At 40.6% G+C, this 266,800-nt stretch overlaps 1 protein-coding gene across 7 annotated transcripts; it reads left to right on the top strand.

Moving 5' to 3' along the window:
• The first annotated feature begins 103,989 nt into the window (after window positions 1–103,989).
• Window positions 103,990–208,538, top strand: NRIP1 (nuclear receptor interacting protein 1). Of its 7 annotated transcripts, XM_076352144.1 has the most exons (5): window positions 128,677–128,763; window positions 134,762–134,954; window positions 135,903–135,987; window positions 183,413–183,461; window positions 199,524–208,538. In XM_076352144.1, the coding sequence occupies exon 5, from the start codon at window positions 199,892–199,894 to the stop codon at window positions 203,378–203,380; it is 3,489 nt and encodes a 1,162-aa protein (XP_076208259.1). In that variant the 5' UTR covers window positions 128,677–128,763; window positions 134,762–134,954; window positions 135,903–135,987; window positions 183,413–183,461; window positions 199,524–199,891; the 3' UTR covers window positions 203,381–208,538. The 7 variants fall into 7 exon arrangements, with proteins under 7 accessions (XP_076208276.1, XP_076208259.1, XP_076208253.1 ...); XM_076352161.1 differs by lacking the exons at window positions 128,677–128,763; window positions 134,762–134,954 and adding an exon at window positions 103,990–104,116; XM_076352138.1 differs by lacking the exon at window positions 134,762–134,954.
• Window positions 208,539–266,800: the final 58,262 nt, after the last annotated feature.

Below are 266,800 nucleotides of genomic sequence, written 5' to 3'. Positions count from 1 at the left end.
TGTTACCAAGTGGAAAGAGATCCTGACAGAAATCTATTGTAAAAGATCCACATCCTGGTGAAACAATATCGCTGCTTTATACTATGACAATAAATTTGACTGAGTTCTCTTGTGACAGGGAGGCTGGTGAGGACCAGGGCGACAACCACGGCCTCATGCCACATGCTACGCCTGTGCCGCCTGGCTGTTCAGACCTAGCATCCGTGGCTGGAAATGAGGCTACTAAAGTGGAAGAAAGATAACATGTCTCTAACTATGTGTTGTTGTGCGTTGTTTTTTTCAATTCAGCTATTTATAAATGTGATAGTCCTCTGTTTCTCCTGCCTCTTTCAGCAACCCAGTGAAGAATGTGTGAAAAGCTCTAATTTCCCTTGAGGAAAAGAGTTAGTATCTTGTGATTTCAGTGAAAAGCTGTGTTCGCACTGTGGTCAATAAATTCCTATAGACAACCTTTCCCCCTTGGAATTCTCTTATCTTGTTATTTTGTTAATGCTTGAGACGAATATTTCAGCTCAGCAAAGACGTGGTGGAAAGCCATCCCATTTCCTGAGGGTCAGCTTCAGAAGGAGGATGCCAGAGCTTTAACAGACTCTCCTGGCATTAGGTTTCCCTTTTCTTTCATGAAAACTTAAATACTCTTGGTTTCCTTCTGACTTGGAGCAAGATCAAATTTCCGAATATCCAAATCCTCCATGAAACAGCATTACGTCTTTCTCTAGAGCCCCAGTTGTTACTTCTTGCGATGATAAATCCCACCAGTATCATAAAAAGAAATTTTTCGTTGAGAAAAAGGTTGAAACCTCTCCCTAGACCAAATCCATAACAACTTCCTTTTTTGTAGGCAAAAATACAGTTTGAAATATCTGAGCTGAAAAGTTCCTGCTTCAGTGGTTAAAGTGCTCTGCATTCACACCCCACATCTCTGTGAATTCCCTGATGAAAGGAGGCAGACTTCAGGGATGACTGCAAAGGAAGGCACAGCTCCAAACCAAGTGTCCCCTGAACCCGTGTGCCAAACTGCTATGTGGTAATTCCAAAGTCATGGGAAGATCCTGCACCCTCTAAGTCCAGGGATCACTCTGATCTTAGCCCCATCAATAAACTCTAGTGCAGGTCTGCATGCAGAATTTTAATTACTGCCTTTAGATATGCCATCCTTCTAATATTATATTTGAAGACTATATACTTTCTAGGAAGGCCAGCAAAGAAAAAGTTTGATCATACTATTGTCTCTGATGATACTATTTTTCTCCATGTTTTGGAGACTATTGTATATATGCCTTTTTTTCTTTTTTTTTTTTTAAATATAAGATTTGTCCTGTTAGTGAAGCAGTGTCACTTTACACCGTAAGACTTCTTATTTTCCAATAGTTAGTTTGGTTTTTGTAAGGTAAACCTAACAGTCAGCACTACCTCACAGCACCGCTGTACAGAACACTGCAGCTGTGCTGCTAATCTGACTGACAACACACAGCGAGATGGAAAGAAAGGCAAAAGAAAAGTGGTTTAGCTTGATGAGAAGCTGCAATCAGGTCTTAGCAGAAAATTCAGAGCAGCAACCGCAGCCACAGTGATTAACAAGGAGTTTCCAGAAGTTAATATACCGGGCAAAAGGGTTGCTCCTTTGGAGGCTGAGCACTGGAGAGTGGAAGTTAAAATGACTTGTGCACCATTGAGCTGGAACATGCTGCTCCTGGGTCATTGATCTGCTCTGCTCTGGCAGGGCACTGCTTTGGTATTGTTAATTTTCAATGACATAAAAACTTGTATTAGTACAGGAAGCAGAATTGAAAGGCCAGAGACTAAAGGGAAGACAAAAGAGAGGCCGGTGGTAAACACGGAGGGTTCCAAAGACTGTGATGCAAAACCAGAAACAAATACAGCCCCTGAACAATAAGAAATTCATTACTTCATGGATCAAATGGACTAGGCCAGATCCTTGGCTGCCATAGGTTAGAATTGTTTCTTTCATATCAGGGAAACTAGGCTCACATGAACTGGAAGAGTAGGTGATCCATAGTTTACATAGGCAGTGAAGCTGTATATATATAGGAATCACATTTTTTCCCCTAAAAGGTGAGTGCACACAGAATTGTACGATGCATTTTTTTCATAAATATTTAACATCTAAAGTACACTGCCACTGCAATCCCTTTTTATGACCCCTGCTATAATGATAAGTATGAAAAGGTGCATAAACCTCAAAGAGCTATTCATTTATCAGGAAGAGAGATGTTCATTCTAAAAACTAGGGGTAATAATTTATTGTTTGGATCTTCTGTAATAAACTTGAAATAATGCCCTTAAATTTCAGAATTTTACTGTCAGTGAGACAGTCATTAGTTCTTATGACTGAATTTCCACGCCATAACATTCATCAGCATCTCCAAACAGTCCTCCTGTACTTTTCCGCAGACTTTATATTGCAGTGGGTACACTGCCCTGGGGTCTCAGTGGCACAGGCACGCTCACAGCTTCCTTATCTTTTTAACAACCAAAGCACTGTAAATTGAGATATTTTCCTCTTTTCCTTTGACATAAGTGAAAGTCCTATCATGCCTCCACCTCAGCCAGCTTAGGAAGGCAGCCATCACTTTGCCAGTGTTACATGTAAGCTGGCTGAGTTGTCTGTGGGGGAAACAAGTTCTACTGAAATGTCCATCACGTTGTCGTGTCTGATAACTTTGATGCACACAGAGAAATGGACAGCTAGGAAAGGAATTAAGCTGGTAAAGTGAGCTTTTGTCTACATATTTTCTGCAGTTCTGTATCTGCAAAACAGAGAAGTAAGACTGCCTACTTCCTTCAACATAACAAATGGAGAAAATAAGCTGGCACGCTGAGGGCGGGGCTGTCTCTGGACCTTGTCTGGGCACTGAGACAGTTGCTGGGCTTAATATAAAGTAGCAATTATAGAGAATCAACATTTATTTAAAATATCAACAGTCTTCAGTTAACTAGGGAGGATGAAGAAAAGACAGTCAAATGGCAGCATGAAAACAACAGGCACAGTCAGAGAAACTGGAAGGAAGCAAGAACTGTTGCCTGAATGAACTCAGTGGATATAGTGGTATGTCTGATTAGAGCAGTTGCTTAAGACCGGAAGCAAAACTGAGTGTTTAAAAGGACACAGCACTTAGCGTTGAAATACTAATCTCAGATTTTATTCCCAAAGAGAATCTCTAATTCAAAATTTTCTGGACTTCACAAGAGTTATTTTTTTCTTTCTTATTCTCATTTCAGCCCTTCCTAATTCAAACGTGGATTCAATGCAAAAAATATTTAAGCATTAAGGCACTGCTCCATTTTTTTTTGTTTAAACTGTTTAGTAGCTTACATGGTGTCAGGGACAGCGTATATCATTAACATCAGCTCAGCTCAACAATAACCTAGCAATGCAGAGTATCTCTCCATTCTAATAGATGCAAAGGAAGTATCTGAGTCTTCAAGACCATCTGTAAGACATCTCAGATCTTAAATACTTTCCTATCCTAGGCTTAAGGGTGATCTTTTACTTGCTATACAATGAATGAGGGCTCAGTGGTGCATAATGAAAAAATAAAGAGATTTTACATTAGGAAATGACAGCTTTGCTTTGTAGATTTATGTGTAAAGCATATGCACTTGCTGAAATACAGACAGTTTTACTGGGATTCTTTTTTCTACTTTTTATTGCTATAGCAAAAAAAGTACTGGATTTCAATGCATGAAAATCACAAAGCACGACCAATTTGGTTTGTATTCTACTGAGAAGTTATACCAGTACTGTGTTGTGGATTAAAAATTCTTGAATTTTTTAAAAACACAGGCAAAAAACCCTACACATAACTTGATTCAATGATTCTCTTTGACTATATCTAGATTAGTAATTTAAGTAGTGCCTGGGCACTGAAACTCAATTGCCTATAAATAGTTTGAATGTGACTTGGTTTTGTTCTGGGCCGGCTTACACTGCCCCAGACTATTCCCAGGCAGATTCTGAGGGTTAGTGTGGGACAGTTGGTATTACGGACTGCCATATCTCACTGACCAGTATAAATGCAGCCATCCTGCTTTGAAGACTATGAGAGTATAGTAATATGGACAGGCCATTCTGTGCTAGTTAGCCTCAGTGCCAGGAAACTAGAATAGAAGTAATCTTTCTGGACATGGGACTCCTGAAATTGTGAGGCTTCATTGGACAGTTGTTGTAGGTTTTGGTATTCACTGACTAGGTGTGACTGATATTTTATACCTAAGTAATTCTCTCCCATTCTTTTTCATGTTCCATTGTACCTCCATATACCTGAAAGCCTATGTGTCAGGTCATCAGTTGGAATAGGGCAAAATCTTGTGAGTACATTCTCTAGAAGGTAGAAGAAAGAGAAAAATCCTCACATTCTCATAATAACACTTATCTGTTTTTCTAGCTTCTCTTTTTCCTTGTCATGAGCACCAGATTTAAAGTTCTTCAAGACAAAACATGGCATATTAAAAAAATATTCTTAGACTCTGTATTAGGAAAAGAGTCTAGTAGCAGCTTTACAAAAGAACCTATTGCAGTATTTTCTTCACAGCCAAGAAAGCAAAATCAGTCACCTCAAATCCTTGGTATTCCTGAAATGCGTAGAGTCAAAGACAAGATTAATAACAAATTGCGGTCTCAAACGAAAATGAGAATCCACTGCGCTCTAATATTTCCTCGGGTTGCCTGAAGTTACCCTTCCTGGCTCCCAGCTGCCACTCCAGAAAGATGCAAGTCTCCTGTAGGTCCTCTCTCATACCTGCCAGTCCTGCAAGGAAGTCTTGGATATCTTGGGTATCTCAAGTGGTGCTACAAGTTTATATTTAATCCTCAGTGTTCAGGCAGCAAGAACCTGGATGGAGTTCTGAGCACAGATGAGGCCTGTAAATACCACAGTAAGACTCATTTTGAAAAACACATCAGGAACGAGTAGTAATATTGCTCTACAAAATTGGCTATGTCCAGGACATACTTATTTTGAGATAGATTGTTGAACTCTGATGCCGAGTAGTTCTCACTCAGGTCAATGGTCTCTCTGAATATGTGCTGATCCGCATGAAGGAGAATGACAAAACAAGACATTTCACATTGCAGCAGCTTTGTTGCTTGGATTCTTGAAAATGGCAGATACTTGCTGTCATGTGTAGTTCCAAAGAGCATTGCCTGTGGCTATACTAAAAAGCCATGCATAGGTTTAGGTTGTTTCAAGTACCAACAAAATGCTACAAGTTTCATAGACTCTTAGGAAAGACTATGAACCTATGCACACCGTGCCATCTAACACCAGCATCTTTTACCTGAGATTTATAGGCTTACATCTGATCTACCAAGGTGCTTATTTGTGTGGCTACTGCAGAGTTCTCTCTCCATCTTTATAAATCTGGACCCTATTCTTTCCATTCCTAAATCAGCTGAACACTTTTTTAGCCCTGTGAGTAAGCAAGGGTGAGTGATTAGATATGTAGGTGTTCAACTATTCCATCAGAATTAGAAAGAAAGGAGACCTATGGGTGCATTGGGTGTATACTACTCTTTTTCAGTGAGACGGCTAATATCAACAGCAGTCAGTGGAGGGGGGGCAGGGGGTTAGCTCCTAAGCTGAGATAATTCTCTAGGTCTTCAAGGACAATTGAATTATCCATCCATCTGAGTGCAAAATCTTTGGGGTGCAGACTATTTTACTATATCTTTATCAATGGCACAGAAAAGATTGTCAGTACTTAACCAACAATGAGTAATTCCCTAAATGCTGCATTCAGAGCAGGTATTACTCATGGTCGTTGACATCTCCGTAAGGTGCAGCCTTCCATTGCATCAGAGGGTATCAAAAAATAGTCAGTCCCTGGATCTAAAGATAGCAATTTTATCTGTGTGGCTGGTGCCAGGAAACCATTTCCAAATTAGGTGTGTCCATCTCTATTTTGAGACCCTTTGGATGGAATAAAAAATTGGGTTTCATGGTAAGACAGTCCTACTGATTTACACCAGATAAGATTTTAGTCAAGTTATATGTTAAGATTGCATGTGGCAATTCTAAATATTAAAGTTTAAAAAACCAGCAAGGACTGGAAATTGATCACAGTTCAAAGGACTGCTCAAAGCACATTGTCATAAAAAAGAAGAAAAAAGAAAGAAAAAAAGAAAGAGAAAAACAAAAAAGGTTGAATGGCAACAAGATAATCACATCTACGTAGTTTGAAAGTCATATGATTACTCAAACAACTGCCAGCTTGCATTTATTTCTCATCTTCCTTTTACTGAAGACAGTTTTTTTTTCTCCTATGTGCAACTTCAGCTAGGAAGAATCCCAGACAGATATCATCTAGCAATTCATAACTACATTTATATTTTTATTGTTTCGCTCTCAAGGGTTAAGGTCTACTCAGACATACTAATTTCTTTTTTGGAATTTTCAAACACATAAAAGAGTAGGAGATTCTGATAAGGCCCTATTGTAGTTATCATGTGATATAACTACAGCTAAGGTCATGTCGACCTGCTCTTGTTAAGAGTACATCATCTACTTAGGAGAAAAGAAAACAAATTGTGTCACATTTTATTCCATCAACGGCTGTAAATGAAAAGGATATTTTGAGAAACTGAATTAATAATACATTAAAATAACTAGAAAGAAGGGCTGATAATTAAACATGCTCTGTAATTCAATCCCAGCCTGAACAATGAATCTACTCTTTTGGTAACAACTCTTTTTAATTATAGAAGTGACAATTCTGAATGACTCAAACCTTCTCTGTCATCTTGCACACAGACAAAGCCAATTATGGTGAGACCAAAGCAAAAATATAGTTCATTCATTTTGCACTCAGTTTACCCAATCACTTCACTTTGAAGAATGCAGAAGGGGAGCAAGACCCAGATCTGGTATGCATGTGATGGGTTTGTCTGTCTGTCTGTCTGTCTGTCTGTTTGTTTGTTTTCAGCTGTTTTTTTAAAAGGTCTTAACAATTCACTACGTAGACACAGGGATATTCAGTAGCATGACTTTCCAAATGTGATACAGAATCATTAGCAAACCCTTTCAAATTACTTCAGGCATTCTTGGAGTGACATACTGCTCTACACAAGCAAAGCAGGCAAAATAAGGCCTAATAACAGTTACAGTAACTTATCAGAAGCAATTAAAACTTTTGATATCCAGGAAGCATTGTGAGACATGGAAATATTGTATCATAGAGCCAAATAACATTTACTAAAAGGCTTGTTGTTGCAGGTTTCTAATAAACTTCTGTTCAAAAGATGAAGACAATCCATCTCTCAGTCCCTAGAAACTACTGAAATAAAAGATAATTCTCAGTGCAGCTCAGTACAGATACATTTACATTGATGATGCTATATGAAATTACACTGCCAGCAGGTATGGCTCGAAGAGTATCACGGAGAGAAAAAACAAAACAGAAGCATGTCCTTACTGCTCTCTGGTTGGTGTCTACTAATAGCCATTTGTACCCATGTGCATGACCACATTTAGATCACCATTCTGGTTTTCAATGCATGCATGTATTAATGGTGGTAGATTCAAACCAAGATTTGGCAGCAAATTCTAAATTCTTAAAATCCTTTCAAAAGGACTATGCTTCCTGACAGCTATTTTACTGTCGGGCCACAGGGCATTCCTTCTTGCTGAGGGCTTTGCAGTAGAAGGGTGGAACCAAGGTTTGCAGCTGGGGGTAGGGACAGAGAAGTTGAGAAGCTCTAGCAAGTCCATGGTGCATCTCTCTCGCTTGTATGTGTTCAGGTAGGGGGACACTGAATAAAGCCTTGCTGTAGAACATGCCTAAACTTGACTGTCACCATTAGATTTAAAGATTAGCACCCCAAAGAGATTAATAGAATCCATCAAAGTTACTGTCGCGGATAATCTGTATCATTATCATATCACATGATTTTATCCTGTAAAGGGTGGCATATTCCCTGGGTAAGCAGTAGCAATTGCCTCTCCTTCAGTGTGTCTTGTACACAATGCCGAGGCACTCTTCACAGAGCTTGGTGATGGCTGTTTCTTGTGTGGATTGTAGAAATAAATAGCAGGCTGCAGATGAAAGCCTGCTCTTCCCACAGTACTCAGGAAAAGTGTCACTTCTATCTTGTGAATAATGTAACTTGCCTGAATGATGTTTTTCAGTGTAGTTGTACAAATAATCTTGGATTGGTGGGAAAAAAACCCCCATACTCGTTCTTTTTTCTTTCAAAGGGAAGAGGAAATTTGGAATGTAATATCCCCTTCTATCCATTTTCAAAGTCTGATCTTACTGTGTTGGTCAGGGACAGGTCCTGTGTTCTCAAGCAAACAGCACTAAGAAGTTGCAGGATATTTGCTGTTTGGTTTTTTTACATTGGGAACGTCATAAAAGACTAAAGAGCAAGAAAGATTCCACATTTCCTCTAGATAGATTTACGCCAATGATAATCGAAGAAGGCGGCTTTTAAATCCAAAAAGCTTGATTGTTTCAGGTTTAGTAAAGGAAAGCACCACTGTCATAAACAGCTATTTGACATAGGCCTGGTGAAGGGGATATTTTACTGCTAGGGAGCAGAAGGGCACTCACACTTTAGGAATACATACAGTATGCTTTACTCTGAAGCTGTGCTGAGCCACATCCTTCCAGAAACTCTTCATGACCTACTAATTGATCTCAAAGCACAGTTTTGGAACTAGGTTGTAGCAATAACCATTTCTTGCTATACACACTTTGCTGATGATGCTGATATAAAGAAAAATCAATCAAGCTTTTAAGAAAGGTTAGGAATAATCCATTCCAGCTATGGTTTGAGGATACGATTTGAGTGCAACAAAGAAGAAAAACACCTCTCTATCAACATCATGGATTTCTGGCTGAAACATTCCATACTCCCTACCCTGCACTTGTCATTAAGAGGACTGATGCAAGTGCATCCTGCAAAACATCTCATTTACTGAGATGATGTGAAGCTAATTAAGCCACTGAAAGGCATACGAGTATCCCTCTCTGAGGAGAGGCAGGATTCACTGAGGCACATGGAGCTTCATAGAGCCAGCTGGCACCATCATATTCAGGGAGTGAAGAACCGCCACGATCACACAATTTTTTTGTTTAAGGCTTCCATAGAAATCCATCCAGGAGCTTTACCAAAGGCGATTTCTTTAAAGACAGACAAATACCTACTAATATCCACTGCATTTGAAGGAGAGTCATTGATCTGAAGGAAATCATTAGGACCTGGTTCAGCTTTCTTAGTAAGATTCGATGGGTGATGATGTAGCTGCCTATAATGATTCTCAGTGAATCTAAACATTTAAATTCAACAGTAAGTTCAAGGTTTGTACATAAAGTGTACATCCTGAACTTCTATTCTATTGACTTTCTGTATGAATATAGACCATATTTTGTGTAGTTGAGAGCCAGGTGGCACAGTCTTATCTCTGCAAGTGGAGCCTTACAATATAACCTATATGGTCAGGGATGTGCCACATTATCTTGAACATGTACTCTCTCCAGTTCAGAAATATTCCTGGCCAGCTGCTGAAATCTAAGAAAACGTGATTCAAATTAAGAACTAAGCTTTTTATGTAGGTTTTTTTTTTTTTCACTTCCCAGTGAAAATGCAACCCTATATTCAATGCTTTCCTACAGCATGATCAAATATATCAATTACCATGTTTGCTACTAGGATTTTTTGTATTACTTAACTTTAAAACTCTGAAAAATAAAGTGGGAAAGCTAAAAGGGCAAAGTGCAGAAAGAATCAAATTAGCTAGATCCTAACAAGCAAGATAAATAAATACTGTTATTTAGGTTAACAAAAGGATAAGCAATTTGGGGTCAAACTTTGCAGCGATACAAAAAGCAGTAAAGGACATCAGGACAGATGCAAGCTTTCTACTGTTATATCACACAATGAGACATAAATAATGGATACAACATAGGTAAATACCTGTGCTACCTTTAAGCTAATTACTAGAATGCATCATTACATTGAATATTTACTACAGAAAGAACGATAAGCAAGAGAATACGCAATATAATCTATAACAAATATTACACTTGCCTGGTTGATCACTGAAGGTAAAAAAATCACAAGGAATGATATAACCTTACATCCTGAACCGAAAAATCTAAAATGCTTTATGAGGAACATAAATGGCCAAGTACAAGCAAAAGAGTAAAAGTGGCAGAAGAAGAGTAGCCTTAAAAAAAACCAAGAGAAAGCAATTCCACAGATGGAGCTACAGACAGCTCAAGAGGAGACTCTTCATCCCCTAGAGAAGGCTTCCTACATCCCCACCTAAACTGAGCTGCTTTAATAATTTATCCACTGAAGAATTATTTCCTGAGAGACAGAAACTATATATTTTAAACTAAGCAAAAGAGTTTTAGGCCCTTACAAATGAGACCAACATGTTCAGGGTGGGATTTTTAGAGTCCCAACCATTGCTCTCCCCATGGTGATCAGCATTCTCAGCGTGAGAATTACCCCTAGATAAGCAGTAAATATTCAGTTGGTGCTGTCAAAAAGCTGCTGTCAAGATTTCAGTACTACATCTAAAACTACTGCACTGGTGGATTTGACTGTAAAAATGTGTCCTCCTTTCCTTCCTGCCCTGTTTCATCTGTCCCATCCTTTGAGTGCACTGGACCTCGCAGCTGGAAATTGTGACAAGGGCAGGCTCCTTCCTCCAGGGTTAGTGACTATGCTGTCGCCTCATCCTGCTATGCAGGTGGCTACAAAGAGGCATGATCCTCTGTAGGCAGCAACTCCACCTCTTCTGAAAATGTACATGTTTTTACTGCTGCAGCTGGAGAGGAAGAAGCAGCAGCTACTGGGTGACAGCTCTGCAGCCGGCAAAGTACGTCAGCCTGTGAACCACTGTACAAATAGTGCAGCCAAACTGAGCTGGGTAGGCACCTCCCAAACATCTGTGACTTGATTCACCACTCTCAGAGCTTCAGTAGCTCTTCCTATTTGCAGAGAGCAAAAAGTAAAGATGCTCTGATTCTTTGTGCAGTTGAAAATGACCACACGTGGTATAACGTAACAGAAAGGAAAAGAAATATGATCAGTCACAGGAACATTCACAGAGGATGAATCTTCATTGAATTAACAGTGGATGAAACCCCTTGGCTAGGTTTCCATAATAAATATCTGTATTTATTTCTATTTGTTGCTATTTGACTTCGTACTTCGTATCTTCTACTGCTCGTGTCACACTGAAGTTATATCTCCATGCTCCAGGTTTGTAAGTGCTTTTTGCCGAGAGGCATGTAGTAAAAGAAGGTGACAGTACTTGACCCCAGGAGCTTCCACTGAACACACAAGCCAATTTTACAGCTAAAAATCTTCAGAAGCCATGTCAGAACTATAGCTGCATGTAAAAAGGATTTCTATTCCTGAAAATATTTGAAATTATGAATCTATATATATGTGTGTGTGTTTTTTAAGACTTTGTATTCCGATGATACTCCATAGAAAAATGACTCAAAACTGCCAGTAGTTTGGAGGTCCTCTTTTAAAATATAAGAAAACTTAGAACTGAACCCTTGGAGTGCTAAGGCCTCGCTTTCTGGTGTGCTTTTGGTTACTCTAAGCTCAATTTCTACTCTTGACCAGATATTCTTCCCCACCATAAACTGAGAAATGTTTCCTGGAGAAACTGTCATTGAAACAGATACTTCTTGGCACAAATTTCTATGACTAGGCATTTTTCTAATGAAAAAAGTCAGAAAAAAAATCTCAGTAAGTTTCATACAAATAATCACCAAAATTAGACAAAAAGTAAATGGACTTGGCATGTTAAATCAGAGTTGTTTCCAAGCACAAAGCATGGAAAACAGAAGCTCCTGGAGTTGTTTTGAAGTGAAAGTGTGATTGAATGGCATGTATCTTAATACAAACAGTATTTTTCTTGCTTTTAATCCATTGGAAATGGCAATTTATATGCACAAGCAGTTCTGCCCAAGTAGCCAACCTTAAAATGCCTTTGTATTTAAATAGAGTGGCATCTGACACTTCTGTGTCCATGTGTTATCAGACCTCTATTTACCCTCTGGAAAGTGCCAGCATAAGGGGAGAATAAGGGACAGTGAGAATTTGCCTGCTGGTTTGGGGACAGCTGTAACTCGGATTTACTATGAAAGTTCGGGATGTCCCAATCAAATCAGGACACTTGAGAGATATGAAGACTTAAATGTCCCCCCAAAGCTTTGGTCTAATGTGATTAAGCTGGCTGTTTTTGCTAATGATAGACACACTCCAAATTGCAGAAAAATGATAAGTAGATATAATGGGTTTTTACTGTTGTGTATTTATAAGAATATGCCCCAAAAAGGTTTCTATTCCCTGCTTCCTTTTTCTATTGAATGTCAATCGTTTATAACTTTTGGCGCCTATAATACAATCCTCCTTGAGATACATGATGCCCTTAGCTCTCAGGAACATCACGATCTTTTATTTTTACCCCTAGACTCCTCTGCTACCTTTTTTTTAAACTTTGCTTGTTGATTTTTAGATCGGTATGCATTTGTGAAATGCCTATGGCTTCTTCATGTGGAACAACACTGTTTATACAGTGGGTACCAACTGAAAACAAAATGTACCACACTATGTAGTATAATACTGTACAAGTGTGCAGTGCAGCTGGAGTTTTGAATAGGCAAAAAACCATTATGTCCTAAATATCTGAATAGCATTGAGTTGGGATAGCTTAGGAGTCGCTCTCAGCTGTTTTCTTGAGAATTATTGGTGAACTGTAAGCAAATATAACTTTATTGCTAAACTTCCACAAAGACAAATATTCTTCAAGAAATAAAAGGGCAAATAAAGGAAAATGTGTGTTCTGTACTGCTGAAACTGCCTAAAAAGGAATGAATAATAGAAAGAAAATCCACTTACAAGCTCATAATTTTTAAATTTCTGTAATTGTCTAATGTTATTTAAACACCACACACACGTTTTAAGCCAGTGATAAGTTACCATTCACAGTGAAATGTCTTTCTTTAGCATGATTGCCTCCTCCCCCCCCCCCCCATGACAGATTGTATTTAATTGAACAGTTGCTGGTTTAGAACTGTCATTAAAAATGCATATATTCAAATAGTCTTAGTGCAGCGTATTGCCCTTTCAGTTCATTTCCTCCTTTTATGTAGCAGTAAATATCCTTTTGTGTTCTGGTTCTAATTTATTTAGAAATAATGTGCTTCTTACTAAGAGCAAAGATTTTTTTTAAAGGATAGACTAAGCTTGTTAAGTTGCTTGCTAATATATTTTTTATTGACCTAGTGCCTTTCAGTCCCTGTACCATTGAGCTGCAGGGTCTTTGTAGAGAGGATACATTTAGAGGAAAAACTTGGATCTAGTTCTCTTTGTTTTTTTAAGATGGTTTTAAAAGCAAATTCATGCTGTGAAAATAATTCTGGCCTTATATGAGACAGAAATCTTTCACTTCAGTCAGCCAGCGTGGATCGTGACTGTAGGTAAACAGAGCAGAGAGGTCTAGCTAACTGGAGTTTTGCCAGAAGGAAGAACTAGGGTGCCTAAACCATAGGCGTGGTCCATGCACACTGTGACCGACTGAAGAAAATGGTTTTGGCTACCCTCTCTCTCAGTTTATACAGTCTAAGTTGTTCTTTAAATACAACCACATACCAAGTCAGAGAGCGAGCTGTTCATACAGATGTTTTCAACAACATGTATATCCACACTTCATTAATAAACTGGGGTGGAACCAGCAGGACATAGTTACTATTAAACATTATTGCCTGCCCTGCAGCATTCACTACTTAAATCTTAAACAGTTTTAATCTCTTCTTTTCTTCCTCTTTTATTTGTTAGCGCGATGGATCTAGGTACGCAACAAATTAAAATTAGAATAAGTAATTCTATAAAATAGAATAACTGTGAAATATCATCATCTTGGAAGCAATGGGCCAGACCTTTGGCTGCCGTAAGCTGTAAAGCTTCATTAGCATAAATGGAGCTATGACAAATCTACACCTACCGAGGATCTGGCCCGTTGTTTGCTGATGACAAAATCTCCACAAATGCACGTGACTTTTATATGATATGTGTGGAGGTTGCTCTGAAATTTTCATAGGCTATGAAAGAAAGGAATGGTTATCACCAGTGACAAATCTAATGCTTGGAGGACTCTGACATTGCTCATTCTTCAACTGTCTAAATGAGTTTTTACTTTTTTAAGATTTTTCCAGTAATACTGTTATGTACAGAGAAAATAAAATTAACACTTCATTACTATTCATCATATGGCACTGGAGACAAACTTGAGAAAATATACATTATTTACCATCAGCAAACTAACATTATTTGAAATGAATTAAAAACAATAAAACAGAAAAAAAGCATCACTAATCTACTCACTAAGTATTCCTCCAAGACACAGATCTAGCAAAGTAGTTGGATGAGACATAACAGTACATCAATTAGGTAAACCTAAAACCCACCACAATTACGATGAAAATTAGGAATAAAAATAGAGAAATAAGAGACAGAAAATTTCTTTTACACTAGGACTTCTCAAAAACTTTGAGTTACCAACACTGGGAACAGGTCTAAGAAATGAGGATATAACTGAAGTATTTAGAATCAGAAAAATCCATGATCACTGATGGAATTTGCATGAGAGAGATGTATTTTTGTAAATACAGTTGGTTTTTTTGGCTACAGACAAATTCTAGGATGTCTTTTCAGACAAATATAGAACAGTGCCAGCCAACTCTCTGTCAAACCAAGCTTTTATGTGCCTCCAGAGCTATGGTAGAAAGATAACACATAGGCAGAGACCACCATCTCAGTGTCAAAACTGTTAAAATCTTTGCCGTAAGGATAATAACACATATGTATCACCATGTAATATTAAATAGAAGTTGCAAGTGCATGTTTCTCAGTTGTAAAGCAGATATATAATGTGTGTCTTTATTTAGATTTTACATAGATACATAATGACCTCCCTGCACTTTCTTAAACTGATGCCAAAACTTTAGATACTAGTGAGGATTAGAACCTGGTTCACAGCCACTTGTGCTTACAGTCTAAGCAAGTGGAAGGTCATCAGTTCTGCCATGACACCAATGACAAAAAACAGAAAAGAAAGAAGCTACACGTTTGTAGCGTAACAAGAGAATCACTGAAGGTGCAGATGACTTGTTAAGCAGTTAACTGTAAGTATAATTATTGGTCAAGGACAGATTATTGTAAAAATGGTAATAAAAGACAATTTTAGATTCCTTTGCAATGAGCCTTCACAAAACCAATATTAGTTGTACGTGCTATATATCCATATTTTGTACAAAGCCAATTAACCTCTTTATTTGAAAACAAGAGCTTCGTTATTGTTGAATACAGCAGCTAATCCTTCGCAGCAGATAACTTTCAGTAGGTATGAGTGGAATGAGCTGTACTCGCTATGCCCATGTTCTTCCACAATTGAAAGATTAAATATTTAATTTGCTAAACACTGGTATATATGAAGGTTAGGAAACTTTTGGTATAGGAAAAGTCAAGGCATGATCTGAGGATATAACAAATGTTTGCACTAAATCCATCTTCCCATTTATTTCTTTTCTTAACCAGTTCAGCCCTACAGGTAAAAACATGCCCTTTTTTGGTCAGCAAAGTTCAGCTTCTGTTAAGGAAATAACAATTTTTAACCAGCTTTAAATTAGCATCATGATTGCATGGCTAACAAAAGGACTGCTAAGAGCAGCTATCCTTTTTTATTTAAAATTGTAACAAAGTTGCATTGATAGACCAAGGTAGCTGAGACGTCATTTCAATCAGTTAAGATTAATCTATTTCTCTGAGATACTTAATATAGCATTATACATATTGCAGGGACAAATACTTAATCACAGTCCTGTTTTTATGATTGGGACCACACAAACTGATGCAACAGTAATTGCTGATTCATGGTAAGGTTGATGAAGCTAATTAGGAACAAATAGTATGATGAATTAGGAACAAACAGTATGACAATGCAGTCAGAAAAACCTTTCAAAAATAAATTCTTATTATAAGAAGATAATAAAACAGGTTATCAGGAGGCAAAACAGGCCAGCAGATCCTCCATTCTAGAGTTTAGGCTTAAGATCCATTCTGTGGTAACACCTCGTTTGCAACCTTCTCATCCAAAAGCAGGACTGATTCTTGTACTCTTTGCAAGAACAGTGAGACACTGAGGGAGGCTTAACCTTTTGTTCAGCCCCAACCAGACAGCACTACTAAACTGTAGCCTCAACAAGGGACAGGACGTTAGAAAAGTCTATTATCTTTCTCTACTCAAAGAACAGAAAGCTTCTTATTCCAGGTAATACATTTAATTTTGAAAACAGACCTGTTTTCCTTACATGTAATTGAGTTCTGTTACAGAACACAAAACAGGTAGGGCTCGCTGTCATCCGCAATGGAAAGAGGTCGATATCGAAGGACACAGATGCAAGTTCCACTTTATTTTCAAGGGCATAAGTTTCTTTATGAAAGGTCTCCAGAATAAAAGAACCTGTCCCTTCTGCATTCATAAAGGCCAAATGCTGTTTTCACTGGATTAAGGTACAAGCTGAACTTCTTCTGTATTGTTATTTCACCTACCCCACTCTTTTTCCACCTTCAAACAAATGTTTCAGTGAGCACCAGCTGCAGTCAGGTCTCCCATCACTTAACCCCTCCTTGCTTGGATTTCTCTGCTCTCACTTTGGTACTGAATGGGTTTTTGTTTGTTTCCACCTTCTGTAAAGGGAGCAGGGTTTGGCCTAAACTGTGCGACCTTCTTTCAAATACTGGGGGAAGAAGGGCAGGCTGCTAGCATCATGCAAGTGTGCTCTGCTGAAAGACTGGCTGTTAAAGAGGGTTGGCTGATTCAGCATTATTTGAAAATAATTTTGGAGTGTCCTTAATAGGATGTTACTCGTGAGCTAAAAGTAAGATGGTGATGTTGGAGCATAAATATCATTTTTTCACATAGCAGACAGGAACAATCTAATCAGAGTATAAGTCACTAGTGTCAGGGACTATCAGTTCGTGCATCACCGAGGTTAGTGAAGAACCAGTTTATGAGATGCCAAGATGCCATCTTTGATAATAATAGTAATGGTCATAGAATCATAGAATCATTTAGGTTGGGAAAGACCTCTAAGATCATCGAGTCCAACCATTAACCTAATACTGCCAAGTCCACCACTAAACCATGTCCCTAAGCACCATGTCTACAGGTCTTTTAAATACCTCCAGGGATGGGGACTCAACCACTTCCCTGGGCAGCCTCTTCCAGTGTTTGACAACCCTTTAGGTGAAGAAATTTTTCCTCACGTCCAATCTAAACCTCCCCTGGCTCAGCTTGAGGCCATTTCCTCTCGTCCTATCGCTTGTTACTTGGGAGAAGAGACCAACACCCACCTCGCTACAACCTCCTTTCAGGTAGCTGTAGAGTGCAATAAGGTCTCCCCTCAGCCTCCTTTTCTCCAGGCTAAACAACCCCAGTTCCCTCAGCCGCTCCTCATAAGACTTGTGCTCTAAACCCTTCGTCAGCTTTGTCGCTCTTCTTTGGACACAAATATTAATAATAGTAATACTAATAATATAACAACAACAATAATAATAAAACAGGTGTTGAAAGCATTGGGGTTTTTTAATGTTTGAAAAGAACCACATAAGTTCTATATATGTGTCAAGCACACAAGTGCTATGATATGCACTAAGCTTCAAAACAATATTGTATCTGTCATAAAAGGAGAAAAATGGCTTTTGTGGAACCTGGGAGTTCAGATCATGGCACAAAAGTATATCTCTGCTTTGAAGACATAAGCAGATTGTCTAGTTTCTCCATCTACATACCAGTATGTTCTTTATCATTCCTGTATTTCAGCAATGATATGTCTTGCAATGGACACAGGATTTCAGCTACCTGTATTCTGAAAACCATGTCCATTTATACTCAGAATATATCACTGCCACCTGCTGAACCTGACATTCTACTATAGCTTTCTTAGAAACATGAGGTGATAATAAGATAACTGCTGATTAAATTTTTCCTCTTCCTCTCGCTTACAAAAAAGTGACAGCTGGGTAGGTGCTTTCACATGGCCTGCTTTAGATATCACAGTAAGGTGCTGCTCAGACTATCTATTTCAGGACCCCTGGCTTCCTGTATAATCAATGAAGGTAACTGGAGTTTTCCTGAAGTACATCCAAGCATTTAAGTTAGACAGTACACAGTGAGAATATTTCTCATACAGTGGAATGGAATGGAATGGAATGGAATGGAATGGAATGGAGCGGAACGGAACGGAACAGAATAGAATAGAATAGAATAGAATAGAATAGAATAGAATAGAATAGAATAGAATAGAATATTTCAGCTGGAAGGGACCTACAATGATCTAGTCCAACTGCATAGTCCTGAAAATCACCACTGATTTTCTTTCACTGTAAAAAAAATCTAGTGTATATTTTGCGATCGCTATCTGCATTTTGCAGTGGGAAAGCAGAGAGTCTTCTATATAACTACCATGCACAAAAGAATATGCACTGGTGTATATTTTACTTCCTTTTAATTATACATTTTAAGGAGCCCTTACTGTGGCTAGACATTATTTAAATAACAAAAACTCCAAATCTTCCAAAACAGAGAGAGATAATTGGTATCACCTTGTACTATTTATAAAAAGAGTTTCTGGAGAGGAAGTATTATCAGTAGGTCATTTTCTTACCCTCTGCTGAAAGAACTCTCCCTGTTGAAATTAACTCCTGAAATAAACCTAAAGCTAACTGATGTTTACAGCTGCTCTACTAAAAATATAAGAAATAATCGGAACATGTAATCTTGTCTGCAGTTCCCATCAAAATCACAATGCAAGACAATTCTGCGGTCATCATGAGGCAGATAACATTGATTAATGTTCCTATATAGCAATGACACCGTACATTTATGGACAGACTGGTGAACCTTTGCCAAAGCTCACTAAAAGCAGCTGCAAGGCAGGATTGACTTTTAACCTCCCCTGTTTAATACAGGAACTTCTTGGCATAAAAACTGTGGTAGTAGCATACAGCCTGCAGGGTTACCATTACAAAAACAGATTTGGTCAGCAGGACATCTCTATTTCCTGAATAAACTCCTGACACATTACATGAAAGGCATATCTGGAAACTGGAAGAAGCAGCAACCAAAAGAAATCAATTCTTAGGATAGTCTGAAAAAACACATTTTTTCTGAATTTTTGATGTGACAATCTCCCTTTTCATTGGTTAACAAGTAATATTATTTGATACGAGAAGTAAACAACTATACAGCTGTCTACAGTGGTGAAAGACGTGCATATGAGTCCTTATTTCTGCAGACAAATTGATCTCTGAACAGTGAGATGGAGCTTTTGCTTGTCTCAGAAATACATTGCTAAGGTGCAGGAGAATTGTTCTGGCTTGCTATGGAGTCATCTATTGTTAAAGCCGGGGTGCCAAAAGTGGCTTGTCTGTGAGTTGCAAAAGGGTATTGTGGGACAACAATGGTATTTTCCTTCTCTTTTGGAACAGGAAAACAGGGAATTCTTTAATAAGGCATGCTGATGAAGGAGGATGCTTTTTACTCCTCAGAAGTCCTTTATCCACGTCAAATTCCATTTTCTGAATTCAGCGATATATTATTAGTGTCATTTTCTGGATCAAATGATACTGTAAATAATTCCAGCAAGTGCACTTAATACAGATTTGTTTGCTAAGTGGCGGTGTCTCCCTCCAGGGTTAAAGGTAGAAAAAAATGTTGTTTATCCCAAGGGGAAAAGAAATGACAAGATTTCTTGCTTCCTTTCTTGTTTCTATCTGTGAGCCATTGTGATCCTGGGGCATAAGGTCTATCACATGCTAGAGGAGAGAATTCTTGCAAAGAGCCCTTTGTTTCAGTAGGGCAGTATCAGTGGCCTATTGTACTGTTCATTAATGCACCATGCCTTTGCTTCTTCTTCTGTTTCTTTTAAACAAGCCAACTTACTTCTGGAAAAAGTTATTCTGTGCTCAGCTGTGTGACTCTGGATTACAGCCTCCCCAATAACCAAAAGCAAGGGTGTTAAAGCAGGTGGAGGCGGCATGTTAGAGCTAGAATAAATGATGTTCACAGAGGGGGCTTCCTGTCCCTCTTAGAGAAATCAATACCGTTAGAGAGGCCTTTTCATTGCAGAAGTCTGACTGTCCCCAGATCACCAGGATTGGACTGCCAGAGGTGATACGGCAATGGTCACGTTTGCATTTGTGTCCCTGGAGTGGACCCAGAGCTCAAGTCTCTGGAGCTTGGTGCTTGTGTGCCCCCTTTCTTGGGCTCTTCCCAGCCACATCCACTGCTGCCTCCTGCTCACTGTCCCCCTGTGGACTCTTCTCCTCAGCAACAGCTAAGGCAATGGTTGTTGGACCTTGTACATTTGCTGCTATTTGGTGCTTCCTTCAGTAGGGTAGCAAGGAAAGGGAGTGTAGGCTTCTGGAAGGATGGGAAAAAGTACCACTACTGGACATCAGATGTATGAGCTTCCTGTTTAGCAGATGTGAATGTCACCATTTTACATATGAATAAAAGAGCTGTCATAGCTATGGTGGTAGTCCATGAAGTTTATGTTACTCTTTACTCTGCAGCTCTGGTCTAAACCTGCTACTTCTGAGAAAAGAGAGAAATTGTGTAAGACATATTGTTTTCCATTCAACTGAGAGCTCCCAGAAATCCTTTAGGCCCCAGTCCCACATCCACTTATACTTTTGGTATTTCATTCCGTGAAGGCCAACAGAAGCATCCCTAGGCAGCTGCATGTGAGCACATGCATGTACAGTGCCTTATTTCATCACTTCGGTGGCAGACAAAAAAAGATGGAGGCAGTTTTGCTGCCTTAGCTACTGGCTGTGAGAAAAGCAGTTGCTAACCAGCCTAACTATGTGAATTACTCACCTAAAGGATCCAGAAGATCTTTATGGGTCCAGCACCATATAAGAACACATACTCTTTTTTAAGAAAAGCCTTCTGGTTTCAAAACTGAAAGCTGCTAGCAGGTGCTTCAATGCAGGAATGTTCATAAATGATTCATCTTTATACTGTTTGCAGGCAAATGAAATGAATATTGGTTACAGAAAAGTTAGGTGTTCCTATTACATGGAAGGAATCAAGATCTGCTGCCTCCAACACATACTGTTACAGGTGCTAAATTTCAAATTACAGCCTCCAAACTCTTTTCATTTTTGGCTGAGAAGAAACTAGGCTTGCGATAGTGAGATGAGTGTGCTAACATGGGTAACGTTTCCCAAAACTATTCAAAATTGCAGTCATGCTAACATGCTTTCAGATCAAAAATGTTTATTTTCTTAAGAGTTTCAAGCATTTGTTGAAAACAGTCCATCTACTTCTGAAAACTGTTACTTTGCTCCTGAGAATTGGCCTGGTATATCACATCTGCAAGTAGACATAAATGAACAACTTTCAGACAGTGACTCTAGTAGCATCTTCCCTCTCAACAGGCACTTTTTAATCAAATACCCTCTTAGGAGAAGAACCACCACGTAGAAACTGTAAATGCATTCTTTACGTGGAATATGTGTATGAACATTTGAACAAATTTCACTTGAAAAGTCAGCTTGATTACATCAAAATTATTATGAGACACACAAAACTGCATCTAGCCCTCTACCTCTGGTCTATCTACCCATTTGTTTTATTTTCAAATGATTCGTCTTGAGAGCACTAGAACACCTCCTGAAACGTGAAAGATTAATCAGTCCTGCAATGGACTTATGTAAATGCATAACTATGAGGATGTGAGCTGTGTTAGTGACTTCATTGGAACTATTCACTGGCTTGAAACTTAGCCAGTCTGAATAAACAAACTACTGAGGTTTTATTTCTCTTCCCTGCTTCCCTATAGAGCAATTGGATTAATCTGATTTAGGCTTAAGTTTTTTCTCTCTCTACTGCAATATCTGTCATCTCTTCCTTCTAATCCTTTATTTAATTTGTCCCTTTTCTACCTCTTGTCTTTTCTCCTTAGTATAAGTATTTACCTTCTTAGAAGTTTTTACGCTCCATAGCAGGTTCTAATAGAGGACTTTGACTATCTGAGATAGCTTTTTAGTGCATTGTGGGGCTCTCAGCTATAGCCAGTGCTCACCAATACTATCACAACATAAATACATTCAACAACAACATCCATAACAATGTTGACAGACTATTAACAGTGTCAAACACTCTGATATATCCAAGTCAAAGAGGTTGTTTTCTTAATGTCAGCCTGAGAAAGTGTATTTTCATTTTCACTCTAATGAGGAATTCAGCAGTGCACAAATGAGGTTAGGAAAAATGTGAAGAAGGTTCTTATCAGAAATTTAGAAAAATAAGTGTGGACTAAAAAATCTGACTGCTTTTCCACCTTTCAACTGAAAGGACATCACACTTAACATGCAGCTATATCAAGAAGCATGTTGTCCTGGAGCAACAATACAATGAGAGTATCTTTCCTCAGCGAAGGGCTGCAAATATACACCGTATGACTAGAATGGCAATTGACACATAAATAAGGGCATTACCATGATTTGGAATCACTCCTACTCTTCCATTATCAATAGAATTTAACTTCTGAGACTTTTTTTCCTAAACTGATGGCACTGCTCTTCAAAATAGACAGACCTTCTATACAAATTACAACTGGAAAACACAAGTGGCACTGTTTGGCTAGCATACAAACCTCAACTGATTGTTTTCAGTTTTATTCACACTGGGTGTGCTTTATTTCTCCCTAAAAGAATAATGCCCATTTTCAAAAGGAAAGGAGCTGTGAATAATCCACTTTTTATATAAGCATTGCTAGTAAGCAGAGCAGAATAAAGATGCCTTCATTCCACTAACAATTATGAAAAGATCATATCAGACAATGGCCTTTAGAAATGCTTCAGTGACCACTGTGTCAGGCTGTAAGTCCTACGTGGGAATTCTTCAGACAAGACTTGACTTCACTTTCACTTATATGCCTAATTTTGCCGCATTTGTGTTAACATGATTTTTACTGTTGACTTTAACAAGGGAAGAACAAAGCCCTGATGTGGAATAAGCTCACAGAAATTAATAGATAGCCATATGTACAATGGAGAACTGAGTTTAGCTGTGTATTTTTGCTTCCTGGCCTCTTGATTTTCCAAGGACATCCTTTAGCATTTGATGTTGGTGCCAATTAGAGAGAAGGTAGAGGTAGAATTTATAGCACTGCCATCGATAAAACTCTTACTGAAGCAAATGGGAAATATGTGCATGAATTTGGCTGAGTATCGGTATGGTAGAAGAGAGCCAACCGACTGATTATTTTCAGGTTGTAGATGGACTAATAACCCCAAGAAAGCAGTGAAAGAGAAATGCCTATTTGTTAAGGCTTTAAAATAACGTTTTCAAGTGAACTTCTTATAACAACACTCCGCATAAGATTCAACAATACAAATCCATAATATTCTCCTGCCATTCAAGGTCACGTTAACCTACTTGAAGAAGAAGCCAAGAACTCCCTAAGTTAATCATCCTCTACATTGAAGCTGGTACTTATTTGATTCTGAGGTTTTGTTCAAGACGGAACAAGCATGTGAAAAATTGGTGAAATGCAAGATTTCATTTACACAAGGTCAAAGTGACCCAGATTTCAAGTGAGGTCCAAACTATTATCGGTCCTTCACACAAGAAAAGTTTTGTGCGCAGTTCATTTAATATTTAAGACGTTTGCATAAGAGTATGTAAAAGAGCATTTTCTTCTTGCTCTGCCCAGGAAGGTCAAATAACTGTTAATACTAGATAAACCTTGTGTGAGTACTAGTCCCCAGAATAACTTGGATTATGTTTAGTGTTCTCAATGCACAACAGCTTATTCAAGGAGGAAATATATAGACAGGGGCTACATCTACCGCAGATGCAAGTTGTACAGCTGTGTGAGCTCTGGCTGTGCCTGCTGAGGATCTGGGCCCGCTGTTAGCTAAGACAAATAAGTGTAATGAAAATAAACAATTCATTTCGACTGCAAGACTGGTAAAAAACTTCTGAGTATTCAACTTTGTCCATGATGGAGCTCAAAAATACAGGTAATTTTATTTAAAAGGGGTCACATTTTGAGTAGAACATCTTTATGACAATATAAGAAGAAATCTATATTGTGGTATTAATATCTCACTGGCTCAGGCCTAAACAATCAGCATATGCACTGGTGAAAATGCTACTGGCTTGAAAATTAACAATTAATTTTATATTAAGTTTGGCAGAATGAGAACAGTGCAGTCAATAGCTCTAGCAAACAGCATGATTTATATATCACATTTAATTACACATGAATTCTTTAATATTATTATTTTAAAAAAGCACATTAAACTTCTCTTATAAATATTTTAGCAGTAACATAATGGACTGAGTTGTTATTTGTAGTAAGACTTTTTTTGTACATATTTTCCATCTGTCCTACCTGTCAACATGTCAATAGACAGATCAGGGACACGGACATTAAAGACAAATGGCCAGTATGAGCTGTGCGGCATAACTGATAACTGCAACAGGCAGAATCAGATTTGAGGTGATCTTTTTGTAGAGAGTGTTACACTACATTGAAGTAGTTACTCACTTTTAGCTTTTAAGTGTTTGTCAGCTACCGTAAATGAAAGAGGAACACAAAAGTTGTGACAAGCTGTGATATTTTTCCCTTAAGTATTTCCATAAGTTAGAGAGATGAGAAATCTTCAATGTATAGGTCTCCTAATATGTTTTTGTTATCCGCTGACTTTCCTCGTACTGAAAGTCAGAAAGTTTGAAATTCCAGTTCAGAGGAAGGGCTGTATCGTGCCTTGAAGACAGGTCCCTCACTGGGGAAGCAGGGTATGCCCTCTGGCATACCTGCCCAGAGCACAGTGCCGCCTCCCCTGGAAGTCCAGCTCTTTCCACGGGCTAATGCAAAGACAGAAGAGCCTCTGCTGCAGCCCACTCCCAATCTACCACCACCACTTTGGCAAGGCTTGTGGTGTGAGCCAGAAGCAGCCCTTGTACTCGGGGAGAGTACGACCTTAGCAGCAGTACCTACCTCTCCGTCTGCTCAGTCACTTCAAGAGCTTTTACTCACAGAGTAACCCGCAGAGAGGCCAGGAATTCTGCATCATTTGTCTTTAAATCCAGTGCTTGTCTTATGACTGGAAGCCACTGCATTATTTATAAAAGGCATACTGCTCTCTTCTTTTTAAATACAGCCCATCCTATTCTGAACACCTCTTTAAATTGAACATTGTCTTATGCACCTTGATTGTGTGTGGAAATATACTGCTTCAAGGTAAAAGGAGAGGAGTTGAATTATTATCCTGAAGGCTGTTTGTACACTTCCATGATCCACCCACTCATCTTACCTTGAGGGCAATGAGAATTGCATGGGCTGGTCAAGAACAGAGCAAAGTACTCAAGTGCTGACTGACAAGGTTGCCCCTCCTAAGTGTTCGCTCTGAGCTCTGATCTCCGAGCACTATTGATACTCGGCAGTGGAGCAGAACTGCTGACGTTCCAGCTGGGGCTCCATGCAGAAACCTGAACATCCCCACTGCATTCACAAATTAGAGCCAGAGTTCAAGGAAGAAAACTTAAAGCAGGAATTTTCATCTTAAATGAAAGTTGTTTTCACTCTGGCTCCTATTCAGTAACATACTTAAACATGCACCTAACTTTAAACATTAAAACCCTATTGTGTACTGGAGGGCTAGATGTCAGATCTGTGATTGAACTTGCTGAACTTAGGCCTATATCAAGATAGAAACCTCAAATGGACCTCTCTTTATGAAAAATATATTTCTACCAACAGCTGATATGTTCCAGATATGACAGTGGACTGTATTTCTTAAAAGCTACTTCACAATCTCAGCCTTCCTAATGACACTATAAACCACTGGTTATCATACCAGATTTAAAGCCTGTATATATAGAATGAAAGCTCCATTACAAAAACAGCTATCACAACTGGCCTCACAACTCTTGCTTTATTGTAGAAGAAAAGCAAATATATGTGCATGTAAATACGTATCTGTACGTATTTAGTTTATAAAACACAGGGGGTAAAATCCTGGCACCAGTTAAATGAGTAATTACCTTCCCATGGATTTCAGTAGGACAGGATTTCTCCTCACATTTCTCAGCAGTTTGATCGCTTACCTGATTTCCATCAAAATGTGGTTTCAACTTTACCCAGTTCCTTTTTTTCTCTACTTCTTGTTTTATAAAAATGAAAGTGCAACCAACTGTGATTATAAAAAGAAAAACTGCATATTTACAAAGGCACAATTTCTTCCTTTCATCTACTGGAAATGTGTCTTTAAGAGTTTTAAAACCACATTAGAATATTAGCTATAACTAAAATAGTTCTTTCACATTAATCCTTAGAGGTACACATTGAACTTAAAGTGACAATCAAATAATCTACAACAGTAATTTTGAAATAGTTACACCTGCTTAGGAAAAAAAAACCAAAGAAAAGGGAAAACATGTAACACATGTAAGTGTTAAAAATGTTGTTGATCTTAGAACTTGCTAGTGAGAGTAACAACATTGCATGGACTAAGACACCAAAGGGCACGTGGTGGGTCTTCATAAGGATTCTCGCTACTGCTGTGTGCTGCTGCTGCTGCTGAAATGTAAAGGGGCAAATCAGAGATGGAGGCACCAAAGGTGGTAAATTCAAGGCAATGCTTTAAAAGAAAATTAGTAGGATGGCTTTTTAACATCCAGTTGGCATGTTAGAGAGCTCTTCCCTGTGTAAATCTTCCTGCCCTTCCACTGAATGCTTCTGCCAACAACTGGAGGTGTATGTGTAGTAGGAGTGGGTGGCTGGGTCAAGCTGGTTGGAAATGGGGGTAATAAAGAGGTAAAAATATTATATCCAGGTAGGTAAGGTAGAATAGGAAATCAAGATTGGAACCGTATTCCTGTAAAGGAGATACTGTCAAGGGGTTGCCCATCACTGGAAGGTCATCCCCTATCTCTCTACTAAAGGCCTCACAAAGGCAGAGTACCACCCAATCTTATGTGAGATACCTTTGTATATTGTGTATGTGGCATGCAGGTGGATATACTAGATATAATGCTGAAAAGCCCTTGACGTGCAAAGCCTTAGACCCTTTGAAAGCTCTAGACTAGGACTGGGCCGAGAGATGGGCCTTTCCTCCCTCACCCCTCTGAAGCCATGTTCTAACTCCAGTGTGGACAAATCACCCTCAGCCACTAAATTAATTGAGCCAAAATTCGAAGGAGAGGGACCCATGCTTCGCCCTTTCCACATACGTGAAAGTCTTGGGGGCGGGGGGGGGACAAGGGGAGGGCTTCCTGATCTGCGACCTACACCACTCTGCTAAGAGTTTCAAACAACACACCTTCAAATCCTCGTCTAGACATGGCCTTATGCAAGCGACAGATAAGAATCAGCCCCTGAATGGGTGTTTTGTTATATAACCACTGATGAGGCATGGGGAGTTAAACATTTGCAGTAGTTTGTAACATTCCTAAAGCATTACGTTTTCAGCAAAGTGGATTATCTTGTCTCATTTTTCTCTGATGAACAATCAACTGCGATCTTGACACATGAATTTATTACGCTTGGGTTAGACAAACTAAGCCGTAATAAGCTTCAGTTAAAAACCTCACTTTGTGTTTGTGGAGGGAAAACTCAGCACTTGGGTTGCCTGACAGGGGTACAAAAATGAAATCAGGCTTCTCTACCCTTATCTAGCTTAGACTGGATGTCTATATACCAAAGATGTGATTTTTTTTTTTTTATAGGTTTTGCTAGATATTTGATTGCTTTGTTGGAACGGTTCCATGGTATCTGACTGAGCTGACCTCCAGATGTATCTCCTCCGGGGCATTATGTTCTGTTTCATATTATCAGCTGCATGCTCCAAAGGTTAGGTTGTGAGAGCTTGGGTGGGGCTTTTAACTCCTTCTTCCAGCTCCAACGATTGTGGCATGCCTGTTCTCATGTGCTTGCGTGGTTAATTCTACCCAACAGTGAAAGAAAAGCAATACAAACTCAGCTTGATTTAATAATTGCTGTCATGATTTATGTATAATGGTGTCACTTTATTGAACATTGATTTGATAGATAACGGCGAGCATGTGCCTGGCTTATTTGGAAAGTTTATTCACCACTACACATCCTTTGAGGAATGTGCAGAAACTTTTAAATATATGGAACAAACTCATCTGGTGTAAATCAGGTGTCTGAATTGACAACAGCAGTAATGAGTAAGGCGATAATTAGCATGCATAACTATTTCAAGGTGTGTAAAGTAATATAGTTCCAGTGCCGGAGTGTCATTGATTTACACCAGCTGAGGATATGGCCTGTAGAACCAACAAGAAATGGCTATGCCTACTAATTACTGAAGCTGCAAATGTATCACTGGAAAATTACAGAACTGCTAGCTCTTGCAAATCAGACATCTAAAAGTTTTTGCAATTTTTTCAGTTAAGTGGTCAGAAAAGTGAGGCTGCATTTTGCACTCTGACAGTCCTCATTAACATTAAACCCCACTTGACACACTGATCAGGCTTCTCACTGGCTTAGGCATCATCACTACAATTTGTACTGGCTTCTTCCTGGATTGAGACAGGATGAAAAGTTGATTTTTTGGTTAACCTTTTGGCATAGTATGAAGATGCATTTAGCATGCTTTTGAGACTGTTAAAATTTCAGGTAGTCACCCAGAAAGAAGCGGCTATTGAGTACAGAAAACTACCATACTTGGTATTTCCAACAGCAAATCGTTTGCAAGCAGTGACAGCTGAAAACACATGGGAAGTATTTTAAACCCGGTGGCTCAGATAACTTCTAGTTTCTAATTTATGTAGAGGGTATTGAGGGTTATACTACATGCCGTATTTTGTCCTGCCAGATTTATGTCTCGGATCACTTCAGTCACAGGTTTGTCTTTTCAAGGATTGAAATCACTGAAGGTAAAAGCCCTCACAAACATGAGGACACCAAAGTCCTTCATGGCGTGGCCGTAAGTTGGCCTAGCATTCTTTCCCAGCTTCGATTTTGTTCAATTCAAGGGCCTGTGTGTATTTTGAAATGCAAGGGTTTTTTTTATTCCTGAATCAAGCTTCTTCGGTACGTCATTGGTAACTGTTGGCCTACCTACTGGTGGGACTTGACCATGTAAGAATATTTACAAGGATTTTTAAGACCAAGATCTCTGCCCTGGCTTTACTTGTTCTGCTGATGACACAATAACAGTGAAGCTCCCTGGAAACTGTCAGACTCTAACTCAGCCATTCTTCGTATATTTGATGCTCAACATATGAGACGTTGTGGGAAATAACTACATCTTTATTGTTACTTCCCTGAGAGGAGGTTCACTTTGTACAGTTTTGGGCTGGAAGACAAACAAGAGAGCCCAAGACTGTCCATGTTCTTAGAGTAACTTATTTCATTTACACAGTCAGTAATCCTGGAAAACAGACGGTTACAGAAGCATATAGGCGATTCCTTCACCCTCCATTCCCAGTTCAGTGCTAGTGCGTACGGTGCTGGAAGCCACATTACCTCAAAAGCTGAATGTAGTTCATATGATAAGAATTAGAAAGGAATACTGCTTTTCTGCTATTCACATTTCTCTTAAAGAATTAGAGTTATAAATCTACCAATTGTTATTCTCAAGAGTAAAAATCTGGCTCGTATGCTAACAAAAAAAATTTATACATCTGTGTAGACCAGCACCTTCTTGTGACCTTTGCTAGAAAAATATAAATAAAGAGGAGAACTAATGGTGTTGTGATATTTTCTTGCTTTCACAGTCTAAGCCAAAACCTGATTTTAATTATGGCAAGTATCTTTGTGTTAACATCTATTTTTCTTCCAAGTGACAGGCTATATCGTGTTATAATGTTAATCCATTTTGACAATACAGACAGGATACCTTCATAAGAACCAGACCTTAACAAGACTTTCTATTGACCTTTACCACATAACTAGGTTATTTTCATAATTTACCTTGATTATCTTCACTTCAGCTATGAAGAGTCACAGTATTATAGAAAAAAATTAAACTAAAAACAAATTGGCCAATACAAAAAATTCTCAGATTTGAGATGCTTCTTGAGCAGATGTTTTGAGTTTTAAATTACTAAGTTAGTTGTAGGTTACTTGTCCTAATATTATTCAGTACTGCTGTGCCTGCTTTTACTAACACAACTGCTAATAAATCATTATGAAAGAAGAAAAAATATTATTTGGTGTTAAGCCAGATTGCGTTTTTTAATCCATTCCTCTGTCATCGTTGGGTTTATTAACCACAGGGTTGGCTACAGCAACATTTAAGTACCTAACCTTTAAATAACAAATCATGTCCAAGTTATTGTGTTCATCCATTAGATCTCTTACGTTTTCCCTATCCTCACATAGAAAATAAGTATACTAAGCATGATTCTTCATTGTCTACACTGGGAGTAGTCATTATGCCCAATCCAAGACAAACACAACATGGAAGGAAAAAAATCTGATTTGGTAGCATAATGGATTTACTTTGAACTCATCACAATAATTACACAAGGTGATGAGTGATGAAGAATCCGGCTCATTATTCCTAAGAAGCAGCTATCTTTTAGCTAGTACTGCATATCAGAGATATAAAGCCCCTGGTTTATTACAGTGATTATTATTAGTCCAGTTGCCAATCCAAAAATCATATTTGATTGTCTCATGTGCAGGAGAATACTAATCTACTTCCCTTCTTACTTCTTCCTCTATGCTTGTATAGACAGGTACATTAATCTATTCTGCCAAGAGCAATCTCTTTATCTATGCAGAACTAAAATGATTCTTCACTCTTATCAGTATCAGCATCTGCATATATGCAGAGGATAAAACAAAAATGTTTCCTCACTCCATTTTTTGTCATTTCTCTGCTTGGAGGGTGATCAGATCATATTTAATTGCATACTGAGCAACAAATATCTGACATTTGAGTTTGAGTGACTAAGAACTGCATTTTGTTGACAATATTAATATGTTCTTGTGTTTTATGTCTATCAATTTTTAGGAGTTTAATCAGGTTAACGCTTCGCTGAAGACTCCTAAGAATACCTCATTCTGGCAATACCTAGTGCTGGTCATTCACCAGATAGCACCAAGCTAAATTCCTTCAGCTGAAAGATACTGGATGCGTCACATCCTAGTATATCCTGGGAAGGTAAGTAATAGTGAAAATAGACCCAGTTCTTAGGGAGGAGGTTTCAAAAGACAGGATGATCCAACCTAACAGCTCTCTGGCAACAAAAAAGGGCGGTGCCACTCCTCCCCTTCCCTTTCCTCAGGCACTGCTCTGATCTCCTGTCAAACACATTAAGCGAAGTAAAACGGCAGAGTGAATCATCTTCTGAGGACCTAGTGACCTCTCCAGAGGAATTTCATCATCACCTCTTTGCAAGGCAGCATCAAGCCCATAGGGAGACTCTGAAGTAATTTAGCTGTGGGAGGAGGGCTCTGAAGTTATATGATCCTTAGCTTGGCTGGAGGGATAGGTTTTCATGCAAAGTTTTCATGAAATTGGAAACCGTGCTTAAAATTTTATTTTGATAGTGTTTGGCTGTTTGGTTCGTTTTTGAGAGGTACCTAGGGCTCTAACTAAAAGCGAGATACAGAAATGAATGAAGAGGGTCTCCTCATCTGTTTGTCAGCCCATGAGCCAGCATGATGAGAATAGGCAAGGTGTGACCCAAGTGCATCTTTTGGATGACACGTAAAAGCAAAGTTCTGACCACTTGTCGTCATTAAAGATCCCACTACAGTAATTATATCTGTAAAGTGTGTTAACTCTGATGACCTGGCCAAATGCCAAGTCTAAAAATTATATTCTCCCTTCCAACATTCCCACTTTGTTTCAAATGGATACTATACTCTTCATTTCCTCTCCAAAACAGCTATGTTGTTGTAGGCCGCTAAATTCTTCCTGTGTTTCACCACAAAGCTTCAGCGCTGTAGTAGATTAAACAATCATTATAAGGTTTCTGTATCAGCTTGTAAAGCAAGGCAGTATTTCACGAGATGAAAGGCTCTATAAAAATGTAAACTACTCATACTTTTGAGCCTGCTCACTGCAATATGAAATTTGGCCAGTGGCAAAAAGTACAGTCAGCTGAGACAGTGTTGAGCGGTTCCGTTAACCACCGATGTGCAACATTTCTCCCAGCATGTTTAGTGTCATGAATGTGTAAGTTTGACTTAAAAATCAGATCCTTATGTACATCGTGGTACTGGCTCTGCTTCCTTTTTAGGTCAGATTCTCATCTGATTTATGCTGCAAACAGTTAGAAGTCCTTCAGGAGATACACTTGTGGTAAGCACAAAAAACCCCAAAGTAGTACTTGGGCTTTTTGTGCATGTTTAGTTGTCTGCTTTGAGGTCAGTCCAAAAAGGAAGGGTGCCAGACAAAGCTCATTGCTGTATGTGCTCAACGCGATAGAGTAGTTTAGCTGAGATAATAGCAGAGTCATAAAGGACACAAAACGAGCCATCTGTGTCAAAATAAAGTTCTTCCTCGTCTGACGCCAGCACTGGGTGCTTAGAGAGAGAACGTAAGAAAAGGACGCACCTGTAGCAGTATGTCCCCTGGTAGTGTCTCCCCAAATTCCCCCAGCTTCCGGCAGTCTGCAGGACTGTACACAAAGAAACAATGCACAGAACAGATAAACCGGTGGCATGGAGAAATGATATACAGATGTAGCTGATGCTGAAAATGCAATTTGCATAATATGGTAATGTATGCATTATAGTTCCAACTACATACATGATCAAAGCATTCATTGTAAATGATAATGCAAATTAATTTCAGGCTCATTATTATTAATTGCACCTGAATAGAAATCAGATTCAGTAAAACCAGAATAAAGAAACAAACTGAAACTATGTAGGTGAAACAGTCATTAATATGATTATTCTCTCTGACTTATAGTTAGGTACATGCTCCTCTTGTCTGTGTTTCTCCTTCTGCCTTCTCCGGTATGATTTCAGATACAAATTCTCCGTTATTCTGCAGCTCATGCTCTTGGTTTCTCTGTTGATGTTCATGTCACTCTCTCAGCACACTTTCTCAAACGTATTATTAAGGTCTGCCTGGTCTAATAGGTTGCCATTACCCTGAGCTTTATTCATCCCTTTTCCAAACTAAATCAAATTTGAGCTTGAATAATGTTGATAAGGACATTTGCCTAAACTAAGTTCGTTACTGCAGTAATGGGGTTGTTTTTGTGAATTAATGGGTCATCTGTTTTTAAAAACAGAACACCAGTATGTTCCTGATGTTCCTGCCCCTTCTTATAACTTTTTAATGGTGATCTTTTGTCCTGTTGTAATGGTTTCTAGTTTCTGCAGTGGCTTATGCCTGGAGATAGGAGAAGGATAAAATACTGGGATCGAGCCATTATCCAGCACTGAAGTTTCTGTCCTAAAGTGGGTTTTAAATCATTTAATCATGTAATGTAATTATATCCCAATTTTCACTAAATATACTTAAATCTGGTGAGACTACATTTCTTTTTGTTTCCTAGACAATACTAGAGAGTGTGATCTTCAGTGACTACAAAATTATTTAGCATTGATAACTCTCATTAACAACCGTAAGAAATGCATGGTTAGTCTCCTTAGAATTAAAGCCACCATAAGGATATGAGCATCTTTTATTTCTCTGTGAATATTTTAACTTTATCATAAACCTATTTTCAGCATAGGATAATGCATTGGGCAAAGACTGCACGCAATTGTAGATGCAAAATAATATTAAATTTCTTCCTAAATTGAGGAAGCAAAAGAGGACAGATAAAATTTGTGATCTCATTCCTAGGAACATTCCTGTCTGTCTCTCCTTAGTAAGATATTAACAACTTAATTCTGGCATTTGAAAGGAAATACCATTTTAAGTAATAATTAATCTTATACTTTTTCTTACTGTTATTTTTATTTTTGTTATTATAGACCTTATGATTTGTTTACGTGTGGCACTGTAAGAAGTGTTAATGAAACTGCGTATCTCATTTTATTTTTTTTACAGTTTATACTATACTGATACTTACAACTGCAGTGAAGTTGCACACAGCTTATTATCTTTGTATCACAGTATATACTAGTTAGAACCCAATCACTTTCCCAAAGTAATTTTGGAAAATGTGTCGGAACAATGCTGTATTTGTATCACAATGGCTGCCTCTGAAGCAACATGGCCAATATACCATCGATCTGACACTGCTTGCATCACCTACAGGGAGCAAAGATGGAGTGACAATGGGAAGACTAAAGGGAGGTATTTTTGTCCCTGCCCCTTGCTGGTTACTCACACATTTACCCTGCTGTATTTGAGATGTCCTCACCCTGTCTCCTCCGAGGGAGATACAGGCAAGGAAAAGCTGAAACTCTTTTCCCATTTTCAAACATAAAACCATTCTGCTTGGGAAGTGCCCTCTACGAAATGTGCCTGCAGCATGTGCAGACACTAACAGCGTTAGAGCATGCCCCGCCACCTTTATTCATGATAAATGGCATTTTACTTCATATGTACTCACTGAAGTCAGCAGGACTTGAAGCAGACTATGCAGATACTGATTTTGAATCCTGGACCAGAATCCCCTACTCCTCCCAAATTTTACATTTTTCAGAATGCTGGTCACTGTTTTAACAACTCTCAAACTGGATGTTGCAGGTGTCCTGTATTGACAGCTGCAATTTTACTGATGCTATGCAGCACAGGATGTCCAGTCTTACTATGTTTCAAGACATAGGAAATTCCAGTATCTGAATGCGTAAGAAGGAAGCAGCCTTTCAAAGTTCAAGGTAAGTGCCATTATTTTTAGGTTGTTGGAGGAGAGAGCATTTAATGCTCCTTTACTTAATTTAAAGTACCTAATTTTAAAACTTGCTTTTCATTTTTAATGTTTCCTACAAAATTCAAGAAGATTGTGGAAAACAGTACATGCTGATATATAAATCAATTACAGACTTTCATACTTATACGCTTCTGGCTTCCCCCTCCCCAAAAGCCCACAGTAGTTAGAGGAGGTTCACAAATGCAGAACTGCCAGAGACTTGGACCCTTCTCATGAAGACAGACTGAAAAGAAGACAGTATACAAAATACAGGATGCTATATAGAAGCCTTTGAATCAGAACAGGGGGGTGGGGTAAGTATACAAAATGCTAAACAAAATAAAAATATGTAGAAAAATATGCACGTGTTCACTGCACTCAAAATTAGTCTGTTGACCTTGTTTCCTGAGGCCATAATTTATGCCAGCCATTCAGCAGGATTCAAAAGCTGACTAAATATTGACGTGGACAACAGCAAACTCTCAAGGTATAAAACCAAGTTTTCTTAAACTTTTCTTAAAGCCCTATTGGAGAGGATATACCTTCCTATGTTGTAAGGCATAAGGCGGTTCCCGATCGTCAAGAGCAAGGAGGAAATTTTTCCTGAGAATATATGTTTATTCCTTCCTTAGCTCCTTGCACTTTCTCTAAGCTTCTGCTCACTAATGGTATGATGATGGAAAACATGGACTACTGGGGCCTGATCCAACATGGTGATTCCTACATCTCTACTGAGAATGGATATTCAATAAAGAAATAAAATTCCTTGTGACGTGCAAAAGGAGGAAAGGGACAAAGTACTCCAGGCCGAGGTCAGAAAGCCCCTATGAGATCTATTCTCAACCATCCGCTGTATTTTTTTTTTTCACATGACTTATTCTGGCAGACTTCGACTGTCTGATGCCTTTCAGTCTCATAGGAATTTTTTCAGATATTGACAATAGGTGTTTTGCCTTACATGGCGAGCATGACAAACTGTAAAGTCGCATACTAGATATTCTGGTATGTGCTCATATCCTGGTATGATCTCTTTTAAGGAATGTGATTGTGACTTTTCAGCTTTATAAACTGAAATCAGGACTGGGTTGTAGACTGCTGCATACCATGTGAAATACTGTCTCTCTATGAATGTCAGCTCATGTCAATACATCTTCATAGCCAATGCTGGAAAGCATCACCAATTACTGTGGCTGTTTACAGAGCACAAGAACAGAATATTTAATTTTACCAGCCTCTAAGGACAACAAAGCTGAATTTGAACTCTAGTTAAAGTTTTGCTGATTACTCTTGACCTTTCTGGGACAAAGACATGAAGGTCACTGGAGTCATGATTTTTTTCACATTCTGCTTGTCTTTGTCATTCCCCTAATAATGCAGAGGACTAGAAACAAGAGCTGGGTGGTGTTTTTTTCCCCCTGCCTGGAAATCTATTTAGATTAGTCACCAGGTTTTCCAGTCTATGGTCACTGAAGGTCATTTGGTTTATAGCTGAAATTCTCAATTGGAACCTCATCTTGTAGTCAGAACTTAAAACCCAAGTGAGGTTTTGTATCTCCTCTGAAAGGGTAGGTTGTTGTATGATTAGCTTCAGAATGTTAAATGGACTGTCTGTGTAATGACGGGTAATTTTGGGGGGCTTAAATTGCACTATGAGAAGACCTGTCTTGAATAATAAGTACTGGGCTATATTATAAAGAACAGTATTCTAGCCTTCTCCTAAATGCTAATTCTATTACACATTAACATTTCCTTTGCTGTAAAATGGCAAAAGGCAAGCCAGTAAGACGTAAAAATCTTGCAAAGTGCATTTTCACTTATAGACTGTTCCTAAGAGCAAGCCGTTTCCTGAAAATGTCCCTTAAATAAGCATCCACTTACAGTGGTCATCATTATAGAGTCAGCATCTGCTAATAGCTGTTCCAGAGCCTCGGTTGCTGGCAAATACAAAGTATTTGTTGTAATCTATAGAGTGATGGAAATGGGTGTATAATTTTTACACTAATTTTTTAAAAACTATTCTTAGCCCTAAGTACGAAGCATCAGTCACACAGTGTAGATGTACTCCTAGAAGTAGTTCTTAAAGTCTGGTGTCCTGCATATTCTTTGAGGTTGCAAGATTACTGGTGAGAGTCTGAAAGCCCTTTTTTAAGATTTATTTACTTATTGATTAATTGATTGGTTGATTATTTTAATGTCTCTTTGGCCCATGTGCAATTCAAACCTAAATACAAATATATACTTTTACATGTATGTATGTATGTACATACATATATATATATATACACATATAACCAAAACTGAAGACTCTGTGAAGGAATAAGTGCAACCATGCCACGATATTGTTATGGAGGTTATTATTTTGCTTTGTTAGGGTAAACCAGCTTTTTGGCCAACATCTCCTGACGTAGAAGTTTACCTTTGATTTCTTCATTTTTATTACTCCTCAGGTTCCTAGCTTCAGAGACCAACCCGTAGATAGCTTTATCATGTTCCATCTCTCTATTTACCCCAGTTGCTGGTTCCCTTTCCGTGTGTCCACTTGACCTCCACAACAGCTGCTTGGATACAAGCAGGAGGTTATCTCGCATAGGACTCAGTGTCAGACACTGCCCTGTGCAGTGCCAGCTTGACGAGTGTCTCCAGTTGCCTCACGGATATCACCCCACAGTCCACAACCATCACCATCATAACCTGCGACGTCAGCTCATCACTTGCTCCAGCAGGCATTACTGCCACTTTTATTGGCAAGCCAGGGTTTCAGCACATCTCTGTAGGCAGCTGGTGGATCCACAACTTGGCCCCATTCCTTAAGGAGTCTGAATCACCCTTTGGGCACACCTTTTGATTCCTCTCTGGGCTTGCAGGAGCTGACATCACCCAACTTTTAAGCTTTTCTCCAGAACCACTAACCTAGTGCCAAATTACCTTTCTCCTTTATATTCTTTAGCCACCATACAAACAGAGCTCCTTTTAACTGATTATTTTTATATAGTCACTTTACATGGATTAAAAAGAGTTCAGCGGATTTCAGAATGCCCCACTCCAGTAGATTCCAGCTCAGCAAGTCCACCAGCTTCCCAGAAGTCACAGGCACCACAAACATGGACGCACCCCTATTCTCTGTGTTTTTTAATCTGTGACATACTCTGTGATACAAATTATGCCACTGTTGCTTTGCATCTCTCTGATGCAAAGATGACGGAAAGCTGCTGTAACTGAACGCCTGGAAAAAACCCAACCACATAAGGAACCAATACCATTCAGAGCTAGCTGTGTTTTTCAATTGTCATTAGCCAAACTAGACCCTGACTACTTTGGAGAACAGAAGAAGACAAAGGTGTTAAGCAACTTTCTTTGACTCAAATCCATTTCAGGATTCAGACACATCCCAGGGATCTGGGCCTACATTTCTAAAGCAGGTTATTTGGCTGAGGCCGGGCTGACTTTTCCAGCTAGCTTCCTTTCTCCACAGCTGAGATCTCAGAAGAAAAAAAATTAGTTTAACTCACATTAAAAGGGCACCTTTAACTCCAAGTACCATTCCCCTTCCCAGACAGCCTCCCGCTTCTCTCAGGCTGGCAACCAACCACCAGCGTATTAGCAAATGCATTTACTTTTTGATGAAGTACAGACCTTAAAAAGCTAAGCTGGATACAAGGTTCATGACAGACAGCAAGGTCTTTCACTGCAGAGAGAAACGTGCAGCCGCAGAAAGAGACTGCCTACAATGTACTGTAGGAAGACTACAGTTTGAGATATTCTGCTTTTCAACAGGCCGTATAGTCTCTTGGATGCATGTGGATACTATGCCGAGTATAGGGTCATTTATCCAGCAGCAGTGTAGGCAGCTGTGTATTCTCTTCTAGCACATGATTTAGTTGATGTTCCTGAACCTAATGAATTTTGGCGGCAGGAATGATAATAGCAGACAATTGTTTGTCCCCAGTCACTAAATTTTGTTACAGAGTTAAAATAAACCTGTCTGCTTGACTAGTCTCATATGTAACAAAATAAAAATAAGCCTTCACAAAGAATAATTTTCAAGCACCATTTTACTTTTTGTCTTAGGCTCGCAAATGCCTTTCGTGTTTTCCGACATGTCAGATATCATAATGCAGAATAAATAACCAAGGAAAACACACAGAGAGATTCTCTGGGTGGCTTGTGATGGAGAAAAAGAGCCTCCTGCTGCTTCCTTTACCTTCTTCCTAGTCTTTTTTTTTTTTTCCTACGCTTGCAATAGATGCTTCTTTGTAGCATGTGCATGAAACACTAATGTTATTTTAATGCTCTACCATTTTGCAGGGTTTTGGAGCCCAGTCACAGCTCAGGAGCCCCACTGAGCTAGATATTGTGCAGACAGAACAAAGTCAGCCCCAGCTCTGAGGACAGCCCGTCCCACACTCCACCTCCCATGGCCACAGGAGACTAACATTGTAAATGTTGATGCATTCAACACATCTGCCGCGCATGCAGATCATAGAGACAATGACATTGGCTGAGACATTAGGGGTTTTGCAGAAATGCCTATTGGTTGCTAAATACATCATTCAAATGTAACCATTTTTAAACAAGGCTTAAAGCTGGTGTTTGTCACAAGAGACCCATGTGAATTCAGCTTTGAAGGAAACAGAGGAGCATGCAAGTGGAGCAGGACTTCTTAGGTCAAATATTTAAGAGTCCCCCAGTCACTTAGGAACTCACAGCCTTAATTTCAAAAGTGAATTAGAACTGAATTTCAAGGAACAAATAACTTATGACATTTTTTGCAAGGAGGACTAGGTTCCCATTTCACTTTTCAAAATACTACCCCTTCTGTTTAAAAAACACACTGCCACATACAGTCCCACTACTGTCACTCCAGAACAGAGAGAGAACAGCAATAATTCTGTGCTGGTTAGCCCAGTGCAGTGCCTGCCCACTAACAATAGCTATATCAGGGCTGGAGAGAAGAAAAATCTCTCTTACACTCCTGCAACAGGACCTTTTTCCTTTTTTGGTAAGTGAATCACAATTAAATTTTACTGGAGCCAAAGTTAAATTTAAAACCAGAATCCTGTCCTCCTCTGGTCCCTAGCTCTAGCATCGTAGCTTGACTTTACATTGAAGCCATCAAATAAAACTTAAAAATGGCATAGGACCAGTGACCTACCATTTAGCATCATTTTGCATTTTTTCCATAAAAGCAAACCTGTTTGTGCTAGAAATAGCTATAGGCATTTGACTCATTAAATTTTTGTTTGAATGACTATTTCTTTCTGATCAAAATAAAATGTTATTTCTAAGTTACCCACAAAAAAGGTTGATTAAAGCTCCTTCCTAAAACAAAGCGGACTTTCTATCTTTTAAAGTAGGGATCATAATTAAAGCCTGTTGTTTCCTTTTTCTATGAAGTTATTTGGGCAATTAAATCTATTCTGAAAAGATATTTTTCTTCTACAAAACTAATAATTGTGTCCCTTAAAATAATAATAACAGAGTGGATTAATTCATTCTAGAAAGATAAATAAAATTGCTCTCTTCCTTACAACTTTTTGGTTTTGGCCTATAGGTCAAATTAGGATAATACTTCCTGTTAATACTCACATCTAGCTCTTTAAGGGAAAACATGTTGACAGTGGCTTAAAAGCAGTTTCAAACAATGAATGATCCAGCATCCTTGCTTAAAATCCCTCATAAAAAATCTCTTACTTCCCAGCCTGTAACCTTTCAAGGTCTGTTCCTGAAATTGGCCTCCAGCTGATGCTGGGTTTGCACTCGCTGCTGTATGGTGCCCCCCTGTTCTGTAGGTGATGCTGTCCAGGGAGATTCCTGGCATCTGTATAACACCCTCGAGTTGCTGCATGCTATGTTTTTCCAAATTGTCTGCTGGTTCATTAAAATGCAGTGAAAAATTCTGTACTTTTTAAATGTCAGCGGGGACAGTTTCAGGGGCATGATTTTGCTTGGATGGAGTAAGACCGTTGGGACCCAGGCCCATATCTAGACCTTTAACCAGTGAAAATGAACAAGGCTTTGCTGATTTCTTGCAGCTGAGGAACTTTCTGTACATTTTTGAAGGGCGTCAAACTACTCATTAAATACCTGTCACACTGTTTTCCACTGATACACACTAGGCCTACACTCTGCACAATGGGATCAATAGGTGTTTTCCCACCAATTTCAATAGTTCCACATACGACAAAACTTGCAGCCACAGAAAATCCTGCGGCACGCGAAGTACATTGTGTGGGCCATAGCCTTTGCTGGTAGAAATTTGGCATAACTCCCTGGACTGCATTAATGCAAAGTCAATTTGCATCAGCTGTATATCTGGCCCTAGAAGTTGATCTATTGCTTGGTCCCTTAGCCTAGGCCAAAAACTATCATGCATGTACATGATTGCATGTGCAGAACAGTTGACACGTAAAGAGAAAATGTGTTTTAAAAAAAATTAAAAGTATGTGTAGAAAGCCACAGGGTCGTTCCTAGTTATTTTTACAGAGCTTATGGCAAATTTCTGATACACTAACCACCTGTGAAGGTAATGCTAACTCCTTTCAGTTAGAAAGGCTTCCCCTTGGCCTTTGTCTTTACAGCCAAAGATTTCAAGGACACGGCTTGTTGCTTAATTCATTTGATCCTATTGGCTAGCTGTCAACAAAAGTGACAATCCTGTATTTGTAACGTCATAAACTTCCAAGTATGATGTTGTAAACTGAGGACCATGACTTTGACTTAAGGGCAGGAGCAGATGGCTTGGGCACTTACGATCTTGTTTTCAGGAAGCGAGACCTTGCAATCATAATACTAAAAAGTTACTTCATTGGAAAAGAAGGCAAGAAATCATTTTGCTGAAGTGCCCCTACTGTTTCTCCAAGCCTTCCTGAAAAAACATAATTGATTTCTAAGATCTGTGCAAGACTGCATATTTATTGCGCTGAATGAAATATGGATTGCATGAATTCTGCTGGTGTGACATTCAACCCACTCGAATATTATGAGTTTGACAGTTTGACTCTAACTCAGTTTATTTCCCACTTGAGAGACTGGAAAGGAACAGATGGGGATGTGAGAACGACCAGGGAGGGGAAGAGCGTGTAGCAGCTTGTGCTGCTGGGCTCCGGTGTCAGCGCACCTCTCTGCAGCTAGTCAGGGGTTGTGACCGCCATCTAGAAGTGGTTTTCCAGACATTATTAAAGCTGCAGAAGCACATGTAACTCTGAAAGCAGGCGTTAGGCAGCCCCAGAAGGTAAGAGAAGGTCTGCTGAGTATGGGCTGTGCCAAATTTAGCGCTGGAAGGGAAAAGGTGATAGAGGTCAGCTTTACAGGTCTTGTAGGACGTTGGCTGTCTCAACTGATCGTCATTGCCATCGGGCATGTCCCTACATTAGTGCTGAGTTAATAGATAACTAGCTGCATCATCACAATATTTACTCCACCGGTTTGAACACTTTTTTTCCCTGTTAATAGTGTCTCTCTTTTTTAAATATTTTGTGTATTTCCAAGTCTTTTGTCTACTTACCACATTTTGTGTCCTTATTACATATACTGCTTAGTCATATATTTACTGAAAATTAATGAAGAAGAACACTTGGCACTTTCAAGAGTCAAAATACTTTGCAAACATTAACTAATTAATAATGTATCCCTTATTTTCAGGCATGCTAGCATGCTTGAATGCCGAGTGAAATTCTGCTAAATCATTGTCTCCCTGCATGTCCCCTGCTCTTTTGCTAACCCATTACATGGTTCAAGAGTCCGATTATTGAGTTTGGTTATAGACAGCAAGTCTGATTCAAACTTCTGATAAGCACATGATTTCCGAAATGCCTTTATAATCCAGACCAGGCTTCTCAGCAAAGCTCAATGTGACACATAGCTGTGTCTGAGTGCATGAGGTATGATCTTAAAATAAGCTGAATGTCTTTTATCTGACGAAATACAACCACCATTTTAAGAAGGCCTGGCCCCAGACGGCCGGGGCTTTGCCTAGGAATCAAAGAGGTTTTACTATTTTGTTGTATATTCTGGTGGAGACCCTGAACTGAGAGCGCTCTGTATGCCAACACGGATACCGCAGTAACGCCAGCCCTGCCTTATGCAGTAGCTCCGGGCCAGGGCCTTGCATTTAACTCCTTGCCAGCCAAGAGGACTCTGACAGTTGCTCTCAAGATAGAAAACCAAGACACAAATCTTATAATTAACATCAGCTATGCCCATGCTTTATAGAGCCTTGTAACAGGTTTGGTTCAAAGGTGTTTGTTTTCGCTGCAGAGTTTACAGAGGCTGCGCCTTTATTTATCCCAGGACACGCTTATAAACGTTTGAGTGCAAGGCTCAGTTACTGCAATTCCCTCCTAGCAGGAGTTTGCTATAACTCAGCTTGTTCACGAGGCTTGCTCACAGATCTGACAGCTTGAGCGATATTGCTCCCACCCTGCTTTCTCTGATTTTTGCCAGCATTTGTATCACATTTCCCTTTCTGTTTACCGTCTCCCTGCTGCCTTAGCATGACGCAAACTGTCATCCTGAAAGAAGCACAGAGCGTTGCAGAAGCACTTTAGGAAAATATCCCTTCCTGAAACTTCTAACAGACAGATGAAGTCATCTGCAAGTCCCGATGCCTCTTCAAGGGTTTGTTTTTTTTTTGAGGGGGGAATTGTGGGGCTTACGGTTTTGGTTTTGTTTTACAAATATGGGAAGAGCGCACTGGCTCTAGAAAATGGATGCTCTTGGATCAAGAGCACTGAACACTGCTTTCATTCGGGTACTAGAGCCAGATGAGATGACTTTTAATGATTTGCTTCCTAGAATGAGTGATGCCCCTCTAGGATGTACCATCCACTTACCCAAAAGAACAAAAGGTACAGTATGTACATATTCGTAGGTAACATTACTGAGGAAGGAACAACTAGTCTCTCTCTTCATGGGAGGCTTATCTGAATTCAGTATACCAGTTCTTTTGAGTTTGTGATGTTTACAGTTCGGTCACAAATTTTTTTCTACATTTTCCACCTCACTTCACTTGAGTGTTCCGAAGCCTAATACGAGAGCAAGCAGTGTGCTTTTTCTGGTCTGCAGAAACCAGTATGCCCTACTTTTCACTTTCCTTAGAAATTTTTTTCTTCAGAGAGTGTTCTGTGGCAATGCAATGAACCCTCCAGCCTGCTATTTTATAGCACGCTATACTCCCAAGGTCAATCGATTAATATTCTATATTAACCATTAAACTTCTGATTAACTCTTGTCATCCCTGAAAACATTATAGAACTTGCACAGAACAGTTGCTGTAGTGATACTCGTTGCTGTCTTTGTTCTTCAGGTTATATAGAGTGGTTAGGGGTGAGCCTGAAACCACTAGAATCTAGATAACAAAAAATACTTTAAGAGAACTGCAATGGCATCTAGGCACCGATACAGAAACAGCACCTCTTCTGTGTCATGCAGAAATTAAACCGCCTGCCTAAGAACTTACTGCTTCTAGGACTCCCAGACTAGTCCTTATAAATAGCAAACTTGTAAATAGTTTGACAGCCTTCAGGGACTGCTGACCTTGAATTCCCTTCCTATGAGTAGATCTAAAGATTGTGCAAGCAATCCATGTTAAGCAGCTCCTATATTTATAAAACTTATAGAAACGAATAATGTAGCAGACCTGGCTTGGAAGCAGCTACTGTTTCGCCTGTTTCACCGTTCCACAGTTGTAATACAGGGACGAAGGAACATCCAGCCATTAGTTCACCCTTACCCTTAAGGAACATCACTCCTGTGATTAGCTTAATGCTTTTTGTTTGTAATCCATTCAACCCCTCAGGCCTCCTAATCTAGTTCTCACTCCCATGCTACATGTAAAAATAGGCAGAATAGCCCAAAGTGAAGTAATTTCTCAGTATTATGCCCAGCCCCAGCTTTTGGATCTATTTGTCCCAGATCCTTGGAGCTGTTTGTCTACCCTAAATGTCAAAGAATCAGACTCCTGTGAATGCTCCCGTCTTTGGGGATTCCCAGCTGCCGCTCAGACGTCTGCAGGCAAGGAGGGGGGAATGATTCAGAAAAAGGGTTGTGACTGAGGTGCAATTCCTCGATTTAAAGAGAACATAACGTAAAGCAATCCTTTGGGTTTTTTGACGAGTGCCAGTGACTGGAGCAGAGACCAGAAAACCCAGGTTTCAGAGCTCACGCTGACATCTGTGCCTCTTTCCAAACTCACATTGAGTATTTCTCAGTTACTGACTTCAGAAAAACACAAGCAAATACAACGATGCATTTCCACCCCAATTGTTAATTCTGATTGTCGACATACTTCAGGTATTTCTCTTTACTTCAAATATCAAAAGTCAAGGCACTGGTGTAAACTGGAACATTTCTACTAAATAAAACTGTTGATTCATAGTGGCAAAGAATTTAGTCATTTCTTTTATGGATGCTGTTAAACGGAAGGTACTACATTTGTTTGTTTTGTCAGCTGAGCACTGAATTGCTCTGGGGAGATACTTATTACTATTTCTTCAGGCTAACTTTGCAAATGTAGCTTAATAGGAAAATGTATAACATTATTATTAATTTAAAATAGAAATTACGTATGTTCTACTTGGACTTGCATTTAAATTTGCTTAATATTCTGTATATATAATTTAAGACATCTTGTCCTATGTTTAGAGTTGACTGATAAAAGAATATCATTGGGGGGGTCATTTAAAGTAGTAGTGAAATATGAAATAGTGAACAGTGTAATAGTGAAATATGCTTGTTTGTAAAATTGAAAGAAGCGCACTTGAATTGAAATTTGCAATGTGTCTTGAGCTCTTTTGGTTTTAAGAACCCTGATTATACAGCATTAATGCCTCCAGCTTAAACTCAGTATTTAAATTGATGCATACTGGAATAAGGGAATATAGATCTGCAGTGCATTGCTTGGACCTATTGCGTTAAGGCCATTTACAATAAAAAATAGGTCTGGGATGGAAGGCACCAAGACATAGGGGCACTCTGATTTCCACGCAGGGCTCCTGTCCCCCGGCTGCCCAGACTGTGAGCCTGCGTGGTACAGCAGCTCCCATGCAGCCCGTACAACTGGATTTTCCTTCTCACGGAAACCGGGGAGCGGGTTCCCAGACCTAATCCGAACACGCACCAGATACACCAGGAATTGCTCCCAGGCTCCTCAATTCAACTGTTAACAGTGCAAGATCGGTAGTCTCCCGATCACTACGACTATGTTACAACTGCAAAACACAAGATGGGAAAAGAAGAGTAGCTCGTCACCGAAATAGCTTCACCGAGGACTGAACGTTACTCCACAGAGTAATAAGGCTCCAGCTTACAGTTAAAAACTAGTTTGCCCAGTCATAGAACTGCAGTCCTGTAGTGCCAAAAGTAAATGAGGGGAAAAATAGGGCTTTAAAAAGCTGCTTAAATACAGCAGTACTTCATCTAGTAAGCCTGTAAAGACAAAATTTATCTCACACCTATATTTCAGATCCAGAGAGACAGAGCCTTCAGTGACACTTTGCTTCAGAGGTGCAAGCAGTATGCAGAACAACAGAATTTACCAGCCTAGGTGCAGCCTAAAACATTAACAATTTTTCTGAAACCTTAGAAATGCAAGAACAGATTCCTTAATTGCCGTGAGTTGAATTTCACTTATTTGGTTTAACAGAACTTCCTTCAAGGTGGACCATCACTCAAGGATATTTTGTAGAGATACTGCAAAAAGGCAGTTGTTTTGTTAACAATTTTGTTTTATTTCACCGAGTGACACAAAAAAGATTGGGACTCTCAATTCCCATCAGCCGTAACAGGGATGGCTGAAGAGGTTATCGCTGCCAGCTGCCCCCCCTAACCCTGCCCCAGAGGCTACTGCCACCATCACTAGTTAGCACAGGAGAACAGGCATCACGCCTGCACCTCCGCCACCAGAGTTCACAACCCAGCATATTAACTTAAATTGCCACTTATGTCACTTTAATTTGCCAGACTTCAATTTGCACAGCAGAAACTGCGTTGCGTCCAGCCCACCCCATGGCCTCTGCTGGGAGAGTGGGGCACCCAGCTGAGACCCCGGCAAAATCCAACACGGATCCCAACTCAGAGTCTTAACTTTCCAACTTTTCAGGGATGTGTTTGTTATACTGTACCACTACACCAATTATTTATGGGACTCCCTCTGAAAGCATCTGCAAAGGTTTGTTACCAGTGTTGGCTGGTAGGGAACTTCTACCTGAAAATGTTTTTCACTGATAACTACTGATGCCTCAAATTTGGAGATTTCTCCAAAACAGAGCTATAAGCAGGAAAGGGAAGAGTAAATGTGTTTTGAGGTAGAGAGGGTTCTAGGAGAGGAAGGAGATATGAATTTGTCAAATGGGGTGGACTGGATGCATACATTTTTAATTGCTGTGATTCAGAAGGGAGGCAACGTTTTATATCATGAAGGATCTTGTAGCAGAGGAGAGCTGCTGCTCGCCCAAATTCAACATTAACCCAAAGCAGAGGGAAACACAAGAATAACTGTCGGTCTCCTCCAGCGTTTCTCTTTGATCAGGCCGAACCCTCGCGGGATGCAGTGCATTTTGTTCCACATCCTCCACCTGTGAGGAAGCTCAGCGGCACGAAGAGCCTCCTCACCCCTCCCAGCACCTGCCGGCCTCCCGGGCTTCCCGTGTCTTGCCGTAAAAGCCTCCGTTCCTCCGGCGTCAGCAGGCACGCTTTGCCATCCCATCAGCGCCACTGCAGTCCTTTCAATAATGCATGAGCAAGGCTTATGCCCTCATTTTTTACAATTCTTAATCAGATAAAAATTAGATGTTTCTTAGGTACTGATGTATATTCTGCTCTGGGACTGCCACAACAGCTTGGTTTGCGTTGAGTTTTGCGTGTAGAAATTTCACTGTACATTCAGGAGTAGGTGCTGTGACTCCGGAGAGCAGCCACCCAATTAGGCACAACAAAGCATGTAATTTCCATTCTGAGACTACAGGTAAATCCTTTAATTAAAGGAGTCTGACGTACTTTAGTGGTTCCTTCTGGAACCACGGGATTCTCCTGAGAACACAGATGTCCTGCTCCACTTCTTCTACCTAGTTCTGTTCCTGGACCTCCCCCTTTTCATTAACGTGAGCATGACAGGGTGGCTCTTGGCTCATTCGCATTCAGAGTCTGACCTAACAATTGGGGGTCACTCAAGGACACAGCTGCAGAAACTTCTCTGCGCTCTCCCTGGTGATACCATGGTGGCCAGTATGCAAAAGCTGCAGAGATGAAGCAGAGCTCCTGCCCCCGAGGGTTTGTCGCGCCTGCTGTGATTTGCCTCACAGCAGATCATTTCCATCCACCTCTCACCCCTGCTCCCTGCTTTTACTGCTCCCAAAAGTAGGTGTAGCACACCAGACGTGCCCATGGAGCCCATCTTGCACACGCCAGGTATGCCCGCTTTCACGCACGGCCAAGCCAAAGATGCAAACAAACAGGGTTTTTAACGAGATCCTGGGCAGAGCCGATGCAGTGGATGTTTGCCCAGCTGACGCTTCATACGTGGTCCTGAGATGAGGCTCAAGCCCCCGCCGGCTGCTCTGGGGAGGAAGCCTGCCCCACACTGCACCAGGGTCCAGCTCCAGCCGCCCGGGAAGCCCGGCTCCCCCCCTCCCCGAGCACTGCACCACGTTACCAAGCTCCCTCCCTACAGGCTTTGCAGAGCAAGCTGGAGTCATCCTGGGCAATAACACCTCCTTGCAAGAGGCACTCATTCAAGCCTTGAAATAGGACTAACCTGTAGATACAAAGCTATGCAGCATACCTATTAATGAGCAAGGCAGCAAAATTTATCCATTCAGAAAGGAGACTGATTTTTAACTTCTTTTTCCCCCAGAAACTGCACATACCGTCTTGTTTTTAGAATACCTGCAACCAAGATTTATTTTCAAGAAATGGCATAAATGAGACTGTGAAGTTATTTTAGCTACTGTTAAATAATTACATTTTTTGTACCACATGAGCTTGTACTTGGTTTTCTCTTTCCTTTTTTCTCTTTAACACAATTTAGCAATTCTGCTACTCTGCAGATGGCTATAAAAATTATTCAGGAAAAAACATTTGAGGACTTTTTAACCTTCAAAAAATATTCCAGAACTTTCTTTTGTAAAACTTTTCTGCATATTTAAAAGTATTGGCAGGTCCTGTTAATATTCAAATTCCTACTTAAAATAGTAAAAATATTTTGACATATTTCTGGGAGTAGTCAACCCTGTTAGCTTCCACTTAAAGTGCAATTATTCAGGAATATTATAGATCATTATGTGGCTTTGGGGAAAAATCAGTACGACTTAAGTGCCCATTAGTGAAAGTGAAATGGTAGTACAACACCTAGGAAAGCACATGTGGTATTCCCATGAATATCAAATTAATTCATTATGATAGCACTGGTAAAGTGTTAAACTATTTCCTATTTTGTGGCACAAGATTTATTTTCTAAGGCTGGAATATAAACACCGTCCGGCAATGTTGTAAGAAAGGGTTTGTCATGGAGTGGTTTATGTAAGAGATGGCCTTGGGTGTCTACACTATGGTGTCATTGGTGGCTCATTTCTTCTGCCTCCTTTTCCCAGTTAGAAAAACTCCCCTGTGGTGTTTGGATAACAACTTATGCAACAAAGAGATTTTCCCTTCCCAAATTCTGCATGGATGCAAGGAAGAGCAACTCTCCGTTTGAAGTGAGACGTCCCCATTTGGAGGTCAGTGAGAGCACACGCACTTTAATACACGAAATAAAGACACAAACCCAACAGGAGTCAGGGAAGCGGCTCCCGCATTGCAAAGCACACGCCACACTCTGCCTCTCCCTTTCCTGGCCGGCTCGGTGCCCTGAGGAGACGAACAAGGGGCAGCACCCCAAGTGATCCCCCTTGCCCATCCCAGAGCAGCCACTGCAGCCACCCTGAGCCATCAGCACACCAGCCCCTGGAGCAGATGATCTTCTGCCCCATCCTGGGCTTTAAACAGGACTCTCACAACTGGCTCCAGCCTCCTGTGAGCTGGGGGTATTTGACACATTCCCATGGCACAGCACCACGGCACCTGTATTGCTTCAGGTCCTCACGAGCCAGAGGCTGTTCTTCAGATATTTGGAGTTTCTGGCCAGATCTATTCACATGCCTGACAGTCAGGGAGTGGGGCAGAGCTTACGGCACAGTGGAGTGACCAGGAATGTGACATTTTACGGCTTGTCTCTGGTATACTGTGGCATACTTACCCATTATGGGTAGATGAACAAAATGTTTTCTCATCCGTTTCTCACTCATTGCTGTTTCAGTTCAGAATCCAGCATGGCAATAGGAAAAATCCACATCAGGCCAGGGTGGGATATATGTGCTCACAAGGGCCATAGCATGGGAAAGGAATAAAGAAATCTGGACATTGACAGGCAGCTCTGAGGTGTCACAAGTAGGAGAGAACTGGAAAAGAGAAAGGACGAGGACCTCCTGACTTGCAACAGATCTCAGGCTTGATCGTCTGCGATGCCTCCTGGTTCCTGATAGATGGGAAAAACACAGTGTGTACCTCCTTTCCTCTGAAGGTACCTTTGTACCTTCTGAAGTTTCCCTTGAAGGCTTCAGACGTGTGAAAATTAAAACATACTTCCAGTCCCACATCATACAGGCAGGACATGCAGTGATGCTTGCCTGAAAGAATGATGGTTTTCTAGACCTAAGACAGGCATTTGCACTGTGACCATGATCATTACATGAAGGGAGGGGAATTATTTTGCAAAATACTTTGACCTCAGAGAGTTATTTGCACAACATAGTGTTCAAAATTGACCCAATTGGTAGTTTTCTATACTGTTTTAATAAATGCTTTTTAACCAAAAGATCAACTTTTTGCATGTCTCCTCAAGTTTCTCAATTCCTATTACCTAACTTGTGGTTCTATTCAATAAAAACAAACAAACCAACCAACCCACAATCTTGGAATGTACAATAAGATTTAAAGACATATTTCCAAAGAGGTTGCAAAGAATACAATCTTTAATATGAAAGAGATGGGGGTGGCTTCCTAAGAAAAATTTTTGAAGACCATTTGCTAAGAAATCTCTACAATCTCCAGTTAAAAGCAAACAAGTTATACAGGAAGCTTATTCAGGAAGCGAGCATCACACTTCAAGGCACCAGTGATGTAGTTGTCACGGTTCATCTCTCATTCTCAGGAAAAGGTCTGCAGACCATCCCTTGCCCTCTGTTTCCCCTTCAGTCCATCACCCTTCATTCAGTGACCCATTTAACTGTTCAGTTGCTAATCTACTCCTTTAGGAAATGTCTCCCAGCTGCCAGGGCATTTCACACCTATTACCTGTTGTCACCTCATCTGACATGGATTTAGTCACCCAGAAGGTTCCCCAGTCAAGTGACATCCAACTGATTCATCTCTTCAGTGCTGTAATTAAAAGTCTGCCAACCTTGCAGGGGGTTGGGAGTGTCTTTTGTTTACGATCTAGGTGCAATTTCTCCTGCAGGGCCCCCAGAGACTTTCCAATGACAGTGGTCGGCAAGCCTAATGGCCTTCTGGGGAAAGTGTTCCCAGAAACGACGTTAGGCTTGGGGGTTTTTATTCTATGAATTTTTTCTTCGGGGAAGTTCAGGAATCAACATGCAGGGGAATTAAACCTGGAGGATGCTTAAGAAAACTTAATTACAGTCACACCAAAGCCAGCATGTCCCAGACCAATAAAACAGAAGAATTAGGAAACGAAGGGGGAAACTGCTACAGCCTAAAACAACAGGGTACACATTTGCTTTTTGCAAAGTGACACAAAGCTCTCACAGCGTTCCTTTGGCCAGGACGCCTCTGCAGAGACCAAGAAGCTACCTTAAAAACATGTATAATTCTGAAAAAGCCCACATGCTGAAGAAAAATCAAGCACATGGAGCAATCCATCTAGTTGAAGACTTCTTAAAAATAAATCTAATGAGTTGCTGGTGGTACTGTAGAATTAGATGCATTACTATTACTTCAATAATTTGTAAGGGGTTTTTGCTGGGTAGTAAGAGGGGCGTAAAAGTAATTACAAATAGAGGAGGAAAACTGATGTCCCAAATGTGGACCACAAGAAGCAATTCTGACATCTCCCTTTGATAAATTAAGTATACATTTTAGACAGGGAATATACAGTAGAACTCATGTATCTAGATTTTAACAATGAATTTCATATGTTGCCACATAAGAAGTTAATCTAAATAAAGCCCGTGTTAGTAGCAAAATTGTAGATATAGTTAAGGACCTTTCTAAAGAATGTCAAAACAGAAAGTACGAGGATGCAGGACAATGGTGCAAGGAAAGGTCTTGAAACCTACCAATCTTTCTTTAAGGATCTTGGCACACAGGTATGAATGCACAAATGAAATTTGCTGATCACAATGTTAATGTTGAGGTACTGTTAATATAGAGGACTGTTAGGATATCGCATGGAAAGAAATAAATGACAAATGGAGTAATAGAAATTGGATTAAATTCAATTATACCAACTGCAAGGTCACATGTTCAGGGACAAGTAGCAGAAATCTCTTATAAATTTGGAACTTTCAAGTGGAAACCAGCCGAGTACCCTACAGACTTTGATACAGTTATTCTTCTGCATAAATACAAAGCCCTTGTATAACGCAATCACAAAAGACAGAAATGCAATCCTAGACTGGACTGGGCAGCCAGAAAGAAAGGAATATAAAACCTCACTTGGAATTCTGGGCATCTGACCATCCATGTTCAGAAAAGATTATTTCAGATGAAACAGATGCGGACAATGATCAGGGAAAGGGAAGAGTGACGAGTAGACTGGAAATCAAAAGAAAAAAATTAAATGTAGAGCAGAGATTCTAGAAAAATACAGGCAAAAATTGTACCTACCATTAAACTGGTGATCAATCAGCTTATGAAAAGGATTGTATGATATAGTTGTGGTGATAAAGGATTTGAGCATAGGACGCTCACAGGAAAATCCCTAAATTTAATCAGCTGAGCAGGAGAAAAAAAGGTCAAAGGGGAGAAAGAACTCACAGAGGTTGCCAAATAGTTTCCGTGTGGGTCTTCACTCCGAGGAGAATGGGGAAATACCTATCTTTGGTTCGTGAAGGTGAACTGCTGTCAGAGGAGCGTAAGAAAAAGTGCTGAAACAACTTGACAAATTAAATTGCAATAAATCACTGAGACTGGAGCCTATTCATCTCAAAGTTCTGAAGGAACCAAACAAAATAGCTGAGCTATTAAACATATGTAATTTATCATTAAAAACAGCTACCAGATCAGAGATTTGGAGGGGAGCCAGCAGCATTCCAGATCTATAATTTCAATAGGTACCCTGGGTGAGCCTGAGAAACGTTACTGTGGTCCTGACATGACTGGCTGAGGGGGAGGAACCACGTCAGCAGCAACGACAGGGTTTCCAAAGGGCTGCCACAGGAAGCACCTTGCATGAACCACAGCACCCGGGGCGAGGGGGAAGTTTTTGTCCAGCTTAGATTTGGGGCTGCGCTGTTTTGAAATACACTAGATCAAAGCTAAGGAGGGAAGAAATCACCTTTAGGGAGATGACAAGCTCCCTGTGTTAGCCCACGGCATCATGTAGCTCCACACTATGCCAAGGCGCTCTGTAGAGACTGATGCATGTGTTTCTCTTATATACTGACTTCAACGAGCCTACTCACCATTGAAGGATTTTGTGTGTGTGTGTTGTTGTTATTTGCTTTACTGCCATCCCTTTTATGGATCAGGATCCCATTATGCAAAATGTTGTATACACAGGAAGGACAAGTGAATACTATCCAATTATCCAGCAGAGACATGAGAAGCCGGGGCAGGCAGAGCGGGGACTACAAGAAAACAACAGATCAAGAGGATGAGCAGACACCCCTGTGTACCCACAGCCAGTTTTCCCCAGAGCTCTTAAAGGCGGGTTGGAGGAGAGGACTGCAGTTGCACCCTGGTGCATCAGGTGTGAGGGGCCCCAGGGTGCAAAGCTTTAACATGCTTATTTGGAAGTTGAGCATCCTGTAAATGAAGGATGTAAGACTGGCCAACTGACAGCAATAATCCTTCCAAGATCAGAGTCCGCCACTTATTTTTGGTTCAACAGAAGTACCATTCTGAACCAAAGGTTTTCAGCCCTTTCTGTTTTTCAGAGCCTTTAAACATTTCCTGAGAGAGGCGTAAACAACGAATAACAGATTTGAGCCTAATTAAAATAGTTTTTAAAAACAAAAAACTTTTTTTTTTAGTTCATTTTCACACACCATTCAAGAGCAGTTAATGGAGCAAAAGTTAAAAACTAGTGTTTTATACACTCATGCATGTTAAAGAATGGAATATAGCACTATGGAAAATAATCTAAATTCTGATAACGTATATGTTATAAACATTTGAACATATGCATACCTAGTTTCATGGACAGATTACAGCTCTTCTGCTTATACTGGTGATGTCATAAAAGTAGTCTTATCTTAGTCCATTTTTTAAACACTTACTTATTCCAGGAAACTTTTTTTTAGATATACGCAGCCTCAAACAGATGTTATCCTAGAAAGGTACATTTAAGTAATGTCAGAGAGATATGTTAAGTGGCACGTTTTGCAGCAAACTTGACCACTAGAATTTGAATACAGGACTGGACTTCAGGTAGACTTATCCTGAAGGCTTATCCTGAATCTCTTCTGCAAGAGTTGTATTGAACTGAATGCAAAATAAGGACTGTCAGTAAAAAGCCTGAATTTATCCTTCAAATGTTGGCAATTTCAGAGCTCTTGCCCAAAAAGAAATATACAGCAGAAGTGGAGTTGACAAAAAGTATAACTGATGGAAGTGCACCACACTTGTGCATTCATGATCATACTTAAGTGCCTAGCAATCCAAAATAGACCATTTTAAATACTCTCATATAATGGCATCGTGGACCAACAGCTGGGGAACTGGGCTGAAAGTCAGAAATATATCTTTGTAACTGCCACCGATCCATTTTCTGAACTCCAGAGCAAAGGCAGGTGTTGGCTGCAAAAGCCTACCATGGCCCTGTCAGCTGGGAATGACAAGAAACCAGAAACAGTTCGCCCCAGCTATGCTCACAAACCCCACAGCACGAGCACAGTGATGGCGACAGAAGGGTGTATTTGTCCCCTTCGCTAGTGTCACTGAGGGAGATGGTGTGGCTATGCCACTGGGAGGTCTCCTTTCACCGGCATGGGATTCGTCCCCACCCGCAGGTGCTGCCAAGGCATCCATCCCAGCAGCACAGAGGGACACTCTCCTGCTGTGGGCAGGTCCTCTGCCATCACACTTCACTGCGCCTCTCTACCCCTCGCACCCCACGTTGTCCCTTCCCTTCACTCCTGTATCTATAAATACAGGCTGTTGACCTCCAGGGTTGAGATTCTCCTGCCGGATGTTTCTGGTTTTAAGAGGGCTTCCAGAAATTGCCTTAACAGACATAACCTACAGGAAACCTAAAAGGATAGAGCAAAGGAAAAAGCTTTCCATTCGCAATTCGATTAGCTTTGTAATGCAACATTTCACAGTATTTCCATCACTGAAAAAGGCATGAGGCAAAAATAAGGACTAAGAACTACAGCTGCAGTTCGGGAGATGGGAGATTAGATAAGCACCCTTTTAGCTCTAACAGGATTGTACAGTTAATTTCAAATACATTATTTTGTATATGAAGAAAAAAGTAAAAAATAAAGAATCTTCTAGTCCAGTTTAAAAGACTCCCAACAACCCATGAAGGTAAAACATCATTTTAAAGGTAAATGTAAATGACATGTTATTCGCTGCTCTAGCGGCCCCAATGAACTTTTGCTTGAAAGAGAATTTCTCCCCCAACTGCAAGTTCTGCAGGGCTGATAATTCCTGAGGCACAGACTTGTAAGATTCATTGACCTATTTAAATGCATTTCCCTGTTAAGAGGCCTGATTACTCAGGACTGGCCAAACTAGTCCCACTCTGTACCTAAATGTGACATCGTAACTCCAGCGTGATTCATTACTGTATGATAAGGATGCCAGGAAGTAGCAAACACACAAAGTGGGGAAGGAATGCAAGTGGGAAATATCTGACATTCAGAGAGGGTGCTTGAAGCTGACCTAGTGAATGTTAACGAACAGCCAGTTTGGACCGTTTCCTGCTTATGCTAATAAAAGGGTTGCTTTATCAGAAATGAACCCGGTTCAAATCTAAGACGAGTGTAATGCATTAGCATGGTTGAAGAATACACCCCAAATCCCTTTTGCTTTAAAAAATACAGTGCTATTTTGGAACCAGGTCAGGAGACAAGTCTGTTGTAACTGACTCAGTTATAATTATAGTCCAGATCAGGCCCTGACTCCACTGTAATTGTATAGCATGACAGGCTCATGCATGAACAAAGAGTAGGAGTCTTGGCTAGAGCGAGACAAATTCTAATATCACAAACATAACAGTGAAAATCATAATTACAGATACGTCACTGCAGATCGGGGATGTAGCAGGCACGGACCAATTCCTGGTGACCTGGGAGGGGCTGACTCAGCTCCATGCTGCTGCTCGGCAAAGCAGCCGGGCTACAATCGCTGCATTTTGCCAGGAGGGAAAATGACTGGTGGGGTGGATATTCCTTGTGGGTGGTTGCCAGCTGATGGTGATGCAGGGGCACATCTTTTACTTTTCTGTGGTGGAGTGATCCCTGAAGGTGGACAAGGGCCTGCCTCCCACAGCAAAAGCCAAGGTACCGGCGACAGGGTACTTCCGTTGCTCCGGCAGTGCGTGGGAGATGCAAGTGGTTCCTGTGGATCACGCTGGGGTTATGCTACATATCACCATCTTCCCGTGTGCTCTGCTCCCCTACCTCTCCAGCAGCACAAGAAGGTGCACCTTCCCCCCAGCTAGCAGGTGACTGCAAAGCCAGCACACACTTTCATCAGCCACCTCTGCAATGCAAAAGGTGACCTACAGCAAAGGCACGAGATAGACAGCCAGTGGTGATACTGTTTCCCCAGCTGGATTCATCAGCCTCCGTCTACCAGAGTGCTTTGATGCCTCAGGGTTTGGTTCAAAGCAATCAGGGCACCAAGGAGAGAGCAGACTGCAGAGAGCCACCAAGAGCAGGTATCTTCAACACCTCACCTCTTGGGCGTCCTTGGCACCAAGCACCAGGCTGCAGGGAGGTAGTGAGTATTTTCCCCGGTGTTCATTCTCCTGTTATACCTTTCCTTTAGGATTTGGCGATGATATCAGTGCCTTTTATAGAATGGGGCAGTAGTTAAGCACTTTGATGGGCTTCAGGGTCCCCCCTTCACAAGTTCAGGGGCCTTCTCAGGTTTATGGATTCACATCTGACCTTTCCCGCTTCCCAGAACAGCATCCTTTAATCACCAAGCTCTAGGCTACAGAGAACAAGTAGGTCCTCCCCACCCTTCCAGTGCTGTGTGGAAGATACAGTTTTTTATAGCCTTCCAAAAATGGGTGAGAAAGGGAGACCTGATTATCCATTTTACATTAAACAGTTACTGGAGTTGACATTTGAGCGTACAACAAAAAAACAACAGATGGATATTGACAGATGGAGGAGCACGAAGAAACAATGAGACATCTTCAACCACTCTTCTCTGCTTCCGAAACATGTTATTGTTTCCCCTACCATCTCTCTTGACCCCAGCCCCATTTTCAAGTGCCACTCCATATGCTTCCTTTCTTTGCCTCCATATGTCTTAAACATGTAAAAAAAAAAAAATTTAAAAATTCCCACTTCTTCTGGCCCTACTCAGTCAATTTTCTCCCCCTGTAAAATCTGCTTTCTGTTCCCTCTCGTCCATAGAAATGGCTTGCAGCATTACCAGCAAAGTCACCAGCGATCTCTTCCTCCCTTCCGTTTTAAGGTGACTGTACACCCTCCCTTCCCGAAAACCACCTGTTCTCCAGCTTTCAGAAACGCCACACGCTTCTTGTTTTCCTCCATTCCCATGCCATGACACACTTCCACATCTTCAACTACCCTTTACAAACTCAGCGATTTAACTTCTTAATTTCCACTCTGCTTTGCTAACAGCTTGCCTTTACCTCGCCAGCTGAACTTCCTCAATATCCCTCTGCAGAAAGAAAACCACATGCCAACAAACTGCGGAACTCTAGCACTTTCATTATGTTCCTTCTCTTCCTTGATGCTTGTTAAACTTGAAAATTTATGCTCTATTTTTGACTTACTGTTTCTTACCCAACTTTTTCCACCATCACTCAGTCTTCAAATTCACACAATAGTATTTTCTCCACTATCTCCAACAAACAAATGTGCCAGCACTTCTTAAGTTATAGATAAGCGATACGTTCTTTTTTGGCTCCTGATATTTTACCTAAACCCTTTTCTATCTTACCTTTCACTTGGATCATATCCCATTCTTCTTCAAGTTCTTTTGCTGACCTTCCTATTAAATTTAAGTTCTTTCCCTCTTGCCTTCCTGGACATGGACATCATAGTGTCTTTCTATATCTCCTTCTAATACACTTCATCTGCAGAAACACTTCACCACTTTCAAAGATCGCGTCCTGTCTTTTCTTTCCCTGTTCTTGGAACTGATCCACTGGCCCAATCCATCTAATTTTTGTTGGCTCTTCTTTGAAAAGAGCTATAAATCCTACCTTCCCCGCTCTCCATATTAGAAATTACTAATAAAGATTAATGGAGGCATTAGCCAGATGCAAGCAAACTTCACCGCTTGTTTACTTATATTTCATTGTTTATTTGAAAATTTCATTTGTGATTATAAGCTGTGATAAGACCTTTGCCTCTTCTGATGCACCTCTAAGTACTTGGCACGTTTTGAGATGTGTATAAATTATACTCAAAATGTCATGAAATTGAACCAACGCTTAAAGCTTTGCAAAATTCATCTCCACCAAATTCTGGTGTCTGAATTCAATGCTTCATTTGGAGCCTGGCACACAATATAATTACAGCGAAAGGTGAAATAAAGAAGAGTAGTATGAACAGTTCGCATACCTGCTATTCACCATCTGTTCTTCTCTGTGACAGAATGATACAGCTCCTCTTTACAGAGGGGCCTTTGACTTAATGGAAAAGGGAGAATAGCTTTTTTTATTACATACTACAGAAACATTTTTAAGAACCAAATAAAACAAATAAACTTAATATATCTCAGTGGGCTGTGATGATGTATTAGGGGACTTCTAATTTCAGAAGCATAAATTAGTATGCCATTACCAGGAAATCATAGTACTGCCTCAACGGGACCACGAGGCACTAACAATAATCCCCCCCGCTTTTGGAGTGTTTTTATACTTCATCTGGATTACGGACCCTAAAAGGTGAAGCCACGAGCACTGGAAGTTATCCTAAAAATGTACTGAGGTCTTCACATAATCAAGGTCTGAATCATTAAGAAAAAAATGCCATTACGAGATTTGCAGTAATTCTACAAACACTTGCAAAACTGAGAGCGAAAGATAGCATGGGCACAGGCGTCTTAACTGAGCGACACCTGGGCTGGGTCACGGTGAGAAATTTGCTTTACCTTACAACGTGCATCCCATACCCCTGCCTACCTTAACACAGGAGGAGGACATGAGTGAAGAACCGATTGTGTGAAAATTGGCCGCGGGTGTCATTCCTCCCGCCTTTTTAGAGCGAGTTCTCACCTGGGGCGCAGCCCTTTCCTTCCTCTTACCTCTCCCCACACACACACCCACCCCGTTCTGGGGAGCAGAGCTGCCCCCTCAGCGGTTCTTCGTCGCCGCCCGCCCTCCTGGCGGGCGGTTTCTCCTCCCCTGTCAGCCGTGCCCCCGGATGCCAACAGGTAAGCCCGCCCGGCGGGCCGGCCGGCCCGCAGGCCTGTCAGCCCGCAGTTCATACGCCTTTAAAAAACACCCTAGTGATGAGGGCGTGGGAAGGGTTAACTTTTTAGACCCAGACGGTCCCCTGCTGATCCGGTAATGAGAAAGCAATGCAGCTGAATGTCAATAGCTCGGTGTGAACTCGGGTAACCCGGCTGAGCCCTGCCTTGGGGGGGAGTGGGGGGGGGGGGGGCTGGCGGAGGTAATCGGCTTGACCCCCCCGACCTTCCCCAGCCCGCTCGGGGTCCTGCCGCCCCAAGCCTGTTTGCGTATGGCTGCTACGTGCTGCTCGCCTGAGTGCGAAAGCCTTTTATAACAACTGGGTCTGAGTCAGCTGTTGGAGGTAATAGAATGTATGTTGGTCAATAGCTATACGTTGCACAACCTACGATGTGGCAGTTCCTTTCGAACCTGGGGAGCCACTCGGTCCTTTTAGGATTTCCAGGAAGAGCTGTGGCATCTGACCTTCAACTGTTATTAAAAGAAATCAAAGATTGTATAACAGCCTGTCAGAGCTTTGCGTTTCTTAGTGAAGTTAGGTTTCATCAAATTCTTCCGTGTTTCTGAGCTTCACAGGTTCTTTATTCCTTTACTCGTTTATCCTCTGGTAAGCATTCATTAATAGAGAGACTTATTCCCTTACTGTACTTGTTTATCTTTCAGGGGTTTTGTTTTGTTTTTCAATTTAGAAGCAGAAAGGTCTCCCACGCATTTCACATTTCTATCTGCAGGTGAAGTCACTGCGTGGTTTTGATAGCAATCTTCCAGCTGTCCGTTTTCACTCTGGAATCCCTCCCTTTGGCTGATTTTCTGCATTATCACCATAGTTTTTGACTAAGACTATTAATCCACCTGTCCCTCTGTGAAAGCGGCTAGATTGGCTTGTGTAAAAGGGGAGTAAGATGGTATGAACTGTAAATCTGCTATTAATCCCGTTAATAAGGGATTAAAGCAAAACCCTGTGAGTAGGAAAGGCTGATTTGATTGTTTGGGACTATAACTTAGCTCTCCCTTATGAAAGGAGTGTTTGCAGTACATCACACTTTGTGATTTGCGTATTTGGTCTCTGAGGAAATCAAGGTTAAATATAGCAAGGAGATTCTGCTGGCTTAAACTGGTAGCACAACTATGCTCCTTCAGCCTAACAGTCCCTCGGATAGCAGAAGAAGGAACCCTGTCTGTTCTTGCCTGGCGGTAACTGCATCCTGTAATACTACTTATATTGTTAGCTTATGCTTTGCCTCTGACCTTTACATGCACTTTGCTGAGGTACCAGATAGGCTGTGTGCAACAGAGGAACTGGACTAAAATAAATATCTTGCCACTGCTATTTTCAGTAAAGGACTTACAAAAGTAACAGCAATGGAAAGCTGAACAGCACCATATATTCCCTGTGCAAGGCTATAATATAGAGCAACATCAATCTCATTAAAAAAAAAAAAAAGTTGATGCTGTCTCTGTGCTAGAACTTAGCATTCTGCTTCCTCCTCAGCCTTAAGAGAAGGCCTATAAATTATTAATACTAACATCAGTGTGAGACAACAGATGGTAAAGATTACTTGGAAAAAGTCTTCACATTAACATATTACAGCCCTGGTTTCACAGCACGTTGGGACTGTTTCCTGCTGCTGCTGCCAGCCTGGCCCTGGGAGAAACCTCCCAGCAGAGGGGAATCCTTGGACAGCAGCAGAAAGGTCCTGCCCTGGCTCAGCTGCACAGATACGGTGACACGGCTACTGCCACAGAGAGGGGCAGTTGTGTGTCACGGCACCCCTCTGACACCGCACCGGCCCCTGTGAGTGTCCTGGCATCTGCTATGCCAGGGACAAGGCCAAGAAAGAATGAGCTCAGGGTTAGGAAAACCTTCAGGTAGCTAAAAAATGTATGCCTTGCCGAGATGCTTCCAGGTGGGGTCAGCTGCATTGCATGCTCTGAAAAATAAGAAATATACATTTATCAGTTTTGAACTGTTCTTGAACCAGTGGTGATATGAGACCCAAAGTATTCACCGATGTATATGTGCATTATCCAAAAATCTTGCAAGCAATGAAATTATTTTAATGTTCTCTAGAATGGGTTACTTCAGCTTCTTCAAGTTTACAAACTTACTAAAACTCGTATCAAGCAAGTAAATGAGAAATTTCTTTTAAGAGGGTAAGTGTATTGCATCGTCTCGCTAGCTAGCACTTGTTACAGCAGAACATGACCTTTACTCTTGTTTTGGAGTTACAGGTCTATGATCCTCCTGCCCATCACTCTGCTCGCACCATTTTTGAAGATAACTCTGTGTCAGAACCTCTGACACTGAAGGAATTTATCCAGCCTTTTAGGGACTTATACAGGAGACATTTTCTCATGGCCCATTACTTCTGCAAAGGCATATGCCACATGAGTGTTTCACTGTGATTAAATCATGACTTAAAACATAATTCTCATGTTCCTACATCCTCTGGGTGTCATGGAAAATTTTCCACAAAGCCTAAATAATGAAAATGTAAGCAAGCACTACCGTTCTCAGACTTACAGCGGTGGGCCCAAGTGTGGCTCTGTAAAGTGAGCAGGAACCAGCTCTTCGTTTATCAGCTTGTTGGAATCTTCTGTTCTCAAGAGATGGGCAGTGTGCGGGTGAGGGCATGGAGTGATTGCTAGAAAATGCCTTCAACGGCGTTGTTGCTGTGCTATTGTCATAATGAGTACCAAAGCCTTGGCTAAGCAGCTTTTGATTCATACCTCATTATTTTCATAAACTAGTAATATCTATTTTACTGAACAAATATGATTATCCCCTTCATGTTTTTGTCACATTGCCTCACAGAATCCTTTGTTGCCTTGGCTCTCACCAGTCGTCTTTAAGGGAAAATATCTATGTTTGCACAGCTGCCAATCCAAAACTGTTGCTTAGATCCCAGTGGCACAGTGTCAGTGCATCCAGACTTCACCTACGGGGACTTCTGGCTTCACATTCAGCTTTACATGATGACTTGGGAAGTTAGGCCCTCCGTAGAGATTCGCTCTTAAAGAGCGATTTTTTGCAATTTATCACAATCCTGAGATGCCACCCTGGAACCAGGCGGCCCTTGAAATTTCCTGATTTGGGAATGAGATGCTGGAAAAGCTGTTTGAAGATGCCTGATGTCACCGAGTCATAAAATGTTGATTTCTAACTTTGATTTTTTTTTTTATATCATTTAATAATACAGTCAACAGGTTCTTGGAACAAAGGCCAGGTTAATCAGGTCTGCTACTTCATTTTATTTTAGAATTAATTTTTCCCCGTAAAATTCCATCTTACTGTTATAGCACCTAATTTTGGTTTATGAAAGAATTCTCCAAAGACCCGGTCCTAGGGCCATTGAAGATGCAGGCAACATTCAGATTAAGGTTAGTAGGGAAAGCATTCAGGAAACAGTATTAGTGGCACAGAAAAGGGTTCAGATGTTAGCATCTGATAATTCGTGATCACCTCTACCTAAAAACAGCCATGCTGACGCAGATTTGCATTTGCCTGTGGACAACTAACAAGTGTTTACAGGCTCTGGATTACAACAGTGGCAATCTGTTAGGTCACAAATAGTCTTGTTTCCAAGCGCTGAATGTGCGTAATTTGTAATCTGCTTTCTGTGAGTGAATATACCCCTAATTACTTTTTGTTGGCTGATTTTACAGGGGAAGTGGGAGTTAAGGCCTTGTTTGTCCACTGCAGCATGGGAGGACTGGGCACGACCCAGAGGGAGGGCGCAGAGCTGGTCTGAAGCCCCCCCCCCCCAGCCCCACTCAAGGGTCTTTGGGGTCCTGGAGGGAGAGCTGTTGCTAAGGCTTCTAGCAGAAGGTACAGGTAGGAGGGATTTTAGGTTATTTATTCACCTCCTGGATGAGTTTCCAGACTCTCCACCCCATCGTTGGTATCAGAGGGGTGATATCATGGGCCCTGGAGGCAGAGGTGGCAACTCTCCTCTCCAGTCAGGGCAAGTCCTGGGGAAGGTTGCTAAGGTTCCCTGAGGTCAAGGGAGAAAATCAAGAAGACATGCATAAAAACAAGAGAGTGATAAGATATGTGTAAAAGCAAGTTTACATGAAGGAGTATAGGCTGTCCTGCACGTTCTGCCTGCTCTCTGAGCTGCTGAGCGAGCAAGCTCAAATTCAGAGCCATGGACCATGCTTAGCCCATGTACATCCATCCTCCTGCAAGTCCTATCTGGACCTCAAACAGGAAGAGGTCCCCACAAGTTTAAATTATGAGATGCAGTCCTAGTGAAGTGATCTTTTTGACTGATATGAATCAGTTGGCTTTGGGGAAATCAAACAATGGTGAAGAACCAGGGAAGCCTTTTGGCCTAGCTGGTGAAGTATTAGGGCTGGAAGGATGACAGGAAGATTTGGCACGTATTTTGCAAATACATATGCATACAGAGGGACAGAAGTCATTGCTAGATTTTTGTAAGTGTAGAATTGGCATGGTTCAAAACAGCAGGTGCCATGTCTGTCAAAAATAACAGTACAGGTGTAGCTCTGCATGTTACGCTGCGCAGGCGATATGAATGCTCAAATTCTGATATGCACTATGTTTTGTATGAAGGTCAGCTGGTGACCTATACAAAATAAAAATGCAATTAAAGATAACTTTGAAAGCATTGAAACAAACCTAACTGAAGGTATTGGTATGTCTGAAGGGGTGTCGGGGGGAAACAAACACACAGAAAAAAGTTAATTAAGATTCCTGGGAAGGGAGGGAAACTGCTTGCTGCTCTGCAGAGGGACTAAATGCTGAAGGGAGGAGCAGACTTTATGAGGTAATGAGAGTGTTAAATGGCAAAGTTTGGGCTGGGAGAAAGGTAGAGCTTCAAAGGAGGAATGTGCACAACTTGGATCGTAAACTGCCTTTACATCTGTCCTTATCAAAGTGGAAGATGAAAGGATCTGCACTCAAAGGACCGTCTTTTCTGTTGCCTTTAACCTTCTGAGCTTATTTGTATCTATTATCTATGCAAAGGGTATGTAAATTGCCAGAGCTCCGGTTCAGTGGCTTGTTGTCTAGCTATTTAGGATGAACCAAGCCTATATGCTGGGCTTTGAATATGTGGGGACTCTCGTATCCTACCACGTGCTGCTGATGGTGCTGTGTGCGTGCTGTTCTGGTAAGGGGGGTGAATCTTCTCTAGTGCTTTGGACGGGGTATCCATAATACTGTGACTACAAATGTACATGAGACGAAATACTGGAATACTGACAAATTTTTCGTTTGGCTTGTTTGCTACCCTGCCGATGTCCGTGGCGCAGTGCCCGTGCCTCTGCCCTGCTGCCTGCCACCCTGCTCCCCCTCATGCTGCAGCAGCAGGGGTGATGCCTGCAGGGAGGGCATCTCACTGCCCCAGCCCAGGTGGGAGCAGAATAGCGGCTGCGCCTCCATTCTCCATCGCTAGCCATAGTAGCAGCCTTCCTGCTAATGAAAGAGGCCAGGTGCGTGTGGGAACTGGGCTGGGGTGGGAGAGAGGGAGGGGTGTGTTGAGGGGTCCCAGACCGGAGGACCACAAGGGAGAGGGAAAAGGGGTCTCTGCGCTGAGGAGAGCACCATCAATTTAGTTATCAGGAGAGGATGAAAACTGTGTAAGGAAAACACTGAAGGATCAGGAACTGACGGAGGCCTCTACAGCAGAAAACGTATTGCACGTTTTTTGTCTCATTTCGCTTGTAGGAGTGTTAATTATGAGACTGTAGAAATGCTTGGGAATGCCTGTATTTAGATAGTGTGCTTCAGGATTCACTGCAATTAAGCCCCAATTACTCCAGTGGTATTAAAGGGTCCTGTGTGGGTTTTGCAAAATTCATTTATATCCACTTTAAGGCCCCTTTGCACAGGCTGAGCAAATGATAACAGAACCTAAGTGGAAAAAATAAATGGAAAGGAGGAAAGATTGATCTCAAAAAGAAATGAGCTTCACATTTGTGGTCCATTATAGCCAGAGGCACAATCACCTGATCTGACTCCTAAGGTTAGTCCTAAGTATCACTGTAGGCAAGTCCCTGGACGGTTGCCAGTGTCTCAGGGCAGATAACATCAGCACAAGTTGAGAAGAGGTCTCCAGTCTAGCCTGCTTTTTAATATACTATTAAAATAAAATGAGACAGCAATTAGTTTCTTTTCAGCTATTCCACAGCATAACTTCATCGGTCAATTAGTATGAATAAATAAATATAGGTCTTGAATTATTAAACTGCAAATAGAAGAAGCATCTGCATTTAATATTTCACTGTTTTTTCTCCTTGCTGTTTTGCTTTGCTTGGAGTTTTGACTCAGTTGGTATTATATGAGTGCCTTTGTCTATTCTTAACTCTTTCCAAACTTCTAATTCTTCCTTAGGATAATTTTCTTACTCCAAAACCACTTTTAATCTTGGCTCAAAACATAAAGGTTGGATTATCAGAGGGTATGCATTCACAGAGAAACAGTCAAGCCTCTGGGAGCAATGGGGAGGTCAGTGATTTAAAAAAAGAAAAAAAGAATCAGGACATTTAAGTGCTTCGGTATGAGCTTACTATAGGTTCTCACTTACTAAAATCTTGGCCTTAATCTTTTTCTGCATGGGCTATAGAAGAGTAAACAATGTCTGATAATCCCACAGTTAATCACTTTTCCTAGTAAGAGAGGCAGAAACAGGGGTGGATCAGGGTTAGGATATCTCCTGTTTGTGTCTGAAGGCCCGTAGCTACTTGGGGCGGAGAGGGTCAAGTCTGATGGATCTACTTAGGAAACTGGAGTACCACTGGCTGTAGGAGCAGCCCAGCGCCTTTTGCACCTCAGGCTCCACGTGCTGTGTCTTTCTTAAATTTCGTATGTGATCAATAGGGATCAGTTTCTTCAGCTGCTTCATGGGGGAAAAAGTCAGTCCTGTAGAAAAAGAAAACCTTGCTGTAATTTTCGACTTTGGTTGTTTCCAGGAGATCTCCAAGAAGACAAATCAGAGCGTTTTCTCACTTGTTTGTTCACAAATGCTAGCGTTCACCTCTTTGGTCACTGGTGCTGATTCTTACAGAAACAGGTCGCTACAGTTCTGTACTTTACCAAAGCATCTGGATGTCAGATCACGCATTCCCTGTGGGAAATGGCCAAAGAAAATTTTAAATAACAGTAGTGTGTTTAATATTCTGTTGATGACACTGTTGATACTTATAAGAGGAGGAAGGGCAATTTTAAGTTAATAAGCAGGAGAGAACCTGAAAGCTCTAGGGTATTTCTCTCCCTCCTGAGATGCAACTGCCTTCTGACCTCTGGTTTTGATTTTACACCAAATTCTCATGGTAATGGCACTGTTGTATGCAAGAAGAGAGTGGGTTCTCCTCTAACCGCCTTGGGGTAAAGCACAAGCAATGTCCGTTAATTATTTCTCTTAAGATACATATGCTGGGGACCCCAAACTTTGGACTCAGGCGAGTGGTGCAGTGCAACAGGAGTGCATCTGTAGAAAACAAGTAGAGCTGAGGAGCCAGTGCCTTACTGTGTGCGCTGTGAAGGTTTTTGCTTTGGACTAGCTCTAGCAGACTGAACTCCTGCTAGCAGTTGGAGCACACCCAGTGAGCCTCTGGAACGCATCCTCCAGTTAAACTTTGTCTAAAAGCAGTCCACCTCTCTTACTCTAAGACTGCCCCGTAATGTGAAATAATATGCACTAAGTGTGGGTGGCTGGGAGACTTGTTAACCTGAATTAAAACACTAAAACTGATGCACCCTGCTTAAGGCAGCAGACTGCTGCAGCAGCACAACCACCCCCCAAAAAGCCACCTGCAGCTGTGCTGCCTGCTTTAAAACACAGCGCTGGCAGCCAGGAGGGTGAGGGAAGTACACTTGCTCTGGGGAGTCAGGATGGATTTACGAGGCTTAGTACAACACAGGAGGGAATGAGAAGGCTAAGAGCCACAGCCCCAGGTCGCAAAACGCAGTGGTGACCTACACCTGCCCAGGACAGACTGACCTCTGCTGCCATGTGTCATGTGTTTTCCCACTCTTCAGTTTTCTGTGCTGATGACAAACCTTGAGCTGCTTCTGTATATACTTTCAATGTATTATTTTTTCCCCTTTGAAGTTGCTTGAGGCACTCTGAGCTGAGTGCATTCCTCCTAGATTGGCTCACTGCAGTGTGTTTTACATGTTAATTTCAATGAGATTTGTTTTTCTATTTTAGTTTAAATATTTTTTTGCCATTTTCTGTCCTGCTTTTATGTTCTTGTTTTCCGTTATTGCTAGTGTAAGATCTCTGAAGACTGTAGTTTGGGTATGTTAATAAAACTTTTTCATATTGTACATGTTTCAGGTAGAAGCCATAAATGGGTCATGGCAGCAGCAAAGGGAGGATGTGACATACAGTCTTGTGGTTATGTCTTATAAGCGCTGCTGTCTGATCTGCTCTGGTCTGCAGCATTTTCTCCTCTCTGCTTAGCTGCCATGGTGATAGGTTACTTGGACATACCATAAATAGACAAACTAGCAGGGCTTTTTCTGGGTCTGATCATGAGGACAGTCCTCTGGCTTAGTGCACTCGAGTTTATGCGTATGTTTGTGAAAACTGCCACTTGAGGCTGTTGCCTACAAAGCCAGTGAGGCAAATAGCATTGTGCCTGCGTTCACAAGTGAACAAGAGCTTTCACTGGGAGGGCTGGATATATAAGAAACAGGATACTTAATTCTGGTCAGCCTGAAGCAGAGGGGTTTAGCTCCTCTGCCCAGTTCCAGGCAACCTTTTGCAAACTAGCAAGGCTCCACAAGGATTCAGCTCGGCAGGCAAGTGCCAGCTTTGGTGTCTCTGTAGCCCTGCAAAGCAGAGATGGTGCCTTAATGCCAGTGGTGTTTGTGGTCCCAGAGCTCAGACACGGGCACGGCCACACAATCCCCCTTTCTGAGCATGCCCCATCAACAAGTTGCTGAAATCCCCGCGTATGAGATGTGCCAGACTATGGGAGAGACAAGTCCCTGTCCAGGGGGCCAAGGAAGGATGCTCCCTGGGTCCCTGCAGGGTCATGTAATAACAGAGGGCTTGCAGCTTAAAGCGGCTGCTAGGGCCTGTGCCTTTTTCTGAGATGATCCATGAGGTGCAGAGCAACACCTCTGTGAAGACAAAATTAAACCAGAGCCAGGACAGGGCAAGGACTAGCACAATAAGTCTTGCAATTGGAGCCTGAGACTAAACTCTTGTGGCTGCAGGGCTGGGGTAGCCCACAACATCATCCCTTGTGGTGCTCCTCCGCTTGTTTGGGTCAAGTATAAGGGCTCCTTCCCTGCCTGTGTGCCGAAGGAAACTGGTGTGTACAGGTGGTGCTCCTGACCCGAAAGGCAGCCTGGTATGCCGACAGCAGCAGCCAGGGCACCCTGCAGAGACTACCTGCCCTGTGGTGCCACGTGGCCAGCAGAGGAGTAGGAGCCTGAAAACCACCCCATGCAGTATAGTCCCTAAACTGTGAGAGACAAGAGAAGATGGAGCCTAGGAAAATGGGCCAAAAATAGCTCAAAAGAGAGAGGGAAGCAAGAAGAGAATGCTTTTAAGAAGGGAAATATTTAATGTATTGAGGTATGTAGGGTAGGTAAGCAAGGGGGAAAAGAAGCAGAGACACAATGGGTAAAGCAAGCGGAAGAAATATGGAAGGAAGAGGAAAAACTGGGCAGATGGAATAAAAGCATTAATAAGGATGGTTGGAATTTTTAATCTATTACATGAGCTGTTAAATACCACTTTTCAATAAGGATAACTGATTTTTTTTTTTAATGTATTAGATGAGCTCTTAAATATAATTTGTTCTGCTCTTTCACACTTGAATCTAAATTTTTTAAAGTAATTACTAAGGGAGTCAATATAATTTTTTTTGGATGTGATTCAGTTGGATTTGACTATTATATATCTGTCAAAATATTCCAAACTATAGCTTTTGCTGTTGTATTGGCCCTTTACAGAGCATAAACAGTGCAGGAGAGTGGCAGGTGTCATAGAAAGGGAGAAGAAACCATTCAGAAATTAAAGTGTTCACAAAATGAGAATTTGTAGATGATTTCTTCAAAATGGAGGTGGAAATACAGAGTGTGTGTTTGTATGTACTTATATACACTTTATGCATACACATATATAAAATGCAATTACAGATGTTTTTACTAGTTAGAAGATGACACATCAAGCAAACCCCTCCCTTAAAAGGAAAAAACCCAAGGGAGAGGAAAAAAGTATCACCATTATTCAAATGTAACACCTTGTGTTGGAGAGAAGGAATTAGATAGAGCTCAGTGACTAATTTGCTGGCTATTAGTCCTTCATTAGTTTTGCTTCCACTTCTGTTTATGTGCTACATAGCATGATTTGCTAAATAGTTTCTGCAAACAATTATTTGTTGTAGGAATATAATATTCAAAACTGAAGCTACAAGTTAAATTACACAGATTAGTTACAAGCTATGTTTTTGATCCCTGGCTGGATTAATAGAAAATGGATTCCGATTCAAGTACACAAGTCTAGACTAGGTTTCAGTTTTAAAAACAAACAAACAAAATCCTCAAACTCCAACTTCTTTTCTTTTCCTGAAAGGTCCTGTTACTGTAGAATACCTTTCTGTGTTGATGGGGAGTGCACACACAATGACAGAGGTGTTCCCAGAGCAGCTGTGTATCAAAATGCCAAGTGGCTCTTTGATTGCACGTTCTGTGCCCTGATTCGGGAAGGTACCTTCAAAGGCTGAGGTCCACCTCACTTTCTGATACGTTGGTGGGCCTGAAACTTGCAGCAGGATTGAAGTATATGCTTACGCTATCTGAATTGGCATCTACATACCTATTGTTTTGTTACTAGGACTTTTTCTTTCTTTCTAAATATTGATGTCAAAATAGTAACAGAGAGGCTTTGCGACTAAAGAGTTCAGGTTTTCTAGGGATCAGCTGATTTAGCCTTGGGTCCTTCAAATACTTTAAGCAGTTGTGCAATCTCATTGAAGTGGGATCTTTAAGTTCATGAAGTAGCCTTGTGTTCCTAATTGTAGCCAGGTCTTGAATCCTGTTCTCAGCATGCTAGATGACATGGCTCTGGTAGGTATAACCTCTTCAAAATATGTTTTTCACAAGCTTGTCTTTTTCCTTGATAATAAGGGAAAAAAAACATATGTAATATTGTTGAATGATAAAATCGTCATTGTGTTTTGCAGTGAAAAGTTCTCCCTTGTATGGTAGATCTTTGATTTACACTTAGTTTAGCACATTTTGAATAAAGTCATCTGATTCTTCTTGTATCAGTTTTGTTGTAACTGGTCACCAATAGCTACCTGCTGTTTGGAGGATTTTTTTTTTAATGGCCAATGCCTGACCCTAACATTTTTTTCCCCTAAAATTCAATGAGAAATCTCCTTTAAAAGATTGAGTAGCCAGGTCATGTTTCTGTGACCTTTTCTTCTGTTAGTGTTGAGTCAAAACACAGATCTGATGTGAAAGTGAAAATAGCTTGTTAAGATTTACAACAGCATGCAAAGGCTTGGGAGTGGGTAAATGTGAGTCGGAAAGAGAGGCTCACTTGAACTTCTCTTCCATTGTATGTGATAGAAAGGTGCTACATGACAAGGTATTTTTGAAAGACATGTAAACTCTGCACCCTCTGTCAAAGCTTTCACCAGAAGGTGGGAGATATTCAGCGAAGAGGAGCTAGACTTAAATGGACAGTGGGTCAAATCTGTAAGCTTCTTGCTTTTGACTCCGTGTGCAGGGAGTCATCTGGGGCACTCTTGCTAAGCTAGAAGCAACAGGCACTTCCAGCTGGTTTAGTTCCTTATCTGCTGCAGAGTCGGCAGGGGAGGTAATGCATGGAAATATGGCACAACACTGAAACATCATGGGCAGCTGTAAGCAGCATACTAAATTGCCAAACCGAATGGAAGAATTAGCTATTGCCCATTCTCTTGTGGGCATGATAAAGTCCTTTCAAAAATCCGGTCACTTTGGTGCCGTCCAGGTGAATGCTGCAGCAGCACTCTGCCCAGGAGTGCATGTACAGGTGTGCACTTACATTAAATGGCCATTGCCAGATAAAGGTTTGTGGGGGTGTCATCTGCAGTCGAAGCTGAATTTTCATTCAGTTGCTGTTTGAGAGCTGTCTTGAGCTTCTCTTGGATGTGGCTCTGAGGTTGTCTTTTATTGTTTTCTATATACACTTTATTTTTTCCATGCTATGCTAAAGCGCTCATAAAGCCTCTCCAGTGCACTTGTTCTTCCTTCTGTATCTGTACCCTCATGGCCTTTGCCGTGTCTGCTACGATACTCTTTCGGTTTTTAACATGGTTTTCCAGCCCAGGTCTGGGTGATATGGTATTGCTGAAGTCACCTTTCTTAATCATCCTGTGACTTCTGTCTTGTAAAACCCAGAATATACTCTGGTGCTCTGAGTATTAAACTCTTTCAGAAAAAGTTGTCCTGTATCTTCAAGAGCCTATTTGATTCAGCTTATTGCTACATGCCAGATTTTTGTTTCCTTTTTTAAGATTTCCCCCCCCCATTCAATGACTGATGGGCTTTATCTCCATCAATTTTTTCATCTCTGTTGCTCTTCACATTTGCATTGTATTTATTAAGGTACCACCATTGCCTTGCTGTACAGGCCTTGAATCTGCAAGTCACAACTAATTAACATATTAAAAATTGTTTCAACTGCCCTCCGAGCTCCAGTCCAGCAAAGGACTGCTATGTAAGAATAGCTGTGAGTGCACAGATCACCCCACCGGATTTAATGGCCCAGAGTTTTTGACCACTGCAAGCAGTGGTAACACTACTGTCCCTAAAAATACAAGCCCCAGCAGAGCTGGATGAGTGGTGTACATTGGCATGTTCTCTGCAGGGTGGTGTTTGTGGGGCTGTGCTCTTTCCTATGTCGTTTGTCTAACTTCTCTGTGTTTAAGTGTTCAAAATTTGCTTGTCTGCTTGCTCTGGGAGTAGTTTGAGAAATGGGAAAATTCTTGTCCTAATCGGGTTTGGTTAAAGATCTGTATCCATCTTCGAAATCACAGCACTGCAACATTAGTGCACGGTAGCTGCATGTGGAATAGGCCACAAAACATAGCAACCTTTAAAGGAAGACAAGAAGATAAAGGTTGAGAGTGCAAAAGGTAATAGTAGTGTACATATAATGGTGGTGAACTTAAATGATGATGCCTTACTAAATGAGGTCGTCATCTAACACACCCTCCCCTCTACGCCCGGGAGCGAATGTGTGGCTGAATTCTGATGAAAAATTTGTCAGTCAGTGGGTGTTTCTTATGTTTACTCCTACAAGTATGGAGGCTAAATCACTTGTCAGGATGATATGAGTAAACTGAAGGTCACTTTCAGCATACTTTAGCTTGCCTCGGAGGCACTACTGATAAGGAAAAAGACAAAAGGACAAAAAATAAAATTAACGCTTAATTTCCCACCAAAACTGTGGCTGTCAGAAATAGGGAGATGAGTGAAATATCTTGTAACATACAGCACAGAACTGTACGTTTAACATCTTATCTGATTCAGCCCATCACAGAGACAGAGCATGTAACACTGTGTGTATGTGTGTGTATAAGTATGAATATGTATGGATCCTAACATGTAACTCAGAAAAAATTTAGTGACGCGCTTTCATATCTAGTTTCAGTTTAAAATCTTTCTGCCCTAAATTGGATGAATACATAAACAAATCAGATATATTAATTTTCTGTTAAGAATGCTTTGGTGATTGCTTACAAAGAAAAGTTATTTACATGCTGATATAAGGCATTACTTAGCATAATGAGCAGTAATTTTCTCATCCTCAAAGGTATTAGGCTCCTTTACATGTTATAGCTAACTCAGTTACATAGTTGTGTTGCTCTGCATGATCCCCAGGTGTATATTTGAAAGGCTTGTTTTTATCTGATTGAGTTTTACGGAGCCGGTTCAGACCCCAGCAGTCAGTGTGCTGGTACCGGATAGGCAGCCCCCGCCAGCTTCCAGCACTGACCACCTCCAACCCGGGAGGCTAAAGCCAGCTGCACCCCCAGAGCCCCTCCGCACTGCTGGGGAAGGTCAAATGCTTTTGACCACCCACTGGGTGTTGGTAGGCAACATACCTACCTGCAACTATCCTTAATGCAATGGATGTAGTGGTACTGGGGTTTTTTTGTTTGGTTTCTGAGAAATGACTAATACATCTCCCGAGAATAAGTAGTGATTATGTTATGTGCTTGTATGACATCGCTTCCCCCTCCTTCTCTTAAAAATACATTCGCTATATGAATGTAGAATGAAGAATGAAGAGTCACAAATGGTAATAGTTGTTATTAACCAATAACTACATTGATCCGAGGCTTTAAGAAGACGACCGTTTCTAAAGAGGACTTTCAAAGTCTGAAGTATAAAAGATTGTATTTTTCTGTCCTGAGATGTGGAAAGCCCCTTCACTTATTTTGAGGTTTACCAAAGAACATGTTTGTGTTCAGAGTCCATCTCTCTGGAAAATGAAGACTTGTGTTCATCCGCCGAATAAATAAAGCAGATGGAAAATTAATTCAAGTCTCCCTGGACAATCTTGTGGTTTTGTTTCAGCCTTGGTCTGGTCCTGAAACCACTTTGCTTTTGGTTTCTAGGTTTTCTGTGGAGAATCATGGCAAGGATATGAAGTGCAGTGGTGGTCTCCATAAGGTAGATGAGGAATAGCATGGGACTGACTGAATTGAGACAGTCAACTTTGTTAACACTTACTTGAATTCAAACCAGTGACAGGCTGTGAGCCCCACAGTCACTCTCAAGTTTTATGATCTTAAATTATAAGCTGTTCAAAAATACATTGTATTTTCTGCTTAAATAGTTGTATGTCTGTTTATATCTTAATTGAAATGGTATGTAGGCATCTGCAAGTACCTTTCGTATGAAGGCCATCATTAAATATTGGTATTGCAAAGGTGTCTTAAAAAAGCATTTTTATTGCGTTACAAGGTAAGTTGAGAATCTTTCCATTAAACAATTAAGCCTCTAAGGCTTTTGCCTGTAACCAGTATAGGTTCTGTTTTGTCAGCAACAAATGACATAACTGCCTGACAATTACAAGAAGATCTTGCATTGAGATACAGAGAGGTCAGCATGCGTCTGACAGTAGCCTGAGCTTCCCCACGTTTCAAAATGGCACGACCTGGTCTTCTGAAAGCTCCCAGTGTGCTCCCTGCGCAAAGGGGCCGGGGGCACCTCAGCCTTTGCCTTTAAAAAGTACGCATGAGCGGGAGTACTTTGAAGAAGCAAATATCTGCTTTGTCCAGTGATCACAGCTCTGGTGCACCAGAGTGAGGGCAGGTGTTCATATAAACCAAACTGTTGAATTTACTCACTTCTCTTTAAAGGACCATTGAGGGATTTAGGTTGGAAGGGATGTCAAGAGGTCTCTAGTCCAACCTCCAGCTCAAAGTAGGGCCAGCCTGTGAGATTGGACCAAGCTGCTCCAGACTTTGTCCAGGCACCTCTTGAAAGCCTCCAGCAATGGAGTCTTCACAGCCTCTCTGGGCGACCTCCTCCACTGCCTGCCTGCCCTCATGGGGAAAAAGTTGCTCCTTATATCCAGCCTGAACCCCTCTTGTTTCAACTTTCAGCCATTGTGTCTCATCCTGCCATAAACCAATGCGAGAGTGTGGCTCCATCTCCTCGATCACTGCCCTGTTGGTAAAGGCAGGTGGCTGTTAGGTCCTCCCACGGCCATCTCTTCCCCAGGCTGAGCAAGCCCCAGCCCCTCAGCCTCTCCTCAGTTCCCTCAGCTATTCATCAGCTAAAAAAGACCTCTTTTTGCCTTTCCTGCCTTAGCGTGTGTTCAGTGAGGGTTGCTCACAGCTGTGTGCCCACAGATGTTGGGAGGAGAGGAGGTGGGAAGGGTAGCACAAAAAGGACTTCTGCAATGGGATAATACCTGTGCTAGCTGAGACGGCTTCTGCAGCTCAGGTGCAGAGAACTGGGTGTCCTAGCTTCGGTGCAGAAAGTGGCATGGGCTGGCTTTAAAGCTTTAAGTTAGAAATCATTGTTCAAAGTAAACAAGAACTGTGTGCATGCAGTATAGGAATACAAGTGCGGGATGTAAAGCACCCTCTGCATCGTTGTGCTCTAACAGCACAGGAAGGTGCTTTCAGCATGTGTCTGCTGAAAGGGCCATGGGAAGGGCAGAGTGAGGCTCAGCGCTGCTTGTTCATGTCTTGAACTCTACTAGGCCACTCTTGAGGTAGGACAGTAATTGCATTGTACAATCGCTTTCGTTCCAGTATATATACAAAAACTTTCTTAGTGAGTAATCATTGTCAGGTACAGTTAATAAAAAAAAAAATCTGGAAAATCAAAAGTCCTGGCTTCAGCAGAGGAGTACTTGGGTTCTGCAATAGTTGCAAATATTAGAGGTTCCCAGCACATTTTGATTCCATTTCACTTTGATTTCTGTTGTTGTCATTCACTGAAGAAAGGGCTCTTTTCCCTCCCTCTCCGTTCTTTTTGTTTCTGTACTGAGTACTGGATATGCTGTTACGCTCTCACCTAAGCCACTGTAATGTCATTAACTGGTGGCATACTGTGGAACACAAAAGAGAAAATCTTGATCTGTGATTTCCAGGGTGCTTTTTTATTTTTTTTTTTTTTTAAGGGGGGAGCAGTGGGTTCATTTGGGGGAGGGGGGAAAAACCTTCCTATGGAAGTTTCTTAAAAGGATTCTGGGGAAATCTGCTTGGTATTCAGGTTCTGAAAACACTGGAAAAAACCCACATGAAAACGAATTGAACTCTAGTCTATTCTGGCCCTAAAACCTAGAGGAGTTTGTTTCACACTTTTATCTTTCAACCGTGGATAGATGAGACAAGACAGCCAATTAGCAATGATGCATATCTGTTGACTAGACATCATGGGACAAAGCTACGGCTAGTTTAAAGTAGCGTAATTCCACTGCCTGCCCTGAGTTTTCCTCTGCACTGGACAGAGATCCTGCCTAGTTAGTGTATACAATGGACGTGTGGGTACAATTACACGTAGGTCTCCTTTAGAAAAATAAGACAACCACAGAAACAGAAACCTTATTGTCTGAAGGCAACAATTCTGTAAGAATTGGGATAGTCTTTGCCAGAGTTGTTATGAAATAATGTTGGGGACCATGGTATAGCTGAATGCTGTTTCTTCCACATTGCGTGTGAGACATTACAGTTGAGCCTTCTCTTCTTTGTATATTCTGCAAGGCATCTGTCTCAAAAGAGCAGCTTATAAATTTGGAAAGAAGGAGATTTCATGAAGTAACTCCCACTGGATATTTCAACTGTTCCTTTTTAATTTTTTTTAACTCTCTACACACACACAGATAAGGACTATAAAGCAATTTATCTAATTTTTTGTCACAGCGTAGCTCCATCACATTTTCAATGCAAGGGTCAGACAATTTTAGCTATGAATTTACCCTAAAATTTCTCCTGAAGTCAGTATTTTAAAATAAAGCTATGGAATTAGAGAAATAATAGAATTGATTAGCAGATGTTTAAAAGCTGCTGCTTTCCAGCATTCCTCTGATGATCAGTAAGTCAAAGTAACAGTGGGAATTGCTTGAGTGGAAGACTAACTACAGTCATGCATTTAATTTACATCTTAATGCATTGTTGTTGTTTTTCCTGTTCAAGTAAACTACCTCTCAGGATGCACCTGTATAATGAATTTCCATGGGAATAGGCTTATGTGAATTTTTTCCTTGCTATGTTAAACATTAGAGGGTCTTCCAGAGATCAGGCTGAGATTAAAACAAATGTTGTCTTGAACACTAGGAGTGAAGTGGAATTTTAACCAGGAATTAAGAGTTTAGGGGTCAGACCTCTCCTTTTCTTTCTTGGTATTAAAAAATACATGGAGATTCAATGGGTTTGGTTGGTACATAAAAGCTCGTGTGTTGGCTATACAGCAACAGTCCCAGCTGGGTAGTTTATTATTAGTGTCACACAGCAACGTGTATGTGTGTGAGTGAGCAAGCAGACCTCATACGTACACCCAGCACATACCTATCACAGTCCTGCTTCCACCTATAATTGGGGTCTGCAGCAGCATACAGGCTTTGTGATAGGCTTCAGCACTGGGCTGAATATTGCCTACAGCTCTTGATCCATCAATAAAACACCTGCCAGCCACACCTAAAATCCCCTACCTGACTGGTCTGTACTAAGTTTGTGAAGTCCTAGGAGAAATCAGGTGAATATATTTTAAATATGCAAGTGGTGATGACCTTTCTGACTAACACTGACTACAGGTCTGACTGACCTTGGCAGCATAAGAGGGTCATTTTTTGACATGGCTGAACTGTTCTTGAACAATTTATCCAGTGTGCTGGGTACAAACAGCCTTTTCTTCGGTATCAGGCATGCATGTCTTATCTTTCTACTTATTCTTTTTTTAAAGAATCTTAGCTATTGTGAAGCAGGCAAGGAAAAACATGTTCTCTATTTATATTGTTTGCTCTCCTCAGCCCCTACTATTCTATCTTGGACAATAACATTTCATGAATGCCTGTTTTTACTCATTTTTTGCTTGGATGATTTTAAAGGAGTCTCTCTTTCTTCTCCAGCACTACAGAACAGGGTCTCAGGGCCTGATTCTGTGATGCTGATGTTGATGGGCCATTTCCAATTGACTGAACTGGGTGTAAACAACATCTAATATTGTCTTGTGAATGCAAGGAAAGAAAAAAACAATACTTGCCAGTCTTTTAAAACAGCAGTTCTTGAAAGATGACAGGAGTGAGTGAGAATGCCTAGTAAGACAACTCCCTTCTGCTTTGTCTTCCAAGGAAAATTCTACGTTAATGCAGGGAAGAGAACAGATTATCAGGTATCCAGAGTGAAGAATCCAGTCAGCTCTGCTTTCTCTTTTTGTGGGGGTCTGTAATTTCCATGGTGGGTTGTTTGGTTTGTGTCTGTCCCTGTCCCTGTCCCCGCCCCCCCCCCCCCTTAGAAGCAGCAAAAGTTCATGTCAGGTTTTGGTTGAAGATGAAGATCAGTGTTTTCTTCTCAGTGGATTATCAATGATAGTCTCTAAAACAGATTTACTCGCCTGAATTAGTCGAGTCCCAGTGTAGACAGTGACAAATGCAAGTGTGTTTATGTGCAAGGTTTTCTTTTTCTAAAGGAAATGTTGTGAAGCCACTGCACATGAAGAATATCTCTGGGGAAGAAAAACATGGTTATGAATTTTAAGGGAGAGAATGAACTCTTATCTGCTCCAAGCCACTCTCCATTGCCCTGGCTATTCTGTTGTTGGTTTGTTTGGGGCTTTTTGCCTTCCATTTTACTGTTTCACAAATGGTTTGGGCTAACTTGGAGGCATATTTTTTATATTTTTTTAGCAGTCATCAAACATTACAAGAACTTTTAGATCTGTATTGCTTCTTGTTTTCCTGAAATTTTATTTTTTTGTCCTTGTCATTATTTTAAAGTTTTAATCTGTTCTCTGTGTTAGAGAAATAGAAGATACAAGTGTTGTAGGCAATATTTTAGCCATGTCATTTTAGGCCAAAATCTAACAATGTGTAGTGCTAATTTTAATAACGATTTTGGTGGAACACATCTAATTCTAGTGTAGAGCATGAATCTCAGAAGAAATATACCTGTACAGTCCTATTAGGATGTCCTTGTTTAAAAATCTGGAAAGTAAAGCATAATGCAAATGAAATCAGTTATGTTATGAATAATGTAGGCTATCCATTAATCTTTATAAAAAGTTGCACGTGCTTCTCAAACCTATCTAGATACATTCCTGTTATGTGACCTCCATAGCAATGAGAACCACGGAAGACCAAATGTTATGTGGCAGAAGGAGAGACCAGAGAGGATTGACTGGAGTGTTAAGCCAAAAATGCATCTAAATTACACCAAAGTGCCTCCATGTCTTCACATTGATAAACTTCATGAAATACAACTCCCCTCTCGCCAGGTGGAGGGGCGCAGGGCTTTCACTTGTCTCTGCTTTGCTTCCTATGGCTCGATGTGCTCCTGGGGGGTTTTGCAACTGCACATTCCCAAAGAGAAGTGAACTTGTGTTTCTGAGGACACGGTTTGGCTCACGGAGTTACCACAAGCCTATGTCTCTTTATTGTTTCCGAATAAAACAGTCTCTTTGGCCAAGATCCTGCAAAGATTTATGCGCATGCTTAATTCTGGGACTCAGCATTCTTAATTCATGCTGGGACTAATCTCACTGGTTTCAGTGGGACCACAAGCAATGTTTAAATGTAAGTCATTGCAGCACTTGTTTCTGAAAATCAGTGTAAATAGAAAATAGATTTAAATGTATAGCTGGTTATGCAGCCTTCTTATTTAAGGAGGGAGGGGAGAAGAAACAATTTCTCTTGATAATACGGAGCTTGAAAATCCTTCTGCAGTCAGACATTATTTCAAAACTGGTATTGGGAGCTGGTTTTAAATAAATTTCACTGCAAAATAAAGTTGATCATAAAGGTTTCTAGGTCTTAACTCCTCAGTGACTAGTGGTAGAAACCTCAAGAAAAAATTTTTACTTCTGAGGACTGTTGACTTGCTTTCTCACTCAGCCTGGTCCAAATCTACTACCTCCCTCTGTCTTGTCTTGCAGGATCAGATCTTCAGGATCTTGAGAGAAAGTAATCTTTTCAGTAATCAAGGATCCAAGAGGGTAATGTGGGATTAGAGAAAATATGGCATGGCTAGCACTTCTTTCTGCAATATGCTTCCCTGCCTAGGATATTTTCTCATTATGTCCTCTGCAGCTTGGGATGCTCTCTGAATACCTCACCCACTCGGATAAATTAATATATCTTTTTTTCTTTTTTGTTAATATTTTCATTTCTTCAATAAGTAATTTCTTCCCTCCCTTAACTAAGTTTCTATATCCTGCTAAGAGTTAGAGACTGGATTTTGGCAAGAGCAGACACACCAGGCTTCAGCAGGTTAGCTGTCGACCTCACTGAAAGCCTCCTCAGGGGGGGAAGAGAAAGATTTCAGTAGTGGAAATGCAAACTGATCCAAGTTGCATGTGACTGGGATGCTGTACAGGGGGGTTGGAGAGGTATACCTGAGTATACTAGGGTTATGCTTCAGCGCGGACATAAATGCTGTTGTTTTCTAATTATTTGGGGAGAGGGGAGAAGAGGGATTTTCATGGTGCAAGTGGGGCAGGTAGTGGAACTGAGATAGAGAACTAAAAAGCAAATATCCCACGTTCCTTTTTGACTGCATCCCTGCTTTTCTCAGCATCACTTCACAGTTTAAAGCCTTTAAAGCCTCCTATTCAGAGGGACTAGTAGAGGTGAAGATAGAAGAAGGGAGTTTACCAGTACAGTAAAAGGGTGCTAACCTCAGTCTTGCATACGGAAGGGCTTCTGCTGTTGTGGTATAATCCTTTGCTAGAATGAGCCAAACTCTGTTACTTAATTGGGCAAAGCTCCCATTGAGTTGTGCTTGATTAACAACTCTGTGTTGGCTCTGTGCAGTTGGGATGAGAGATGCTTCAGCATTTCAGCTCAGCCCGCCAACACTGATCTCCCCAACTGCTGGTTCCCAGAATTTCCCAGCTACCGTTGTTGTGTGCTATCTGGGGAGGGACATTTCTCTTTGAGCAGCTGCAAAATGTTGTACTAGGCATACTGAAAGGCAAAGCCGTAGGCTGGCAAGCCGGAACGAGGGTTAGGCAAATGGCAGAGTGCAAACCTCTCTCCTTTCCCGCCCATCTGCAGTGTCATTGCCAAGACAGTTTTGGTTTTGGCTTCTTTCTTTTTTTTTTTAATATGATTGGGTTGCTTTTGTGGTTGCCTTTGGGGATTTGTGCAGTGCAAAGGCCATTGGTATTTGGCATTAGTTAAGACCTTCTATGGGTCTGTCTTGATGGTACCAGAAGGTTTGGTTTTGTTTGGGGTTTTTTTATTTGTTTGTTTTTAATGGAGCCAGCAGACCCGATTGCAAACAGTTTTTTAGCATCTCAGGAAGTTAGAGTTGGAGACCACTGATGCTGCATCACAGGGTTTTGTGGCAAAGTGTGGTCTCCTCTAAGTTACAGCAGGATTAGAAAAGCACTAGGCTGAGCGTACACTTACAGGGGCTGCCTAAAACTGTATTCTTCAGACAGATTGTGAGGTTTCACCTGATGTTCATTGTACATGGCTTTCTAATTAATGCATGAAGTTTGAAAATCTGCATGTCAGACATGTACTGTACTGTTGCTACACTGATACCATATGCAGGAGTCACTTTATGCAGAAAATGATCTGGTCGGTATTGTCTTTTTAAAAGAAATACTTTGCTGCACTTGTCTAACGAGCACTGGCTATGTTTTGTTACACAAACTCAAAGAATACTGTTCATCGCCTCAAAAAAAAAAGTCAAACTGTATAAACTGGAAAAATTACATCATGCACAGGGCTGTTACTAAAACACCTTAGATGTCCTAGTCAGCCTTTGAATTAAAAACAAACAAAAGGCCTACAAGCTGCCTGGTGTTCAAATAAAGAGGGGCAGTGAATGAATTGGATGGGAAGCTGCACTGTGATTTTTATGAAAGATTATGAAAAGGGTGTTAAACTTATGGAATCCATAACATTTGGCACAGGCTTTACTGGTTTCAGTTTCACATTCTTGGTTCATTTCTTGACTGTCTCATGTACATATAATGGACAGGAGAAACTTCTTGTGTAACACTCTCCCAGTATCTTCACTCTTCTGTATAAATATGAAAAGGTTAAGCAAGAAATGTAAACATGTATATTATTTGGTTTCTATTACAGAATTATTAGTGATATGGCAGATGTAGTGCTTGCATGTTATGCTTGATCATTAAAACCTTGCTGCATATCTCCTTAATGGTAACTCCTTTTAAGTTGAGCAATAACGTGGCTTGAATGAAGACTTCAGGGTTTAGCAAATGAGGAATACGCAGGCTTGGGATTCAGAGGAGCTGATGCTCTGTGAGCTCTTCTGTGTTGACGGTGACGTGCTCCTGTCACGTTCACTAACTGTGCTTGAGAATTGCCTTTTGAGAAGCAAGAGCCTCACGCTGGCTGAAATTGCTCTGGGGTCAATATCTTTATCCTTTTTCAGGGAAGGAACCTGGATCCCACCATCCTCTCTATGGACCACGGTGTATTTCCATTCCTTTTGTTTAAAGACCATAATTCCCATTGTTTGTTTGTTCAGCTTCTTTCCAGTCCAGAAAGGTGTAACGACAGGGCCTGATAAATGTGTATGAGTTGTATGTATAAAAGGCTGGAGGCTAATTTTTGGGACAGAAGTAGATGCAAACAAATGGATTTCTATGGGGCACATATCTATTTGATTTGCTAGGTAAAGGGGCGATATCACTAGGGAAATAATGCTGTTTTGTTACGAAAAAAATAGCTGATATTTTGGCCTAATGCTCTGAATTTCTGGAGTTATATACCATCTGAAGAGTGATTTATTAGAAGAGCAAGGAATACTTTTCCTTTGTTTGAAATCAGCCTCCCCAAATATGCAGCTGTTGTACACATAGAGCCAAAAAGAACAGATGTGGGAAGAAGAAACTGGAGAACATAAGAACATATCATAAAACAGATTATCCCATGCCCAGAAACATACATTTCTCACATGTATGCCTGATACGTAGCTTATACCAATTTAGATTCTAGTTCCTGATACTTTGGGTGGATGGAAGCAAGTTTGGGTACACTGAGATGAGATCAGACCATCCCTATGATATCTTTATTTTTATATACATACTCCTCTGAAGTTGGTCCTATCTATGAGGCCCAGCAATGTTAAATCAGGCGAAGCAGGATCACCTTAGCACAGAAACTGCTACCGCACCTCAAACTGTGTGGCTCTGCTCTGTCTATTCTATAACTTACAGTGTCACTTTTGCTGGGATAGTATAAAAAGAAAGGGAGGGACAAGTAAATTACAGCAGTGCAATCTCTGGTACTCTGTAGCTTTTATGGGGCTGCTATGCCTGGCTGCAAAGGGATTCTTTAATCTGCTGCCGCCTTTCATTTTACAGCATCCACTTTGTTTTCCACTTTACTGCCAAATTTTCAGGAGTGTTATTTTGTTATCGATGTTGTTCATGAATTGCAGTTTTAATTGATGGAGACCTTATGTGGGGGAAAAGAGCTTCTGATGTGTCTGCATGGCATTGTCATCGCTTTTTTTCAGTGCCTTTCTATAGTAAATCTACTCTTACGCTTCTGACAGTGCAACTGTAGCAACTGAGCTGATTGGTTATATGTAGATTCACACCAGTCTTTCAAAAAGCAAATACATTTACATTTCCCAGGGAATGCTTTAATTTTTTTAACTTTTACCAGTAGCTGAAATGACTCTAAGCTTCAATGATATTAATGCTATCTTATGTATTGGGGTCTAATCCTTGATACACAGGACATCCCTAGCAGCTAGTGGTAGCTCTGAGGGTTCAAGATCTGTCCCTGTGTAATTAATTCCTCTCTTTATGTTTTTAGAGTGGTGGAATAGTGGAAAAATATTTAATGAAGGTTATGTTTGTGAATCTTCCCTGAGGTTGATTCATGCATAGAACTTAGAACTGACGTGCTGCTCAGCTAGTAACTTTTCAACAGGGCTCCTTTTCAGCAAAGAGACCTCCTGTTTTGAAGCAATAATTGTCTCTTCCAAATATTTGGCAAAATCAAATACTGGTGCAGATCAGCGTAGCTTCATTGCCTGTAGCAGACTAATGCCCCTTCCTGTTGCCCAAGGCTTTGACTGACTGCATGAGGGCAACCTTGTCACAAATTAATAGCAAAGTTATACTTGATTTTATGTGACTTTTTTCTTTTAGCTGAATTTAAACTGGCAATATCTTAAACTGTGTGTGGCACTGGGTTTTGTTGTTTGTTGGTTGGGGTTTTTTAATACTAAATTCTATTAAGTGTTCTTGAGCTCTGTGTTGAGACATGTACTACACTGGTATACTGAAAGAGAGGTAGACACAGAAATGTATGTCATTTCCAAAAATGAAAATAAAAAAATGGTTTTACCTGATTTACCCTGTTGAAACATGTGGTTTTGCTTAAGGAAAAAACAAACAAACAATCAAAAAACCAAACATCAACTGCCCAAAGCAGAGTACATGGAAAATATAACGACTCAGTAGGAGGCATAATACAGACATGCTTCATGTAGTAATCCGTTTGATTTCTTTTTCTTTCCTGTGTGGTACTATCATTTATAATTCTAGTATTTGTTTGCATGTCTCTAACTATAGTGTTTACTCCCAGGAATTGTTTTGTGATGGCTGATTGCCCCAAATCAAGGATGGCTAGATAACCTTGCCTTTAGCTAAAATAGCTTGGTGCTTTTTCAGCAGACAAAATACAATTATTGATAGAATACAAATATCAAATATTTTTTCTTTACCCAATAACCTGCAGAGGAAATAAAATGAACTCCAACCTTCTATAATAATTTGTAGCACAATATTTACAATCCTGTTGAGAAATCTGATTCTTTGGTTGAAATGAAAACTAAAAATGCATTTGCTTCTGTTTGTTTTTCCCTACTTACAATGTATTCAGAGACCTAGAAGAATAGCATTAACTTAGAGGCCAAAGACCTAATAAAATGCATGGTTTCCATTTTACTAGCCAAAATCTTCACCTAGAATAAAAATTTGGACAGGCTTTCACAAGCGTGTTGGTAAATTACAAGTGACACCTGCCAGAGATGTGACTACTGTCATCATTTTGACATACATTCCATAATCATTCCCTGTGATATTCTATACGCATACCGACGACCGTCCTAAGCCAAATCCCTGTATAAAAACATACGTAGAGTCACCGGAGGCCATAAAATCCAAGTGGAGATTTTGTTGTTGGACCCTTTAATTTCATCAGGTATATGTGCTTTTATTGCAGATGTGTTAAATTATTGTATCAGCCTGGTTACTTCTATATTGTACAGTTGCTATTTTATAAAAAAGACAGTGCTGATACATTGCAAAATGCATCTTTCCATTTGCCTGGGGTTTTGTGCCACGTGGGTATCTCACACGTGTAGGAAAAAAGTAGTGCCATAAGGAGTAAAAGTTATGAAGTCTGATTTCCTATAGGTTTGTGCTTAATATGTGTGGTTTTTTGTGTCTAATAAATTAACATGGCAAGTTTTCCTCAGCAGAAGCATTATCTTTCTTCTGCCCTACCATCTATAAATGTACAAAACTCGATCAGAAATGGTATTTTTATAACTGCTACCATTTTGTCAAAACTTCATTGAAATTGCCCTGGAAAAGTGGAAGTTATTTTGCAAGATAGACAAATGGATAGAAACACCTGTACAGGCAGTTGTATAAACTGGCTTCCTAAGGTGGACTGATAATAAAAACTGACTTGCTAAATTCAAGCTCCTTCAACTGTATGCTGGAGTAGATAACCTGTGCCTCCGTTTGTCATGGAGGGAAGAAGTGAGAGCAGCCCTATTACTGCCAAATTTTATTTGCTGCAGCTCAGAAGTGTTGTTCTACTTCTAGGAGATCTCTGAATGGATTTTATTCTGCAATAGTATCAGCTGAACGGTGATTGATTTGGTTGTGCTTTTTTTTCCTTCCCTATTGTGTTAGTCTTGGAGATTTCAAAAATTTTTTATGATAGCATTAGCTGAAAGGTTGGTGGTGGGGAATCCACTGTGTATCCTCTCTCAATCCTTCTCTTCCACCCACCAGTAAAATTCAGGGAATTTGAGTTGCTGTGCTTCAGTTTTGACTACATATTTTTTCCTATTGTTAAACTTTCACTGTAGTCAATATCCCTCTAGAAATGGGAAATGTAGTATTTAATTTTGAAACCTCACAATACGCATACTGTTGGAATTTTGCACATTTAAAAATATTCACAGCTCAAAAATGTGGTCAAAATGCAGCCTTCCTGGGCAGAAGCCTTGTTCCTTTGGAGCCATGTTTTCTAATGACTGGTGGGGAAGTGTGGATCTATGACAAATAAATAAATAGAAATGCTGGGCTGTTCCAGTATTCAGGCTGTGTCAGCCCCTCTCTGAGGAGCATCTGTTGGGAAGTCTAAAGAAGTGTGTATTCTGGACAGTTTCCCCTTTCCCTCCTTTTCCCCCTTTGTTTTAATTTCTCTTCCTAGAAGGGAGTATCTGAAGCTCCCAGGAATTGGGGATGTTTGAATAAATGAGAGACTGACAGCACTATCTTTTATATCAACAATGGCTAGATCTACGTGTAACCTGAACTTTTAGAATAGTTATCATCAGCTAAGCTAAACAGATTGCCCAGAGTAGCTATAGCTTGTTTCAAATAGCTCTTCCTCCACCGTTTTGGTTTAAGCATATACTTGAGCAAGTTTTTTAAAGTGGAGTTGGCACTGCAGAAATCAGTTAAAAACCCAAAAAGCCTAGGCATGAAGATGATGACACTTACCAGAAGATAAGGTTACCATAGCTTTCCCTTGTACTTTGCTTCCTTGTGGCTGGGAAATGTGATTCTTGAAGTGGCGTGTGTTATCTGAGTAACTGCTACCACTGGCAGGGCAATGCTCACAACCAGCCCGGGAAAGCAGGTATCTCCCTCTGCTCTCAGTGGGTACCTGTACGTCTGTGCATGAGTGCTAGGAGGGTAAAGATTTCATGCCAAAACCTAAGCGACTTGATGACGTTACCCAAGTGGGATCTTCTGAGATGAAAAATAGCATTTACATGTGAGATCTACTATATTTGCTCTGTATGGTTACTCGGAAGTTACACTTGAGAAAAGAGCATGCAGTCTAAAAGCAGCTGTTGAAGAGCAAAGAAAAAAGCAAGATTTATACTAGGTCTTTCCTCCAGGACCAGAGCTCTGTGTGTATTCTGACAGGACTTCTAAAGCTGAAATTTCTACTGGTGGGGCACAGGTGCTGGTGGGAGCTGTGTGGATGTGCTGGCAAGGCCCTGCAGCGTGGTCACCGCTTCTCCTGCTGCCATGGCCCCCCTCTCCCCTCTGCTGATGGGGAGGAGGGAGCTGCCTGGCAGTTGCAGCTGGAGGGGCTGGGGTTTCACCTTCTTTTTCTTCATATCTCTTTAATGCTACCCTGCTGGTTTTGTCAGCTGAGTTTTCTTCCTGCTTGAATTATTCCTGCTGGAAAACTGAGAATTTTCTGTTTTGAATTTTCATCTTTCTATTCTGAGCATCCATCCAGGTAGCTGTTTCTCATGGTCATTCTGACTTGTGGCACCTCTGGATCATGCTTTTCCCTCTGCTCCATGGGCCCGGAGAACAGCCAACAACCCTTCAGAGACACCCCAGGTACTCTGAGACTTGCCACGATGAATAGTCTGTGTCCGCTGCTTGTGATGGCCTTGGGCAACTCTGGTTGCTTTGGGGTTTTAGAGCTGCTTAAAGATGTTTGCTGGAGCCTCTGGGTCCTGCATTAGACAGTAGCTGGTTCACTGCAAAGCTGCCATTAATTCAGACCTGTGGAGCTATGTCTAGATGACAGATTTGAGCAGGCCTGTCTTGCTCAGGATTACAGGGATTAGTGTTGTCCAACCAGCAGCCACCTTGCATAGATGCAGTTGAAACTTTTTACTGGAGCAGTTTGTTGGTAATAGCTCATTAACAGTGGCAACTGAGAGGGTGGAGGTCATGGCAGAAAAGTTGCTTCTGTTTTGTTCCTCCATTAAGTGAAAACTGCTGGTGTGGTAGAGCAGTATTTCCGTATCAGCAAGGGGCTACTTTGGTATTATTTTAGACTCTGTAGGTTGCTTGCTGGAAGGAGTCGTCTAAAGAACAATCAGAGCTGTCCTGATGAATGCTCTGTACAACAGCTGTTTGCCTCTGGGGAGCTGAGGCTGGTCACCTCCACTACCCCGTCATGTGCAGAGCCAGTACAGGATCACACTAAACCATTGTTTTTAGAGGTTTAATCAGCAGCAGTTAACTCTGGAGGATGAGGTATCACCAAGGTTCTCATCTGGTTGGTTTTGTTTATTCCTAATGTTTGAGTACTGGAGATGAGTATCACCAGGAGCTACCCAAAGCATCTCCTGGAATAACTTTCTCGCTAGAGCTAAGCCTTGCACTGCATTCCTCTCTTCTCTTTGGTCCTGTAAGAGCTTGATGCTTCAGCCAGTCAAAAACACTTCCTGGTCTTGTGTGCAAATAGTCCTTAACCACAAATGTGCTTTAGCTGTACAGGCTAAAGTATGTGCGTATCAGCTTACTGCTATACATGTACCTTTCCCTTTAGATGTACCTGGGCAGCTGTGGAACGTTCCCTAAAGTGGGGATCTTGATGAGAAAACAAAGCAAAACAAACAAACAAAAAACACCCCCCCCAAAAAAAAAAACCTCAAAAAAACCAACCCAGAAAATTTGAGTGAAGAGGATAACTAACTGTCCTAGTTAATGACCTCTCTGAGAAGCTTATCAAGCAAATACTGAGTAGTCTTTGAACTTGCCCTTAACACAGGAATTGATATTGGGCTCATCAGTGCTGCAGAATTACAGTATACTTCAGGGAATTGTTTATCACTGTGATCCTCAAAAACAGGATGACTGGAATGGTTAGAGGCAAATACCAGCCATTTTGTCCTGGCATGGGCTGGGTTTTCAAACACTTCTGAGATGATGAAAGCTATAGTCTCTTTTGCTTTATGGATGTTATCCTGCCTGCTATTATCTTTCAGCATCTGGGAAATAATATTGCATTTAGATGGACTAACTCAGTTTTTTATAAAAAGCATTTCCTGCATTTTGTTCTGAAATCTTTTATTTTTTATTTCCTCCCAGTATTTGTGGCTGCACAGGCGAGGTACATCCAAACTGATGTACCTTATGGCTTGGTTTCTAACGTGTTTATCAACTTGGGGCCTCTTTGGCTTTAGGCTTTTGTGAGTCTTCTACTGAAGTGATGATTTCAATAGACTAAGCACCAAACTTTGGAGTTGGATTTTTTTGGGAACCCAACAACAACATTATATTCTGTCTGTAACTGAAGAGTAGTAGGAAGAATGTTTTACTCTTATAAATTGCTTTTGTTTTCAAAGAATTTCAGAAGTTAATTCACTGATCACTGAATCCTTCCACATCTGGAGTGGAGCACTTCTGTTAGATGATTTGTTGAAGGCAAAGCACTGGCATGCTTGAAATTCACGCTTACATGTATGAGATGTGTTGTTGCTTTACACATTGTGGCTAGACTATTCCAACATGAAACTGGAAGGAAAAGGAGAAACTAATTACAAGAGGTAGCATCAAGAGAAGCAGTATCCTCCTCTCTGAAAATGGAGAATTTTGTTCTACCTCCTCCTGTGTGATTAGTCATTTGGAGAACAGCTGTTCACCATGGACTGGGCAGCGTTCCAGCTGTGTGACATTATTGACATGCCCTGATCATCACCCATTTCTGCCTACACTTTCAGCCTACTTGCTTGAAATGTTCATTTCATCAGCTTTTGGGTTGACAGGAGGTTGGAGCCTGTGTGAAAGTGAGATGAGCGTACCTCTGTAACAAACAGGACTTCTCATTTCATGCGTCCTTGTTGCAGTTTTCTTCTTTCAGGGGGATTTCAGTTGAGTTAGCAAAGCCAACGAGGGGCTCCCTCAACTTGGGGATCAAGTTGCAACGTGAAGGTTTTTTTATTTAGCAGTCCTGGGTTAAATAATCTTCAGCAGCTAAAATAAGACCCGTATCTTTTTTCAAAAAGGTGGGTTTCTGAGTGCTTGAGTTCTGCTGAGTGACTGAAGGAGAGATTCCACGGATAATCTTAACATTTCTGTGTGGCCTCATGAAATTATATCTGTAACCCCTTCCACCTCCAAGGGGTCAGTACATCATCAGGGTTTTCAGAAGGGTTACAAAAATAACTCCGTTACACTCACTGAAACGTGACTGACTCAGTTGGAAATAAAACCTATGCTAGGGAACCATAAGAAACAGATGAGTTACGGGTGTCCCAGATTTTGAATGTGCTTTTTGGTCTCTCTTTGCACTTCAAAAGCATTATGTAATTGTCAGAATGAATCAATGAGTTACGCATATATGGAGAAAGCTGAAACAGAAAGGTTAGTTGCTTGAGAGCAAAACCTAAAAAAGCAATAATCCTTTTCTTTTTAGTCCCACAGTAGACTTATTTGATGGTGTTATGACTTGTTCTCTTCCTTCTTGTTCCAAGGGAGGGCAGGGGTGTCTCTTGGTCCCTGGCACTGCACTCCCACAGCCTTGAGCTGGGGCTGGCTCTCCTTTGAGCAGGGATGCTGTGGTCAGAGCCTGAATGAGCCCCAGGGACCTTGAACCCATGGTGCAGGAGGAGCAACTTACGATCTTGCAGGGAAAAATGGTGATAAATGTTCTACTCTAGGCTGTGCTTTCAATGCTCCCTTGAAAAATAAGGATTAATAAAACAGGAGAAGACTGGCATATTTAGGTTTTGGTTTACCTTGTTTTTAAGTATCTCGGTGACTCAGTAGCTGCTTCTGAGAGCTCCAATATCACTTGGACAATCGGTGCTCAGAGAGAGAAGCTTTATATTTCCTTCAGTGTTAAAGGACAAGAGCTACCTGCCTAGCTGGTGAATGTGATTAATTGTCGCTTGTCTATAGTAGAGGAGTTATGGCCTGCTAGCTTTTCATACTGGCGTGTCTACCTTGCCTCTCCTACAAGGCTATGAAAACGAGAGGAGGGGAGGATATTGTAGAGTTTATTAGTATGATGCTGATATACAGTGAAATGCATGAGTATAAATATACTTCTCCTTTTTAAACTGATCTGCATGCACAAATAAGCAGATTACAATAAAGCATGGGCTAAATACCTTCTTTTTTTTCCACAGATAAGAGTAGTCATGAAAAGCAGATCAGTTTCCAAAACTACTGCTTTGCCAAATGCAACATTTCTATATATACACCAGTGTAGATCCAGCACTGACATCCTAACAACGATGGAACAAAATCTTTGTCTTTTAATGCCAGTGTTTATTCTTTGTTCCCTCAATAGCTGCTCAAGACATGAGACATTCATCAGGTTTTGTTTAGAAGAATTATTTTCTATATTCTCCCTGTGACATGGGCTGGAGAAAGAGCTTCTTAAAAACAGTAGGGCTGCCATGTTACTGAAAAACTTTATTTTTGACATTTTGTATAAAACTCATGTAAAATGATTATGTTAAAAAAAGAAACTAGTGAGTTCTTATTACTTTATTTGAAAATAAAAAGAAGACCCTTCAAAAGATTCTCGTCCTCAACATCACAGGCAATTCTTACTTTTGCTGCTTATTTAAGCACAGAAAAGTCCCAATTTTTATACTTATTAGGTATCTGGATTCTGCCCCAAGAAGTCTAGGATGTAGTCCTAGCTGTGTTAAAAGCCTACCTCCAGATAATGATGATGATCATCATCTTTTTATTGGGGGGGAGATAGGACTGCAGTGAGGCATTTTAACACCAGAGCTGGGATCCCCATCAGGTCTCCCCCACTCCAAACTTTTTCTCCTGCTCTTCATTTTTACATTATTATTATTTTCTTCTTCTGTGTGTCCTTCTTAGCCCGCTCTCCTGACAGCCCAGCTGGTGTACTATTCATAATTGGCAGGCCATTCAGGGCTTAGGCAAAAATAGCTATAAATTAAAACACGACTGACTGACCACTCTCTCCCCTGCCTTGCACCTTCTGTAGATACTTCCATGTGTGGAAAATGAGTGAGGAATTCTGGAATCATATGTTAGAATGGTTTATATCATTTTGATGTAGTAAGGTTTTATGCATGTTTTGCAGGGATGTAAAAGTACAGAACGTATATGGGTGGTATTGTATAGACACAGAGCCAATAGTTTGCATTAAGGCTTGTGTGCTAGTTCTTCCTTTGGTTCACGCTTTCCACTTTTGGTGTATTTCATTCATTTTAATTATTTATAATATTAATAATACATCAATCTTCCTTCTATTCTGTCCCAGAGGGACCCTATTATGAAAGTTAAAAATTAGGTATGTTATTACTGTATCTGCTAAGCATTAGGAGCCTGATTATTCTAGATAGCGATATCTGGAGAGTATATTGATAATTTTAGATAGTGATTCACCTAGATAGTGAATTGGAATTGAAAGAGGGGTGGGGGGTGACAAGCTATTACAAGCTCTGTAACAGCAGCTCTGGAAACCTCAACGGTGATTTAATAACGAAAAAGACTCTAAAAGCATTAAAAAAAAAATCCAAAGCTTACAGTGGTCACTACCTGTAACAAGGCTGATTAATAAAATACTTTTGAAATGCTAAATATTAAGATGAAATACTAATAATTAGTCTGTGTAATTATCAACCAACTTTCAGAACTGACCTTACAGCCATTTTCTTTGTTTTGGAAAGGATGATGGGCAGAGGGAGAAGGCTGTCCACCCATCCTTACTACATACTGTGAGGTGTAAACGCCACAACTGGTACTGTTAACTCAGAGGGAAAGAAAGTCTGACAGGTAAGTGTGTTCATATCGAATGAAGAGAAGACATGTTTAGGTTTGACCTGATCTAAATCATCTCCTCCTCTGAAAAATGAAAAGTTCTGGGAAATTTTTAGCATGACTTTGGCATCTGTTTTGTTGACTGTATGGTGTTTAGATATCTGTACCTAGCTAAAGGGGTGATTCTTTTTCTAGCAGAAGGTTTACAAAGGAGTCAGTGTCCAATGTTCTGGTCTGGCATCTGTAAATGGGGTCGAAGCTCTCCCAAGTCTACGTTTTGATAGTGCTTTTGCCCTAATGGCTTTCCTTAGAGCAGGCATCCAATTTCTCTTAAATCCTTTTAGGTACAGTTGACCCAGGAGAAGGAATTCTTTGCAGGAATTTTCCATTCCTCCTGCATCCAAACGTTGTACAAACAAAGTGAAGAGTTCAGCCCCTGTGAGTAAATTACTGTCTTCGGTATAAATGTCTTCAGACTTCAGCAACTGCAAGATGTGCAGCCAGACTTGTTTTAATTCTCCCCTCCCCTCTCCCAGGAACTGTTGCTCAGAAAAGAGTTTCTGCAATGAGTTTTGACTAGCTGTTATCAGAGCTTTCTGTCTTTACATACACTCTTTTTCATACATGCTTGCTGGCATACGAATGGGTATATTACCCAGCAATTCACTGGGTAATTGCTGTTCTGTACCACACGGAGACCTTGATCTGCCACTGAAGCAACTGCAGTTCCTATGTTGAAGGTAAAAGCTTCTTTTTGAAGACTGCCATAAAGCTCCTATTCTTGCAGAAGGCAATGGATTTCAGAGCCATAAGGAAAGCTGTCAGTGGGATCAGGCTGAATATTGCCCTAAGGCACATAGATATCTTTTCCTTTTCTTTCTTTCTTTCTTTTTTTCTTTTTAAATTAATTAATACAGACTAAAGCTTCTCAGGACTTGGAACATTAGGAATACCCTCGAAGTGGATTTGCTGGCAAAGGCTGGTGTGAAGGATCAAAGATGCATAATAGATTCATTACTGCATGGACCAGCCTCAAAGAACTGAGAATTGTACCACAGTGCAGAAGTCGACGATGATTTTTTGATTTGTTGTGTAATCTATTCCGAATGCCTGTCAGAGCTCTGCTGTGACTGGTTTTGTTGAGCAGTGCTTAATGCATAGTTGACTGGCTTATCATAAAGTTGAAGGTACGTATTCTATGCTTGGGTTATTTTGAATCAAAAGCCCATTTTACAATGTAGTTAGCTTCATACACTTTTTTGTTGCAGAAGAGGACAGGAGTTTGAAAATGTGTGCTTTTTGGATGGAGAAAGAGTTCAGTGCATTTGACAAATTCTTTTTATTTGTTTGAAGGGTTTACTGAGTATGATAGTGTTATCGGACTGAAACAAAGGGTGAAGAAGGAATTAGTGTTTTGTGGTGCTCTGTTGTAAATATGATGACTGACTTGTTTTGGGACTTTCCTTCCTTTTGTTGTTTCTGATGTCAGGGAAACAGACTTAGGTTCTCCCTAGGTTTGTGTTTGGTGCGCAAGCGTGCAGCAACATGTTGACAGGCAGCTGTAATCCAAGCACTTGATAGGGTAAACCAGAATGGAGACTGTACGACCTGAAGAGCTGCCACACAGGAACGAGGGGAGGGATGTGAGAAAATGGATGGGCTAGAGGAATTGGAGGGAAATGACTCCTATGTGTTCCTCATTACCACTTTTTTCTGCCTTTGCTATATTTTTAATGGGTTCCTCTTGGTCCTGGTGAGCCTGCTGTCTTGGCTCCTACGCTTTGCTTTTCCTGCATGCTGGGATGCTTGCTGAAACAATGTTAAGAGCATGAGAGATGGAGAAAATATGTTCATGCTCTTTGGTAGTGGGTGAATACCTGAACTGACTCCAGGTGAACCACCTTCTAGACTCACCAGCCTGCTGCCACACCTGAACTAATTAGCCTCACAGAGATGGTTTTATTTACTGTGAGGAAGTCCCCAGAAGTTGTACTGGCTGTGTGGGAAGAAGAGTTTAAATCATTCGAGTAACCCCTTTCTTATACCCATTTTCTGTTAGAATTATTGTCATCTTTATTCTTTGTGTAATATTGAGAGCAAACTGATAATTGTAGCTTTCATAAACTGCTAGTATGATCACTTTTTCTAGGTTAAAAGATTTATGATGTTTTACCACAGTCTTATAAACAGGAAAAGCCAGCCTAAAGACAGAAGAGAGATACTAATTAGAGAATGATAGAAATACAAATTTAAAGCAGCCACAGTAGGGCAGAAAATTTAAACAAAAGAGCGTCCCTTTTATTACAACCTAAGCCTTAATTATATATCCTAAGTCTTCTATTACATCCTAAGTTTAATTGCAGAAAACAGGGGATGGGAAAACTAAGCCTTCACAGCCATATTTGGCAGAAGCTCTGGAATGAGATTGCCATTAGAGGAAAAAGTAGGAAGTAAGCTCTCATGAGGAACACCTAAGAGAGATCAGGACGCTCTAACTTGGCCAAGGGGAGATGAGGAGAACCTGGAGCTTCTGCCACCAAGGAAGGGGACAGAAGTAAGTTGGTGAGTGCAAGCTGGAGCTGCGTGCCCCCTGAAGTAGCTGAGGGAGAAGCTGACGGTTAAGCATGATCTGGTGATGTGGTTTGCTGTTTTATCATGTTTTTTTAAAATGTTTAACTCTGTGGTGGTGGTGCGTATTTGTAACAGGATGGCTTAACAGGCTCCCAAATTGTCTGTCAGACATGATGAACGGTGTTTTCTTGAGTGTATGTTCAAGGAAATGCTTTTTTTGAGGGATTGGTAGCATCGGATGCTGATCTTACAGAAGGAACATTTTTAGTAGATTATGATAGGATACAGAATACAACTCCTCATTACTTCTCAGCATTCTGAAATAATAGCAAGATTTCTCCACTGTGTGTGTGGACCTTCTCCTGCACACGGCTTCCCCCTGCAAGCTCTCTTCTGCAGACAGCATTTTTTTGCTTTATTTCATTTCTTCTCACCCTCCTCAAACTGGCCATTGAGGGACATGTCCTGCCTCTGCTAGTGTACAGGGCTGTGATTAGCTCTGTTAGCTAGTCTTTCTTCCAGGGAATGCTGGCCTTCATCTGTTGTCCCAGTTTGGTTTTCTTTGTCTCCAAATCCACTGGATTGCCTAGCCAGTCTAAAATGAGTCTGTTCTTGTGAGTATGTTTATCAAGTCTGAATAATGAAAGCATCCCTTTTCCCTCTCAGCTTAGTATAAACAGTAAAAAGAAAAAACATAGCCTAGATGATCATGAGGGCTTAAGCCCACACAGTTCATTAACTGAAAGTGGATTCCTCACAATTTCAAGAGTTAGGGTGGTTTTTCTGGGTTTGGGTTTTTGTGTATGTGGTTTCTGAGACAGAGTTGTGTGTTAATTAAAAATAGGTGGATTTTCCCTCACAAAGAAAAAGGCACTTATCTAACCATCTTTGATTTATATTTTGAATTCTTGCTTCAAATCATGGGAATGCTATAGAGTTTCTGAATAAAATCATTAAGTATTTTGCATAACAGTATTTTCTAATTACATTCTTTAAAAGCCTTGGCTGTTTTACCTGAAGTTAAACACACGAAAAGAAAATGGATGCTAGTGGGCACTCTATATTAAATACTTCATATGTCTCCATAATATCTTAATATTTCAGTGCTTAGTATTATCTATGTATATTATCTCTATAGGTAGAAAATTGTCCGCTATTTTCCCTTTTCTACAGAAGAAGTGACACACAATTAGACTTATCTCTTCAAACCTCTTTTTAAAAGCGTCAGGGCCCAAGGTCATGCAAGAATGATATGGTGGTGTCAGGAGCTAAACTTCACTCTTAAGCTTAGATAGTGGACCATACTCCTCTTCTCTCAGCTGAATTGCCTCCAAAGGGGATTTGGAAAACTTCATACCACAAGCAAAAAGCTTCCTGTGGATGCTTTCCCTCTGCTGCTTACAATGCAGTTTTGGTAGAGGCTGTTGATGGTCTCCTTTAATAGCAGCTTGTAGGAAGAAGTCTGGAAGTTCTCAGGGAGAGAGCAGTTAGTGTGAGACTCGCAAAAACAGCACGTGTGGAAATGGGAGAAGGTCTCTACCTCCATTTTAAGTACTGTGGCCTGTCATGGGCTCCGTTCCCAGCTGACAGAGGCACTAGATGAGTCTCAATGCAACTCCATTCCCAACTGAGCCAATGGGGCCAAAGGCTTGCTATCCTTATCCCCAGCTGCCAATCAAGAAAACAATTTGTGTCCATTGCTGCCATCTATTCAGGGGCATTCAGAGAATACAGCTGGATTCTTTACCCATACAGCACTAAAGCTAGGACTTTGGTTTATTGTAGTTAAAGAAAATGATAAATTCTTCTGTGTTTATATTATACAATTTTCACATCTGCAGTATAAAATATATCTGCAGCTGTGGCACTGCAAAACCTGGGCTATTGTCTTGTATTCGAAGGCTTCTGCTTTTTTTTTTTTTTTTAATGCATCATTTTGCCCTCAGTACAGGATCTCTTTGCCAAAAATAGTGGGGTGAAGAGCCACCCAGCCCTCACCTTGTGAAAGAGGTTTAGAGTGAGCTGCTGCTATGTCCTCCTGGACTGGGGGACACAAAGCAAAGCCTGGCTGACACCTTTGAGAAACAACAGTATGTTTCCACATCTCTATCTCCTTTGCATAATCTGTGGTATCTGAATTAAGTTTCATGACATATTAACACTTTGAAGCTGAGTTAATATACTGTGCTGTATAATACATTATGTATGACTTGGGCATCAATTGTGCTGGAGCATCAGCAGCCTCAGACTTGAAAATGTCTCTTTCAGTGACAGAAATCCTAAATAATACTGAAACCGAATTCCGTTGGCATAATTTTATTTTGTATTCCTTGTCCCATTACAACATCTCTTACTTGCAAAGCCACTCATGTTCAAGCCATCTAGCTTCCTCTTCTCTCCCCCATGTACTTTTCACAAAGTCCCTGTTCCACTTCTTTCATATTACAAATATTCCCATGGTGCTGCATGGTAATTCTAGTTTGTAACATCAGAAGTGTTAGGATTATGTTAGCTTTGCTGAGCCTGGGCACTACGATGTGAAAAAGAACAATGATGAGCATTAACATTTATAATAGTGATGTGCTACAAAGAAGAGTAAGAAACAAAAAGAAAACAAACCCCACTGTGTTTTTTTTCTTGTATATTCCTATTTCATGTTTCCAAATACAGCTAAGATATAGCTTGTTTTATCAGAAGTTGTCTTGTAAACTATACATTGGTCTGACATTGGATACAGTGTATATATATAGGCAAATATGCAGTCAGAGGTTTATTGGTCTTAATATAACTCATCTTAAGCCTGATTACTTTGTTTCAAAATTAGACTCTTAGAACATATTAATTATGGACATATCCCCAGACAACATGGCTGTCCATGGGGGATTTCTGCCCTTAACTCTGATTAGTGTTAATAGGAGCTATCCATGTAAACTCCTAGAGGACCAAAAAGAGAAATAATTTTCTGCTAGCTATACTTTTCTTTTAGGATATAGAACAATACTGAAGTGTTCTGGGAGTAAATTGATAGAGTGCTTGATAATGCTAGTCTGAAACCTTTCCCCTCTGTGGTGGATTCTGGATCTGATTAAAGCACATTACAATACTATACACAACATGGTATATTTTTAAGTTTATATATAAAGTGATACTCCTTTTTGTTTGGTTGGGGTTTTTTGTTGTTGTTTTTGTTTTCCAACCTGAATTAGACATTAGGGAATAGCTTCTTTTTTTTTTTTTTTTTCCCCTGGAAGCACTGGACTGAGGAATGCTAGTATTACATAAATAATGTCTAGGTGGCCTGTGTTGTATGCACTAATTATCTACTTGTCATGATTCTCCCACCTCGGATTACTCAGGAAAAAATCATCTAATTTGGAATTAGCAACAGGAACAATTCGCAGACAGAGGGGGTGGCTTATGCTAGGAGCTAGATAAACTTAAAGATTATTGGGCCTGTGTTGACTGAGACTTCTGGGCTCTAGTGTAATCTATGCATACAATAATTAAAATAGTTTCTTAGTGATGGAGAATTTACTGCATCTTTTGACAATTCATCTCAGTAGCTAATTATACTTAAAAGATGCCTTTTATCTCCAGATTGAACTTGCAAATATTGGATTCTGTTGTGTGTCTGCCCGCTAATTTAGTCTTCTGAAATATCTTCTTGTCTGGTCCCTTAAAGATTATAATCTTCTCTTTGAAGCAAAACACATTTAGTTCAATGTCTCATTGGAAGGAGTCTTTTATTTTTTTTCCCCCCAGACCTAAATCGTTCTTGTTGCTCTTCTCTGCGCTCTTTCCACGTTTATTTATTTTTATTTATTATTTAAATTAAAGATATTGTAGTTTCCCAGAGGCTTGCCTGCTTTGTTCACAGAGACGTTATGGTTTGCTTGGCTTCGTTCGCATTCCTGTCTGCGGCTGTCCCTAGCTAAGCAAATGGTACAGATCTTCATGCCTGCCCTCACGGAGAGAGGTCTGATGCCCTTGATGAACTGATGGAAAGAGCAGGCAGGTGTTATCCAGAATCCAACCTAAAGGTTTTATTGTCTAACACCATTCAGAAACTGTACCCAGAAATAAAGTAGGATCTATTCCAAAAGATCGTGTCTATTCTTAGCAACAGCTAAATCTTATGATCATCATGGTAGACCCGTGTGACGGGAGGGCCGTGTTCCAGGGGTGAGGTGATAAGGCATGTATAATGCATGCCTTATCATGGGGGGGCATCTCAAGGAGGAGAAATCATGGCTTTCTGGATGTAGAAAGGAAAATAATAAGGTGTAACATTCTTGTAGTTGTGCCAGCTGCTTTGCAGTCATTGGAGGGTTAGCAGTACTGTTACCCGAAATAGTAGTAACACAAGAAAAGTAATTCTGTCATTTTCTGTCAGTCTGCTCTCTGCAAAGAATGCAAATCAGACTCTAGGATTAGACGAACGATGATGCTTTCAACGCATTGCACTGAAGGTGGCGGGTAAGCAAATAGATCTAAGTAAGAAAAGTCATGGGCTTTTCACAAGGCAGATCAGGAGCTGATCAACCTCACCCGATTGCTTCAGAGTCCTGCCAGCCCAGCTTCATGCAAGGGAGTGGTCTGAAATCTCTTGACTTGGTTTATTCTTTTCTCTCCTGTCTTTCTAGAGTAGTTGAAAATTTCCTTTTTTTTATGCTTCTGTTCACAAAAAGGAAGGAAAACTGGGTGGGGTGGAAGGTTCTTCCCCATCATATGGAAGAGGGGGGAAAAAAGGGAAAAAGAAAAAAGCTGACCGTAGAGGCATGGAAGGAAATTCATGTTGAAAAGATGGTGGTGATGGGAAATAGGAAGAGTGTAACTGTGATCCCTCTATGGATAATTTCTTTCAAACAGGCTGTGACAAATACTTGCGGTATCTGAAGAAAAAGATAATATGCTTCGGATATTTGTTTTATTCTAGTTGCATTTGAAGAGTTGTTCAGGAAACCTTTATTTTCTTAATCTTCTTTGCCACTCCATATTGTTATGACAACACAGATACAACATGGATTTTGCAGTACCTTTCTGTTACTAGATCTTGTTACAGTAAATGCATATGTGCATCTTCAGCTTTTACTTCTGGTACAGAAACGATTTAAGCATCTTATTTGGCCCCCTTCTTGAGGTTTTCATTTGGTCCTCGTTTAGGTAGGTTTGTGTTCCTGATCAAAGTTTTATTTTAGTGAGGGCTAAAAAATGGATGGTACTCAAATGGATCTAGGCCATGAATATCTTCTCTACGAATGTGCTGTGCTGTGTGTGTTAGCATACGTTATGGTGAAATACACAGAAGCCAAGCACTGACACTGCCTCAAAGTAAAAGCAATGGCAAGAAGGTGTACGACTTTAAAACATCCCATGACACTTTCTTTAAGTACAGCTTTTTAGTGTGAGTGGGCTGACCCTTTCCTAGTATTTTATTTTTTCACCTGATTTGTTAAATAAGGTTGAATGTTGCTGCAGGCTGAATTACTGTGGGTATCATCTCAAGAAGTGATCTCTGCAAAGGCAGGGCCCAGAATATTGCCTGATTTCCATAATTAGCTCTGGCTATTACAACTGAGTCTCTCAGAAGAGAGCGCACAACAAATATCCACGGTATTCAGAAGGTGCATAAAGTCTAACTTTATTTTTTCAAGTTGGGTGGTGCATTTTTTTTTTGGGGGGGGAGGTGGAGGTGGAAAAAAGCCCGCACCATGCTTTAAAGCTTCATTAACAAAACTTTACACAAGGAGGAGATGTTAATAAGTAATGGAACAAAGGCTCTGTTATAGAGATTAAATGTGCATGTGTCTAAGTACAAAGTTCGTGTTGCAAAGTGCAGCTGTTTCTCTGCTGGCAACTCTGCAGCGGCCCCAGAGCCCTGGGTTCAAAGTCTGCCTGCTTTCCTGTCGCAGAGCTGACCGGGGCAAGGTCTGGCCGAAGTTCAGAGTTCAGTGTCTGAAGGCTTGCTGGCTCTGTCTGCCGTGCTATCTGACGCGTCCGGGGTAAGCAATAGTTGGTTTAAGATTGTAAGTACAAACAACAAAAACTTCCCATTCTCTTTTCTGATGTGTCAGATTTCATTAAAGGAGGAACGTTTTGGAAGCAGCCAGTGAACTGTTTAAAAATAATGTGCTGTATAATAGAGCGACCTAACCAAACCCCACTGAAGGAACAGACTAGTAAAATGATGCATGCAGGAAATAGCGCCTGTTTGTGTTCTCCTTCCTCCTGAGATTTATTTAAATGAGGAAAAATGAAGTAAAAGAACTAATTCTCTATATACAAAGAGATGAAACAGAACTCTTTTTTTTAAAAAAAAAAAAAAAAAAAAAGCTCGTCCATGTGTTTCCTTTGTGTCACGATAATGGTCTTCCACACTGTGGGGGTGAAGAGAACTTAATATGTCTGGGTATTCTGCTTTCATATCCTCCTTTTTCTCTTCCTTCAAAGGCTTTTTACGAAGCTAACCCCAACTTTCTCCTTCAGAAGGGCTGCGAACTCCACCTGTGCAGCTTTTTTGATTAGCTGTGGTCATATCAAAGGCTGCTCTACCCAAGCGCAGACCCTGAGTGAGAATGGTGACTGACGGCTGAGAGCAAAGGCTGGTACAAACACCCTTGGAGGAATTTATATTTCAGGCAATGCTGTAGCTGTACTACAGACGGAGAAAAGTTTCCTTCTGTTGCCACATCCTTTCTCAAGGAAAGGATGGTAAACCATGGGTGGTAAACCAAGTCATCAGTGCTCAGTGCCCACAGTGTGCCGCAGGTCTGAGCAGACTGCTGTCATCTCACTTCACTGAAAGGAACATGGATGTTCAGAAAACTTTCTCTGACAGCAGAGGTCTGCCCTCTTTGTATCGCAGCTTCTGTTTCTCTGTGTTCAGTAAACTTAATCATTGAAAGCCACAATTAAAAACAGGACAAAAAGAAGCCAGAAACATGAGTTCTGGACCAAAAGATTTGTGTGTTTAGATATGATTGATTTTTCCCTTCCTGAAAACATTCATGAGACCATCAAACACCAGAGGAGCCTTCCTCTGATGAGTCAGTTCTATCTTTTCGTTATTACCCCAGTTCTAACCTTCCGCTTCTGAGTAATGTACTTGAAAAGGTAACAGAGACCAAACAGGAGCCCACAAAGTTACAGCGAACGCTCCAGACCAGGGGTTGTAAGGTTCCAGATAGGCACGTGAGCAACTTAGTGCTCAAAAAAAAAAAAAAAGGCAGCCAAGGTCAAAAGGTCCAAAATAATGTGTTATAATGGCTGAGCCCTTCCTGGGAGGATGTGGGGAGGAGAAATAACAGGAACTGCACCTCTGATGTTCCATTCCTGTCCTGGACTGTGGAAACTTGGGAGTATTCAGGTTTTTTTCTGTTACTCTTTGCTGTCTCCATGCAACCACTGTAGTGGACAGATCAAGTCTCTGAGACTAGTACTGTATATCCATAATTAGTTAATTTGGTCTGCACTGATGCAAATCCCTGACACAGCAGCAACTGTGAGTAACAATTTGTTGCTCCCACTGCTGAAGTTCCACCCGAGTCCATTTGTCACATCTCTTTGCTAAACTGATTATACCTGGCCTTGAAATCCTTGTTTCATAAGAAACTCTGACTAGTGCCATTACTCTCCCTAGCACTGTAGGCTACTGAAAACATAAAAAGATGAGGAGAAGATGATGAAATTAACAGGTGTAACACACGTACATTGCTTACTGCACTGATAGAAGTCCTTCAGATGGTATAGCTCTGCTAGGTGGTAGCTACAGATTTGAGCCTTGGCTTGCCTCATCCAAAAAGATGGCCCTGTCAGGCTATTACCTACTGTGGAGCGGGTTTCTTTCATTCTTTTCTTTTGGCATTGACCATATTTTATTAATAACATATTTGTAGGGGAAGGTATAATGGGAGGAAGGAGAAGAGTCCCTATAGCTCTGTGGTTAGTAAGGTTGCATGGGCTGGGGTGGTAGGCTGAAGTTCAGGTATGTAGTCCAAATCAAGCAAAGCAGGAACTTGGGCCAGGTTTGCAAGGTAACAACTATTCTGGTCGTTGGCTCTGCTGAAGTAGATGGGTGAAAGTTATCCCTCCCTCTCTTGCTTTCCCTTCCCCCTATTCTCATGACAGTCTTCTGTGGTTGTGTCACCTGGTTTCAGTTAGAAATACAAGAACAAACAGGAAAATTACTTGCAACTCAATTGTTTGGGGTTTTGGGGTTTTTTGTTGGTTTTTTGTTTGGTTTTTTTTTTTGTCTGGGTGTATCTGCTTTTGTTTAAAATTACTTACTTTCTCAGCAGATAGTCTGAGAATCATCCCACCTGCTGCCTACCTGAACCAAGAACCAGACCCTGGAGCAGGACTGTGCCGGTACTATTTGGCTGCAGATCTACTGGGATCCTGGTATTGAGAGAGACCTAACAGGTAAGTAAAAGTCAGTTTGTTCAAGGGGCTGAGGCCCTTAGAAGAGAGGAGTACTAGTGCTATGTGCCCCTGACTGAACAAAAATCCCAGGAAAAAGGTGTGTACATGCAGATATGACTTGCAGGTGTTTTTATCTTGAAACTAATCTCTTTCCACTAAGAATCTGTGTCTGTGAGTTGTTTTCTTCTCTGTTTACACACTCCACAGACCCTGTTTTCTCATGCCTTCAGGTAAGGCTATCAGAAAAGCCCTCCTTCAATCAAGCTTCCCTCTTCTCATTCAAATTCAGATGTCTTAAGAAAATACAGAGGAATTTCCTTTGGCAGGAATACTGGAAGAAAACAAACAAGAATAGTGTAAAATAGGATTGGCACAGCTGCCCTTGGGCTGGGGTTTTTTATGTGTTTCTGATTATTTTTCTGGTTTTGTTCTCCACTTCAGAATCTTTCTTTTCTGCATGTCTTCTGCATTCAGTCTTGTCCATACTGGAGTGGTAGAGCAAGAGGGCTTGTCTGCAGCTGAAGTTTTACTGCTTTATTCTGCTGGCGTAGTTAAGGCAAATCCTCCACCATCTCTTGCTGCTTCGTAATGCAGACTGTGTTATATCAGTAAGAAGGTGCTTGTACAGATACTTATGATGCTCTGTAAAGCAAATTGACATCTATTATTTGATGCCGTATTTATCCAGTAAAACTGTGCACTAAGACTTCTAGTGATATAATTACTTAATTTTTAAAAACCGTATTTCAAATAAAACAATTGTATACTGGGTAAATGTTAAGAGCAGAAGAGATCTCTGGGTAACTCACTACTTTATAAGTTGTTAATAATGAAACTAATACACCTTCACTTTAAGTAGTGGACACACTTTGTTACAAAATTAAGAGAAGAGTGAAGTAAAATGGAGTTATTTTTGTAGGTATACATACATTTGCTGTATAAGGACTTTGATAAACTTCTTCAAAAGAGTTGTTCAAACAGTAAGTTTTTTTTCCTTCCATCCAGGTTAAATATTTCACTGGCAAGAACCTCAGGTCCTATAGCATGGCCTGCTCTATGTAAAATAATGATTGAAATGTCTGCTTTTCTAAAAAACAAACAAACAAAAAACAAATTAGTAAAATCATCAAATTTGCTTACAACCTCTTAATTATGGCATAATATTGGTGAAAGGTTCAAATCTTCATTACAAAAGGACCTTGTTCCTTTTGGTCTTTGTCTGACATGAGATTTCCTACGAAAGCACAGATTTGTATTGCCTCTGTGTTAAGTGGAAGGTTCTGCACGATCTCGTCCATCTGCATCTGGGCTCTGGTTTGCCGTAGTTAAGGATGGAGCTCTGTGGTTTATTGTGGAGATGCTGGTTTTAAATTTGGAGTTCAGATTGTGGTAGAAGCTTTTGGTCTACTGGGATCTCAATTCTCAAAAACATCTCGATAAACTGCCACCTAAGGTGGGAGTGATTTAAATATTGAATGATATTTTGATTGGAAAATGAACGGATGTAGAAGGATCTTCAAGAGTTAACGCAGAATTTATTTCTTGCCAGTGTTTGTTTTAGCTTATTCTTCCTTTCTGCAAGTCACTCTCACACTCTGGGATTGATCCAGATTCCTGCTCTTGTTCCCCAAAGTGCTCCCTGCTTGACTATCAGTACAGACATGTAGTTTTCATCTGTGGAGAATTTTCTAACTTTTTAGTCATAACTGAAAATTTATGTGCTAAGTTCAACTCAATGAATTACATGACAAATCTGCAGCAATGCAGACGCCATCAGGGAGACAGAGAGACTGGCCGTCTGTCTTGCCAAGTATCTCGGCAATCCTAGGACAGAATAAGCTTTCTAATGCGCGGCGTATGTGACAATGAGATGTGCTGACTTTTTGATATATACGTGTACAAAGTTCCTATTAAAGCTTTTGTTTCCAAATGTGAGTTTGACACAGCTGGGTAGATACTGTGCTTTCATATCTGTTGGAGACAGGAGAGGGAAGGGACAACATTAGAGCCTTTTAGTACGTTATCAGCTGTGCTGGTCGGCAGTGTGAAGATCAAAAAGAAGGAGCAAGCGTACTCCTCACAGCTTTTAAGGTGTGTGCCTGCATGTGTAGGGTATTAGGTTCCATAATGCAACTTAAATGATCAATAATTAGCTTTTGTTTATTTACGTGAATTGAAATTAGACCTATATACTATTTTGATATATTTATTCATATTTCAAAACTTTGTGCTATTTTTTTATGCTGAATGTATACCGTCACCATGCTTTTATTTCCTGTGTTCACAAGCAAACTTGCTTCCTTGTAAGCAGATGAATTGTTTACTTTTCGGACAAAATAAGAACATACCCTTTGGAAATAAATCGTAGCATGATCTGGTCTGGCTGAGAGACTGGTAGGTACGCATTACACAAACAACGGGTGTTCAAATTTATTGCTACGGCTAAAATACCATTTGCTGAAACATGTATATAAGGATCTCTGAGAATGCATGAAAGATTTAAAAATGTGTCTGGATTTTTTTTTATCCATATCCCGTTTAGATAGCTCATTTTTAAATAATAGTGAAATTGTTTTGGCTTATTTGGTTTCAGTCATCATTGGCTGAAGAAGTGGAGACAAGACACAATAATTGGTTATCTTCAGTTACATGTTAAGATGTATTTTTTCTTTTCTGGAAAAAGATCCTTGAATTAAATATAAGTCAATTGATTTTTTTCATGGATTTCATCTGAGCCGCAAACTTTAGGTCAACGAGACTTTGATTTCTTTTTTGAAATATCAAATCAATTTATGTGAAGGATAGACTGTAGGTTTGAATTTTAGTCTCAGTTTTCTATCTTTAATATGTTTTCTGAATGGATTCTTGTAGTCTGAACTATTAGTGATGCAGGGCTTGCTTACTTTGACTAGTACTAGTAGTCAGTCACTGGTTTTGGGTGACCGCCATAGTGAAACAAACTGGTGGTGGGGAGGGCACACCCGTGGAAGAGAGGAAAAAGCCTGCAACTGCAACTTAATTGCAAATTAGCCAGCCGTCTTCCTTGTAATAAAATGATGCTTGCAAAAAGGCTTTCATTCCTGTGTCCCTTCGTGTCTCTGTCTTCTGTAGAATTCAGCAGGTGTCTCTGGGTACAGTCGGTGGGTCCAGCTTCTATAACGGGGTGTTGATGTTTTCACAGAACTAAGCAGATACCAACCCCTGAAACATTATCTGTGTGAAAAGGGATATGTGTATTTAGTTTCATTCCTTCCCTTTGCATGTAATAAAAGTAGTTTTCACATAAGGAGGATAAAAACAATGTTGCAGTTTTGTCATTAGATTTTACTTTTCTGTGTTTATGTACCCTTTTTTTTTCTCTGCTTTGCCACTGACTTTTGTGACAAGGAGCTAATGTAAAGAAGGTGATTCTGAAAAACCCGTCCTGTATTGCTTAAGCATCAGCTCAGTGAATCTTCCTTTGAGCTGCAAAGCCATTCCGATATTCAGGATTTTAGCCAAGGCAACAGGGCAAAACTCTTCTGTTGCGCAAAAAAAAAAAAAAAAAAGCCAAGGGACTTCTAATGATCAAGCAGAGATGATAGGACCTTGGCATATGAAAAACCCTGATGTAGTAAATCAAAGCAGGCTGTCTTGAGTGTAGTAATATTTTTATGCTAATAAATTAGTGTCATAAGTGATTTGTCAATAAGATGTAGAATATGCTATGAAGGAAGTCAGACAATATTTTTCTTTCATGTAGAGAAATAGGATGAGGTCAGAGCAAAATCCTCAACACTATTTTTCCTAAGAAAGATGTTGGTGGTCTGACCCGCTGCACAATATTTGCATATTTAAATTCTTAAGTGCCTAATATCTTATATACCTAAGCTAGATTTAACCATTTATAAGAGTTTAATGAGAACTGTTATGGTAAGGAGCCACACTGCCGTAGTGGAGAACACTCCAGTCCAGGGATGTGCAGCACTTCCGAAGCAGTGGCTCCAAAACTTGCTTGAGCAGAGCTGTATGTGTGGGTAGGGAGAAGCTCATGGCCCATTCCACCTTTCTTCTCATAGAGATGTACCTCACAGCTGCCACTTTCAACAAGAACTGCATGCCCAAGTAGTAGAGACAGTAACATCTGTCCACCATTCCCTCACACACATATCAAACCATGCCTGTGTATCTCACCAACACAAACTCTCCAAACTCTCATGCTAATTTAGCGCAGACAAGAACTCTTGGCCCACAGCCATGCACAAATGAGATGTGCTGTTTAAAGGGATGTGAGGCACCAGTCCTGAGGAACCAGGGCAGGAAGGAATTTGAACCTGGGCCTATGACTGTACTGGGACCAGTACTGTTTAATATCTTCATCAATGACATAGACAAAGGGATCGCGTGCACCCTCAGCAAGTTTGCAGGTGCCACCAAGCTGAGTGGTGCGGTTGACATGCCTGAGGGATGGGATGCCATCCAGAGGGACCTGGACAAGCTCAAGAAGTGGGCCCGCGTGAACCTCATGAGGTTCAATAAGGTCAAGTGCAAGGTCCTGCCCCTGGGTCAGGGCAACCCCCGGTATCAATACAGGCTGGGGGAGAGCAGCCCTGTGGAGAAGGATTGGGGGTACTGGTGGATGAAAAGCTGGACATGAGCCAGCAATGTGAGCTCGCAGCCCAGAAGGCCAATCGTATCCTGGGCTGCATGAAAAGAAGCGTGGCCAGCAGGTCAAGGGAGGTGATTCTGCCCCTCTACTCTGCTCTGGTGAGACCCCACCTGGAGGACTGCGTCCAGTTCTGGAGTCCTCAGTACAGGACTGGAGCGGGTCCAGAAGAGGGCCGTGAAAATGATCTGGGGGATGGAACACCTCTGCTATGAAGAAAGGCTGAGAGAGTTGGGGTTGTTCAGCCTGGAGAAGAGAAGGCGCTGGGGAGACCTTCTTGCAGCCTATCAGTACTTAAAGGGGGCTTATAAAAAGATGGGGACAAACTTTTTAGCAGGGCCTGTTGTGACAGGACAAGGGGGAATGGCTTTAAACTAAAGGGGGTAGATTTAGACTAGATATAAGGAAGACATTTTTTATGCTGAGCGTGGTGAAGCACTGGCACAGGTTGCCCAGAGAGGTGGTGGATGCCCCATCCCTGGAAACATTCCAGGTCAGGTTGGACAGGGCTCTGAGCAACCTGATGTAGTTGAAGATGTCCCTGCCCACGGGAGGGGGGTTGGACTAGATGACCTTTAGAGGTCCCTTCCAACCCTAATTATTCTATGATGGTGCACTAAAGGGTCCAGACCAGTCCTGTATGACTCTGCTGCTGGGCTGGTTGCTCCTGGCACTGAGGGGCTACTGCATCCCTCAGCCCCATCTGTGCACCCAGGCAGTAGTCCTTCATGCTGGTCACTATACCAGCCCACAAAAAAGCCATCCTTCAGGCTATACTGTCACCTATTCTCCTGCACACCAACCCTTCCAGCTCCAGTCACAGCTAATTCCTTCTTCGCTTGCCTTAGATTTATTTTTTCAGCTGTAGTCAGTTCACTTCCATACTTTAATTGTCTGAATCTAGAAAACAGACGAAGCAGCTACTCTTTCCCCTGAACCTGGTGCAGTCCAACACACTGGAGACACGTTTTCTTTTCAAACTACTTTTATATTCCCAATCCATTTTGTTCCACAAAGAATCTTCTGCTTTCCTTGAGACAACTGCACTCGTAAGGACTCATGGGAGTTACTGTGTCCCTGAGCATGCAGGGCCTTCATTCCTCCTAGTCCTTGCACAAACCGTACAAGGATGGAGAGCTGCCCTCTCTTGTGGGCTAGTAGTTCAGGAGAGTAAAGGCCTCTGACTTGGCAAGATGAAGGTATCAGTCCAAGGTAAAGAAAACTTTTCATTGGGGAAATCCAAGGGGACAGGATTTATTCTCTATCTTTTGATCTGTATTGTTCACACCAGGTCCTATTGCATACAACCTTCCTCCGCTGCTGCTTCATGCATACGAAATTACAGGTGGAAGTCCAGTCTGACCATTTGGCACCACTCTCTGCAGTGATACTAAGAAAAAGCCTTTAGGAAGGTCAACAGCTTCTCAAAACTCTAAAGATTCATACTAGTGCAACATTGATCTGTTTGTTTTAATTAATTCCTGATTTTAACAGATTCGGAAGTTGCATGTTAATACCTAGTTTCAAAGTGGTATGTGGATGTAATGCCTCTGGAACTTGCTGGGTCAGCAGCAGCAGAAATGGTAGCCTTCTATTAATCTACCTAACAGGTATGATACTGAGAAAAGATCTTCCATATCTCTCAACACCCAGACAGTTTGGAAGGGTAGAAGGCTGGCTTATTTGCCATATTTTTCATGGAAAAATTTTCTGCGGCTGCAATTATCTTGACGCAACAAGATAGTCGTCTTTGGCACTTGTTTTACTACTCATTTGGATTTTCTTGTAGATATGTGTAAGGTATATGAACGTTAATCTTTCTTATGCCAAAAGGTTATTAAGCTTTTCCCCCCTCACTTTCAGGTCCTCAGTACCTCTTCTCAAAATCACAAGCGTCAAAAACCAATATGTTTAACCCAGAATTTGTTGTAAGACACTGCAATTGTGATGCAGAGGTGGAGATTTTTACATGCACTCACCCAGCATGATGGAAGCAAATACATCCTGCATGTACCGTTCACACAGATATACCAACTGCCTTATCTTCACATTATCCTCTGTATTGCTAATCTGGGATAAGACCTTCTTCTATAGTAGTAAATCAGGTTCTCTGCAGTTTCGACCCGTTTTTAAGAGGTTAGCCAGAGCACGTCAGCCACTGACTGAGAAGCAGGTCTCCGAGGCAGAACCTGAGCACGTCCTTTCATGCTGTACATTTTCAGAGCCACCTCTGTATTGTGCCTTGCAATTGTGATTTCTCCTTGTGGGATTCTGATTTCAACTTGTGATTACTGGGCAGATGCTTATTCCTGTCTCTGGCTGCTGACCCTTGGTTTGACTTTCTGGTTCCTGATTTTTGGCCATGAACGTTTGGCTCCTTTCCCAGTTCTGGACACGGGCCCTAACCTTTAGGCTGAATAGCCCATGCTCTAGTCTGTAATCCTAGAAGGCCACCAGGTCATCTGTAGTAGGCTGTACTCTAATTTATAAATCTAGCAGATAAGTCTGTTTGTTTTTATGACAATTGCAGCTATTTATTCATAACCTGGTCTTCTATTAGTATTTTGCTAGATTGCTAAACGTGAACTTCTCCTTTCTGTTAGTTATCGTATCTTGTGCTTAATGGCCATTCTTTCTTTGGGGAGAATATAATCATACCTCAGCCAGTGGAGAGGGTGAAGAGAACCGTTAGCATATATACAAATTTCAAATTGGTGGCTACTAGTCCAATAAATTACACTAGAAAAGGCAATAGTGTCAGATTATTATGAACTTCTGTTTCATTTTTATATGAAATACTATAAACATTATTGATATACTGTACACATGGTCTGCTTTTTCTTCTGGGAGTTCATAATGTCACTCCATCACACATGACATGAGAGTGTAAACATACACTCAAACGTAGTCACTCAGTCCTGTTACAGTCTCATGGCTGAAACTCGATGAAAATATAAGATATAAACTTGAAAAAGTATGAAGGAAAATTTCCAGATGAAAGAGGAAGAACTGAAGCTTATAATGTGTGTTAATGTTCAGGTGGAAGAAGGGTCAGGTTGCTTTGGCAGGAGAATTAATGGAGAATGAATACAAAGTTGAGTTGTAAAACGAACTTAAGTTAATACTTAATCAGCTACGAGTAATACGGAATAGGCAGTAACGTGGATCTGAGTGAAAATAAAACTGCTTTTATATATGCTATATATGTTACATTGTTTATACACAAAGATTGTGTAACAGACACTTGTGTACACATGCTCAACAGAAAAAAATCACAAGATCTGGGTGGATTTTATTTAATTTTGCTCATGAGCAATTCAGGGATAAAAAGCTCCATGTTGATGCAATGTTTTTGCTTTGTAATATTTTGATGGAGTTAAGTATCTAAAATCAAAATAATATATGATCCATCTGTCCTGCTTCTATGTCAAAATATGTGACAGTTGTCAATCTAGGAAAAGTGTACTTGTTATTTTGCTTTAGCCTAAAAGCAAATTATAGTCCACTGTTCATTGCTGTTTCATAGAAACGTGAAGCTTCCTTAATTTTAGAGCTTAAATCAAGACCTATCAATATGGAGACACTTAAATTAACTTTTTTATTAAATTATACAAACATGCTTGCTAAACTCATCTCCTTCTGCCCTTTGACAAGAGGAACTGTCCTTTACTGGAGTAATTTTCATGGAAATACATATTTATTTTTCATGAAGCAGGCTAGTTCAAATAAGCGATAGCAGGATATTTGTGGAATTCAGGTAACGGTGACTCATTGAGACTCTCCTTTGCTTAGTATAAGTGAAGAGGATGGAGGAAGAAGCAAGTTTAATGTATTGCTTTGGCATCTTTGGTCACGTACATTAATATGATTTTACATACTTTTGTTAAACTATCAGTTCAGAGAAAGAAATCTGGTGAAATAAAACAAGTGACTTCTTCAATTTGTTGTTCAGTTAAAATTTATTAGTATAAAAAACTAGAGCAGAACAGTAGGGCATAGCTTTTATCTAAACTGAGAATTTTTACTTGGTGTAAAGCTCTTTAATGGAACTGCCCGTGAACTTCACCATGTGTAATGACGTCCATTTTTGGGTTTTTTTGTTGTTTTTTTTTCCAAATGAATTAAAAACGCAAAGTACTTCCAGTACTTCTTGGTAAGTAGAAGAAGTCAGATCCCTTGGTACCATGAGGTCCTTTCTTCACTAGAGGCAGGTAGTTTCCATTATTCATATTGGGTAGCATTTCATTTTAAAGTCCCACCATTACTTAAAAAGCAAGATATTAATGAGAGATGTTACTGGAGTGCTGTCTTTTAATTTGATATTGTTCGATCCAGCTGTTTTAAAATTGCAAAGAATAAAGCTTCCATTACCTTACATCAGAGAAGATTTTTATAGGCAAGAACATCTAATTCTTGCCTAGTTTCCCTTGATAGCCAATTGCCTTTCTTAAATCTTCACCATTTACTTCTAGGTTAATCCTCTTGCTTCGCGTTAAATAATTTCTCTGATTCCTTGATATTCATACATTGCAGTTAGTTATACATAGATATTTTTTCATACTACCCGCATCCACTTAGCTGGTGAGTAGCCAAGCAATACATACATAGCACTTTTAATTTTACCTCATAGATCAATCATTGTAGCTCCAAAATCAGTTACATTTTTTCCTTAAACCATCATTCAATACAAAGAGTCCATTATGCATGTCGGTGAATAATATATTAATTGTGTGGTTTAAATTCATAAACAATGTTACACAATTAACTTCATAAAACTGCTCACTTTGAAAATTGTACAACTACAATTTCTATAATAGTAGCTACAAGATGACAGCATTAAGCCAAGCACTGTCGCTCTGAATTGTCACCGGTAAAGCAGAGGCCTCTTAAATGTGCAATTATGACAGAGAGAAAGTGTATTCCTTGTTACAGATTTATCCGTTTAAGTACTTTTTCAAAGGTTTTCACCTTGTGTTGCATTGCCATGCACTAATGATGTAAGGCAAGATTACTTCAGTGAATGGCTTTGTTAATATAACAAAATACTACTAAGTATTTTTTTTAAAACGAGATTTTTTTAAAAAAATCTCTTTTTCACTGTGCTGTATTCTCTATCAGGTTGTTAAAAAAAGAAAAAAGATAAAAATTACTTCTCTACTGATTTTGCTCTTTTGCTCTTGGCAAACACTGTTCTTTTTCTCTTGGGATGGAGATAGAGATGGAATAAATAGTAGAATCTGCAAGAAAAGAGAATACAAACCAAAACCAAAAGGAAACATGTTTATATGTTGATAATTATTTGTTCCAAGTTAGAAGACCAAACTGAGATCCAGATTCCATAGGCTAGACAGAGTGCTAATGTCTCTAATGAAAGTATTCCTGCGGTATTACAGCGTGCGTAGATAAGGCAGAGAAAGAGTTGAAAAAGGCATTACCCTACTTTCAAATCTGGGAGACTGTGGTGCAAAGAAACGCAGCAGTTTGTCCAGTATTACAGAAGTCAGTAGGAGAATCGGGAGTGTAAGCTTCTGCCTCCCAGCTGAACTGATCTACAAGACTGTATTTATTCTATAATCTGTTTTTATGCTTTTATCTATTTAATCTTCCCCTCGTACCAATTTTTATAAGTATGTCTCCACAGAGAACTCCAGCATAAGAAATGTTTCTGCAGATGAACCCTGAGGTTTTATAGTAACACTGTATAATCATTACGTGGGAGGGACTCGGAGTTAAAACGGTGCAAATTGCCATGAGAAGTGAATCATTTCAGCACAGGGAAGTAAGGTTAGCTATCAGCTTATTGCCGCCTTTCCATCGTTCACCGTCAACAGCAGCAGCTCCTACGGCGTTACGTAACGCTACATATGTTTAGCCAGATTGCTGGCTTCTGCTGGGGGGAGCAGGGAGGGGGACACAACAAACACACACCCTCTCCCCCCTTCTGCTGTAAGCGGGAGGAAAATCCTGAGGAGTCCCGCTTGGGATTTTCCTATATTGCTTTCCGGGCATGGGAAACTTTGGCCCGGGCTCTGTGCCTCCGTGCGCCTCCGTATGCGCTCGTGGGCAAAGCCCAGGGCGGGAGGAGATGCTGACGCCCATCAACCCGCCTCCCCTTCCCGCGGCCAGGCTCCTGCAGCCCCCCAGCACGGGGGAGCCCCTGGCCACGCTCCCCTTTTTCGCAGTGAAGCTGCTAAGGAAAGGCTGTACGCCGGCTCCTCCTTCGCTTGCCTCATGCCTCTCTTTTCCATTTTTCCATTATTCCTCTCCGAAGAAAGGGGATGGGTTAGCACATATCCGCACACAAGAGCTGCCTGGTCAAAACCAGTGTCTTGCAGCCATCCTCAACCTTTGCCGCGCAGAAGTAAACCAGGGGAAGTTACCCCGTGACTTATAGCTGCGGTATGGAAATACACTAAAATGAAAGCCCAGGCGTGGAATTAATGGATTTGGTACCCTACTACTCAAAGTAAAACACGGCCACTAACTGCTTTAGCGCAGTGTAGCAGTTATTTCACAGGTTATTTGTTTAAACTGGATTCCACTCCTGCCTAATTGTACTGTATATGAAACTCCAAATCTGCTACAGTTCCAGATTTATAAAATAGCATTATACAGAATATAGGCCTATTAATTTTACAGTCTAATTTCTGATTAGATTTTACAGCACCTCTGATGAACTGCATAGATTTTTACCCATTAAAAATGATGACAATTCAGTTCTGTCATTTTAAGTGGAATTAAACCCAGTATTGCCAAGGATGATAATATCCTATGAAAAAATGAACCAACACCTATAAAAAAAAAGAATCCCAGCATCAATGTTATTTCTGTACAGGAAAAGTTCACTTGCCAAGACAGTGGAACTAACTGTTACCTGTTAGTGCAGTCAAGAGCCTGTGGGTCTGACAGCTGAAAACAACAGAAATTCTCCATTCAGACTGAGCAGGTTAAGTAACATTTTCTAGCACAGCTGTGTAAGGTGTCTGTTGGCAATTATAAGACCCTGCTAGAGCTGGTTAAGGAAAAGTTTAAAGTAAACTGTTTTCTATCAGAAATTTCTATCAGAAAACAGTTTTGTTAAAAATTAAAATCTCGACAATGTCTATGCCTTGTTTTAGAGGAAATGAAAAAAGTGGGGATTTTTTTAGAGGAAAAAAAATCAAACACTGAAACAGCCCGTTCTTGACTTTTTTTTTTTTAAGATGCAAACTTAAATAAACACCCACAAAACCAAAAATGGAAATGTTGTAATATGAAAATACAATTTCCATTTTCTTTACTGTCAATTTTAAATTTGGGGAAGGGGCTTATTCTGTTTTGAAACAAAGCCAGATTCTGAAAACAGCCATAAAATGACATTCCCATTTGTGACGTGACTTTCCATTTGCATTTGTAGATGCAAGGTGTATTTTTTAGCTCTTATTTGCTATACTAATCCTGTTGACTTCGCTTGAAAAGAATGGCGTGTTTCCCACTAACTTTATTAGTGACAGGATTGGGCCTCAATGCAATACCTCATGTCAGAGCAGCAAAACTTGTTGCCAATAGACTGTCTCAAGGGAGGAGATTTCCAGTAACTGCTCCCTGAGAACTATTCTAAAAATGCATCTTTTTCTGTCCAGCCATCGGGATAATGATATACTCCATCCCTAAAGAGAGGGGCACTGACTGAGCTGCATTGATGGCACCAGAGGTCCCTGCTGGCTTGTTCACTAAACAGAACTGGCAACTGACTCTGAAGATAAAAGTTCTTGACGTTTTTCCAAGCTGGTGGAATGGAGCTGAGTGACACTTAGAAATAAATAGAGGAGGGAATAGTATGATCTTGAATGACAGAGGAGCTTTCGTGAAAGACATTCATGGGGGAGATGTGGGATGTACTGTTCCAGGCTTGAGTCTGGGGGATTTGTTGACAGTTGGATAATGTGCATGTTTGCTACCGCTAGTATGAAACGTAGAGGAAAACAAAGGGAAAAATTACAAATGAATTCTTTATTCCCACTTAAACGGTTAAAACCAAAATACAATGATATATCTCTCTCTCCCCTATAATTGACTCTCTACAAATTGCCAATCTCTTTGGAAATCTGTTAGAAGAACGTTCTCTCTCCTGACAAGGAAATGTACTTCATGCAAAACATTTGTCATTTGTCGGTTGTTGTAATTCATGATCTTATCCTTCATTCTCTTGCTTGTTTAAGCAAACAGTAATAGTACTTTTAACCTGAGACTTCAAAGGTAAAAATATTGTGAAGAGGTCCCCATTCTTTTTCTTCTCGTCTCTGATCTCAGCCAAAGCCTTTGAACATCAAAGCAGCTCAAAGTTTGGGGCAAGTTCTTAAGGATCAGGTTACTAGAAAGAAATTAATTGAATTTCCATGTTCATAGTCAACATGGACCAGAACAAATATTAATATTCAAGAATAGTTTAATCACAACAATTAAAACAGGTTTGTGCTTAATCTTTTTGCTCAGTACAATGAAGCTCACTCATTCCATTGTATTGCTATGAAAAGTCCTTAACTTCTGTCAGTCTGCTTGAAAAAAATTCTAACCTAGGAACTACAAAGCAATTAGAAATTTAAAATAAATTCCCCAAACAAAGAATGTTGCCATTTTAATTACAGTATCACACTGTCATGTAAGAGGTTAACACTTAAAAAATGAATCTTGTACCCTCAATCTATTACCTCTAAGCAATTCTCATTTTCACATTAATTTTTGTAGGCTGTCATCTAAATTAAATACTTTTCAGCTCTGTCAGTTTATCTCTATATGTATTCTCATTACAGCAGTCACTAGAGCCAAAGTATTTTAATCTTCAGTATAATCCCTGTAGGACCATATTCTTAGCTACAACTTTAGGGGTTCTACAACTGGTCTTTTTCTTTTAAACAGCGGCACTCCTTTGTATAGCAACTCTTGCCCTTCTAAGGACTTTCTATAAACAAGTAAGTTTTGCAGTCTCTTCTGAAATTACCTTTATTGTCAGTGGCCAAATAGTCATAAATCCTCCCTTTCCCCATTACTCACCTTCTAATTTCTGTGTTCTCGGAAAAGTTTCTAATAACGTTATTCTGGTAGGTTTAATTTCTGGTCATGTAAAAAACAAATTCTGGGGACAAAACTCTTAAAATTTTCCTTTTTCTTTTTTAACTGGAAAGAAAATGTGGAACATAAAGCTAAATAATAAAACATGTTAGTCCTAAAGCTAGATCCCTCCTCAGATCAGCGCAACCGTACCCGAGTGCGCAAACCTGAATGACCACAAGACTCAGCAATCAACTCTCCAGCAGAAATGCATGCCATCAGGAAGGCCAGTAAGGTGGGCTAGCGACTGCCACGTGACTGCTTCTGACTTAGGTTGTGGTATGTTTTGTTATGGAGAATTTTCACTGACTTCAGCAGCACCACCCAAGAAGTAAGGTACTTGTTTGAATAAGGTTGCCTGAAAAAACAGGCTGCTGTTGTTTGTTTGCCAGGGTGGGCTTTGGGGTTTTTTATCTATTTATTTATTAGTTAATAGTAAAGAGCGCTTAGTCCAAATTCTTACAAATGACTACAAGAACCTAAATAAAATTAAACAGCTCCTTAATCCGTGGCAGCTGACAGACAAAACACCTTCACAAGCCAGAACTCCTCAGAAAACAATGCAAATCTCGTGCAGCTTGTGGCATACCCAGACCATCGCCAGGCAGCGCAGCCCGGACTGCCTCTGTCAGTCCTAGTCCTCTGATCAACCTGACGGAAGGGCGATCGCACATGAGAGTTTCCTCCAGAAGACAATCAGGGTTTGCAAAGAAATAGTGCGTACACCTAGGTTTCATTTCAATATGTAGGATATAGCCATAGTGCACAAGCACCTGGATTCAGGAGCTGAAAAGTGCTTCCGAATCTGCCAGCTGGGATACACCAACTCTTTCTGAAAAATATACAGGATATGAGCAGAAAGCCATCACCCAGTGTCCATGCAATAGCTTTAAGGACGTGAGTAGAGGCTACGTGGGCTTACAGCTCATTTTTTCTGAAGTCGGTGATAAAGCTTCCATTAACTTAACTCGGTAGGATCAGCCCCCTGACGAATATCTCTTAGTAATAAGTCAAAGTTCATGAAAAACTTGGTAGGGCAAGAGCAGTAATAGCTTAAATAGATTTTGTGGTGTATTAGTAGCCACCGTGAGAGAACAGCAGGTATGAAACATGCATTAGTCTGTACAATACATTGCCCTGGAAACAGAACTTGCTATACAAGATGAAATTTGATAATCGGTCTCATCAGCGGATCAACAAGCTGGGCACTAAAATAATTTAGTCTAGGGAACATAAAAGCATGAATGAGCAATAAGCAGAGCACATTTATTTCAACTAATAATAGGAAGCCTTAATCTTTTGACTGCAATACTGAAAGAAGAGCTCGCAATCAAAAACCACATAAGGTTTTTAACCAATGAACCTGGGTTGAATTTTAAGGATGGGTTAGAAGTTCAAGTGGGCTTGGGTTGATGGGAAGAGACAGCCATGAACAGCTCAGTTTTGTCTGATTTTAACTGAACAAAATTGATGCTCGTAGAGGCTTTTACAGTCACCAGCTTGTCAATATGGTAATAGCATAGTTTGAAATTGCTGGTTTGGTTGACAAATAGATCTGTGTCTTGTCGGCATAGAAATGAAACCCAGCATCATGCCAATGAACAACCCTGCACACAGGCAGCTTCGGACTGCTGAGTAAGAACGGGGCCAAAATGGAACCCTACAGAGCACGAGAAATAAATGCTCTAGGAGAAGGACACAAATTACCCTTGAAAATATAATGCAGGTAACTGTTGGATAAATATGATTTAAGCCAATTTAGAACTGTGCCAAACAGGAAGATAAAGTCCCTCAGGCATTCAAGAAGAACATTAAGATCTAGCAAAATGAGAGTAGCTGGAGAATGAGAACCTGTCTTTAGGAGAAGGTTATGTCTCATTGCTGTCTTGCTGAAAATTTTAAATAGTAAAAACCCCACCCAAAATATAGAATTTGATTCCATACTCACTGAAGCCAATGGCAAATCTTTTATGTATTTTGGTGATGCTGGATTATAGGGATGTAAAATAAGGTAGTAATTCACGAAGGGATTTTATGCTTTGTGTTGTGTATCAACATGGCTCTTTTTTCAATATAACAAACAGCATTTGTGCATGGTGTTGCATCTCTTGCTTTCTTTTGGATTCCAGCAACTAAATAATGCTTATTGTTACTATTTTTCATTTAACCCCAGAAGAGACAAGAAAAAGACAATTAATCATAATAATTGGGTGAAACATTCTGCAAATCTGATTTTTATCATTTTTTAAGAATTTGAGAAAGCATTCAACAGGTTACTTTTTATCTTCTGGTTTACGGATTTTCTTTCTACCAGAAGCATTCTAGCAGGATTGGAAAATGTTGATGAAAATGTTCACTGATATTTCAACTCTCAGTGAAGAGACAGGGGAAAGAAGGAATGAAAACTTGTAAGTAAGAGAACAGCTGTGCAATAGGAGGAAAGGTTGAATATCCTCCTCCTTTGCATGGTCCGGACCATGCAATTTACCTCACATTTAAAAAAAAAAATAGATTTTTTTTTTTTTTATGTGAAGGTGGGAACTGGGAAAAAGCTGATGAGTCACAGAAAACAGAATTACATGTCTTCGTGTCGTGATTTACAGTGTGTTTTACTCATAAATCCAAGTACAGCTTATTACTGGAATCACAGTAGATCTCTGATACTGGGAAAGAGAATTTCAGTAGAGAGTAGTGAGAATCATAACACAGTAAATTGTTTCTGCCTTTTCTTCTTCTTTCTAGAAAGGAAATGAACAAAAGTTATTTACAATTGAAGGAATAACTCTGGAAAAGACATGAAACTATTTGTTTCAAAAAGCCAAGAATTCATTCGAATTGTTGCTTCGTGTATTAGCTTTCTTTAAGCATCCATATGAGCAACATCAGTCAGATTGCATGAGTAGAAACTTACAAATAACTAGTACACAAAGTGGCTTGGGAGAGGTGAAGAAATGTTTATGGATTTAATTAATTTATGTTGCGTCGACCTGGCAAATTTAACTGCTTATTAATTATTTGTTAAGTAATTGTGAATAGCGATCACCTTTTCAAGAGTTTAAATCTGCTCTAGACAAACCACACAGCCACTTGGGATTTTTTCAAATACATTTTTTCCAGTATAGTAAGTAACCTTTTTTGTACATTTCTGCTGGTAGACAATGCTCCCAGCCAGTAAAATATTTAAGAGTTGTTAGGGATATAGAACGTAACATATTTTAGAAGATACCTGTAAGGACTCGTGTGAGTCCTTACCCTTCTATTAAGAAAGTTAGCAATAATGTTAAAGAACTGATGTATCAAGAGTTTCAATATCATTTATATTAAAGAAGGGATTTTAGGGAATGGAGTAATTTTAAATGGAGTTTGACGGAAAAACATGGATCCATTTGTATTTTGTATGAGATGAGAATATTCTGCTTAAACAAAATAACAAAAACCAAAAAAGTAGGCACAGCATCAGGTTAGACAAAATTCAACATGAAAATATTTGAAATACTTCTTTTTCCTGCTGCTTGACCATCTGATTCCTCAAATGGGGGAGAAAGCGAGAAGCAGGAATCCCTAGGAGTACAAACTTTTCCCTCTGTAAGAGGGGCTTCCAAGTTCAGGCTTTTTGGAGTATTTTATCAAGACAACAACATTAAGGTCATGGCTTCCCAAATGAATTGTACAGTGGGCAATAATTGTAATAATATTGGAGGACTTAAAATGTTGCTTCTCAGTCCAAATAAACATGAACCAAAACTTTCAAACTATTCACAAAATGTAATTCTTTTTCTCCACTCAAGCTTTTACTTCAAAAAAATTGTTTCGGCCATTGTAATGCAGCAAAATGGATGTTGTTCAAATGAAGAATGTAACCCAGAGATTCTCTGTGCTAAGTCATCATAACTCAGAATGAATTTTCTTCTCCACAGAAAATACTTTAACGTATTTTTTTTATTATATATCAGACGAGAAAAAAGAGATGCAATTATTTCAAAATTAGAATTACATATATAGAAACAGGTTATAGTATCTGCTGTTTATATATGGAAGTATCCCCACGTTCTTACTCCTTGGTTTTCAAAGCAAGAGCAACCTGGGCTAGGCAGTTCTCTAAAACACATGCAAAAAGTGGCAAGAGAAATTTCCCAGCTCTACGAGGGGAGGTAACTTATGTGAACGTAACTGTTGCTCTCTGGTTTATGGGGAGTTGAATCACTCCTATGCCTCTGCCAGCTTTCTGTCACATGTAAAATACTGGAACGATGATCAACAGCATCAAAGCTGGATTTGTTATATATCTAACAGTCAGTGAAGCTAATGTCTCCTAATAAAACCTAGATATTTGTATGCTAATAAAAATATGCAAAGATATATAGTTGGATCAGTTATAAAAGCACAGCTAATATGATTCTGATAAACTAATCACATAAAATACAATCAAGCAGAAGTTTATCTCGGCTTCCATGGCCCAGTGATTTGAGTTCCTTACGTTTTTTGACGCACAATTAAAATGGATTTTCCCATTAGGCATCTGTAGGCAAACAGAAGCAGTAATCTCTTGTGACTAAATCTGTGACGTTACGTAGGTAAGCACGAATTTTTCTGAGAATATTTAATCCTCAGAACTGGGACCATGTTTTCCAAACGGTCACCTTTTAGGTACCTAGCCAAAGAAGCCAGATTTTTTTTGGAATTTCTTAGTTGTTACTTTTCAGAGGGCTTTTGTGAGTGATGTTAGGAAATGTCAGGTAGTAGTCCATGTTCTTTCTCTTTCCATTATGTTTTTGTGCATTTGTGAAAATTGTTAAGTGTAGGTTTTTCCAAAATAGTATTTTTTTCTTTTCATTATAAAACAAGAAAACCATAAAGATCTTCAGTACTTTTGAATTCCAGTAATCTTCTGAGGCCAACCTCTCTCCTTCACCTCTCCCTCCAACTCTCACAATGAAAAAAAGAAAGAAAACAATCAGCAACTTAGAAAAAAAACATTACAGACAAATGGAAAAGATAAGATGCTACTTTGGCGTTTAAAACACTGGTATCGTATTATTTCATCAATAAAATATCCATTCTTCTCAGGTATGAGGTATGAGGACTGAGTTGGCTAAAGTAAGGTACCCTGTGCCATACCAGAAATTTGATATTTACTTTACACGCTGGTGTAACTGAAATCAAGTAAAATAAATCAGGACTTGCTTGTTTTCCTTTTATGTGTTGTTAAATAAAATAAGCTATTATTTATTGTTTTTCCTATAAAAGGAGAAAAAGAATAATGAAATGAAAATTTTGACTTAATGTAACTCAAGTAAATGTTCCAAGTTAGTGGATGGGTAGAACCATAGCTTAAGTGTATTAAAATAACTTGCATTTTATATTATTGGTTTTCCATCAGAGGTTCTCTTGTTCATAAGCTAATATGTGGGGAGGTAAACATATTTAATAAAAATACATGAGATACACAGTATAGCTTAACACAGCAGTTTCATTTACTTGAGTCGGAGCACTTAAGATCATTTGTACTAAAGAATATTATTGCAATTTTAATACGTAATTAAAGTGTTCATTTATTGTAAAACATTTGCCCAGTACCTGTATTATTTTGAAGGGCAAACACAGTACACTTTAGCTTCGTTTCTTTAGCTGCTTCCTAACGGCCCTTTCCAGAACTTTTATTCATTTGCAGTGCGGTACTGGCTGCCAGATCACCGTATGTATAATTTGTACGTACTGTTCATTTTATTTTAGAACATACTGTTTCAACAACATGTCTTGTGTCATCATGAGAACCACGACAAAGGGTTATCCAGATTTCACGATAGCCAGCCAGAAAAATGGGGCTGTGAAACAATATTGTTACTGAGAGTAACTTCTAAATGCAGAGTGTGAGAGAGGGCACGATACTTCAGTCCTTATTCAATCTGTTATTGCCGACATGGGGAACATCTGTGTCAAAGAAAAGGGGAAAATACGAAGTCTGAAAGGAATATGCGTGTTCTGAACGGTTTTGGCTACGTGCATGTAACCTTCTCAGACGTTATCTTTGCATCACCGTCGACCACAAGTAGTAACAGTATTTTCGTAGTGTTATACCTGCTCTACTGGTACTTTCTCGTGTCGGTTGGGCAGTAGTGACTCCAGGCTGGTTATTTTCTGGACATGCCTTCACGCTATCAGGATCGTAACTCATCAGAGCAACGTTCTCAGAAGTACATTTTTCATGTTTGTTTGTGCGAGTGGGATGAAATTGCAGAAAATTCGCAAGTACAGGATGTGTTCTTCTGGCTAAAACCACCAGTATTTTATTCTGGTAAAATAGTAACAATTAATGTAAAGTAGTCATACCAACTTAGCATACGCCCCTTTGATTCTTCCATGAAAGGTGTTACAGGGGCTGAAAGGAGTGTTTATTTCCTGCCACCAAACGCAAGACCCGAAGTGTTAGTTCCTGTCTATGGTCAAAAAATGCACAACCCCACCCCAAAAATCCACATGGGGAAGTCAGCCTCGCCCTACCTAGCTCATGCCTCAGAACAGATACAGTGTGCTAGAGGCATGGCCAAAACTCACCAGATGCTGCGAGCATATGATTCCTCCGTGAGAGTTTATATGGTACAGCTGTCTTTAAATGTTTTTGTAATTGAAAAGACTCTAGCATCTGGTCCTTTGCTTATTACTCTTAGATCAAATAGTCACAATCTGAAGTCTACTTTTAACTAATGCAGAAAAAAAAAAAGAACTTGAGGCGCTAAGGGTACATTTCTCTCAGATGACCTGCTTCGACGTACTTCTAAAAATATAGGTAAACTGTGTAATAAAATAAAAAAGCAGCAGAAAACAACTCCAGTAGGGAATGATGAGAGTTACGTATGCATACAAATACCTTTATCATTTTAAATGTAGGTAGATAAAGTAACAAGCGGTATGTACTCGGTATCTTTCAGTTACATAAAGAGTATATTAGTCTTCCCTTTACACGTTATTGTGTAATTCAGCTCCACCTCCAACAGTTGCAGACTTGCTGCTGTCATGAACAAAACAGGATATGCACTTACGGAACACCCTGCAGAAACCCTTGCCCTGGACCAGTTTTTCCTCTGATAACACTCGGAGGGTTCCCATTGATTTCAGTTAGTCCTAGATAGTACTCCTGAAGAAAGGCAGACTTTTCCACCTTACTACTTCAAATTTATGGATGAACGCTGTGACATGATTATCATTTATTTAGGCAAACCTCCTTTGAAGTCAATTATTGAATAAATAAGAATCATAATTATTCTTTTTCTTTTTAAATTTATTTTATGTGCCTACATAAATTCTGGAATACTAGGTGATTTAATCCTCTGTGAAGGCACCTTCTAAATAGTGTGTAATCTGACATATTACATGAATTGAACTAGGCTGAGTCAAGGATGGAATTTCATTATTTGTCTATGTAAGGCTGACAAACTATTTTAGAGGAAGATTTAGTCTGGAGATTAATTTCTGTAAAGCTAGCTAGCTTCTCGACCACATCCTAAGCCTTTCATATCATGATTGGATTCCATGAAGCAAGGTCTTAATTACTTTGCTTGAAAAAGGTAGTTTCTGAGCTGTTCGGTTTTTGAGAGGCTGAGATAGCCTTAAAGGAAAATCAAAATAAGAGCAACTGTAGTTCTCCCAAGCTCTTCAAAGCACTTTATGTGATTTAAAAATAGGCTAGCATTAGCTTAAAAATGTTTGGGAATCATGTAGTAGCATTTTCATTTTCTTTTTGAAAATAGTATGTGTCTTGTTACCACATGGCACAGACCTATGTGTTTTACTTCAGCAAACTAAAGACAAAGTTTGTTACTGGAACTGTAGCTTTGTTCATCATTTTTAAATGCATTATTATAGTCATCAAAGTGATCAAAGAAAAAGTTGGGGGTACATCAACAATTTATTTAACCATTTTTGAAACGGTCACACAGATTAATTTTGTACTTCAAGAATGTCAGAATCACAATTATATTTTGATTTTGATAGAATTCCTACTGAGTCAAAACCATACCTTTCTGTCTTGAGATTTATGGTTAGCAACTGTAAAGAGGGTGTGTGTGGGGGGGGAGTGTGTGTGTGTTGTTATATATTTTTGTAAGTATAAAAAGAAGCAGTTCACTGATATTACCAAAGTACGGTACCAACAGCTCTCCACTAAGTGCTTGCAATTCTGGGAATGAGTTCTACTATAACCTCTATAAATGTGTTTTTCTCTCCCGGGACCGATCCAAAGGTAGTTTACGTTTTCCTGTCGTGATTGGCCCTCCATTTACAGGTATCTTAAGTGATGAATTCCCCTTGAAGAAAAAAAATTGAAAAAAAGTCCCCTTTTGTGACGCCTGTAACGAAGTGAAGGTATAGACACCACCCACAGATGGTAGATAGGTAGGTACGTCGGTAGATGCTCATCTTTTATGCTTGGAGGGCGAGTGTGTGTTTAGGTTTGGTTGCAGACTGCACAGGAAGAACCAACAAATACACATCAGTACATCCATACTTCTTGAGAGACTGATTTCACTGTGTGCTGGGATTTTTCCTTTACTTGTACAGAGTATTTATTTTGTATACTGTTTGAATTCTCATAGTTTAAGTAAATATGAGCAAGCGGCACAATTCGGTGTGGTATGAATATTAAGTGTTGGAAATAACCTGCTAAATCTATACATTGTATTATTTAATACAGTCTCAGTTGATTGTATCATATCAAAACTTGCGTCCTCAGGTAACTATGTTACCTAACAACAATCATTTTAACAAATACTCCACATGCACATTTTTTCTGTTGCTTGTCCGAGATTCCTCATTTTGTAGGTCTCTCGTCTACGCAATACGTTCCCTAAGGTTAAGAATGAAAGCGGTCTCTACTACACACTCTTGATTGAAATAGCAGCTAAATTGCTGCAGTAATGAGAAAATTTCCTTTTCCCTAGATAATTCAGCTGCTTAGCATTGAAACATTTTTGAGATAAAGATTGTTCGTGAAATAAAAGAATTAAAGATCATTTCTTTACAATCAGAATTTGCTAATGAGCCTACTCCGGAAATGAAGAGCAAAGCTTATTGTTTTAATGGAAGTATGATCAGGCTGTATTATGAGACTTACGCTCTCAAAAAAAAAAAAAAAAAAGAGACCGTTGTATAGACACTGTGACATGCAGTAGCTTTAGAAAATGCTGCTGCGTTTCTGGAAGAAAGTGGTTAAAAACACACGATGATGAAGTTAACCTAAATCTTTCATTGGCTTAAAAAAATAGGTCAAGTAATACATTACTAGCTCCGCTGTAAGCCTGTACACAATCCGTACATTCCAAAGTGAAAGAGGTTTTGCTTAACGTTCCTACATCGACTTTCATTCACGGTATCTCTAGGTTAAAATATTTGGTTTTTCACAAGTGTGACTCCCTTTTGCTTTATTTAAAGTGGAAATTCGTATGTTCTTTATCAATACTAGTCTTACTAAAAAGATGCTTGAATATACCATTTATGATTATTTTACCCGAGTTTTAGAACTAAAATGTTGGCACGTGCTAATGCAGGTATTACCACGCAATTTGTAAGCGACTTGTAAACACATCTGTTCCTCTTTCCTCACTCTTTAACTTCTAGAAGAAGTAAAGCGTCATGAAGTGTTCTGTAGGGCATTCGGCCACCACCATGCACGGCGTCGAGACATTTGTTAAACGCGGGCACGCAGGAGATGAGATGAAGGTCACGCGCGCTGTGTAGCTTCGCCTATCCAGCCAAGTTCAGCGCGTCTCTCCGGACACGCTCTTCTTTGATGGGAATGAAGCCCAAAGAACGACTTGACGTACAATGCCATTTCTGACAGCAGAGGTTGCGGAGATGCCACCTACCAAAATGGAGGGCTGACTCTTCTTGGAAGCTCTGCCCAAGGCCGCTTTTTCTCCCAAACCGTATTTATTGCCACGCGGGCAAACGGCATGGCTTTGATGAGCCGTTTTGCCCCCGATTCTCGAACTCCTTCCGCGGGGGGGAGCGGTTTGGGAGCCGGGGGTCTCTCCCCTGCCCGCGGCACCGGGACCGCCGGGCGCCCCGGCTCAAGCCGGGAGGGATGCCCCCCCCCCCCCCCCCGGGCGCGGTGACCTCGGCCTGGGAGGCAGAGGCCGAGGGACAACGAGACGTGCCGGGAGGCGCGAGGCCAGGGCCGGCCCGGTCGGCAGGGCCGGGGGAGAGAGGGAGGAAGGCCGGCAGGCAGGCAGGGCCCGCCCGGCCCTCCCGGGAGCCGCCGCAGGTGCCGGGCCGCCCCGCTGTGCTCCCCCGACGGCGGCCGCCGTGCGCTGGCGGGAGCCTCTCGGCTTTTCGTTCAAAAAAAAAAAAAAAAAAAGTTTCTAGCGCGTGTCTTTCGGAGAAAAGGCTGAAAATACAAGCTCTAAAGCGACAAGAAATGGTAACCACTGGAAGCGCCCCCCCATTATTCTAAGCGAGCCGAAGAAAAAAGAAAAAGAGGTGTTATTTTTAAGCCACCGCTGTTTTCATTAAATACGGGTCCTCCGGTGCTATCGCTCCTAAGTTTGTTTCCCGGGGGCTCTGCGTCTTCAGTTAGATTAATTAGCGAGGGCAGGAGGCGACGCGACTTGCGTACGTGCGACGCGCTTAGCGGCAACCTGCTCCGCAGCCTCCTTCCCCAAACGGTGCGGGGCGGGGGGGTGCGGGCGCATCCCTCCCCTCCTCTCCCCTCCCCTCCCCTCCCCGCGGGTTAGAAAAGGGTTAAGAAACTTGGCTGGAGAGATGAATGGCGCGGCGCGGGGAGGGGCCGGGCTGCGCCGCGGCGGGCGAGGTGGAAGGCGGGGAGGATCGCGGCTGCGGGTTAGGCTTTGAAAGTCAGCCTCACAGGCGTTGCAGCAGAGCCCCGAGCCGCGGAGGGGCGCGGAGCGGAGCTCGCCGTGTATGTGCGCGGGGCCCGGGCGGCGGGGGGGCCGGCCGGCCGGACGCGGGGGGGGGGGGGGGGGCGGGCGGGGAGGCGGCGCGGCGCGTCCTGTCTTGTCTTCCAGCCGGGGGACCCAGCCGCCCGCCTCGGCTTTGGGAGCCGCCGCCGCTCTCCGGACCTCCGCGCCGGGACTGGCCGCCGGAGCCCTCGCCCGCTCTGGCCGCAGGGCCGGGGCGGCGTGCGTGCCCGCTGCCTGCGCGGGGGCCGCCGCCGGAGCTTCTCCCGGAGGCGAGGCCGGCCGGCAGGCACCAGGCAGCCCGCCCGGGAGGAGCCGCCGCCGCGGTGGGGGGAGTGCGCGGGCCCGCAGCGGGGTGAGTGCGGCGCTCTTCCGCCGGCAGCCGTGCTGGCTGGCGGGGGAAATGGCCGAGCGGGGCGGGCCGGGGCCGCGCTGCCGGGCGGGGAGGCGGCGGCGGCGGGGAACAATGCCGGGGTGAGCCCGGCGCGGGGGCGGCATCGGCGGCGGGGGCTGTTTCCGGTGACGGCCGCCCCTCCGGCACCCCCGCTCCCGGTGCGAGCTGAAAGTTTGCATGGCCAGGGTGGGTTTGGGGGAGCCGGAGGGACGGAAAAGTTACTAGTCTTTACCCTCGAGACCCGCGAGTGTTTTCCCGAGCGCTGGCTGCGAGCCTCGGTCCCCGTTTCGGAGGGGCACCCTCCTCCTCCCGCTGTGCGTTTCAGTTATTTGAAGAGCCGCAAGCTCGGTGCGCAGCGGCTGCGGCGGCCGGGAAGGCGCCGGCGGCCGCGCGGGGGTGCGGGGAGACCCGGCCCCGCCGGCCGCGGCCTCCCTCGCCTCCCGCCGCCGCCTCCTCCTCCCGCCGCCCGGCTGCTTTCACAGCAGCTGCGGGCAAGGCCACGCTTCCCTCTTCTCGCCTCCCTCCCGACGATTTGTTGCTGCCCGCTCCACCTCTGCCTGCGAGCGGGCAGCCTGTGCCTTGGGTGCCTTTTCCCTTGCCTCGTGTTGGTGGCACACGCTCGGCTCCCCGCTTCCCCCGAAGATGCCTTCTCATCGCTTCGGGCTCCTTAGGGACGTCGCTGTTTCCTTTCTAGACTAAAGGTTACTTTTCCAGACGTGTTTTTGTGTCTCTGAAACCCTTTAAAGGTGATTTTTTTTTTTTTTTTTTCTTCCCCCCCTTCCCCCTCTCTTTCTCCCTACGGAACACGTTGATTGAGGCTGTTCTTTGTAAGTGTCAGTTGGCAATTAAGTTGGAAGGTAGCGAAACCTAAAGAAACGTAGTGCCGGGGCATAGGCAAAATAAGGGACAGCTTTGTAACATGCAAACAGCCGTGTGCCTGTGTTGCACCTCTCCTTCTCTCCTCCTGTGTTGTGGATTCTGATGATTTATAAGGGTTTTAATTTAAAGAAGAATTCAGCTGAAGTGCTTGACACGTGTTGAAGACGTTGAAAAAATGGTGGGATTTCTGGCTTTGGGATTATGTTGACGTTAGGAAAGCTGAAAGTGGAAGTTGTCCCCTTCTGCCTCATCTCTCTGGAATCTGGAGACTATGTTATTCCTTGTTTTATTTTGAGGGGACCTGCCTGCAGTGTCTGACAGCTCACAGGCTGATTAGAATTTAACTGAGTCATGGCACTATAAATGTTCAGAGATACTGTAAAGCTTTATTTAACAAAGAGTGCGAATCCAGTCTGCGAAGACCCGCGGGGAGGAAGCAGTCACTTGTGGAAAGGGGGTGGTGTATCCCTGAGCGAGTGGTAGAAAACCTTTTTCTTTAATACTCAAATGCGATTTACTGTTTCTGGGGCTGACTGAACACACTAGAAAGTGACACGTTAAGATGCCATATGACCAAAGCTTTCTCAGCGGAGGATATCTTGTCGTTAAAATCTGATTTAATGGCATCTGAGTAATTGTTGCTATACGGGCAGCAAGAGTTGACATCTCGGAGAGCGAAAGTTCTCGTCCAGAAGGATCTTCAGGCAGGTTTGGGGCTTCTGCTGTCTGGGGCAACTGCCTTCCCAAACTTGCACTCGAGAAGTCCGACTTGTTATTTTATCAGTGGTCTCTCGATAGAGTTGACGTTGACTCCAAAGCAAGACAGCAAGTTTGTCGTGAGTGAAATGCATACGTGGGGGCGTACGTTTTTGTTGAGTGGGATGGAAGAGGTAGCGAGTAGTGACTGCGTGTTTCAGGTAGGGGTGAAATCTGACCTCCTGTTAGACTGGCCTACAGTTCCGAGCATCTAATGAGCGAGAGCCGTCAATGGTTTTCAGATTTTTGTAGGCCATGCATGCACAGAATACAAGATGCTGTCAAATGCTAAACCGTACTGGATGTTTGGTTTTCCCCCCCCCCCCTATTAGTTTTGGGGTAGAAAATTACCAGATGAAAATGTGCTTTTCCTCTCTGCTCCCTGTACTTGTTTCTTTTTCTAAAGTGAAAGATGTGCTAATCAGAATTGGAGGAAAATAAAATAACCAAAATTTATTATAGTCATAAAAACTATGTTGATAAAGAAGTAAAAGTGAACTAATGTTTTTATATTGTAAACTTAAATGGGTGATTTAAACGCTGGCTGTATCACCTGCAGTGTTTGATAGCTGTGTTTAGGGTGAATCTGTTCTGTAAAAGGCACCAAGGAAATTTTTTTTTTAAGTGATTCAGTAAAGGTTATGGAACTCAAACATGAATTAACTTTACGGTGATCATATTTGCCTGTAGGTTTTGCTTAATGTGGGATTGGTTTAAAAGAATCCATAAAGGCTCGCTTACTTAAAGCTTGTTTTGTCTTTTCAGAGCTAACTTTGTTTTTCTGGCTTTGAACATTGGCAAAAGGTTTCTGTAATACCAGCTGTATTATTGTTAGCAGTGAGAGCACTGTTAATTTTCCCAGCGACAGTGCGGGACATTACTATATTAAAAGATAAACTATGTTTTGCGTTGTGCTGAGCACATGTATAAACTTGCCCAAGGCAAAGCCAGGGAGTTGCATTTCCCACAGTCAGCTGTCTTGCTCAAGGGTTGTGCTTGACACCTCCGTGCAGGGCTATCAGAGAAGACACGAAGACTATAATATTTTGTTTATTTTGGAACAGCTCTTCAGAACTCGCCTGAACCTCAAAACCCAGATGGCTTGTGGTTTTTTTCCTGTATGTGAATGCATAGGGAGCGGAGGGGGTCCAGACGAGAGACTGGGGGGAGCGTGGGGTTTCTGGCTGGGCGCCTGGCGTGGGGGCACAAGCCCTGTTGCGAGTGGGGCTTTGGTGGCCGACCTTCCGCGCGCGGGGCCTGCAGGCAGGGGAGGTTGGGCTTAGCTGGGCTGATCTCCCAGCTGCTGGGCGACACGTGCCCAGCGATGGGCTGCGTTATGAGCAATAGGCGGGATAAATAGGATAACTATCCTGTGGACTAAAAAAGGATAAAACACCCTTTTAGGACAAGAAGTGCAAATTTTGAAGTATAAATCATTACTGCTCAGCAGGGGTTTAACGACAGGCAAGTGGAAAGATAACATAGATAGGGAATGAAGCCTGAACAGGAGGAAAAGGTATGAAAGAATATGCACAAATGTACAAAAAAGATAAAAAACATAAACTTGACAGTCTGTCTAAACAGTCTTAAACTAAAGACAAAAAGGTTAATGGTAGCAGCATTTGTGGTTTGCTCGCTCTTCCTGCCAACAGGCCAAAACGATAAGAACTGTAACTATCTGAAGCGTGCTGGCCTGAATGTGGCAAATATGAGGAAAGTTATGAGGAAAGCATTTAAAAGGCTTGTGGCATTGCTTTTGGATATTATGATGTTAGGGTTTTGCTAGTTGCATTTGAAAATACCGAATTGGAAAACAACGTGGTGTGGTTGGCAGGCAGTACTTTGGGTGGACATCTGTGATGGCGTAAAAACTTTCTTGCGTTCTGCGATGATGGGAAGATCTGACTCAGGAAAAGCGGGCAGAGGGATTCTTTTGGTAAAGATGAATGCCTACACTTTAGGCACTTCAGTGTTTCTGGATTATTTATTTCAAATACTTAGAAATGTTAATGGACCTATTTAGCACTTGAAAGAATTAATTTGGTAATTTATTTGGCTGTCTGTTGCAGGTCACTTGGTTTAATGGTTGAAGAAGGAGAATAGGAGCTAAGACTCACGTAAATAGGTATTTATGTGTAGGAAGGGGAAGAAGCAATTGCTAGCCCTCTGAGTTTGGGTCAAGCCCCTCCTGGCATAGTCTTCTCGTACTTACATTGTTACTGGAGTTCATTGCTCCTGTTTAATTGCCTGTCTTGAGAGAAACTCTGTTTTCATACCACTTATTTCTAAATACCTTTGTCTTCAGCAGAGGAAAACCAACTTTGCTTATAGACAAAATCAGATTAAAAGCGGAAGCTACAGATCTTCTGTTAGTCACCAGTTTCTAAGAGGTTGAGTTTAGTGCACAAAAGCAGCTCAATGTTGGGGAAGACTTCTGGTGGGCTGCTCTTCCTCCTCTCGAGAAAGGAAGTTGTGAGGGAGTCGTCATGAGAGATCAGGTGCTAGATGTAAAAAGTGTTTCAGTCTTGACCGAAACTATTATTTGAAAACAAATAAAGGAGTATTTAATTTGCCCCAAAAAGCGCTTAATGAATTTCTGTGTTGAAATGTGTCTAAGAAGTATGTCTTGCTCGCAGAAGAACAGTATTTTCGTTCTTGTTGGTGCTAGGCTGATACTGCTGCTCTGATGCTGATTTTTTTCACAGCAAACTTTAAGATTCATTTAAGAAAGCTACGGGCTTTCTACTTTTTCTCTGTGCCCCACCCTACTATGAAAATGGAGTTGGAAAGGAAATTGAAAAGCCTTTTTCAGTGGTGTAGAAAGCAGAGCTCACCTCAGAGGTAGAAAGAAATAATCATTCTTGCCCCAGGATACCGTCCTGTTGGTGGTGTTTGTGTCATCACCTATCTCACTTTCAGCAGTTTATGATACGCAACAAATCAACATTCAAAAAACTTGCAAAGCAAGTGATCCAGATGTGAAGTTTTTGGGAATAAAGTAGTATTCTAGAAAAGCTTCCCCCCCATTTTTAAAACATTATTGAAGGAATATGGAATTTTCCCCAGAAATAAATTCTTTTGTTCTCTTCTCTCTGAACTCTTATAAACCTTTTGTAGTTACTTGGAACAATGCAGAAAAGACTGTTTAATGCTGACCTAAAGGAAATCCTGTCTATACATTGAACCTTGATGGCAATCAAGGGGGGGGGGTTTGTTGTGTATGGGTTGTTTTTGGTTTTGTTTTTTTTTTATCCCTACTAGATAGAAAGCTGTCTTCTCTTGGAAGTAGGAATACTTAAATAAAACCACTTGTCAGTGGTGGAAAACATTTGTCTACATCTATAGTATAGAACAGAAATACTAGAATCAACTATTTTTCTCAAATTAAGGTGACTTGAAAAGGTGAATATGTTTTGGTGGTGTGTTTTTTTTTTTGTTGGGGTTGTTTTGTTGGTTTTTTTTCGTTTTTTTTTTTTTTTTGAAAGTGCTGCTTCCTTCTGCCCTGAGCGACCTCTTGTCCCGTTTTTCCTTTGGTCACAAAAGATTCCACACCCAGCTTATTTGTCCTTCCAGTGAAATGGGGTTGGGAAGGCTTTGAACTATGTTTATTACCACCTTTGTCACTGTACCTGTCATTTCTCTGTTTATTTTGACTGCAATGGTAGCTTTATCCCCTCCCCCTCCCCTCCCCCAATTGAATACAAATGTTGAAGATTGCTACTGTTCTGTGGTGCAAATTGGCTTTTTATTATAGGGGAAGGATCTGAAATAGTGTCTGCATGTAGTAGTTCAGGGTATTTACTTATTTTTTTGCCTTAATTGGATCTGTTGCTTATGTTGAGTCTTGATGCTGGCAGTAGTCCAGCATGCTTCTGTTATCTTTCACATACCTGAAAGCTTTGAATAGGTCTTTTTTGGATGATGACCCATCTATCAACACCTGTATCTTTTTTTTTTTTTTCTTTCCCCAGGTAGCACATTGCAGTGGTCAAAGTTAAGTGTTTTCTCTAAGCTGGCTTTAGCCCGAGTGATTTTGCAGAAGGGGGAAATGCTATGAGCTACCCCCAATGCACACCCGTAGCCACCTGTGGGATCCTCTGTGCTGGAGAAATTCTGTGTTTGAAAGGCTTTTGTACACGGTTTTTGTGAGACGAGAAGCTAAAGGTGAGGCAAAGAGGAGGGGGAAGTTCAGCCAAACAGGGGAGAAAGTCTATTTTTCTTTTTTTTATTTTCTTTTCTTTTAAAATATATTTTATTGTAGTTAAATTTGATTCTTTTATGCATGATAAACTTGCTGCTTGGGTGGTAACTTGGTGACAGAAGATTTAACGTAACCTTTAATAATGAGGCTTGTCACAGGAACAAGGCTGAAACAGTACAAATAACCATGATTGGGGCTAGCTGTAAGTTTGCATCTTTTAGCAAAAGTTCACTTAGGAATAATAGAGAAGTGCTGAGAAGAATATTTAAGGAGGTGCTTGTGATGGGTAACGTGTTCTAACTAGAATATTATATACTATTTAATTCCTAAATATCTCAAAAGCACATATTGTAATTGCTACTGGTTTAGGTTTTTCTGACTACTTCTGTGGTGTTTAGCATTACATTCACCAGTTATACTATGCTCTTGTCTTTTCCTTGTGTATGTATATATTTAAATGAATAGGGGCTTTTTAAAAAATACGATTTTTGATGTTCCTAGGTACAAGTTTGAAGTGTTAAGCAGTAATCACTACATAGGAAGGAGGGCTTTCATGTCACAGCTGTTTTTTTGAACGAAAGGAAGAAAAAGAGGACCGTGGCTTTGAATCACAGTTGAACATTGATTTTTGTTCTTGCAGAAATACTGTCCAGTTAGTTAGACAGTACAAGTCTAGACTACGCAAGTTGTTTGTACTTGTTTTACTGATGGTTCCTTTTGGAAAATTTTGATTTCTGAAGTTTGGAGCTACGTTTTTCTTCTGAAATAGAAATGTTATTTGCAGTTCTTACTATCCAAAATAAAGCATTGCTTCCTGTCATGCCAGCAGTAAGAAAGTAGATAGAGGTATTATTGGATAGGAAAAATTGGTATGCAGACTTTCATAGGGTGATTTCTGCTGTTCTTCTCAGGTCAAGCATGGAATTGTTGAGGAAGAAAATTAATGCATCCTTGGACTCCTGAAGGAAGAGCTTTCCTGATGGGACCACTTTCAAGGTAAATAATTTGTTTGGGTTATTTACCTTGTCTCTTTGGTTTGGGGTTTCTTCTTTGTCTTGCCAAATCTGTCATACAACTGTCTGCCATGTATAAGTCTTTTAGGATTATAGTATGTTTTAAAGTGATAAATTTTCAAGTTAACTGTTCTCTTTTAGTGTAAGACTTCTAGTGTGTGCTGATTAAAGAGAAATAAGTATTTTAGAAGCCTTTGAACTTTTTGTATGGAATTTACTGGTAAGTCCTGAAGACTTAGCCTACTTGTTTGGGAGGTGGTTGCTAAGTAGAGAAGAACCTGATTTACATGTAATTTCAGAGTGAAAGAGAAGATTAAATAAAACTTACTGTGTTAGAATCTCTTATTTTTTTTTTAAATACAACAGATCCAAATTGAGCTTCTGTGGCAAGGGACCGTCACAGTAAAATCATTATTAGGTATTACATTACGGTGGCTTGTAGACATTTAGCACCAGTGTTGCTTTGTTTGGATCTGCTCCCTTGGTTCCCATTTCCTAAATCCTATTTTTCTTTGATACCGGGGAGTAATTCCCCGAGCGTTGTCCACTGATTGCTTATGTACATGCACTTTGGTTTGTGAGTAATTTTATCCACTTGAGTAGCCCCACTGTACTCGGTGGGCCTACATGTATGCCTAAGAACTTGAGAATGCTGATGAGCATAAAGAATACAATTTGGGCATGTAATGGTTGACAAGCAGTTGTTGTTTTGTTTCTGGTCTCTCCTAGGACTCATTTGCATTGCCTCCAGTGGCAACTTTTGTGAGCATTAGTAGGGAAGGTCTAGAAGCTGGAGGCAGTCGTGCCAAATCCCAGCCTGCAAAACTTCTAGCATATCTGTTGTAATGGCACAGATTGCAGATGCAAGGATATATTTTTCTTTTTTAATAAATCCATGTGTTGCTTGGCTTCATTTGAATATAGCATTGGTCTGTGTATTGCAGTTTGAGCATCTCCAACACAATAGAATATAGCAAAGTGAAATCATTAGAAAAATATCTTTGCTTTTTAAATTGAGGAGATTTGGATTTATCCAGAATCAGTGTTTTGGAAGTAAAGGGAAATCAAGATGAGGGATCCATTTTTTTCCCCATGATGTTTCCTATTTGACTCCTTAAAAAAAAAAAAAAAAAAAAAGTAGTCTAGTGTTGCTGTAGTGCTTCTTAGTTGTCTGAGCAATTGTATTTACAGGAAAGTTAACTGTGTTACTTGCTGGTCTCAGAATCAGTAAGATAGGCACTTTGGAATTAAAACACAATTAATTAATTAGCTATTTAAAACTTGAGAATTGTTGTGATCAGCAGCAGATGGTCACTTATACAGCCTTAACAGAACTTAGTAGACAGCAGCTTTTGTGGCAACAAGCTTTTTGAAATCTTTCACATCTTCAAAAATAGTTAAAGTAATTCAAAGCTTTGTTTCAAGATTGTCACCTCTGTTTAAAAGAAATTCTGTTTAGTCAGAGTTACAGAAATGTGAGCTGTAAATAAGGGTCTTGCACCAAGTATTCAGCTGGTCAGTAAGGTGGTTAAGCAAAAGACTTGAGAAATGTGTTTGTCAGTGTATACATGGCTGGTAATCCTGATACAGTTTGCATTCTTTTTTTCATTTCTAACCAGCATTATAAAATAGTTATTGTTATACGTGCTATGTTTTGGGTTGATTTTTTTGGTGGGTTTTGGTTTGTGGGTGTGGGGGTTTTTGTTTAGTTGGGGTTTTTTTGGAGGGGAGGAACAGGTTTGTTCATTGGTTATAAGCACTAGTTGTAGAATACCTGTCTTGGTATACAAGCTTGCATTGCATACTGCTGTGAATATCTTTAATGCAGAGTGCGGTAGAGTTGTGTTTTTATCAGAGGCTTGGTTTTGTCACTGGAATTGGATTTCTTGTTTTAAGTCGGAGTTCTGGACCGTTAGGATGGTCCTTCTCCAGAAGAGTACTGCTTTGCAAACATAACTCTTGATTTTGTTGATGCTGTGTAACCCTCATGAAGTAAGAGATACAAGAGGGGGAAGGTAGTCATGCTGTCTAAAGCTGAGCTTACATCAAAGAAAAGTCTGTAGCATTGAGCTAAAATTTATGAATTATGTTCTTGTTTTAAGTTTATGCAAGCCTGAGAAACTTCAGAAGATGCAACTCATGAAAAGATACAGATGAGAATTAACAACTAATAGTAATTGTAATTTGTCAAAAGAACAAGGTGGTGACTCAGTATGAGCAAGGTTGGCAGAGGCAGCCTTTAATTGAGGAGGAATTGGTCACTGTAAACCAGTTATGTCTTATTTTTAATGATAGGTTTTAGAGGACAGCAAATGAGTGTAGTGTGATCTTGGCTGATAGTATGTGCTTTTCTTGTTGGAAAACCCAAAAGCCTGAGGATATGAAGTTGCAAACAGAAGTTTCACTTTTTCCCCCTTTCTTCTCTGAAGAGGAAAAGGTAGGCTATGCAAGTGGAAGAAACTCCACTTTTTTGCTGTGAAACTGATTAGCGTTTTGTCTTTGGGAATGAACATAGTGCTTCCATTTTGTCAGCCTAGGAAATTTGGTAAAGGGATTGGTAACTTGCAGGGTAGAGAAATGTCCCTTGTTCTTTCTGTAGCTTGGCATTTAATATTTTACAGAAAACTTTTAAGTTTAACATATTTGAACTTGTACTAGATAGGGTTAATAGGCTAGAACAAAAGGTCAAAGCATAAGGCATTAGGCTTAATTAAGGGAGAGCAGGAGTGGATGGAGTATGTGACAGTTAAATGGGTTTCCCACAGACTAATGTCTGTTACAGTGCAACCATGCCTCAACTTAAGTGGGTTATTTTGTGCAAAGGGCAGCAGTGATTAGCAGTTTGACATGCCAGACGTTTCTGGCCAATCCCATCTGTTTTAGAGGTTAAAAAAGCACACCTTTATGAGCTGATAGATTGATTTGTGTGCCCGTCTGGTAAAGATTAGAAGTCCAAGGCCGGTGCTGTAAATGCCAGTTATAGAATATTGTACTTTCTTAGTTGCTCTTTGTTTAAACTGTCAGCTGTGTTGTAACGGGGCTAACAGCTATAAAAGTGACCGTGCAATATGAAGAACGCAGCAGGGCTGCTGCGGCAAGTGTTTTGAACCAGAAAGGTCTGGGAAGAACGTTTCTTCCTTCATCAGGTTTGTTTTGAATGCGGGCCTGTAGGCTTTGGTCACCTTGCAGCGCTTTGCTTGGGAGGGGAATCTAGCTTAATGCACTCCTACGTAAGGCTCACACCTTTTCTTTATAGCAGTCGCTGTTAACGTGCTTGACCAGAGGTTACCTGCCTCAGTACGAGCAGTTTTACAGTTCCGAGCGTGGTCGGCTAGAAGAGAATTTCAGTACTTAAAAGGTTTTGGTATTTATCTTAACTTCATTATGTTCTCTGTATTCTTTCCATTCCATTGCTTAGCTGGGATAAGTGCGTATTTTGTTGTTTTTTTCCTTTGTAGCTCTCTGGATAGTTCTTCTGATTGTATCATGAGGTTGCCTTGTAAGCCTAAAATAAAATAGGTAGCACAATAAGTCTTGACTGTGTTTCTCGTCATCTTTATGACTTTGTAAAGTCAAAGTTACGTTACTAGTAATATAAGACTATTAATAAATCATGGACGCAATAAAACTGTTTTTGATAATGTCCAAGGTTCATACATAGTTGAAGGTGATTATCCTATTTTAAAATCAACCAGAGGTCAGACTGTATCGTAAGATAACTGACTGTGGCCCAAATGATACGTGATAGCTTCAGGACCAATGGCAGTCTTCCTCACTCTAAATAAATACATAGTTTTAAATTAAATTGTTAGCTATAAATGTATTTTGGGGCAACATACTGATTAACTTCCTTTGTGTTTTGTGAAAAGCAGTGAGATATATGTGCTTACTTGAAACTAATGCTTAAAGCTCTCATTTTTAAAAGACATTAAGTTTTCCCTATTCTCTCTCTCCTCTCCATTCAAGCAGTGACACTTGTAGCTAAATCGAACTGAGAAATAAAAGTGCATGAAATTAACATTTGGCACCTTGCATTTAACATTCCTACATTAACTTTAAAATTAGTCACCTGTCTAAAATTCCTTGTTTTTCTCCTTGCAAACATGACTTTCTTTCCCTTGCTCCATTTGGAAAGAAAAAAAAAAAGACGATAGTAATGACTTAATATTCATATTATAAAGGCTGCTCCACGTACCTGAGCTATACGTTTGCTGTACCAGCTGTGGCCTGTTCCTGAAGAGATTTACTGATTTGTGGTTTATGAGCAACTTGTCTTCACCTTATCTAACTTTGTAAGAGCCACCTTAGTTTTTCTTTTGTTCTTGTGAAAGTCTCCTCCTTTTACTTCTGTTTGAAATGCCTAGAAATATTTTCAGTGTCCTTTAGGATGAGCCAGGCAACATCATTATCTTGCAGTTTATTTAGTAACATGGAGCTGAAATGGGCATATGCAGCATCATGTTCTCTATGGAATAATATCTATTTAAATGATTTGGATCTAATACATATTTACATGAAAAAACATCTTGCCCTTCTCTGTGGGGAGAGAAGGTGAACAAGCATAAATTTTATAATACTCATTGCTTCTCTTGCACTAAATCATACTTAAATTGCAGAAGATTGTTGGCTTGAGAGTTGTGTAAAAAGTGCTTGGCTAGTAAAGTGAGGGTGCAGGGAGATTTATCTAATTTAATACTAAGAAAATGTTGTCAGCTGCAGTGCATTGATACGGGATTGCCTAAATCCAAAAGCTGTACTTTAAATTTCTGTATATGCATATTTGTAATATTTTCATGGTTTTAATACACAAACTATAATCCTGAAACAATCCATTAGTGCAGTGTGCATGTATGCTGTATTTTGGCTAATTTGATTGCTATTGATCATACCTGAGCCATTATCTAATATCTTGGGAATGGGGTGAACGCTGTGTCTGCTTTTCTTCTGTTTCAGGGCAGAACATAGTTTATCAAGTTTCTTGCAACAGTCATTGTTAAAATCTTTATAATTGGTGCTTGAGTGTAGTCAGTATTTCCTGCGCTAAGCACAGCACAGATTGAATAATAAAGGTTTTCAAGTAGCATGATAAAGATCGTATTCAGGACTAAACATGGGATATTTTCTCCCCATATCTTAAGCATATAGTCTAGCTTTGTTGATGAGAGTGGAAGTCTAGGCAGTGATTTTCATTGGGCTTGGACTCCTCTCTTGAGTCTGTGCGGTTCATGAAGTACGGTAATGTGGAATCAGTATGGTGGCTTCTCTTCTACCGTTCTGCGCTCATCATTGGATAAATCTCGGCAACACTATTCAGTTTAGCATTACTGAATATAACAAGACACTATACCAAATATTCTGTAGAAGTCAGTGATTCTGCTGCATCTTTTTTTTTTTAATACCTCTTCTTTTGTATTGTGCCTTTCAATTAGAATATTATAAAATACTTGCATAAGACATTCATATGGCTTGATTGGCCAGTAGGCGTTAAAAACAATTCTAAAGTGTCCATTGTTTTCAACTTTGAATAGTCTTCAAAAAAAGAAAAGACTGTGAGTGCATCCTTGGTGTTTCAGAGGATTTGCTTTTTTCATGTAATTGATGAAAAGGCGCTTGGTTGGTATCCCTGACCCTTTACAAACTGGGTAGAAAGGATGCTGCACCATGCTTGTGTGAACTGGCTGACTATGGGTTTCTCCTTATTTTAGATTTCCATACTCTCTGACCTTGTAGTTGTTGACTTTGGTCTGGAACAATTTCAAAGTCATGTAAATGAATGTAATTAAGGTATTGCTTATCATCTTGGAGAGTTCACAGAGATGCTTATTGGCTAGAAAGGTTTGTTTACTTAATATGGAAGGTTAATATAAGGTTAAATTTTACTGTGTAAAATGGCTTCATAATGTTTTTATTTAGCAGCTGAAGAAAATAGCGTTTGAAAAGGCAAATAATAGTTTTATTTGACCTCCATGTGTTTCCTGTAGCTTGCATTATTGGTAAAATTTATCTTCATTGCATAGTCTTATTACAGTTTTCCTTTCTCTTCGTTCTACAAAGGGAGCCTCTCAGAACTATTTGTAGGCCTTTGTGTAGGAAAGGAGCTACATTAAGGAAGGAAGTGCAAAAATATTGGACAATAATTGCTATAAGTAGTCCATCCACTTCCACTTTAGTCTTTTGTTCCCCCTCCCTCTTTTTGCCAGAATGGGATTCATGCTTTGTTCTTTGGTGTTTCTTTTGTCTTTATTCCTGCTGCTGCTGAAATGAGGTGAAAAAGCAGTGTAAAACAGCAGGGAAGAACATCAAGCTACTGGTTTCTGCCTTCATTTCTCAGGCAGTAGAAAGAACAGGGCCTAGGCCTTCATTCTCTTGTCTGTAGCCCTCAGCTCTGAATATAGTTGTTTTGCTTATCGTTTGTGGAAAAAACTGCTTGTCTGAGTGTTGTTTTTTTTCCACTCACTTCGGAGTTTTTGTAGTTATCAAAAAGGTGAGTCCATGAGAAGCATCATGTTAAAAAAACAAAACAACTTTCCCACGCCTTTTTCATCTCCTGCTCATGGCCGTTTTTCTAGAAATGCAGCTCCCAGCTGGAGCAGCAGACATCCCCGGTGGGTAGTGGTGTCCGAGCAAGTGTGTTCTGCCAGTACCTGTGCTGGGCTGAGTTTGGTGGGGAAGGACAAAGCTACGTGAAAGCTGGAAACAACTCTTTCCGCACAGCTCTTTCTGGAACCGTTTTGGCAACAAGGACTGCTGGCTATGTTGGCCTTATTTTGCAGAGTACTTGCTTTTGTCACTTCTTTCTCGTGTAACAAGAGTAGTAAACAGGCTCCTTGCTGTTGAGGTAGCTAACTTCTGCTTACTAGAATTTGATGTGCTAAATTACGCAACAATGAGAATATCCTTTAAAGGCTGATTAATTCAATGAATAGTCTTATCTGCCTATTTGTAGCTTGTGGAGATACCCTATAACTTACACCCAAGAGCATCCTTCCCCTCCCATTTTTGTAAGACCTGAAGGCTTCAGGTTCTGGTCCGTGCTTCTTAAACGTGCAGATAGGACAATAGCTTGATTTTTTTCTTGAATTCATAGTAACAGTCATAACTTGAAGTGATCTAAAAGTGCTTTCAGAAGAGAGAGAAGCAAAATCTCTCTTGGGTGAGATGTGAGAAGGAAGATAAGAAGCTGAAGTTCAAAATCAGAATATAATGATCTAAAAGGGGTGGGGGGAGGGGAGGAGGAACACCACAGATAAGTGTGAAATCCTTCACCTTTGAAATTGGAAGGAATGGTGCTGTTGACTTCAGAAAGACCAAAATTTCACCTGAATTCCAAGATCATATGTTAAAGTCCTAGAACTCCCTGAATAGTGGGGAAGAGGTGTATGATTATGGTGTGGAAAGGCAAAACCAGCTGAAAAATGTCCATTATCTGTTACTTCAGGCCCTGTTTATGGGAAATAAGGGAAGAATCTATGCACCTTTGCCATTCACTTTTGCTTACCTAACATACTAAGAGCAAATCTGCTCCGAACTGCTCAGCAGTGGCCACGTAAGAGTGCAAAATTTCTTGAAGAAAAATTTCCCCTTGCTGCTGGAGGTCAAGATAATTTCTCAAGAATCAGTCCTGGTCCTCTCAACTTACTGGTGTTTAATTCTCTGCTACCTTAAGTTTTATCCTGCTACAAAATAAATGCAAAAGGAACATTTAATAAGCTGTGCTGATAGCATTTTGTAACCTCTTTGCACTCCTTCACATAGGTTTAACTGTCGAGATGAAAAGATAACAAGGCTGTGCAGACTCACATTTACTGTTTACTGAACTCTGGTTTGTCTTTGGCTTGCAATATCAAACATGAAAGTTTGACAGTGTCTTTTGCATATAGCTCTTCAACACAGCTGTCTTGAGTGCTTGCTCACAAACTTATTTATCTTTTTTTTTTTTAAAGCTAGTTTGTCACGTGCCCAAGGCTATCTCAGCATGCATGTGACCGAACTGGTTTTTGATCTGAAATGCATAAAAGGTCACTTTCCCAAACTTCTGGACCTCAAGTTTTATCACTAGTCATTTTCTACTGTGAATCCCCTTAATGCAAAAAAGGGTCCGTTCAGTGTGCTCTTCAGGCTTTCCAGGTGATTACACTTTTGCATTACCCTGCTCTGGTTTTGTTTTCAAAGTATTCTAATGTGCAGTAGGGGAGATGAACAGTATTTGGACACTACTTTTTGGGTAATAGTGGGTATTTTGGGTTACAATGCTGTATGGTTCCTCTAGCTCTGATGTCTTCAGAGCCCCGTCTAGGCAAATACCAGCTGTATTTTGTCTCGGCAAAACTGAACTTAAGCATTAAAGCAGGTCTTAAAATATCCTCTTTGCGCTGATAATCACACTATTTCTGTGGCTCCTACCTTATGACTCTGTTGTTTGTTTTTTGAGGAAAATTGTGTATGCTTCACAAGATACCAGGAACACAGAAACAATCAGATTTTCTCTGCTGCAGCCTTTTGGGGATATTGCAGGCCATTGCTGTTCTGCTGCTTAAGTAGATTTAGAGCCTCGGATATCAGTTACTCTTTGGATAATGGATTGTATGAATTTAACATATAAGCATGCTCGTCTCCTTTTCCTGTCCTCCTTAAAGGTCACTGTACAGGAGGGAAAGTTGAGTCATGGGCTATAAACACTTGTAGATCTGCTGTCTGATCTAATTCTTGTTAGCTTATTGCTTGCTGCTGTGGCAGGTGGACTTTGTCAGGTTTATCCACGGTGGTGCTACAGACCCTAGTGACCTGCTCCATTCCTCTGCAGTAGGTCCCTTCCCTGTAGTGGGATGGCAGGAGTCAGGGTGTGTTGTCTCCTTGCCTGCTGCCATTCCTCACTGAGCAAAGAGAGTCGCCTGGAAATGCAGCTGCTCCATGTGGAGCATACAGCTTATTTCTGTGGAAAACTTACTCTTTTTTTTTTTAATATGCCTGTGTCATGTGGTGATCATCTGCAGGATTCAGAGAACTCTGACAAGATGCCCTGGATTGTAGAAATAGCAGCGGTTGTTTGAATAATTCAGAGAAGTAAATTAGTAAAATAATGAAATATTCCTGAATATTGCAGCTGTTGTGCTTCAGTATCAAAATTGTAGGCAGGAGAAAGACTACTGGAAGGGCACATGACAACGGGTGTATTAAGAGCTGGTGATAGTAGGAACATCAAATATTCTTAAGACTGGGAGGGAAGTAATGGATGGGGTCCATTTTTTAGTTCCTGAACACCTGTCATGCTTTCCTGGGGATGAAGCTCATAGTGTGGTGGTAGCTTTATGGGTGTTGTGTATTTTGGGTTTGGTTTTTGTTTTTGTGGGGGGTTTTTGTTGATTTTTTTTTTTTTTAATACTAATTTAGATTCCATATTTAAAACCTCTTATCAAATGACCTCATACCTTCTCATTAGGAAGAATTAGGGCAGAGGGCCACCTTATGACATATTTGAAATTGTAGTGATGAAGTTTACTTGTAGAAATTTCAGGGGAAAAAAAATGTAGCGATAGAAGTCCTGGGGGGGGGCGTAAGTTGTGATTATTTTGTATGCTTTCATATCTTTCTGATGAGTAAGAGCCTTACTCTTTCTGGGTAAACCAGGTCTCACTCAGATGGATCAAATGTGAAATTTCTAAATGTGTCACTTCTAAAAACCATTTCTGCAAAAAAGATGTTTGGAAGCTTCTTGTGATTTGAAGAGTACAAATAACGTAATGCTCTTCAGATGTAATAAATAAAAATGAGTTGGAGAAACAAACACATGGTTACCTTTCAACCTGCATAAATAGCCTTACTAATTAAGGTAGGGGCAGATATCCCGATGATTTTTCTCTTTTGATTTAATCACTAGACTATATAAACAAATGTGTGAATATAAACATATTCATAAACTGACTTTTCTGAATTCTGACTTCCCATACACGCTCTAATGGTGTGTTCCAGCACTGTATTATTGTATTTGTTATTTACAAGTGAGTCACTGAAGATATGTAGAAATAACTGCTAATTACTAAAATGAGATCACAGAGGAGAAGAAAAAGGTCTATCTTCTGTGTACTTTTATTAGCTCTCTGGTTACCTTGTGTGTGCTATTTAGTCTTTGCAGATTGCTCATGTGTAATGTGTGCATAAAACATTTTCTTCTGGAAATGCATAAGTGGTTTATGTTGAGTTGTTCAGTGACCGTGGTACAACCAGGAGGCTTGTCTCCCATTGGATTTGACCAGCACTGAATATTTTGATACTTTTTGTGGTCTGTGGGTATTGCTTCCTCTCAGTTTACAAGTACTGTTTGCCACCCCTTGGGACTACAGGTGTAAGTAATGTAAGTCTGAACTAATCTCAACTACAGTTTTGGAGTTATTTGAGGACCTCAGTTTAAGGTGGACACCTTTTATTTAAATATTTTTGTATTAGAGGCTCTAAAGATACTGGAAAGCATTTTTTAGTTAAAAAAGAAAAAAATGTCATTTTGTGCCTAAATGATAATACCCACTAACATGCGCGCCCCCCTCTCCCCCCCGTGTGTATGAGATAAATGTGGTAATTTATATTTTAATATATTCCATGGCAATCATTTGCAGGCGTCATCTGTAGGCATACTGGTGGAGCAAAGTGATTAGAAGCAAAGCTATGAAGAGAAATTTGTCCTGCCTTAAGAGTATATAGAGGAGAAGATACTTGTGCTGTCCTAGTCCAAAGGCAGAACGCAGTATTTTTCTCTGTCCTCTGAATGTAAAGGAGAGTGTGGCTGGATAAGCTGGAGAATGGATGAGTTGGGTCTAGCAGTTGGCATTCTTCAGAGATGCGTTTTAAAAAAAAAAAAAAAAAAAAGCATCTTTAATTTCTGGGAAAGCCTCCTAATGTGGTGCACATAGGAATGCGATAGAGATGTTAAGACTTACTAGGCGTAAGTACTTGGAACTTGGAGGACATTGATACTTGTGTCACTGGAACTACCACTTGTTGGAGAGTTAAGGTTATCGCCACAATTTGGCACCTTAACTTCTATGTGACTTGCTTGATTCTCTGTCTCTGTGGGTGAGGGGGGAAAGTCTTCATGAAATAAATGTTAGTTAACAGTGTGCGGATGATGGGAATTTTGAATAATCTGTTTGGAATTGTGATGTCTAACCAAAATTATGTAGTAGTTCTAGGCAGCAAAATGAAGGAAAAAATCCATGCCTTACCTCCCAGCTCTGGGGAGGAGCTTTAACATCCCTCAGTGGTGGCTTGAGTTTCGGTCTGCAGATAACTGCTCATTGGTTAGCTGGTGTAAAATAGCTGGTTAAATTCCTCCCCTCACCCTCTTTTAATCACCATTACAGTTGGCTTGTTTGTTTTTTTTTTTCCCAGCTGTTTGCAAGTGGAATGGGAAGAGCTGGCTTAGTCTAAAGCAACTTCTTCCTTAAATAGTTCACACTGTCACCACTGGTTGTCTGAAGTTTTTCTTTCTGTTCAAAAGATGTCTGTTGTATACAGGCTTTCAGGTATAAGACCCTTCTAAATAAAAGTATATAAACAGACTTTGGTTAAAATTGTAGCATTTGTGAGCTGTATCAGGCATAGCTAAAGCTACAGAAGTTGAATTACATCTAGTAAAGAGAAAACTGCGAGAAGGTTTAGTTAGGTATTTATACTATATTCTGTGGTGGGTTTATTCTGTTACAGAGATGCTGTCAAACCTAAGCGTGGGCTGGCTACCTGTCGAATGAAGGCAGGTATGCTTACGTATTCTATTGGCTGGAAAGTTTGGGAAACAGTGCTGGTTTTTTCTTCTTCTAAGCTTTGCAGCATTTAATTAGATGGCTTTATGTCACAGACATGTGACAGAAAATACATATAATAGCATGCATGCTATAGGAAGTTACAGCTCTTGGCCTGCAATTGCTGTGCCCTGTTCCTGTATACAAGGGTGACTCTTTCCCCATTTTGGTTTTTCTGCTCTTAGTGGGAAAGGGTGGGATGCAAACCTGTGGCAGGCTGACTTCCATGTCCTTGCTGCTTACAGTAGTGGAACAGACAGACTCGACAGGGATATCTGGGCAGAGGGAGGGTAAAAAGTATCCAGACGCGAGTTTAAAAATTAATCTAGGAAGGACATTCTAAAAATAGGTTAGAGCATGTGAACATATACCTGTGAGAAAGAGAACATAAAAGATTTTGGTCCTAAAAGAGGTTTTTTAAAGGGATAGCTATATGCATCTCTTTCAACATGCCAAACTGCACATTTGTGATGCTTAAAAATGTTTATTCCTGTTATGAGGGAAACCTGTCTTGGTTTGCTTTCACTGCTTCCTGCTCTTCTTGTAACCCTCAATACTGAGTGTGAGAGAACATCAGACTGAAGTGGAACACACCCAGATTTAGGGGAAATAGCCCTACTGCCTGCAGAAAGTGAGCTCTTTTTTAGAGGTAAAGGCTGAGTTTGTGACCAAACAGTTAACACTTTTTTTTTTTTTTTTTTTAATATGCTAACTAACATTTATTTTAGTTGTTCCTTTTAATAGCTATGTTGCACTAAATGTGCCTTTTCCAAGGAGGACAGTCAATCCCTTAACCATACCGTGCACTGATTCCCAGGGGAGCTCAGCATGAAAACTGGTGAAACTGCAGAGTCTCCTGTGAGTTGGTGTTTTGGTTATTGTAGTTTCCTTTTGCTGGAAGGTGTAGATTATATCCAAGGAAAAAGTGATTCCCCCCCCCCCCCCCCCCCCCAAGTCTAACCGTGGTTTTTGTTTCATGTGCTAATGATTGTTTTGTAATACAGGAGCACAGAAATTGTAGCTGGGAACAGCACTCCACTGTGTTTTGGAGTGTAAAACCACATGCACACACTAAAACAGAGTAAGAATGGGATTGTTAAAATTTTACAGTTGTGGGACTAAAACATGGGGACCTAAGTTGGCCTGAGCATCCAGAAGGGAGGTCTGTGGCAAGGGTGTACCCCATCCCAGAGCCCTGCAGGCTTACGCCAGCATTCCTGGGTGGATATTGAGTCTAGCACTGACAAAACACCTGGTTCTAGTTGCACGGAGGCATTATTTAAAAACAGAATGCAATAGAATATAAGAAAAGATGCTGCCATAAAACTAGGAAGAATGGCAACATCTTCCTAGTAGTGCATTGTATTAGACCAGCCTGTGGATTAGTCAGGGACAAAACTAAGACCAGGTAAGACAACAGGTAACTCTCTCACCAGACATAGTCTTCATTCAGAAACAAATAGAGTAAATATATGTATTTTGGTTTTTATCTTTTTCTCTCTTCTTGCTAGACTTAGAGATTAGACAGCAACAGGAATCTGACCTGTGCTTTAGTTTAAGGAATTGAAGTACTCCTCTTACTTGACCTCTTAATACAGAGGCAAATGCTACCTTACCCGTGTATGTGGTTGATGCAGTTGGAATTCAAAGTTGTTATCAATGGGGGTTGTCTAACCTATGCTAATGAAGTTTAGTTTTAAACCCGTGTCAAATAATGTGAGATTTTGCTTGCACAGAAGGGTGACATTGCGTATGTGAGGGAAAGCTTGGGAATATTCACTTAATTAGATATGGAAATAAAAGAGAGTAGCAAGAGTGAATCCTTATCTATAAAGACCAAGTACACAGATTGATATTACAGCTTGATTTCACTGAGCAGGGAAGTCTTATCCCTGGCCCATCAGTCCTGCCACTTCATTGGTACTGGCATAGACAGTGGTATTACCCTGTAGGGAGCAGTTTAAGGAGGTGCAATTATTTGTCCTATTAAAAATGTGTCTGCTGTCTTCATTACCTGAGCCAGCTTACTGCAGGATCAGGAAAGAGAGTGCTGTTACTGATCAAAGGGTCGGGGGGAGGATGTGATATCTAGGGAAAGGTTTGTGCGAGGGTGTAAGCAGAAGCAAAATGGGGGACTGGAAGTGACAATTTTTTAAATTTTGTTTTATCTTTGTCCCATGTCCTGTACCCCCACCCCCACCCCACCCCCCCCCGGGTCACCTGAATCTATGGGCAGATGATCAAGAACAGCAGCAAGAGATGGATAAACAAAACAGGAGTTACGTATGTTAAGTGGTTCTCTGAACAAGAAGAGTATTTCCTTCCGAGAGACTGTATCAGTGCTGGAAGCTTTCTGGTTTTCTTTCCCTAAAGGAAATTTTATTAAATCAAAGTCTGACTCATACGTGTTGCATTCTTTCATGGTAAAATGCAATTCTGTACTATGGTTAATAAATGACTGTTCTAGCCTAGTATTGTATGAAAAGGCACATATTACCACAGTAACTTCTGAATGCATTGGCTAATCTAAAATAATTTGAACAAAAAACCCCCAACAAAACCAAACGAAAGATAAATTTGATTTATGAAGACCACTCATTTCCTGTAAGTTTTGTAATAACAGGCCTTAAATTATTTACAAGTTTGCCTACAGGATAAAAAAGTGGAACAAACTTATGAAATTGCCATTCCAACAAACCAGCCATTCTGTCATCCAAAAGTACACTGTAGGCAGAAATAGTAGGTATACATGAAAACATTAGTATAATTTGGATAAGAAGGCATCAAACACAAGAAGCAGATCTAGTTTTGTAAGTTAAGGTTCATGAGACTTTTCCAACTCGGGAACACAAAAACATTCTTAGCTAATAGCCAAACTGAATTAACAGCAAGTAGACAAAATGGAAGTATGCTCTTTGGTTTACCACTTTATAGGTTTTGTGTTTAAAAAAAAAACAACTTTTTTCCTAATATTAAAGTGTATCAATTTATTTAATAGCTTCAAAAACATATGCTGTTTTAACTAAAGTAATACTCTTAGGGAGACATGGCAAAAGTGAGCAGTGTCTGTTTTTCAAGTAGTAAAGTGTTCTATATAGGAGTTAATTCCATACTTGTTAAATTTGTCTAGAAATGCTGATAGCACGTACATAAAAAGTGCTTTGAAAGTCTATAGCTTCTCTGCTGCTGAAAAAACAAGCATTTTGTTTTTTAACCCCCTAACATATTATTAACAACTCATTGTAACACTTTTCCTGAATCAAAATGAGATAAATATCCCTTCAATGCTCTCCTCCTGTTTTTTGTGTGCGTACGGTGTAGTAGCATCACTTACAGGAGTAGGAGAGAGATGGGGGTAGGGGGCTCTAGGATTAGATTGCGCTAAACTAATAAATCTGCGAGCAGAAATGGGCATTTCCGAAGAGGTGTATCACAAAGGGAGATGTGGAGTTGTGTATGCTGTGGTCTCAGTATTGCATTGCATGTTCAGTGCGAATGGACTGAATTGAAGAAGCCCTTTCTGCCTTTCTCCTTTTTAGCCATCTTAAGGGGCCCTGCATAGTCCTAGTGTTTGGGTTCTCTGCTTGATGCAGAAAGGCAATTCCAGGCTGTGCAAAAGCCAAATTAAACCTTGGCCTGTTTCCCTGTAGATTGCTGGGATGTAGCTGGCTGCCACACATAACAGGATTGAGCAAAGGGCACTGAGATCTCCAGTTCTGGGAGCATTTTTCCTTTAACACAGAAGTTGGACTTGCCAGTTGGTATTCTTGGTTCCTGTCACCAATCTTTAATCTGTGCAGCTGCTGTCTGCACTAGGAATTTGTGTACGTAATACCTGTTCAATATGCAGCGTTCCAGAGCCTTGTTCTGAAGACTACAGGAGACCTATTCTTATATGAATGAAAGAGCAGAAAAGGCACGATTGGATACTTCCAAATTAAAAAAGCCTCTTGAAAAGTATTAATAGGTTATCAACATTTTGTTGACTGCAAATATGGGTATAGAATCATAGAGTATCTCGAGTTGGAAGGGACCCATAAGGTTCATCGAGTCCAACTCCCTGCTCCTCGCAGGACTACCTAACACTAAACCACATGACTAGGAGCATCATCCAGACGCTCCTTGGACTGACAGGCTTGGTGCCATGACCACTTCCCTGGGGAGCCTGTTCCAGCGACCGACCACCCTCTCAGCGAAGAACCTTTTCTTGATGTCCAGATGGGTAAGGGAAAGATCTGCTCCAGTTTGTAATCACTGGGAGATTCACCAGGCTTTCTCCCGATAATACAGGCAGACTGTGGTGATTCCTGTTGCCTTATGTTGAGAAACGCTGTGTACTTTGTATTACAAGTACTTTTAGGGTTAATTTTGACTGTTGCCATATTTGAACATGTTATGCCTTACCTGGGTCTGGAACAGTATGCACTGTATAGAACAGGAAAAAAAAAAAATAAGGCATTATGTTTTAGGTTGGTTTTTTTTTGTAATGTTTGGTATGGGGTTGTTTGTTTGTTTGTTTAAATGGCACTGGCTAGATTTTTAGAAAATGATCCTTGACACAATTTCGCATTTGGCCCAAAATTGTTTGTAAGTTATTCAGAAAATTTGGACAAAGTGCTGGGTATCTTTACTGGCTAAAGAGCTTGTATTTTGCAGGGGGAAGTCTTTTTGTGTTGTCGTTGGACTAATCTGTTGATGGTCCATAGTACTGCATATGCTGTAGTTGCCAAATAGTTGGCTTGACTGATAAATTACTTCTTCCAAATATTGTTCCTGCTTTGAAAAGTATATTTTGACACCTGTATTCTTAAACTTTTGAATAAAATAATACAAATATTGTTGGACTTGCTGTAGACTTTTGGTTTTCCAGCTGTGTTTGGGTCTACGTGTAGCTATCAGGTTGTATGCTAAATATTAGCTCAGGGTCTGTCACTTGAGCTATTGTATTACAGCACTGTAAAGAAGCTTTCTAACAGTACAAATGGGCACTTAACCCATATTGGGTTTGCAAGGAACTTCAAAAACTACAGTCAGACTCTAATACAGTTATCTATAATAAAATTATTTTTTTCTGGTACGTCGACATTTAAAAAGCATCAAGATTCAGCAGTGCTTAAATGCAAAGGAAAATATTGATTACAGTTTGGAAACCTGCTATGAGTTATGGAATACAGCTATGTATTTTCATCTTTTACTCTTTAAAAATTAATCTGTTCCTTTTATCTCTGTTGTATAAAAGGCTGTGGTGTTCAAGCTGTGTGGATAAGTAAGATGAGCCCCTGGTTGTTTTCTGTTCCAGCTGTAGCTTTGGAAAACATATTAATTGCAAGGGCTTGTGGAGTTGCCTCTTCTTTACATGAACTCATTATGTACCTTAAAATGTTCTTCATCTACTGTAAGTAATATTTTGGAAATAATTGGAAGAATATGTGGAAGGAGATACCCTTCAACATGCGCAGTGGTTATAGAATCTGACCTTCTTGGCATTGGCTGTGATAACAACTCTGGAATTGAAAATGTGAATTTGAATTCTCTTTCTTGTTTGCATTAGTAAGGTGCATTCTCAAAATTACTACTGTTCCTAATCAATCACCTTGCCTTAAAAAAAAAAAAAAATCTGAGATCTTTGGTATCAGATGAATGTTTCAGGTTTTTAAATCCTTTATTCTGGTCTTCACCTCATCAACAGTTATAGCTTTGACTACTTTGTTGCTGTGTGGTGTGTGTCTGTCCATCCCCCGTCCCCCCAAAAAAACTAGCGTATGTTTCTTCGTGAGTCTCCTTGCAGTGCTGATCAGTCTTGCTACTGCTTTCTCTTTCTCCAGATTCTTCTTCAGCACTGTTACGTACTTTGCCTTCAAAAAAATCACCCTGCAGTCATTTTTATTTCACTTAATAGTCCAATAGAATTGCATTTTCTGTTTAAAAACCAGAAAAGCAAAAAAACCCAATCCTTTTCGTTGGGAGTGTGGGTTTGTTTGGTTTTTTTCTTAATTCTATTTTCAGCCAACACTCTTGTGTACAGTGTTCTGAAGCACTTGTTGACTTCTCTGCATAACTGAGAGTCACCTGGTCTTGTGCTCTTGTCAATAAAAAGATGATTTGTTTTTCCAGGTCATCTTTCCTTTCCAATTGGATATTGCACATGCTTTGCTTTCAGAGTATGTGGAGATAAAAGTAGCAGCAAACAGAGGTAAAGCACTAAAGGCAGGTAGTACTAGCTTACTAGAAACTGGAGTGTTTTATTTGTCCTTTTATATAAGCATTTTGTAATTTGCTATTTTTCTGAGGTATTTACAGCCAGCAGTCTCCCAGCCTTCTGCATCAGGACACAGAAAAGTGTACTTAAGGGGGTTCCATGTCGTGGTGGCAATCTCTGACTTTGCAACCTCCACGTGAGGCGACAGGCTAGCCTGTTCTTGAGGCTGCACTTGACCAGTGCTGCGAAGCTTCAGTTTGAGAAGTAGGCAGCTGCCTGTCTGCAGAGAGGGCATGGGTGGCAAGAACATGCTTGGGCAGTTCTTCAGCAGCTGCGTTGGCTTCCTTTTGGCTTCTGGGTGCAATTCAAGGTTTTGGCCTTGATTGCTTTTAAGCCTAATGTGACTTGAGCTCCGGCTGAGAGGCTGCCTGCTTTTTTGATCCAACATAGCAATTAATGTCAACCGGGATACTTGACCTAGATCATCCTATTCTTTAATGTCAAGTAGCCATTGGCAGGAAGTTCTTCGAGAAGGACTTTTGACTCTGGAATGTGCTCCCAACCTGGTCTGGTGGAGTCAGCTTGCTGAGCGGGCTCAGCGCCAGGCCTATCTTATTTCTTTGCCTATGGAGATGAGGAATTGTTCAGTGCTTCTCCTGTTCTCCTTTGCCCCTGAAGAAAGGCAGGTTAATGTGGGATTATAATCACTACACTAAGATTTTCCACTTGAGCCATGTGGGAAGACAAGTGAAGTGTATTTTAAAGAAAAAATAGCATATATGCCTTTATACATAAAAGGGCTTTTTTCCTGAGAGAATTTAATTGAACGTTTTGCATGAAATGAAAGCAAAAGACGTTTCCTCACACAGACCAGTTTGAAAGTATGGCAAGTTAAATTTAGATAAGTGCTGTTTTCTTTCAGCTTTGTGGAAGACTCTACAGTTCACTGCCAGGCACAGAAAGCTTTCTTCCTGCTGGGAAAGGAGATTTGTCAAACCATTAAAACCATCGCCAGGTTCTTTAAGCTTAAAGTACCCTCCCCAAGCCTCACAGCTGAATAGACTGTAATAGGGCCGCTTCACCCCACAAGAAGGTGTTTGATGCTTTTTTTCCTGGCCGTGCCATTTCTGATGCGGTTGGCCAGTTCACCGAAGAAAAATGTTCAGGAGCAAAAGTAGTTTTGAGAAGGAGGGGTTCTGTCTGGAGTGCTGCATGACAACTGCACACCAAAGCTGGAGTGAACTGTGGGAATATAAATACAGTGATAACTTTGGCCTGGAAGAACTCTGTTCTCTTAAACCTACTGTCAGATGTCTGAATGTTTATTCGCTAATGCCCAACAGCCAAGATGACTACGGTTGTAGAAGGATACGAGGGAGGAAGAGGGGAGATAAATTTGACTAAAGCCCTAAACTTTAGTTCAGGGAGCCCGGACCAATTTCTAACAGTACAGCTACATCATGCCTCTTTTTGCTTAGGTGAGAGACTGGCTGGTCCTACAGGCTGAGAGAGCTCAGCTTGCATGTCTGCTTTGGGCAGGATAGAAAAAGTCTAACCACCTCCCTTTCCTGAACATGTTTTAACCCTTTTCCAGTCAGTCTGGCTTCTGGAGAGCTTTGGGAACACTATTTAGGAGAAGAAAGGAGAGGAATTAAAGAGATTAGAGCTAAGAAAAAAAGTTACTTTTTTCTGGAAAAGCTTAGGAAATAAAACAGAAGTAGAACTAGAGAGCTTGAGAATATTCATAATTTTAGTTCCGGACTAGGCAATAAAAATGAGGACTCTATAAGGAAAAATAAGAGGTAACAGAGATGATAAACCTGATTGGGTGGCTTGATTCAAAGTCAACTGAAGATTCACTGGCTTCAGCAGATTTTGGATAATACTTTTTTTTTCCCCAAAAAAAAGCATAGAACAAAAGAAAAAAGTCTTAAGAAATGGAAAACGTAAAGGAAGTAAGGAAATAAACTAGAGGAAAATATATAGGTCACACCTAAAGGGAAAGAGTTTTTGGTAAGTCTTTTTTTGAAGACTGGTAATGGAGAGGAAGTTTTTATGCTAATGAGAAGAGTTACTGCCCAGAGTGAGGCAATTCTTGTGACATCTGAGGGGAAAAGTACTGAAGGAGTAAATGCAAGCTGCCAAATATGTTGAAATAAACACGCTAATTGGTGTCACGTAACTAAAAGCAGTTATGTGAAGGACTGGTGTTACCCACTAGCAGGCATCCACTGTATTGAGTGGGAAACTCTGAGAACTTACACGATCAGTATTTAGTTACTGATTCTTAAATGGAGGGGATTAAGATGGTGCTGGGACATAGCGTGGGATTTCTCACCTGTGTTATAGATGTCTGCCTCCTGAGTGGAAGGTGGAGGGGGGAAGACCCTATATATATTCAGCAAAGAGAAACAGGAACCCTGTAGAACTCTTACCAGGCAGGGGACAAATAGGCACTTTTAGGGTGTGATCCATTTGACCTCCTTTAGACCTGTGCTATAGGATGAGTTCCATAGAAGAGCCTAGTTCTTCCTGTGGGCTGTAAAGGGAGACTAACATGACCTGTTCAGATACAGACACCTACACTGTAAACATCTTTATTTGGTCAAGTGAATTCTGGCTTGGCATCCACATCTAAGAATGGAAAGACAAGGGTGCTCTGTTATTATGGCTTGTGGTTAAGTGTCAGATGCCCTCCATCCTAGCCGAGTAAAGACTCAACACCTTTTCAGAGTGGAAGCTGGCATTCCAGGGCCTCCAGAGATCTGCTCGGGTAGGGCTAACGATTTATGCTGAAGCGTTGCAAAGGTATCACCTCTCTGCCATGTCTTCACCCCCCACCCCCTGGAAGCGTATCGGGGCAGCAGAAGCAAACCCATTGTGACTCCTTGCTCCTCTTGTGGCGTTGGTGTACATAGACACCCGTGGTGGACTGAGCTACAAGGCTGGGTCCTGCAGCATCGCTGGCAAGAAGTGAGCGCATGTATGGTTCACCCAGCTCTGGAGCAGGAAGCGCCATCAAAGAGCTGGCAGTAGTAGCCCATTGAATTGTCCCCATCTAGCAGTGATTGATTTACAGGTGAGCGTGCGTAGCTGTGACAAGTGGTCAGACGGTGAGCTCCGTAGGGACACTACTGCTGGAGAGCAGAGTGTATGTTCTGGTGACGGGCTTGGTGCTTACCTGTAAATCTCCTAGCGCACGTTTGGTGGGCCATGAAAAGTTAATGATTTATTGAAGCTGGTTCCTGGGTGAAATTCGAATGTTGCGCTGTATTGTTAAATAGGGCCACAGAAAACACAAGAACTCATGTTTTGTTATTACTAAAAGTCAGTAACTTTAATCTTTTTTTTTGGACTATAAGTAATATGCAGATGTTACCATTCTCTCACTTGTTTCTACCATATCCGTACAAATCTGCTTTTAGTACTTCAGGGCTTTGAGATTTTTGTTTGTGCTGCAGAACTCCTAAATAAATAAATACACGTACCTTTATTTTAGTTGCAAACTCCATTTAATTTTTTTCCTCTCAATTTTTCCCGCAGTTTATTTGGAATACCAGCATATTACATGGTGGCTGCGGTATTATTTCTCTGGGTATGCAGTATAATGGATGTCTCTGAAACTGATTTTTTAAAAAACAAAACAAAAAGTTTTAATACTCTGTTATTGTGAAATGTGTTCAAGTTAAATTTTTCAGGAAATTTTTCATAGGGAAGTTAGTAAAAAAAACCTGTTTTGATTTGAAGCTGTATTAAAATTCAAGGCACTGGACTAATCCTTTTTTCAGAAAAGGAGGGGTGTCAAATTTAGTGTTATGACTACTATGAATGATTTTATTAAAGTACATTTTAAAAGGTAGCCTTGTTGAGAGTGTCTTCATTTTTATTGCAAAAAAACATAAACAGATCATTCTCATTATTACACCTATTTTCTTAAAGTGCTCATTGTCTCTGTGCAGGCTCATTTTATAATGTATGCATCTGGTAATGAAAATAATAATTAAATTCTTTCACAATGAAACTGTGATTGGAGGGAGGGTGGGGGCGGAGAAAGCTCAAGTAATACTAGCAGCTGGATTCATACCCAGTAAAGCTAGCTAATTGACGAGTAAGGCTGATTCTTCACTTAATGTATTTTAAAGCCTGAAGTTAAATTTTAAAGCGGTGGTTCTCTTTTTCTAATTGGCACTCCAGATTTGGAAACACCACTTTTTTTTGTCTTTCCCTCTTCCCTTAATTTTTTCCTCTTTCCTGCCACCCCCCCACGTCTTCTCCCCATCCTCATGTTTGCATTTTGACCTTCAGCCACTGAGGAATTGCTCTTGTACTGGGGCTGTGAGTGACCTAGGCACTGACTTGGAAGTGTTTGAAGAAGATGCTACTGAGGCGGCTGGAGAGGTCTGAGGGAAGGTGGCTCTGTTGGTCCAAAAAGTGCACAGGGTGATGAGCCATGCTGTATGACCAAACCCTAATAAAGTCTCTCAATCCTGGGAAAGACAAGGATGTAATCCAGAGCTAAGTAGCGAAACTAAACTGATGTGGATTAGGATACAGCTGTTTGGGTGAGCGTGTGCATGCTGATTGAAACGTAGGAAACAGCAGTTGTATTGCAGCATGGCTGACTAAAAGTACTTGGATTAAATCTGATTTACTTTTTTAGTTCTTAATCTCCCTGCTTTTTATTTTGTTATTGCTTATTGTATTTGTTTGTTTGAGATGATGTGCTCTCTTCATGTTTTTTGTCTGTGTTTTTCTGAATACTTGCCTTTTCTTTTAAATGTTTCCTTTTTTTTTTTTGCCTCCATTTATGCTACTTGGCCCAACAGCATCCCTAAGCACTGTTTACTTTCCTGTATATCCTCTGTGTCTCTTTCAAGGCACATTCAAACAGGTCTGCTGTTCAAGAGTTAGGTCTTGAAAATAAGAGGAGCAGCATCAAATGTTTTGAGAGCTTAGGACAAACTTCTGACAGTGCCCAAGCTCAGCATAGCCCCGGAGGTCTGTATTCAGGTTGTCTTGCAGGCACAGATTAAAGCTGAAATAGTCTCACAGCCTTGGAGTGACTGCGTAGTGATTCCCCTTGTGTAACTGAGGGGAGGAAAATGAGGTGGGAAAGATGTCAGACCTGGTGGGTATGTGGGTGTCAGCTTGGGGCAGCTGTAGTACCAGGTAGCATCCTTTTCAAGATGCCTTTCAGTCATATCTGAGGCCTGGGGTGGCCTGAGTCCATATAAAGTGTGATTTTTTTTTTTTTTTTAAATTTTTTTTTTTTGGGAAGGCTGGGTCCGATCCATGCATGAGTGCTGCACGTTTGGTATGGTGTCAGTTTTTCCTTTTTGAGATTAATCATTGTAATGTTTTAATAAAATGGATGTACGACCTACTTTATTAAAAAAGGCAAATGGTGTACAATATTAAAGACCTAAAAGATGCACTAAAATGATGGCATGTAATATTAAGACTTACCTTGCATGAACAAAAAGCAGAGTGACTGTTTTTGAAGCTGCTGCTCCATCATTAACTTGGAAAGGAATTTTGGTCTTTCTTGAACTCATTTAAACTTTCTGCTTCAGTCACCACCTGTAGTAGTTTATTCCACTACCCTTAGCATTAAATACTTCTGTGGAACCTATCTATTTACTTGTACTTTCAATCAGTTGCTTTATGTAACTTTAAAAACCTCTGTCATCTCAGAATAGCTTCTTTCCTCACGAGAAATCAACCTGGATCCTTTAACTTCTACACTACAAATGTCTGAGGTCATGTATCACCTTTTTTTTGTCTTTTGTTGACATGCGTATCCTTTTTTAGATCAAAAATGAGAACCAACAATTTTTCTTTTGTTTGCCTGCAACAGCTCTGTCTTTCAGATTTTTTTAGTGCGGATTATTTAAAAGATACTCCCTCTCTTAGCTTCTCCCAGAGTAAGGTTTTCCCAGAAACTTAAAAAAAAGAAGAATTTGGTGATGAAAAGCCAAGTTTGGCATGGCAAAATTTGGGTTTCACTGGAGGATTTGCAACTACGTATGCCCGTTGCAAAAGTTTTGTTATATGAGACAGAACTTGATGGAAAACTGTAACTCTGCAGTTTGGTTTCTGCTTTTCTCTTTGGCTGTTAGAAGAGAAGAAAGTAACCCAGGTGCTCAGCTGAGCCGGTGGCTGCTCTGGAGGGGTGGACCAGCAGAGACCAGGTCTCACCTCTTACCTGCCAGCCTCCGCAGGAAGCAGCTTCATCGTCCTGTGTAGCTTCCCTCTCTAGGGAACAACTCCTTCCCTTCTCAGGGGAACAGCAGCGTTCAGCCCCTTGTGCTCCCTGGCTCTGACACAGACATCACACAGGAGAATAGGAGCATTCTGGCCAAAGAGCAACCCTATCAGAAATAACTAAAGAACTTCTGCATCTTTCTCCATATAAAGCCATCATATATACATCAAGTTATGCACTGCCAAGAACTTTCGTTCTGAAATGAGTCATATTTTGAAAGTGTGCAGTAGAAGACTGCCTGTTCAATGTTTTTGTTTACATTCACAGAGCTAGAGTTATGGTGTGTTACATCTGACTAAAGGGGAGAAATCTACGGGGACGTTATCAAGTTCAGCAGGTTGTAAGCTTTACTTGTTAGAACTTCTTAATTGTTTTAAAAAGAGTGTGGAAATGTTTTGTCCAATGTACTCTTTTTGGCAACAAATTAGGGGGAGAGGACAGGAACCGAGAACAAGGTAGCAGAGGGTAAATGGCATGTGCAGCTGATAGAGGAAAGGAGCTCACCCACTTCCACCACATAGCGATAGGCTCAGAAACCAGAGTTCAAATCCACGTCCAGGTTTGTACTGTGCTTTTAGTGAGTCCATGCAGACCGCTACTTAGAAACTGAAACCCTAACTCCTCTGATGGAGGAGCTCAACTGCATAAGTACAGAAGAAAACTAGTCAGAGGTTTTGGCCCTTTCCTGCCATTTTTCTTGTGGGAGTTGATAGTGTGGTGTATATAATGCATGTAACACTTAATCAGTGTTTCTCTGTTGGTGAATGACATTGTGTGACATTTATGTCATGTTAGTGATTGTAAGAAAGTATGACTTCAGAAGTTGCTTACATTCAAAGTGAAAAGGGGAAATAAATCTAATAAAGCAAACAACTGAGAAGTGGAAAGTTGTTTTCTTGATGGGTGGATTGAAGAATTTTCTATGTGTTCTTTACCATTATAAAAGACTAGTAAATCCTGTTTCCATGTGGGTTGGTAAATTTTTGAGTAATTGGTCAAGTTAATTTAACTATCCTTCCCCCCCACTACTGATACTCAGGTTTCTAGAATGAATTATGTTCTTGCAGGATATTTGATACAGTTCATCCTCAAAAAAACAGATTGGGATTTATTTTTTTTAAATAACCGAATACAATCCAGTAGCTTTGTTCCAAAAACAGGTATCAATGAGCCTTCGTTGTTCTTGAAATGGTGATTTTTCTCATTTGCATTCCTTGATTTCACTGTCTACCTAAGGAACGGGAAGACCTTTGTATTTCCGATGATGATTGGTTGGTCTCTGTGAGATTTTCTCTGCTCCCCCCCCCCCCCCCCCAATCATGGTCATTAATCTGCTCTTGAATTTATGGACTCAATTTTGCAAGTTTTGCGTTTGTCCCATTTTGTGTCTGTTGTGTGTCGACCCCTTGTGTGTCATCTCTCATCCGTCTGTCCTGTCGCTGTTGTGTTGTGTCTGTGTTCCCCCCTCACCCCCAACTAACTAGTGTGATTAGATTTCTTCTGCTCAGGTTCAGTCACTGCTGTCTTTGGTACTTTTACTGAGCCTTACAACAAGCATACGGCTCAGTAATAGAGAGGACAATTCCATGGGCAAAATTCTTTTTCTGTATTTTTAATTTTGAAACCTCCTGCTGATAAATGGAAAAACTGTGGCTAGAAGCTTACCTGAGTGTTACTAGAAATTCTAGCCCTTGTATTTCAGAAAAGTTTGTTAATAAGACAAAAACTAACTTAGTGCTGTTACTTGTATCTGATGACAAAGAAACATCTGCTTCAGGAGCTTACAGTGACCCAGTTTAAATAGTCTGAACTGTGCTAAAACTAATTCTACGGTATCAGGGTGGTTTTTTTTTTTCCCCCTCATTTTGAAAGAATCAAAGATAAATGTCTTGCACATTAAGGAGATGAGCTATAATAAAGCATATATGGATAATATGGCAGCAGTCCAAGAGCATTAGTATGCATGCCCAGATCGAGTTGTGGTGGCAGCTAGCAGTCACTCTCAACTTACAGTTAAATGTTACTCAGTGAGCATGGAGAGCCTTCCTTGGTGACCTGTACCTGTTTTGAAAGGAAGAAACTCACCCCAATTTAAGGTTGCCTGGATGGGCGTGAAACCTGTTAATTTGGAGGACTAGTGCCCAACCTCTCTAGAGACCAAAATTTGTTGTGGAGTGTCTGGACCGCAGACCACGTCTGTAGCCATGTGGATAACTGCGTTAGGATGGAGCATGCATGTGTTGTAACAGAAACGTGTGGGTAGTATACAGTCATGCTGACACAGGACTGGTCATGCTAACAGATATGCCTGTTAATGTATGTGAATTTTTCTCCATGTGACAGTTACGTGAACACCATCGCTACTGCATGATAAATCTGTGCCTGGTTTTTTGATAGAGGGGGAGGCTACAGGTTCTTACGAAACACAGCGGTGGGAAATCAGATGTGAGAGTAATTCCTCTAACCCTTGCCTGCTTCCTTGCCATATCTAATTAGCCATTGGGGAAGACGGCAAGGAGTGGGCGGCTGGCCAGATAAATTGTTACAGTGGATTGGATCTGGCCAGCAAGCTGCAGCTTGGGCATTCCGGTTTAGATTACCAAAAGAAAAAAAAAAAAAAAGGGTTTATATGAATTTCTGACCCAGCTTGCCTTGAAAGACACATACGTTAGATGTTGATGGTTGTTCTGTTTAAAGACCAGGTTCTTTTTCTGTTCTTCAGTAGAAGGCTTTTGGAAGATCTTAGTAGTTTCTTTTCCATGATTATCTATTTATTCCCTTTGCTTAGGGCAGGAGTAATCTTTACTGCTTCTCTGCATTATTACATCCTTCTTGCAAGTGTTCAGGCTTTTACTTTATTATCCTTTGGAGACTCTTTCACAGAGAAATGAACCTTGATGTCAGGTGGTAGTGAGCATGAATATTCCAGAGCCAAATTGCTCCTGCTGTGGAAAACCTCATACATAAGAAGAGAATTGAGGGAAGGAAGTTTTCCATGAGGTCCTTCCCACAGACGTTTCTCATCTGTTCTTTATATTCCGATGGTGAATGTGACAGATCAGAGGAGAAGGCTGCTTTGTGAGCATGAGAGATCCTTTGGGTAACATTGGGATCCACGACGTAGAGCCGTCTGTGTAGGTGAACTTTGTGTACAGTTGTTTGATTGGTTGGTCGTCTTACGCTTTTGGGGGGTACTATAATGTTAATTTTGCTCTTGTGAGCAACTAAATTGGGTCCTTTTATTTTTTTCAATGGTCAGTACTTTGTTGATTGGTGATGCTTTGTTTGATGCTTGTTAATACTAACACGCAAAACATTGCAAGGAGGAAAGGTTTTGGGTTTTGTGTCGGTTCTCTCCCTAATATGGCTGATCCATTAACCACTGAAAGTTGAAACAACCTGTAGGATGACCTCTGATATTTATGTATGCAACTATTTTATAAAGGATGTAAGTCATATTTAGAGTAGTAACCAAAACATTCCACCTCCTTTATCTTTTTGAAATTAGCACTCAGTTTGCTTTTTCCCAATATTGCATGTTCTGCTTATCCGTGGTTTCTCAATAGTAGTTCACTTGTACAACAGGAAAGATGAAATAATAGAATAATGTTGTTTTTCATGATTATGGACACTACGTACATTTCTAATAGCTCAAACCATTTTTGTGATGTTAATGAATGCTTGGAAAGCTGAAAAAAATTAAGTTGCTTTTTGGTTTTGTTTGAGGAAAATAATTGTTCTCACAGTATTTTAATTTAGCAAATCTGTGTTTTTATGTAGATTCATGCCTCTTGAAGAATGCGTTTTATGTCTGTGTTTGGCATACAGACATATTATTAGTCATCCATAAATGAAAATAATTGAAAAGTGACAAAGGTCTTGTAAATGTTTTGAAATCTTTGGGTGCATTTAAAAAATTTGTGAAAGCTTCATATTTCTGATTCTTTAAATCAATCGGCCTGGGGGTGGTGGTGGGGACGGTTGTACTACTGGCAAAATATTAAGAATTAGACAAACCTGAATGGACCATTTTACACTTTGAGAAACTGGAGTTTTGTTTTGTGGTGTATACTAAATACAAACTTAATGTGTCTTCTGAAAAAGCAGAACGACTTTAGCGTGGTCCGTATTTTCCTAAGCCAGTAGTTTGGCAAGATCTGCCGTAGTTTAAAATTGTTATGAGTATGGAGCTGTTGTGCGTTCATTTTATTGAGGCAATGTGTTTGGTTCGAGGGTTTATGTTTACTGCAAGACGAATGAGAGGCTTTGTTTCTAAAAGGGTCTGTCTAGTGTTTCTCAGAAAGGGAATAGTTCAGGCTAATTGCCTAAGAACTTTCTTTCCTTTCCCTTTTTATTATTTTTATTATTACTTTTAAAATGTTACGGGTTCTGATGACTCGGTCCATACCTAAGCTTACGGCACTGGCTTTGACTAGGAACAGGATAAATCTCACTTGCTTCTACTAAAGTTTCTGTCAACTTTAATGTGAGATTTAATACCACTTCTGAGTTACATTGTAGGAAATAGTCAAAAGGTCTAAGACTTACAAAGGTATTAGAGGTTCATAAACGTTTGAAATTCTAAAGTTGGGAAAAAAAAGGAGGGGGGGAGCCTAATATGTTGCAAATTTAGATGTATGTAGTAAACTGGGAATCCCTGGCTTGAGTATAAGGCAAAGCACCTGCAATCCTAAATTAAGAATGTTGTAAAGTGAAATAACAAAATAGGAAGAGAATATGTGTGGTAGATGGATTTCTGACATTCTTGCTGGTTGGAGAAGGGAAGAGGTTTGAGTTGCTGTATGACCTAGGAATTAGTATCGTTGAAGATAAAATGAAGCATGTTTGGGAGAAGGAAATGCAGTTGGCAGCTGAGTACCCAAATACACTCGATAACCAGAAATCACTGCTGACTACTCTTGGCTTCAGCTATTTTGTTGGACACATGGCAACAGTATTACAGTGTGATCCTTGCTGGAGCTGTACATGTGTAGTTAATTCTTCTGCTGGGCTCATCTGGTTGTCAGCTTCTTACGCTCTTCTCAAAATGGCCTGGGGTACCAGGATAAAGTATGGATGTCTAATGTAGATGCACACATGTGGAAATAAAATGCATGTATACAAAAGATGGTTGCCTGCCAGACACTTCCAGTTTTTCACTTTTCATAACTAGCTGTATTTTCTGTAATCAGTATGCTGCTTCTTGCTTTGTAATGATATCTGAGATTTCCAAAGACAATAGAAGAGTAAACAACAGTATTTGAAGGTGACTGTTGGCACTGTTTCAGTGATGATACAGAGACCAATGTATTTGTTTAAAAAAAACCAAAACACAACTTCTTTTCCCCCCAAGCTTGTGATATTTCTTTAGCAATCAGGTGCTGACAAAATACTTATAGTAGTTAATACAGCACAATCAAAAGTGTAATATAAGTGCTTACTTTTCCCCCCTAAATCCCACGTCCTTAATTATAAGAAGGAAGAAGTGATACAGAAGCCTAAGGAGGTTGGTTGGAGTGATGAAAGAAGAGGACTGGGGAACAGGGAATCTTCTTTAACTTTATAAAACATAATATAAACAAACTTGCAGATTTTTTTTATATTGCAAATTATTGTTAAATGTAGGTAGCTCCCCAACCCCCTTTTAAGTGCAAATGTAGAAAAGGCGGTGTCTGGCAGAGCAGGGGAGGGAGATCAAGGACATGATTCTATACTGGATGCCTTCAAAGGCTAAGAGTAGGAGGTGTAGCTTAGACTTTGAGATTGCAGGAATTGAAACTGATTTTTACATCGTGTTTATACCTTCCAGATATGGGTGGCTGCAGAGATTGAAGGCTAAATTAGAGCCTATGGTAATAAAGGTAGCCAAGTAGAATCATTAACAGACGACTGATTAAGGCGACTTTAAAGGATGCTTTTCACCATTTAAAGATGTTTCCAGACATCACTTTGCTCTGAAATGCACTTTAAAAAAAAAAATATCTGCTCTGCAGACAGCCAAAAAGCTGTGCTTGTGAATGTTAAAAATGACCTTGAGCAGAAGAACTCAAAGGTTGTTGGTGGCTTTGTACTGAATAAAATAAACTGGCACAGCAATGAGAAAAACCTGCATTAAGGTTCAGGGCCCTGATTCAGCAAAACACACTTAATCTTAAACATGGATACAGTCCTTACTCTTCTGCGAATGCTCATGTAATTCCTGATCGGGACACAAGTTAAATACACTCATGAATATGGTTTATTCTAGTATGTAATACAAAGTGTTGATAATGTCCTTAGATGGGTATCTGAGATGTCTGAAGCAGGAAATCAGCCCCCCAAAATGAGTAGTGCTATCTGTGCAAGTAGTCAGCCTCGCTTTTTTGAGATGCAGCTTGTGGACAGGTGTCCCCAGGTTTGGAAGTTGCTGCTTTTGGCAAAACATCTGCAGGAGATTGTTGCTGTGAGTATTTGAGAGTTGCTGGGAGACCTAAATTAAATGTCTGGTTTTACTAGCAAGGTGCAGAAGATGCCTGGGTATTAATTGAGATCTCAGTAGAATAAGGTTATTTTCTCTGTAACCATATAAACACTAATAATCTATTAAGACTTTTTTTTTCCCCCTGTGAATATGGAAAGAATCACTGTATTTGGTCACTCTTATCTACGTTATTCAGTACTTCTTGCCCTTAACTGTTACTATTTAGCAGTAATTATAACATTAATTTCTTATATACTAGTATAACTAGTATATTGCATACTAGTATAAGAATGCTAGCTACGTTAAGTATACTTGAAACTAATACGCTAATAAGGCTTTTCTATCTTTGCTTCTTTACATCTAATTTCTGTGACTTTAGTTAAGTTGGGTGGAATTTATATAGACAATTAAGTAGACACACCTAACACTTCATAATAGCATTCATCTTAATTTTTCAGCTATGTTTTTCTTTTTCTTTATAACCATTCTAAGACTTATCTGTGCTAATGTTTTATCTGTTATTTCAGTCCTTAGTTTGTATCTGGTGATACATTTCATGAAAGCATACTTATTTTGACTGTATTAGTACTACTAATATATTAGTATATTAGCACTATGAAGAACAATTTATCAAATTTTCCATCTAGTTGTTACATAGGGGGCTCCCTTACCTAATTTGCACTTAAAAAAACCAATTGTCATTGCTTTACGCTATAGCTATCTCATAAACAGCATAACAGAACGCATGATAATGAGAATCATGATTTACAACTCTTGTCTCTAGAAAATTCTCACGTGCGGTGCTAGACCAAGGGCTGCTTTGATGCTGCTGGGAAGCTAGGTCAGCAACGTTGGGTGACATGGTCTCAGGACAATTTTTCAACTGTTCCTTGTTAATACCGGTACCAATGGGAGTACCTGCATTTGCTCCCAAGAGAATGTTTTTGACAATAGCATCTTTGCTTTAGCAGATAGGGTTTCATTTAATAATGGGGTCCAGGTGGGAAGAGAATACGTTATATTAAATTCCACCATCTTTATCCCTTCTTTTTGCTGTGCAGAGGTACACTGCATAAGAAGTAACTGCCTTACGCTTAAAGAACATCAACATTGTATAGTCAGAATCAGCAGTTAGAAAATGGCAGAATTAAGGTTGCACAGACAACCTTTACTTGGATGGGTTGTAAAATGCTCATCCTGTCCATTATAGGGCTTGCACGTGCTTGTGCGAGCACGCCTATGTAGGGAGCCAAGTCGACAGAGAACAACCTGCCTCTCTGCAGTTGCTGTCCATGAGAAATTGTAGCCACAAAGACCGCTTTTATCAGATGGTTAGAAATGAATGACTGTCGACTTTGCGGATGTTACGGTGTCACGATGGCTGTGTTTTGGGTGTATGGGCACGCAGGTTGCTGTAGCTTTTGAGTCGTGGCTAGGTGCTGCGTAACTGCACTCGCTGCTTCTGTCTGGCGTTCTTAGGACATACTGATTTGGAAAGTTTTCGCTGGACTGTTGTGGCCCTGGAAGAAAGCTGCTAATTAGTATTTTTGGATTTTGGCTTCTACTTTTGGCAGGGCCACGCAATGTGTCCCATACTTGGCAGCAACAACTACCTGGCTTGAAAGCTTTCGTTGCATCTTTAAATCACCCTGCTCAGCTGGAACATTGCAGCACGAGTTCTTTGTTTTTGTTTTTGGGGCTTTCACAACACTTGATGTTTGGAAAACCCATAATATATTTTTGTCTTGTTACACATTGGAGAAACTTAAGAAACCGTGAATGTTGTGTGGTCAGCTGTGCATACCGTGAAAATACTTCTTAGTATTTTCTGCTAGGCTAACATGTAACATGTGAACTACTTAAACTGGTTTCTCCTAATCCCTTTTTCCAGTAACTCTGGGGTAAACTGGAAAGTTTTCTAGGAAACAAGGTGTAGGACCCAGTACTGCAATAATTGTGTAATAGGCTAAGTGACCAAACTTTTTCTTTTTTTTTAAAACCACAGTTGGCTGCCTGTATGGCACCCTGTCATTCAAGGCCACAAAAAGGACACATTTGTGCAGAAAGATCAATGAACCACATGCGTGGATCTGCTCAATCTCCATTTGCCAGAGGCCCCGAGGTGGTGGTGAAGGCATGCGTGGTTGCGTGCCACCTCCAGCCTCCCACTCCCCTATGGCTGCAGAGCAGAGGACGGCCGGGTGGGTAGGGCAGAGCAAGCCTTGAGATCGCTCTGAGTAATCCCGGGGGTTGTTCTGACATCCAGGCGCTGTGGGTACACTGTGGCCCTCTGTCCAAGCATAACAAATGCCTTGGAAACCTTGGTAGGTCTGTGGAGAAGCCTCTGCATGGTGTGAGTTCCTCCTCTGCTGATACAGAAGGCACCGTCACTGATATTACTGAAAACTAACCCTTAAAATTGTTAAAGCCTTCTAACGAGAAGGGTGTTTTGTGAGAAGAGCCACAGTTCTCGGGAGTGACAGAGTGAATCTATTTTGGTGGGAGGTGGAGGTAGTGTTATAACAGTCGTGACATAACTGCCAAAGCTGTGTCCTTCTTGGGTAAACTTAAATGTGTTTTGTTCCTGTCTAATAGGCTATAGTACTTAAAAAGCGACTGTACAAAACCAGACTAAATGAAGCCCCCAGTGCTCAACCAGAGAAGAATCACAACACCCTCTGCTGGTACAAGTGGCTTCTTCTTCCTTTTCTCCTCAAGGACTTGCCTGGTGGATATCCTAGAAATAGTAAAAGACAGTTCTGAAGTGCGATGCTGGCTCCTATCGATTAAGCTGAGGTTATTTTAACCCATTTGTATTTATTTTTTCCTGCAGAAATTTGATAGTTTAATCTGACCAGTAACACCACCACTGAAACGGATGAGGAGAAGGCAGTGGTGGTTTTTCTCCGCTTTCAGATGTGGGAATCCATGTTACTTTCTAACTAAGCACACAGAAGCCTACTCCTAGTTGGCAAACTCTTTCTTACTGAAGTTAGAATTGGAGGTTCTGTGTGCAAGTATGTTTCTGAAGAAAGCATCCATCCCTTCGATGTGTTGATAGTTGCATTCGAATAATGCTGCCAAATCCATTGGGTAAACTTGTGGTTTCATAGAGTAACCATGTGTACCTAGGGCCTTTCCTAGAGGTTATCTCTGTGCGCTTGCTCAAGTTTTTAGAAGGCCTCTGTGTCACTTGTCAGATGATGAGTAGTCAAGAGCAGGCAGGCTGGGCAATTAATTTATCTGTTTTTGTTTCGCCAGCGCGTACAGTGATGCTCTCAAACTTTCGGTAGGCCTGTTGCATATTAATATCCTCTCCTCCACTTCTTCTTGGCTCAGGTTGACTGAGAAGGAAATAAGAGGTTAAGATGAGGAGTGGACGCTTTTTAATTTCTTCTCATAAAACATGTCTGATGCCTGCCAAAGCAACCCTCTGCATGTTCCTGACCCTCCTCCTCCTCCTCTTATCCACCTTGCCTAAACACACAACATACCGTGGTAGGTGCTGCCACTTTCACTCTGGGAAAAAAAAAAAATCTTCACCCACGATACTTATGGAGGGGCTGGGACCGTGAGGCGCCGAGCACCCCTCTCTCCCGCCTGCAGTCTGAGGAGCAAGCCTGCAGAGAGCCAGGGTATGTCACTGCAGTGCTGTGACACAACGCGTAACACCAGTTGGAAAAATGACAGTTTAAGTTTGGGGGGAGGAGAGGGATGGGGATGGCTGTGTGGAGAGCCGGCTGAATGTTCGGTATTAGTAACAGCACCGTTCCTAGTAAATGGTTGCTTACATAATTTCATTATGAAAGAATGCTGCTGGTGGAACCGTGCTCCTCTCTGTGGCTTATTAAAGTGTCCCTTCAGCACGCCTGTGATCCACTGCCTCCTGCATGAGAAGGGTTAAGAGGAGACAACATCCTGTCAGAGACCTTGTTTTTAATTTTGCCTCACACACTGGCACAGATCCGGCTAAGAGCAGCCCAGATTAGTTCGGAAAACCTTTGAAGAGATTTAAGATGTCCTTCAGCCAGTTTGAAGGTTTTTGTCTTGCAAATCCAGTACAAGGGCGCCTGCAGGCATCTCGACCCTTGCTGTGCTGCTGATGCAGCTCAAGGTCACACTAACCCGCCCTGTGACATTCAACAACACACACACACAAAAAATTATGCGGTGAAACTGCTTCAGCATTCAGCCAACCAACAACTTCCTCAGTTCCTCACTAAAGGAAGAAGTGTGTATTTTTTTCTTTTTGTCGTCTTTTTTTTCCTTTTTTTTTTTTTTGGCTTCGTAGATTTTTGCTGCAGGAAATAATCCAGGATTTCTGGTGTGTGTGATGACAAGGTCATTTCTTAATTAGAACACATGTAAAGAACAAAGCTAAATGGCTTCAAAACAGCTTTGTAGTTGATGGAGAGGATTTAAATTATTTAAAGAGATAGTCACCCAAGTATGATGGAAACTGAATTCTAAACACATTAACTCTTTCAGTACTCTACAGTTTCCATATGCTACTCAAAAGAAAACATCAAACTTGATGAGCATTACCGCAACTGCTGTTAAACGAACATTTTTACATCTATTTATAGTTAGGATTGTATTATGCTTTATCTTATCAGAGTTAGGAAGGCAAGAATTTTTTTTTTAAATGGTGAAATATTCTGCGCTGGCTAGAGATCAAGAGATAGCCATAGGAAATTTGCTTCTGGGAGATCAGTGACTTAATTTCTACCACATTTCATATTTTAGTGAATGTATTAGCATAAATATACGTGTGTGTATGTGTGAGTACATGTATGAATTCCAGTGCAAGTATGCAGGTAGGTATTACTTCAGAATTGCTGCTGGGAGAAACGTGGACTACTGTCCTTAGTACTCAGCGTGGTTGCAAGGCATAAGAATGTAAAGAAGGTGGATTTGAGATTAGGGAATGGTGAATGAAAGGAGAGAATTGACAAGATAAATGGCAACTTTGCTTAGTTTGAAATGACTGTGAGGTGGCATCTTGGAATTTGAATTTTGTTCCTCAGATTGGTTTGTTTCTTAGACTCAAAGCACCTAAATATAAAGGCATTGGTACAGCTGTCTTAACCATAGTTTGAGGTGGTTGTATGGTAATTATCCATCCTTTTAATCTTATCCTCCTATTTTTTTTTCTTATTCTGTTTTCTAGACTTCTCGTTCTGTAAATGCCTGGGGGCTGGGAAGATGACCACCCTTCTGTGGTTGCCTTTTGGGACTGCACAGCCCGAGGCACCCGCGGGCGGTGCTCACCCCTGTAGCTCAGCTCCTCTGGCTGGAGGAGCTGACCCGAGCACCCTCCGCACCGGAGGAGCAGCCGGATTTACTGTGGTCTGTAGGACCTGCCCTTTGGTACCAGCACACAGTAACTTTCCAGGTTGGCTGCTGAAGAAAGTAGTGAAGGGGGGGGGAAGATATTTGGACATTGTTCACCAAGGGAACAAGAGGCAAAAAAAGCGTTGAATAGAAACTTTGCTGGCAAACTTAGGGCTATATATGTATGCTCAGAGATGCCACTGCATGGTGCATCAGAGAACTGAAATGTGGAGAAATGAGTCTTCCTGCTGTAGTCAAAAGTCTAGCACTTAACTCAGATTTAAGTGTTTCAAGTGTAAATGACATAAAAATTTACTAGGAGTTTATCACTTGTTGTTGTTCTGTGGTGTCCCCCCCCCCCCCCCCGGGGTAAATCTTGTTCAGCTGGAACATACGAGGCACAGTGAATGTCAAATGTCGGGCTGAAATGGAGTATGCTTACTAGAGAGAGATTGTGCTGGCTCTGAGGACCTCCTTGTGAGAAAGGAGGAAACTGCATTTGCCAGGATAAAGAGGGAAGATCAGGCTCTACAACTTCTTTCCTCTTTGGGTTGCCTTTTTTCCTTTCCCTGCACTATCTGGCTCGGACAAGGCTTGTGAGAAGAAAACGATGAGGGGAAAAGAGGCTCCACGCAAGAAAGATGGATAGGACGAAACTGATGTGCTCTGTGAAATCTGTATGTTCCTGCCCTTGCCTGGGGTGTGCCGTGCCCTTAATATTATGGGAGACCTAAGCTCACCTGCTAGTAATTTCTAATTTACTGTCCTAATTCATCGATTTGTTATCACTAATTGTACTTCATTTACTTCTGTGTAGTTTCCAGTACCTAAAGGGTTGAAAGGTTGCTGTAATTGGCACCCGCAGCTGCTCTTTCTTTTGACAGGGGATAATTTTGCAGCCTATGCTTTGTGTGACAGCTGCCTAATTGGGCATTCTCCCCTTGTAGCAAGCCTGCCTCCTCCAGCCTCCCTGCTGACAAATGGTGCTGGATTATAGATGAGGACACGCTGACCCGTTCGACCTTGCTGAGACAGCGGGGAGGGGCCTCCTGCTACTTGAGGGAAGCTTTGGGTCATTTAAAGGACAAGGTCATGAGCCAGGTGGGGAAATGACATGATATCACATGACAATAGCCCGATGACACGGTCAGTATGTCAAGGACAAACTCATCAGTATTGATTAATGTTGCTTTTTCCTGGTGTCTCTGTGAAGCCACTGATATTTCAAAAATATTTTGCTAATTTATTCTAGGTAAAGTGCCAAACGTTATTTTTGGGGTTATTTTTGGGAGTGTTTGTGCCGTGTGTTCTTCCCAATACGGATCACGTGCAAAAGCAGTGTTGTTAAACCCCCACCGATGATAATTTATAGGGTTGATCATGATGTTTTTGGTAAAATCTATATCTGCATGTACTGTAAGGAAAATGCCAGGAAGGATGCGTGCCAGGGCAGAACTTAAGGAGGCGGGGAAAAAATCCCTGCTTTTAAATTTCAGCATTTCACTTTTCACTCCTACTTGAAATGCGCGCGTATGAACCTGTATGAAAACGCGTGTATCCACATATGTACGGCTGGCTGGAATGTGGGAGAAGTGTTTAAATAAAAAGAACAAAAGAGAAAAGTTAAATATAAATTGAACATTTAAAGAAAAAGTCTTACATTAGCTCAAGGGCGATACAGTTAAGATAATGCCTTGCCTATTTTAAGAACCAATACAGTATCCAGCTATGCCAGGCAATAAAAACCTGCTAAGTGGGTTTTCGAAAATGCTGTGAATACAAGTGACAATATTTTGAGAGCATCTTCATGTTGCATTTCTATGCTAATAAACTTCAAGGTAAATGAACAGCTTGTTTGACATTTGCTATGTTAGACAATAATAAAATGCTTTCTTCTGGAGTAATTAGACTTGATTGATTGTGTTAAGAGGTAAAGATAAATACAATCAAAAAGAAAACTCTCTCAAAGGGAGTTATTGCCCGTTTTTGAACTTCAACGGTATCGTTCTTTTTTAGCCGATGCCTAATGGTGTGTGTCTCACACGCGTGTGCGCACATGCGTGCACACGCACACATGCATGCACAAATGCGTGCACGCGCGTACAGACACACGCGGCATGCACCGAGTTTCTGAAACAGCCTGTTAAGCCGGGAGAGGAGTGTTCACCTAGGAGCACGCTTCCCATTTCTGAGAGATCTGATTTGTTGTTGGAAGCTGTTGTGTCTGCACCTCGTCAGTTCACCAGGATGTAATTTTACTCCCCTGAGGTAAAAAGCCGTCAGTGGTAAAGTGTGATAAATTAGTTCACTCACGTAGATGCGCGTGCGTGCGTGTGTATGTGTTTAATTCTGACCTTGCTGTGCGTGTGTTTTGCTGCTCTCGGTGCCCGAGTCAAGCCTGGTGGAGGTTTAATCCTGTGCCCTTGTACGCGTATACTTGATTAGTAGTTGTGGTTATCTCAGCAGAAGACATTCCGCCCTCCTCCTTGTATTGGTCGGGACCCGGGCATTGGGGAGTCAAGTCGAAGGAGAAAGAAAAGAGATTTTGCATTAGTATTCTATGAAAGCCTTAGTGTCTGCAGAACAAATTGATTGCTACAGTGTACCTGTGCTTGGCACCACTGCTGTGAAAGAAAGGTATGGTTGTAATCTGTTTTATTGTATTACATATTGTGACACTCCAGGAATGTTTAACATTCGGCTCTCCTATGGCACATGCTAGAAGTCTAAGTAAAGAAAAATATGTGAATGAATGAAAAGTATGCGAGGCTGTCGTTATCGGCAGCTTTGTTTACTACAACGAACTAAGTAGCCCCTGCTAATGAGACAAATTTATTGTATGTGCCAATGGCAAGGTAAGGAGATGGATAAGTGAATTCTCTGTATTATATTCAGTTACTCGCATCTGTGTCAGTAGTTGCTATATACCTACACAGATAAAATTCTAATTAACCTTTTAAGGGGGTTTTGGTTTAGCTTTTAAATGTGAAATATACTTGAACATGGATGTGTTTGCCTCTTTAAATGAAAATGTGGGGGTTTTTCCTGGTTTCAGGAAACTGCTGCACTGGTCCTACATGGGGGGTTATGTGAGGGGAGGTATAAAATACGAAAATCTTAGATGTGCTGCTATGATAAACAGAACAAGAACAAAGCTGAGGAGAAGTCTTACAGGATTTGAGCCTTCATCTCCCCCTCCCTTTCCCCCGGCTCCCCCCAGTAATGTATAAATATGCACCCATATTTTAATGAGAAAGCTAGCGCTCTCCATTTCTTTAACTCAGTTGCAGACTTTACACAGTTGATTCTCTGGTTTTACAAATGCTCAGCTGATGTCAGCTGTGTGTTTGATGGGAAGTATGAAGCACTCCATTAATAAAATTCAGGCTGTTTCACAGAGAGCTGTGCTTAGTGCTTCGTTCTTGGCATCACTGAAGTTGTATTGGTGATTATGGTTTGCTTGTGGTCACTCCAAAACATCTGAAGTATCTGCTCTTGTCATGCAGACATTCACGACTAATTAAGTTTAGGACAGGCGGCAGACTCATCCTGGGCATTTAAATCTGCATGTAAACCTAATCTAATAACTTGATGAGACAATGAAAATCCATCTTTCCTGGTATGTTATCACCATGCACAAGCCACAGAGGTATTCGCGAAATCCTCTCTCTACTCTTTGTCCTGGCAGGTGACAAGTAAATGAGTTGCTTTAAGGAAATGAGGGACTTGGAAAACGCTGCATGCTGAAGAGCAGTCATGCGCTATAATAGTCACTTCCGTCATATGGCCTTGCCGACTTAAGATTAACACTTTATAGATGTGCACTATATTTATATGAGTGTACCCTCGAGCTTACATTTTACACCTTGCGAAGAGTGTGAATACAGCCTTATGCATGCAAGTCGCTGATCTTCGAGATCCTTTGACAGCTAAGAAAATTTCGAAGAACCCTGGATAGGGAGGGTCTGTAATGTGATTGTACTCAAATAATGACGACTTTAATTACAGCTAATTAGTCAAAATTTATTTATTCAAAGCAAATATTTTGTGACTGAGCTATTCTTCCCCCTGCATTTTTTTTTTAATTATAAACACGTAATGATAACAAGTCGGTAAAAAACAGTTGCACAATTTACGCAGCAGATCGCAAGATCAAGGGACTTGACCATATCTAACAAGACTTTGGAAGTTAATTGCGGTAATACTGCAGAAATGGTTAAATCTTATCTTAAATTCTGTATTGACTTTTTATAGATTTTAACCGGTTACTGGCAGGCGGTTGAGTCCTGAAGAAGGTGTGAGATAAATACAGGGCAATACTGCATTTCAATGCAATTAACTTTTGTTCATAAATAATTCAACCTATGACTTTAAATAAATGATTAGAGGAAAAGAAAATGACGTGATTAAATCCAAGTCCTTGAAAACATTTTACCAGTCAAGATTGCTGTGACTGCTTTGAGACTTCTTATAATTCCTCTTTTGAGTAGAGCCAGTTCTGGGAGTTGTGGGGTTTTTGTTTTGTTTTGGGGTTTTTTTTGGTCAATTATTAGTGTATGACTAGAGATATGAGGTAGATTCTTTAGATCACAGTTAAAAGAGGACTGATGAGTGTGTGTTTTTGGTATCTCAATTTTCCTAGTGCCATGGAATATATCAGCTTGGGTAGCATGTGATTTTCCCAGTTTTCTTTTTTTTTTTTTTTTTTTAAGTGGAAAGTAGAAGGATGTTTGCAGAATTAAAACTTTTACTGCCAGCTTTACTGAATGAGCATGCCTGATAACAACACTAAAATCTTGATGAGAATTTTGGAATGCAACTCAGCCTGGAGTGGACTGCTATATTTGGAGGAGAAAAAAACAAACAAAAATACAAACAAACAAAAACCCAAATAAAATTAATCAGATTTTAAAAACATTCTTACTTTACATTGGAGGCATGCAGTTGATTCCGGCCTTGGTTAACTGTGTAACACCGCCTTTCCTCTGGAAATATTTAAGTTTTAAGTAAGAGTTGGCACTTGAGCGTATCATCAAGTTGGGCAGATTTTAGAGGCGAATTCCAGTTTAGGTACGTTTTTGAAAGGTAGCTATGCCCTGCTCGAGATTGTGAAATGCCTGTTACCCATCTCCACCCCCTTTCCTTCTGTTACCACGCTTTACCATAGTAAAGAAAAGAGGAAGTTGAGGTGTTGCATAACTTCTCTAAGTAAATAGATTTTCTGTGAAGATACTGAAGGCAGCCTTAACTCAACCAGTGCTGTAGCTACCAGATTCCCGCTAATGCCAAAGGCAGTTGTGTAATTAATGGCCTTGTGTACTGAACTGAGACTGCTGCGAAACCTCTGGAGGGAATTATTTTGTCTATTGTGTTGGTTAACTTTCCCTGAAAATTGTAAGTGTTGCTGATACTCTGGTGGGGTGATGGGGGAGGATTTTACAAGGCCTGATGAAATAAGCTCTGGCATCTTTTTCCTGACCACTGGACAAAGCATCTGCAGCAGCAGAATCGGATTGAATGATTGAAATGGAACCGTTAATAAAAACGTGATCAGTCTTACTTGAGGGGGTGAGCGTGGCAAGATAAGAAAGTGGAAAGCTGCACTTATAAGTTTTTCTGTGTTTTTAAAGTGTTCTCCTTGTAAAATCGTAGAAAGAATTGGGACCTGGTTTTGGTACTAGTACGGTTGCCTATTGCAATCGTGGTAAATGATCTAGAGTAGACAAGATTATTAATCTTCATTGTCTAATCTATTCTCTCGAAGCCATTTGAAAAACCTGAGGCTTGTTAAAAGTTCCAAACTTTTTTTTCCTTTGTTTGGATCTTTGCTTCTGCAACATCAACCGTAGGTGGCACTGACTATTAGCAGTTACAAGGTTTGAGATACTTCCATTCCTCCCAGAATTATATGTTTTGTAAAGCCAATGGCAGCCACTTGATCTATTTTCTCCCGCTCTGGCAAAGAGTACATGTGGCAGGTATCTGCAAGTTCTACCACTGAATAAGTATAGGAACTAAGTTATTTAGTGAGCTTGGTCAATTTGGAAACTTCCAACTTCTGAGGCTGGAATTTGAGTTTGTGAGAACTTATCAGGAAAAACGTTAATTATTGATTATCAAGGGATGAATATTCTTCCTGTGCTTTTTGGCTCTGTTTAAATGGGTGGCAAACTCGTCTCTGCAGGCTTAGTTCTAGTTACTGGTGCGACTTGCAGAGGATGCTCAGTCAGGCTTGGTGTAATTCAGGGTTCCAGAGCCTGGGCACCACGGAGCAGTTCAGCACATGCAAAAAAGCCGCCTGTCTGGATTCACTTGGTACTGCAGCTTCAGTCACCTTTCTTTCATAGCTCCGCTTCTAGCATGGGCTGCTGGAGTTTTATTTATACACTGGTGTACGTATGGATGAACGCATACCCTGTTTTCTAGTCCATCTGAGCAATCCAATGCTGTGAATGTATTGCAGCTGAATTAGACTGGTAAAAAGGAGATTTTGACAGCTTTCTAAAGCAAGGAAGTAAAAACGGACCTGTTTGGGAAGGAAGTGCTTAGACACGTGTATACACGTTTATACCTACTTCACTGTGAAAGATCCTTGCTTCAGGATGAGGATTTTATTGTTCTTGGTTAGGAGAGAGACTGAAAGTGGGCAGTGGATCAGAAGAGCCGCTGCTGCAAAACTCCTATCTGCTGCTGCTGTACAGTGGTCCTTCCAGCTCCAATCAACTCAATAGTGCTTGCCCAGCTCATTAGGACTGTTTCAGCATGTCAGGTATCTGAGAAATAGGGAAAGTTGGTGGAATTATGTTTTTGATCCTAATGGCATCATTCATCTTTTCCGCTCAGTACTGACACAGTTGTTTTCTTGGGGAGAACATTGTTTCAGCAGGTATAGTGGAAAACCTGTATTGACTGTACTTGGCTGACACACATCTCCCCCTAAGAGTGATGGCAGTGCTGGTAATATTTCTTATTTTGGAAGATAAAGGCATTTACTGTGGTGTGCAAGTCCTATGCCTTTAGTAGTCCCCTTTGTTTTCTCAAGTTTAGTGTACTCAATTGTTGTTTTGTTTCACCAGTAGGAAAAAAAAAACAAAACACCCACAAACTGTAGAGACAGAATATCTTGTAATTAAAGGGCCAAACTGAGGTTTAGAAAATCTTTGTTCCTTTGATATGGATATGGACTTCATGTGACTGTGGGCAAGTTGTTTAATCTTCCCCTGTGCTTGGTGTTCCTCATGTGTAAAGTGGGAATACTCCAAAGGACTGCTGTGATATGTTCATTGATGTTTGTAAAGTGTTCTGTTTTGTTCAAAGACAGAGTAACTTTTTTCTTGCAATTTTGACAATGCCCAGTAGCCTCCAACATGGTTTAGACCAGCACAGTCTACGTAATAAGAGGTCCTGGTGAACAATGAAGGAGTGAAATTACTATGATCAGTCTGTAAAGAGCAGCAGCCATATAACATCAGCTACTTAGATGTCAGATTGAAATAGGTCTTTGGTAACTGAAATGCCTCTTACTTGTCATTAGTTTGTTTGTGGGTGGGGTTTTTTATGACCTCATTTTATGTATAAGTAATATGGAATTGAATTCTGTAGTTCACTCAAGTCCAAAGTAGTTTGGGATTTTCTTTTCCACATTCACGTAGTGGATGGATAGTCTATGAAAATCCCTTCCATAGTTACGAATGTTGCCTACTGTCTGCAGCTTGGTGGTGGAGTACATCAAGGTTTTTTTAATTATGGAGTTTTTAAATGATGGCTGTATGTTGCATCGAAGAAAAACAGGATGCCCGGTCAACTTCAGACACTTCCTTCTCCTCAGCTTTTCTACCTGTGACTATCATTTTAACAAAGAAAATAATTTCATGGAAGGGTAGTTCAGATGCATGTTTTGTGTAATATGCAAGTGTGGACTCTTGCACGTAGTTACAGCTGACAGAGTACAGTCAACAGAGGAAAAAGTCTCTTATCAACAGTTCCCTGCTCCTATGAGCATTTTTTCTGTTTTCCATGATTTATGAGGTCGCTATGTCAAAGGTTTTTGTAGCATTCAGCTAGTCATGATGGAGTGCAAACCAATTTGAAATTAAAAATGGCTGGATGAGCTTTACTATGCAAAAATTAAACTCGTAATCAAATTTGCCAATCGAACAAAGAGAAATGTTTAACAAGAGAGGTTTTAGTGGCAGTACCTAGAGTGACAAAGATTTTGCTTACATATCCCTAGCAAATAGTCTGGGTTTTTTGGATGTGCATTAGGAAAACTGTCATAAATACTCTTACCTTTAGCTGTGAGGAACGTGGATCATGCTAGCTCTTGGAAAATATCCATTTGCTTTAAAGTAAGGTAATTAAAGGTGAATACAAGAATTCATGGAAAACTTGAAAAAAGGTGCTTTCAGTAATATGCTATGTTCAGATGTATTAGTAAAAAGGGAGCAGCTGTTATTCCATGTTCTTTAGAGCCATTCATGTCTTATCAGGCAGCTGACAAAAATAATTTACATTCGGTACACACTTTGCTTCTCGTATGTAGAAGTGAATTACAAGAATAGTTTAGTCTATTAATTTTCATTTTGGAATCTTCCTCCCCACCCCCCAGCTTAAGTGGAGCTTTTGGTCTGCATGGTGATGGATAGGGAGTAACTTACTGATTTTTCTCCTTCCTTCCCTCCCTCCCTCCCACCCCTTTCTCAATAACAGATTATAGAGTCAAGATGGTTTAGATCTTCCAATCCTCCCTCTTGTTCCATTGGTCAAGATCACAACAAAAATAATGTAAACCCCTGAAGATTTTGACTTCCCATCCATATGCGTTGTAACACGATGTTTATTGCAGTTCAGTGGAAATACTTCCTACAACGGTGAAAAAATATAGCTGATGTTTTAGGAACCACGCTACCTAGAATTTCACCGCTGGCTTTATATTTTAATGAAGCAGGTTGCTTGTATCCTTTTATAGTGTGCAGTATCCTACATAATCTTGTTTCTGCTCTTATTTTTCTTACTCTTCAGGACTTCATGCTTGTGAGATAGTGTCCCAGGCAGCTTGGATGGCCTCACTGTCTTCAGCTGCCATTGACGCTTTTCTTCCTGAAACCTACTTTTTCTCTACAACCTGTCCTTTCTGCTTAGTTATCCCTGTATCTTGTCTTAGTTTGTAAGCACTTTGGGGTTGTAGTCTGAATTTACGGGAATATAAAATGTTTTACAATAGTAATTATGCCATGCAGTGTCTCCCAGCAAATGTCAAGTGCAGACAGACTTGCTCTCATAAACCTGGCAGAATATAAAGATGACAAGTGGAATTTGCATGCCAGTAGGTTATTCTTGGTAAGCCAAACTGTCCACCTTCAGAAGTGCTGCAAGCAAGCTCTGGGTTACATGATTTAGTAGAGAGATACCAAAGGGACTTTGGAAGGAAGTCGGGTTAAGTTTTATAAAATAAAACTGAAAACAGAGGTAGACCCAGTAAATCCAATCCCTCTCACTTGAGGAGTGGGAGAAGTTACGTGCAAAAGAGTGGGGAACTCGCAGAATTAAGTCTGCTCTTTGGGCTCAGAGGGTTATTTCATTAAGGCAGCTGAGACATAGAAAGCGTCCTTTGTTTCACTGAAAGAGGCCTGGGTTTGTTTTTAACCGGTCCCTGGGACAGGTACTTCCTCTGCCTTCACCTTCCTCCTCAAAAGTTTCCTTGTTCATGTCGTCTTTGGCACCATTTGCTGTCAAGATTAAAAATAAATAAATAAATGTTGTCACTCTGAAAATAAGTTTTCCTAGGAGCAGTGTTTCCTTTCCTTTGCTGGTCTTTCTGGTCTTTCATCTATCTGCACTATCTGAAGTGAAAACAGGTTGCGGCAGGGTAGGGATATTGTCATTGTGCCAGCCAGGGAAGGAAAAGAGCTTTCACTAGATTTTTAATAGCAGCAGCTCAAGAGAAGGGGAGCCCTTTGACGCTATGTTTTAGCCCTTCTACGTTCTATTTTATCCCTTCTGTACCCTTTTCTCCATATCATTAATCTTTGTGTTCTGTTGATCTTTTAGTGTGTATCACTCTCTTTCCCCTCCAATCATACGAAGTAAAAGAAGAGTATCGGGTGAAAACTGTATTATTAGAGCAACACGTATTGTTGTACTGCAAAAACAAAAAATGCATTTTTTTCTTTTGTAAGAGGAAGGGAAAACATACTTATCCTGGAGGCCAGTGTTGCTCTAGGGCTTCATTTAATTGTTGTCCGGCTAAACTAGTACCGTGTATGTACTCAGCGTCTTACAGGTGCAGATGTATTTATTTTAAACTTCATGTAGGATATGATGAGGGAAGGGGAACAAACAGTACAGTGTGAATCTGTGAGGAAAGGCAAGCAACATACATCATTTGTGGTTTGGCTTGTGGTTTTCCACGAGGTATTTCGGTGGATTTGGATTAATTTTTGCTATGGTGATTTACTGTTGGAGGAGAGGAAGAAATAGCCTCTAGAGTGTCGATGATCTTCGCCTGGGGAGCAGTGCAGAAGCATAATGGAATTTCCTGTGTGAGAGGTGCCTGAGTATTACAGTAAAAACGAGTGTTTGTGGAAACAAAAGGGTAAGGAAGAAGGACACAATAAGTGGTTAGGCTATGTGGGTAGAAATGGAAGAGTTATTAATGTCTGTAGAACTCAGATGAGAAATTTTAAACTTAATCTAGAGCAAGAGGAAAACAATTGAAGACTTGAAGGAAAGGGTTATATGGTCAGAGTGTCTTGAGGGGAAGGATTACAATAACAGCTGTGCTTTGTGTAGTGTGGAAGGGTCACTGGATGTCGGTGATGTTACAGAAGTGTGGGTTGTAGAAGTAGGGAGCGGAGAAAAGACTAAGTGAGAGTAGCTTAAGGATAATAGTGGGAGAAAACGAGTAGGGTTTTAGAAAAGCAGAATGCAATGTCAAGAGTGTGTTCTGTGGTGTTGGTTTGGGGGTTTTTTGGGGTTTTTTTTAAGTCATCATGGGTAAATGGATAGCGGGAATGTCAGAATAAAGATAATCACCTGATGACAACTTTTTTTGACAAAGTGGATGGTATTAACCGGGCAAGGAGACCTGTCCCTCTCTCCTGGCATGTTATATTTACCAGCTTGCTCAGCTCAGTTTCACTGATCAAGCTTTGATACTGTCACAAACTGACCACAAGTATAACCAACTTCAGGGGAAAACTCTCTTTTAGTCTGTTGATACCTTGTTAAGAAGTAAGACAGGCTCCCTTCATGAGCTAATACTGACTTAACAGAATGACTTTCCTGTTACAGTAGAAATAAAATTGTTTTCCACCATACGTTTCTGCATCCTGATTATGATGTATTTATTTTTGGCAGGGTGGAGTGAAAAGCAGATTCACAAAGATCCAGCATTGACACTTGGAAGGTATGAGTTTCTGCCCCTGAACTTGGGAAGAAGTTTATTAACCTGTATTTTTTCTCACCCCAGGCATGGAGTGGTAACTTTATCTAATTCACACTAACTTTCGTCCTTAACCCTCTTAAGAATTGTGAGTCGGAGAGTGGCTTATTTCATATCGCCACATAGTCTTTGATCTCTTTCTCCTGAGGTTGCTAACTAGGGTGCCAAGCTAACAATCTGCTAAAAGTTTCCCGAGAAGCTGGAGACATGATCACCTGCCCACCAGAACTTCTGGCCTTTTCTCAACAAATGGATTTTAAGTTGTATGCTTTTAGAGCATAAAGTCTCTTTGAGAAGAGTGGGGTTTGTTTTTGGGTTTGGTTTGGTTTGTTTTTTTTTTTCCTCTGGTCTTCCTTTGTTACCCTGTTTGGCTTGTACCTCCCTGTCCAGTGTGATTAACTTCTGCATTAATTTGGTATTTGTGAGTTGTCTTGTGGTTCTGTAAGATTCTGCAGGTACGTATGAGTCTGAACTGCTTGTTGAATGAAATCATATTAACGTAATCTTCAGTGAAGTTCTTTTGGTATCGTTCACTGATGAAATTTAGCACAGGGGTTCAATGAAAACCACCTTCAGCTTTATGACAGACTCCAAAGAAGAGAAGAAACAAAAAAAAGTATAGTTTAGTAAGAATACAGGCAGTCAATGAAACTTATCTTCAGTTCACTGACAATGCCTTACTATATATTGATTCAGAAAACGCTGGAGTGAGTTACTGATGGCATATTGAGCTGGGAAATGACTCTTCCAGATACATCAAGGAAAGATGGCTTTATATAACACAAAGGACATGGGTTGTGACCTGTCAGCCATGCTCAGATCTCTACCGTGGCAGATTAAGCTGGGAATAATACCTAGCCTGATCAGCTGAATCGATAGGGTTGTGGTTATGGATAATAACTATTAGATCATGACTTGATACTATGTGATACATAGTTTAAGCTACTTTGGAGTTTCACGTGTTTATTTGCTAGATTCATGACTTTTAGGTCTTTTGTTTTATGACAATTTCCCTCTCTCTCCATGCTTTATCAGTAGACATTAAGCGAACAGATTAAAACTGTAATTACAACTTTGAGATATTTCTGTGGGGTTTTTTGCCCCCAAAGCTGAGACAAGATTTACAGAGGGAAATTCAGCACCTACCTCCCACTGCCTTTCATTGTTACCACCAGCCAATTTTGTTAGATGATGAATCGGTATCAGACTTCCAGTGTGTGGGAAACCAGATCACCTGCTATGGTTGGTGCGTGCTGAAGAACTTGAGGAATGGGAAAGCTGGAATAACTGATCTTGCACATCTTGTTTGGAAGAGGAAATCCTATGCTGTGTCCTGAATTATAGCTAATTATATTAGGAAGAATATTCACATTTTCAGTGTGAACCAGTTTGCTTTTATTAGTCATGATGCTTAAACTGGCGATGTATTACTGTTTTTCAGTACGGTAGATGTCCATCTATCATGTGCCTAATTCTGCAACCTTAATCTGTGTTGCATCAATTAGATGCTGCTCTCATGCACAAATCTGCATGTGTGCATAATCTTGCAATTTTTTTGTTGTCCTATTAAAATCCATAGGTCGTCTTATATTAGTAAAATAAGTAAAAAAAGTACAAAGTTAAAGGACTTACTGTCAAACTATTCATCAATATGTGATTTTAACATTTTCAAAAACTTGATTTGACATTTCACACATGTAAATATAAGCACAGACTATATTTTTTTTTCCTTTAAAAAAAAATAAAAGTACCTTTACAGAATTGGGCATTGGCAGCCATCCAGTGCTTCAAGAAATCCATTGTTGTGGACTACTTGACTACTAAATTGACCAGAAGTACTCTCTTCTTTGTGCTAGCTGTCATACTCATTTTTATTGCTATATTGGCTAGTCATTTATTGCAGTTTGTCATTACCCCCTTTTAAAAGACAGCACGCTTGAAATGGTTTATGTTAGGCTCTCTGTGTGGAAAGCTTTGGCTCTGCCTGTTCGAGCTCTCCAAAGAGGAATGGAGTAGAATTGGGTTTCAGACGTTTTCTCTGTGGTGTCACAGAAAGAAAAAGACCAAAACTGCCACTGCCTGCTGATAGCAGCCTGCCACATCCCCGCCGCTTGAAAAGTGGGGGATTCGATCCAAACTTCAGAACTAGCAGAAACCCCCTGCTCCTGCAGGTTATATATGTAAAGAGTGTGAACTTGTATTTAACAGAAAAAAAAACCCAACTGCTGCTGACTTGTTTTATTAAAAGTTTGGTTATGATGATTAAAGAAAGTCTTTTACAGCGTAACCATGAGAGAAGACCTAACGTGATACTGAATGAACAGTTATTAACTGCAATATAGCTCAAAGTAAAAGCTTTTTCACACATTTGAATTTTGATGCGTTGGTAAACTTAAATTAATTATATGACTCCAAATACACTTGCTTTAGAGTTTGAAGTGTTGGGTAGCTATACTGCTAATAAACCAATGTGTTTCCTAGAATGTTTTTGGTTGTGAAATGTCTTACACACATTTTCATCTGTGTGTAGTTCTCAGAGTAAGTTGCTGATTTGTTTGTGGATGCTGAATGAACCTCTGTTGGTTTTTTTTAATCTTGAATCATAATCATCTCCTGATTATTTTTTTTTATTTATTTATTTTCCTTCCTAACACTTCAATGCAGTGAGAAGCTTTATCAAAGTAGGAAGGATAGAAATTCTACTTGAAAAAAACGAACAAACCAAACATCTCCTTTTCTCTCATTCTGCTGAAAGGGTTTAGAAAAGGAGAGACTAAGGAAGAGCAGAATTGTATTGCCCCGAGGTCTACAACTTAACTCAATTTGATCTTAAACCAGTGACTGTTTTAAGATCTGATGAATCACTATCAGAGCTAAAAACACCTATACTGTTGCACTGGAAAGCTCGCATCCAAGGCTTCGGGAGTGATTTGTATTTGGCTCTAGTAGCTCAAGCAATACTATAGCTTAAAAGTGTGACAGTCTAATTCTTGTGACGGATGCTTTCAAGAAGGAGACAACTTTTTAAAACTTTTTTTTTTGTCTTTTTCATTTAAGGCCTATTCATTAGCAGCTAAGCCAACCCAATCACACAGGTAGAGTGCTGCAAGCGTAATACCTATACAAAAATTAAATGGAGAAAAATCAGTAAACAAATGTTGAAGCACAGCTGAAACAAGATGCAGGAGGGTGTGTGATGGCATGGAGGTTTTACTGGCAATGTCTGAGATGCCCACATAGAAGTGAGTTACACAGGTCACCCCAAATGAGTTCCAATAAAAGCTTTATACCAACACGAATGGCCCTATTTATAGACAGAGCTCTCTGTCTAAATATAAACTGCTCCCAGTCATGTCTAGACTAACATCAGAGCTGTGCTGGTGTTCAAAGTGAAGGTTCAGAAGTAAGAGTACAAGCCACACTATTCTTTAAATTGCTACTTATTACAATGGGCATCTAAACTTTGTGGAAGCGGTACACCTTTGAATGTCACATGATGTTGTGTCACCTAAGACACCTTTTCTTCCTCTTGTTTAAGCGTCAGAAGGTACATCTGGTGGACGTGACCTGTAAGCTAAATATTCTTCAGCATGTGTTTAAAGCTTTGAGAATGTATCAGTGGGTGGATGGATGGATGGATAGATCAGTAAATGACTTTCATTGCTAACTATTTTCATCAGCTGAGTTTTAATGAGTCTAACTGTTGCTACTGTGTTTAATCTGCTTACTCACTCTGCGTTCAGCATTAAAGCAGCTTTCTAGGAGGTAAATATTGTCCTGATTACAGAAGAGGTTAGTTTGATTGTGTTCTGCACAGACCTTGTGTTAAAGAGTTCTTTTTTTTTTTAAATTAAGAAATGTATGCTGTGCACACAGATAATTAGGATAGATAAGCGAGTGTTGTGTTTGGAAGTGCACATCCAAATATACAATTGCTATATTAAGATAAGTAACTCAGACTGCATGAAGTTAGCCACTGAGGTCCTGATTCTCTAGCAGTGGTCCTGTCACGTCCTGTATTTCTGAGTGGGTTCTCCTTTTGGATTTGTGATTTAATACGTATCAGCACGTAGCTGAATAGAGTGAAAAGGATGGCAAAAAGTGTCTTCCACTTCCTTTTCATTTATCTTAAGAGTTCCTCCTTAGTTTACTTGATACACTGCCGAACATCTATTGTCAAAATAGATAAGCACAAGGCAGCTGCTCTTAAAGGTAGGGAATACTTAAAACATGTAATGTACCAATGTGAAGAAAATGTAGTGGTATTTCTGGTAAGTGTACTAAAAAAAATAAATATATCCAGCAGCTTTGATCAAATGCCAGCTCTTACATCAGTCCTCTTTGTAATCTTTCTTGCTGATCTGTGACCTTGACCTTGTGTTTGTGTTTGTATGTCAAATCTATTTTAGGGATGGACAAATTAAGTTCAGTTTAATAGGATTTGTACTCCAGCTTCACAGGATGCCTCAGTAAAATATAAAAATAAAAATATTTGAATCAATTATTCTATTTCCAGTTATCTTTTCAGATTTCAGAGGGCTTGAAAACATTGACAATTTTTTATTTCTTTTTTTAATTTTGTTTAGGAGATACTTCTTAAAAAGGCATCTTTATCTCACTTATGAACTCTTCTAAATTCAGCACAGACGTTCTGCCTGGAGGTGGTGGGGCTTCTTCTTGGAGAATCTCACCAGTGGCAATGCTTTCATTTGGCATAAGTGTGGTTTGGCACCGAAAGGAGTAGTCCCTGTTTTTTGTTCTTCCTCGTGCCACTCTCGTAGTCACGTGTTCCCACACGGAAAACTGTGAAACAACCACTTGATAGTATCTTTGGGGTTTCTTTTGACGGTGATGAGGTCCTTAATCTGACTTGCCTTGTAGGAGCTTTCTATAGGAATGCTTGTGTCAATGCCGGGAAGGTGGCAGGCGCAAGCGGCTGCAGATCCATAAACCAAGACAAGGATGAAAAGCTGGACATGAGCCAGCAATGTGCGCTCGCAGCCCAGAAGGCCAATCGTATCCTGGGCTGCATCCAAAGAAGCGTGGCCAGCAGGTCGAGGGAGGTGATTCTGCCCCTCTGCTCTGCTCTGCTCTGGTGAGACCCCACCTGGAGTACTGCGTCCAGCTCTGGAGCCCTCAGCGTAAGAAAGACACGGACCTGTTGGAGCGGGTCCAGAAAAGGGCCACAAAAAAATGATCAGGGCGCTGGAACACCTCTGCTATGAAGAAAGGCTGAGAGAGTTGGGGTTGTTCAGCCTAGAGAGGAGAAGGCTTCAGGAAGACCTTACTGCAGCCTTTCAGTACTTAAAGGGGGCTTATAAAAAAGATGGGGACAAACTTTTTAGCAGGGCCTGTTGCGTCAGGACAAGGGGGAATGGCTTTAAACTAAAACGGGGTAGATTTAGACTAGATATAAGGAAGAAATTTTTTACGCTGAGGGTGGTGAAAGACTGGCACAGGTTGCCCAGAGAGGTGGTGGATGCCCCATCCCTGGAAACATTCCAGGTCAGGTTGGACGGGGCTGTGAGCAACCTGATGTAGTTGAAGATGTCCCTGCCCACGGGAGGGGGGTTGGAGTAGATGACCTTTAGAGGTCCCTTCCAACCCAAACTATTCTATGTTTTTATGATTTTGGCAGCAGCTTCACACTTAGATCAGACAAAAATTCTTGTGGAACCATGTTTTTGTATACATTTAAATGTGCAGCTTCTGAGCTAGTTTTTTTATTACTAACGTTGTTCTTCGTGGTGACTGAGATGGCCTTTTTTTTCTAGAGATTGAGATGGAGCTCACTAGCAGCCAGTTAGGCTCTGATGCGCTGGTGCTGCTTGCGTTCAGCAGGGCTTTTGAGCACAGGCTTAATTTTAGACGCATGCTAACATGGCAATGAAGGTGGTCAGTGTAACTGACACTTTGGGCGTATGGCTTTATAAAGGCTTAGGGAGGTTGTTGGTTTGACGGGCACTATGAAAGATGGTCCCAAATTAGCTAATAATTACGTGCAAGTATGGAGTAAGAGAGTTATTTTTAACAGGTCTTTTATTTTGGGGGTAAAGTTGTTACACGTAGAAAATCACACACTTTCTTCAGAAATCAATCACACATCTGTGTTGTTTTGTTTTATACAGTTTTTTAAATGGGTATGAGCACCTGTTTCAACTTTCTTGACATTAGTGAAACAAGCAGTAACAATAAATAGTCTTTTCTTGCTATTTTGCAATTATTTCCTTCATGCAGCACTCATGAAAGACAGATATAAAGCATATTAGTAAGAGCTCTTTTCCACAACTTTGTGATGGCATATTATCTTCCTTCTTAAAATGCTTGTCATTTTTTATCAACATAAAATTTGAGAAACTACTTCAAAGTGTATGCCCGTATATTGAGGGGTAGTTAAACACTTCCCCTTGCCAGCCATCCTCTGTTCCTACCATGGCTTTGTGGCAGTGAATACAATTTTCATTGGTTTTGAGCTAAGTCAGTATTTTAATTGTTGTGATTTGACTCATGGCTAAGGTTGCATTGCAGCCCAATTCCTAATGTTTGAGGGTATTATTAAGTAACTGATCATCTCTTTATACATTTATATGACTTAAAAGGCTTTTAGTATTTTACTTAGGGATTTACGTTATGAATTTTTTCAGATTAACTTTGGCATAATGGTAAGATGGGGACTTTCTGTGACATTCTTTACAGGATGGTGTTAGCCTCTTCTTCCCAGGTTTTGCTAAAGTTGGTTCTTATGTTGTGTCTTTAATTCTGCTTGGTTTTATTGCTGCTTTGGAGAGAAAAAAAAAAATCAATTTTTTATTGTAATTGAACTAGTAGAGACCTTCTTGCTAATGCAGATTTTTCCTTTCCCACTTAACTGAAATTATATGAACCTTTTCTGTGTCCGTAGCCTTTAGAAACATCATCTACAATAAGCTGAAATCTCCCATTACAGTAGAAACTATATTGTCCTTCCACTCACTTAAAAAAAACAAAACAAAAAACCCAAATCATCTGGGTCTTTAACATGGATTTATGGGATTTTACATATAATTGAATACCATGCGACTGTGATACTATACTTCACCTTGCTATGGAATTACTGTGTATTTGTGTTCGGTTAGCTGAAACCTATTCTGTTGAAAAGTCTAGAAAGTGGCTCTCATTCGTAACTAACCATGAGACGCTTAGTCCCAAGTGGAATACAACTATTACTGTCAGTGAAAGCTGTGCATTACTTTTTAGTGCTTTGTTGCAGTTTGGCCTCTGTGAAACCAATTCTTGGTTAAAATAACATAGTGACTTACATGACAAATCACCTAACGTACAGTTACTCCAGCAAATCCAAGAAATACACAGTTTTATTGTAGTGCTGTCGATAAATGCCTGTATCTTTAGATCCCTTCAACAAGCAGAAGGTCAGAGTTGTGTGGAAATGCATTATCTGCATTCATTGATTGTAACTCAAAAGCATGATTGTCTAGAGGAGAACATTGATTTCTTCACTGTATATTAATCAAGTTTCATTCTTGGGGAGTTGACGTAGAGTTAAATGCATAATCAGTGATGTGTTTTCATAGGTGTTGGAGGCAATGGGAATCTGGTTGTTAGTTTCCTTTTAATTGCTTATTTATAGGCAAGTGGTTTACAAAGATTGGAAAGATGCATCCTCTGTCCGTTCTGTTGTACCTACCAGTGCATTATCCACTGAAATCATTATCCTCTATCCTGAAAACAGGTCTTGGTATATATTTTTATGCCTGTTTGCTCTTGGTCTCTTGAATAAGAAGATTCAATTAACCAAAAGCCTTTCTGCTCACTGTACTTCTGAGCTTTGATCAACACACTACCCAAGTTAGTTGAGATTTAGCGATATGTACTATTTCTGGATTCCTGTCCTTATTGGGGATGGGGTGGGGCGTAACTTTTCTGCCTTATCATTTAGTTTCTGCCCTTTTTGTCTTCAGTAGCAGAAGATCATTGAGCAGTGACTCATGGGGCAGTTTTAGATGTCGAATACTCGATTCCTTCACAGGTGGCATTTGTAGGTTGCACGTCTATTCTTCTTCATACGACAACTAGCAAAGAGTTGGCAGAGAGTGTGTTTCTAAGTTCATGTCTGAGCTAGCAGATCCTGATCAAGAAATGAACTCGAAGATGGCCTTTACAGTACCGTTACAGAACAAAACAGAAATGTTCCTCCAGTAAGAACGAATATGTGTGCATGGGTCTGTGCTAAGGAATTGACTGAAATTTCTGTGAACCACTCAGTTACAGGGCTAAATTGTAAGTCACATGAAGCAGGTTGGGGTTTTCCACATCTAAGAGTCATTATTTCTGTGATGCTCAATTCTTTTACTTGTTAGAATAAGAAATACTAATTTAAGGTAGGCTGCCATTAGCTGTTGTTTGAAGAGTGCGAAAAGCATGAAAAATGGACACACGTGTGATTCGTCTCTGAACTTAGCAGAACTTCTTAGCAGGAGGTTTTGACATGCGGGCCAGATGTGGATTAAGCTGTGTACAGTGCTTGAGTGTACTTGTAAACCTTGAGAACTGCTACTAAGGCTTTCACAAACTCAGCTTTTATGGCACTTGTCTGTCCCCCATTTCCCCCTCCCCGTATACTTCAGCTGTTTTGCGGGTTTGCTTGTTTTTGGGGTGTTGTTGGGTGAGGGATTTTTTGTTGTTTGGGTGGGGTTTTTCTTTTTTTTTTTTCTTTATTGTTCCTCTCCTTACTGGTGGGTTTGTGAAGTAAGCCTCAAAAACATGAGTCACCTGTAACTTAAGCAGAAATGACTGCCTGCGACCTTGTGTAAGCTGTGCACTCTGCTTTCTGGAAGAGGTAGCAGATACGGGTTGAGTGCCAGCATCAGACGAGTCATGGCAGACCAGCGCTGTGTTGAAATACCCTGCTTCTCGGGGCAGGCTAACCTCCGTGGGGTCCCTTGCCGCCAGGCTAGGCTTACTCTGGCACCTGAGCTGTCTTGGCTCTCTCCTGTATGCGTCAGTCTGCAGAGCAGACATACCTTTTTCTCTGAGCACCGCCGCGCTCGGGTTGCTGTCGTTCATGCTCGTACTGTCCCCTCTCGGGGGAGAGCTATGCGTCAGAGCTAAATGGGCGTTTCTTTGTAACGTGCTTCCCCAGGGTTAGGTAAAAGCTGCCATGTAGCCAGCACTGCTCAGCCTTTTGGTCTTTCACGTGAAAATGCTTTGCTGCCGAGTTTGAGGCGTTCTGACTTCTGCGTCTCTCCTTGCATGGGCGCAAACGTGCGCAACCTGCCTTGCCGCCTCCCCGAAAGGCTTTCTGCATAAATATGAAAATCTCTCTGACATTTCCACACCTCATTTAAGCAGACAGTGGAAATACTATATTCCCCCTTGATACATATTAACGTATCATCCCAAAGCTCCTCGTTGCCGTGAGGTGGTATTGCATGGTCTGGGTGAGTCATGGATTCCCAGACTGTGGAGAATCCCACGTGAAATCTGAGGAGCGGAGGGACACTGAGATGAGGTGTCCGAATCCCCCTTTCCACACCCCAGAGGGAATATGTAGGAGCAGCCTCCCCTTCCTTAATGTGCCTCTGGGGCCACAATTAGCAACGACAGTAATTAGCATTTACATTTTAGCAGACTCTTAAAAGCCAAAGTAAGTCTAAGTAGTCTCTACAGCCAGAACAGTTGGGTTTTTTTCTTCCCCACTCAGTTGTTGGTTCACTGACATTTCAGTCCAGTGGTCTGTCAAATTTTATTCTCACAGGAAAAACTGTTTCTTGTGTCTGCCATGCTGTTGGTTCTGCGTTCCTGTCAATTTTATGTGACTTAAGACTTCTCAGTTACTCAGTGTTCACGTGCTTTCGTAAAACGGTAGATTTTGCATCTCTTTGAGCTATTGCGTCAGCTGTTATGGAATAGGTTTTCTGCAGTATTTTTCAAAATCCTACCATTTAAGCTGCTAAAAACATCAGAAGGTTTTGATTGGGCTGGTTTGGGTCTGTTGCCTTCCACTCACCCCCTTCCCCCCCCCCCCCCCCCCCAAAAAAAAAGTGAAAAAAACAACACCCCTTTCTGTTGTCTAAAACTTCTCTTAAGAAAGAAAGTAAGGTCAGGACTGCGTTTGGCAGTACACAGCTTAACAAAACAATAGAATCATAGAATAGTTTGGGTTGGGAAAAGGCTTTTCCATTTTGTATACTTGTGCGGGATTTAGCCGTGAAGCCATGGCTGTTGCTAACCCTCCCATTATCCAAAGTGGGTATTTTACAGAGTGAGCGATGCTGCCATGTGCTGCAGGAGGGGCAGCAGGACCGTGCCAGCCTGGAGGGAACACCCCTGCCCAGCATGGGGGACGCCGGCTCTTCGGTGGGGTCAGGGCCTCGGGAGCCTCTCCAAAAATCCTGGCAGCAGCGGGGGCTCCTGCTGCTGCTGCAACATGATTCCCCGTGTGCCCTCTCTTGACTGAGCTGTTTAAAAGTGATAGGCTATCCTTTCCATGTTTAAAATGTCTCTTGGAGTCAGTCAATAGGCCTAACGAAGGAGTGAATAACATGCCAAGCTCCTGGGAAGAAGCCTATTTTTGCTTTCTCAAAGTGATACCCTACGACGATAGGAGAGGAGCTTGATTTTTTTTTTTTTTAAATGAATTTATTGTAAAAAAGGCTTGTTGATTCCCAGGTTCTTTCGAGTGCAACCATAGACTAATTCACCCGTTTATTGCTGAGTTTTGCTCCACCATCTGATCACTTTTGCTTTCTTTTGTCTTTTTCTAAACTCTGTTTGCAAAGGGGACCTTCAAAATGTCTTGACAGCCTGAATCAAAACTGTGAAGAGGTCTCAGCTGCTCCATTCATCTCAATAGATTTCTGACATGAAGCAGGGATTTAGCAAAGCACTTAAATACTTGATTCTCTTAAAGCACATGCTTAAGTGCCATTGAAGTACCTGCACGTTTGTGCAGCTCTGTGGATTTGGAACCGTGGGTTGTTGCATCAGGCCTGTTTCACTGCTTATAACCGCAGCAAAAAGAGTCAACTGAAGTGCTTACACCACCACTCTGAATACATCCTTCCTGCCTGCTAAAATCAAAGAAGTACAAATTGAGCTTAATAACAAAATAATTCTGGGACAGCTAGTCTCATTTTCCACACTCAGCTTTAGTTCACTGCAAGATTCTGCTTTAGTTTCCAGTGCATCTAGGAATTTTTCTGGAGACTAATTTCATTGTGCTCTGCAGCATTTCACTGCAGGCAGCTGTAAGGATGGGGAATCATTTAAAATCCTATGTTTTAGGTACTTACTCAGTGCTATTCCTGGAGCTGTTGAGCAACACAGCCTTTAATATATTTATCCTCAATTATCTTTCTGAAGTTTGCATCTATTATTACTCCATCTGGGAAAACAGGGTACAGAAAAGTAAAACCAGAAGTCAGACAGCCTGTCTGCAGCACAGCAAGTAATTGGACCCCTGGATCCCAAGCTGCCACTGTAATCGCTGTACTGCATTCCTCAAATCTGTAATAATTAAAATGACTCTCTGAACCATTGGTTGATGTGGTGGGCTATAGCCTTTACGTTTGGGAATGTGAGAACGGGAAGGCAGTGAGCTACTGGCTCTTCCAGTAGTTTCTAACCATTAGAACACTGAATTTATTTAATAACTAAAGATTTTAATTTCACAGACCAGTTTGATTTCAGCTCTATGAATTCATGTTTTGACTCATCTCAACTTAAAAATGGAACATAAAATTACTACAGGAATTTAATAGTCATTGAAGAACTCTGAAATGCAGTTAATAAAAATGTTTTATCTGTGTATGTATATACACATCTCAACCTCTATTAATCATTCTAACAATGTGCATGAGTTTGTATAATCTCTCTTTTAATTAAGTGTTCATGTGGGCTATCTGCTAGCCATTGCTGATTTCCTGAACGAATACCTTAATAGTTTCTATAAGATTTTTTCATAAGATCTTGAATTAAGACTACAGAAGAAGACACCTTGATAATACAATGTGTTATGAGTTACCTCCATTAGACTGTGTAGCCCTCCTACTTGACTAATACTAGTCTAGTGTTGTTAATTTACTGTGGCTCTCTGTTCCATAAATCCAAAAGGATTTAACTAGAAATACTAGTCTGGGATATTGGAAAAATGTCATCTGGATGTCATTTTGCTAGTTTAAATTGAGAACTGTTCTTAATTTCTTAAATGGCAGCAGCTGAATATCGGGTTAACTAGGAGGCTGCTGTTTGTTTAGTCTCCAATTAGGTTTTACAGTTGAGGCATTCGTAAATTCAAAAAATTCTTTAAAAATAAGTAAGTATATATATTCAGGAGTAAAAAGCCATTGGCTCAGATGTTGTTGTGGTTTAACCTATTAGAAGATGTGTTCTTAAATTTCATTACCTTTTGCAGCATTGATACTTTATGGTAAGCAAAGGATCTTAAAGTTTATTATTAGCATTCTTCTAAAATCTTTGTGACAGCTAAGTATATCTATAGTTTGCGAACAAGGATAGGCTCCAACAACTGCAAAAGTAGAATTAATATTCTGGACATACACAGTTTTCTATAGTTCAGTGTACATTTTAATATTCTCTTATCTTCCCTATTCTGTCCACAGTTTCTCCCTAGGCACATTTTAAAAGGCTGTAGGGCTGATTTCCCATGGTATGCTCCGCTTGGGGGGTGTCTCCCCAGGTTACAGCATTTGTGCTGCAAATCCTGCTGCTGCTTTAGTTCTGTCTAAGTAAACATAGCTTAATGAGCTGTGATCGGTGCGTGTTCACGGGGGCGCTGAAATAGTCTCTGCAAAACAAGTGTTTTATTTATTTATTAGGATACAGAGGTCTGGGAGAAGATAGTTGAAACAACCAAAACCAGTGCATATACAGTAGTCAAGAAAGCATGTCAACTTAAATTTATCAATTAATTTTGTCACAATAGTTAAATACAATTTTTAGGTCTAGAGATTCATAGATATTATAGGTTAATGTTAGAGGCTCATTGCAATAAGGTTACTTCAGTGCTTACTGGGAAGTATGAGATGTATTGCTGTAGGGCTTCTCCTTTCTCTTCCTTATGCCTTATTTCTTTACGTTCTATTTTTTTTTTCCTTGGTTCTGGTAATTTCTGGAATAATTAATAGCGAGAAAAATTATTAACATTTCAGTGGGTCCAGGGAAATTCTCTGGTACAGTCTATATGTTTTTAAAAGGTTGCTGAATGGTTACCTTAGTGTCCAGCTAAACATTAATTTCCAAAGCTTGTTCGGTTTCCACATGACCACACTTCAGATAGTGGAAGAAGAACGTACTCGGTTCAAAACTCACTGGAAATGCTTAGTTATGAGATTGCCTTCAAACCCTGAAATTTACTACCTGGCTTTCCGTCACAAATAAGGTGTAGGTTTAGAGACCTTTCTTTAAAAGGTAATTTCGGTTCTTGACAGATGACTTAATCACATTTGTGTATTGTACATTAGGTCATGTAAGGTTTTATAACGCTGTAATACCTGTTGCAGCACTAGATTGGAACAGGCTCTTTAGAAGGATCGCTGATGTCCCATTCCTTATGTGTTAAGTGCTTTTCAGATTTCATTCTCTTTAATGAAGGCTCCTTTGCATCAACCCGATCTCTGTAAAATTATCAATATTTCCTTAGCAGTGAGTAATTTAAAAAAAAAAAAAAGGTGGCAAAACACTTCTTAGTGTGTTAAGTACTAAGCTAACTTAAGTAATTAAGTTAACTTAGTACTTAATTGTATGTAGTTATTGTATGTAAACTGTACTGGCTACAAGTGTCATCTCCTGCAAAGGCTTTTTGAGTACCCGAGGGATTTGCATAAATGCAAATTTTTTTAATTACCCAGAGTTGTAATGAGTAAAGTTTTACTGAGTATTGGCTTAACCATGCATTTGTTTGGGACTTTATCTGAAAGGTGACCTGCAAGGCTTGCTTTTATCAGATAATAAGAAATCTTGAAAAAATTTCAATTTTAGTCTCTTAAACACAAAACACAGGGTATCAAGTGCTACTCACTCCTTTCTAAGAACAGCATGCTGTCAGCTTAATTCCCTTTTGAAATATGAAAATGTGACTGCAGGTAAACAGTTTATTTTTGGAAGTTGGAAAACTGAGTTTTCCAGGTAGAGTGCATTCCCAACTGAGGAAGTAAGTCTAGCTGTATTGATGTTGCAGTTGCTGGATACTTGATGTATTCATTGGAAACCTGGATTTTTTTCAAGGATTTGTTATTTCTGATTTTAATCTATTTTGGGTTGAAACTCTGCAAAAGCCCACCCAGAGGTGCACGGGTTTTTGAAGGAAGCAGTGAGGTGATCGGTAATTTTTAATTAGATGAATCCACATTTAAGTTGTAGTTATGTATTTGAACGAACGCTGTGTCTTCTACGGGTAATTATGTAAGTGCTGGTTAATATAGACATGTATTTCTGAGAGAAGTACTGAGACCCCAGCAATAGCTACCACCTTTTCATTTGATACTTAGATACATGGGTATATACATTTACACTACAATGCATTGCTGGTATCTTAATTCTGTTTTTTGAGATAGCTCAGTTTTTAGAGTTTTTTCTAAATGACTTAAAATCTGGTAAGGGAGTATTTGCACAGGGAGATATATGGGCTGTTAACATTACGGCTATTTAGTTGTTCTTCTGATTCTTTACTTTTTTCAGATCTGATATTTTCCTGACTGTAGCTTTTGAATTAAAAAATAGCCTCTGGGAAATAAATCCTAAAATACTCATTCACTTTCAGGACGCGAGGATTTCATCTGTGTACATCCTTTTTAAACTCGTAAATACAAGTTTTCAATGGGCTTTTAGTCTGTGAAAACGAATTGCAGAGTTACATATGTGTAAAGAGACTTAGCTTTGCTCATGTTGGATATTTATGCCAGTTTAGAACTAAAGGAGTGAAGGAGTAGGCATGTGTGGTGTAATGATCTCAATATTGAACTGTGGTGACTGTCTGAACTGTTCATGCTATCGTTGACTGGTAATTAAAACTGAAGAGATGCATCTAGCATAAGCGCCATTGTTGTGCTTTTTAAAACAGCTTTTTATAGCATACTGCCTCATCCAAGGAAGTATTGAGTAGAGATGTTCTACACTCTTTGAAAATAACAAGACTTCAAGGAAGACCTAGTGCTTTTTTTTACCATTTTACGTTTAATACATGGAAAGAATGTAAAGGTAAAAATCCTCCAGCGAAGGGAGGATTTTTATATCAGGATTTATATTGTATCAGGAACATAAGCACCCTTTTCACCACTCCTATTACATGACTCTTCTAATGACTTGTGGTAGTTGGGAGTTGTAAGAACAACAGATTTCCTCCCTGTTATGCTATCATACTAGATTTTGCATTACTAGATAGTCCTGGGCAGCAGTGGCAACTTGGTTTCCGCTTTTAGCGATACCATCTACCTGCCAAACAAAAATGGACTCGTATATGGTGCTACCTATTCTGTTACTTGAAAACAAATTCAACGTGAACCTAAGCATTGACTTTAGGCATGCCTTTTCCCATTAATTCTCTTTTAGAGGGATAGTCTGCATGTCCTGTGTATTTACATAACAAGAAGAAAGGTTGATGCAACTGTGAAGTAAAATCAAATGTAATTTTTTTAAAACTATATTTAGAGTGCTTTAAGATTTTTCCTTTCATGGTTGCTATTCCTTATTTTGAGCTGTAGGATAGAGAAATTCAATAAACACTTGTAGTAGCTATGCTTATGATAGTTAAGCTTAACTTTTGTGTAAAATTTTCTGTTTCAGAATTGTTTTCACAAAGTTTTTTAAATTAGTTACCGTGTACTTTGTCCATTACTTGACTTTTAATTTCTTCTGGAATGTGGTTACTGCTTATATATCTTGAATCTGTCTAAGACAATGTGGTTTTTTAAAAAAGAAAAAAAGTCTTATGCAATTAGATCTTACCCTAAATCTTTTCTTTCTTGACCACTTTGTTTTGTGTTTTTTGTTTTGTTTTTTTTCACTTAGGAATTTTATGTGCTTGGTGGAGATGGAAAAAGATGAAAAACAAGCTGGCTTCCTGGAGAAAGAAGGTGGCAAATACTTAATGGAACTTTATTACTGTGGAACCATGTTTTGAGTGCTTCTCCTAGACATCTTTCATAAGTATTCTAGATATCAGCAGATTGATATGATTGGAAACCTGGCTCATCAAACAGTATACACTGGAAGAAGCCTGCTTGGAATGTGACATTTTGTATTGTTTCTGAAAGTCTGTGAGAAAACACTATAGACATCTACCTACTCTTTCTTGACTCTGCATCTCGATTCAGCTACAGCAAAACTAGTCTTTGAAGTGAATTGAACCAGAGCCCTTTTGGAAACTTTTATTGAACATGACTCATGGAGAAGAGCTTGGCTCTGAGATGCACCAGGATTCTGTTGTTCTAACTTACCTAGAGGGATTACTAATGCATCAAGCAGCAGGAGGCTCAGGTACTGCAGTTGACAAAAAGTCAACTGGGCATAGTGGTGAGGATCAAAACTTAAAGATTTCTGGAAATATATTTCCCAGCTGTCAAAGTAATGGTCCAGTTCTTAACACAAATACATATCAGGGGTCTGGCATGCTGCACCTCAAAAAAGCAAGACTGTTGCAGTCTTCTGAAGACTGGAATGCAGCAAAGAGAAGGCGGTTGTCTGATTCCATTGTGGATTTAGATGGAAAAAAGGAAGCCTTGTTAGCTGGCATGGTTGAAAATGTGCCTAAAGGCAAACAGGATAGCACATTACTTGCCTCTTTGCTTCAGTCATTCAGCTCTCGGCTGCAGAGTGTTGCTCTGTCACAGCAGATTAGGCAGAGCCTTAAGGAGCAAGGGTATTCCCTTAGCCATGATTCTTTACAAGTGGAGAAAGACTTAAGGTGCTATGGTGTTGCATCCAGTCACCTGAAGACTCTACTGAAGAAGAGCAAAGCAAAAGATCAGAAGTTGGACAACAGCCTGCCTGATATAACAAAGAACCTGCCCAAAGAGAGGTTTATAGAATCTCCTCATGCGGCGCAGAGCGGACCTAAAGTGATAAATGAGCCACTGTCATGTGCTGCAAGATTACAAGCTGTTGCAAGCATGGTAGAGAAACGATCTAGTCCTGCTGCTTCACCGAAGCCCAGCGTAGCATGCAGCCAGCTAGCTTTACTCCTTTCAAGTGAAGCGCACTTGCAGCAGTACTCCAGGGAACATGCTTTAAAAGCACAAAATGCAAATCAAATAGCAAGTGAGAGACTTGCAGCTATGGCCAGATTACAAGAAAGCGCTCAGAAAGATATTGGCCAATTCGGTTTAGCAAAAGGAATGACAAGCCATCTCAATGGTCAGACAGGATCATCAACCAAAACAGTATCTAGCAAAAGCAATATGGCACCGTTTCAGAGTTCAGTGGGAATCATGCATTCGCCTCCCAAAAATGTGGGATACAAAAGTACTTTGGAAAGGAGTAACCTAAAAACCTCTCCCAGCAACAGTTTGCTCTTGCATCTACTGAAAAGCCAGAATACCACCAAACATGTAAAAGGGCATGAACAGAGTGAGAGAGCCAGCATTTTTGAAGACAGCAGCACACCAACAACTATTGATGAGTATTCAGACAACAATCCTAGTTTTACAGAAGATGACAGCAGTGATGATGAAAGCTCCCATTCTAACTGTCTTCCTATAGACCTATCCTTTAAACAGAGGACAGATAAACCAGATGCAGGTCCACCTGCATCACTGGATAACCTGACTCAGTCCTTGCTTCATAACTGGGATCCAAAAGTTTCCTGTCCAGAGAACAAGGAAGACAAAGACACTCCGAAAGCTTCTAAGCTGAATCCCCATCAGAAGGTAACACTACTTCAGCTGTTACTTGGGCATAAGAGTGAAGAAAAGGTAGACAAGAGTAATGACCCTCAGGGACCACACAGTGCAGCTGATGTGGCAAAATTCACTGTACAGACTGGTAAAAGGACTCCTGTTGCTGACAGTCCCAGTGCGAATCGTATGACTCCGTTAAGCACTCCACCTTTGCTGACTTCTGCAAAAGCAGACTCTCCTATAAATCTCTCGCACCAATCATTAGCCATCAAGCGTAGCTCGCCACCGTATGCCTGCAGCATCCAGCCGGACAGGCTGGTGAATCCCGCATCTAAGCATTTGATAGACCTTTCTAAAAGCAAAGAAATTCAAGGAGCCAAGCTGAGCAGGAACGATAGTCCCCAGAACTCTTCGGCTTTCAGTGCCAGCAAGCTGTTGCAGAACCTCGCTCAGTGCGGCATGCAGACTTCCATGTCAAGTGAAGAACAAAGAGCTAGCAAACAGCTGCTAGCAGGGAACACAGATAAACCTGCTGGCTTGATTGATAGATTGAACAGCCCTCTTCTTACAAATAAATTGAGTACGCATGAGGAAAATAACAAAATATTCAGTTGTCAGCCTGCACCCGCTGAACAAGGACTTCCAGGTTCGGAAATAGAAAATCTCCTTGAAAGGCGCACTGTCCTTCAGCTGCTTCTGGGAACTCCCAATAAAGGTAAAAGTGAAAAGAAAGAGAGGATGCTTTTAAGAGATGAAAGTTCTCAAGAACAGACGGATAAGGCTTTGAATGAGCAAATATTGACGGTGAAAATAAAAACTGAACCATCTGAAGAATCAAATGTTCCTTATAATTCAAATGCACAACAACTAAGAGAGTGCAAGGGTAACAAATTTCAAGGATTTGTTCATTCACTGCAGAGAAACACAGCTGCTTCTCCAGCGTTCGAGGAGTTGAAAGCTGAGCCTCTGTCACCTCAAGATTTCTCTTTTTCCAAAAACGGCCTGCTAAGTAGGTTGCTGAGACAGAATCAAGACAGTTACCCTGCAGATGAGCTGGACAGAAGTCACCGAAACAATGAGCTGACACATCTTGAATCAAAGAGTCTTTGCACAGTACCGAAGAAGAGGAAGCTTCATGCTGAGCCTTTGGAAAGTCCGTTAAAAAAGATTAAATGTAATGTGTCTGATGCTGCAAACAATCGCACGTCTCCTACCGAAGCACTGTACGGGCCTTTGCTTAACCAGCAAGAACTGAAATTCAGCAGAAGTGATGCTGAATTTAAATATGCTGTAAGTCATGGTTCAAATAATGAAAGTGAAAACAGGAGTTGGTCTAGAGATAGTAAAGGCTTTAATGTGTTGAAACAGTTGCTTCTCTCAGAAAACTGTGAGAGAGATCTGTCACAACATAGGAGTAACATACTAATGGAGGGCAGGAAAAAAGGAAACAAAACCAGTGCAACAATTAATAAACCTGAATTCAGCATTTCTTCAGTAAATGCATTAATGGGAAGCCCTGTGCAACAGAACAATTGTGTAGATCATAGAACATTTCAGTATCCTGTAGCAGTAAAAAGTCCTGCCAGTTCCCCCTTCCCCGAACATTTGGGGAGTACCGTATCTAGACTCGAGTCTGACCAGTTTAGCGTGTGTCCCATGCCCAGTGAAAAAGGGCCCATCAGATGGGTGATCACAGGGATGGACAAGAATGACTATGAAAAAGACTCTCCGAGACTGACCAAAACCAATCCAATATTGTACTACATGTTACAGAAAGGCGGCAACTCTGTTAGTAGCCAAGAAGCACATGACAAAGAAATCTGGAATGAACCTTCATTTACTGATAGTTCAACCCATGTTACAATCAAAGAGGAGCTGACATCTGATGCAGAGCTCAAAACTCCTTTTAATAACTTAAGAAGCCCTTACAACAGCCATATGGGGAGTAAGACCTCTCATCAACATGGTGTGAATGGAGAAGTGCATGGACTTCTGGAAAAAGTGCTAACAATCAAAAAAGAGCCAGAATAAACTACAGCCTCTTCAATGAGTTTACAATCAGTGGTTTTGAATCTTTGTTTAAAAAAAAAAAAAAGAAAAAGAAAAAATAAAAAAGAGTACGAACTTGACTACTGTATAAATTGAGCATGATTTTAGAAAAGCATGGTCTAATAGAAACATGTTTTCATTTGATAAACTTTTTATTTTTCTGGTGATGTTATTTAAAATACATGTAGATAAAATTTGCTTTACAATAGATTGTCACAAGGAAACTAGAAAGGTTGTAATTTGTACAAGACATTTCTGTATGCATCAGATTAAGTTATGAGTACTCTTTGATCAGAGTCTTACTTGGATCTGCAAGTTTTTCGTATAACATAAAGTGTAAGCGTACAGCCTAGGTGGTGGTAATGCTGCGTTTCCTCCCTCCCTGTAAAATAGTCCTTATTTTTTGGAAGCCTGAGCATAGAGACGACGTAGTTTTTTGGGTTGGTTTTTTTTTGAATGTTTAATATGTTTTGTGAAATTTTAAGAATAACTTAAGAAATGGAGCAGTCCGTCCAAGGTATTAGCTCATCATATTGGAAAACCTGCGTCAGTGTTAATAATTGAAATGCACTGAAATGTATTTTTTAGTGCTTCCAAAATTTTTATTGTTATTTTTAAATCTTGTTGTGGTCCTGCCAGAATAGTGGTGTAAAATCTATTTTCCTTCCTTGCTCTGCTCTTGACAAATGCCTTCCTCAGAATCCTTAGCCATAGTTATGAGTTACTAGTTAGGATTAAGGTTTTTCCTAGGTTTTTATACAAAAGGCAGATTTTCTTAGGCCACGCAAGTACTGCGTGAGTCTCTTTGTTGGCGCATTCCTGTTACTTCCCTGCTTAAAAGGGGAAAGCCAAAATGCCTCTTGGAGTAGTGCGATTAAGAAAGCTTAGTACATACGTTTGGTGAGGAAAATGGTGGAAAGTTTGTGAAGCGGATGAGCGGAATTGTCTGTTTAGCATCATCCTGCTTCCCCTGCAGACGACTATCAACTGCGCTAAAGCAGTACATCAGACTTCCACTCAGAGATGGAATAGGATTTTAATGAAAAATGTGTTGGCCTCTTCCTACAACCAGGGAAAAGAATCCATATTCTGCCAATATTTATTACTCTCTGAACAGCTGATGCATGGTTTAATACACTACCCTTTTACTGCAGAAAATCTGGTTTTAGAATAATTTTTCAGGTTGCACCGAGGATAAAATTGTGGTTTTGTCATGCTCTGTAATGGATAGTGGGACATGTCTGAGAAATCCTCCTCTGCCCTTTTCCTCAATCCCCACCTGTGCTGTGATTTGTAACATCTGGCAATATCAGCCTGAGATGGGAGTAACTGAAAATTGCGGTCAAAGCGGAGACACCTTAAAAGAATTGCTGGCTGGGGAAGAGCCATGCGGCTCTGCTTTCCTGTTAACACTGTCAGTGTTAACTCCATTTGCAGCCCCTATTCCTCACGGGGGAGGAGGAGGACAAAATCCACTTCCTCTAAATTATATGCATTATTGGCAACCGTACGTTTTGCTGAACTTTTTACTCCCCTGAAAAAAACGTTCTCTGTAGCTTCTAATTTCACTGATAATCCCCTATGCTATCAGCAAACAGCTAAGTAGTTGGCTTGCGCAGATAATGAAAGCTACACCATTTTAATTTTGACCGTTTTCACTATTGAGAGCCGATGACATGACAAAACTGCTGTTTCTGTCCATCTCACGTTTGCATAGCAGAGATGAGTGATGGGGCGTTTTGCTCCTTCCCTTTCTGGTTTGGTTTCGGAGATCCTTTTCCCAGACTGCTGGCTTGCCGAGACAGAGCGAGCTGTTGTCCCCCTCTCGTCCTCCGCCCCCTGCCTGGGATCAGTTTCCCTTCTTTCCAGTGCAGTCCCTACTGAAAGGACTTCTCCTGTCTGCCAGCTGGAAAACGCACCACTATTCTGTTTTGCCCCTCTGGGGGATACCTTCTTTTAGGGAACACAAATATTTGGCAGTATCCGATATAAAACATTCCCCCGGTTTATACGAGAAATAACAGAGCAATTTAAAGATATATTTTTATGTTATTTGGGTGAAGCGTAATATATTAACGGGCTGTACAAAGAAGATTTATATTTTAAAACCTTCACGCAAATCTAATATCATTTTAAATGTCATTGTCTGAAGTATAATATAAAAATAAAATTTTGTTTGTCTTTAATATTGCATTTATAAGTGGCCCAATTACAATTCAGATGTCTCATAGAATAATCATTAACGAGATAAAGTATATTTTGGATTGACAGTGGGACTGAATTCTTTTTATATGAGTCAACCCAGTGGAAATATTAAAAAAAAATGGTATTTGTTCCATCCGTTAAATGTCTCTTAAAGTCTTAATTGATTATTTTTCTTGAAACAACATGTATATAGCTAGGAAATATATACAATATAGAATAATAGATGGTCCCCAGAGTAAATACAGGGCTATAACTTACTTGAAGGGCTCCACAGAAGAATGCAGCCTGAATGGATGTGAAATGATCTGGTTGGAAAAACTTCATCAAAACAAAGTTGAGATGAAAAGTAGAGAGGAGAGTCTAACCCTAACAAAAAGTAATATTGGAGTCTAGGAGTGTGCTTACCTATGTATTTATTCTATGGTAGTCTATTGCTATAATATATACTTTCAAATATTTAGTTTTTAAAGTTTTATAAAACATTTAAGTTAAAATGTTAACAGTTTGACCAGTTAATGATTTAGCTTTCTTTTTAGGTGATGGTAATGAAAGGGTATTACCATTCTCACAGACGTCAGTAAACTATAATACACAAGAATCTAAGTTTAGGACATGCTGTTCATGGAAGAATCTTACCTCTTGTAGACGTTGCAGTCTCAAGCAGCACATAACATAACGATGAGGCCCTTGAGAGAGTGGAGGGCATGCCAACTGAATGCTTTTCAGACAGCTGCTAAGAGGGCAACAGTCTTTTATGTGAAATACTCCAGTATCACTGATGTTACCCCTCCTTAGGGAAGAGAGGTCTTCTTTAAAAACTACCCCATCCACATTTACAGCCTTTAAACCTGAGGACGTGAGGCTTTTTCATCATTTATCTTGTAGCACGGGAGGATAAAAAGAAGTCGCCATTGTTCTCCTTGGGGACCTTTCCCCCTCAGTTGTTCCATCAGAAAAGGGGGGGTGCAGGAGCTGGGTTTGCTGCACCAGCAGAAGGATCGATAGGGCTGGCCACGTTTTCTCAAGCACCTCAGAGATCCTTGATTTCCACCAGTCCGTGTAGATGAATGACAAACCAAGGTCATCTGTTGAGTAATGCTTGGTATTCTCAGCAACTCCTGTCTCCTTGGTTCAGTAGACGTTTACTACTAGGATGTGCATTTCGGCTGTCTCCAACATGCTTCCTCAGCCCGTGGGAGTGGAAGCTTCAAAGATAGCTCTGCAGACCCAGGAGACTGAAGTTTCAGCTAGGCCTTTAGACTATAAACTTGAAGAAAAGGGCCCTTGTCAGATATTGGCAGCAGTAGCTGTGTAGGCAAAGAGGTGCAGGATTGATGGGTGCTGTTGTGTGATCTCGCCATCAAAGGAGCAGGGAGGGAGGGGAGGAGATCACATCCCAGTTGTAGCTGGGTGAGACTGCTGGGGGAAAGCTGCCTCCACCTCACGGAGCAGTGAAGAAGTGAGTTAGGGATGTGTCTATACCACACTTGAAGTTGTAGTTGCAGCCCCTTGGGACTTATACCTGAATTAACTTTAATCTCACTTAGAGCAGTTGCAGCAGCAGCGGTCAGGTTGCTAAGTGCCCGATGCCTTGCTCGAGGGGGCATCTACAGGCTCATGCCACTTCACCCGCTGTGGTGGTGTAGTGCTCAAGCTAGCTGGATTTGGGGATTGACTTGTAATTGCCACACAGATATGCCTTTTCTTTCCAGAGGAAAGTGTACGGGACTGAGATAACCAGATTTCTAGTGTCTCCTCTGCCAAAGTTTGAGGAAATGATGGGGGGTAATTAATGCATGACCACAGAATCAAAGCTGTTTTGCTGGAGGGCTTCTCTACTGATACCACGTAACCACGAGGCTCAGTTTGAGAAGTTTATAAACATTACGAGATCAAAAGGGAATTCAGCCATAACTTTCACTTTTCTTAGCCATTTACTCTTAGTAATGTTTTTAAATTTTTAATTTAGAAATTTTTTAAAAGGAAGAAATGAATGGTTTAAATTTTCCCTGTTAAATGGTGGTGAAAGTATTACAGCTCTCATTGACGTCAGTGACATGATATTACCAGTTTGTTCTCTGCCACATCTTACAGAGGAGTAAACTGGTAAGTATATATTATATATATTTATATATAATGTAAATATATTGACTTGTTACACCTATAATATGTTGAAATTGGTTTTTAAAAGGTGATGTAAATAGTGGTTTCCTTAATGAAAAATACATATTTTGTATTGTTCTAATGCAAAGGGAAAAAAACCCTTTTAATCTTTTTTGTTATGTATATTCCATGTATAAGTGTAAATATGATCACATAGGTTTAAAAACTTTTGCATGTATGTATACAGTTGCAAGTCTGGAAGAATGTATAGAAAAATACTTTTATTTAAAGTTGTGATTACCTGCTGCATGAAAAGTGCATGGGGGACCCTGTGCATCTGTGCGTTGGCAAAAAAAAAAAAAAAAGTCTTAACAAGTCAGGTCAGTTCAAAACACAACAGTATTCCACTTCTGGACATGACTTCTGCTGTGGTATTTTAGCTTTGTGAAAGAATGTGCTTCAAATCAAAAGGGTCTGGGAAAAAAACCGCAAAACTACTTTTAAAACATGAAGTACTCATACAACTATAATCAGTCATGTAAGTTCAGGACTCCATTTTGCATAATTGAAATATTGTACCAGGACTATTCCATCCCTGTAAAACAAAGGAATATTGATTTTCATTGCCATACATAAGAATTCGGGATTTTACCACAACCAGTTTTATTGTGATGTGTCTTCAGTAATTTATCTAACTGGTCTCATTTTTTTATTAGAAATTAATTTCCTCATGTGATGTCACAAAACTGTATATACTGCAGTGTGAAGTTTTTTTAAATCTTTCAGTGTTTACTTCCTGCAGAAGATTTGAATAAATGAGAAAAATGCATTGTCTTGATGGTTTTTAAATCTGCTTCATTTTATGTGTACTTTCCGTTATTGGAGTGTTAATGGGCTCTTTGCATCACTGCTATTAATATAAATTTCTGACAACAAAAATATCTCGAGGAACTTAGGGACACATAGCCTTCAACAAGGCTACTGACTGGAAACGGAGAGTCGTGGAGCTGGAAGTGAAACAATCTAAATCAGATTAGCAGCTTTACTTTACAAAGCACTGCATTATGTTTTATTCAAATAACCTTGTGCTTATTAACTTGAAATAAGTGACCATAAACTGAAAACCTTTAAATGGGAATTTTCATGTGAAAATAATTTTAAACAAATGTTGGAACATTTTTCAGGTCCTCTGTGCAGGGGAAGAAAGGTGTGTTTTCCCATTAAAATCTACTTTGGCCCCATCACAGAGAGGACTTTTCAGTTCTGTTCAACTTAAGTTCTGAAGCAAAGGTGTGGAGAAATGAATGCAATTTGCCGGTGAAGACTATACAAAGTCTTAACAGTGCACTTGCATCATATACAGGCAGCTTTTAAGTTTGGTTATGACAGTGCAAGTGGTGGATTGCAACATTAGTGCAAGTGCTGTTTCTCTGGAGAATTTTTGTTCCAAGATGTACAGGCGCACTGGGTCTGGAGCTGTACAGTTGCAAGCAAGCACTTGGGTCATGACTGTCTGGGGTAATAGTAACAGCTATGAATCATCCTGTTTTCTGATCTCTTAGCAATAAATATGCACGCATGAGGTTCTTTGGAAGCTTTCTGGAAAGTATAAATTATAATTCATAAAGTTAATTTAAAACCAGTAATTCCAACTCCATAGATCTTAGCTAGGGCTTCATAAAGTATATAGCTGAGCATTTTGATTGTTTGGTATCCTAAGTGGAATAGGATCTGGATACTGGCTGTCTTTGGGTCTCTCTTTGGATACGTCATCTTAAAGTACGTATATAATGCCACCACTGATACTCAGCTGTGCTTCAGAGGAAGACGACCGTTGACCCAGCTTCTGCATAGACTCTTCTCTCTGTAAATAGGCTTGCCCCTGATTTGAGGGATGAATGGATAAGCCAAAACGCAGCCACATGAAAAAGCTATATACTTAAAGAGCCCATCTAGTCTTCTAACGGCAGTGCAGCTTGGAAATAATTTCTGAAATACATGCTTCCTCACTGATACGATTCCTTTGGGTTTGATTCTACCAACCAAACAAAACCAATGGTATGCCTTTATTTCTCACATGACGATGCCCTAGGACAGTTCCTTGGGGCACCTGAATATCACTGAATTTTGTTTTATTACTCAGGGGGAGTTCAGGCTCTTGTAACTTCGCTATATTGATTCAATTTACTGTACTGTAACACCAAGTAAAACTTGCTTTGTGTCTACCAGAACAAACAGGCCTGCGGAGCTGAGCGTATGGTATGCTAAACAGCCTGTGGAGTGACGAGGATGTTGAACGGGTGTAAATATTCTGAGAGACACTTCACTCCGAGTGAACATTAACAACATTTGCTTAGTGATTCGTAATAAACTCATTCAAAAACGCCTCAAACCGCCAGTGAACTCTTTACAAACAAACCCGTGGTCATGCAGAATCTTCTTGATCTTCAGTTTGTTCCTCCCAAAATGAAAGATTCATGTGATGTTGATGATTTTTCACAAAACAGCTGCTGGATAAAGAAGTGAAAGTTTTTGCTTCAGAGATTTCAAAATGTGGGGGGAAAAAATACCAGTTGTGTTCACAGGACTTGGCAGCCCAATCTTATGCTCCTCAGTGAAACTAATTCTAGCATTTTGGGCATCAGGAACAGATGTGGGCTCTGACAGATCATTTGCAGGCCTATGCGTTGTGGAAGACTTTATCAGAGTAGAAAAACTTGTTGCAGTAATACAAACACATCTACACATAAGAAAAGTAAAGCAAATTTTTCTTTATTGACTGTAAACTTTGTCAAGAAAAATATGATATTGAAACTGAAGAATACAATGACAATATTTTTCTGTATGACACAGCTCGGTGCATTAGAGATGTGTCGTGCACCCATGGGAATGTCTGTAGGGACTTGATAGGAGCCTCAAGCAGTGGCTAGGACATGCAGGTAATAATTGTTGATAGTGCTTTTTTTTCCTTTTGATTGTCAGAGTGACTCAAAGGGAGCATGGCACAAACTCAGGGCGTGAAAATCCTCTCTGCTGGTAAATATCAATGTTGCTAATGAAAGAGCATATGCTGATCCAAGCTCACAGCAGCCCACTTTGATTTGGCTTTTTAAGGACTGCTTGCTCTTAATGAATAAAGAGATTTGTCGCTATTTCCAGATTACTTTTCTGATTAAACTACTCAGAATTTAACTGAATGCAAAATGAAGATTATTGACTTGCGACTGTGCCTGTTAGATAAGCTTGATGCCTGCCTCCGCAATTAAACTCAGCGTGTGCTTTCAGTGCACCTTGGTGTGTTGGGGAGAGATGGAGAAGTAACTGTGTCCCCCTTCACAGTATTAGATGATCTTGATTCTCTTCGCCCAGTCTAGTTTGGTGAGGTGGGGATACTTCCTCACTAAATGGAGGCAAACTGGGCTATTCTGTAAGTTAGTGGGGGCTCCCTGGCCCCCGTCTTTACTGAAGCTGGTGTTGGCTTTTAAAGTCACGCCTTTTTGCATGCTCAGAAATTCTTTTGAAAATATCAGTGCAGGCCTCAAAGGTAACTTCTGCAAATGAGTTGTGGGTAGCCAGTGGGACGTAGATACATCCAATCTGTTGCTGTTACCTCTTAGTATTTGCCAGTCTGCACCTTTGTAATTCCAGCAAAATGTCATCGTTTTCCAAGTTCTGCCTGACTAGAACCCATGCCCAAATCTCATCACTGGTACCAAGAGAGAGAGTAAGAGATGAAATTCAAGCATGTTTTGGAGTTGGATGCCCTGACGCTCAGCCTCTTGTATGCTGTGACTCGGGAAAAGCTTTACTAGGGATTCTGTGGAAGGTGGAAGAAAGTTCCTCTAATACCTCCGTTAGCTGTTAAATTGTGCAATTTTTTTCCAAATGTGTTATTCGCATTTGACTCTGAAAGAAACCCTTGGGTTTTTTAAAGAAACGTAAGTGACTCTCGCGTGCCTTACAAATGGCTCAGCGTGTGTTTCGCCTTCGGTCATGCAGGAAGCCTGTGTTCTGTCTTCAGTAGCATCTGCAGCAAGAATTAGGTATGTCCAGGAAATAAAAACCTCATGCAGCTATTCATGTCATAAATAATATACTAACTAACTCTGGTTCAGTATCACTGCTTAAATCTCGGAGTATTACTGATGCAAGTTTACTTACTTCCTAGTCCAAAATCAAAAGAAGCCTTACATTTCATTATGCAGAAGCACCAATAGCTGGTTGGTCGGCCTGTAATACACTTGAAAATCTGAAAGGAATTAGTTTAGCTAATCCTTGCATGTAGTGATGTGCGATCTCTCGTGCGAGCAACTGTTAACTCTCATGCTGTTTTTCCCCTTCCTCTTCCCCGTTATTTTGAGTCCTTTCATCTCATTTTTAAACTACACAGGAGCCCAGTCATCACCCATGAAGGGCAGAGGAGGCCAAAAAAAAGTATATACTTTTAGACAGAAAACTGCTTTGAAATAAGTATTTGCCTAAGGTGCTACCTTACGCGTTGACTGTATTGAATGCTGTATCTCGGTCTCTCCGACTGAAAGTATTCACCCAAGGCACTGCATAGTGCCTGCATACTGAGAAGAGAGGTGGTGACGTCTAACAGCACCTACCCCCAGTATCTCTTTCCTTTATTTTAGAATGCTGCTTACTGTGGCAAAAAGAAGCAAAGTCTATGTCACAAAGCCTTTTTTCCCCAAAAACCCTGCTATTTAAGAGTTTTTAAAAGTGACACAGAATAGAAGGTGCAAGTCCAAGGACAGGTTAAAAGAAGGAAAAAGAGAGGGAATTTTTTTTTTTTAAGCGCCCTCCGCGTGGTCCAGCTGGCAGCCTGTTGCCTGTTCCCATTCTGTCCCACCGCCTGTTTCCCAGAGGGAACGCACAACGGCGGTGCAGGCAGTGGTTGCTTCCCAGGGGGCCAAATGCTGCCATTGGCATGAGATCTGACGCAGAGCTGGGAGCTGGTGGCGGCTGCTCTCACCACTACCAAAACTGCTGCTGATGGAGGAAGAGAAGGCACTGAAATCCCCGCTGAAAATGTTAACAGCCAAAGAATCACCCTATATTTTTGCATGGCATAGATTTACAGTTATTAATTTAGAAGTGGAAGGAATAATTGTCTAGAAACAGACAGCAGCTATTGTATTGAATACATCCCACTCTAACACTTGCATAGAAGGTCTAAGGATAAAGCTAGTTACATTAAAAAAAGACTTTTTATATCCAGTGGCTTCAGTAGATTTTTTCATTGTCTTCCCTCATCTGCTTAGCACTTGAAAACTTGGTTCACTTTAGTAAGAAAGGTGCTATCCCAGTTTTCCTATCATCTTTGTCTCTCTTTTTACATAAACATTTATGTTGTGCTTACACGAGAATAATATGGCTTGCTATCCCTTGTTTGATTTCAAACTATGTCTGTAACACGGTACAGTTCTGCCTGCAAAACGTCTCCTGACAGTACCAGGAACCTCCTGCATGGAACAGAAGTCTCCTCTGACCCAGGCTAACCGTTGTGCCTCACTGCTAGGATGCCTGGAGCGGTAAGTGGTAACGTTAGTGGTATGAGATACTGAGCACTGTATAAATTTCTGCCTAGTTCAGTTTTTGTATCTCCCAGTTTGGATCAAGGTGATACAGAAATTTTTGGCAGTACATAGAGCATGGGCTGCAGAAGTAGCAGCCAGTTTCCAGGCATCTACTATATTCATATTACCCTGCATTAACGGCGCAGCTGTGCCAGTGTCACCCTTTGAGCATATGCCCAGTTGGCCGAAAGCAAACATGATTACACAGGAGCTGAGATGGTGCTGTCCGTTTCGATGTAGAACGTGGCTGCCTGTGGCATGGAGCCCCGTGCCTTGCAGGAAAGTGAGGGTTCACCATATGATATCAAATTCTTGACAACTGTAGAAACATCTGTAGGGCAGGGTAGAGCTCCTTTTTTTTTGAGGAGCCATGCTGAATGCTTGGAGTTTGCTCTCCTTCTCTGCTTGATGCACTGTTTTGCATGTATTTTTCTGGAGTGGGAACCAGGAGGGGAAGAATCGGATGAATGAGAACAGCACTCACGGGGCTAAATCCAGTCCCTGGAGTGAGGAACCAGAACAGAAGGCGGTGAAGCACAGAGACCTCTGTCCAGAAAGGTACCAAGGCCAAGAGACAGTTACAGTAGTAGATTGGCCAAGGAAGGAGTGCTTAGAAAGATGCTCTATATCTTTTCTATCTAGTATGCAAACTCCTGGTGTTAACCTGAGACCTGGCAGGGATTAAAAGAGGTACCAAAAAGGGGCAATATAACGGAGCCCTGCTGGCCGCAGCCGCTACTGCTGCTCAACGGGGTGGGGGATACACAGTGGCCAGCCGGGTGGATGGTAGCATCCTGAGCCTGGAGGGAATGATGACTGGATTGGGCTTGCTGAAAGAGTCCAGGATAAGATGGAGATGCAGAAAAGGACCTCAGGAGGAGTATTGTGGAACCAGGATGCCTTGCTTTAGCATCTGAGCAAACAAGGTCAGGTTATAGAGCCAAAATGATAAGGCTCCTGTAAAAGCAGAAGCTCCCGTTTGTTACGTTTTCTTTTTCCATAGCAGAAGTTACAGCTGCTACATCATCGCTGTTTACTCAAGTTCAGCAGCAATCACTGCAGGCTTCCTGCCACGCACAAGGGTTGCTCTTGCCACAGCATCTGTATACAGCATAGATGAGATCTATATTACTATCAGGTGGTGCCTGCAGCCTATCATGACTGGTTGTATTTCCTACCACCGTCCTCACCAGGAGAAGAGGGATGGTCCCCAAATTATGATTGAGGAACCCCAGGTTTGCATTGTGGTTGATGGTGGAGTTTCATGAGATTTCAGGTGGGCCGTATGGCTATACTGCATGTCAGGATTTTTCTGTTAAATATACCAAAAAAGACGACTTCTTGTTTTAGGGAGACTTCAATGCCAGTGGAATATCAACTGCACATGTAGCTGAGATAGAGTATAATTTGTCCTATATCAAGTTTTGGTGTGTTAAAATGCATAGCATGTGGTTTGGCCTTCCTATTTAGAGCACCTAAATGTGAAGATTCCCATCAGATGGGAACATCCCTGGAGATGATGGAACTGCTATGATCTGGTAACCTGTCTGTCAGAAATGTCTTTGCAAGTGACGGATCACAAAGCAGAAGGTAAACTCCACAGCTCCGGTCTCTTTTGCTTCCTGTCTGCATCGGTTATTTAAATCACACTCTGTAACCCTGCCCCTGCTTTGGTCATCTCACCTGGGACCTTTGAGTAAAACTCGGTTAAAATGTACTTGCAAGAGAAACGTTTTGGAAATAAAACTCACAGTGCATTAAATGAGTGAGTTTAAAAGCCAATGAGAATGAAGAAGATGAAATAAAGGTTTCTGAAGCCAGAGAGTAACCGAAGCAGAAGCAGGGCACTGGCTATGATTTGTACCTGAAACCTGTGAAAGCTGACCCCAGGCTTACGATTGTATAGCAGGTCTAACCCCTAATAGGCTTGGACAAGTAAATAAGACCTTGCAGCAGTGAAAGTGCCTTATTGCAACTATGCCTGTGGGAGTCTGGTGACAGTGTTTTTTCTCAGCCAGGCTACACCTCACTGTGTTTTCCTCAACGTAAAGCTCTTTCACTTAGGCTTAGTTCCAGTGTTCAAGATTTCAGTGTATTTTTAGCATGTTGTTTGTTTATCATCTGCCATATATTTCTTATATCAACAGCAGGGCAAGTTAAACACGGGGTCTCATGTCTAAAATAGCTTTTCTTGAAGAACACAAACACGAACAGTGCTTTTATACTCTGATTAGGTTTTTAGGAAGGAAGGGGAACTTTTCTAGGAAGAATAAAAAAGTGGAAAATCTTTAAAGCTGACTGTGTCTCCAGCTAATCCAAAACATTTGGATTTATGTGCAAAATAAGGAATTTTGGTGCAGGGGATTATTTTATTTTAGCATTTCTTTCTGTGGAGAGAAATGTGAATGAGCATGTATGTGTACCTAAACACATGCAGAAGATGGGTACGACTCATGCAGACAAAAGAAAAATTAAGAAAGCTGACAATGCAAGGGCTGATATTTAAAACAGTAGGGGTGTGTAGTGAGCATTCTTGTAGAGTAGCCATTATTTATTAAGTAGAGACAGAGTGAGTGGAGCTATACAAAAATATAATGAGACATGCTTCAAGGAATTTGCAGCCTATTACAAACTCAGAAAAAAACACTGCAGGCACATAAAGTACATTAAGTGCTGGTACAAGTTAGCAGTAGTGAAGGAATCTGACTGAGGTCATTGTTGAAAAGTATTGTGAAAAGAATAATTCTGGAGGAGAAGGAGGGGGGAAAGTCACCTGAGGTGAAATTCTTTGGAAGACTTAAATGGATCTGGCACCGGCTCCTCTGCGTGGGGTGGATTTTATCCTTGACGCTGGGGAAAGATGACTTCCCATTTGAAGAGGCTGTCGGGGGGAGGAGGAGAAAAGTGAAGCAGGTTGAACTGGAGGGAAAGGTTTTACGGTGGGACTTGAAGGCAACTTTTGAAGGCAATGAGGGGAAGATGGGAGCAGGAAGGGAAAGAGGGAAGAATTTGGATGTATGGAACTACAAAATAGCAACCGAGCTTGATTTGGAGCTAGTCAAGAACACTGGTTACGGATGGCACTGAGCTGATTTTCAGGAGTTGAGTCAAGCCAGAGCATTCAATATCTTACAAAATCTAGAAAAATGGTGAATAAAACAAGAGTAGAGGGGGAGAAAGATTTATTTAATTAATAAATTCCCTACCTAGGCATTGGTATTCCTCATTTCAGGAGGGAGTGTGTTGTTTCTTAACTTGAAACAAGAATGATTCTCTATGGCCTGTGTCATGGAGGTGATCAGAAAAGAAAGCGTCCTGTTGCTGCAGGGTTCCCCAGTGATCCTTTAAAAAAAATCCGTGAACCCAAGAATAAGTATGAGGAAAAAAAAAGGAAGATCAAAAGTGGGGCGAGAAAGAAGTAACTTATTAAATTGCCCAGAGAGAAAAAAGAAGTGCAAAAAAACTTGTTTAATACATTAAGAAATCTAAAATACGCACTGAGGGGTTTGGCTAAAAGCTCTGGTGTTCTTGGAAGCGCTGCTGGTGCCCACGCCAACACATTTACAGCTAGCGTGGGTATGTCTGCACAGCCACAGCGGCAGAGCAGTACTGGGCTATGCAGACATGCTCTCAGGGCTTTGCATGAGACCAGCCTTGAGCTTTTAGCAGAGAAGTGAAGTGTCATCTGGATCTGAAAAATGAGCAGCAGTGAGGTGAAAACAGGAAAGGCTATGTGGAGAGAGCTGACTCCAAGTCCCTGGTGCTCCCTTTGTTTATACTTAGTTGCTTTTAACTAGCACAGAAGTATAGCCTGGTGTGTGGGTGGTCCTCACGCTGCAACCCAAGGCTAGTCTTTGCTTAGTTAAAGGTTAGTGCTGACAATACCATCTCATCACTGCAAGCTGAAAAAAATGTAACGGGGCTTCCTAGTAGTGAATTGTAGGGAATTTTCCTGATCTCTGGTTGCAAGGGCCAAGAAAATAACAAATTACGGCTGGTATAGCATAGCTATTGGGAGGATTTCAAACCAGCCATGGTTTTATACAGAGTTTGATGAAGTAGATGACCTTATCTGCTCTATAAATTGTAAAAGAACCTACCCACACCTTCTCTTGTTCCATAATATTACTGTGTGCTCACTGGGGCTGCACACAACATGTGCATCAGCTACAGGTAGCAGGTGAGCCTAGTTGTTCTCTACAGCAAACTATGGAGAGAAGGGGCAGATGGTCTTTCTTCCACATCTTGAGATCATAAATTTCAGGACGGAATTCTTTGTCCTTTTTTAAAATGGCCCAAGAACATCTTCTGGCCTTGGATCTGTTAAGCTATGAATGCCTAGCCTTTGCTTTTCCACTGTGAAAACAAAGCAGGCTTGTTTCTTTGGGTGTGATCTTTGGCTCTCCTTTGATGTAATTTAATGAGTGTTGGTAACACCTCACCTCTGCAGACTGACCTTGCTTACCTTTTTTATGGAGAACACTGAGACTTAGACTAAACAACAGTGCATTTAGATATAAATTCAGGCAAACTGCATGTTGTTCCTCAGATATCTGACTGTGCGTTTGGGGGGATATGCCATTATCTTCCGTTTCTGCATTCCTCAACTCCTCGATTCGGAGCAGGGGTTCTGGAATTTATGGCCTCCTGCATTTATTTCATAACAGTGCAGACACTTTTAAGTCAGTGAACTCAACCATCCTGACAAAAAATGTGCTTTTTTCCAGCTGTCTTTTCCAGGGATGCTCAGAGTCCCTGTGGTCCTAGTAGAAAAATGTCTGCTGTTGAGAGACAGTCTCTAAAGATTATTCATGTACCACGAGTAAAAGATGCAGGAATACTTGATGAAATGAAAGAAATATTTTGAAAGAATTTAGATTTAATTGTATACCAGATGACTTTTCACCTATTTAGCATGTTAGTTAGTGTGAATATACCTTCTGTGTGTCTCCTCAGCAAAACCTGTTTAGAACAACCCGCACAGATCTGGAAACAGAAACTTGCACTTTGGGAAAAAAAAATGCATCTGTGGACTGCTGCCCCTGCCAGATTACAGGAGTTTATTACTCTTAGGGGAAAGCTTAATAGTCTGTTAATTGAGAAGACAGAAGATCTTTTACACTTGGCTGCACACTATTATTAGGAGCATAGCAATAAAGGGAGCAAACCTTAGCCTACATATTCAAGCAAAATTTTGCAAAATAAGTTAAACAAGATAGTGATGGATTATCCGTGCTACAATGTGCATGTTCTCTGCAGAGCACAAAAGGGCTAATAGTAATAAAAGCATTGATTACAGACAGGGATTCTGCTGATTTTTATTATTGCTATGGACAAGGTGCAGTTGCCTAAGCAAGCCACATGTTTCTTCAACATTGTGTGAGGGCCAACACTGTGAGAAGAGCTGGGGTGTTTCTGGTGCTTCTGACTTAATCCACAGGTTGCAGAGTTGCAACTCCGTAATATCACGGCAGTGTGGAATTGGGCCTAGCTTCCAGAAAATTACCAATTTTTCCAAAATCTCCTCACTTTTTAAACTTTGGATCCAGACTACTAGATCAGAGTGAACATTGAGTTCCTTGAAGGTACAGAACAGTTTGTTCCAAGGTTTTGCTCGCTTTGTATGCAGGCAAAACTGCTGCTTTTCAGAGTGTGATCTGATGGTACTGTGATTCACACATAGTAGCACTGGTACCATGACAACTCCAAACTCAGCCGTGCTTGTGAATTTCAATCTCAGCTCCCAGTGCCAGCCCCATCTTTTATAATTCCCATGGTTTGGGTTTTTTTTTTTTAAAATGCTACAGTGTCACTCTGAATTGCTTCTAAGATTTTAATGCAAGTTGTTACTGCCCCAACTTAAACAGAGAAAAGCACGCTTAACATTAAACTTGCAAACACTTCTAGGTCTTACATTTTTATACCTAAGTAAATTATGGCTCTGTAAACAAGAAGTGATTTGATAAACTCTATTGTGATTGATTCTTATCGACTTAAAAGAAGTCAGGCGTGTGACTGTGCTGCCAGTACGAAGTCTATGAAATTTAGATCTCAGGCATGCTTGTGAGTAGCTCCTGGCGCTTGCATGTGGCTTTGCCTGGGCAGCTGCCTGAGCCCACGTCTCCATTCCAGGGAGACACAGGGGTCTCTTGCAAAAGAAACTGTGGGCTTTTGAATCTGCGTATCTAAATCCAATGGATTGGCATTTCCAATGGATCTGCGTCATATACCATTTGGGAGAAGATTGTTTTAAAGCAATGTTTAGAGCGTCTGCACTGGGGAACGTAGAGAGCATGCAAGCGTTGTGAAGCAGGGGTAATACTTCTTTTTACGTTTGTACATTTCTTGTCACTGTGATTTAGGGATGCTACCACAGGTTTTTAATTTTTTTTTTTTCACTCAGTGGCGTAAGTTAATTTCAGTACAAATAGTCTTGTCCTGTCCTTTAGGTATCTGCTACAGGAGAGAAACTCACCCTCTAGGGGTACTTATGCTAACACGCTGGACGTACACCCATCTTTCCCCCAAATTTGAACAACACCTGTGTTTTACTCAGACCATCATCTGTTTTTATAGACAAGCAATTGGTTCCAGTGCAGAAGGCAAAGAGCTGGAGGCAGGTACAGCACTGGGGTCTGTCTCCTTGTGGGGGAGAGCCCGCTGCCGGCCAGCCACCTGCCCCATGCGTCCCTTTTGGGAAACCAGGTGTCTGAGGGAGCGGTGGGCAAGCAGTCATAACGTGCAGATTTTTAAAACTTTTCTGTTTGCTGAAGAAGCTTCTGTTTATGCTCCTAGTTTTAAAAAAGATCAGGGCTGCTGTGCAGGAAGGGTTTGCGTCTGGCATGATGCGACAGCTATGCTGTAAGGAGCTTTTGGTGGCTGACATGCCGGAGCTGACAAGGGTTTTACCAGGAGGGGGATTCTTAAGTAAAGAAAATTTATTAACTCCTACTTCTGCAAGCACGCGGGTGTAGCTTGAAGCACAGGAGCTGGCTCTGTTGCTGTACCATATTTGGTACTCGACCGTCAGGTTATGCGCCTGGTTGAGTCCTTGCTGATGCTAAATTTCCAGTATTTTCTTCTGTTGTTTAAAAAGACATATAATCAGGGCCGTTGGTGTAGATGACCGCTTCCCAGGAGACGAGCACAGCATCCACGAGGGCAGGGCCCTGCCGACCCCACTGCACCATCCCCGTCGGGTCAGGCAGCAGGTGCTGGCACCACGGTGGGCCTGTCACTGTCCCTGCCTCCCTCATGGCAGGGTCTATCTGGCCCCACGGTGGCCATGGGGGTTGGGGCTGCCTCCAGGCTATCCCTGCTCCCTGCAGAGGCGGTGGGATGGGCCTGGCCAGTGAGGCCCTGCCATGCCCTGCCGGAGTGGGTGGCCCAGGCCATGTCCCCAGCACCCCTGTGCCATGGTGGGAGCAGGGAAAAATAACGTCTGTCGAGCTCTCAGATGAGGCACTTTTCCTTGTTCAGGAGGAGCAGAGGGCAGGGGCCCAGGCAGCGTGTTTGGTGGTGGTATCTGAGAGCGCTGGAAGATATATGGAATTTGCTTGCAAGATGTGCACCATCCACTGATTTATTTTTGTAAATGCCAAAAGTGTGGGGGGATGGGGACACAAAAAAACTCCACAACCCCAAGATGAAGAAAAGGAACTTTTCAAACCTTTCTTTCAAACACATTTTTAAAAAATGCAGCAGATCTATTGTGTCTCATGATGAGTACTGACTAGCCTGAAGTCTCCTGATACAAATTCTGCCAGCTCTGCCAAGAGCTGAGATTATTTTGGCCTCGTCCGGATCATGTCAAACCCGTTCGCACCCTCTTACCCTGGCACCAAATGTACCGATGTACTGCTCTGACTGGGTCATGCTGCTGCTCTGACCAGGTCAGGTACGATGCAGACAGAAAAACCAAACAGGTGGCCAGTGTGGGAACGTGCCGCAGTCGGTGTTTCCTCCCAGGTCCTCCCGTCCTGGGAGCAAGAGAGAGGCTCACCATGCCACCCCACAGGAGAGGGTTTCTGGGGGCCAGAGCTCGTAGGGGCACTTGGGGATTGCTCAGAAAGGAGGAGACGGGGCTTGAGGAGAGCGGTTCTGCTGATGGCAACTCTCCTCCACCAACGACTCAATGAAATCTCGCAGCCAGCTGAATCACCACCAACACTGTGTCTTTAGGTCTTGCTGGGACAAAGTCGAATACTGCGGCTAGTATGGCATCTCTACTGTGCCCAGATCTACGAGCTACTTAACAGAGTCAAGGTAGTCTAAGGAAACGTGATGACTGCTAGAGCTGCCACAGAGAAATTTGGAGTAAGACACTAGTGAAATACAGGAGACAGCGCCCAAGCTGATACTGGCTTCCTGACCAAGGGTTTCACAGCCCCTTTCTCTCTGAGAGCGAGATCTGCTGGGTGTAGTAGAGAAATGGTGATACAGCCAGTCGTCAGTGTCACCAGCTAGGGAGGAATCTCAGCCACTCCACAAACCAAGCGAGTGACGGAGGCTGAAATGCGCCCAGTGAAGAGAGGGGAAGTTTCTGTGTCTGAAACTGCTGTTCTTTTTTCACATTGGTGAAACTCAAGTCTGCACAACTACGTCTGCAGAGAAGCATGAAAATTCCTCACAGAAAAACTTGTGATAACAGTTGGCATGCTTCACAGACCAGAGATGCCGACAGACGGCTCTCAGGAAGTGAATGGGAGCACCGCACGAGAATATTAACATCTGCCCACCAGGAACGAAGCTCTGGGGCCACGTTTTCCAACAACTGAAACGAATTGACAGAGTTTGGGCAGCTGCCTTTGAATGCGGAGCGTTCAAAGATTTGCATCTCTCTTCTGCAATTTGACAGCCCAATCATGTGTAATACTCCTAGTGGCTAACCTTTCCCCATGCACTTGGTTTCCATTGCTGCAAACTGACTGGGTGCTCTGATAGCCTGCCAACTGTTGGGATTTTAAGGCAACAAACAAACACTTTGCAATTATTCTTTTTTGCCTGTGCTTTAGTATGTTCAGATGTGGAAGTACTTAACTGCATAATGCCCCAGATGTCTGAAGGCCTCTCGGGGATGAGAGCATGCATTGGTGATATTGTAGCCTGGGACAGTGCTTTTTGTGTGCGTTAGGAATGACTACAATTAGTAACGGATATTTACAACAGGAAACCACCTATCTAGAGAAGAGATTGACTACAGACGGATCCATGCACAATAATTCTGAAAACCAAGCAATTTTTAACATTCAGATAAAATGAAGATAAGCCTGAAACTCAGCCGCTCAAAAAGCAAGTTAAAGTAGGTCAGTGAGTTTAAACCCAGCACTGCAGTTTGAACAACTCACAAAAGTATCTGCATATTTTTCAAAACGCAGACACTGCCTAAAGCCATTGCTTTGCAGCAGATCCAGAAGTCAGCTGAACATCCAAAAGTCTGATCCAAAACCTTCCAATGCTGCAATAACATAAAAAATGAGACTAAATCATCATCCTTTTTTAAGAAGTGTTCCGTCAGGGAAAAAATTTAAAAGGGTTAAGCTTCAGCTGACACACGCCCTACTTCTCATATGAGCTTACTAGGAACAGCGGTAGGAATACATCTCTGCGAGAGCAAGCCAGGCATGAAGCTTGGTTTTGGCCTTTGAGTCATACCGTTATGCCCCACCTTGGGGTTTGTGTGGTGCCACAATACTTCCCCCCGGCTCAGTCCTGCCCACCACAGACTGCTTCGTGCAAGGGCAGAGCCTACCTACAGCCAGGGCTACCAAAAACCTCCCTGCGCGTGACAAGGTTGATTCAGTGTTAGAGCGTGGAGAAGAAAAGGTAGCAAGTATTCAGCTTCCCCTGGGCAATGTAGGTTAGTACCATGGAGGTAATGCCTCTCTGGGGTCCCAGCAGGGCACCCGGAAATGCAGCAGGCCGGGGCAGTCCTGTCGGAAACAGCTCTACTGGTCGCCATTGGGAAAGCACGCAGCAGGATCGCTGTTTCCTCGCATGGGTCCAATGCTAGTGATAAAAACAGAGTTAATGTTAACTTGTTACTGGGGAAGAGCAGCAGCATTGGCCAATTACTGGGGCTGGCAGGTGACTTCTTCCTTTTTGTGTTGGTATTTCTTCTCTCCTGAAAACACAGTAACTTCTGGTTCTGGCAGGCTGTTTCTCTGCAGGTTTTCAGCCCAAAACAAGAGAGTTGGTTTAAAAAAACTAAAAAAAAACACGAAGAAAAAAAAGGACCAAAAAAAAAAAGAAAAATCCCAACCCAGAATAAAGTGACACCACGTAGCTGGTTAGAATCCTTAATCTCTCTTGATAGCACAGGAAAGCTTGTACAGACTTTCACAGTGAATGACTCAGGTTGGTATTTAAATTTATTTGAGAAGAAATCAACCTAAAAATATAAGTGAAGACTGATGCAGTTTTCTAGGTTAGGTCTGCCTTATTTAGTGAGCCTCATTACATGTTCAATGACATAAAACCAGGTGGCAGTTGACACACTAAACCAGTCTAAACAGGTCACAGTCTGCTCCAATGTCAATCATTTGCCTGGGGTCAGGAAGTAAAAGTAGGCCATGACTTCATTTCTAAAAACATCAGATTCGTTTTTGTTCCGTGTTAGTTTTGTTCAACTCTCATGTTGAAATACAGTGGTCACATGCATCCCATGTAAGTAGCTGAACCTGAGACTGTATCTTCAGCAGGAAGCCGCTGCCCAGGTTTGCTCCTGCTCCTCACTGTGCGGTGTCCGCCCCTTCCTTTTCTGGCTGCTGAAAGGGTGGTTGTTTATTATCCCTCCTGCCTCGAGCAAAAATCATTTCAAATTTCACAGAACAGCTCTCTTAACTTGCTCTGTGCATGCCAAAGGTACACACAATCACGAAACATACTTACTGGGATAAAAGTCTGAGCTAATAGACTGGCATCGTGATCTTTCCTTTCGTGCAGCTCTGCTGATTTACGTCAGCTGATTGATACCTCTGGTGCCTCTCTTTTCAGTTAGCAGGGTAATTACAATAATATACCTTTTTGCTAAAATAGAGTTTTCTGAAAATATATCGTATACAGCAGCCAGCCAAAAAGCTGATGCTGTGTGAAAAGAGAGCTTTTGTAAAACTGCCTTTTCTATGAAACAAAGGCATAGATTTATTTCAGTGGGCAGCAGTTAATTGTACAATCCTACCAGGTTCATTCCTTGGTTTCCTATCTCCAAGTAGTGACTCCATAGGAAAAAAATTAATATTCCTTGAAGTATCAAAAACCAGAATACAGCATTTTACTTTCTTTTCGCCTCCAATCCAGCTGTAAGGCCAGGAATTAAAGAGCAGGGTTCTCCTTTTCAGTCCCATGTTAAAGTGCAGTGAAAGCAGTGGTGGGTCAGCAGAGAATTGGCCTGAGATTTTTCCACTGGGGACATACCCCAGTCTGGGTTTCTTTTAGTATGCAGCACCACTTTCGCTGTGTGATACTTCATCATGTCAGTGACGCTTTCACCAGGTATTTGGGAGGCTTTAGTAATAAAAACATAGGCAAGTGCTGAACCAAGTGAAAATTCATCACAATCCTTTTAGATAAGATGCTGAAGAACCCTTGACACAAGTCTTTCGGTGATAAATTTCTATTGTGTATTAAATGAAATTACTTAGAATCATATTCCAGTTTTTAATTCCAGGCAGCTATGTGGATCATCAACATTCCTAAAGGATCTGAGGTAAATTCAATTACTGAGAAATGTTTCACCTGATAGAGAAAAGTTGAGTGGTGCGCATTACATTAATAGATGTTTGTTTATTGATTTCTGAGGAGTTATCCTATTACAGTTTTTTAATCCTGCTAAAGACTGCCTCAGGTTTTTGAAATACACTTTGGGTCTGAACAGTCATATTGAAGGAGCCATTTATTTGGTCTTAGTGTGAGGAAAAAAATTAGCATTTTTAAATTTGTCACCAATTGGAAACTAAATTTGACAAGGGTCAAATCTGGGTTAAGTGTTTTAAATGTGCTTCACAATAGAAAAGAGTGAACAAGCAAAAAAATTCTGAGAGTTCATAGATGGAAAAAAATACTGCTGTGCAAATGTTAAGAGAGAAGTTTGCTGGAAGCTGAGATGGAAGCTTTCCAAACTCTGACACATACTGTAGCATAAACTGGGTTTTAATGGTATCTTCCATTAACTGTTGTCTGTATCACAATTCTGTGTGAATCAGTAAATTCAGGGTGATACAGTACGAGTTCAGCATACGTATAGCTGGTGCGTTGGGGAAGTAGTTCTGTTAATAATTATAGAGTGATTTGAGAGCCCCCAGTGGAAATGCCACATACTCTTGCTGTTATTAGGCAGGCACGCCTGGGTTGACTTCAGCAGATTTGCAGCTTCTATTGGATATGGAGATACTAACTTCTTCCCCAAAATTACCGCTGTTGAGAGATGTGTGAGCTGTATCATGTATCTCGTGTCAGCACCCAGTTAGAGGCAGGTGCTTGCTGGGGTGGGCAGCAGGAGAGAAAGGGCTCTTCAGATCGTAGGCTTCAACTACGACTGACAGAAAGTGGCTGAGTAAGGCCTTTGAGTTATGACCATGAGTCTGGAGGAGATGAGTCCTGTGCTGCTTAGTCCTGATGCAGTTTTCATCCAAAATCACTGCGCATGGGCTTTCCACAGAGGATATGAGTTATTGCCAGACCTCTTTTAAATATTTGCTTGTCACCTGCTGCAGAATGGGATACAACAGTGCCATCTCCTCTTCTTCCCCGTTTCCAGCAAAAGAAACTCTCGGTCAAATCCAGTACCGCTTCTTTTAGCCACCCATGTGTTCTCTTTTCTTGTGGCTGATTCAAAGTACACCTTTACACACTAGAGACCAAACAAAAATGAAGTCTCAAATTCCATATGTCTGAATAGAAACTTGGGACTGAGCCATAAGCAGTTAAAAACAAAACCCAAATCCTGGGACCAAAGAAAGAGACTTGTGCTTCACAGTTCTATAAATACATTCTGATTTTGCAAAGCAACATGGTGCTAGTGCTTGTCACTACCTGGTAAAATAAATATACGTGATCTGTTTAAAAAAAAAAAAAAAAAAAAAGTACTTTTTAGACTTGTATATGAATCTCCAAAGCATGCTAAAGCTGATTGTGGGGACATTTGGTGGGGACTGCAAACTAAAGTGAGATCGTTTTCCCAATGGAATTGTTGATTACTCATTTTTCTTGTTTTCCTTCGTAGGAACTCTCTCCAAGGTTATGTATTTTAGGATCATAAGTGTAATTGTATCCTCAGAGCATATCAGTTCAGTTTATGTAGAGAGCATCATGGCATGTGTCATATGAATTCACTGGTCAAATACTATATAATGCTGGTCTGCTTTAGTTCAGATTATCAGTAGTTTGTAAGTGTAAGATCATGATCTTTGTTGTCAGTCAGTAGCTATCTAAAACAGAGATCGTCAAACCTTTTTCTCAGAGCTATCCTGCTGTTGACAACATAGGCTCCTTAGTGATAGAAACGAAAAGTGCTCTATTTTGTTGAGATTGTTGATGGTCTGCAGAAATTAGTAGTGCTCTGTTTTAAGTTTCAGAATAATTGGAAAATAACCAGTCATCTTCTCTTTACAGGAGCACATTTTCTAGAATAAAACTGAGAACTCTGCCTTGTAACCACAGCTTAGCGTCCAGCATTGAGAAGTCAGTGTAAGTTTTAATAAGCTCTTTCATGAAATTGAAAGTTTGTGTTAACAGAATGTCGCAGCTTCTCAAAGTATCACAGCTGTATATATTTTCAATGTAAAGTAATAGTGGCTTGAATATAATGAAAGTAAAAGGAGGAAAGATGTTCTGCTGAAAAATCTATTTCTGACTTCAAAGAAACTTAAACAGAAGAGGTAGGAAACATGAGTTCACTGATCGCTTTGTCCAGAGCCCTTAGAAGTCAATGGGAATTGCTGGATTGGATGCAATCAACCACAGCAAATGTGAAAGCTTGGTATGAAAATACCCTCATAAGCAAAAAGAAATTATGTCTGATGGTTGTGGATGCCAGAAAATTACTTTCCATGGGGATTCTTAAAAACATTACTTTTTCTACAAACAGATGTAAAAAATATTTCATACTATGTTTTATACCTATTTTCCAGGGTCCATGCTTTTAATTGCAGCCCGCTGATTCAACTAAGAGTGAGGAATTCTAACAAGTGTTCACACATTTCTCTCAAAATTGTTAAGTTTTCACATGACTGAGATAGTTTTTAAGTTTAAGTTACTTTTATGTGTTCAGATAATCTCCTGAAACTCATTATGATTGTGGCCAAGTTACTGTAACTGCTATTGAGCCAGGTTGCTGTTTATTTCAGTTCATGTTGTGTTGGACTTCCATTTCTAGAACTGCTTCAAATCTACATATTTTGATATAACCAGTAGTGAAATCTCCAATTAAGCAAAGGGGCTGAAATAGCTGAGATTTACATTGATGGAGGAGTGTAGGAAAGTTTCCTTCTTGTAATACTTGGCTTTAGTGAGTTTTATTAACGTTTTATTTCCCTGTTGTAGCCAGGTGATAGTGGTTATCCACCGCACAATATAAATTAAACAGCAGCTGGTTGGCTCCCACATTATTCTGTAGATGTCTTCAGTATAGGTATTTCAAAATTCAGCCTGGTATATCACTTTCCATATGTTTCACGCTGAATTCTCAGGAGAGGAATGTCTGCCTTAGCCTAGATACTTCCAGTCACACCTTCCTGGTATGGAAAGTCCTGGTTCATACTTTAATCACAAATATACTTTTTCTAGATCTCCACAAGCATTGGCATTTGCTGTTCTTCTTCTAGCTGCCTGGCATTTGTTCACTGGCATTATCAATATGGGTGAAAACAAAAAAAATCTTTAGACAAAAAAAAGAAAAAAAAAGGATTTGCCACTACTTGAAAGATTCTATCAGAAGCAAGGTCATAGCAAAACACCTCGAGTGAGCCTGACGGTAGCAGCATAAAATATCCAGCAAGTATTCGGTATACCAGGGAAAAGTGCGATCTCATTTTTTTACTAAAAAAAAAAAGGAGATTTTTAGTGTTTACAGGTTACGGTTGCCCTGATTAGCCATGGATCTTACTAGACTCATTGGAGGCACCCAGTAAGATCTCATTTGTCAGGATTGCAGGTGAAAGCTTAGAAAATGGAGGATTATAATAAGATCAGCAGCAAAAGGCCAGAAGTACCTTCATGCTTCCCAGGCAGTGGGGTAGTAGTGAGCCATGCTGTACAGGTGGTAGGTGCAAATGCTGATCTCCCATTTGCTGTACAGTGTCAACACACCGATAGGTGCTGCTAAGCCTACAGGTTAAGACTTCCTATTCAGCAGAATATGTAGTATGGCTGTGGCTGATATTTTCTCATGTTGTCTCATTTTTTTTGTGCTTTGAAGACTAAGTCAGTCCAAGAGAGAAAGCAAATTATGAAACTCCCTGTAAGGGTGTTTCTTTTTCCCAGGGTTACCTGTACTAAATGGCATATTAGGGTGAAGAGGCAGTGGAGCCATAGCAGCTACTTTGCACAATGGTGAGTGAAGACTTTAATTGTTTCTCGTCTGGCTGATGGACCTACGTACAGCCCCTTCATGACTGAGCAGCCGCCTTTAGGGATCTCACCGCTATCTGTGTTGGGGAATAGAAAAATCCATAACACACAGCACATATTTTACCTCATACGTATGGGAATCCAAAGCTGTAGTTGCGCTCATGAAAATGAGTACAAACCTGCTATTCCAGCCTTCCTTGAAGAAACCCCGAGGGCACCAAGAGGCTGCAAGCATCCTGACATGGGACCCCCACCCTCTCCCCATGGGCCTGGGAGCCCCATTCCACCTCTGGGCACCTGTACCTGTTTTCCAGCCTTGTCCCCAGTCCAGTCTCCTTTTGCTCCTCGCAGGACCCCCCAGCTGGGCCCTGGCCCCAATCCAGCCCCTCGCCGCCTCTAGGGTTGCCGGTCGGTCCTGCTGCTGCCCCTGGTTCTGCCCACTGCGTTCAAGGGCTGGAGGGTGGGGGCTGATGGCATCCTGGGAGGCATTAGGAGGAGTGTTGCCAGCAGGTCGAGGGAGGTGATCCTTCCCCTCTGCTCAGCACTGGTGAGGCCACACCTGAATTGGTGGGTCCAGTTCCGGGCTCCCCAGTACAAGAGAGAGATGGATATACTGAAGAGAGTCCAGGAAAGGGCCACTGAGAGGATTTAGGGACTGGAGCATCTCTCCTATTGGTTATATTAAAAGCAGACATCAAGATAGACCGATTAAATTATGAAGAGATCAAACAGACTGTCGCTGTCTGGCACAGCTCACATGTTAAACTTCACAAGAAGCAGGAACATTATAAATCCTTGTGTAACATGACACCTTTGGGAAATTGAAGATGCATAGTAGAAAGGCAAGGCTGAGAACAAGAAGTCCTGTACTAATACATACAACACCAAATATATTTCTGCAAAGATCTCTATATGGGGTCCCACCATTACTAGCGTTAAAGCGTCCTTTGACAGATCTTGGAGTAACATTTTTTATCTGAAAAAGAAGTTGATCTTGGCAGTTGAAGAAGGTCTTTAGTCAGCCACCTCTGATCTCCTCATGTAATGATTAATATGATCAAATGGAAATCTTATATATAATAATGCTACAAGAAGATATGTCCCCAAGGATGGTGGGATAGCTGCTAGCATAATTACGTGTGGAAGCAGAAGGCTATCGTGTGTTGCCCTTTTCCCTATTCACCTGAATATGTGGAAAAGGAGAAGTGGTGGAAGACTTTAAGGATGCTTTAATTGCATAGCTGTGGAAAAAAAGAAATGTGATTGTCCATTATGTGAGAGCTATCTGGCATCTTCCTCCAATTTATACTCTGGAAATTATTAGTTCAGGTTGTTCTTAACATCAGTTCATCCTTCTGATGGTGATGCCTCATGACCAGGCAGTTTCTGGACTGTGTATGGTAACACGGAGATAATTATGCTTTGACAGGCAAACCTAGGAAAAGCAAAGAGATTAGGAAGAATTCTGTACTAGATAAGATAAAAGATTCATCTTAGTCCAGTATTTTGGCTTGGAGTGGCTGGCTATTAGTGCATGTTTAAGGGTGACTACAAGAGAGAGAGCATACATTACTGCTTCTCCCAGTATGTCCTCTCAGCCTCTAGCAATCAGCATCTTAGTATTTCTTGGAATCAGAATTCGTACTCTGTGTTACTAATTGGACTAAACTATTCAATCTTCTTGTTCAAGACTCAGCAGTCTACAAGTCCTCAGCAATCCAAGCTGTTTTGATAGACTCTATAACCTCATCTGCTCCTTTCATGATGATATAGAAGCCCATAATTCTCCATTTTAGAGTAGTTTCTTGCTCCCAGTAGACTCAAATAAGGCTCTGTATTTGCACCTAGCCTATTCATTTTTCTGTCTTTGGTAATGCTTTCCAGAGCATGACATAGGAATGCACCTTCACTAAAGAACTGAAGGTCACCAGCTTAACCTCAGCAGACTGAGAGCCCAGCCCGGAGAGGAACCATCCAGAAGTCTTCATTCATTGATGATTGCAGGATTGCGTGCCTATTCGCTGGAAGTCATCAGGCTATCCTCAGTTGCCTTGCTGTCATCCAGAGACATTTGTCTTACCATTAGTATATAGAAGACAGAGGTCTTTGTATGAGCTGACCCAAGGCAGTTATTCAGCTTTTTCACAGCCCCAGTTGATGAAACAAGGTTCCAAGTGATGATTGACATGTTTACCTTGGTAGCACTCTCTCCAGGACAACAATATATGAGGATGCAACATCTCTTTGCTTTTGGGAAGAGAGCTTGTTTTGATCATCAACAAAATCACGTTTGGAATGAAGGATGTATCCAATGCTCTGCCGAGGCTCTGATGTTTACTTTCTGCTCTTTTCCACAGGTGCTGCTCTGGGATGGTGTCCAGTAAACACCCAGCAGTCAAACAACTCCATCAATGCTGATAATGCCAAATTTTTGATGTCTACTAGCATAGCTTTGTAACAAACCCTGAGCTTCTAACTTGCAGCAGCTTTCCATGTATCAAAACTGCCATGGCAAGATCCCTTCTGGGCTTGCAGGATCCTCAAACTTGTCTTTTTCCACAGCTTGTTAGTATAAAGAGGATCACCTTGAGGATGATACTTGAATCTTTTAAGGACACCCTGAAAATCTTCAGCCAAATTGGTGAGATTAATACTACTGAGTGTCAGGAAAAGGCTTTGAATTCAGGTATCTCCATCAAATCTTTTGAATGGAGCCTCAGTCTCTGTGATGAAGCACCCAACCAAGCTATTGGCCAGAAGAGAAGAAAGGCTAATCAAAAAGAGAACATAATAATGTTCTAGTCACCTAAAATTTGCATATTTGGCCTGTAACCGTACCAAGTTATCCCAGTCTGGCTTGTTTTGACATTATTGTATGTACAGATGGTGAAAGTGAAAACAGCTAGAGCTGACTGGCAAACAGTGATTGTCAGTTCTGTTGGACAACTAATAAAATATTGGTTAAGCTCTATAACAGAAACAAACCCAAAATTAACGTAAACCTTCTTACTGTTTACAGCCCTCGTATTGTTAAACTGTGAAAGTTTGGGTTTGTTTTCACACTTTAGGAATGTCCCTTAAAATAGAAATAATAATAATAAAAAAGAGTGGTAGCACTTTGTTTTCCATTTCTAGAATGGACTTTTCTGATTTTCATTTTTATCAGTTATTAAATTAGAAGTATTATAGTTGATCTATGTCTCAGCCTATGAAATTTCAGAAATGAAGCTTATTCAGTCGCAGGACCCTGTTACATCAGCAGAGACAATGGCAGTACAATAGTATCTCTTCTTTGGCTGTAACATGATTCCAGGGCTTGACCTGTAGCTCACTGAAGGTAAACGGAGAATGCTTACTGAGTTTATTCAGACCTGAACAGGGATCTGAATTAAACTCAATGCACAGAGAAAGATAATATTTCATTTTTTTTATCCACAGAACTTGAAATTCTTCTAGCAGCTTTGCCCGCTGAGTCAAAGTCATTTTTTGTTTAGCAGCTTTTAGATGCATAGCCTCAATAAGAATATAATTTATCACTGGTTTAATTGCTTAGATTATGATGCTTCTTAATGTGAATGTAGAGAGTGTAGTTACAAACTTTCTCACAATATTTCACAAATATGTAGCGTGTATTTCATGTGTTACAGACAACTAGGCTGAATGTATATTTTTCCTACCTGAGTAACTTCTGAGTAATTTGTGAGAAGAGATATAACACTGAATATCTGAGTGTTATATACTTTAGAATCTGTAAAATACGATGACATAAAACCCCCAAGCTTCTCATCACAAAGAAGTTCAGCCTTCCATTTTTGATGCATGTCTAAATTCTATAATGATTTCAGTCTGCAGATTTGAAAATGCCCAGAAGACTGTATCAGCACCTTATCAGTTTCAGTGCATCCAATGTTTTGCTTAAATATGTCAGCCTCAGTTGATATACTGCCTAAAGGCCAATAGAGTAGTTTTACATTTGGAACAAGTTCTAAAATTCAAATCAGGAAAAGACCTTTGCTGCATTTTCTATCAACTTTAGAAGAAGTCTACAGAAGAAATGGTATAACCTAGATTCACAGTTGCATAAGGATTAATAGTAAAATTTTGTGTTCAAGGGGACGAGAGAGATTGGTGTTATATATTTCAAAGCTGCTGAACAAAGCAACTTGATAATGGAGGTAATATGAAATGAAATATCCATGAAATATCCAAGGTTTAAAGAAACTCTGATGGAATAATGCTGTTAAAATCACCAGAAATGCTGCATCTCAGGAGATAGCCTTAGCAAGGAACTAGGCCAACTAACTGAGGCTCTTGGCTTCATCTTTAATAGATAAGAAGCTCGTTTTGCAAAAATCAGCGTAGCAGAGTTAAACTGAGGCTCTGGTAATTATAGCAGCTGAAGTTCCTCTGTTAGATCTCTTCCATACTTTCTCCTATTTAACTGTTTATGCTGCCCTGCTACCCTGCCCCTCTACCTTTTTCTTCCCAGCCTCCAAAGTAACACCAGAGTTGACTGGTTAGACATGGCATCCAAGAAAAAACAACTGGTCAGCAGTCAGGCACTAAGTGGCATTATGGTAGTATGTCAACTCTAGAACAATAAAAGCTAAGGTGTACAGATAAACTACCAAGAGCAGTCTCAGAGCACAGTAGGGTTAATGCATCTCTGCAAGAGAGAAGCAGCAGAGCATGAAAGTATATAGGGCAAAAGGTCAAACAGGTTTTGGTAACAGATTTAGATGTGGCTTATGGTCTGGGTTTTTAAGTGTAGTCCGGTCAAGAAGCAATAAAGAAGTTTTGGAACCCACCTATAGTATTAAAAACTCTGCAGGTCCTTAAAAAAGATAGACTGGGTGTCATAACGCTTACTGAGCCCAGAAGAACATAAAGCAGAGAATGTAGCAGAATTACAAGGAAAGACCGGTGCAAAAGCCAAAGACTGAAAATCAAAGATAGAAAATATGTGGGAAAATCCCCAGAGACGAAACAGGCATGCTGCTGCTGTTGCTGCCATTTCCAATAAAAAAGAATAATAACCATTTTTCAGTTGATTTCCATGTGACAAGATGACAAAAGAGCGCTTGGAATGACTGTGACAAGAGCCTTTATGCCCCAAACCCTTACTAATTCATATATTGGGGGTTTTTTTAATAAATTCTAGCCTTTCATACGTCTGGTAAATGTAAATCAGTAACTTGAATTACCAGCTGCTTACTCTTATATGCATACAGTGATGTGATAGTCTTAACTAGAGGGATTTGCAACCTTATTCCTTTTTATCTCATTTGGAGAAGTATGAATCGGGTGTTGAAACTGCAGTGAACCTTATTAAATACCTTCCCTATCCCAATTGGTTGCCGTAAGTGCACAGTAGTTCTTTCTTGCTGCTGTGAGAGGGATGAAAGATTTAGAAGCTCAAGTCTACCTGAAAGGCAGCACCCACATGCAGATCTGAAGGGGGTGCTTTCTCATTTGTAACAATGCCAAAATTTTATTGTGATGCCTTGGAAGCATCTCTAGGTATTGATTCTGAAAAACGATGGCACAGGTTCAGCCCTAGTGAAAGCGATGGAGTCAGCTTATCCAGCTTGCTTCTGAGGACTTCAGCCATCTATCAAGTGAACATAGCAGTTTTTGCATATTGGAATGAATCATTCCTGTACAGCAAACTGTACAGGCCCGTACAGGAATGCTTAGCTTACTCTCAAAGCTACTAATCTAATATACATTTCACAAGTAACACTTTTTTTCCCTCTCAAAATGAATGTTCAGTGACTTTTTGCTTTGAGATTCAGTTACTGTGATTTCAGCTTTAAACAACTGATCTTTATTATCGGAGGGGCTGCCAGCCCTTTCATTATTAGTCACGGGGACCGTCACGTGCTCCTTCCATTGTGCCTGTAGATCTCTTCCCTTCTCTGGCTCATGCTGCGTAACCTCCTTTCCCTCCTACGTCGCAAGCGCTGCAATCCTTTGCCTTTTCTGCTACGTGCACAGCTATAATCTCCTGCTAACGCACCAGCTCTGACTAAGAGAATAAGCCCTGTCACCTCCAAGCTCAAGCAGCTTCCTGAATAATACCACATGATGGGAGATTACATGCTTAAAATGTATTTCAGTCTTAGAGTTTTCTTGCTGGTTGTAACTCATTCAAGCCCTTCCTTGCAGGTTGTGATGTTGCCCAGATCCCTCCCCAGGCCTATAACCCCGTGGCCCATTTTCTAGTATGACCTGACTCCGTATTCGGCCTTCTGATGAGTCTCCAGGTTGCCCGTGAGGCACATGCCTTCTGATGTGCCTTTAGCTCCCAGAGATGGCACTTTACCACGTCCGTCAGCTAAGACGTTGCAACAGTAACACTGTGCCCTGGTGCAAGCACTTAGACCCCCAAAATTGCAAAGTCCTGTGCAAAACAGGTTGCATTTTGCAACCCTACTGTCTCAGAATGTAGCTGATTGTTAGCCGCCTTATTTACTGCTGTAATGTTGTAGGTATGTATGTATGTGTTTGTATTTATCTAGCTGGGATTTTCACTAAGTTTTCAATAAATATGGTAAGTATAAAGCTTTACACAACATTTTTGGAAATAAAGCAAGCAGGTTGATATATCTGAATATCCTAACATACACTAAGAATGGGGTCCCTGAATAGCTCTGTTACATAAAGTCTAAGTTCGTGTGCAAGTACTGGGGTACATAGGTGCTGTTTTAGAAAATTTTAGTATTGAAACAACTTTAGAAAGTGGATGAAATGTTTCTTCTCATCTCTTACAATTTTTAAACTGTTTCTTTTCCCTGGACTCTGAAGACTGGCAAACAGGTACTCTAGGTTGCAGAATTCTGCAGTAAGGCTTTGACATATCATGCAGTCAGAGATCCATAAAACACTACTTTCTTCTGCACATAATCTCGTGGGTTTTTTTTTTTTTACTGAAACAGAGCGATGCAGTGAAGCCAAAGTTGTGCAGGTTGCCTGAGCTCGTTATGTGCTCTACTACACAACTTTGAGAGTGGGGTATGCTAGCTGTAAAATGAGGGTATTAGTTCTTGCCTTCTTTAGTAAGCCTATTTGAGGTGAGATAAGTGTGAAGGGATAATTATACATCATTACTATGACAACGCTGGTTTTTTTAATGTATGGTTTCATGCAATACCTCCTAAAAATCTTATTGCTATGCCATTGAAGCATTCATTAGCCTTTTCCCTGCTAAACTATGATTTTTTTTACAAGGCAGCGTGATTTTTCTGATGTAACTGTCTTTCTGGCTGGGGACTTTCAATGAATGCTGAACTGAAGGAGGGAGAATATGTTTCTCTTTCAGCACACTTTTCTTGGCAGACACAGGAAATGGATACAATCTGGAATTACAGAGAAGAGTTTTAGGGTGGAATTAATTTTTCTTTTATTTAGCTATCTAAAAGTTTGCCATCCAGTCAAGTTTAATTGTGTAGCTAAATATTTTCTAGTGAGTACCTAAGTCAGCTGTCAGTCTTCCTCATAGTCTTGTTATTCTTTTTGGGTCTGCTGTGGAAACACTTTCGTCAATCCAATGTAATGCATATTTTCACACATGAAAATAAATTAATTTTCTTTCTGTTGCAGAGTTGTGGGGTTTTTTTTAACCTGGGTGTACAAGTTTCTGTATTTAAAAAGTCCAAGTGTATTTGGAGGTAGTAGAAATAATTTTTCACAAGTAGTAATGTAAGGGAGGTCAAGAGCATAGAATTCTTTCTTCTTATGATTTCAGTTTGTTGCTACCAAGAATCTGTCTAGCCAAGAGGCAATTATTCCTGCCCTATTACATAGCTATAAATAACTGAAAATTCAGTGGCATTTATTCACAGAGCTGGAGAGATTACTAGGCACAGCTTGGTTTAGAGGTATTTTCTGAGACGTAAAGCTTTTACCTGAGTTTTGCTCTGAAGTTTGAGCCTGTAGTGGGTTAGATGCGTAATTTGTAAGGGCATCAGGTAGCAGAAGGTCAAAAAGGGAGGTCTGGTCTGTTTGTCGGTGTCTCTAGACTAGAACATGGCACAATTCAGGACACGAGAGTTAAGCTGTAAAGTGATAAGGTGGCAGCTGAACTGTGGTCTTTATGCAGCGCTGAGTTTTATTATCCTGAGTGGGACTATGTGTGAAATACCATGGCTTATTTAAGCTTGGGTGACTTCTTAGAAGCATTAGTAAAACACAGACAGAGCGTGCTTCTTTCAAGGTGCCACATGAGCTTGCACTTGAATTTTATGGACTCTGTAAGGTGCAGAAGCTTGATCATCTACTCTGACAGATGTATGGAAACTCCACGAGTTCAACATAATTTCTTCTTCATTGCAGATGGCAAAATCCGTGACACGGGAAAGGGCTGTACGGTTGAATGAATCATAGCATACAAGAAGTCTGTAACTGAGATCTATTTGTCCTGACTCCCACTCCATGGATATATCTTCCCTTACTCCACTGTCATGCTCTCATAATGTGCCATCTAGGCTTTGTTACCGATACAATGGCGTTATGAAAGAAACCTAAATAGAAAACTGAAATCTTCTCCTTTAGCTGTTAGAGATTCATATGAAAGGTAGTGAAAGACACCATAACACCAATACCATGAGTTTTTTAAAATACATTTTATTCCTGGATTTATTGAGAAATGTTATTAGTAGACTTGGAACATCAAATGAACAACTGTGTAATGCAAGGAATAAGAAGCTGACAGCAAACAATAGATCACATACAGCTAAAGCAGAGCGTTAATTGTGGTTCAGGTTTAATAATTGGAGAGACAAGCTATGAACAGGAGAAAAGGTAAGAAATTATAAATACCATTTTCAGCCAGTCAGTACTGAAGTCCCTGATTTGCTGAAAGACATCTGGAACGTTACTTGAAGTCTCAGTTTTAAAATTAAATTGAGTACTTAGGAGCCTAAGGCCAGGGTCAGCCAATGACTGCAAACACAACCGTGCATGCTTAAGATGTTACTGCCCACGGCACGGCCACCCCCCATGCTGAGTCCAAAGAGCAGAGGTACCTCAGAAGGGGTATGGATTCTCCCAAATTGCGTCAGTACAAAGTTAGTTGGATTAGCTTAAACTGCTGTTCAAAGCTATTGGCAGCTATTGTACTTATGTTGCTATGAAGCAAGTAATGGCAAACATTTTAATGTTGGTTTATGAGACAGCTGAAATATATTTTAAGCAAATAATTTAATAAAAGCAATAACAATAGTCAATAAACTTCTTACCAAGTATGCAGAGTGTACCAAAGACTTCAACAATTCTCAGAATTATTTTTGTGCTATAGTGCTTAGATTTTCAACCAGAATTGGCAGGAACAGTAAACTAATTAATGCTGGATTACAATGGAATTCCTACAAATGTGTATATGACATCTAGATTAATACCAAATGAGGCCTTCATGATTAATGTTGCCATGATGAACACCAAAGGTATTAATAAAGATTAGAGCAATTATTAGACAGTGTCAACCAAAAGAAGGTAGTTCAGTGCAAAAAGATGATGTTCAATACGAAAAAAATCAGTGTCAACCCTTAAAATTCATGTTAGCAAAATGATAAGGATCTGACTAAAATTGAAAAGCCCAGCCTGTTCTCTTAAAAATGCTGCAGTCTGATCCTTTCTGGTGAGGCAGGCATACGTTTCGAGCACTCTGCGTGGTTTGACAGAGGTGTATGCTGTACACTGTATTCAGCACGACCAAATTTGGATCCACCCAAGGACCATCAGCAGCATCATTATGTACGGAGAAGAAAGCATTTCTAAAGTCTGCCAAATATGGTTTCCGTAAAACTCAAATAACAGAAGAAAACACCCCAAACCCTGATTCAACAGCCATGCAGATGGCACGTGTGGGTAGTACACGAGAACGTTTTTCTTACTAGTTTCTTTGCATATCATCTCTCTGTAGACTTTCTTTTACCTCGGTAGCCTTCTCACCTTTGTCTCTGATTTTCTGCAGTTTATTTAAAGGATTAAATTTAATTGAAGTACTAGATTATCTGAGGATTTATTGTAAACTATAACTTACTATAACCTAGTAAAGTTTGCATGTGTGAAAATGAAGTGTGTTTTTAAAATATTCTCATGTATTTAAATTACTGACAAATGTTAATAGATTTCGGTGGAGTCATGTGGCAGATAACTGATCAGTTCATGGTGATGAAACGATGGAGCCAAACCAGACGTATCCACTGGGCATCATATGGTGCTGTAAGAGGAAAGGCAGTGTTTGGAGGTTGTTTGGAAGGAGAGAAGTGCAAGGATACAAGAGAGATTGATTCTACACACCGAGGGGATCGTTACAGATGAAGGTATAGGGAACAGGTCACAGAATTTCACTCACTTTTCCTACCCTGTGTCTGAAAACTTGAACTCAGTTTAGTAATACATATCCTCTAAAATGGCCCCCAGTGCAAGGGGAGGGCTCGGAAGTTTGGCAAGGAGCCAAGGGCATGGCGTGGCATGCTCTATCTTGTCCCAGTTCACGAAGTGAACATCCTGCCACTGCTGACGATCATCAGGTCATGGTGACCCTAGCCTCTATTTATTGCAATGGTGTATTGTTTGTTGTGTAACCACGTGGGCATGATATATGTAATCTGCTGTTAAAAAGAAAAAATATACAAGTTGAGGCAGGGATGTCCCTGAGCCAAGCTCCAACTGGACACCTGACCCCACCGTCCACTTTTCCCCTGCAACCCCCCGCATGGTTGGAGTGTGGATATGTGATCAATAAACTAATAGCTATCTCGCCCCTGTTGTGGTCCCACTTTTCACCTGACAGTATCAAACTGCACAACTGTTTCTGAGAACCTTTTCGCCTGCACCCAGCATTATCAGAATACGGTATTCTTGACAATTTTTTCCCATTTCTCCGATCACCAGTGAAAACACAGCAACCTCTATGATGGTGAGTGAGTGACGGGAGCTAAGGCTCCCCGCAAAGGGAACTGCCAGGCTGGAAAAGCATAAGGGACAACAAGATGAGCTACAGTAAAATAAACAGCGTGATCCAATTATAGTACTATTTTCAGATATGTTTTTAAACATTTTTAACTATGTCACTGCAAAATGGAAGTGATAAGAAAAATCTTCCTGCCACAATATCCAGAGAGGTTAGAATGACTTACATGCAATTAGTACTTTATTTGATGAATGTAGCTGTTCTGTGTTCATGGAATAGCTCTGTGAAGTCTGCGATGTCCTTTAATGCATTTGTTGTTCAGAATTATTTGACAAAGCATTAATTCAATGTTTCTCATTTAAATCAAGATTTCTGTGAGATCTTGATTTTAGTACTTGTTTCTGAAGTCTTGTTGGTTATGTGTGAAGGGTAAATTATGCTATATCGCATTATCCTGTGATTGGACAGCTGGTGCAGGCAAGACGCTCCCCCATGCTTGTAAATTATTTTTTTTCTATAAACATCCTCCTTTCCAGGCAATTTAAACATGATTGCATAAGTATCTGGACCGTTCACACTGTACAGAAATTGAATAGGAATAAATTTTAAAACATTTTGAAATAGTAGCAGGTTTAACCCCGGTCAAACAAATCTCCTGAACTTCACTGTGTGTAATAGGAAATACAATCTGGGACATAGAGGAGAATGAAGATATGAGACAGGTCATCATCAGCTCCCATAAACAGCTCACCGGGTAACTCCTGTGCTCTATCGCTGCAGTTCAGCCAGAGGTACAACATTAGTACAGTGGAGTTATTTCTGAACCAGGAAACAACTTTTCAGGAAAATCCAAATTTTCCCCATATATGCTTTTGGTTTTTACAGAAAGTTCCCTTTCTTTTGAGAAGCCGGAAACATGACATGAAGCTGCATTTTTGTCGAAGGTGACGTCTTGCCATGGAAGGAAAATGGCAGCATATACATGGTGGCAGGGCAAGCCACAAATGGACACTTTAGGGCCTTCCTTATGCAGAATACAGGAAAGAAGAGGTGCTAGCTGAGCTTTCAAAGCTGCAAAGCAGCTGTATAAACCCTCTTTGTTTCAAACTGGTGTTGAGACCAAATGGCCTAATTGTCTAAGGCCAAATTCATAGCTGAAAGAGGTCTGCTGATGCAGCTCTGCTACCAAGCCCTGCTGGTGGTAGTGTCGTTAAGACCTGAAAAGATTGGTTTTGCCACCATAGCCAGTTCTGACTCCCTGGGTGAGATCTACCAACAAAATTAAATCTTTAAGGAAAAACACTCTTATGCTTTTTGCACCAGAGATTCTACTGCAAAAATATTATTGAAATGAAAATTTCCTCTCTTAAACTACAGTGTTGTAACAGTGAAAGATTTTTATGTTAGACTATGACCTTTGAGAATCAGCAATGAAGTTTTATAAAATTGAATGGTGAAGCCTTTTTAAAGCATATGTTTCAGTCTAGAAGGGAGGTTTCCATGAGCTTGCCTTGTGTTGAACAACATACTTGCCAACTGAATAACATGGTACCGAGCCCAAGACAGTAAACCCTGATGAAAGGTAAGATGTATTGGATCAGGTTTGGAGTTGTTCTAGTGTGGTTGCACCCCTCTTAATTCACTTGTATCATGGACAGAGCAAGCTCACATTTGCCTAGAAAGTATTATGTGGACATACAGTAAGATAAAGCTGCAACAATACAATTTTTTAAAAAACATAATAGCAGTAGAAATGTTCCCAGAGAAATACTGGGTAGAAGGCATGTCTGAAAACAATAGCAGAAGGGATGCTAATGCCACCACTTTAGAACTCCTATAGTGTTTAGTGGTCTACAATGAAGTAATTTGACTTTAAAAAAATCAAATGTCAGTGGATTTTTTTCCAACTCACCACATCCACTGACCTTTGCATTGACTGTTCTCTGTGAGCCTTTGAGATGGAGCACATGCAGCATGTGGAGTCCCATGTCATGTCGGTCATCATTCTCTACTTGACATTTCTTGTGTTCCTAAGTCGATATGTTCCAGATTAATGAGGCATTTGTTCTCAATCAAGAAGCTATTTAAGAATACACTTTTAATTGTAATGGGTTGTATATGATTAATTATTTCTACATGGCATGCTCATATTTTTGGATAGTTCAAAGCAGACTTTTTTTTTTCCACTGGGTACTGCCCAAATCTTTTCAATGTTCATACTAGTTATCACCCAATAATTTATGGAAGTTAATTGTCTTCATGAGGGGTTGTGAACTTCTTTGAGAAATTTGCCTGGAGCTTTTTGCTTAATGACCTTCAGTGTTCTTTGTCTGTAAAAGGAATAAGAGGGCTAACACACAAGTTGGTTGCAAAAGCTGTGTGTTTAAGTTAATTTGTGGGGTTTTTTTGAAAGACTCCATTGTTTTAGGGCTACTCATCTCACAGTTGGTTCTGATGAGAGTATGTAGCCATTTTAGTATTGTTCTGTGCTCATCCTTCTGCTTTAATTGAGGTTTACTCTTTTAACTCAGCTATGTCTTTAGAAGAAACTTTGTTTCAATGGCCAATACATTCCAAACTGGACCAAGTTGTTCCCTACATGTGTGCTCCCTGCATGGGGGAAAAGGGATGTGCCATGTGTTTTCATTTGCAAAGTTTGCTTCAGACTTTTTTCACACCCTAAAGAATTTCTGTTTGTTGCTGTTCCTGAAAGGACAAAAGGCTCAGTACTTCAGGGCTCTGGATCTTGAGAGATTATTTGAAAACTCTGATTTTATGACCTTTCATTTCTCTTGGTTGCATGGGGCATAATTTTGGCAAGTGTAACCATGGACATAATGGTGGTCAGCACACCAGACTCTGAGCTCAGAAGAGAGTTTGTATTCATAAGGGAAGAAGTATTTTCTCTCCTCTGAATTGGTAAATAATTAAATTAACATTAACTTAATCCTACCCTTCCCATAAGATCTGTTGTATGTGGCTACAGAGATTGCAAATGATCACCTGTAGAAGGATTCAGGTGCAGAGAAGGCTCTTTCCCTTTTCACATCACCTTTGTCTACAACTGTCAGATAGTCTGATCATCCACTCAAAAGATACATTATCCTTATATTAAGTGGGGCCAGTCTAGTAAAATAATAGCCATGAAAATGCTACAATAAAAGAATAGCAAGAACCCAAAGTGCTTGTTAAGGCTGTCTGTAGATAGCAGTCTGCTATTCACTGCCTTGTGACTGACTTTTTACAAGTTTCATGTGAAAGGTACTGTGGGCAGCTGGCATCCAGCTATTTTTCTTGGCTGTTTCCATTTTAGATGAGCAGGGGCAACATTATGAGGAAAGATCCATTTGTTCGAAGGGACCCATTAGGTCTAAACTTAGGGGCTATAGCATCAGATTATGTGCTATCTGTGGGTGGCTTTTTGTAGCATATGGTGATTGAATCTATGTTCTCTTCTCGTCTCATACAGAATGTGTCATGAGGAGCAGTGCCTCCAGAAGAGCTTTCTCTGGAGGAAAGACATTCAAATTACTTTGGTTTTTCCTAGTATCTATCATGGCAGTATGTTCCTGCAGGGCAAGGGACAGAACTTTGTCAGTTAGGTTTACAGTAAAAGGGCACAAGTGGTGCAGAATGACTTAGCAGAGAATTAAAAGGAGGAATTACAAATGAAACAAACCGTAGAGTCATGACAAAGTGCAGAGATGATGAAAACAGCCAATAACCACCCCTCACCCCCCCCAGGTATGGTGTGTCATTCAGGGCTCTTCTCACAAGTGCCAGTGACTCATTTTGGTGAAATTTCAAAGGTTAGCACCCTTCCCCATTCCTCAGTGGGAGGTCATCACCCTTGATGCAGAGGCAACAGATCTGAATGTATGACTGCATATAAGCTACCACAGCTCATGGCTGATTTGTTTTAAGTTAAACTTAGTGTAGCTAAGTAGTATATAGCTGCATAGTATATTAATACACAGAGCAGTAGAATAAGACAACAGGAGAGTAGAAACACTTGACTGTTTCGCCAGCCGGGAGGGCAGGTGGGAAGTGTAATCCTCTACTCTTGCCAGTGCAACTTGATGGTGCTCGTGGGTCAGAGCTCTTGTTCTAGAAAGCACTTCTCCTATCCTGGTGGTCAGAGGCTGAATTTCACACTCAGAAGTGCTTTTGTATAGATGCATGCATGTGAAGGGGGTGAGCTGATGGCAGCGATGAGTAAAAAGAAACTCTCTGAAGTACTGGGTTTGAACTCTGTGGTTACAATTGCACTATGAAAAAACCCCAACAACACAGCTTCAGTAGGGTACAGTATGTGTTAGCAATTTTGACCATGAAGTTTACTTTACTGCAAAGAAAAATAACAACTTAATTTTTTAGCCTGAAGTTTAAGACACAGCAAAAGCCTGTTTGAGTTAGCCTGTAGAAAGGCAGAGCTGAGATACAGAGCAGCTATAGTTAAAGGCAGAAGGGCACATGTGGAGACTGATAGAGAAGCAAGAGTGAACTAGAATAGTACGTGTCTCACTAAAGCTGAAGAAGTACGCTCCATTTGAAATGATAATTTATGGAGGTCTGATTGCTAGGTATTCAATTTGGTCCCGGAATCACTTGAACTCAGACTATATTTGTGAAACAGTCATGCTTTGCACAAATATTGCCAGTGTCAGCTGTATTGAACAGTCTGCTTTTTTTTTGTATTAAGCGTAATTATAATTAGTTGAGTAAAATGACAATTATGTCCAAAAGGGACCTCTTCCAATAAAAAATTATGCTATGCTACCTATTACAAGTCTCATAAATGGTTTCATAATCAGATTCAGTTATCCTTTCCTCTATCTGGATGGCCTGTAACCTACAGAATCTGTTGTTAATTTGTGAGTTTGGGGTTTGAACAGAGCTTGCTGAGAAGGTCGTGCAGAGTTAGTGCCAAACACCCTCTTCAGAGAGACTGATGTAAATACGGCTGGGCTGGTGCAGCTAGACCTGCTCGTAAGGCCACCATCATTAGCTGAACTTCGGGACCGCTGGACCTAGTAAACTAGTTCTGCCAAAATAGTAAAACTTTCCTACTGAACTGAACTTGAGATAGCTCATGTGTTGGAGTCAATTGCTGAACACATAAAGAAGAGAGAAAAATGTTTCTCAGAATATTCAATGAAAACTTATCTTTGCTCTAGTCTTCATCTGACAGTGTAAATAAGTGACCAAAATGATAAAGGAGAGATGCTAGGTTAGATGGAATAACAGGTCCTGCAAAGTCTGTAGGAGAACTAAAAATCGAAAGGGTAATTTAGGACACGCTTCCTAATAGTGAAGGTTTACAGGTCCATTGCGAAGTGCATATTATTTTATAGACACAGTAGTGAACACTATTCTATGAGAAAGGCCTGGAAATCCAAAGCGTGGGTTATATCCCAGTGAAAGAAATTCTAGAGCTGAGTTAGATTTAAAACTTCATTTTTCGAAACTGAATCGTCCTCCAAAGCATGGGTTGGGTGGAGCAGGACGAGGAAAAAAAATCTTCAGTTATGTTCTGAGAGTGAGAAGGTCAGATCTAAAGCACGCTGAAGTGAGAGCTCGTATTGATTTTGCTGAGGTTCGTGTCAAAGAACAGAGTCACAGGTATTGGTCAGAGCAACACTTTCAGGCACACTGTGAGAGATTTTTGCTTGTGGATACAGCAAGACTGAAACGCTGAGCTTCAACTTCTTTATAAATGAAGCAGGACTGAACTGTTCTGGGAATATTTGAACTTTACTATGCTGATCTTTAATAAAAAGACCACTCACATCATGGCAATCCAAAACACACTTTATGAGAAATTCCCTAAGGACAGCCCAAATTAGAATTTGTTGGTTTTTAAGACTGCAGTTATCCCAAATTCATGCATAGCAATCTTCCAAGCCAAGGGCATTTCCTATTTCAGTTTCATAAATGCTTATCCTGGCCATTAGACACGGGACAAATACTAAAAACAAAAGTAACATTTTTGTTGGCTTTTCCTCTTTTTGGAAACCTTTTGACCCACACCAATTAGTATCAGTCTCTTCGCACTTATTGAATACCCCTCAGGGAACTCCCATAGCACAAATCTGAACTGTGTTATATAAAACCAGATATATTTTAGTTTAACTGTTTTGTATATTTTCCAGCAGCATAGCTGCTAAAAGGTCAGCATGGGGATCTTATTCTTTAGAGAATGAAGATAATGAAAACACCTATCCTTGACATGTTCACCATTGACAGAACTGGTGAACCTGAGCTTGTGTGAAATAAACTGTGCAAAAAGTCCTGGCGGAGAAACATCTGCCGTAAATGTTTCAGCAGGGAAAATATATTGTCTGGCTGAAAAATGTAGGACAAATTCACAAATGCAGCATGTTGCTGTTTAACAGATATACGTGGCCTTAGGGACCCATGTGGCTCCATTACTCGTCCAAAGTTCAAAATAAAGAGAAAAATAAGTTTTGACAGTCACTTCTGAGGGAAGTGATAACAGATCAAAGGACTTTCTTTTATTGCGATATTTTCATCATTATGGAAAAGAATCACTTTGGACTTTAGCTGCTGTTTGAAATCTTTACCTTTTAATAAGTGAACTCTGTAAATGTAGCTCAGAGAACAAAGGTTTCTCTTTTACAGTTAAACTTTTAACCCTTGAGGTTGAACTGGTGGAGACCAGAGGGAAAATCCGCTGTGTTTTCACTGAACTTTTTACCCTTTGAAAAAAACTGAACAAGTTTAAAGTTCATACACTGAGCAAGAGGTCTCTACTGGGGATTTCTGGTATTATTAACTTCCTGACCTCAGATAATTAAAAGGGAAAAGCGGAGGCAGTGCAGACTTTGACTCAACTTTGAACTTTTAACCTCTTGAGGAACGTTTTTAGTGTGCAAGTGGTACACACAGTAAACTCTCTTATTAGCTTGCTTTAACCCACGGACACAAAAATATGTCAGCAGGCCAAAATTATCCTTTGTCCTTTATGTCATATTTCTATTTGTGTAGCAGTTAAAACTCAAGGGGGATATTGTTTGGATATAAAAAGTGACAGAGACAACTATTTTCCAGGAGCTGGCAAGTACAGTAGGCAAGCAAAAGAGAGAAGCAGCCATGAATCTGTCAGACACTGCAGCAGGGTTTGTAATTCAGACTACGTTGAGTTTTACCTTTAGGACATACACCAATATTTTAGTGTTGCTCCTTAGCAAAATTTTCCTTACAGAGTGGAGGTATTTTATCTCTTTATTCAACTGGGCTTTACTTCCTCAAGCATTAAACATAGTGATACTCAGCGGCCCAGGAGATTATGGATTTATTGACTAGGAAATAATCGAACAAGTAGCATTGTGAATTCTGTATTTGAGCACATAAATTGTACTTTCTCATGGCTATAACATAAATGAAAGACAAAAATCTTTGCTTCTTGTCTCAGCAAGGCGCAAATTATCTGTGGTCAGTTGTTTGTCAGGGATACTATTTACTGTGAACTAGTCTGGGGAACAATGTGGGAAGCAGTAAAACTTAATTTAAACCTCCTAGCCTTAGTGTTATTGGGGTGTAAAATAGAATTATCATGAATCCATGTAGTCAGAGAAAAAAGAATTTAGCTGAAAAAAAAAAATACAAAGAATGTTGAATGGAAGTATTTCCTGTAAGAGAAAGCTGTAAGCTTCTGGGGCAAAATGTCAATAATTGGTATCCTCTCAATTTTTTCACCGTAAGAAAACGAACAACACAAGTGAGTTTATGTCTTATGGTTCCCTAAATGTTTATTGCGTATCATGGTGTTCCCAATCATAGCAATTGTTTGTCTTTTCCACTAGGAACTCAACAGTGTTCAATGTAAATTGTAACATTCATTTCAGTTTTCTTTAGATGCAGAAGCACAATCAGAAAAAACTGCAAAATGTCTTTTGGAAGCAGATGTGCTAGAGCATGCAATTGCTGTGTTAGGATTATTAGAAGATTAGCAGAAAAATTTTGAGGCTGGCTGGATATTATGGTAAGTATGGATGCATGCATCTTAAAAGTTTTGAATTTGGAAAATTTTTCAAACCTCTTGATTAAAGCCAGCTGAACACTGAAAAACAATAAATCCCTTTTAAAACAAATACACAAATCAAATACTTATTTAGGGGATCATCCTATATGTCCTGGTGAAAAGAACTCTGAAAGACACAAGTCTCGAAAATTTTGGCAAAAATGCACCTTTGCTTGGAAAGGCACCAGATTAGCCTGGTTTTCTATTGGTTTTCATTGTTTTTCTACTGCTTAAAAATATTGGCTACATTACCAGATAGTATGATGCAATTCAAATAGATGTGCAGAGTGAAACAGTTAGTGTGGTAGGACCCAATATTCACGTTGTATGCATGTGGAGGGTCTATTTCAGACTAGCTCTGGTCTGATCTCAAGAGCCAAACACCCATAGTGGCAGGAGCACATCATGAGTATGCCTAAGGTTTATTTTCTGGTCTATTTTTAACCTGGAAGAATCTATTTTGTGTGCTCTGTGACCACGCAACAGTGTGAACCAGAGGGCAAGAAGTGGAGGTGATGAAGGGATGCACTTCCAAAGCGCCCTCCTGTTCTGGACTGAAATGCCTATGTAGATGCACCTGGTGCCATTGAAACAGGGAGCAGGCGTTGGCCTCTGTGACCAGATCACATACCACGCTGAAAGCATCCTCATGATTTCCAATTGGTGACGCAGGCACAGACTCACCCCTGCAGCTGTGTGGGCGCGGGCATGTGTGTACTGGGCTGTACCTATAGCGGGGTAGGAGGAGTGGGCATCCTTGGGAAACCCGCAGTAGGATCTGGTGGCTGGGAAAGAGCCACCCCATAGCCCTCCTTCCACAGGTGCGTCTACAAGGGTCAATGTGCAAACAGAATAATAAAAGACCATTTAGTATTAATCTTTTGCTACCACCAGCTGGGGACATCATCTGTGCCCCTTAGTAGTTTTCACAGAGACCCACACTGGGATGTGTGGGGACCAAAACTGTAAGTAGAGGGACGCTGAACAATCGCGTGGGCCCAGTGGCCAGAAGCACTTGCTGTTAAGCCTCCACAGAGGTGTCTGATATTCCCTGCTTGGGGTAGGACTGTCACAGCAAGTCTGGATTAAATATGCTGTATTGAATCTGAAAGAAGTGTTGCCCTGTGTCTATGAAGTCCTGACTCAGGAAAGCACTAAGACTACTGTTTATATGATGGAAAAGTGAAATTATGAGTAGACACTGCCATTAGTCAAAAACCATAGTGGAAGGAAGAACACTTGAATTGCTCCATATAAGAAAATTAATAAATTTTTTTTTTCTTAAACGTAAATTTAAACATGAATTTTCTTATGTGAGGCCTTCAACTGAGCAGTGCATCTTGTTGATCCTTGGCCAGCTGGGTGCCTTCCTCCTAGATGGGGCCATGGCCTCCTCTTCAGGGCACAGTGAGAGAGAAGGAGAGATATGCTTATGAAAGCCAGCTTCATTCTGCTCCGCCGTTGGAGCAGGGTGAATCCTTTCATCGTGCCCTGGCCTTGGAGGGGAGCATGAAAACCATGGTAAAGTCTCATGCTCAGGCTAGGCTGGTTCATCCCCTGCCGCACCAGCAGCACCAAGCAACCTGGAGGCTGGGCAGGGTTTCCCCTGCTCCCCTTGCAACTTTTAGCTCTGAAGTTTTTCCAGATTTTCAACTGCAAGGTAGGAGGCTTCAAAGTCTGGTCACTAGGCCAAAGTGGGCACTTTTTCATGTAGATGGCAAAAAGCACGCTTGGAATAAAGGCCCAAGTCCTCCAGACAAGCTTAAATTCCTGCTGTAAAGTATGGGTTTAGTAAGAGCATCTCTACTAGCAGGTTACCCAGATTTTGGGGGTTTTTTCAGCATAGACACAACAGTGCATTTTTCCCTGATCCAGATCACTGAACCCTCTGAACTGTTTTAGTGCAGAGGTTTTCCAAAAAGCATTTGGCTTGTGGTATATAGTTGGCACAGAAAATTTCAGCTGGAGCTAGACAGGAGAAGTTTGGCAAAGTTACAGGCAATTGATAGCAGGGTGTTTATCATAACAAGCATTGGGAAACCTTGTTACCGGCCTCTCCTGCAATCTCACAGTTCATACACAGAGATGGAATATGTAAAGTCAGCGTGAGTGTGTACACATGTGAGCATGTGGATGGATGGAAAGTGTCAACATGCGTGTGAGTTTGTGTACTGCAGAGCTACTCATGTGGGAAAGTAAGTACCAGAGCCTGTCCCTAGGCATGGATTAAGGAAGGCAACTAGGCACATGCTTAGACACTGGGGGTGCCTTGCTCTATCAGACCTTTGCAAATTCATCTGTCCTTGTGCACCACTGTGCCTGTGGAAGCGCTGAACTTCTGCTTTCCCTTAGATTTCAGCATTGGTGGACCGGCACCGGCTGTTCTCTGTGGCAAGACCCTTGGATCTGCTGATCTACATTTGCTGTCCCTCAGAGCAAAGAGCAGTCTCATCTGTTTTTGCAGACTTGCCTCCTGAGCATGGAGAATATGTTCAGCTTGTATTGGAAATGGAGATGCAAGCAGGAAAAACCTAGTCATAGAGATACTTAGCGCTCATATAGGGCTCTTCAGGAAGTTCAGTTAATCCTCACAGTAACTATATGATATAGGAAAATATTGTTGGGACAAAACTGCACTGTATTTTTTCCTGGATGGAGCATACAGGTATTATAGAAACAGATAAAATATAAACCAAATAATTATTATCATGTGTATATAGATGGAGAGCAGAAGTTAAATGGTTTACCTGGACTTCAGGATGAAACCATGCCAGGATAAGGTTTAGAAAGTCAAAGCCTTGTTCTCGGTCCTGCACCCAGCCCATACGTCATTACTTTTCTCTCATGCTGATTGCAGGTAGCTTTTCTTTTCCCTGCTTTCTGCGTGGGCGTGTGATGGACAGAGTTTATAAAAATTGGAAAGCAAAATTCTCACCTGGCCCTGTACATTGAAACAAGAATAAAAGAGGAATCCTGGTAAATGTCACATCCCACACACTCTGCCCTTGAGTCCTTCGAAGCCAAATGATCAAGGCTGAAATGTATTGCATGAAAGGAAGGAAGAGGAATTAAAACCTGCTCCACCTTGCAAAGGGATACTTACAGCTTAAATTCTGGTCAAGGTGAGGGACAGAAAGGAGATATAACTGAATTACAAACCCTGCTTGGGCATTTAGGGGGGACAGCACCCTACTTAATAGAGCTAAATGGAAAGGCCAAACTTACCTCTCAACACGTACAGTTAGCCAGGGTAACAGTGGTACAAACTGGCAGTGAACACATCCATCCTTTCTCGCATGGTCCTGCCCTGCCTGCAGCTGCCCCTGGCAGGTCCGAGCACGGCTGCAAGTGTCTGACCAACGCGTTGAGAGCCAAATGCCACATCTGTAGGTGGAACTGGATCATATTAAAACTTTCCCCTGCAGCATTTTTTTGCCGATGGGCCATTTCACCTGCTTCACCCCTCACACCAAGTGGATCATGCAGCCTTGGGAAGACCCTGATTTAAAGTGCCAGACAGGAGGAGTGGTTGCAAGAAGGAGAGCAAGGAGAAAGCTCTGCCAACAAAAAGGGATCCAGAAAGTGATTCTTTGACAGCCTGAAATCAGGCTCCTCTGAAGGTGTACATTCATGCCCTCACTGTGTTTCTCAAAGGCAAGCTTGAAAAATCTCACCTTGGGCTTATTTTTGCTCCTCAGCTGTTGCTCTCTTAGATTATACCTAAGTCTAATAACATGCAAAGATTAGTCTGTAGTGACTACTACTTACGCCAGATTGGTTGATGGATGTGTGTGTCTGCTTTTCATTATTACTTTTTGACTCGTCAGAGAAGACATCTGAGTGTCCACAGGGATGAAGGCATCATGATCCCTGCTGAAAAGTGCTTGAAATCCAATTTGAGACTTGATAGTGAAGGATGTCAAGACAAAATACTGAATAGATATAGGCTGAGCAGGAGTTCTATTAGCAAAACAGACTGCATGCTCGTCAAAGCCTTTCTTTATGGTGAGTTGGAAAAAGTTTTTTGGTTTTGGAGTTTTTTTTCAATGTAAGTCTGCAGGGCTGATCCATTGCTACAGGTGTTAAGAACAATGTGTCTGAAGTTTGTGAAGTGTCCAAGCAGATACTGGTGAGCAAATCAAAGGAAAGTTTAAATTTAAGATCGAAGCTCATCATATAAAGCTGAACTTTTCATAAGCCAGCACCATGGTAGACAACTTCTCTCCTGTTTGCTTTTTTTGTGCCATGGCTGTACCTCCAACAGTTTAACAGAAGAGCATCCCAATCGGGTTTAACAACATGATCTCAGACTTTGTTGGCTAAGCGGGCTACTGGCAGAGAAATCTTCCTCCCTTGGATGGTATTTTCTTGTCAGGAAGGGAAAGCATATTACTCTCCACTGGATAAATTATAGAACTATACAAAAGGAAGGACACATTAATAGCCTTTCTCATCTTCATGTCCAAATTGCTTATTAGTTGCTTAATTTTTTACTCTCAGCAGTGGGACTTCTTACACAGAATAAAGATCAAAGTGTGTTCTTGTCCCATGCCTTGTGCCTAACCAAAGCCCAATAATAAAATATGTTACTCCTTATGTTCCTTGGTGAAGAGCTGTGAGGCAAAAAGACACATAACTTGTCTTTATTTTAGAAGAATATCTTACTGATATGATTTTTGTTTTTATAAAATTTTGTTTTATTTCACAGTGTCATCAATACAAAAAACTACATCTGATATTTAATGCATAAGTGCATAGCCTAATTCATCTGATAAAATGCTTTTCCTTGGACACATTTCAGTCTGTCCACTGAGACAACAGAGTATTTTTCTCTGGTGCATAAGTGATGCCTTACATGTTATTTTATTACTATTTATCCTTAAAAGCTTTTCAGTGTGCCTTATAAAATATTGCATAAATAGGATACCTTTAGTATTCCTAGTGTCAAATACATATTATTTTTAGTTCCTTATTCTAATAAAAAGTAACATTAATAAGTAGCTGATATTTTTAAGGGTTTTGTTTGGCATCAGGAGTACAGGATGATATTTTGGAAGTAGTTCAGGAACTTGTGTTGATCTAAAATCTCAATCTCAAATCCTACCTTACTGGCCACAGGACCATCAGAACCGCTGGATACTGTGCTCAAGGAGTACTTGTTTGTATGTGTGGGATTTTGAATGTTTGTCACTCATCCCCAAGGCTTCATTTTTTCATGTGCCACAAAAGCCAAATCAAAGCATGAAACAGTGGTCTGTGACCATGGTGAAGATACCATAAAATCAGTGGTCACAGGTAGTACAGAAAAGATGGTATCGATTCCACACTACTGAAAAATTGCTGCTAGTAGCTCAGAAATTTACACTTTACTTCCTCTTATAAAGGACCCTTATTATATTCCAGAAATATATCATTAAAGTGAATTAATGTTTGTCCACCATCACATATTGTCCAAGAGGAAGTCAGACAAGAAGCAAATAAAAGGCTTGGTGATTTTCCTATCTTCTCTCTATTTAAGGAAATCAAAGTAAATTGTAGTAAACATTTCAACAAAATCAAAAAGTGGAGCTAAGAGTCTGACCCAGTGAAAGAACATCAGGAATCATCATCTGGCTCGAATTCTGACTGTACCCCAGCTTCCCCCCCCCAAGAAATGCAGATTCACTCTGCATTTCTAGGTAGTAATAGCACATTACTACCTAAGCAAAAAAATCCCCTCATCTTTGCTAGACACAGTTGTAAATTTGACACGCTTGCTTATTAGCTGATGCACAGTACATTGAACAAAATGCATGTGTTGTACCTCAACATGTTCTTGTTTACAAGTACCCTGTTCCCTGAAGAAGGGTAATTTTAATGTCATAAGAAACTTCACGTTTTGTTTCTAACACCGATGTACCTAACGTAAACAGTCCTCCCCAAGGAAGAAAGGGGAAAAGTAAGAATGCAGAAAGCACTGCATGAAAACTCTGTTAGGACCATGCCGAGCCTGCCTTTCCTCCCCGGTGGCGATGGGCGCAGCACTGCGCTCTCCTTGAGCGTGCTGCCATTTTCTCCTTTTAGGGTAGCAAATCCTGATCTGTAAGGTTCACGGTGGCACAGGAGCCGCAGCCGGTTCCAGGAATCTGCCGCCACTCCCTGGGTCAGCTCAATGTTGCTTTCATCAGAAGTGTCACTGCAATGGGGAGAAGTTGTTATAACGAGTTTCAGGAGGCATTGACATAATCAGGTCAGCTGGAGGTGCATAAACAAGGGAGGGGGGAACAAAACCCGTGGAGAAATGTATATCTTTCCATCCTGTCCCTGGGAGACATGAAGCAAAAAGCCTTTGCTCTCACCTGCTGGCGTGGCATCCTTGCTCCCCCCTTTTCTCTTTTTGGCTGTAAGGTGTTTTCTTCACTGCAACCTGACAGACCCAAGGACATTTTCATCCGTCACATGGATCTTAGGCAAATTTTCCCTTTCTTCTTGTTGTTATTGTGGCAGGCAGATTTTTTTAACGGGCTGCTTAATGGCTAGGAACCCCCCACTGGGGGGATGTCCGTCAGTGAGACGGAGAGAGGACAGGGTCTCTCCGGGGGCTTTGGGGCCACTGGGGAGGGGACAAGAGGGAACTTAAAGGAATATTGTACATTGCAGGAACATCTAGGGAGCTTGCGCCTCTGACGATGAAAACGTTACTGGGCTTTTGTATTTTCCCCTCTTGTGAGCCTATTGAAAGTTTTTCATGACAACTGTGATCTGAAGAGAGCCAGGAAAAATACCGTGTTATGTAATTTGCATCTGGAGATGGCACATGCTAATGCAAACTTTAGTCAATCCTAGAGGAGGCTGCTATTACAACTGAGGCTGAAAAACACTTTTTCAATTAAAACAAAATTAATCTAAAAGTGTTGAAATTACTGGAGAATCCTCTTTTCTGCTGTGACACTAGCGATATCAGAAGTAGGGCCTGCAGTCCTGGCTGGAAGATGAAGCACTGTGTATTTACTGGGCATTTAGAGTACATCCATGCTAACGTGCATGCCAATATTTAATGCAATCTCTAGCTATATTACTTTAAGGTAACTGATTTCATGAGGAAGAAAGATGGCAGATTCTGTCCTTTATGCTGTCACTGTTGCTGAGCAATTCATTCTCCTTTGGAGGGAGAGGGCTTGGGGAATATCAAAAGGAGTCTCCACCAGTCCCATCTCCGTTAAGCATCCAAATTAGCCAACAAAGGAAGAGGCTGGTGTTAAGAGGGAGGTGAGAAACACGTTTTGTTCATGAGAAGCTGATTTTTTGTGATCTGCCGCAGCAGTGAATTGCAAGGACTCATGGATTAAGGGGACCAGTTTTAGGAGGTCCTCTTGGGAAAAGTTTGAGGTACTCTAAAAAGAAGATGCAGTTGGGAGGTTAGATACCGTGACCTTCTCTTTACAGTAGTGCAGCGCTGAAGACTGCCTTCGGCATTAGCGGGCAAAGATCTGCAGGGGTTTTGGATAAGTCCTTGTAAGTACAATCTCCTGCTTCTGGCAAGAGAGTGGCAGTGTATTACTCTCTGTATTTGGATTATTACCACGCTTTCTACCTTCTTACTCTTTGCTTGCAATTTTGGATAAGTAGAGTCATCATCTTCATTTTATGCCCCAAGCTTTTGTCTGATACAGCTGTGTGGTGTTAACAGCTGCTGGTTTTTGTTACAGAAGTGGCTGCATTTTAGGAATAGACAATGAGATTTCTGCTCTACAGTTTGCTCAACCAGTTTGTGAAGCACTTGGTAGATCCAGGTGTGTAAAAAGTACTTAATAATATTGATCTTACAATAATAATTATTTGGTAAAAAGAGATTGTGATCCATCTTTTGATGTGCAATTTACTACTGATTTTGTTGTACAATACGCAGAAAATGTTGGGCTCATGTGACTGAGCCTCATTGAACAAACCCCCAGGTCTAGAAATCAGATTACTATTCTGCAACTCAGTGATTAAAATAAAAAAATACTCTATCACTTGTATTTACATTCCTGTCGCAAATCAGGTCACCCTGCCCTTTGAGTTCTGTTTTCCACAGAATGGGCCAAGTCCATTCCTTGTCTGCAGCACGGTTGCACAAGAGATGGCTGTAGCTCATTAAGTCTGCAGAATAGGTCTATTTTGATTAGGGATAAAAAATTAGTATTTGGGTGGAGTCTTATTCTTGCTGGCATGCTAGGTGGTTTTTTCATTGACATTAACTGGAGCTGGAATTGACATTGTTTACTTAAAAAAAAAAAAAGAAAAAGTATACATTTTGTCTGCTTTCTAGCCATTGTACAGAAATAACCATAAGACTGCAAATGACAACAAAATCAGAAGGAAAATAAATACCGTATCTTAGCTACGTCTTCCTCTGTAACACCATTCTTTGCTGAAAACGGACACAGTTCTGCTGCAAACCCAAGAAAGGGATTGGGTCCATTTGGCTTACCGCTTCCTCTCCCAGCTGGGGGCACTGGGTGTGGACTGGCAATGAGAGGGGATATGCTCAGCTGAGCACCCCACAGAGGAGGTGCAAAGAGAGAGCCTAGTGCGGGTACTAGCACCAGGAGCCTGCCGGGAGAGGCGGGAAGGGGCAAAGGGGACTGGAAAGCCCTGTCTGCCTTGCACAGGTGGGACACTGAGCAGGGAACTGTCTACCTTGGGTGTGGGAGGGTATGAGAAAGGCACGGGGCAGAGGGATGGAGCTAGCTGGGAAGACAAATATGAGGCATTAGAGGCCTTCTGGAGAGTGTGGGATTGAGAGAAAGGTCAGATGAGGTGCCTGGGGAAGAGACAGTGGGACTTTTTTGGTACAGATAGGAGAAGAGATGACTGGAGTCACCCATGCCGTGTAGCAGGAAAGCTTTCAGTGGACAACTGATTTAATCCCTCTGCCCCTATACAAGAGAAACTGTCCAAGACAGTCGTCTTTCTGTTGTCTCGTCTCCAATTACTTTGCCATAGACAAGGACCTGCAGTGCCCCAGACTGTGTCTGGTGGCAAATAAATAAATCTGATTGACTAGTGCTGTGAACATTAATTCTCTGGGAGTAGCAACAGAGTGGCATTGCCCTTTGTACATGCAAAGGCCAGGAAAAAATATACTGTAGCACTTTTCTTCCTGATGTTTAGCTGAAAGTAACATTAAAGACCTCAGCTCCTCCCAGCAGGTCATTAAGTCCCAGGAAATACCCTGTTCCTCCATAGTTATTGCTTAATTATTTTCAGCTCTGTAATCTAATTTGCAGTTTGACACTATGTTGATTCTAGCTGCCGTATCATAACCTTTGCAGTACAGGAAATGCGACGCAGGGTTGGCTGTACTGACGTCTAAATCTTTTGGTGAAAAGGGCCTTTTTCTAAGCCTGCAGCTTCAGGACATAACTCGTTTTCTAGAAAGCCTGAAACCTTTAACATTCTGGAGATTTCACTTTCTCCTACTTTCTTTTAAAAATGTTTTACAGGGTTTACTATGCAAAACTGAGTAATAAAAGGTCTTTTATTGAGTATGTGCCATTACTCTTTAGTTTTGAAGCAGGATGTTAGATAAATATGTCACACAGAGGAGCCGTTAACATATTCCTCTTATTTTAATTAAATATAACAGATGTTTCAGGTGTTCTAAAAAACAAGGAAATAAACTCATAGCTACGCAGGGAAGCTGTCTGAATACAGGAATTACAAATGAGCTAAATTAACAATTGAAACAATTTAAAGCTTGAAGTATTATTAAATACATGCTGCCTAAAGCAGATAGGTTTATTTCAAACAGAAATAACTGAGTTTATGCAATACCTACTACCTACTTGGTTTCTCTAGAAATCTCCAACTACTAACAGGAAATTAGAGCCGTAGGGAGCCGTCTGCTTTGAGATATATCTCATCAAGACTCTTTCTTATGTCTGGAATTGTTTGACAAAATACAGGGACAATACATACAGTTCATAGTACATGATATATGAGATGCTTTTGAGCTCAAAGGTTCTTCTGGATGCATATTAGTCAAAGTGAGCCTGCAGGAGGGCACTTAATCTGAAATAAAGCAAAAAGGGAAAGAATGTGAAGGGGTCTCTGAAGTGTAAGTCTCCAGGAAAAGCGGTCAAAAAAGGCACAGAAGGAAATCATCTAGACTAGGAGATGAGAATGGGGGAAGCATACGGAAATTAGTGATCAGCAGTCCAAGGACTACGTTTTAGGTGAATAGGCTTAATGAGTAGGAAGCATTGCAAGCAAGATTGTATTTTGTTTTTCCTGTAGCTTTTTTGTTTCCAACCCTTGCATGCATACCTCAGAACCTTGGCTTCAAACCAGGTTAAATAAACCTTCCCATTGTTTTGCTACAGGTCTGTCTTGTGTCAAGGTGCACCAGGATGAAACAGAGGCCCTGAGCCTGCAGCCTGAGGGGCTCAGGGTATCAGAGGTGCAGAGGAGGGGCAGGAGTGCCTATGCTGTGTGTACTGAGGGACCCTGGGAGGTCCATGCAGATGCTCTGAAGCATGTGTTGCCACATGTTGGGTTTTGAGGTGTTCCCCATGGCCGGTGCAGGAAAAGCTCTTTCTCTGCAGTGTACGGGGGAACATGGGCCATTTCTCAGCCTATGGGGATGGTGAAGCATGCCGATGTGGTGCTTGTGCCCTGCGTAAAAACAAGGGTCCCATCTCTCTTTAAAATCTCAGGATCAGGCAAAAAGAGATTTCCACACAGTGGAGGCACTCCATTCTAGGCTGCTGGACTCAGTTGTGTAGGATGACTCTAAAATGCAGCGTGCTGTTCAGCCTATTAGGGATGTGGATTATGAGAATGTATGGAAGAGTTATTCCTGCTCCTCTCTTCTCTTTCTTTGTCGCATAGCTCTGCAGAGCTCTGTAAGCCTGCAAGCTACAGCAGCCCTTCTGCCAGGAGGACTGCCGTTATCCCCACAGCAGGGGATTTCAGGGGCTAGTGTTAGTACACTGAAGTGGTGTGTGCTAATTAACCATTACAGTGAAAAATACAATAATACTCTCGAGTTGTCTCAGAGCTGTTGTTGAAATGTATGTGCGTACAGAGGGAGAGAAGAAAAAATTGCAATTAGCCTCCGTATCCCTTATATAGGAAAATGATTTCTGTGGTGTCCAGATCACCTCCTCTCTACTCCCCAGCCCTGTGTCACCAATATAGGTGGGTCCCCAATAATATGAAATAGTCATGGCATTGCAGTTGCAAAGCCTTTCCTCGTGAACAGTACTGTGGCAGCTAGGCCTGCCCTTTGAATTAAAAAAATTATTCTGGTAACAGAGTTAACTGAATTAATTCAGTGTAAATGAGACTGAAATGGATGTGTAAATAAGACTCCATTGTTATATAGAAATGTTGCACTATTCCACGTCCCCTGTTGTTAGTACTAGGGGAAAATACTCTTCCAACAAGTATCTTGAAGATCGAACTCTGCTTGGCTGATTCAAAATGAACAGGCAGCTTTACGGTCTCAGCTGTATTCATTTTTAGACTTAAAAATTCTGACTGAAGTCATTGAAAGACCTTTGATCCATTAGTAATGCAGGATCAAATCCTCTCTCCAGGTAAAAGACGTAACAAAAGGTAAGGAAATGGCAACCTCCCCTTTCTTCATCATGCAGCATGGTGACTTTTTTCTATGATCAGACACAAATGTAATGATTCAGGAAGAAAGGTCTTAATGCTTAGAAGAAAGGCTGAAAAGAGAAGATATTCAAATGACAGCTAGAAGAAGGCAACAATGCTGATATAATTGGAGTAGACAAAGGATGTTCACTTTGTGACACATTTTGAGAAACATCCAGGAACATTTGTTATGCCAAAGCGGGTTCATGGTTCAGTGGAAACGCCATCTTCCAATGGGGAAGTAAGCAGAAGAGGCAGCACTCTGATCAGACAAGGGAACAAAAATAGTCCAGGGTTCCAGAGCGATAGCTGTATACAAGTTCAGATATATTATTATGATAATAGTCCTGCTAAGCGTGCATAACATTTTCCTTTAGCGGGTGTTCCACTGAGGAGTGACTGCATACTACTGCTGTTCACTAACAGAGGGGTCTTTTTAATTCACTTCATAAGCAGCAGTGTTCGGGTGATCTACCTCCTCCTCCTCCTGTAGTTGGTACTTATGAAATAGAGACTATCTGTGTTTATTTCTGGATTTAAAATACATGATAAGAAGGCATGGTGAAGCCTGCTCGTGCCTTAAGCAATGTCTGATGACATGGGAATTATTCAGATTTATCTACTCAAATGCTGGCAGATCTGCCACAGCAATCTTATGTAACAATATGCAATAACAATTGGAGTCCTTGGTTTAAAGAAAAGAAGTTTGCAGAAGTGGCGCTTTTTAAAAATTTTTTATTAGAAGAAAATCTTCTCTTTCCTCACTCAAGCTGCAACAATTTCCACAAAGTTTTGAGGTACAGGGGGGCAAATTACCATGTAGTTCAACAACAGAAGCCAGAAGAAGCCCTTAGACCATTTGGTCTGACCTGAATGACATGTTTCATCTGGCTTATCTCTTGGTGATCAAAGGTGTGTGTGATTGCATATGTATTTGTATACAGACACACACACACATATAGTAGTATATGAACTATATGAGTAGTCTAATATCCATATACCTATGTGTGTGTGAGTGTATACATATATATAAATATGTATTTTACTTTGTTCAAAGGTGACTTATGTTCCTTTAATGGTCAGGACTGAAACCCTGGGAGAAAAAATATGTTTGCTCTTGGTGGTATGAGCAGCTGAACCTGCTCAGGGGTAGACAGTCCCAGGGAGGTTGGCTGGAGGGGGAGCATCCACTGAGCTCTCTTCAGAGGAATAGAAACATTTTGCCATGCAACAGCAGAGCTGCACAGGGTTTGCACCACTCAGAAGGTCGCTGAGCAACCGAAATCAAGACTGAAAGCAGGACGTGCCTGCAAGGATAGCACGGGCAGAAGAGGGAGCGCTTGGTAAACACTTCTGATGATACCCTTCTCAGTGGCTGAGATTTTTCTCTATCTAAAAAGTTAATTGTTTTAATTTTTATATTTTAATAATACCTGGGGTTTTTGATCATTTTTAGGTTTTAGGGTAGCTGAATAGGTCTAGGCACATTCACCTCAATGCTGTTGTCTGGCTTGGGCCACAAGGTGCTTTCTGATACAAGCCCAATAGTTTGTATGAAATGAAGAATAACTTCCATATGGGCAACCAGCGTTTTCCCAAAGGCATCAGAAGGAGGAGAATCTACCGTATCCCTGCACAGAGTGCTGACTGATTTCACTTTTAACAGTATGTTCTTTATTCCTAACTGGAATTAGTTAGGCTTAAGATCTCGGCCTTTGGTTTTGTTGTTATGACTTTCTTTGCTAAATTGGTGAGCCCCTAAGCTACAAGTACCTTCTACCCAGTAAAGTGATTTTAACTGCAATCAAACCAGCTCCTGAGCTTTTGGATAAGAAAAAGAGATGAAATTGTGTCTCCATGTAAGGCATCTTCTCTTTCCCTCATATATTTTTCGTCTCCTTTCTGTGTTCTGGCTTTAAAATGTAAGCCTTAGACCTGTATGTAGCATCCTGGAATATATCTCATCAGTCTGATTCACCAAGGTACGTTCATTAGCCCTGCTCCTGCTGACTGACCTCTCTTAGGTGCATCCAAAGATTGTACAAGTCTTTTTTTTTTTCCAAGGAGATCAGGTTGAACTGCTGTTCACTGTGATCCAAAGTCTTTAACAGAGATACAACCAGGGTGTAGCATCTCTAAGGGCTATGTGTGTGTGACTTTTTTTTCTTGTTCCTCTCACTCAAGAAATGAATTAATTGCTGTAAAAAGTTTTAGTAGTTTAACAAACTTTTTTTACATAGTAAAAAAACTATATACAGTTTATAAACTATACATATGTTTATCAAAAGAAATAATATTGTGGTAGGTCACTTGTTCTTTTGCCAAGAGCTTTGGTATGTTACTGTTGTTTGATATAAACCTGTTTTTGCAAAAAGAGCTATAGACGTAATTTGCATTATTATGGCACAGCACAGCCTCTGGTGGTTTGATTTTCCAGATCTCAGAGAGACCTAGAAGAGTCTGCTGATTGTATATTCAGCTAAGTTGGTTATTCCATAAGGTGATCCTCTACACCAGCTTGCCCTCTGAGATCTGTAGGATATTTCGTGTTACAACTGAACCCTCAAGGCCTTGCATTTTGAGCAAAGGATTGCCCTTACCCACGTAACTAAAAGTTTTGTATGATGTGTCCTAAGTGAGATATCCACTTAAATGCTGCATTATTCTTTAATAAGTAGTCTCATATGCATTGGTTCCTTTGTTATGAGTAGAGTGGCAAAAAAAAAAAAAATCCTATACCCTTCCCTTCTCTTTTCTAAAGTACAAGCAGCTGTTGCTGGCATCACTTTCAGTGTTTGGAACTTTCTGTTGCGGCAGACTACTGAAGATTTTTCAGCGGAGGTACCTGTGGACACAGAGGCAGATTTGGCTGAATAAATTCTCTCATGGGACACACATCTGGGAAAAGCTGCTATTTAATTCGCAACGTTATTAAAGTGATATTAGGTGTGGCAGAAACCAGCCTACGATGTGTCTAATTTGGGGAAGAGCTATCCATTTAATTTCCTTTATGCAATCTATCTGTGCATGTGTACGTACAGGATACTTCTGTGCATGTAATACTTAAAAAATTGATCTCTCAGTAAGAAATATTTGGCTCTGAGAGCCTTCGAGCTGAAAAATTAAGTAAATCAATATATCGCTTAGTAAACCAAGAAGTAATAGTTTGAAAGCAACATTTGTTTGTTCTAATTTGCACATTTGACCTTGAATATGTATCTAAGGCAAACAACATTCTTAAGAGGTGGTGCCAGGATGTAGGTTTATTTCTTATGATTACAATTGTCTAGGCTGCTCTCAAACATGTTTCTGTATAGTAAGCCAAACTTATCCTTGGAGTAAGACCATTTTAGTCAATGGATGCATTTGGCCCATTAACTTCAGCCTGCCATAAAGTCAAAGGCAAAAGGATATCCTTATGAAAAGCAGAATCACCGTAGATACAATACTAATCACTGAGTATTAGAGTGAAGATATTCCTGTCTTCATAGTGCCTTCGTACGGCTTTTTAGCCTTTATTAAATAGCAAAATTACAAGGATTTTTTTCTCTTACTTCTAAGAAGAAATCATAGTTTCATCTATCAACACGAAGTGGTGAAACTTTATTAGAAATGCAATTACGTTTCCTAAATCTTTTAGTACTTCTGCGCGTGTGATTGCTAAGCAATAGTAGTTCTAATTACAATTTTATAAATTGCCTATGGGCAAAATGAGAGGCTGTATGTGAACTTTCCAGTATTACTGTTTGGGCTTGAACATTCTTATGAATTATTTTAAACCTACATATTTCAAAGGAAAATAATTTCAAAATATCTATGTAGGACTGACACCCCTTAATTTTATATGTAGGACTGACACCCCTTAATCTTATATGTCGATCTACAGGATATCAGTGGGACCGCTTGGTTGAACGTGACATCACTTATCTGTAGGCTCTTGAATTTCATTTTAAGTGGCATTTTATAATATATTTTTATAATATGTAACGTTTTGTCTGAACAATACTACTAATATCCTTCCAGTATTCTGAAAACCCCAAAACCCCATGACAGTTAAGTATTTCACTGGCAGAATTAAAGGGATTTTCTCCTTCAAATTTAAGACTCCTTACATTTTTATTTTGTTTAGACTCATCATGATTGGATTTTAGCAGCAAATACTTTATAGTGGTTTTTTTTTTTTTTAATATATATATCTCTGAGAGCAAGAGATTTCATTCATAAAGAAATGCAGCTCATCACTATATTTAATTACAATGTTCTGAACTGAAATACATAGCCAGTGGGAATAGGACTATTGATTAAAAACTAGGGTAGCTTCTGTTTAGTCTGTTGGAGGCTTTTTTTTTTCAATTACTGTGTGTAGGAGAGGTCAGTCTGATTGCATTATAAAATTAGGTTAAGAGACAGTATTTCTATCACTGAATTGCATGTGATCCATTTCTTAAGAAAAGACACAGTAGAATACTTTCACTCTAAATTCAGAGCACTTTGCTGTGCCTGGCATAAAGAGTTTTTATTTTACCCTTCAAATTCATCATTACAAAAACAGAGATGCCTACAAAACAAACTCTACTACAAACCGATATTCATATGAGTGTAAATAGTCTGTCTTGTACTATGTATTTGCCTTCAATTTTAGGGAAATTTGCTATGGAAATTACAACGGATGTTTGGAGAGCATAAAGATGCAGAAGCACCTTCACACGGATTTTATAGAAGGGGATCTCATAATAATATCTGAGAATTATATATCTTCTCAGGGACAGCAGCTCTTCTCTGGCAGCCTAGTTGAGCTGTCTGAGCATCCCCAGCAGGGAGGCAAGTGGGCTGAGAGCTGCTGACCTCCATAGACATGGGTTTCTCTGTGTTCATCAAACAGGTGGCTCCTCTGTGGCAACTGTTTTTATTTTGTATTGCAGCCAGGTTTGTATTTGTCTGATGAAATTTGCTAATTAATGAAATGTGATAATGTTGATATATGAATAAAAAGCATAGTAAGTTTTTTCCAAGAAGATAATCAGGTTTTGCTTAATGCTGCTTCTCAATGAGTTATAAATTAATAGAGAACAGAGCTGGAAAGGATCTTGAAGGGTCATTCCCCCTGCCCTGACACTGGATCAGTCCTACCTAAAACACCCTGACAGATGATTGTCAGGCCTGTTCTTAAAAACTGCCAGCATGAGGACTCCGTGTCCAGCCCAGGCAATCTGTCTTTACACTTAGAAAAGCTTTTCCTAGTGTCAAACTGAAATTTGCTTGGTGCAATTTAAGCCCATTATTTTCTGTCCTCTCCACAATGGATAAGAAGAGTAGTTTATTTCCTTCCTTTTTCATAGCAACCTTTTACATATTTGAAAGCTGTTATCATGTCACCTCTTAGTCCTCAATTCTCTAGACTAAACAAGCCCAGTTCTTTGTATACTCTCTCAAGGGTCGTGTTTTTCAGGCTTCTGATCATTCCAGAAGTGTTTGGTGAAACTCCTACTGACTTTGGGAACTGAGTTATATCTGCACTGTAGAAATCTTGTATTTGCAAAGCATCTCAACTTAATATAGCCATTTTTACATAAGTGCCTTGTAATTGGCTTTTATGTCTAAATGTGTTTGCTTAAAAAATAACAATAGTACATCTTAGGAATGACCTTGTGTACCCACACTGGTGGGAGCACTCAGCCTTTGACTTTTGTGTTTTAGAAACGTACGTGGGACAGATGGGTATCTAGTATACTCACATGCCATAACATCTGCTGGTGAATAAAGATTGTTATGAAGACATAAAATAAAGCAGTTAATGTGTTTACAAGTACTCAACCAGTGTTGCATATACAACAGTGTACAGAGCTAGTTGAAAAGAAGGCCAAAAACAATCACGAAAAATGTGTCCCTATTCTTGAACAATTAAGATATTTTAAATGTTTCTGCCATCTCTGCAAGTATATGCTAAGCTGAATGAAGAAAGAATAGAAAATAAGATCATCAGTCATCTAAGAGAGAAAATGCTGATGACAGAGGTAGAGCTCCTCTTAGGGTTACTTTGGCTGCCATTCTTTTCATACCTCTTTAGATGTCTGCAGTATTGAGGTATTCATCTAAGCTAGTCACTGTACAGTGCCTTTTCTGAGTGGTAAAGAAGAGCTTTTAGGGTGCAAATCACCTAATCATATTTAGATATCTATTTCTGGATGAGATGAATTGCTGCTGAACCGCTTTTTTCCACTCCATTAATTTTAACTGAGTCTAGGTGACTAATTTAAATGAGTAGACTCTGCCTAAGTTGCCAATCATGTCCCTTAACAGGATTTTCTTTAGAGCCTCTAGGGTCTAGGGCAGAAAGTCCATGTTGTGGCCTCTTTAAAAGAAAGCACTGAAAAGGTGACTAGCAGCCACTGGGAATTGAGTTGTATGGCTCTAATGCTCAGCAGGTGGAAGATCAGACACTGGCGTGACTCCAAGGGGAATTCTGTCATGGGTGAAACATAGTTCCAGAAAGGAGAATTGTACTGTCTCTTTCCAAAGAGAAAGGGAGAAACAGTCAGAAGCAAAAATGAATAAGAGAGAGAGACCTTCAAAGACTCTCCAGAGCAGGACAGCGAAATAAAGGAGGACTTAGGAAACAGCTTTGGTGGACAGAAGGAGAGAAGCCAGATGTTTAGGAAAAAGCACTGGGAAGACAAATCAGGATGCTGCTATTTTACCTAGTTCCCAGGGCAGAGGAGCCATAAAGAGGAGTAGGTAGGAATTTCCTCTGAACTGCTGTTTCCTACTTCTGAGTATTAGCAGAAGACCAGACTATGTAGGCTTCACGAGTGTTGATAGCTGCTGGAAAGGAAGAGCTGGGACAGAGGTCGCAAATGAGGGATACACAAAATGTGCTTCGTTAGGGAGGAATGGGAGACAACTGAGTTTGTACTTCAGTGACTGGAAAGGGTGTGAGGAGACGGGGGATCTTCATGCTAGAGCTGGAGGACTAATTGAACCAAGTTCAGCTGAAAGCTTGGGAAATACTGGGATAACTAGAAGAAAACTGCAGCAGGTTGCCTGAAGGGCTCTGCTATGCTACAGAAGGGACAACAGCCTACAATAATACCTTTGTCCTGCACCCCGAGTTGCATAAATCATCCTCCCTCAGCAGCAGCCTTGGAGAGCAGTGGTTTCTGGGAGCTGACTCTAAGGTATGACTCTTTCTATGCTGCTTTTTTTCCCCCTCTTGTTTCTGTGGTGCTGCTGACCTGTATCTTTAGCCAACTATATTGTCCTTTGTCCTGGTTCAAATATATTAGTCAGACAGTATGAACTGAAGTCAGACGCCTGCCCATTCGTTCTTGCTGATGTTCTCTGGAGAAACAACAAATTCA

This window comes from Aptenodytes patagonicus, chromosome 1 (assembly GCF_965638725.1).
Source record: "Aptenodytes patagonicus chromosome 1, bAptPat1.pri.cur, whole genome shotgun sequence".
In the NCBI taxonomy this organism is placed as follows: domain Eukaryota; kingdom Metazoa; phylum Chordata; class Aves; order Sphenisciformes; family Spheniscidae; genus Aptenodytes; species Aptenodytes patagonicus.
Note: the sequence above shows the minus strand (reverse complement) of the source record. Positions and strands in the feature narration are given on the sequence as shown.

Coding starts and splice junctions, on each gene's coding strand:
- NRIP1 (XM_076352161.1), top strand. CDS start 199,892: ATGACTCATGGAGAAGAGCTTGGCTCTGAGATGCACCAGGATTCTGTT.